The following is a 288,358-nucleotide window of genomic DNA, read 5'->3' as shown; positions in this document are numbered from 1 at the left end:
TCAGTCGCATGTAGGATCGGTCTAGAAAAAGAAAATATCTTTTTAGGATGAATGAGAGGTATTAAACTATTCCCTCTAAACAAAGGTGTATAACAAGTGATTTTGCAGAGTTACAGAGTCGGAAGCAACACAATACAACCATTCTTGCACATTAAAAGCTATTTTATTTAACTTTACAACTGGATTTATTATTTTTTTTGCAAAGGGCACATTTGCTCAAGTTTATAAATTACATCATCCTATGGTCTCTGACATCCCAGTCACATTAAGTGCCCTTATGTTTTTTTTTAAATATTACCTTTCATGCATGTGTAATGTAGCTGTTTGAGAGTTTAAGGCCTGGTTTCACAGACAGGGCTTAGATTAAGCCAGGATTAGGCTGTAGTTCAATTAGGACATTTAAGTAGCTTTTATAAACTTAAACATTACTGATGTGCATATTGAGACAAAACAACGACACTGCCATATTTTAAGATATGTCAGTACAAGTTGTATTTCAGTTAACACAGTTCAAACATATATTAGTCTGGGACTAAGCTTAAGTCTTGTCTGTGAAACTGATCTTAACAATTTTACAGATATTTTATGGCCAAAGTGCACAAAAAACAAGGTTATTGTCTCCTAAAAGAAAGGATAAATTCTGAACTGGCGAAACGAGTCGTCAGCAATTTCAGTCTCACTTCCGCAACATATCTACGTAGGTTAGTAAAAAATTAGCATAAAGCCAGAAGGGGTGTGCACGAATAGACGAATATTCGATCTGTAATTATGAATTTTCGAAAAATAATAATATTATTCGAATCACTACACATGTTGCTTGGCTGGTCATAAATGTAGTAAAATTAGCACGCAAACTAAAACTCAGTTATAACTAAGTGGCAGTTTAAGCGACACCATTTTCAACTAATAGCAGAAAACTTTATATGCGTTTTGGACGTTCATTTACATGACAACAGTGCTTTGGGGGCCTGAAAATGCAAACTTTTGAAAACGGGTTAAGTGTAAGTTTTTGAAAACTACAAAAACGTGAATCTGTGAAAACGGTGATGGCATGCACATGCGTATTACGTGTTTAGTCTAGGTGCGTAGTGTTTCTTTACAAAGTGACATCGCCAACTACTGGCCTGGCACGAATAATACCTTGTTTTAGTCATTTTCACGGATCCGTGTGAATGGGGATCATTTTGACTTGACAATGTTGACATCTGTACAAAGAAAAAACCTTTCCGTTTTTAGTACATCGTTGTCGTGTAAACGTACACTAAATGCACTGGGAGGCGCTATGGAGCTTGTAAAGTTGATTGTATTTGATCATTGTCTGCATCTAGGCGCAGTGAAGTTTGGAATTACTTTGATCAAAATAATTTTACTAAATGACCTTACAAAATGGAGTTACTTTTGATCAAATGGATCAACATGTTGTGTAAACATTGTCGGGTGAAACTGAGTGATCATATCACCACCATGAAATCCAAAACTCCAGTCAAATGAGGAAAGACAGCTGCTTATCACTGCATTCACGACTGCAGGTAAGCGCAAATGGTGACAAAATCATAATGATTAAAAAATAACGTCTTTCTTGTTCAACTTAATTTAAATTAACAATATTTTTGAAAAATGCCCATCCCTAAAAGCCAGCCTATGGCTCGCTGCAAACAACGTCTACTTAGTCCATACTTTGGCCAACCTCAAACACTGTAGTTGTAGCTGGAAGAGTTTGGGTTGTGTTAACGACATGTTGAGAAGACGCCGTTTTCAGCACTGCAAATCCACTTTACATGCACTCCCAAAGGATGAGGACTCGTGCTCGAATTCATACAGTAAATAGACGCCACGTAAGCGATAATGTACATCCAGCCGGTTGTTCTCTCAAAATAAACCCCGACAGGGTGATGAGGACCCCGAAGCGAAGGTAGATGTAGCCTACATTATCCCTTACATACACACATATAATTGGGCTGGGTAAAAAATGTATCGATTTCTCGATTTTAATCGATTCTCATTTTTACGAACCGATATCGATTCTTAAATCCCAAGAATCGATTAGTCATCCTGTTTTCATTTGACGAATGAATGGAACATTGTAGCGCTCATCCCATCCAATAAATCGCAATAATCTTTGTGCTTTGTCACTATTGATATGAAACAAAGTCCCAGATTTCTAAGTACGTCCATTTTCTTACGAAATTCAAAAACATAAATACCGTTTTGGCGCTGTGGCGTGAGATCGCTCTGGCTCAGCTCAGAAGCAGCAGCGCGGAGCGCACATGATCTCCTCTTCTGCCTTAATAATACCAGTTACAGCGTGAAATAAACATGAATGAGCATCTGAAAGTGTGTTAAAGGGGTCATATAATGCCATTTTTGTACAAGCTAATATGATTCTTTAGGGTCTAAATTAAAAGTTTGTAATATACTTTAATTAAAAATTCTCATTAATATTGTATGAAAACACTTATTTTACCTGGTAAAAAACAGCTCTGTTTTCAGCACGCCGTTTCAGTGTATATGCCTTTAAATGATCATGAGCTTTGCTCACCCCGCCTCTCTGTTCTGTGTACACCAGAGCCGGCTCTGGCGTACACCGTTTGTAACACAATAACCATAACACGTTGTTCAGTATAAACGTGGGATTATGCATTATATTGAGAACGTCATACATAGAAAACATGCCGTAATGTACCCTGAGTGTAAACTTAGACGCATTCATTGTGAAGCGTGCAGCTAGCGATTTACAAGGATTAATATAAATATTAATATAAAGTTTAATAAAACCTTACACTCACTTCAGTTGTTCTAGAGGTTCAGCAGGAACACGAATATCTGGTACCGATCTTTTTTCAGGAGCAGCTTCTTAGCAAATCCAGCTTTATACTGACCCTCGTTTATAAAGCAGTCTGGTGTGTGAAATGATTCGCACATGAGAGCATTGACGTTGCTCGTGGGGAATATTCCCTTTGAAATCAAACACAGCCACTGCGTCTTCGGCGGTTCGGATTTAGGAACATTAAAATGACTGCTGTGTTCGTTATTACACCCAAGAACAGAACACCACAATCGCTTAGACGCCATTCTGCTCATAGACAGTGCTCCAGCTTATCAACAATGACCGCGCCGGTCCGCGCAGACTATGATTGACAGCTGGCTCACGAGCGAGGGCGGGTCTGTGTTGAAACCCGGCTGTCATTCAACAATTGCGGGAGGGGCGTTCGAGCCTGTGACGTCACAGGCTCGAACGGCTCGATTTGAGGCAGGGGAAAACATAAGGAGATTAAAACAAAAACACTGGATGGATTTTTATCATTATATGATGGTTGTGTACAGACACTGCCAACACACATTTCAGTACAATCAACTTGTAAAATTGCATGTACCATTATATGACCCCTTTAAAAGATGGAGTACAACTTATCAAAATCCGTATCATGTCACATGGAATCGCTCAATCAGTGTTTCAACCGTGGAAAGACGTCAGTAAAACACCTTGTAAACAATGTAACTTCACATTTACCTCAGAAAAAAACAAAAATATCCAGTGACCATAAACTCGTTATCAGCTAGAAATATTAACTCTAAAGAGGAGCATTTTGCTAAATATATGCACCATATTACATATCCATTATAATTTTTAATGTTCTTCAATATTTAAAGCTCCTGTAGGTAACTTTTGAAAACATGTATTCGCTAAAACTGTCATTATGTCCTGACAGTAGAATATGAGACAGATAATCTGTGTAAAAATCAAGCTCCTCTGGCTCCTCCCAGTGGTCCTATTGCCATTAGCAAGAAATACACGCTCCCGGTCAGAAACAACCAATCAGAGCCAGGAGGAATGTCTTAGCACTGTCAGTCACGCTCGTGTACGCGCTGATCACACCCCTCTCTTGCACAGCGCGTTGCACGAGCCGTCGTTCAAACTCAAGATTGCCGGCGAGCTGCAGCTGTGCTTATGACGGAGAAACAACCTAAACTGCCAATTTTCGAGTGACACCTGCTCATAAAACAAAGAGGTAAAAGGAAAAAGACTGATGACGATAACCAAGCGAAAAATAAAGAATTACACAGTTGACTCGGTGTCAAAACTCTAGCCGCATAACATGTAGATAAAATGTCACGCACTCTTGCTAAGCAACAATTGAAACCTGCTAATTCACTGGCTTTTCATGTTGCTGAAATAATGTACTAGCACACCTTATCTAGCATCGCTAGAATAATTACTTACATACTGTAACGTTAGTTACCGTTATCTTACTAGCTATTTATAACTTATAGAAAGAGTGCAACGTTATAAAATTACATGTAGGCTATTGGAAAATACATAATGATTTGAGGACCAAGTTTGTAGTCAAAGTATGGGCAGGCCATAGTCAATGTAAAGCATATTATTGACGTTTAATCCCTATTAGTGAATGTGCCATATAACTTTTTATCCGCCGTTATGGGTGGCCCTGTTTACTAGCCTGCGCGTTCACGACAGGCTCCGCTGTGGAGGACGAGCTGTGGAGGGAGGGCTGTAGCGCAGCAGAGAGAGGGGGTGGGACCTATAAGTTGTGCTTGTTCAAATTTTCAGGCTAAGTCAACGTTTTCTCAAAACTCCCTACTGCAGCTTTAATGCATGTTTGAATAAATCTGGCAAGTTTTTATGACAGCCACCATTTAAATGTTTATATTTAATAACTTTATTATTATAAAAATAAATAAAAGTGTAATTTAAGTGTTTGTAAACAAACCAGTATATAATTATTAACAATATTTTAGTAGGCTAATGAAGCCTAGTAGGCTACAACTGACTCCCATAGTTTACTTTTTCTTGAGAAAATTTGCCATGTAGCAGCTATTGTACCTGATATCCAAAATAATCAATATTGCATCGAATCGAAATCAAATCGAATTGTGAAATTTGTGTCAATACCCAGCCCTAATATATACAAACATATATATATATATATATATATATATATATATATATATGTGTGTGTGTGTGTGTGTGTGCGTTTAATTTTTAATTAAACACAGTGATTGGATTAGAAAGCAGTGATAACATCTGTTTGTTATTTGAAGAGATTTAACAAAGGATTTTATTTAATTATTTTTTAAATAAAAGTTTATTCGTCTGTCGGCTCACGAGTCAGACATGCTCGAATGAGACGGCTCTCGGTTCAATGAGTCGAAAGCTGTGAGTTGAACATGTTATAGAATCGCTCAATGTGAATCGTGAACGAATCTTTTCAATAAAAAGATCCGACTCAAACGAGAGATTCTGACATCACTACTGCAGAAATAGCAGGTGAAATTGCATTATTTGGAAAGGAAACCAATTCTGGTTGCGAGTTATTTTTCATTTAATCGTCGTTTAGTTCCTTAGTTAAGGTTAATCAACACATTGCCTTTAGGGAAGGTTTGAATAATGTAAGTTTACATAGTAACGATATCTACTGAAATACCAATCATACTGCGTTATATAAACGCCCCGATAAAACTCAACACGCACCGCACAAACACTGATCTTGCACAAGTCTCAGTCAGACTGCATGATAAGTGATTTATGGTAGAAAATAACTTCATCCCGTGTATTGTGCTGATATAAATGTTGAGTGACAAAACCTAGTGAGCTGCCGACCAAGACAGCATTTTTGGACATAATAGCCTACGTGTTCCCACTCTCTCTAAAATGCTCTCTACATAGGAAGCTCCCTCGGGTTTGAGTCCTGCTGAAACTGCCATGCACACTGAGCTCTGCAGAGAGGCCGCACTCACCGCCGGACCACTATCAGCTAACGTTACAGCTTACTAAACAACTACATGTCTGTCCAATTCACTCTCGTTTCTGGAAGAACAATACTTACGCTGTGCCGCTGAAAAAGCTGCGTGTGCCAAGGCGAAAAGGCCTACACCGACAACACCTTTCCAAAAGGACGAAGCCATTTTAACTCGAGCACAACCGATCGAGCCAATGCTGGGCGCGTGAAGCACTCCTCAATGAGCGCTGCGTCATCACCATCACCGCCGCACTTCCGGTTGCCCTCTGCCACTTTAAACGTGCATTTAAAGAGACATACGTAGCGAATTTAGGGGAACATAACAAAAATAATTACAGAATTAACTACGTACAATATTAACACACAAATTCCAATATTAATTTTAACCCAAAAGTCTCTACAGTAAAAAAAAAAAAAAAAAACTGAATAAAATAAAGCTCTACATTGACCCAGAATCTTAAAATTAGAACTGTACAGAATGTATTTCTTTTTTATCTTTTTTATCTTCATTTATGAATGTAATACTTACCTAAAAATATTCGTTTCATGATAGATAAAAAATTGTTTTCAAAAGTAATCTAATCACCTGTAGTCTACCTAAAATCAACATATAATATAAAACTAACTGCTGATTTATGTATGTATGTATGTATGTATGTATGTATGTATTTATTTATTTATTTATTTATTACACCATATTATTACTTTATTATTTCACTGCCACTACAGTTGTACACACAATTAACTAGTGAATATAATTATCAAAACAGTTTCTGAGGGTATGCGCCTCAAATATAAATTTGGCAGTTCAGGAAAATGTTTAAAGAGATATGAGGGTTTTATACAAAAAAAGTTGGAGTGCATGGGGATTTGAACTTGTCATTATAGGAATATTGCATCATGAATGTAGCTCTAAACCATTTGAAATATGTATAGTTATTAGTGTTGTCAAATCGCTTGATCACAGCATCTAAGCATAAAGGTTTTTGTTTATATAATATATTTGTGTGTGTGTGTGTGTGTGTGTATGCACATATATTATATAAACAAAAATGTTTATGTTAGATGCGATTAATCGATTTGACAGCCCTAATAGTTATATAGATTGTTCGACAATGACTATGCAGAATAAAAAGAAACGACCCTCATGCGCAGCGTTTGCCCAATACGAACTGCTCGAACACATTGTTGAGTTGTCATGTGACGTCACGTGCAGTGGGCGGGACGTCGCTGGGAATCAGGAACAATTTTCAGCAGCCTATGTGATTGTATCTGCTAATACTCCTGCCTGTGTTCAGCGATCCTGAGCATAGTGCATTCATCTTCTTATATCTTTTGCATCTAAAAGAAATGCCAACATGGGCTCTACATGTGAAATGAACGCCGCGATGAGTGTTTGGAGAAGACTGACTCTGTTTGTTTTGGCGAGCTCCCTCTGCTTGTGTCTGAGCAGAGCTGAAGACAGTTCGATGGAGAACATCGTGACAGAGAAAAAAGCTGAAGAAAGCCACAGACAAGACAGTGCCGACCTGCTGATCTTTATCCTGCTCCTTACCCTGACAATCTTGACCATATGGTTGTTCAAACACCGCCGGTTCAGGTTTCTGCACGAGACTGGACTGGCTATGATATATGGTGAGAACAGTCGTGATATCAGATAATTTGACTGATCGCACATATGAACTGTGAAGTCAGCAGCATGTTTCCCGAGATAAAGTGGGATCTGTTCATTTAAGTACGCCATGTATGAACATGACTGTTCAAAGGGCAGTGTGGGAGTTCTAGCACAGGGCCTGTAAGGTGTAGCTGTCCAGCAGGAGTTAATCTGCCTTCCTGCGTTCCCTGCATATGCTGGCTGCTTTAAAAACCAATGCAGCCAATTTAAAGTTTTATTTTTAAGTGAAGTTTTAGTTTTTTACTAATTTCCAGTTTGTAATTTTAGTGCTTCAACTTAAACTTATATCAGTTTGCTGCAAAGGCAATGTTTTTCTCATTTTCATTTAAAGGTTTTTATATTGAATAATATTATTTTATTATATGTGTTTATAATTACATTTGATTTAGTTTTATTTTAGTTAAACAAAGTGTTTTTAATAGTTTTACTTTTAGTAACGATAATAGCCCTGGTACACAAAACAGATGTTCTTTAAAAAATCTTGTGAGTTGCCCACAGGCCTCAGACAGCGTTTTTGGGCATCGTGGGTGTCAATTCTATGGAAGCTTGTTTCCGCCACAGAATTAAACAATTTAAAAGATAATTGCGAGTTTACATCTCGCAATTCTGACTTTTTTTTTCAGAATTGCTAGATAGAAAGTCTCAATTACCTTTTTTATTTTTTATTCAGTGTAAGAAACAAGCTTCCATACAGTTCAGCCCCTGTGATGCTGGGAAAAGTCTTGGTAGGCTGTTTACTGCGGTTTGACTTTGAATATTTGCCTTGGAATTAGAAATGAATACATAAAAACAGAACCATTTTAATAAAATGCAATTTTTCTGTCTCTCATCAGGGTTGCTTGTGGGTGTCGTACTGCGTTATGCTATTCATGTGCCCAGCAACATGAACAATATTACATTGAGCTGTAATGTCAATGCCAGTCCAGCTACACTGCTGATGAATGTCAGTGGTAAGTTCTACGAGTACACATTGAAAGGAGAGATCGGTGCCAATGAAATCAATGACATTCAGGACAACGAGATGCTCCGCAAGGTAAAATATCACATCACAACAATCATAGAGGAGTCGTTTGACCTACAACACATATTCAGATGAATTTGAATCGAACGCTTGACTTCAACCACAAATGCTATGGGGAATTTATTTGAATATGACTCATACTTGCATCTGTATTTTTAGATGGATATCCAGTCTGTTTTGCTGAACTCATTTATGTTTTTTCAGATGCTTCAGGCAAATTCCTGATTTAACTTTGTACCAATAATTAAATTTTCTCACACATACTAATTCAGTGCCTGACAGAAGTAATCTGTGGTTGGTTCAGTCTCAAAACTATAATTCTCTGTTAGAACATGTCCCTCAGGTGACAGATGCTTGAAACTGCTTCTATATCGGTTACAATATGGGGTTTAAGAATTGCATAATTTAGTTGTTGAAATGTATGATAATTACATTAGATGTTTGAATTTTATGTGCATAGAAAGTCACATTATACTCAATTATTGAACACTTTGCTCCAGTCAAACCACTAATAAGAGGAAATAGCTATTTTGGTTGCAATTTATTTTACAGTACGTGCACTACTTACGTGTACTACTTATCTAATAAAGTACTGGGAAATACATGGTTTAAGGTTAGGTTTAGGGGTAGGTTCAGGGTTAGTACCTAGTTATTACCCAGTTATTGCAAATACTATAATAAGTACATAGTATGTACACGAAGAACAGGACTGTAAAATAAAGTGCTACTTTAATTTTTTGTACTTTTTCTTTTTTGAACTTTCTATTCATCCTAGAATTAATGTAATGGTTTCCACAAAAATATTAAGCAGCACAGCTGTTTTCAACATTGATATTAATAATAAATGTTTCTTGTGCATTAAATCATCATATTAGAATGATTTCTGAAGGATCATGTGACCCTGAAGACTGGAGTGATAATGCTGAAAATTCAGCTTTGCATCACAAGAATAAATTACATTTAAAAATAGAATTATTTTTTAAAAAATGTAATAATATTTCACAATATTACTGTATTTTTGATCAAATAAAGGCAGCCTTGGTGAGCACAAGATAATTATTTCTAAAACATTAAAAGATATAAACCTTTTTTTCTTATTTTCTCATCGGTGAATGAAATGCCTATATCTGTATCTTTCTAATTCTATTTCAGGTGACCTTTGATCCAGAGGTCTTCTTTAATATTCTCTTGCCCCCCATCATTTTTCATGCTGGATACAGTTTAAAACGAGTAAGGGCTGTTTTTTATTTATTAATACAGACAAATGTTGTGTGCACAAGATCATGTAGTGTTCAACGTAGACAAATCAAAGGCCATTATTCAATTAATTTCTTCTCTATCTGTTTTCTTAGAGACATTTCTTCAGGAACTTGGGCTCCATTCTTGTCTATGCATTTGTGGGAACCGTGGTGTCTTGTTTCATCATTGGGTCAGTCTTTTTTCAGTACTATTTTGAGGGGTTGCTTTAATGATGAGGGTGAGAACCAGCTCTCAGAGGTGTGCGGTTTGCTTTTCAGGTTGTTAATGTACGGCTGTGTGACGCTGATGAAGCAAATTGGCCAGCTGGGTGGTGACTTCTTCTTCACTGATTGCCTTTTCTTTGGTGCCATTGTCTCAGCCACTGACCCAGGTATTACAGTCAAGACTCTCTGTAACAGTGCATAAATGCAGTCATGAGTGTTTTGGTGTGTATTAATCAAATCCCTTTATCTACAAATTTTTGCAAGAGGGATGTGTCATGTAACTCCTAGAAACTAAGCCTTGCTGTAGCAGAATTTACCTGCACTATGCTATTTCTTGTTATGAAATGATTATAATTAAGTTACAAATAAGAGCAATTTGATCTATCTTTAAAATTGTCCCTTTTCAAAGCTCGGCCCCCCTTGGTTACTGTTGCTCACTAAGACAAGCTGCACAGAGCTTCCCAATGAATGTGAGAATGCTATTAAAAGTGCAATCTTCAGTAAAACCTGCACCTAAATTGAATGGATGTTATTCTTACTCTAACAATTTACTATCCATACACTCAGGACTTCCATTAGAAATTGCATTAAAATGCATGAGAAAAAGCATGTCTGATGACGGCAACAGTTGCTAAAGCAGGATCGGTCAGTAATGTTGTTAACGCAGGGCTTAGCGAAGGCATTGATTTATGCTTTGTTTTGTAGTGACAGTTCTGGCCATCTTCAATGAGCTGCACGTGGATTCTGACCTGTACGCTCTGCTGTTTGGAGAAAGTGTCCTGAATGATGCCGTCGCTGTCGTACTGTCCTCGTAAGTCCTCTAATGCCTATGATCACACACGGCTATGTATAAACAAACTGCTAATGTTGGGTTCATTCATTAATATTATTAATAATTTTGAGATATAACTGTTTTGGGTTTTTATAAACTCAATGCATAATGAATAATTAACACTTTTCATTTAACACCCGATTTTTCCTCTGCTGGACCTTTCATCTGCTCCAGTATGCTGCTTTATTACGGGAGGCAAAGTGGGGCGGGGCGTCACAGCCCTGGAGGTGTGGCTTATGCAGAGGGCGGGAACCAGACACTGAGAACGCCCCTCAATGGGTGTGCCACACATGTAGAGCTTTGAGCCTTCCGAGTGGATTTTTAGTGTGTGCATTGGCTGGTCTTTACCAGAACATGCAGAGTGAATGACCCACAGACATGCTTCACACCAGCACCTGTAGTGAGCTCATCCCTCAAGGAAGTAGAATTCCTCTTTACTTCTATTTTAACCGCCTGTAGAGGACTTATGAAGTCCATCGGTTATATATATGGTGTGTAGATGATGAGGCAGAGCTGTGGGTATTTGCTGATTTGATGATAGTCCTTTGCTTCTTAGTTTGAAGTGATCCTGTGTTGCTCTAGACGAGAGTTTACTTTTGTTCCTACCTATCCTCTGTACTCAAAATGTAGCATGTAAGTACATCTCTCTAAAAAGCTATTCAATTTCATGAGGATTCAAAACTTCCTTGTTCCAATGAATTAATATAGCTTAAAGTAACTGCTATTCTAACTTCTAACCTAATCCAAAGAAAAGAGTGTAATTTAAATTAAGCTTCAAAACCCCTCTTCCACAGCTATTAGAGAAAAATATGGAAAAGTTCACCAAAACCAGCACTCTTCCAGATGGTGTGTATCACCTGCTACTATGCATATATTAACTTTATTCTCAGTAAGGTTTCCAGTCATTTCAGTCTGGTCTTAACCTTTTATGTGGAGTGTTTTAGCAGCGATTGTTTTATGATTTAGGTTGTGATTGAGTTAAAAACTACATTAAGCACAACAGAAGACTAGCCTGTGCCTTAGTAAACAAAAGTGCTCATTTTACATTTCTCATTCTCATTCAAAATTAATGATAGAAAATGTATAATATGACCTCTTGAAAAAAAAACTGTCCAGAGAATGGGAAATAGAATATAAATTGAATATCTCTGATGAGCACACTTATCTGATACTAATGAGTTCAGATTTTGCCAAAACTTTAGCACACTTTTCCAGCCCTGCTCATAATGCTAATATTTGTTATGATTTTCCAATAGCAAATGGATCTTTATTCTTTTAGATTTTTGCAGGTTTGACATTGGAATTACTTGAATGTGTCTGTGTCCTTTTTCCAGGTCAATTGTAGCATATCAGCCTGAGGGAGACAACAGTCACACGTTTGAAGCCATGGCCATGCTGAAGTCCTTTGGCATCTTCCTGGGGGTCTTCAGTGGTTCTTTTGCTCTTGGAATGGCAACTGGAGTCGTAACTGCATTGATATCCTTTACTGGTTCAATATTGTAATCACTTTTTGTTTTGTTGGTATGAACCATGGTGCTTATGAAAAAGAAATGGGTTCAGATCTCATCTGTGTCATGTATTGATCTAATTCTTCTTCTCTCCACGTAATTGCCACTATTAATGTAAAATAATGTATTTAGTGGTTTATTCATCCTGAAGTTACTTTCATTGACTCCCTTCCACGTCACTAAGTTCACTAAGCTTAGAGACTTACCATTGCTGGAGACGGCACTGTTCTTCCTCATGTCCTGGAGCACATTCTTACTGGCTGAGGCCTGTGGATTTACAGGTGAGCTTGAGTTCCCCATAGAATCTTCTAGAAACATATTGCATACTTCTATATTTGAATGCTTGTTCCTGCTCATCCTGTTGTGTTCCTCAGGTGTGGTGGCGGTTCTGTTCTGTGGAATGACACAGGCTCATTACACCTTTAACAACCTCTCTCCTGAATCTCAGGACAGGACGAAACAAGTAAGATTAAAAAGTTACTTTTATTTTAGGCTTTCTCTCAGTCCACTCCCTAGTTTGCATGATGTACACTCAAAAGTACATTCAAATGTAAAAAAAAAAAAAAAAATGTTTTAGAAAGAAGTCTCATTCTCACCAAGGCTGCATTCATTTGATCAAAATACAGTAAAACAGTAATATTGTGAAATATTATTACAATTTAAAAGAATTGTTTTCTATTATAATCTATTTTAAAATGTATTTATTCGTGCGATGGCAAAGCGACATTTTCAGCATCATTACTCCAGTCTTCAGTGGCACATGATCCTTCTGAAATATATGCTGATTTGATGCTAAAGAAACGTTTATCATTATTATTATTATCAATATTGAAAACAATTGCGCTGCTTAATATATTTTGGAAACCATGATGCATCTTTTCAGGGTCATTTGATGAATAGAAGGTTCAAAAGATCTGTTTATTTGAAATACAAATCTTTACATTATAAATAACATTATATATGTATTTACTGACATTTTTGGTCAATTTAATGTGTCCTTGCTGAAAAGGATTAATAATAAAAAAAACAAATCTTAATGACCCCCAACTTTTTTAAGGTAGTTTATACCTTGAAAACAAATGTAGGCACTAGCAAGGGCCTTGATCCAGTGAACATTGGGACACTGGTTACTCAGTTACATCATGTGACATGATTATGACATTGTACATTAAACCATACAGTAGCTAATATTTATCAGCAAGTTATCATTGTTGTGTAATATCATTGAGCATCTTCATTATAGCAGCTAAAAAGTACAGTGCCATCATGAAATAGATGCTTGTCCTGCATTGATTTTTCATAAGCAAAATAATGGTATTAATAAATAATAAGATAATAATGACTTATAATACATACTATAATACAACAGGGCTCAACGTTATTACGATATAAACATTAGTACAAAGTTGCAGAAAATTAATAAATGAGCAAATACATAAAACTATGTAGCTGTTTTTACAATGTTGCTGAACTGTAGCCACAAATCTTTTCTTTTTACCCTAGTAATGCTTTTACGTCAAAATTTGCTAAGGCAGGTCTGTTGAACTTGTCAGAGGTTCATATCTCTCTTTGGTCTATGAAATATATATAATATAAACATCTCACTATGATTTCATGTCACTGTGCTCTCTTTCAGTTATTCGAGCTACTGAATTTCCTAGCTGAGAACTTCATATTTTCCTACATGGGCTTGACATTGTTTACCTTCCAGAACCACGTCTTCAATCCAATCTTCATAGTGGGTGCATTCGTATCCTAAGACTTCAGCTTTGTGCCTAAGGACTAAATGAGCAGACAAAGTGATATAATAGTCAAAATGCTCTCAGCAAATGCAAAACAAGTGGAAAATCTGATGGATCACTATTATTAAAAAGGCAAGTGTTTGCTCATGTTAGACGGCAGTACTTTGCTTAATGTCATCAAGGAAGTGGCTGGCTGTTGTTGTTGAGTTATATGTCCAGGGTGTTACAGCTCATTGTGTTTCCCAGAAATCAATGGCCCAGAACCACTTTTTCATTAACAAAGCCCTCAGAAAGACTCAGGAAGGACAACATGTCATGATTTTGATTAGGGTGTAGATGCTGTCAGTTCAGCATTAGCTCCATTTTTACAGCCACTCCTTGACACCACTCCACCCAGCTGGCCGTGTTTCTGGGAAGAGCGGCAAACATCTACCCCCTCTCCTTCCTACTGAATTTGGGCCGCAAAAACAAGATCACCCCCAACTTCCAGCACATGATGATGTTTGCAGGTTTGTGTGTAGAACTGCAACGGATTCCTATGGCTAGCCAAGATTTAAACTACAAAGAACATGCCAAAACCAAAAGTCTTATTGAGGTTAAATAGTTTAGTCTTTCAAAATCATGTTTTTTTTTTATCCATTTAGTTGGTTTATAGTCTGAACAGCTAAAAAAAAGAAAGAATCCAATCCAATTAAAAATTAGGTTTGAAATATATTGACGATTTTTGGAAATTATTTTCAGTCATAATGGACAGATTGAATTTCAGTTTTTCATTCTCTTCCCATTTACTCTCACATCTGGCATTTACTGTGTACTGAGCGAACAAGTGAACAATTTTCGGATACAGCACATGCATGAATGTGTAAACGGTAAAGTAATGCATCTGACGCTTATGTTGTGTGATGAATTCAGACCAGCAGCAAGATTTCAATCTGGACATGAGCAAAGACTCTCTTACTCACTGACTTTCAAAGGCACACTGACTCTCTAAATCTGATTTGAAAAACAAATCAGATTTATGGCCAGTGTGAACCAATTCTTGGTATTTTCTTGCCCTACTGCTCACTAGGTCTTCGTGGCGCCATGACTTTTGCCCTATCAATCAGGGACACGGCCACATATGCACGGCAGATGATGTTCTCCACCACGCTGCTGGTGGTTTTCTTCACCGTTTGGATCTGCGGTGGAGGCACAACTCAGATGCTGTCCTGCCAGAATATCCGGTCAGTTCTAACCTCTTCTTTAGTCTGAATTATATTTTACTGTCAGACAAGTTGACAATGAGCATGGGTAACTCATTAGACATAGTTTTTGTTCTTATTTTTGTCCTTTTTCATGTGTAATATGTTAACACCATGAGCCATATAAAACTCTTTTCCAAACTTATTTAGCAGCTAAAACTCACTTTTTAGTGGATGAAATTGCAACAAACTTTTTTGTTCTGTAAGTGTTTTATTACTTTTGCTGTAATACTGTTTTGTGTTTGACAGTGTTGGAGTGGACGCAGATCAGGAGAACTTTGTAAGTGTTTTTGGTCTGCTGTAGTCAGACGTAGGGTTTTATATCGGAGCAGAGCTGTTTAATGATGGTTTTCCTCTGTGTCCATCTGCAGATCGGCCCTGATGGAGTGGAAAGGAGGAGCACTAAACATGAGAGCGCCTGGCCCTTCAGGATCTGGTATAACTTTGATCACAAGTATCCTTTGCTGTGTAGCTCTTATTAGTAACCTGCAAAAAGAACATAAAAGATATAATCTCTCTCAAATTTCAACACTGGATCTTCAAATCCATTTAGTTGGTTTATAGTCTGTACAGCAAAAAAAAATAAAAAATAATCTAAACCAATTTTGGTCACATATTGATGATTTTTGGAAATGATTTTAATTAATAATGGGCAGGTGGGATTTCAGTTTTCCATACGTTCAGCACATGCATGAATGTGTAACCGGTAAAGTTATACATCTGACACTTACGTTGTGTGATGAGTTAAGCACAGCAGCTTTTTAAAATTGCTGCTGTAACCCTTGTACCAGAAAAATTAACATGGACTTAGATAACCTTAACAACTTCCATCCCATTTCCAATCTTCCCTTCCTTGCAAAAATTTTAGACCGAATTGTTGCTTCTCAATTACACACTCATCTTGCTGTAAACAATCTCTTTGAGTCCCATTAATCCGGCTTCCATGAACTCCACAGCACTGAAACAATGTTAGTTAAGGTCACTAATGACTTGTTTATTGCTTTGGACTCGAACTGTCTTCCAAATTTGATCCTTCTTGGTCTCAGTGACACTGTAGATCTTTCTTTTTCACCCGTTTAGAGACTGTCTTTGGTGTTTCTGATACTAGACTAAACTGGTTTAAGTCCTACCTTTCAGATTGTAAGCAATTTGTTACTATGGGTGGATGCAGGTCTGAGATTTGTTTGGTGCAATCTTGCGTTCCTCAGGGATCAGTCTTGGGCCCTTTATTCTTTAGCATTTAAAATTTTCCCCTTTGGTCATCTCTTAAGATCATTCTGTCTTAACTTTCATTTTTATGCAGATGACACCCAGATCCATTCAAAACCTGATGATTATGTGGCTGTGACCTTTCTTTCTCTATGTATTTCTGAGATTTAAAAAATGGCTGTCTTAATTTTCTTTGCCATAACAGTGACAAGACTGAGGTTATGCTCATTGGCTCACTCTGCCAGCTACGTAAAGCTGGGTCTTTAACCTTATATATGGATGGTTCTATTCTGGAGTTTCAAACAAAACTACAAAGATTAGCAAATATGTCTGATTCTAATTTAACATTTGATCATCATGTCCAGAATACTGTTAAAACATATTTTTTTTATCTTAGTAACATTGCCAGAATACGTCCCATGTTCTCGTTCGCTGTGTCTGAAAAGTTGATCAATGTTTTTGTATTTTCCCGCATTGGTTATTCCAATGTTCTACTGGCTGGGTTTCAAAAGCTACCCTATGTAAGTGACATGAGAAGGCTAAGTATGGTAACCTATCCAAGTTAGTGCACACACATTAGGAGCAGTCAGTAGTGAAAATGTAGTATGTCATCTGGTATTCTACGCATAAATGTGGCAATTTTTTGTTTTTTTTAGCTTTCCTGTAGCTTAAACAGTAGAGCGTTGGTGCTTGCAACGCCAAGGTCATGGGTTCGATTCCCAGGGAAAGCAAGAACTGATAAGAATGTAAATGTGTACCTTGAAATGCAATGTAAGTCGCTTTGGATAAAAGCATCTGCCAAATGCATAAATGTAAATTTTGCTATTCTGAACACAGCCTGACACTGCTAATGGTCAACTGTGAAGTTCAATCATGGTCCTGTTTACTGGACAGAGTTGCTTTGGATAAAAGTGTCGGATATGTGATTGTTTGTGTTTTTGTTCCAAAAATGCCTTCCTTAACCCTGTTGACTTGCAGTTATCTGAAGCCCATTCTGACCCACAGCGGACCACCGCTCACTGCCACACTTCCTACGTGCTGTGGTCCTCTGGCACGCTGCCTCACCAGCCCACAGGCGTATGAGGTTTGTACTTTACCCGCATGCTGTGGACTAATAATTATATGTAGTTCTGTCTGGATCTTCCTCTTCTTTTAACTAGAAAGCTCTTGATTTGGCAGAAACTAGTCGTTTGGGAAGAAACTAGTCGTTTATGTACTACCAGATGGCGACAGACCAAATCTGTGTTTAAGGGAGGGACCCCTCAAAATCACTCTTAAAGGAGAACTCCGGGCAATTTTTAAGTTAATCTTGATCGTTATACCTTTGTGAGTACTGTCTATAGAAAGAAAACCGAGCCGGATTGGTGCTTGCAGCACAGAGCTTCTAAAGCAAATGCCCAGAGCTCCCACTCAGCTAAAACGGCAGCAGTTATGGGGGCATATTCATAAAGTGTGTCTTTGTGCCTCTTAACAGACACAAAATGCAATTAAAATGTCTGTACAACATGAACAGGGCCGTTACATGACAACAAGATGCGGTAAGCAACTTAGCCATTGTTTAAATTCGCCTAAAAAGTGTTTTAGAAGGCTAACTGTAGTCTCGCGCTGAAGTCCTGTGGGAACTCAGTAGTAGCCGGAAAAAGGTAAATAGCAGTCCAGTGTTTTTCTCCCACCACCCACGTAAAAATTACCTACTGCTGTTTGACGAACACCAATGTCATGCAGTGATTTAATTGTCGTCCGAATCCACATCTTTGAGTTTACAAGAAGAGATCACTTCAGAATTCACTGTTTAGATCCTTTTTGATCACTACCGAGCACCGTAGCCTATGTAGGATAACTGCTCCACCTCAGCGAACAAAAAGGAGAAGGAGAAGAAAGTACGTAAACATTTGAAATGGGCTGTTATTGTGGCAGCAATATATGATACAATTTTAAAATATGTAGGCTATACCCAACATAAAAAATACAAGCCATGCAGCTTTATTTTTACATAATGTAAATAAGTCTCGTTTCCGCTAATTTCCATATTTTTAAAATGACATCCTTTTGAGATAAAATGCAAGAATAAAAGAACCATTTTAGCATTCGTGCATCTAGCTTCTTATTTTTAAAAATGATAATTAAATAATAAATAGAACATTATTTTCCTATTATTAAAAGGATACTCCACTTTTTTTGGAAATAGGCTCATTTTACAACTCCCCCAGAGTTAAACTGTTGAGTTTTTACCGTTTTTGAATCCATTCAGCCGATCTCCGGTTCTGGCGGTACCACTTTTAGCATAGCTTAGCATACATCATTGGAGTTGACAAGACCATTAGCATTTCTCAAAAAAAAAATGACCAAAGAGTTTTGATATTTTTCCTATTTAAAACTTGACTCTTCTGTAGTTACATCGTGCACTAAGACCGACGGAAAATGAAAAGTTGCGATTTTCTAGGCTGATATGGCTAGGAACTATACTCTCATTCCTGCGTAATAATCAAGAAACTTCAATGCCGTACCATGAGAGCAGCAGGCGTAATGATATGACACAGCGCCTGAAAATAGGCCACCTTCCGTCAACACAACGGAACTATTTTCAGGCGCTGCGTCATATCATTACGCCTGCTGCTCTCATTGTACGGCATTGAAGTTTCTTGATTATTACGCAGGAATGAGAGTATAGTTCCTAGCCATACCAGCCTAGAAAATCGCAACTTTACATTTTCCGTTGGTCTTAGTGCACGATGTAACTACAGAAGAGTCAAGTTTTAAATATGAAAAATATCAAAACTCTTTGGTCATTTTTCTTTAGAAATGCTAATGGTCTTGTCCACTTCAATGATGTATGCTAAGCTATGCTAAAAGTGGTACCGCCAGAACCGGAGATCGGCTGAATGGATTCAAAAACAGTAAAACTCAACAGTTTAACTCTGGGGGAGTTGTAAAATGAGCCTATTTCCAAAAAAAGTGGAGTATCCCTTTAAATGAAATACGAATGTATTCGTATTATTCCAAGCATATGACATTTATTTACAGCAGACAATCATGCGATTGACCACGTGAGCAGCGGGTTCGTGGGATTACAAAACTCGTTCCTCCACCGCCAATAAATCGCCATCCGAATGCGTGAGTTTTATCACTGAGGTGCTGTATAGTTGTAACTGGCAACTGATCCTCATTCACTATCCACTCTTTATGAACCATATATTATTGGGCCGCTATGATTTTAATTTCTAGTTCAAATTGTTTTATTTGGCTGACATGAAAGTTGTGAAGACTTTTTTTAATCATAGTTTTTATCTGAGATATTATATTACATATAAAAGATTATAAGGTAATAAAAAAGGTATATGATTATTAAATAACCTCTATGTACAGTTCCGTTCAAATGTTTATAGGTCAGTGAGGTTTTCTATTTTAAAGAAGTCTCTTATGCTTACAAAGGCTGCATTTATTTGATCAAAAATACAATTACAATTTAAAATAACTGTTTTCTACTTTCATGAATTTTAATGTATTACTTTATTTAAAGCAAATTTTTTTATATTGCTTTATTTAAACCTGAATGCTCGTTCAGAAATCATTCTAATATGCTGATTCCCTGCTCAAGAAACATTTCTAATCATTATCAATTTAAAAAAAAGTTGTGTTTAATATTTTTTTTGTGGAAATTGTGATAATCTTTTTTTCAGGATTCTTTGATGAATAGAAAGTTCAAAAGAATATATATATATATATATATTTGGTTTATAAATGATTTTACTGGCACTTTTGATCCATTCAATGCATCCTCTTAAAAAAAAAAATTTGAATCTTACTTAATCACTCTAACTTTTATTACATTTCACCTGGTGTTATTCCTTTAAAGGGATAGTTAACTTTGAAATTAATTTTTGATATGTTTTAGCTTACCTCAAGGGCATCCAAGATGTAGGTGTCTTTGTTTCCGCAGTAGTTTCAATTTTGATATTTTTAGGTCAAACCGTTCTTGTCTGTCAGTCATTATAATGCAGGTCTATGGTCACCACCTCAAAGAGCATGCACAGAGAAGTCCAAATTAAACATGATTTAATGACTCGTAAATGTAAGTACACAATGATGGCCTAAGACACGAAACGAGCGGTTTGTATGAGAAAACGAACAGTAATATCGGTTTTACATCTTGCGTTTTCTTTAAGAATGAGGAGCAGCTGAAAGACGACGACTCCGACCTGATCCTGAATGACGGTGACATCACGCTGTCGTACGGTGACATCACCGTGAGCACAGATGCTACAGGTGCTCACACGAGCGGTACGGCCATCGGAGGAGTGGCCGTGAACTCTGACGAGGCTCTGGATCGAGAGCTGGCGTTCGGCGACCATGAGCTGGTGATCCGAGGCACCCGATTGGTCCTGCCCATGGATGATTCGGAGCCCCCGCTCCCTCTTGACTCCCACCGCCACCGGCACAAGTATGAAACGATGAGTTGAACGGGGCAAGCGGCGACCGAACGAGTCTCTCTTCTCTCTATCATCTCTCATCCGGAGCGATCTCTCTCAGCACCACTCCTGTCTCTGTAGTGGCTGGTTTGATGTCTCTACCTCATTCATCACTCTTTCTTTTACATCACTACAGAAATGTAAATTATTTATTCACTTCTCTTCTGCAAAGCATTATGGGCTTTTTTTCTGTTTCCGGCGACTCTGCCGCTAACAAGACTGCTTAGCACCTGACATCACGGATCGGAAGCATGCTCTGGTTTCTCCAAGTTTATCATGACAACAGAATAAGCATACTTTTATTGCCTGTATAGCAAGGAGTAAAATTGCTGTGACCTGGCCTGCATGTTTATTTGTGTCCTCTCTTGTCGTGCGAGCGCTTGTTTAGGAGATGTGAAAAGAGTCTGTGGCATATTCCTGTGGGTCTGAAGCTTTTTACTGCCTTCTCTTGTTGTGACAGTCTGACAGAGGCGTGCTGAACGGTGGCACTGCGTTTGCTCTGCAGTTTCAATCAAGTGCCTGTCGAATGTAGTTTTCCCCCTTTGAGCAAAATGGCTCTCTTTGCCGTCCACTAGAGGGAGGCCTTGTGTTTTCATACCGTTTTGTTTGTAAGAGCTGTGCGGGCGGACGCCATTCACTCAGAACTCAAGAGTAACTTGTGATTGGCTGTAGAGACATGCTTGGATCTTATATTGTGACCTTTGACTGTGAATCTATGGAGGTTTTTACACCTTGTTGTTCATGTTATTGTTCTGCCCAGTCAGAAGAAAGAGGGCCAATCATATAGTGCAATTTCTTTTCTTTTTCTTTTTTTTGTTGTTGTAACATTTTTCTAAGACAACTAATTGCATATAGCTTTAAGACATTTTTTCTTCTTTTTTTCCATGTAGTCAAAAACAAGTGAGCAAATGTCATGTTTAACTAAGAATGTTTTTGACATGGATTTGAGATTATGCATTGCATTGGTATTACAAAACCACATTATAAGTAAAGGAAAAAAAAAAGAAGCCTTTATTTTTTGTAGTTGGCAGAATCGGGCGATCAGTTTTAGAAAGAAAATGTCAGTGGGACGTAAGCCTTTTTTCTTTTTATTACAAATTTTTGCATGACATGTAATGTGGAGAAGCATAACGCTCCACGTTTTCTTCCCAAAGTCCTTTTTGTGTGTTCATGTTTTCTTACAAATTAAAAAACGCTTTATCTGTCTTGATCAGTGTACAACAAAATCTTCAAATTTTAGAATAATTTTAAAAGGGCTGAATGAATAAAAGAAGTTTTAACGTTCACACCTACAGAAGAAAAAAAAAAACATTGTACGAGGCATCAGTCTAATAGTTTCAGGCTTGACCACGTGACCAATTGACGGGCATCTGAAAACATGGTTAGAATTGTATGCTGTTATGAACGCAGTGAAATCAATCTGCATTAATGGTATTATAGTAAGATCTTTACATTTAGACCTGCATCCCAATTTTCATACTTTCCATCCCAAATAGTGTGTGAGTGACTGAGGATTAGAATTAGTGCAAAAAATTTTACATGCTTCTTGCAGAGTCTGAAAGATTTGAGCTTCTTTTTGATTAATTTTTTTAATATGGCCGATAAGAACCGATAAAAAGCAATGGGTACTTCAACAGGGGGTCTATGGTATTAACACAAAAAAATCATGTCCAAAAACTGTTGTACTGTTTTTCTACATACTTCATGATGTCTTTCCCATCATCAGTGAAGTATATACATTGTGCGCTCTAGAAGTATGTAAACTGGGATGCTGCTAATGATTTAGAGTTATAATTGACTGCAAGATGATCCAAGAAGGCATGACCCAACACGATCAGAAAATGAAGGAACACTAGTAGAGGAGCGAACAGATCTTTTGTTAAATTCAGTCTGTGTTTGTAGTTTCTCTTTTGCTTTCTGGCAGTTAGTGGATTGTGTAGAAACCGCCGTTGTTTGGATGAGGGCCAGGGTGGCATCATTAACTGGAGCAGGAAGTGTTGATAACACACCACCCTGCCAACAATGTCTGTGCGCTGGAAAGCTGTACACGCTCTGGAACGAGAGGATGACGGCTGGTCATCATAGTGGCACTACACCGATATCTCCTGCTGTGCAGGATCATGTGATGAGAGGCCACAGTATTATAATACACAGGAACAGTGTGTGTGTGTGTGTTTGAATAGACGCGGTAGAGCATTATTAGCAGATTTGCACTTTTCATTTTTAATTTGCATTAAAGAGATAACTGAGAAATGCCTACTGATACATATTTGTTTGTCAGAGCTTCATAAGATGAGCAAATGAACTCCAATACAGATCATGTCACTGCTTTTTGTCATTTGAATGAGAAATTCAGACATCCAGGTAAATTCTTCTTTTGGGGAAAAAAATGATGTCAAGCGAAAAAGTGTTCAGTATCTGTAAGCAGCAGCAGTAGCAGGATTTCCTAAATGTTTATATTTGTAGTTCTGGAGAATGAAGCTTGTTCCTTTCAGACAGCAAATGACCTTTATGAGTATGTGAATCTATGAAATTCAGTGTAAGAGTGGACAGAACTGTGCATCCCAGCTAGTCCAAAGTAGCAGAAGCCAGTTGAGTGGGCTTTAATGATGGTAAATGTGCTGTTTGTACTGGTTCGTAGCTGTGTGTTTGTCACACTATGTGCAAGATCTACTCTAATGTGTTGCAGGTACTGACTGTTTACATCTGTGTAAATATTCTCATCTGTTCATGTGCGTGCAATGGTCAATAAACAGAAGCCTGTGCTTTTAAATGAAATGATCATGTGTAATGTATGTCTGTTTTTATTTACAATCACTATATTACCAGACATCGGACAAACTCGGACATTCACAATATTGTGAATTCACTATATTCACAAACTGCTAAAACTCTTCTTAGGTGCTGACATCATTCCTAAAGCAGCTGTTTGGAAGCTGTGTAAATGAAATATATCTGATACAACGGGGCTAATAGCCTCTAGTTAAAAGGCTCTTTTGATTTATATTCGTCTAAAACACTAAATAGCAACAAGCACCATCACAATACTTTTCTAAACACGTTTTTATTTGATTAAAAATAGAGTAACAGTAGTATTATGAAATATTTGACATTTTAAAATATTATTTTTAAGAGAAGAAAAAATCTTAGTGACTGGTTTAAATTGAATGGTTGTGTAGACAAAATGCTTGTTAATGAGGGACATCTTGGCTACGCTAGCTGACTATTTGCTAGCTATATATATATATAGAGGGGGATATGGGGGAATTACATTTTCCTCTATGGTCTTTTAGCATGTACCATTTACTTTAATGTCTGTTGACTATTTTATCACCATAGACGCAGAACAGCCAGCTCTCTCTTGCTCATTTGTTCTGATGAGAGAAGAGGAGAGGTCAGTCTGAAGACGGATCAGGTTACATGTTCCTTATATGGTCAGAACTCTTAACAAGAGCACATCCTTACTGGAATCACATCCAGTCCAACATTTACATCATAGTCTGACAACAATGCAGAAAAAGTGATTTGTGTCAGTTTATTGGGGGAAAACACAGCAACACCTTTACCCAATCACGTTGTAATGAACCAGACATCCAACGTCTAAGAACTAAAGACAATTTTTTAGTAGATTCAACTAATTTCTATTTCCGTAAATTATATTTCTACGTCCCAATAGGGAAGAAAAGACGGGTAACTTATGACTGTCTATTGAACATTTACTATTGAACATTTAGGGGTCGTTCACACACTGAAAGCAATGCGCTACTTTTCCATCGTTTTCCATGTAAACACGCACTAGACAGACGTGTAACCATTGCGCTCACGTCTTGCGTCTTTTGCCGCGTCTCGCGCATGACAGTTCAGCCTTTAAATAATGTAATTATGTAGTTGACTACTTGCCTAAATAAAAAATTAAACAGACCACTTAGATGATTTGATAGCTTTCAGAGATCTGCTGTAAGACCTTGACAACAGAACAACATTATTGTATGACACTATTGACATGTACAGTGTTGTGGAATTAACAGACTGCACACAAATATCATCACCTTTAAACAACCTCGAGCCTGTCATCAGTCCCTGGAGAGCCTCCAAACAGTTAAAGACATCGGTGACATGGAGATCAGACGCTGTGAAGGGCCTGGCAGCAGCAGCAGCAGGCACATTTATGCTTATTTATGTCCTGGCACCTCGAACGGAGTCAATGAATTCACTTCTGCCACAAAATCATTTTGTTTAGTAATTATTGCTAGGACGATGGGGGCCAGTTGTCACAAAGGCTATATCTCAGTAAGTTGCATACATTTTGGGGAATTCGACCCTCCAAGCATTTTTATAACAGCTTTTGAGTAAAGAAGTTGTTGAATAAAGTAAAGAAATAAACACAATAAAACCACACTCAGATACATTCAATCATGTACTGTAGAGAATATGTTCTAGCATAAAGCATCTGAAATGACAGCATTAGAAGTCTGAGCTGTAAGGGGTGTACAGTCAAAGACCCAGAACCAGATATGAAGAATGAAGACCCGGAGTCAGAATTATAAAAAATTAAAGAAAAGTTTTACTGAAGATAGTTTGCATTTTCCATCAGCAGAAGTCAGCTTCAAGACTCACACAGGAGTTCGTAGGCCGCCCCGCTTACAGTTACAAAGATCACAGCAGTTATACCATTTCCAAGGTCTAAGCTACGTCATTGCTTACAGGTTGAATGATTCTCATTGGCTAAGAAACATTAAAGCCTAAACAATTTAACACATGTGAGGAGATAGGGGTGCCTATCGCCATTAGTAAAGATAGTTGTCGTCCACTCATTGGATTTAGGTCTGTGGTGGCCTCGCAGGTTAGAGAAGGGCGCCGGGGTGTCTGGTCCGAACGTCCAGAACCTACATAGAATGTCATACGCACACACACACAAATAACAGACACTAGCAAATAACAGCTCCCATCAAGGCTGAAGAGAGTCTGAGCTCCTTATTATCAGTTAAGTATACCAAAACATACTGCTAAAACATTCACTCGTTTGGGAGAAAAACAGATCACTGGTATTTACTCCCAAGGAAGGAAATATACTGGAAAGAATACATTTTAATACAACAATTAAAGTTTGATAGTAACGCTCAATATAGCTTGACCATATGTCCAACGAAGGATCATATGTGTCCACGCTGCCTTTAGGACCCTCTAACCTTTCTACTGATCCCAGAGAAAGAGACAAACGGCCTTGTGGGTTACGTGGCCTTCGTGTCCTGCGTGTACTACGTGCAATCTCAAAGTAAGATTGGGATGCACCTAAAAGAAACTGGTTACTTGCATCCATGCATTTAAGAAAATATAATTTCACAAGCACAAGAATATAAAAATTATTATGTGATAATGAATATATTTGATTATTGATTTTTATAAAGGAAGTATATAACCATTCAAAATGACATATGATTATATATGTATTTGAAGAGGCAAGGGATTTTGACCAACCCTTCAGTCCCCCGTTTTAGACCAATGTGGGGTCCAATACCGCCACGTCTGGTCTAACCAGTGAGGTCACTACGGAAGGGAGGAGTGGTGACGCATGCTCCCCTGATGGGTCACACTTGTCTCTTCACCTCGTCATGGACATGCTGGATACTAAAAATTCCAGTCCCCATTAAGAGGCTCTCCCACCTTCCACTCACAACAGGACATCAATGTCATTCTTCCTCAGTTTATCAGTCAGGTTAAAATTTTATAAAACACATAACTGATTACGAAACAAGTACATATTTATTCTCTGGAAGCCAGGCTAAATAAGCAAGCACTATTGCTGTATTCCTAGCATGGGCTAGATCCACAGTCACTACTCAGATCCTAAATAAAGACATTGTCTATAATCATGAATACCAGAATATATGCACTAGTTTTTTTTTATTTATAAAATTATGATTTCCAAATCCTTTTATTATAAACAAAGTTGGATGGTTAATCCATTATTTTCACTACCCCTTTTATAGACCCTTTAGGTTTAAAACACAATGGTTGTCTAACTAAAAATAAACAACAAACAAATAAAATATTAATAATTAAGACCCATAATAATCGATGTAAGCACTTTAAGTCTTTACTGAAATCATCCTTCAGTTTACAGTCACATAGCATGTACCATTTTAATTGTATAACATCTTATACCCTTTTTTGTTTGTTTCAAAAAAAATAGAAATAAAATAAAACAAATTCACATCATCATTTCAGTCATTATTTTACCACTAAAATATAGGATCGTTCCCCATTCTGCTTAATAAAGCTTTTGTTCATTCCTTATCCTTATATCACTTGAATCCCTGTCAATCATACAATGTCTAACCCTAACCTTTTTCATACCATTTAAACTTAATTTGACTTCCATAAATCCTATCAGAAATTGTATTTTCATAACATACATTTTTTTTCTACTATATTTCTTCCATCTTGCCCTACATGCCAGTTCCTTCTGCATCCGAGTCTCTCACCACTGTCAGCCTAGTGACACTTAAAGTTCCCTCGTTAGGGGAATCATGGTATTTTATTAATTCTTCAATACTCTTGTTTTCTTATCATTAACTTCAACTTTATTTTTCATTATAACTACTTCTCACAGTATTTGTCTCAGTTCCACTTATCTTTACAGTTTTACAGAAACCAAAATATTATGTTACTCAGATCCCAGCCAGCCATATAGCTGCTTTCTCTTTTTACCTTTATTAAATTGTAGTTTTCTTAGACATCTAATGTCATACATACATTTAAGGGATTGAGAAATAAAACCTTTTCTTTTTAGAAGTTATATTCACTCCTCCTTTGTTCGCCCTCCGGCCTTTCAATAAAAATGAGGGAGCTCACTCTGGATAATTTGGATAGTGACTTAGCCAATGTGCCACTTTGTCTCTCTGCCGTCAAGTCTATATATATATATCTTTTTTTTTTTTTTATCCTTATGATCCCACCTAGTTGTCTATTTAAATTTAGACCCTCAGTTGAATTTAGACAAGAGTTTTACCCCATAATGGACGGCAATCTTCTTTACAATTCCAATTTATATAAAATACTAATCCAGAGAGTAATTCAGTTCAATATCATAAATGACAAAAGCATTCATAATAACCAATAGCAGACAGAGCTGGAAAACCACTCCAATTAAAGCTCGTCTCATGTTCTGCATTGTCTTTTCATCAGATTGTCTTAGAATTATCAACTTTTCTAAAGTTGGTCATTTCACTTAACCCATCTGTAATGATAAAACACTAATTCCAGAGGTTAATGACACAATATCCTCAAAATCAGGAAATAATAGTACCCCAAACTAACACATACAAGACATAAAGTGCTGTCACCATCACACGCACTCATACTAGACACGCATATGTTAACTGTTCATTTTCAATATTAATTTTTCTTTATGTTATTGCTAAAAAGATTTAAATTTTAAATAAGATTTTAAACTTCCCATTTTCCGGTAGCTTCTACCTAATTTTACATGGTCTCCCAACCAGTTTCAAAGCATGTCTTGTTCATTATTCATTAGAATTTAACAAGGTCAGCTGGGTTGTTTTGTTTCATTATCATTATTTTGCTTCAGCTTGCTCTAGCAGGCCAATAATGGAAAGACAGACACAGTTACCATCCCTTCCTCTGCTCAAGCAGTCTCTCTCACTATAAATAAATAATCTTTTTCAACAGCCTTCTAAGGCTGTAACTTAGACAAAATGTAATATTAAATTAATTACAATAACCTTTGACCATTCACCTTGTTATCCAGACTTTTCTCAAATCTACAAAAGCTGTCTTCATCTTTAGCCACCACCATGTCTAACGACCTTCAGGAGTTAAAACTATGTCATAGACCTATTAGTTCAAAATCAACACTATGATTTTCCTTGCCCATAAGGCAAACCAGTACATAAAAAGTTTTGCTACTGTCTCCACAACAACTAATGGGAATCACTTCATGGCCTCAGCTGGCTCTTGAAAGCCCACTCCTGTTAGCCCTTTATCTATAATCTCCATCAGGGTGTTTTCCCCTGGCATATTTGCAGACTTGTCACAATGAAAAACAAGCCATACAATGAATGCGGTTTCTTCTGGCGAGTGGTATGTAGAGGAAACTCACATTTTCTGGGTCAGACCGCCGTGACTCGTCACAGCGCATCTCACCTCTCAATGCTCTGCTGACCCCGGTGGCCTCCAGTAATCAGCGCTCAACTCTCATACCTTTCTCACAAATAACACCTCCATCCGGAGGTGCCCAATGTTCGTGACCCCCTGCGTTAGGCTGTCCCCTGGCCAGGAAGATCAAACCCGTCATTGAGTAGCCACTCGTACACACGTACACACTGGTGACCGCTCTTTCCCATCACACAATCAGTTTTCTTCAACAGAACTCAGCTGTTTTCTGGAGCTTAGGAAAGGCACGTTCAAGAGTCACCAGAGCCATTCCGATTGCCTAATAGTGTTCACACAGGGAGACAGGTCAATAACAACAGTATGTAATCACTTAAATCCATTAACCATCTTAAAAGCAGAAACCTAGCTGCTTAGATTATACTCAGTGACTTTAGATCACAACTGTACATTCAGTGTACTTCATCTGTAGCCGGAGCCATCGGTCCTGAATGGTGGAGACTAAATGAGACAAAGAAGTTACTGGTCCTAAAATAAAATAAAATATCTTCTATCGTTTAAGATCTGCATTATTATTTTAAAGACTTCTTTAAAGTCATTCAGTTTTACAGCTTTTAGCTGACATTGAAGAGAGAGAGACATTGAATGAGGGAGGGACTGGTACACTGCACTCTGAACGTCTAACTTTATCTACCATCTTTTAACTCTATCCCAGCTTAAGGCATCTTTGCCAGGTATTACATACAGTTTCAGATAAACATATTATTTATATTTGTCTTTTGCCCACACATCAGGAAATTTAGGCATTACAAATTTCCACTCAGATTGAGTCTGTTGCACTGGCAGTTTCAGCCACAGCACACATCAGATTCAGATAAGCAAACTGTTTCATTACAGCCAATAACAAACTTATCTTTTGAATTTGTTTGTTTAATCAGCATTTAGCAACTGTTAATCCAGTACTGCTTCTGCTTATTTGTTCTTACATAAAAATAATTATTCTAGTTCTCAATAACGTTTCACATTTCTCAATCTCAGTTTTAATTGTCAAGTTCTCAACCATAGTTTAATATTTGACTTAAGATTTCTCTTGGAGTTTATCAATCTCCAATTAGGATTCACACTAAGTTTGACGAGGCAAGCACTCTCTGCTTGTGATACTTTTGCAGTTATTGTAAATCATCTGTGAGATTAGTCTCTCTATATCATCTAAAACCTTTTTAAAATGTTTAATTACAACACAATCATCCTTTTAGTTACTTTGATATATTTTGCAACTCACATTTGTTGGAGTCATTCATTTTACATCAACCTGTATTCATCAATTCACTTATAAAAATTAGTATTATAGATCTTTTCTTCAAAAGGGTTCATGTGTCAGCCTCAACGGCTCCAACTTACTGCACGCCCTTGAAGCAGTGTGTGTCCCATTCAGGAATGTAAACAGAGCTACTGATAAGCAGTTCTCTGTATTCTTTTTACAGTCCACCAATGGTGGATTCACTCACAATAGCCAAATCATAATCTTCATCATTATTATTGGCAGAACATCCATTTTCATAAGCTGCATCGAAATGCTCAAAATATTCTAAGTTGTTTTCACAAAGTTTGTTTAACTTTAGTCGCTTGTCCAGGGAAATTATCCCAGACCCAGAATTTCTTTCACTTGCTTCTTGTAATCATCGTAAGCAATACGAGGCTAAACATTTTAATTTTTCAGTTTCTTTGTTTGTTTGTAGCCAGTCAAGTTTTTTAAATTTCCAATCAAAATCAAAATCCTGACTACCATTTACTTAATCATTTCTGCAAATTTATTTAAAGTGAGGGCTTTAGAGCACAGCTGCTTACAGCGTTTGCTTTTCCTGTCTCACTATTTGTTTCAGGACTCTTCAGGTTACTGATTAAGTTATTACATTTTTCTGCCATATCTTAATCATGGTTCATACTCACCTGAAGTTATTGCAGAAATGGAGGCGGCGATCTTTGAACAACACAGCTTGGCTTCTGCGTGATGAAACTGCAAAGTATACTCCAAAATCACAGTTACATATACTGGTCCATGCCAATTTGGGTCACAACTTTTTTTAAATATTTCTCTCGGAATTGTTCCTGATGCATCCCTGGCAAACAACCCTATTATTGTTAGTATCCCTAACTGCCTGATTCACTTCACTAAGTTCGGGGATCCCCTATCTGAGATGGAAGAGATTGAGCAGGTTTACGGTGCCACTGGACCTCTAGCCCAGGGACGTGCCCTGCTGGGGTGGTGCTACACCAGTAATGCCCAGCGGGGCCCCCACAGAGCACGCTTCGCTTGCGCTGTCTACTGCCGTTACCCTTAACGACGCTCTCAGCGACTTCTTATACTGTCAGCAGTATAATTAACTTACTCCTTCACTCGCCTCATCGGAGTGAAGCTTCACTCGCCTCATCGGAGTGAAGCTCTCCCGCTCTCCTTCAAAATCTCTTCCAGTCAGACAGCCTTAACAATTAACAAAAGCTTACTACCTTGTTTGTTGATTTGCCAGGGGTGTCACCGAGAATAATTGCCAGCGCATCCTCCACCATAACTGTAAGGGGTGTACAGTCAAAGACCCAGAACCAGATATGAAGAATGAAGACCCGGAGTCAGAATTATAAAAAATTAAAGAAAAGTTTTACTGAAGATAGTTTGCATTTTCCATCAGCAGAAGTCAGCTTCAAGACTCACACAGGAGTTCGTAGGCCGCCCCGCTTACAGTTACAAAGATCACAGCAGTTATACCATTTCCAAGGTCTAAGCTACGTCATTGCTTACAGGTTGAATGATTCTCATTGGCTAAGAAACATTAAAGCCTAAACAATTTAACACATGTGAGGAGATAGGGGTGCCTATCGCCATTAGTAAAGATAGTTGTCGTCCACTCATTGGATTTAGGTCTGTGGTGGCCTCGCAGGTTAGAGAAGGGCGCCGGGGTGTCTGGTCCGAACGTCCAGAACCTACATAGAATGTCATACGCACACACACACAAATAACAGACACTAGCAAATAACAGCTCCCATCAAGGCTGAAGAGAGTCTGAGCTCCTTATTATCAGTTAAGTATACCAAAACATACTGCTAAAACATTCACTCGTTTGGGAGAAAAACAGATCACTGGTATTTACTCCCAAGGAAGGAAATATACTGGAAAGAATACATTTTAATACAACAATTAAAGTTTGATAGTAACGCTCAATATAGCTTGACCATATGTCCAACGAAGGATCATATGTGTCCACGCTGCCTTTAGGACCCTCTAACCTTTCTACTGATCCCAGAGAAAGAGACAAACGGCCTTGTGGGTTACGTGGCCTTCGTGTCCTGCGTGTACTACGTGCAATCTCAAAGTAAGATTGGGATGCACCTAAAAGAAACTGGTTACTTGCATCCATGCATTTAAGAAAATATAATTTCACAAGCACAAGAATATAAAAATTATTATGTGATAATGAATATATTTGATTATTGATTTTTATAAAGGAAGTATATAACCATTCAAAATGACATATGATTATATATGTATTTGAAGAGGCAAGGGATTTTGACCAACCCTTCAGAGCTATATCAAATGAAAGACTTCAAACATGTTCATATTTCGTCTGAACAGATGATTATTTATCACTGCTCACTTCAATATGTCTACTTTCTCTGTAGGCTTTTATAAACAATTGGTTAAGCACAAAGAGTGAATTCCAGTCTGATGTCATTGTTGATATGAACTCAAAGTATTTGGATCATATCCTGATTTTTTTTCTCCACTCCCCCTTGTGGATGTTTTTAAGCCCAGTGATCCTGCAGACCAGGAGGAGACCATCTCTCATCACCACTGCAGACAGCTGTGGTCCACACTGCTCAGTGCATACTGGTAAGTGTGATAGGGATTACAATAGATAAATGCATATATCGCTTTTTGAAGGATTCTTTAATAGAAATATTTAGTAAGTGATCATATGAAAGACTAAATTCGCATGTAGAATTTTTCTCTTGAAATGTAACAGGTAGACTAATCTAACTTTAGAATATGTCACATTTCTTTTTTTATGAATGATGCAAATTGTGTTTTATATCATATTATATTGTCTACTAAATCTATAAATCTTTTTGTTATGCAAATGAGCGTGTGTGCAAGGGTCGACTTATGTTACTTATATCCCAAAAATTCTAAAGTTAAGCATTGTCCTTAATTAAACTTTTTCCATGAGCCACATGTATAATTGTTCTTTTATACTGTAAAAATATTATCCAATTTGGGTAACGATGAGACGTTTAATGCAGCTTGTCCCATGTGGAGAGTTTTGAGTGCCAGGAATGCTAATGGAATTCTTATTGGGAACAAATTCCTTTAGAGACAGATAAGATCCTGCATACGGAAGAGGGAAAAAATACTGTTTTTCTGTCTATTTTGGTCAGAAATTTATTTCATCCAGTAGGAGATTATTTTATCCTTAAATGATTGTTATTTGCATTATAATATCATTAGGATATTTGAATATTGGTTATGATTAAATTAAATGACTTTTCTTTAAGTTTCTACAAATGTTTATTTATTGTTTAATTATAGTACACTGTAAAAATTTATATAATCAATAAGTTATGACTTTGTTAAACAAGATTCAACTCATTTTTTAAAAAGTCTTTTTAATGTAATAAAGTTGAAATGACTTAAACATCTAAGTTGATTAAACGTAAAATTTAAGGCAGCAATTTTTTTACAGTGTAGTTTTTTTCATTTGGAAACATTTCTAATTTTCCATCTGACTCATATGGTGTACAAGGTATCCACTGCATGCACATTATATCCTATGTTTTGTTTTTAACCTGAAAGCATCACAAGTAAAGTACCTTTGCAGAATGTTAGTGTCATTAGAAATCATTCTGCCATATAAGGACAAAGACTTTTGGATCTGGCACACCATATAATCAGTTATTGAAACACTTCAGCTGAACAGCCTCAGCCTCAACACACCTACTGTAATCCACTAGGTGGCGTTTATGTGTCTAAAACAACATTTGTAAGCAGCACACAGCTTTGGAGGTCCTAATTAGGAAATGTGTTACTCTGGAGAGTGTGTGACCCCATTCTGTCCACTGAGAGCGCAGTTGAGCCGCTACAGCTCTTCCTCGTCTCTCCAGTTGTGACTGGTTCCACTGTGAACATATATTAACCATATGAAGCCTATGTATGTGATGCATTTTCAGATTTCTAAGGCCTAGGATTTACATTACAAGCTATTATATTAGGCCTATAGCTTAGGGTTAGTAACAAGTATTCAGCATATTACTATTCTCTTGCTTATTACTCTTGAGACTTTTTTCAGTTTTTTTTAATCAATTCAACTTATCAATTCTCATTCTTATCCTTGATAACAGAGCATGATAAATTAAAAATGTTGGTCATGACTCTTAGAGTGCTTTCACATTTTGTTTAGACGTGCAGGTATGAACAGGTCATATTCTGGATAAAGTGTTTACATCGCACAGAATGATGATTAATGAGATGTAATGTATTTCAGCTGTCTTAAGACTGGAATACTACTTTTGTCGATTTAGTGGAGTCAAAGCAACTTGTCAGAGCCAGTTTTTGGCAGTTGGATTCATATTTTTCAGCTTCAGACTAGGATTTCTTCCAGGATATCAGAAATGTTATATTTAATATATATATATATATATATTGTGTAGTGTATTCCAACCTTTATTTAGATTTTAGGAAACCATGGCAGTCAGGTTTATGACACATAGCTAATCAGAATATGAAGATGAATCAGAATTTTTATGCTCAGTAAACATGGTCAAATTCTATGCCGGTTACAGGTCTGAGGTGGACTGTTTCACAACTCCTCATCACAGAGCCATGAATGTGGAAATCTCTGTCTATGTCAACATTCTCAATAACAATGGTTTCTTATATTATGGTAACTCAAGTGAGTGAAGTGGATGTCTTCTCCAGAACCGTAGGGTGAAGTGGAAAAAACATTGTGACCTGAAACAGGGTTTTGGCTTGGACTTGTCTGTCAATAGTTAAAAATTGCATGTATTAACATTCAAGAAGAGTTGAAAATCTTCCAATGATTTTTTACTAAGGACAGTGTACATGTTGTAGGTCAATGAGATGGAAAACACTGGTATGCTGACCTTCACATCGCTGACCGCACATGTTGTCATGTTCCCTAACTGTGTACGCTTGCACGGTCATCAGATGAGTCACTAGTCTGTTAATAGTATTTTGATAAATTGAGTGGATTTATCTTGGTAACTGAGAGGCTTTTAAGAAATATCCCTGGAAAATCTGAGAGCAGAGCTGCCCATTTAGGTTGCTTTTAATTCCTAATGGAATAGATTTGATAGATTACTGAATCCAAGTAAACTGAATAGAACAAGATCTCTGGTGGGAGATGAACTTAATTGCTTGCATGTTTAGGAAAACTGGTCCATTCACTTTTATGAGCCATAATAGTGCTGTTGTTTTCCAGTCTACCACAGACGTCCTATTGCACCTTGTTACCTCACATTCTTCAATGAATGGATCACAGTTGGTGCTTCAATCCAGACGACCAGAAGTTTTTACTGCAAATGTTTGTGCAACTATCTCTTTACATCGACACTGACCCATTCTTGGATCAATCACACGTACATCGACTAGTACCTTAACTAATACTATTCTTCAGACCGTAGGTCCTGCCAACAGTCTGCAGATTCCTGTGGCAGGCCTTCAGCTGTGATCTGCTCTAGCAGGGTTTAGATAAGAGATGAGAGGGGGTTGTGTTAGCGTATGATGCCAGGTTGTTTAAGCAGGGCTATTTCAGGCCTCCCACAAGGCAGGATCTTAGTAAAGGACAGGTCGATCTGTTTCCATTGTCAACTCTGACCACCAATGAGTCAGGTTTTTTTTTTTATCCAGACACACAAAAACACATTTTCTCTACTACACCATCATACATATTATAAAAGAAAGTGGTCCCACAAAAAAAGTGCAGATGCCACTTTTTTCACATCACATTTATAAATGTCTGGATGTAACATAAAACATCAAACCAAGTGGCATCGGAAAGAAAAACAACTATACTAGTCACTTTTCTCAAAGATTACTACTTTTAAGTGGAACAATGAAGTCTGTTATGTCAGTCATAAAAAAATTCTTCAGTTTGGTGTGGATAACTGGAAGATCAACACTGCACGACTTCTAAACATTGAGACGTTTGTGGATGAGTTCAGACTGCTTCGGACTTCAGTCCTTTCATGGAAATCATTCGATCTAGCCTTTAACTCTGCGAAATGAAGTGTCTGTAATCGTAAGTGTGTTTTTGTATTATGTCATACATATTAATGAGTTACTAGAGGAATGTTGGATGGATCCAAGTGAAGCATAGTTTTCTTCATACATCACAACCAGCAAACCCCAGAACTTTTAGAAATAAGTTGATAAATGAGACCAGAGCTCAGTTTTATTACAAATATGGTCTAGCTGAGATGGTCAAAAGTCCAAGTTTATTTTTGAGGGTCAAATTGAGAATCAAAGGTATCCGAGGACACTGACTCTTTCGTGTGATAGGGTCATCCAAAAAACCCTGAAACGCAGCATTTGAGAAGCAATGAATCTTTTAATGTCCACTTTTCCCAGTTTTGTTTAAAAAGACAAGCCAAATGCAGGAAGTTTACTTCACAATATAAGCACTAATAAATGAAGTTGTTGTTGAGCAAAAAAACAAAAACAAAACGCAAGATACACGCGATACACCAGAAGGTGTGAAAATGCCTTTATTCTGCTCACTGATGTCACAAGCAAGGAATTCAGATGAATTTGGTTCCCTCTCTCTGGCTCCCTCCCCTTCACTTATCTTTTGCAGCATAACCTAACATGGAGAGGGCAGCTGATGCTTTGTCTGGGATTACTTGGTTTGTGATTTGGGAGGACAGGCCATGGGTGTGGTGGGACACAGGGGGGGCAGGGTGTAGGCTTTAAGGGGCAGCTGGGGTCGTATATATGGCAAATACCTAAAAGAGAAGAGTGGAGTTCCCCTGTAACTCTTTGGCTGTTTGGGTCTCTCCATCCATCCTTCCATTTCCTCAAGGCTTTCCTGAATATCCCAAAGCAGACATGACTTTCCACAGGCACTCAGGTAAAGATGCAGTGTGTGATGTTCAGGCAGTGATGAAAAACTTTTGGTGGAACGGCCTGTGGATTCTCCTCATTGCTTTACTTATTATGGGACCTTTTGTTGCTGGATATGATTTATAGCTGAGCTCACGCAACTATTCAAAAGTTTAGGTTAAGTAAGAATTTTTTTAACATTGATAATAACAATAAATGTTTCTTAAGCAGCTAATCCGCATACTACAATGATTTCTGAAGGATCATGCGACACTGAAGACTGGAGTAAAATCACAGGAATAAATAACATTTTAAAATATAGTAAAACAGAAAATTTTAAATTGTAATAATATTTCTCAATATTAGAGTTTTACTTTATTTTTGATCAAATAAATGCACCCTTGGTGCGCATAAGAGACTTCATCAAGAACACATTAAAAAACCTTATCAACCATGTATATGTTTTGATCTGGCGGCATTGATTTTGCATGGCTTTTGGATAGTTTTCTGTAAAGTTTGCCTTTCCAGTATAGATCAATATTAATCTTAAGACCTGTGCAAATCAGATAATACTAGCTAGCCCAGTATAACCCAATGTATCAAAGGCAAGTATTTATTTATCTGTGTAGTTATGATGGTGAGCTCAGTGTACCTCTGTGTAAGTGAGCGTGATCTTACTCTAGTCTAGACCACTTTAGTCAAGATAGTGCTCAAGCTAATTCGCTGATTTAAGTTAACAGAGCGGCACAGAGATTCTTTACTTATTACTTTTTTTAGACTACATTTGTTAGTGTCAAATTTAGGTGCCTCAATCAATGTTTGCTTTAATGTGGACATGCTGTCTTTGGTTACTGTTGTCTGAATTTGATCTCGTGTTGACCTTTCAAAGCAGCATTTGCTCTTCGCTTTGGGACAAAGCGGTCCATTTGATAACACTCTGTCAGAGCTAGCTAAAAAGTAACAGCTGATGGACGGTATCCCAAAAGGCTTAGGGATTGAGCATACTGCTCAGGTCAGAAGGATGTTTCAGTTCACAGAAGCCACCACAACACTACTGTATACGTCTGAGGGGAGAATTCAGGAAAAGGACACTACTTAAAAGACTTAGACCCTGGATATATTTGGTTCTGGATTTTTCACAAATTTGGTCAATTTTATTGGAAGTTTCACCTAGATTATTTTATCTCCATGGTACAATAAAAACAAATTATTTAATTTAATGAACGTAACCATAGACACAGCTATTTGCTTAAAAGCTAACAATTTGATGTTGAGAGAGACAAACTGGGAAGAATTAGTCAGAACTTCTAAAAATACTTGTTTTACTTGTCCAGTAAATGCAGCTCTGGCTCGAAGTGTTAGTGGCCACATCTGTAGGGTGATTTGGCATCTGTCTTTTCAAGTGGACTTTCCTAAGTTGTTTGGCATGCGGTTGCTAGGCTGTGTTTACAACAGATGCCGAGGTGCAGACAAAACATTTATCCCAACACTATTTTACAGCCCAAGGGATAAAGCAAATATCAATAGGCCTACAGGGCAGAAATAGGCTATAGACGTGCTGAATCTGACCTATGCAAAGAGCAACACTTTTTATGGCCTGTTATTGAAGAGTAATTGTCCACGTGTCCTATTCATTATTCCAAGAGTATTTAGATGTACTGAAAACATAATAGTATGTAATCGGAAAATAGGCTACTGGAGAGCCATGTCCATAGAAGCCTTAAAGGATTAGTTAGTTCAGTCAAAAATGAAAATTAGCCCATGATTTACTCACCCTGAAGCCATCCTAGGTGTAAATGACATTCTTCTTTCAGACAAATACAAAGTTGAGGGCAGGCACAAGAACGCGGTTGCCCTGTGCTGTTTCTTTGATCCGCGAGAGGCGTCAATTGCCGCCATTACGTTGTGCGTCAAGTTCAAGGTTTGCTCTTTTGGCGTAAATCAATGCGTACAGCCGTCTGCCGGAGGCTATTTTAGTTGATAACGTTTTAAATATGGATTTTTTTTTTTTACACAAATGCATCGCTTTGCTTCAGAACCCCCGGAGACGCGTGGAGCATTTTAATCATGAATAGATGCGCTTTGATGGATTAAGACATGCAGCCAATTCACTCCCATTATCACGCTTGGAAGAGCCAGCACATTTTTTTTTAATATAACTCCGATTGTATTCGTCTGAAAGAAGAATGTCATATAGAATGGCTTCAGGGTGAGTAAATTATGGGCTAATTTTCATTTTTGGGTTAACTATCCCTTTAAGTGTACCCTCAAATCAGTCCCACACAGATTCTTGTTATTATACTGGCCCCTTGTGGTGACTTGATGTATTGCATTGATCAGGAGACATGCATGTTCACAGCAACACTATAAAAAACATTAGGAATGTTGAAGTCAAGCTCAAGGTCAAGCTTTTATTAAGATCCCTTATGGGCAATTTGGATGCAGCACAAATAGACACAAACTGACACATACAGTACATCTTAAAAAGTAACAATAACAAATTACAAAATACAAAAAGTACATAAATTATATAGATATAAAAACCTAAGAAATTCCTTTAAGACTATTTAACAATCGGATTACACAGGGAACAAAAGAGTATTTGTATCGGTTATTTTTCATCTTTGGCAATCTATACGGGCGACCTGAAGGCAGCATAGAAAACTCCGGGAATAGGAAGTGGTCACTATATAATCACAGAATGGACTAGACTCAAAACATTCCTGTTAAACAGAACTGTCAAGCTTCTTTGTTCTTTACCTATGATCTTCCCACTGTTTGGGACTCATTTATTTAGTGTTTCACACTAAGGTTTCCAAACCAGCAGCTAACAGAAAAGGACAGCACCGGCTCTATATAAGACTTATAGAACAATTCCATCAATGTCTTGTCCATATTAAATTATCTTAATCTTCTCAGACAATACAGGCGCTGCTGTCCCTTTTTACACAAAGCCTCTGTGTTCACATCAAAACGCAATCCTTTATCAGTAATTGTCCCCAGATATTTATAACTACTATCAACACTTTCCACCTTCTCGCTCTTAATAAATGTGGCTTGAGAAGAATGTGTTTGTGTTCTAAAGTCAATATTCATGTCTTTTGTCTTAGATACATTAAGCTGCAAACAGGCATCATCACACCATTTGACAAAGTTATCCACCACTGGACCATGACACATTTCATGACACAAGCTCACAACAAACCACATTATATCTGCCATTTAATCCACATCTAGGCCTAGGCTACCGAGCCGTTCGCATAGCCGGGTAGGCTACTCCATCGAATCCCCGCCTTCTGTAGTGAAAACAACATAAACATAAGGAAAATTCCAACGCATTCTCATCCCAAAGCGTAATATATTGACTCTTTTGCCAAAGCGTCTATATCCAACGCATATGGCACCCTTTAGCGTCAATATAACACGCTTCGGTTTTGGGTAGGTTTAGGTCTGGGGTAGTGTTAGGGTTAGACCACTAGGAGGCGCCATATATCTGCGTCTCATATGACGCTAAAGGGTGCCATGTGCGTTGGATATAGACGCTTTGGCAAAAGAGTCAGTATATTACGCCTTGGGATGAGAACGGGTTCAAAATTCACACAGACACAACATATTAGGCACTCAACTTCCTCGCGAGATGAATAACGTTACAGTGAATGAATCAACAGATTTCTTACATTAGCGCCCTCTCCACTCGACAGTGGCACACTGTTATACGTATCTGTTATAACTACTATGATAGTTATAAATATCTGTGGCACATGTCAGATCTCTCTTTGCTCCTGCCCGAGCTGTTTAAAAGACACGTCTGTCATTATCCAATCGTTTCATTTTTGAACAATCATTTTTGAATATTAAATGAGGAGCTTTTGATGTGTCCTAAATCCCTCGTCTTTATGATGTCACGCCCCGAATTCCGTGAAAAGGAATCTCTCTATATAACAGTGCAATATATTGTGCACTGTAACACTGTCTGTTACACAGACTGGGAGAAAAGGAGCCCAAGGTGCATGTTGAAAACACTTATCATGATAATGCAGTTTTTACTGATATAAGTTACTGCGCTTAGCCTATATCTTAGTAGTTTATAATTTGTCTTCTAACAATGTCCAACACTAGACAACTGTCAAACTTGTCAGGTTTTTCTGAAAGTCATGCACATTTTCTTTGGTGCAAATAGCAACATTAGTAGTGGTGCAATAGTCAACAGGCTTTATGCACAGCTTCACTACTTGCTGAACTTCAGCCAGCCCTTTGTTTCCTGTCTGTCATTATTGGACAAACTAATTACTCCAGGTGTGCCTGATTATTGTTACTGAGGCCAGGCACACCTGGATTAATTAGTTTGTCCAATAATGACTGACAGGAAACAAAGGGCTTGCTGAAGTTCAGGAAGTAGTGAAGCTGTGACATAAAGCCAATTTAGGGAGTAAAGAAGAGAACACAGCACAGAACAGTACTGATGGACTGTCTGGTAGGTCTTCACAATGTTAAACTAGAGATGGCGTTTAGTTATCAGACAAATGGCTCAAATTCAGGCAGAGAGACTGTACATACTTAGACAATGGGCTTGTCACAGGTAAACAGGCAGAGAGAGGTCTACTCTATGTGGGATTGGAACATGAATCATTATTAGGCTACATATTTGGGTCTTTAGCGACCCAGCGCCCCAAGGCGTAAAATTAATATATCTATCACGGATGGATCTCTACCTGTTGCGATAATATACAGTACAACTCTCCTGACATTAGAGTAATAATTACAGAAGAATAAAAATAAAGCATATTTTGTAGCTTGTAAGGGTTCAGTTTGATGTTTTATACCATCATCACTGTCCTCGTCAGCTCATTTCCCAGTACATTCAGCATCGGCTCATATTCGCCATCTCAAACATATTCTCAAAACTATCATTTTAAACATCTTCAAAATCAATATTTTGTTCACTGACAGCTTCTTCACCAGATCCACCATCCAGTGACAGTGACACTAATATTTGATTGCGTTCAGTACTTGCTCTGCTGTAAATCTCTGAGCCATTTCAAGTTTTGCTGATGATACTTCCTATTCTTTTATTTTCTGCCTGCGGTGCCTAAGAGTGAAACGCCACTTCATCATTGTGTATCAGACATTGACACCTTGTGAAATAAATGTGAATTGCACTTATTCAGTCATCAAAGATTCAATAATTGTTGTGCAGAAAAAATACTTTACTTTACACTGTTACACACCTCGGGTCGTTCGAGACCCATACAATTTTTACAAAAAATGATTGGGAAAACAGGCAGTCTTTTATAAAAAATAAAAAATATCGTGTTATATTTATATATAATGAATTGGTTGAGATATATTAAGGTTGATGTCTAACTTTACAAATGAATGAGGAGGAGAGTAGTGAATGACGTCCCGGCCACTAAAGCCCCGAGGTATGCGTTTAAGGGTTCATCTGTTTTCATTGTTTAAAATCCACATTAAAATATCAGTTGGGCAGTCATTTTTATAGTTTGTTTTGTCCCTGCAGGCCCTCGCAGCTATCTGAGCTCCACAATGACTGAGCGTTTTGACTGCTACTACTGCAGAGACAACCTGCAGGGAAAGAAGTACGCCAACAAAGATGACAAGAACGTGTGTGTGCGCTGCTTCGACAAGCTCTGCGCCAACACTTGCGCTGAGTGTCGCAAACCTATAGGCGCTGATGCAAAGGTGGGGGTAAAATAAAGTCATTTAAAGTGCATTTTACATTGTGCAGTGCTCACAGTGCTCTCTTATCCAGGAGCTGAACCATAAGAACCGCCACTGGCACGAGGGCTGCTTCCGCTGTGCCAAGTGCTACAAGCCGCTGGCAAACGAGCCCTTTGCTGCCAAGGACGATGGCAAGATCATGTGTGGGAAGTGTGGCGACCGTGATGGATCGCCTCGCTGCCAGGGCTGCTACAAAGTGATTGCGTCGGGTGTGTGTGTACAGTTGTCACAGCACATAACACCCTTTGTCGACACAAAATATCTCGGCCACACGTGTTAATTGTAAATGATAGCCAAGTTTTTGTGTTGCACTTTTAGGATCTAAGAATGTGGAGTACAAGCATAAAGTCTGGCATGAAGAGTGTTTCACCTGCTATGAGTGCAAGCAGCCCATCAGCAGCCAGAGCTTCCTGACCAAGGGTGATGATATGTACTGCACTTCCTGCCATGAGAAGAAGTTCGCCAAGCACTGTGTCCGGTGCAAAGAGGTCAGTTAGGATTGTACACTTTAAAAAAAAAAAATCTGATCAATGAGTTATGACAACATGTTTTTAAATTGCTTTAACTCTTTTTAATGTTGTTCAATATTCAACTCGTTTTTTTATGTCAGTTTAATGTAATTTAAGTAAAAATTATTTGAACATCCAAATTGATTGTAGGCTACTTAAAAATTTAAGGCAGCAACTTTAGTGTCGAAAAGCTTCATAGATGGTACAGAAACATGATCGAACTCTATGTGTGCGGTTATTAAAGTGCTGTACAAAGTCCAGGCATAATGTACAGCTAAACAGTCATTATTAAAAAAATAATCATCATATGTGTGCTTATCAAACAAATGAATGAACACACTTAAGTTTGAGTCAGTAAGATTATGCTCACCAAGGCTACATTTATTTAATCAAAACATACAGTAAAACCATGCTATTGTGAAATAGTATTACAATATTAAATAAGTTTTCTATTTAATATATTTTCAAATTTATTCCTGTGTTTGCAAAACTATATTTTCAGCATCCATTTCTCCAGTCTTCAGTGTCACACGGTCTTTCAGAAATCATTCAGGATTCTTTGATGAATAAAACAGCATTTATTTGAAATAGCAACTTTTTTATCATTATAAATTACTTTATTGTTACTTTTTATCAATTTAATGCATCCTTTCTTAATATAAGTATTAATTTTTTTTTTTTAAACAAAAAACTTCTTAAACTTTTGAAAGCTAAATAAAGTCGGTGCAAAATGAATTGTTTTAGAAGAAATTGGTTGAATGCTTCATTAACTCACTCATAAAGACAGTCACTTGTCGCCACCTGATGTAATGATGCAACTGTAATCACTGAAAAATCTCACACACTAAGGGCCTGTCTCAAATGACATGCTTCAAATAACAATATGTGAAATAACAGTTCTCCTATCAGGCATGTTCTGAATCCTCTGTTCTTCTGTCTGAACTCTTATTAATCAGGCCATTACCAGTGGTGGGATCACCTATCAGGACCAGCCTTGGCACTCGGAGTGCTTTGTGTGTCACACGTGCAAGAAGCCACTGGCTGGAGCTCGTTTCACGCCCCATGAAGATCAGTTCTACTGTGTGGACTGCTATAAGACTGATGTGGCCAAAAAGTGCTCTGGATGCCAGAATCCTATTACAGGTATAAATGTGCAAATACACACGCATCTGTCCCAATATTAAATTATTGTTTCCCCCCACAATTGCAGTAAATGTACACAATATATTAATACAGAAGAATTGAAAGCACCACCAATAATTGCAATTTTAATGGAAAAAGGTCCATATTTACACATGTTGTCTTTCTGCATCCCAGGGTTTGGCAGAGGGACCAATGTGGTGAACTACGAGAACAAATCCTGGCATGAATATTGCTTTAACTGCAAGAAATGCTCACTCTCCATGGCCCACAAGCGTTTTGTCATCAACGGAGAGGACATCTACTGCTCTGACTGTGCCAAAAAGCTGTGAGGGCTGATAGGATGTGATGAGGCTGATTAACAAAAGCAATTAGTATTGATGAAATAGATGTCAAACTAGCAAAGCTTTGAGTGCTCAACTAAAGAGAAACCAGTGATGGTGTTTGTGCTGTTAAATCACTGGAAGTTTGATATCATTTTTATAAAGCTCTTGGAACAAATAGTGAGTGCTATGTGAAGGGCTTTTATTATGCAAAATATGTAACTGCAATCATAAATGTAATCGCTGGATATGCAAACCTAACAATGCATTTTAATAAGTTTCAGTTATTGCAAAGCTATGGTAAAACAGTGCGATGTCACAATAGGAATACAACATACGTACATTGCTGTAAGATTTAATGTGTTGAAATAATTCAGTAAATTCATTTTGCTTTGTGGAAAAAATGTTTTATTAACAACTGTAAGGATGAAAAAAAATCTAACAAAAAAAACAAAAACAAAAAACTGTAATGAACATTACATTTGAGATGTATTGAGCATGAAACAATAAATGACTCCAAAGAACATTTTATTTTATCTTCCAAAACTTTATTTTAACAATTTATACTTTTTCCAGTACACTTTAGATATATTTACAAATATAATTTGTAGTCAGGGCTATTTCAAGACAAGAAACTGCTCTAATAAAAGCAGATCCTATTCATGACCCTGGTCGAGTAGAATGATTGTCATGGCCGAGGTAAGCTCACGTGACGCGTTAAGATATTAATATATGAAAATAAAATACAGCCCATTCTGCATCTAAGGCACCATCCTATTCTACCCCTGTATTGAGTACAATTGACATTTAAAGAACAGTTTCAGTTCTGATGTATACAGCACAAAGGGCTCGAAAGGTCCTGTTAGTGGAAACAACATCTGCATTGGAGTGAACTCGTCTGAAAGTGGCTGTGCTAGCATATTACAAAAGCAAATGGAACTAACACGTACACGCATGCCTCAATGATCGGGTCTTCAGCAGATACACCACAACTTGAAGCAATTTTGGAAATGTAAAGTTTTAAGAGTACATATTAAAGGCCGAACCAAGGGGTCACAATGATATCAAACCCATTTCTGAATTGCACTGAACAAGTCTCATGCTAAGCGTGTGTCACATAACCTCTGCAAACACTTTTCCACTGAAGTCTAAGAGCCTGAGTCAAAAAGCAATCTTATACAACAAAAGATTAAAAACAACAATGTGGATGCATATAAAACAACAGAAGAAACATTAAACACACATTGAGGGACTACAGTATTCATAAACACAGATGGAATGATACAAATAAGGAAATGTACTTATGGATTGACCAGCTGTGGCCATTGAAGGGTAAAAATAGACTGAATAATATTTGAAAGGAAACTCCTCAACAATTTACACAACTACAGTACACAGCCAACTGAACTCTTCAAGCATATAGAGACCAATCATTCATTAGAACCGTCTGGACATTTAAATCAACAGTCAAAAGCTCAATGGTCGAATGCCAAATCCTTGTTATAAAATACAGGTAAAGTCTAATGCATTCTTCACTTAAACTTCCCTGAATCCTCCAGCTGCAAATGTAAATCACAAGAGGCGACATGCTCTGCAAACATCCGTTCAACCGCACAGCATCCTCGTAACTAAAAAGCCCTCTTGACTTTGCTTGCGCCCTCAGTCCACATTCCTTTTCCCTACTCGCGTCCCTTAACACACACTTTGTAACTTGCTGTGGCCCGTGAGTGTGGAACAGCATTTCATCTTTTAGTATAGAGCTGTACCACACTCTACAGTACACCGACCTGCTGCCTAGTTCTTATTCACAACCACAAGTATGGCTAGACAGCCTAATACTGATTTACATAATACTTAGAAGAGTTTTAAATATATATTTATGCATTTTCAAAGAGAGAACCAAATTTAGTGTGGTTATTTAATCCATGAATGGATGGTGAGAAGTAAACGAACAGTAACTGTATACAAAAGGAAACATCAGGACTTGATAGCACAGTCCAACCCTGAGGGGACTTTGGGAATTTGAAAACAATAAATCATTCAAGTTTAGTTACTGAAACATGTTTCTTCAAACTCCAGGGAACAGACACCAGAAACATGCAAAAAGTGTGCAAGTTAGAGTTACAGTAATTCTGTTATATTATGCAATATCGTAGCGCATAGATTCAAGCAGACATCCAGAGTTATTGAGGGTGCACTTCAATTAGATATTTGATAACTAGTCATACTTATTTACATGTACAGGTTTATTTACTACAAAACAGGAACGTACAACATAAAAACCTCATTAAACAAAAGCCACAAGTGTTATGCCAGTCCGCATTGAGCTCCATCATCCTTCAATCTCAGAGCTCAAGGCAGTACGAATATGTTTGCACTCAATTTGAATTATAAACAGTCTGGTAAACGTTTTTAGGGAAGGATTTGATATCAACGAGTGTTACACAGTAGGAACGCTTCTCAGAGGGAGCTCGAGTTCTTGCACAGGGAATATAGTGTTAAACACTATACAGTTGTGATGTTTATTCCTTTGGAGTGGAGAAACAACAAATATCCTGAGGTCACATTAAAAGCACTCGAGAGTTGCTGCACCATCACCCCGTCTTGGGTCACATTCCTGAGCTCCGCTCACAGTTCAGACACAGGGTTTTAATTAGTACGGATTGGAAACTAGACTGGATTGGAACCACCATGTCAGATGAAGATATGTGAGAGGTTTCCTTTCTCAAAACGCTCTGCACTAACTCCATAACTAATCAGATCCTTCTACAAAACGCTTAAGTCGAAATTATAATGAATATGTATGTGCCACGTAAACACCTGAACTGGAATTTAGCAAAAAAAAAAAGTGCACGTGGTAACCGTCATGAGACAGCAGCCGTTTAAATGTGGAGAAGCCACATGAATAAATAAAGTTGTCTCCACGTTTAAAAGACCAAAAAAAAGAAAAAGAAACCCAAAAACATTTGTTATGAAAAATAAATCCTGATGACAATATTATAAAGGTGAAGAGCTGCTAAACAAATAGGAATTTATCACTTTCCCTGAAGCATGTCTTCAGCTCATTTCTTCCAACTTGTGTTTATTTTCTCTTGCTTTATCCATCTATTATCTGCAGAGGCTGTGCGGCACTGTGCGCTTTCTGTGCGGCGAGTCTGAGCGCTGACACTCTGAGGCTCAGCTGGACGTGACTCGTGGAGTGCAATAATCAGCAGGCCTTAAACAGACCTGCGCATTCACATCTCTGTGAGAACAAGAGAAACAAGGTCAATTCTGTGAGGTCAAATTGATATAAACTAATACAATCTGAATCAGACGTAATAGAGACAAAAGCTCTTACCGGACAGGGTTTCAATAGACTGGGCTGGATGAACTGAGCTGGTTTTCTCTTCAAAGGCCACTCTAGGCCCCTCAGGGCCCCCATCGTCCATCAGGGGTTTGCTCTTCGCATGAACACCCAGATCGATCAGCTCCTCAAAGGTCCAGGGTCCTCCTTTACCATTCAACCCAGGGACCAGGCTCACTTTAGAGTCCTCGTTCACAAACTCAGAGCCCTCCATCAGACAGGACTTGGGAGGGGGGCTGCTGGAGATTAAAGCATAAATATAAAAGTTAAAGTTGTTTTATGCACCACTAACCCAGATAAAACTAGAGTAAAGAGGTTTTTTTTTTTTACCTGTCCACTGAGGGATCTTCTGTGCTTGGTCCATTGCTGTTCTCCTTATTATCCACATCTGTTTGTCTGTTCATACTAACATCTGGCTCCTCCACAGGCAAGTAATGCTCCAGAGAGTCTGACGGCTCTGTCTCATTGGCACTCTGCTCTGACTCAACAGCCTGATTCTCTGAAATGTAATGAGGCAGATGAGCTATTCCATCCTACATTAGAGCTACACAATATATCGATCGTGAGTGTAATAAGGCCTAGTGAGATTATCAAAAAGCGAATGCTGTGATTAAATTAAACACATGCATTGCGTGTTTCAGAGTGAAGCGTATTTACAAGCATTCAGCTCATCATTTTGTTTGCAATAAATGCTGTTTCATGAACTTCATCTCTTCGTGCTGAGAGGTTGGGTCTATTATAATGTGCATTTGGGAACGCATAATTCGCCACCCCTTTCACCAAATCTGTAATGAGAAGTGTTCATAAATGTGTTGCAAACAAACAGTTTTTTTTTTTAACAATAGAGATTGCAGAAAAACCAAATAAAGCAATTGTCCTATATAATGCAGCTCTATCCTCCAAATTGTGATCGATTAACCTGGCCAAAATTGAGAGATTTTCTTTTGGATTTTTAACACTTGGCTGCCTTGTTGAAATATTGTGTAAAATAAGTGTTCAATTTATTTTCAGCAATTCGCCTGTCACTTCTCACTTGTTCGTTTGTGATCATTCATCCGCTACAAACAAACTCAGTTGTTGCCAACAAAGCAATATTCTGCCAGTTCTGGCATAAAGATACTGACCCTTATCTTCACAGTTTATTTGGTCCTCAGCCTCCTCTCCATTTTCATCAGGAATGTCTCTCTCATCATCATTACTCTGAGAGAACACACACACAACATAAGTGATTTTTTGGGAATGGAAATGATGCACAACAGACAGAGAAATCATGCCTCAACACTATATAATAATGAGCCGTGTGCTATACAATAAAAGCGGTTAAACTTGCCTTATAATCCATTTGGTCTGTTTTTCTGGTTCTCTTCATAATTTCTTCAATTCTCTGCAGATTGAGACAAAATATTCAAGCAACTTGTATGATTCTTTAATCTACAGCTGCTACCATAAATGCAAACTGTGTAAATGTCAGAGTCATGTGATAGTGTCCACCTTCTTTCTCTCCATGCGCTCCTGTTGGTTCTTTTGCATAACGAGTGCTCTCTCTATACGCTGCTTTTCTGCCTCCTCTAGGGCCTTTGCTTCAGCCTCCTCACGCTGCCATTGGATGAGCAAGAAGTCAATTATTCAAACTGAAAAGTCAACATCTCTATCATGGATTCTATGCAATGGGAGAGTCAACTAACCTCTTTCTGTTCCTCAGCCTGTCTTTGCTGCTCCTCTAGCTCTGTCTGCTGTCTCTCCTCCTCTGCTATACGAGCCTGCTCCTCCTCTTCTCGCTTCCTCTCCTCCGCAAGCCTCTTCTCCTCCTCTGCGCGCCTCAAGCGCTCCTCCTCTGCCAGACGCTTCTCCTCCTCTTTCCTCAGCCTGTTGAGACACGATACCTCAGGGCCTTTGGCACTTCAAAGGTAAATAGTTTTAACAGATGCAGGGTTCGCTTCAGCTTAATGACTGCATAACAAACCTGCTCTTACAAACAAGAAAAACAAGAATATGACTACAAACATATGTCAGTGTGTTTGTTCTGCTTTTTCGGATTAAATGGGGGTTAAAGATAATAATATTATATGATTAGGCCAGTATATTTGGAAGCCGTTAAAGCAGGCTCCTGATACTACAACACACCACTGAAGCTAATCAAATAAACTCACCGCTCCTCTTCTTCTTTCTGTATGCGGAGTAGCTCTTCTTTCTCCTTCTGTTCGCGTGCCAGACGACGGTTCTCCGCCAGGATCTTGGAAGCCTCAGCGGCTGAGTTGGTTCCTGCGTTGGCTTTGGAATTGGATTCTGAAAACACACACATATATTATGCATATTAACATCCAAAATGCAACATTACATCAGCTGTTACAGTAATACACAATAAAATGAACTGAAAGAGAGAGAGGTAAAGTGCCTCTTAAAGACATTAGATTAGTGATATGTTTCCAGCAGAGGGCACTGTGACTCAAGGATCAACCAGCTCAGCACTGTATACAACCTCAGTAATTCCAGCAGTACTTGACCTTGATAGTACGTATCTAAGAAGACTATCAACCAAGCTGTGCTGGTTTGCTGCTGTAATAACTCAAAGGCTTTGTTTTAGCCAGACATTTGGCAAGACAGGAAGTGGTTAAACTGAAGCTTTTTCAAAGCTATTGAACAGTAGATCATGAAATAAATCTCCTTTAAAGTCATTACTACAACACTTGTATTGAAATATGTATTGAAAGGAACATTAATTACAGAGCTTGAAAAGCAGTACTGTACCGAAATCCATCACACTCCATATTCGACAATTTTTTTTTTTTACAATTAATAATTCACTCTAAATGCTTCAATCAAACTTTGTTTAGCAGATATTTTAGCCTTACATGATGTTACATATTACACATTGTTGATAAACTTTACACGTTTTAAATTTATCATCAAAGTTTGAAAATCTCCCATTGATTCTAAAAGAAATGTCGATTAAATCCCACAAATTTTAAAATTTAAAATCTAACTGCCAGAGAAGGCATTTAAATAGTGCAACTATTTCGATCGAGTTCTGAAAGTAAAAATCCCATTCATTTTCTCCATATCCATAGAGGAATAGATTTTTAACAATAACTTAAGCATTTAAAGACAGACGTACTGTGAGCTACATGGTTGTTAATCAATGGTACATGCTTTAATTAAATCGATCAGTCCTCATTATTTCAGCTTCTTAAAAAAAAAAAAAAAAAAAAAAAAAAACGGTTAACAGCAAAATTCAAGAAAGAAATGGCATTAACCATGATTTTGCAAAGACATATCCACCAATCAGAGAATTGAAACAAGAAAGTTGTGCTGAAAGAACTCTGTAGCGCCCGCCCACAACCAAGTTTTTAGATTTAATTTAACATTTTAATGAAATTTCCAGACATGGAAATCGCAATTGAAAAATTCCCCTTACATTTTCATCTCTGTTTCTCTATACTTGGGGTTTTGAGTTCACTCACCCTCTTTGGTCTTGGGTGTTGGTGTGGGTGTGGTGCTGGTTTCTGGAGACTGTGGGGCGACAGGCATAATGGGAGACATATCTTTTGGCTTGGAATCCCTCCTGCGAAGGGTGGGCGGGCCGGTGGGGGTTAGAGCAGGTTTCTGGATAGGTGGAGGTTTGGATGCGGCAGAGGGTTGAGGGGATGGAGGACGCTGTTTCAAGCCACTGGGGGAAGGAGGGCGGAAGCGTGGACTCTGCCTGAATGAGACAAATTAAAAGAGAAATAAAAAAATAGCGCAGCAGACTGAAAAGGTCTGAAATCAAACTATCAGTTTAGAGTGAAACCAATGCAGGCTAAAACTGATCTCAGGGGTCTTACTTGGCTGCTCCAGGTGAGGGCGCTCTTGAGGTGGTGTTAGCAGCAGGAGCAGGAGACGGGGATCGGTGACGACTGGAAGGCGAGGCAGGGCGTTTTCCAACTGGTGACGTGAAACGCTTCTCCTTCTCACCTTTCTGCTTTTACAAATGCAAAAACAGGGCAAAATGAGCAAAACCCTAAAACTAATTTTGAAATTGAAATTTTGTGGTATGAGACTATTGGATTAAACAGAAGATCCCCACATCTGAAAGGCACTTTGCTCACTATATAGTGATCATCAATCACTGTTCAGCCTAAATCAAAGCATGGTGTATAATATATCACTCAATTGCAGCTAGGATTTTACTGCTATCATCAATCTGAACAAGACCGGAGTAAACATGTCCTTTCAATCTATTTCTAATCTTCTGTCCACGTGCTCAGGGTGTGAATGTGACAAATGCACTAAATGTGGGACAGGCTCATATATGTGAAGATGTCTTTTACTGGAAAACCTTCCACATGAACAACGTGAAACAGCTTGGAGTGAGTTCACCATGTTTCAAGCTCTGACTCTAGACAAACTCTCCAAATGATTATCAAGCAGACCAGATTTAGTGAGCTATAAGGCCAAGCCATTTGAGAAGCTACAGCACAGTATGACCATCAAAGGGAAACATGTCAGTTTCAATTTACATTTCTCCAGTGAATATGCCAATGCAAGCCCTCCTTTCTCTCTGGGACACAGCTCCTTAGCGTTCATTATATGCAGGGCAGCGCTACAAATTAACTGTGTCTGAATGAATCACTGATGTGAGCATTTCAAAACCTCTATATGAGGGATCAGACTGTCACGTGTAGTTCATATCTGATTGTAAGGTATCCACCAGTCTCGGGAGACCATGGATCACGTCGGAGGGTCACCGGTGCAGCGTAGTGTCAACTTCGGTTATAATGACCCAGCAGTTTGAAGACAACCCTGATGAGGCTGAGTAAGTTACTTAAATGTTTGACAAATTTTTAACATGCTACCTAAATAACTCATTGGTTAAATGGCAAAAACATTAGAAGGTTACTCTTTTGAGGCACATTTCAGACAGTGCTCGAACACCGAATTGATTCCTCTTTCGCGTTTCCTTGCCCTTGAACAGACACAGGCACACACAATTGTCAAAATACCCATCTAAATGGCCGTCTCGACAAGTATTCTCTTGTTTATGTCATGTGAACAGGATGTAAACGGATGTTTGTCAGTTTTTTCGGTCCGTGCAGTCGGTCTTAAAGTGACAGCACACACCTATTATATATATATATATATATATATATATATATATATATATATATATATATATACTCACTGTTGTCTGTGACAGCTTTAACAAAGATTAAACTATATGTCATTTATACAGTGAACAAATAGTGTTAATTTACATTTAGGCTTAATTATTAATTTCTGTACCTGAATACTACTGTTAGACTTTGTAATTTTGTAATTTAGTATTCATCTCTGCTGTTCTGACTGTTCCCTTGTTTTAAATAATGTGTGAACTTTATCAGTTAGACTAGTAGTTTTTGATGTACTAGCTATCAAAAAACTTTAAGTGACCTAGAAAAGTTCTTTAATTAATTTTGTGTGGTCTATATATCTGAAACATTAGTGAAAATGCATCAATTTAGTATTTTTCTCATTTAATAAAATTTTTCATTGCAAAATAGTACCGTTCAAAAGTTTGAGGACAGTAAGATTTTTTTTTAAATGAATGAATCCCTAAATTCCGTGAGGATGCATTAAATTGATCAAAAGTGTCAGCAAGACAGTAAAAAAAAAATTACATTTTAATAAATACTCAGAAAACGGTTCTTTTCTTTTAAATTGTAATAATCTTTCACAGTATCACTGTTTTTAATGTAATTTTTTTATTAAATAAATGCAGCCTCAGTGAGCATAAGAGACTTCTTTCAAAAACTTTTGAAAAAAAAGAAAAGAAAAAAAGAACAATATAATCCATTTCAAAGTAGAAATTTGAATCATCTGCTCACCTGTGTCATACTGGAGATGGCATCCGCAGACACAGAAGTAGGCGGGCCTTTCTTTCGGTCGCTGCTGCGACTGCGTAGGGCTCCGCGGGCCGCGGGCTGCATGGGGCTGGCAGATGCTGAACGAGGACACAGGTGAGACTCTGGTAAAGGACACAGTCAGTGGTGCACAGCCAGGAACAGCAGGGAAGGGACGTCACAAGCAGCCGAGTGGGTGAGCAAAGCAAAGGTAGAGGTAGGGACAGAAAGAGGGAGATATAAAGAGAAAGAGAGAAGGGGAGAGGGATGATAAAAGCACAAAACATTGGTGTATGTTAGATCAGTCATACTGGTTGATGGGGAACTGACAAGCACTGATGGCCTCAGGAAGACTGGTGGATTGGTGGGTGTGAGACAGAGAGAAACATGGCAGGGGACAGACAGCATCTTGGACAGACAACACACTGGTCACCAATACGCTAAAGCACACCTCCGCCTACACCAAGCAAGCACTTTAGGCTGCAGTTTTAGTCAGCTCAACAATATCGTAAATTGAACAACATTCACACACTCATTCTCCCCTTATAGCCACATATAGGACATCACACAGTATAACATCTAACATAATTCCAAATCTAATGGAATTATTTAAAACGCCTTTTCACTATCTACAACATTCACATACAACTGTTGAAATTCACCCCCCCTAGTGACAGTCCTAGGAGCACATCCCACAGTCTGTTCCTATTCCCATCCAAGTAAAAATCCTATTCATTTCTCCATAGAGAAATTGTCAATAACATATCTCTCAACACAGACTTATGATGAGCTTTGAGGTTGCCAAGCAATAGCATGTTTCTGCAGAAAAGAAGTGATTTTGAATATTTAAAAAAAGAGAGAAAAAAATAGTTTAATAGCTAAATTCTCAATGAACAACAGTACTCATGAATCCTAAACAGACAACCAGAGAGGTCACTGTTACTATGGAAATGTAAATTGTACCAAATACACTAGAGCATTATAGTTATAAATTACTGATAAAAAGTACCGGTAAATGGTTTCATATTAGACCATCCTTCTGGCACATGATTGCTTGTACCTTTGTTTTTTCAGTTTTCAAATACTTTCTTCCTTCAATTTCAAGTTTTTAATGTTGTGCATCATCTTTAAGCTGGTTGATTTAGTTAATGGCTTAGAATTAAAAAAAAAATCCCTAGAAAGAAAACAAATGGGAAAAATACTTTTGAAATCAAAGACATGAAAATGCGGTTGTCCCTTGTTGTGCTCTATAGAGATGGTAACTGATCAAGGGATGCCCAGTATCTGGAGGTGAAGTGAGGTGAGCAGTAAGGACTGACCTGGGTCTGCTGTGACACTAAGATTTCTGGGATAATCTCCACCCATTGTAATTAACTCTGACTGTTAGCATCATGGAAAGCCTATAAAGGTAATTGATCCATAAGCTGCTGATTCATAATCATCTCTTGGTCTATATTAAGAAACCAATAATGCAGTTCAGATACTATCAGACTCAGCAATGCTGATAGCATTTTGTCAACATCAAACCCTGTCAAACAAGTTACACATATGAACTTCAGCCTTTACAGATTGCTGGGAATTTAAAGTGAGTTTGGTAGCAATGGAAAACTAAAGATGATGTTTAGGGTGACGCTGCTGGTCTGCACCGTGTGTGGATCAGCTGGGGATTGAAGTAGCAACAGCAGGGCGCAGATTCACTCCACTCATTCCCTCTCACACACAGAACCGCTCGGCTAATCAGCTTACAAAAGATCCCTCAGCAATAGCCCCGGAACACCTTGCAAATGTCGACGTGTGCGTGTGTGTCTTTTAGAGATTGAGACAAGGGTAAAGACTAGTGATGCACCGAAATGAAAACTTTCAAGTGACTTCAGACATCGAATGCTTGAACTAATATATAATAGAGTATTTTGTACATCTGTATACATTATGGCATTACATTGACGCTGGCATTGTTGTGCAGTCACGCTTATCTGTCTGGATTTCTCTATGTGAATCACGCAAAGAAGGTGCACGTGCCTCGTCAACTGAAATGCTATCTTATTTCCGATAATATCATCAGATGGTATCTACATTCAATTCTCGTGCACACTGCTTTGGTTAACATAACAGTTTCTGTTACATGTTCCAGTACATTTATCCTTTCGACGGACATAAAACAATTAAATGGCATTTTGGTAAAAAAGTGCAATGATAAACCATTTCTGAGCATCTCTAGAAAAGACTGCTAATCCTGTAAATTTAACATTGCCAAATTTGTTTATGCGTGTGTAAAACTTGATGCATGTGATTCAAGCCACAATAAAAAACTGCAGCATGCCCAGTATAACACGCCAACCAAGCACCCCTGCAGAGCGTCTTATATCTACACACAAGTGGAAGGTTCTGGTACAAGCTGGGTCTCCCTTTCTCTCTAGTGTTACCTTGGGCATCGCCTCCTTCGGCAGACAGGGCCACGGCACTCTTGCTTCTAGCTAGTGAGGCCTGGGTGGGTGTGAGCAGCCGACTGAGGACACCGCTGTCCACGGGGGCGGCCAACGAGCGGCGAGCTATAGACACGGTGTGCCCAAACAGACACGGAAAACATAGCAGACAAAAGGGAAAAGAAAAACGAGGTTGAGGAATAAACACAAAGAAGGAAGGAGAGAGAAATAACACCAATGTGATTTAAAATGCAAGAATTATCACAAAAACCAAAGAGAAAAGTGATTGTGGTTCAAACGTAAACAGTGGATGGCTGATGCAATCAAGATGAGACTCTCAATGCTGGAGAGACAAAAAGAATATTAGTGGGATATGGGAAAGGTGATTGGGAGCAGGACCAGGGCTGTGGAAGTGGAGGTGAAAACAAAAAAGGGACATAAAGCCAGGACTAAAGAGTAACTTGAAGAGCTTTTTGAGATCCATCAGACGAGTCAAATGCTTGCAGTCAGGCTTTTTAAATTTGAGGTATACATCAAATTTAGTATTAAGAAAAGGTCAGCATTTGATTTCAGTCTGGTCTCAACTGCAGTTTTACAGAATGTAGGGAAAACAAATATTTAACTAATTAGATACAGTTTGTACAATGCAAAACTGTGGCAGAACATGCTAAAAGGCTCAAAAAGCTCTTGCTGTCATGAAATCTGTTTGTAACCCGAGTTACAAATTCAGTTGGGAAAAACAGAAATATGAAGGAGCAATATACAAAATAGACAATATGTGTATGTACAGTATGTTTGTTACAGACTGTAACAGATAATTGTCTATTATCTATTTTGTATATTGTGTAGTTTTATATTTCTATATATTTTTATTATCTGTGTCTTGTCACTGTCATTCTGTATGTGCGGTAGAAGCTTCTGTCACCAAGGCAAATTCCTTGTATGTGTTAACATACCTGGCAATAAAGCTCATTCTGATTTTAAAAACTTAGGCCTGGTTTCACAGACATGGCTTAGACTAAGCCAGGATTAGGCCTTACTCCAATTAGGACATTTAAGTGAAAACAAAAAACATTACAGGTGTGCATCTTGAGACAAAACAATGGGCCTGACTTATTTTAAGATATTGCTTTCAGTGCAAGTTGCTTTCAGTTAAAACAGCTCAAACATGTGTTTTAGTCTGGGACTATCTTATGCCTTGTTTGTGGCTTATGTCTCTTTTAAATTATCCATTAATTTCCTTTTCCCCATGGCACTGTATTGATTCACTCTAAGGTATGGAGAGAGGTTGAGGCTGTGAAGCTTATGATGATGTGGCTAAGTGAGCTCAGAAATGAGGAAGTGCTTTCAGAATAGAGAAAGCTGGTGTATGTCTACCTAAACAAGTATTCACTGATGGGCAAACTCTAAAATGGTCCATCAACACAATTCAGTAGGTCATTTAGTTTTCAAGAGTGACTATATAACCAGGAGTTTAAAGATGTCCTGCAAACATGATATCTAGAAATAAATACAGCACAAGATATAGCCCAGTCAACCCTCTGCAACAGACACACACACACACACACACACACACACTGAAAACAGACATGGCACCAGGGGGCAAACTCATTGGTTAATGTCATATGGGAAGAAAAACAATACAATGTTCACATGAACAAAAACACATTGTATTAACATACACAAAGAGCTCATTCCTGGTGAGTAGGTCAGTTAGCGAGATCTCCCTGAGAGAACGAAGCAACAAGGAAAGGGTAAGCTCAAGGCATCAGCAAGCACAAACCGATCTATGGACAAAAGAGTATCAACATTTGCGGATTGTTATGTTTCTGGATGCATGATGATTTGATGCACGAGTAGAAGGGCGAATCAAGCAAAGAACGAAGAGAGAGTGACACAGCACGTTTATAACCACAAACCAATCCTCTGGCTGCAGATCAAACAAGAGCAAGATGGCCCATAGAAGCGAAAAAGGTTTGCGCTCATTTATTAGTAAATGGCGAACAGGCACATGTGAAATGTCCCGGTTGGGACTTAAGCACCTGATTCATCTGCTGTGGATATCTCTGGTTTGGTGGCGGGCTGTGTTTTAGCCCCCACTCGAGAGAGGGAGGAGCTTCGCTTCTTCGGGATTGGGCCTACAGACAAGAGTGGACAGGGCAGCGTTAGAATCAATCAGGAAGCAGGGCCTCTTCTGTCTCAGCTTTCAAGTGCCATTTGCGGTGAATGAGGAAATGCGTATTTGATGAGGACAATGCAGCTAGAATCTGATTTATAATTGTGGTTCTATTTACAGTAGGTTTCAGTGGATTTAGAGAATAGTGACTGTAAATGTTTAAGAGGTGCATGCTTACGACTGTCTGTGCAAGCTCCTTGTTTATGTCTATTTTGCATAGAAACTAGATTTTCAGAATGAAAATGTGCAAACTGCTGAGCTAAAGTAAGCAAATAAAGGCTAACACCCTTTATTTCATTAATAAAATTATGTAGGAGATCCTGAGATTGTTCATGGTTCTCTGGGCTGTGTGCAGAAATATGTTAAAGGGATAGTTCACCCATCATATTATCATCATATTACTCACCGCTTCAAACCCAAATGACTTTCTTTCTTCTTTGTAAAACAAAAGAAGAAATTAAAATAAATTACAGATACTTTCATGGTGCTAATGTTCCTTTCTTGAAGCTTGAAAGCTCCAGCCCACATTCAAATAATTGAATGGGGCAAAAAAACTGGTAAATTCTTTCTTTTGTATTTCACAGAAGAAAATAATTAAGGTTGAGCACGACATGAGGGTGAGTAAAATAAAAAGACAATTTTAATTTCTGTCTAATCCTTTAAAAGAGGAACAGCACTGGTAGTTTGGCACCTGTCTTTTCCACCTGAGGCTGCTTATGAGCTTCTTTACAGGCCTGAGGACCATTGCTAGGCAACCGGTTCAAAGATGAACTTCTCCGCTTCGCACCTAAGGGACAAAAGAGAGCTCAGCTCCAGAATCGAGAACATGGGTTTCACTCAGGAGGGACTGAAGACAGACTTCAAAGATAAAACACACACATCTAAAATCAACACAAAAGTGATCTAAAACCTTAAACTTTTTTGGCACCACACTAAAATGTGCCTGCACAGAAGGAAATGAAGAGGTGACTCCAACACAAACAGTGTCTGTTGTGAAACCGCCTGAGTCATGACTGGCTGCTCCTGTTAGAGGAAAAGGAAACTGTGGGGAGAAACAGCATGTCTGCAAGAATCATAAGCTGCCGAGATGGCAAAAACACTTATGGCCCATTCAAACAAACACAAAGCTGTATTTGCATTTAAATAACATTATAAAATGAAAATCACCAAGTGAACAACAGGGAGAGGCACCTGTGTGAGACATGACTTGTCATTAAATCTGCTTAGTACGCATGACCAGCATTAACGAGTATGTACTCATGCTCATGTATCAAAAGGATAAGGAAAAGGCAGGAGAGGGCAGGGAGGACACTTACTTTTATCAGGAGAATTAATGAGGGTGGCAGAGGATGAGGAGAGACGCTTGCTGATGACTGAGTCAGTCTGTTTCAGGTTCGTAGTAGAGGAAGAGCGCTTATCTACAGGGGAGGGTAATTACGCACACAGACAGAAACAGACAGGGAGTGGAATTAGAGTTACAGGGGTTTGCACGTGCTAAGCTATTGTTAATTACTCTAATACAAGCTGGTTCATCTACATTTTAAGGATGGGGTAACACCTGGACAGACAAAATTAGAGTATGCTAATTTAAGAATAGCTATACCTGAAGTCATGTGGTGCCTTACATGTCTGTAACATGCACATACATAACATTTTAGAATATATAATTAATAATGGGATAAATTATAAGCATTGTGCAAAATTTCTAACAGCAGCGAACCTTAAAAGTCAGGCATAACACAATGTTAGTAAACATTCAAACAGTCATTACATCTGGATAAAAAGGGGGGAAATCAGATAAAACTTGAAGCGACATGCATCCCCAGAACCAAGGTAGGTGCTTTGGAGAGAACACTCTTTGTTACAATCCCTGGCAATTGAAGAAAATATTTTATTATAAAAAACTGAGTGAGTGAATGAAAAAACAGCAAGTACAGCCCCAGTCAGATTAGTGCACGTATGAGCAAAGAGGATGAGTGGGCACGTTTTTTTTGTGTCAAGTCACACCATGGGCAGGCAAACAGTATAAACCACCTTGTGACGTCTGATTCCTGGGTGGCTTGGAGGCTGGAGAAGCAGGGGAGATAACTATAGCAATCAGGGAGGAGCTGGAGCCACTGTCACTCTGTCCTGTGGGAGGGGCAGGGACAGACAGGTCGCTATTGGAAACGGACTCTCTCTCCATGGAGAGAGTGAGAGAAGTGGAAAAACGCAGCTGACAACATGAGATTTCCATCCCCAAGTAGTGTTGCGCAAAATCACAGATCAACAAACAAACATGACTTGTAAAAGGTGAAGTGTGTAATTTGACCAATGACATATGTGGGTTTGAGGCATTAATTTGCAAATTTGATGTAGCTAGTGATGCAAAATTTCCACACTTTACCTTTAACATCAATTCAGAGCAATAAAGATTGTCACAAGATGATTTTTCATAGATTTATAAGTCAATACCCACTTGGGCAGACTGTGGGACAATCAGTGAACAAAGGCTGTTGAATGTATTATCAGGTGCTTCTGATGTTTTGGTATTTAGGAAAAGCACTCGTACCATTTTTGTTGTCAGAGTCTGAAAGTCCACCCCAGGACCATCTCTTCTGTCTCTGTTCTACTCGCTGGCTGCGCTCCAGGGTACGTCTCATCACAGCCTCATAGTGTTCCTACACACACACACACACACACACACACACACACACACACACTTTGTTAGACAAATGGAGCCATGATACGTCCTCTGAGCTGCGCAGCAGTGGACCATGGCAAAGGTGTGGGTGTAAATGCTAAAACAAAGTCCATGATTCCAGGCTCTTTTGCATGTCAGGTACTGAATAGTGCGCACGGCTCCTGCTGTGTGACTGCAAGACTAACAAAATCACCTATTTCATTTCATCCATTTAAGAGTGTTAATGACACCATCACATCCACAAATAACAAGCAGGGCATTAAAATCATTGAAATAGCCAATATTAAGGGTGTCCTGTATAATTAGGCTGGTTTGGGTTCAGACTTGGCATTTAGCATGGCTTTAAAATATTACACTGTGTATAGGATTATACAGCCTTTAGGAAAAGCCTCTTTGGCATTTTAATATAGCAGTAGGAGGTTCATGTATACTACCATTCAAAAGTTTGGATTTTCCATGTTTTTGAAAGAAGTCTCTTATGCTCACTAAGCTAGCCTAGAAATCTAGACGCACCCTAGCGGCAGCGAAAATTATTTCGCAGCCAGTGTGGTCTAGCAACTCTCCATAGGCTTTTGAGCTGTAAAAACCAAAAACTGGTCAGGCCAATCACATCGTGTATAGAGTCGGCGGGCGGGCTTAACACAATGACGGCACAGTTCATGACGTTCCGCGTGATTTCCATTGGTGATTTTCCTGCTACTTGAAAACAATGAAGATGCAGCGGTCTTTCGAATCGGCTTTGGCCGCGACTCTGGAGGACTTGGAGTTAAGAGAACGTCACTTAAGTCATTCTTAAAAAAGGAAGATGTGTTCGGAGTTTTACCGACCGACGGCAAAAGTTTAATATATCAATTAGCTCCGCTGGTGGAAAAACGCATGGGACTCACTCATCCACAACCGCTCGTTGCTCTGGTTGGTTGTAGCGCTATCCTATTGCGTGCAGAGGGATTTTGAAAGGTAACCGTTTATCCCGCCCCTCGGATTGAGGTATGTCAATGGAGAGTTCCCAGACCTAACATCTTGATGTAGGTCTGGCATGCCAGGCTACACTAAGGCAGCATTCAATTGATAAAATACAGTTAAATAGTAATGTTGTTACAATTTAAAATACATTTCTATTTGAATATATTTTAAAATTACATTTTTTTCTGTGACGGCAAAGCTAAATTTTCAGCATCATTACTCCAGTTTTCAGAGTCACATGATCCTTCAGAATTCTTTAGTTATTTTAATTTCTTATGATTTATTGTGCATCTGTTGTGATTATTTTAATTCCTTTTCTATGTAAAGCACTTTGCATTACCATTGTGTAGGAAATGTGCTATATAAATAAACTTAGAAGGTCTTATGGGTTTGGAACGACATAAGGGGTGAGTAAATGATGACAGAATATTCATATTTGGGTGAACTATCCCTTAAAATGCATTAAAATGTAAATAGACATGAAACCACATAGCAAGTTTGGTTGCATGAACAACCCTCAAGCGTACGCGTCCCCGGATCATAAACAGCCTATCATACGCCTTGTCACTCGTAGCACTACAAGGCACTACATACGCTACAAGTAAACAACAGCCAATAATTTAACAAGTTGTATTGCTGTGGGGTTAGGTTGCACCATCGCCATGTGACATCAGAACACAAGCGAAAATTAGTGTCGCACCTGCCGGCAATGAGTATTATTAATAAAAAAAAGGACATGGATCAATCAAACAGCCTATCATACAATGCGACATCAGCCAGTCAGTGCATGTGGCTAAGAAGTCTGCATGTTCTGCGTGTCACTTTGTGAATGAGTGCAGCAGTTTCGTCTTCTACACAAACTCGAACAAGCATGGCGCTCACTGTGTTTTCAGTATCTGAGTCCCAATATATGAAGGCATGAACACATCTCCAGAGCTGCTTCTAAGAGTGAATTCACAAGCTTTTTACCTTTCATTTGAGAAAAACTACTGTCAAATACACGCTGAAAATGTTCACGACAAAACGTCAAAATAAAAGTCTGGTTTAACTTGAAGAAATTATGAAATATATTACTATTGTATACTAAAATGTAATTATTTAAGTATTGATTAGTAATATACCGGTAATTATTTTTTTAATATACAAAGATATTTTTCACCCATGTTTTAATGTATACAGTTCTGTTGTGCAGCATCTTATTTGATAATAAATAAAAATACGTTTTGTTGTAAATTAATTGTTATATTTTCACTTGATTACATTTTAAAAGATTGATTATATTGTTAAAGTTTTATTAATTAATTTAATTACACACCATTGTTGATGATTAAATCATAAAACTTTATGGAATTCAGAAAAAAACTAAATGGAAAACAGAATTTAGGGAAAAATAACGTGGATTTCAAGGGGCCCTAAATTAAAAAGTAGCTTACTCTGGTAAATAAATATTGTTACCGAATGATATGGGAAAAAATCATTTAACTGTTTAAGTTTACTTATGACATAAATGACTGTTTTTATGAAGATACTCACAAAGACGGGCATTTTGACACATAAGTGTGTGTATTTGACCGTTCAAGCCCAATAATGATCTCAGTTCAGTACTCACACGCTTTATGAGCAGCAGTTTCATGTGCGCGCGTCTCTCAGACATTACTTCTTTAGCTTCTATGGTTTAAAATCATTTGTTTTTAAACTGCAATGCTTACTGCAAGAGACGATAGTCCAAAATCTCTAATGGTTGACAAATGTCTACCAGTTTATCGTGTCTACCGGTATATCGCCCACCCCTACTGAATAAAATTATTCAATTCTTTCAAAAAACACAAAACATAGGTAACAAATAGACAATTTACTTTTTCTTCCTCTAATTTCTGTTTTCTTTTCTCCTCCACTGCAGCTCTCCTTTGTTCCTCCTTCCTGCGCTGCTCTTCAAACTTCTTTTGTCTCTCCTCCATCTGACGCTCCACCTGCAGCCGGGTCTTGCGCTCTCGCTCCAGGAGCTGAGTCTCACGGGCCGCTGAACGGGACAAACAGGGTGTGTTAACGCGATTTGTTAAAATGTAAGAGAGTTAATTATGTTTAACTATGTGCAGGGTTTGGCAATCTTGTTTTTTATTTTTAATCACTGTGGATCACCATGCAAAATAAATGTAGAATATACTGTGTTTTTCTTTAGATGCTTCCATCTCACCATGAATAAATAATGCAAATGACCACCTCACTGTTTGTAAACACAGTGTTTCGTGTTGTCTTTGTGTTATATGTGCCAATGGTGGCATGCACGTCTAAGCTTGCCAACACCCGTTGTGTGAAATATTTTGCTTTGTCACCATGTTGCTTTTCCTGCTCTTCTCTCCTCTCTTTGGCCACTCGAAGTTTGTCGTCTATCCTCAGAGCTGCCCCATCAATGACTGAAAAAACATAACAGAACACAACGTCACACAACTAGTGTATCAAGTGAAATCTGAACACTTCCTGGGCCATGAAAAGCTCTCGGCAGATTGCACTAGTATCCGATGCGCGGGTCTGGCATGAGGCTCAGGTTACAGATTCAGCTATGAGCTCACCACACCTGATATAGTATTGACACAGAGACATGGGCGTGTGTGAGGACATGCTACAGTGGTGTAATGGCCTTAAGTGTAGAGTCATGTGACAACACATTGAAGTCACAAAGCAAGAGTGCGAAAAAACTCAACAAAAAAAGCTCTTACAGGAATAAAGATTGCTTCAGTGGAAACCTATTGTGTTTATTTCCCCAAAATATCTTTTTTGCTACAAAACTTACGCATGCAAGAAAGACAGAAAAATAATATATACGCTATAAATACGCTATAAAAAGTGAATAAAAAATACTTTTTAATTTTACTAAGTAAATACTAAGTAATACTTAGACTTTCAGTGTCATCAGGACAAGTAATACTCTGGGTCTGCAGAAAACAAACAAACCCTTGTGGATCCCTGCAGTGACAGACAGAGATCTGAGATCATGTTTGTTACCTGGTTTGGTCTGGCTCTTCGTTGTGATGGCTGGAGCTGCTGGTGTTGGGCTGTTCCCTGCCTGGCTGCGCCGTTCCTCTGCTTGTGCCTGCGCAGCTGCAGCTGGAAATGCAATGAGACAAAATTAGGGATGCACGATATAGGATTTTGGCCGATATTCGATATGCCGATATTTTCAAACTAATTTTGCCCGATGCCGATACCGATATATTTGTATTTTTTTTTAAGTGCAAAAAAAGCTTATTAAAGCTTCTATTAATATTCTCAGTCAAGAGCAGTGAGTGATTTCCTCTGTGTTTTGTTGTTTTATTAACATTAACGGGATAGTTCTCCCAAAAATTTAAATTGTCATCATTTACTCTCTCAAGTTTCTTTCTTCTGTTGAAATTATAAAAGTTATTTGGAAGAATGTGGCTAACCAAACAGTTGCTGTACTTCAGTGACTTCCATAGTATATTTAAGCACAAGAAAGAAATGAATCCAGGTTTGAAACAACATTAGATAGACAGAATTGTTATTTCTGGGCAGTGTTGCCAGATTGGGCGGGTTCCCGCCCAATTGGGCGGTTTTGAATTTGATTGTGCGGGTAAAAAAGGGTTTGGGCGGGTGGTCAAAATTTGGGCTGGTTTAAGGGATCATTTCGGCGGTTTTCAAACATCTACATTTTAAAGTCTAATTGGTTAAAAAAACGAAACTAAAGTGCATGTAGTCCATAAAATCAGTCATCATGACATTACTGTACACACACGCTCATGCAGAGTCAGCTGGCGAGTGTTGACATCACCGACGAGCACGCACTTTTAGCCAATCAGCGATCCGCAGGCAGACGCGATTGAGCGCGAGAAGTTGTAGCTGTATATTAAAGTGATCGCTAAGGCAAAGTGACATAGCCTACTATACAAAAGAGTGTACAGTAGTGAGCAACTCTAAAAAACGCACACGTGGAAGGAGATCACTCTATGGTGAATATAACTCTGAGAGGAGAGCACAGTTGAATGACTTGAATTGAAATCAAAAATGGGACGATTCCTGTCCATGTCATATGTGCACACTAGCCTAACCAAACATCTGCAACTTTACACCATCAAGACTGCACTCTACTTGTCCCTGACAGCTGCTGAAAAAGGTTTGAATCAACGATGAATCCGTTTTGACTGCTAAATTCTGCGTTATGTTCTGCAATGTGTAGCCTACTTCCGAGGGTTAAAGTCATCGGTTCATTTCTTGATTGCCGTTTTGACAGTGTCCACCTGGACATTTTAGTCATATTGGCTAATTCTCCTTAATTATTGCCCTGTTTGATCTGTTTTGCTGGAAAATTTATTTATTTATTATTTTATTTTATCATCGTTATTTTGTTTTAAGGAGATACAAATTGTGCTTATCAACCTTAAATGACATGGTAATGAAATTATATCACATTATTTTGGCAGTAAAATTTTGGGCGGTTTTTTCTTGTAGTGGGCGGGTTTTGGTGAGCTTTTGGGCTGGAAATCACCGTCCCAATCAGGCAACACTGTTTCTGGGTGCAGTATCTCTTTAAAGACAAGCGGCAGAATATTATTACTGTCTCTTTAAGAACTGCACGCGAGTAACGCGACGCGTCTAATATACACGCATTTGACAAGCAGATTTTCTCTGTTTGCTTTCACTTTAGACATAACCAACTTTGTTTATGTAAACCTTGTGTGTATTTGACAGTATCAGCGCAATAAGACTCGAAAGATTAGTCCAGTATGCAGACTCTGTGACAGGCTTTTAGTTCCTGTGAGCGTCGGGTGTAACGCGCTCAGAAAAGCGGATGTTAGAACAGCGCATCAGCACGTGAATGACATGTTTACCTAGCAAGACTTTGACGCACATGCAAACAATGAACTTTTGTGAATTGCAGTGTCCCGTGAGTGTAACTCTACCTCTGCGTTTACATGTGATGTGAATGTACGTCGCGTTGTACAGTATGTTGAGATGAAGGCGCCAGAATTGAACTGATAGAATGCACGATACTATGATTTTTCTTCAAAAGCAGATCGTGGAGACATTTTAATCGTCCACGATCAAAAACCGTGAGACGCATGGCACACCCCTAGTTGGAAGTTTAAGTTGCTGGCGCTCATGCTTCGTTCGCGTCACGTGCGCATAGGAAACACGCCACCCTATCGGCAAGACTCATCGGCAGAAATATTCATATCGGCCGATGCCGATGATGGTCATTTTAAGCTTTTATCGGCCGATACCGATGTTGTCCCGATATCATCGTGCATCCCTAGACAAAATGCATTTTAAATCTACTAGGTAGCTGGGCTACACGGGCTGCATGATTTGGGGGATAAAAAAAAAATGTATTGAATGAAATGAAGGGAATTTTAGATTCTGTGAAAATTATTTTAAATTCCATCAGATGGCTTGAGATGTTATGTTATTGTACAATCAGGCATATTGTACAGTCAGGTATACAGTGTTTGAGTCAAAGTAACAGGAAATACTACTATCTCTGCTCAACACAAAACACCTTTTAAATGCTCTTCAGCAGTCTTGCAGCAGGCAGGAGAGGAGGAAGGATATGATAAGATAAGGGGCGGATAGGATAAATAGGATATGGAAAAATCATAAAGTCTGTGTGCCTTTGTAACAGTTCTCTCCCTTCACAGAGAGTGTCAGAGAGAGAGAGAAAAAGAGGGTGTTTGTTAAGCTGGCAGTGAAGGAGCATGTGATGTCTGTATGGTGAAAATCAAGATGCTACTGATAGACTGAGCCGAAGAAAGGGCCCCAATGCGCACATTTCACTGACTGAGAATAAGCCATCTCTTTAGTTCTAAATTCTGCTTAAGCCCACCGGTTTATGCTTATTAATGTGTTTTGATTTGTTGTTGATCATGATGTCTTGTCCGCTACATAAAAAGCAATTGATCAAGAGTTTTTTTTTACTATTCTGACAAACTTAAAAGTATCTGATTGGCCACTGCGTTCACGCTCAACAGATCTGTAATTGGCTACAAAGCTCAACACTGCAAAAACACGCAAATAGAAACCTTTGATGCTCTTCACAGAGCACTTACACAAACACTCACAGGAGCGTTTTAAAGCAGCAGGCTATCAGCGAATACCGGTATTGGTTTCATTTTAGGATTTATTACAAATATAATCACACCGTCATACGCATATAAAAGGGCAAAAACCTGTGGCAGCCTGGCAGGTCAAGCTTGGCCTAACTGTACATTCACACCGCCGCCGACTTGAGCTTCCAAAGCGGCTGGAAGTCATTCATTTTCAATGGAAGCTGGCTTTTCTCAGCTGCAAGGAGCGTCAAATCCATCGGCGTCGCATTTTGGGCGTTTTGAGCTTCAATCAGAAAGTTGAAAGAAGCTCAACTTTATGGTAATGAGCTGCGACGCGGTTCAGCGGCAAGCAGCGGCAAAACGCCAGCAACCAATCGGAATATAGACGTCCTTCGCGCTGGCTGATTCCGGCGAAACGTACAATGTAAACTTTAGTTCCTACCAAAACATTAGTTCCGAGAAAATGGAAGAGAAGCTAATAATCGCCGTTGCTGGGTTTCCTATCATTTATGACATAACGTTGTTTGCTTATAGGGACCGCATGAGCGCAACTTTTATTTAAAATATTTACGAACGCTCGTTTTAAAGCGGGAATGCAATCCATTTGCTCACGGTGACACCGATTTGACCGCAAATAATAATAATAGCTAACTATTCTTTTCCCCCCGACCAAAAGTGACCAAAACGGTTATAAAAAACTGTCATTATAAAAGGTTTCTTCAATGTATTGCTAGTTTTTTTCTGTTTATTACATTTTATGTTGTGACACTTCTATTCTCCCTGCAACGTCAGAGCGTTCAAAGCGTCCAAAGCGTCAACAACCTTCCCCGTACTTTTTGACAAGCGTCCTTGACAGGGCAGCCAGAGCTTCTTTGACGCTCAAGTCGGCGGCGGTGTGAACGTACAGTAATGAGCACTGCAGTATGGTGAATATTCAGGGGCGCCCCCCTAATATAATGGCAGGGGAATATTTAGATTATGGTTTCAGATTCAGATTTTTTCATTATTCTTTTCTCTGTAAAGTAAGGGTGCACACTACTGCTGAAAACACAAATCCTGTTTAGCAGTCAGATGTCCGAATGAACAAAGGCACAGATGCCTCAACACGACATATCTGCTGCTTTAGTGTGCACCATTTTGCACTGTGACATGTATATTTGCACCTGAACAGTGAATTGCGGCTTTGAAATCGAATGCATTTGGACTGCATTCAAATTCTCTGTAGTTGTCAGGAAAACACTATAACGCCTCAAATGCCTTTTTCCCACCCATTTATGACCACTCTGTGTATGAACGAACTGCCCGCGCCCCGCTTTCACCTCCGACACGGAGAACAGACAAGATGACAGTATGATCGGCAAAATGTTGGTGACATTCATTATTATGTTAACATAACGATGTATTGCGTCACCAAAAATGACTGTGGTCATGTACATATATTGTGCGATAAGTCGAAATATTGATTATTGTGACAGGCCTAATAGTTAGACAGATATCGTGATGTATCATTATAGGATTGTCTAGCAATATATTGATTATCGTAGAATTGCTCTATCGTGAAATTATCAGTATCGTGAGTCATGTATCGTGGATCGTATCGTGAAGTCAGGGCTCGACATAAGCAATGGCCCGATGGCCCGGGGCCAGTAAAAGTGTATGTCGGGCTAGTTGATTGGCCAGTCACTTGCCCGCGCGGGCCAGTAACTGGCCATCAGCAAAACAAACAGCAAACGTCATACACAGTGGCGCGAAGAGTGTTAATGTTTCTTCAGGTTATTTATAACGTGTTAAAATGTCAAAGAACTACGAGGCTAATACGAGAAAGAGTACCGAAACCCTGTATTAAACGGGACTGAATTTTGAAAGACCGCGCTGTATCGATAAGCTCGGACGTTATCGGTTCTGCTGTTGGTACTGGAGAAATACGCGTAGGCTATCATTTATTATTGCTATAAAGACGTTTTTCTTTTTTTTACCATCTCGCTGAGTCGCCAGCCATTTCTATAATAAAATTAAACCATTTGTCTGTGATGCATTTTTGCTATTTTCGCGCAGTCCAGAAGAGAGAGAGATCTCACGCGGTGCCACAACACGCACAACACCTGACGGAGGACAGAACTAAACATTCAAGTTATGGTTACACTTTAGATCTGTGATATTAGTATGATTTTATTTTAGATTTCGGCTTCCAAAGATTATAGAATATATTTGAGGTAAAACCATTAAAAACTGTCATTTCTCCTTAAAACTCAAACTTTAAGACAGAATCAGCACGATCGGTGATTGTTGTAAAATGCAGTCTCGTCTGTTGCTAAATTGCGGGACGCGTTTAATAATAAAAAGAGCTTTTAAAAAGCACAAAAATCTGCGCAAGAGATGCGGTTCCCAATGCAGCGCGCGCTCCGAAACATACCGTAACGAGACAAGCAAATTATACTTTGGGCTTCATGTGCGCGTCTAAACGATCAAATGTACACAAAAATGTGTCAAAATGACTGGCTTGGAGATTCACTTAAACAGTTTATGTCTAAAATGGATGCAGTTATGGAAATAGTTGGGAGAAAATATGGTGCATCAGTAGACTATTAGATCTGCACTCGTTCTTAAAGGGGAAGCAGTCTAATAAACATGCTGACGATCACGCCATTACTGAGAATCAAACAACAAAAGGCACAAAGAAAATCACTCGCAGCTCTCTTGAATGAATAACTTTAGCTTTAATAAGTAAGATGAGGAGACTGAGAAAAAAAGAGAGAGGGAGATGAGGAGAAAGCAGGTATTGACAAATTTACTGCACACTGACATTTGGTTATTTTTGCATGTGTCCAGGGGCTCTCTCTTAATTCCTGAACTCCCTTCGCTGTTTTGATTAATCGTAATGTATACAATAAATACAGTTTATTTCTTTCAGGGCCAGTCAAAATATAGAAGGGGCCAGCAAAACTCTGATCTACTGGCCCCGGGGCCAGTGGGGATTTTTTTTTATGTTGAGCCCTGGTGAAGTACCCTGTGATTTCCACCGCTATATTCCAGTGTTCCATTTTCTTCACTCTTAGCCTATCAAACAACAAATAAACCATTTAAAACTGCTTTTTAAAACGAATAATTATATTTATGGGGAGTTGATAAACTCCCCTGTCATTTATTTATGTTCTCCATTTGAAAACATTAGATTTTGTAAATTTTAGGGATGTCCCGATCAGGTTTTTTTGCCCTCGAGTCCGAGTCATTTGATTTTTGAGTATCTACTAGGGATGTCCCGATCCGATCACGCGATCGGAAATCGGGCCCGATCACGTGGTTTCAGACTCGATCGGAATCGGACGTTACCTCCCGATCAGGACTCGGATATATGTAAATTAGGGGTGTAACGGTACATGTATTCGTAATTATTGAACCGTTTCGGTACGAGGCTTCCGGTTCGGTACGCATATACCGAACAATTCCTAGGACCATTTTTCCTGCAGACAAAATCCGCGCTGGCGCGATCACCACAACGTTGCGCAAAATCAAATGGCAAACGTAATGAAAGCAGAACGAAACTGCGCTTCTCATTATATTGTGCTTAACGGACCATTATCAGTTCGGACCAGCAACATCTGTGCAGCGCGAGATCAAGCGAAGAGATCCAGTGAAGAAAACATTTGAATTCGCCACTGAAGTAATAACATCGCTGCGAGATCTAGTGAGAAGCATTCAAATTTCTCCGTTATTAACCTTAGATCTCTATTAGATCAAACAGCGCTGACGTGGGAACCAGGAGAAACATTGTGCCGTGAATGAACATGGCTTAATGTTGCACTTCAAAACTCAAATATTATATAAATATATATTTAAATGTTATTTTTAATGTGATTACCAAAACATTATTTGTTCATCCTTCAAAGATTACCCCCATTGATAAACCTGAAAGTTTCAAGATGTAGGAAAACTACAAAAATAGTTTTTCTTTTACCGTATTTTCCGCACTATACTGCGCACCGGATTATAAGGCGCACCTTCAATGAATGACCTATTTTAGAACATTTTTCATATATAGGGCGCACCGGATTATAAGGCGCATAAGATACTGCAGTCAAACGTTTGACTGGGTTTGCGTTATGCATCCACTAGATGTGCTAGATGTCAACAAATGTCAACAAAACAGTCAGATAAAGTCAAACTTTATTTACTGTTCTGACAACTCCGTTCACTCCCATGGTAACGTTGTTCAAACGTTAAAGGAAAACTCTGGTCAATTTTAACATTGAGCTAATTTTTTGTAAATTTGGAGTGCTGTCAGTACAGATAACAACGACAAAAACCGGTGTTGCCTACACCGTGTTATCCTCTTTTTAAAATTTGCACCCTGTATATTTAAACGGGAAAAGTTTTAAACCTGCTTTTAGCCTCTTAACAACCTTAATGTGTCATTACAAGTGCACAGCCATGTGAGTGAACACGGTGAATCTGACTGCACATACCCGTATTTTCTTCCTGTTTTCGGTCGAAGTCCACAGTAGGCGATTGTCGAGTGTGCGCGCGCGATCATTGGTAACTAAGCAACAGTGGAGACTCAGACTGTCAGCCGATGACGGTGCTGTGTGGTGTTCTGAGAATATCAGCTCAAATGGATAGTTCATCCGAATCAGATGTTGAACACACGGAGGAGGTTTGATCGCGCGCAGCGCGAACTCGACAATCAACTACTGTGGACTTCGGCCGAAAACAGGAAGTAAATACGGGTATGTGAGCTGGCTGAATAAAGAGATTATTCCTGCCTTCGTGAAAGCTCGGATCACAGTTGAGACTGATATATCAGCCCAGGCATCCACGATCCATTGGCAGATAGTGGCGTAAGTCGCCCGGCGCTGTCTCCCCGTCTTGGTGAACGTGTGTTCCCCATCCATATATAAGGCGCTCCGGATTATAAGACGCACTGTCGTTTTTTGAGAAAATTAAAGGCTTTTAAGTGCGCCTTATAGTGCGGAAAATACGGTAATAAATAGGAAATTTCTCTGGCATTTCTTTCTTTTTGCTATATCCTGTCGAACCGAACCGCAAATTTTGTGAACTGTTACACCCCTAATGTAGGCCTATATTATATTCTCATTATTTTTTTATACACTTTTAAAACATTTTTATTTTTTGTTTACATGCCTGCCGGGTATTTTAAGTTGAGGTGCTATTTGTTTTTATATTAGACTTTTTCTATTTACTGTTGCACTAAAGTCCAAAAGTGAAGATTTTATGTTATTTATTACTTGATTGTTCAAGCTACCTCACAGAAGTGCTCTGTTTGTTAACAGAGTTGTTGAATGTTAAAATAAGGTGAATTAAATAAAAAAATAAGGAACATCCTGGATCTGTTTTTTCTCTCTTCTTTATTTTTTTTTTATGTATTATATAAGTATCGGATCGGGACTCGGTATCGGTAGATACTCAAAATCAAATGACTCGGACTCGGACTCGAGGGCAAAAAAACCTGATCGGGACATCCCTAGTATCTACCGATACCGAGTCCCGATCCGATACTTATATAATACATAAAAAAAAAATAAAGAAGAGAGAAAAAACAGATCCAGGATGTTCCTTATTTTTTTATTTAATTCACCTTATTTTAACATTCAACAACTCTGTTAACAAACAGAGCACTTCTGTGAGGTAGCTTGAACAATCAAGTAATAAATAACATAAAATCTTCACTTTTGGACTTTAGTGCAACAGTAAATAGAAAAAGTCTAATATAAAAACAAATAGCACCTCAACTTAAAATACCCGGCAGGCATGTAAACAAAAAATAAAAATGTTTTAAAAGTGTATAAAAAAATAATGAGAATATAATATAGGCCTACATTAGGGGTGTAACAGTTCACAAAATTTGCGGTTCGGTTCGACAGGATACAGCAAAAAGACAGAAATGCCAGAGAAATTTCCTATTTATTAAAAGAAAAACTATTTTTGTAGTTTTCCTACATCTTGAAACTTTCAGGTTTATAAATGGGGGTAATCTTTGAAGGATGAACAAATATTGTTTTGGTAATCACATTAAAAGTAACATTTAAATATATATTTATATAATATTTGAGTTTTGAAGTGCAACATTAAATCCATGTTCATTCACGGCACAATGTTTCTCCTGGTTCCCACGTCAGCGCTGTTTGATCTAATAGAGATCTAAGGTTAATAACGGAGAAATTTGAATGCTTCTCACTAGATCTCGCAGCGATGTTATTACTTCAGTGGCGAATTCAAATGTTTTCTTCACTGGATCTCTTCGCTTGATCTCGCGCTGCACAGATGTTGCTGGTCCGAACTGATAATGGTCCGTTAAGCACAATATAATGAGAAGCGCAGTTTCGTTCTGCTTTCATTACGTTTGCCATTTGATTTTGCGCAACGTTGTGGTGATCGCGCCAGCGCGGATTTTGTCTGCAGGAAAAATGGTCCTACGAATCGTTCGGTATATGCGTACCGAACCGGAAGCCTCGTACCGAACCGGTTCAATAATTACGAATACATGTACCGTTACACCCCTAATTTACATATATCCGAGTCCTGATCGGGAGGTAACGTCCGATTCCGATCGAGTCTGAAACCACGTGATCGGGCCCGATTTCCGATCGCGTGATCGGATCGGGACATCCCTAGTAAATTTATTTTGTCTGTTGTTAATATTAATGCTGTTGTCATACCCTAAAGAAAAAGAGATTATTAAGATTATTAAGCTACACTAAAGTATTAATGTTTTTTATTCAGGTAGTTTAGAATGTTTTATGCTTTTTAGTTTGTAAGAATTTCTCTCTGACTATTTATTAATGTAGAAGTGAGTTTTGTTTTGTATGCAAGTAGGGAGTGATATTACAGAAATTAGCCTAAAGTATTTAAAAAGTGTTAAATAAAACCGTTTTTTCAGTTCAGTGCTGTTGTTATAAGTGTCAAAAATAGAAATAAAACAATAAATAAATATCGGTTAACTAGCACATAAACATGCAAAGAATAAATAATTGTAATCGGTAATAAAAAATCAATATCGGCCGATCTCTAGTTTGCACACATCTATTTTTAGTCACAAATATGAGTGAAACGCTCCCTCTGTTGAGCCCTGGGTTATGATAATAGCCCACCAACCTTATTTATATAGCAAAATAACATTAATAATAATAATAATAAAAATTACGATAATATCGTAAATAAATTCCTTTACCGCCACTGCCCTAAATGTAAGTGCCTGCCTCAGATTGTTTGAATCCTCCTCTGCATGAATCGCATAGCAACTGTTGCTGAGTGACACTCACGCTAAGTTGGGAACAGACTGTGCAATCATCAGATGTAGGACAAAACCTGCATCTCTGGGCCGTAGTGCTACAACACAACAATCTGAGAATCAATTAGCTACATTTGCACAGGCAATAAAAGAAAATGACTCGTGTAGAGATCAACTCATATTGCTTTTAAGATTGACTAGTTCTTTTTTTACTGTTTACTAACTTTAGCTTTAGTATTTTGGACAAACGTGTAAACAATATTATAATAAAAATCATCTCAATTATTGTTTTTTCAATTACTATTATGACACAATTGGCTAGTTGTTCACACACCAAACCAACAAGCCAATATGAAAAAGTGCAGTTTTGCACATCCCTAGATTGAAATAGATTGAGCTTTAATACTGCATATAGTGCCAGGCTGGGTAATTCCTGCTGAAGTGAAAGTACCATGATACACCTGCAGTAAATGCTTTATTAAAGTACATGCTTACATTTTAAGCAGGCTGCTCTGAAATCAATTTAGTAGTTCTGCTTTGCTCTTTTCACTGTCTTAATGTCTCATCTAAAGCTCAGGATGACCTACAAGGAAGAGGGATGTATCTGTAGAGCACTCAGGCCATACTCCGTCAGACTCATTGAATATGCAAACGCCATCTGAGTCATACTCTGAACCTCACACTGTGGGCTTTGCGACACGCGGCATGCAAATGAACACCGGCCCAACAATGGACAAACACAATGGAGAACATTATCTAGGTCTTGCACATACATTCATGATGTAAAGACAACGAAGGCAAGCCCAAGCTGACCTCAAACTGTTTCTTAAAGCAACTCCAATTAGTCTGCATGTTCTTTATGGGCCACTAAACAATAGGCTAATGTATCAAAACATTAGACAAACGTACATATGTGGATTGCCAACAGCTGCTGCTAAGACTTTATTTTTACCTTACAGAGGAAATTAGACAGGTATCATTGAGCACACAGCAAACAGTTGCTTTGGTGCCTGAGTACATGTTTAAATTTGTTTGCATATCCTGAAAACACACAGCATGGCCAGTCACAAAGTAAAATGTGTTATTTAAGCATGCAAAAACAACAAGCATTTGGTCTTAATCTGTACCAGAAAGAACCACAATGCATTGATGTGATTAAGATACTCAATTATCTAGTGTCAAAACAAAGTTGTCACATCAACGATCAGATCCTGCACTATTGCCTTATCACTGCCACAGACACAATCAAAAGCAAATCGGCATTGTTCTCAATATTTAAACAACTGTGATTGCTGATCATTGAGCTTTAAATTATATTTTGAGCGAAAACACACTAAAAACAGACATGGGTTGCATCATCCCTTCTGACAACAGCTGCCCCGTTTAAACAGTCAGATGACTAGATGGGCTGTTCAACAAACCTTCCTTCACTCAGTCTGACAGAACACAAAGAACGGTTATACAAATAGCAACACTATGCTCTCTATGTCCTGCCATGCACATCCAAGGAGATCCAGCAGTCAGGGAGAGTCAGCGCTCAGTGGGTCAGTGGGGTCCTGTTACCGCTCGCTGTTTGCCTCACTCTTTTTCTTTTTGCTGCAGTAGCAGCCTGTTATTGGGACAACAGGAAGTGCTATAGGGCAGATGCCTGGGGAGGAACGTGTCTGCACTTTTCAATTATTTAGGCCTGAACAGAAGGCACAGCTGTGATTTTACATACACATTTAAACAACATACATTGTCCAGCATTGTGCAAAAATACATATCAAAATTAACTAGTTGGTGAGTTGCCTGAAAGACTAGATAAGATAACTAATTGATCTTAAGTAAGTCGTTTGTAATAGGTTGGTTTCAGGTTCACCTGACCCGACATATTTAACACGTTCTGGCATTCTGGTGAAAAACAACAATAAAGCATAATGCAAGGGTCGTAAAACATGTTTGTTCTTTTAAAAGCACAAAGCTCATGGCGGAATGTTTAAAAAGCAGCGCAAGGGCTTTTAATATATAAATGGGGCCCTCAAGGTTCACTTTCCAGCAGAGTTTAGCTCCAAACCTATTTGAACAATCAAACACACCTCTCAGGGCTCCAGACTAACTTTTCCACTGGTTGCACTGGTGCTACCAACTTTCTCACTTGGTCGCACCAGCATATGATTTGGTCACACCTTTTTTTTTTTTTGCTACATGCCATGGGATTAATCAATGCATGCTGATGAATAGTGGTTTTAATGGACCAAGGCTAGCAAAGGCTTTCTGGGTTGCAGCAGAAATACCTGTAATATATTAATTATCATTGCCAAATTTCAGGATTTTCATGGATTTTGGACAGTAAGTTTAATCTGTAATTTTAAGCATTTTACATTTGAATTATATACAATCTATCTATTTACATTTGAATCATATTCTATCTATCTATCTATCTATCTATCTATCTATCTATCTATCTATCTATCTATCTATCTATCTATCTATCTATCTATCTATCTATCTATCTATCTATCTATCTATCTATCTATCTATCTATCTGTCTATTATCATCTTTCTATCTTTTAAAAATCATTAAACATTCAAATGTATGCATTACATTTTAAAAGATTAGAGTATTATAATAAACTGATACAGATTTTTCGTTATCAAAGTTTATAGTTGCAACAAAAAGCAGAAATCTCACACTCCTTACCTTCTGCATTTTATAATAATTTCCTTTTCCTCTGTCGAGTGATCATGAGAGTAATCGCTCGACAGAGGAAAATATAACCGCTGAAAAGACGTAGGAGGAAGGGGCTCTGTGTTTCGTGAGACCATTTTTATATGCCTTAATTCGTGAATTCGGAATTGGCACGTTTCACCATCAGTGTGCAATGCGCGTGACGTCTACGTTCGTCAATAAATAAACTGCACGTGTCTTGCAGAAGAACATTGTAGACGGAAATTCTCTCCGTTAATGTCTATGGCGAGTCACGCAGGCACTGGGCTACTCCGCAGCCGAGACGACCCCGGGATAAAATAGTCCGAATATAAACACTTATTATAGGCGTACCGTAGTGATTCAGAATAAGTCAAAAACACGGTTTGGAAAATGGATTCATGATGTAGCCTACTCGTTCATTTTGAACATAAGTTACGGACTGCAGGAGCTGATACACGGCGTTCTGTTGCTCAAGCGTCCACTCGCACAAATGCGACCACATAACATTTTAACTCGCACATTCTCAAAAAATGGTCTCATATGCGTATATTGCCAGTCTGGAACCCTGCCTCTGAACAAGCTATTCATGGTCTTCAGGCCTAGTAGGCTGCATTTACCTCCACTTTTGTGCTTTTTTTTTTTTTTTTTCACGTACTGACAACAATGTTGTCAAAACGATCCCGTCCATATGGATCCGTGAAAACTATCCAAAACTCTGTATAATGCATGCCAGGCCAGTAGTTGGCAATGTCATTTTGTAAAGAAAAACTATGCACCTATAGAATGAACACATAATACGCATGACGTCACTGTTTTCACAAATTCGTAGTTTTCCAGTTTACAAAGAGACGATAGCGGTAGACATAGGCTGTTTCTCAATTCCAAGAGCGCAAAGAACGGACTAGCGTTCTTGTGGAGAATGGTCTTGTGTGCTAATGAGCGTCACCTGCACGCCACACCGGCCTTGAGTCTCTCACGGAGGAGCTCCAGAAGGATAAAAGGAGGAGTAATGACAGTGAAGGACGAGAGAGGACCAGGACTGAGACTTTACGTTGCGTTTTAGTTATGTTTGTGCTGCAGTGTGAGGGGCTGCCACTTTACTTTCATTTTGTGTTGGTTTATTTTGATATTTAAGTTTCATCGAATGTTCGCTGGTTCCCGCCTCCATCCCTGAGCTTTAACTTTGTTACATTGGTGCCGAAACCTGGGAGGAAGGAAGTGTAAATTCCCAGGCCTGCTACTAGGGATGTAAAGGTATGAAAATTTCATATCACAATTATAGTGACCAAAATGATCACGATTATCAATATTACCACGGTTTTGATCAAATTTGATGAAAATGTTCAAAAAGAGTACTTGTCTTAAGTATAAAATCATTGGTTACCTGTAAGCCAATCACATAACGTTTGGTTATGACGTGTTATTCGCCAGCTCAGCCGCATCGAACTTCCACTGTAAACACATGCATGATGCGAAAACGAAACCATCCAGCAAAATACCGGACTGTACATGGCTGACCGAATTTTGCTGCCTCCTTAACCTGATCCTCCATGAGTGCAACCAAGGGGGACACAATCACAACTATCACCTTGCCGGCCTTTGGCCTGCCCAGTTTCTCGCTGACGATCGGTAATAGTTGATAAATTAAACTTTTCCCAAAACCTGTCGGGAGTAGGGCCACAACATCACCTCCATTCAAAATGTTTAACAAACACTCTTCTTGTTCGGGCTTCAGTTTGCAAATGCCGGGAATATTCTCCACAACAGAGCGAATTGCATCCCGTGTCTCCATATCCGCGGTCGTTTTCGATTTCCCTAACCTAAAATACATAAGCATCTACGTCACGGCTCTCAGCCCGCCCTCTGTTCGTGGATTGGCCGGCTGTTTTCAGGCCGGAGGAAAACTGAGAGACATGTCGATGTCTCAGACTGAGTACAGAAGCGAACTGAAATAGAGCGGAAGTACGAAGTCTGACGCAGTCAGGCTACAGCTTTTTCATGAGGCAACAACATTAATAAACACAGGGTTCGTACAGACTCTGTCAAATGAAATTCCAGGACTTTCAAGGACTTTTCAAGCACTACTTTTTTGGATTTCAAGGACTTCAATCGGCACTTATCAAACAATATCTTGATTATTATTTTTTACTTATTGATGTTTCGATTCAGAGAGGTGAATCCATTGACCAGCGCTGTCAGGCATGGGAAATCGCCTTAACCATTGAAAGGATATTGAAACTGATTTTTCCCCCCATTAATATATATGATTAACCTGAAGAATGAAAGTTGTATTATATACTTATCATATACTTAATATCATGCTCATAGCCATGAGAAATAGCTCTATATCTCAGACAGGCTGCAGCGTTGATTTAGCGTGAAACAATTGTATTTTTTCAACAACAAAAAAAAAAAAACACAATATTTTGAATTAGGGATGGACCGATACCACTTTTTGCAGAACGAGATACCGATACTGTAACCAATCCCTGAATTTTCACTCCATTTTTCATTTTTAAATGTATTAGTAATAATCATATTAGTTGGCTTAATTTGTTCATCAAATATATATTTCTTTCAATTATTTGCATGCTTAATTAAGCCTGCTAAAATGCATTGTATGAGCTTTTGTTACTGTACATTCTATTGCTCTATCATATTTTATATTTCATTGAATAGCACAGCACATATTTAGACTAGAGCAGCTCCAGAAATGTCAGTGCTGAGAATTGGGTCAGTGGTACAAATGTTTAGACACCAGTGAAATATAAATTATTTAATCCAATTTTGATACTACAACAAAAACTGCCAGCCTAATTAATGTGAAAACATTATTAAAAGGTAAGCAGTCAGCAACAAAATAAGAACGAATAATCAACTTACAAATAAATACAATAGAACAAAGAAAGGCTACAAATTACTGGATACATTTAATATAGATGGATCTTTTGAAAGTTGAAAAGGGTAGACTATTTAGTCAAGAACAGGGAGTAATTTATTTGTCCATTCATTGTTTGATTAACATTAAAACAGCAGTGGGTTTATTGAAGTGCTGCCCCTTTAAGACCGAACGCACGGACCCCATGGCTACGTTCACTTGATATTAGGGGTGGGAAAAAAAATCGATATTGCAATATATTGTTGTGCTCTCTGTCGCAATAAATAATCGATACACTAACGCCCAATATCGATATTTTATTACAACACAAAATGATTAATTTACCCGTTGTCAGTGTCACTGTCACTACCCAATATCTACCATTCTGTTTGCGGGGGGCGCTGTTCGAGTAAATAGGGGTAAAGTGGCGCAAACAGCGGCCGGTGAAGAACACAAGTTAACAGATGGTGCGTTCTATTATTTATCCGTCTCGGAGATCCGAATCGGAAGACAGACGTTGCGTAGCAACACGCCCCCTTTCCTCGGATTTCTCCTCTCGGACGTCGGACAACCGTGAGGACACCGAGCAAGAATTCCGTTTCGGAATTCAAGATGGCTGCGCCCTGTGTGACTTGAAAGTATGAATTGTTTTCATTGTTTTTGAACTGCTTTGGTATTTTAAATGACGATTATAATCACTCGTATTACTGCGTCCCCTGTAGGTATGGGAATCGGTTGTTGTGAGTGCAATTACTACGTTGCTAGCGTTGCTAACAGAAGATTAACATGAAAAACATGAAATAAAGTGAACATTTTCAAGTTCAAGTTCTTCCTCGGTGTTCTGTAAGGTGAAGCACATACTTATTTTGCAGCGCCTGGTACTCAGCCAGTGCTACCATTACAACGGGTGGCGTCCATTTTTTTCTCCGACTCGGACGCCCAAAACATAATAGAACGCTTGAAGTGTGGACGTGACGTCATATCCGAGGTCCGAGTCGGTTCGTTGGCTAAGAACGCACCATAACAACAACAGAGAGAAGCGAGAAGAATGGCGGAAAACAATATAAAACGAATCAAAGACCCACCCGCTAGTTTCCACTCTAAAGTGTGGAGACACTTCGGGTTTTACGAGCAGAGAGAGCGCAACGGCCGCGCGCGCGCACTCTCACGTCTTCAAACAACACGAGCGCTGTCTTGCTCTCTCTCCCTCGCGCATATTAATCAAAATCAATTGACACGATAGTAAAAGGTCGGAAGACCGCAGTTTCACGTGGAGCATTTCGAGATTTTTAGAGATTAGAGACTCGCCTAAACTCAATGAACAACATCTCAACACTAAATTATAAAGGCCTGTCTCATATAGACGCCTGTCTCGAATACAAGCCGGTGCAGTTCGACGATTTGGGAAAATAAAAACCCGGGAAGTTTTACGGTATATTAATTCTCAATATGTACACATGCATTGTTAATCTTTCTTTTCAGTCACATATATCGTGATATATCGTTGATGAAATTTCTTCCAATATATTGAATATCGTAGATAACGTAACGATAACAGTTAACGTTAATAATAAGCTAGTACATGCCTTGTTTTATTTTCTTTGCTATTGACATCCGACTAAACTACAAACCTTCCACTGATGTCTGTTTAAAGAGATGTGCTCGACCAGCTCGCATGTCTGTGCTGCTGCGCGCTCAATCCACTGCGCGGTTTTCTCTGATGATCAGCTCGCGCACCACAGCTATGCGTTACTATACAGTACACACGCTGCCTGGTAGGCCTATCGGTTATTGGTATCGGAGCATTTTTACGAGTACATGAGCTCGGTATCGGTGCATCCCTATAATAATTCAAGCACTTTTCAAGTACCTCTTCAAAAATATGGCTGTTTTTTTCAAGGGTTTTCCAGGACTTAAATTTCAAATAGCCAAATTCAAGTACTTCAAGCACTTTAAGCACCTTGTACGAACCCTGTAAACAACAAAGACCATTAATAATCTTAGGCCTAATCTTTCATTGGGGGGAAAAAGTATTATAGGGCTAATATGAAAGGCTTCGATATAGAGCGCAACATTGAGTCATTATGCGCAGCGCTTCGCATTGAAATGTTCAAAAAACAAGTGGAAGAGAATAGATATTGATGCTTAGTGTATCATATCTATGCAACAGTTTATTGAGCCTTTTCTTTTAACAGTTGTACAATTTAATTACTGTGCGCGTGAAGCACAATTCATAGTGCTCTCTACTCAAGTGTGATCTGACACCCAGGAGAAAGACTCATGATTTAGAAACAGAAATAAACTCCAGCGAGATAAATTACTTTTGTGAAAAACCATTGACCTTTTTCTACAAATAAAGTATAATAATGGGAAAATTGATCTTGGAGTGAGTTTCCTCGTGTTACTGTCGTAACCGAATGCGACGCGCTGTTTGAATGCTGAATTGACGGAGAATGACTGAGGAGAGAAAAACTTTTACGACTTAAATATTCATTTGTCCCTCACATTAAGCTCTCAAATGGCTTCAGAAGTCTTGGAATATAGTGCACGAAAACTGCTTAACAATATTTGTTATATCTTTAGTGGGGCTTAACAATAACAGAGAATAGTACGTGCAATATCGGACATCACCGAGAAGCTGCATCCGCGGCGGGGAGGATTATGGATGATGATGAATCTCCCGAACACTGTCACTGCTTTCCGCCATGTCTTCTCGTACAAAAAAAAACACCATTGCATGCTGTGGCTGCGTCAGACTGATGCTGCCAGGACAAGATTTGCAAAAAGTTTTCAAAATTGCGATAATCGAACATGGTTTTAATGATAATTAAATTTGAAACGATAATACTAACCGTCAGGACATTTTATCGTGGTTTATCATGAAACCGGTAATCGTTCCATCCCTACCTGCTACCTACCCACAAATATTAAAGCACTGTTTTCAAGGTTACCTGGGTCAAAAACGAATCAATACATTTTTTGTGTATTTTGACAGGGCAAGTAAAAATCTGAACTGGTCTTACTGGGCCAATAGGAAAAAATTGAGCCCTGATATATTGAAGAGCACAGGTAAATGTGAGGTTTATTACAATGGGTTTATGTGAAGATTGTTAAGTTCACTTAAATTAAAAGTTGTAATATTTTTTCAAGCCTCATAAATGTTAACATTGATAGCTTTCCATACTGTTATGCTGAATGCCTATAATTAATGGCTAAAACTGAAAAAAAAAAAATCAATTTCATAGAGACAACAGTTGCAGTATGGGTATTGGTGATACTGACCGCCTTTCATAAAAAGATGCCATTAAACAAATTATAATAAAATATACTGTATGTTGTTTCTACATTAATTTGAAGATTCAATGTGAAATGACAATATAAAAATATATTAAAACTTTAAATGTTAGGTGCGATTAATCGCGATTCATTAAAGAAAAATGTGTGATTAATTAGTTAATTTGTTTTTAATCAATTGACAGCACTTAAACTTAATGACTAGCATCATTTACTCACTCTCATGTTGTTCCAAACTAGTTTCTTTTTCGGTTGAACACAAAAGATGATATTTTAAAGAATGTTGGTAACCAGACAGTTGATGGTAGCCCTTGACTTCCATTGTATTTTTTTCCTACTATGGAAGTTAATGTAGACAGTCAACTGTTTGATTTCCAACATTCTTTAAAATATAGGCTATATTTTTGTGTTCAATAGAAGAAAGAAACTCATACAGGTTTGGAACAACTTGAGGGTGAATAAAGTGATGACAAAAAATATATATTTTTGGGTTAACTATACCTTTGAAAACGCATATTGAGAAACGCCCATACACTCTCGACCTTCCCTAAGAACTTCCCAGCAGGAGAATCCTTCCTCGCCGCAATTTGGAAGTGTGTTCAACTCCGTCAGGTATTTGGACAGACACTGGACCCCTCGGTTTTGAGGGATTGAGTCTACTCATTTGTACACTTCAGGCAGGTCCATAGACCACATCAAGGGCTTAGGGCATTCCATTTAAACCCATTGCAAGGGTTCTGCAAGTAGTGGACACTCATGCAATGTAAGCAATAACGTAGGCTACATCTGAGTGAATGAGACAGAGGGAAGGGCATAAAAGAGTTACAGGCAGGTGAGTTTAATGAAGGTTAGAGCTAAACTCTGCAGGAAAGTGGACCTCAAGGTGCAGAGTCGAGAACCCCAGATCTAAAGAGATCCATGTGAACATGTATGGCTGACTGTTGCAGTGGGGCTTAAAGGCGATGAATTTAAAAGATACACCTTTTACAAGCAGGTTTTTCAAAACAAACTGTCACAGCTAAATCATAGCACTCTAAAGCAAAAGCACTGCTGTATCAAAATATCAAGAAGTTAAAAAAGAAGAAGTCTAGATTAACTAATTAGTTGACCCAACCCCATCCACAATGTAGTTCTTGTCCAGGATTAGTGGGGACATGGGCTACGTAAGCTTGGGCTATTTCAAGAGGTAGAACGATGAAGACGTGTGGGCAGTAGGTCATGCTTGCTTCCGGGAGGCTAATGATAACGTTATCATCAGCTATGGATCTTTAAACAAGTGTGCTGTGCACCCACATGTGCAACATGGGCTCATTGGAAACACGTGCCTCTCCCTACATTTTTGCAAAAAACTCCTAAATCTTACTTATACATACAATACTTGACCTCAAAATGCTTTTACCATTGTGCATGATTTGTAAAGTAATCCATTTTGATGTTTACATCACATAAACAGCTCCACATGTACTGTAGTGTATGGATTTTGTGAAGCAGTAAAAAGGGATGCACCGATACCACTCTTTCCAGAACGAGTCCGATACTTATACTTTTATTTTTAGTACTTGCCAATACGGAGTACCAATACCTGTATTTTTATTGATTTAAAAAAAAAAAATTATATTGGGCAGAAAAACCAATAGAATATTGATCAAATTAGAAGGCTTAGCAAATTGACATTTCCAGCAGGCCTAATTTTGCTTTTAATTTACTTTTAATTTAATAGCACAGTGAATATTTAGAGCTGCTCCAGCAGGGCTCAACCATTCAAAAGCAGTGAGTGATTTTCTCTATTTTGTTGTTAGATTAACGTTGAGTACAAAGACAGCAGTAGGTTTATTAGGTTGCGGTCACTTTAAGAGCTACTGTCACTGATCAGCCTATATAGAGAACACCGATCAAATTATTTAAGGCTATTATCGGCCAATATCGACCCTTAACATTCATCTAGTTTGGTTAAAACTGAATAACATTTATGGAGACTCACTGGACATTTTACTTAAAAGCAACGTAAACAATTTTGCAGAAATGTTGCCACAGGCAGGATTGGTTCCAATGAGACTGTGTTGCACATTTGAATGCTGGAGCACTTAAACAAATGTCTCTACTAGAAAAGACAAAAAGCACAGCAGGGCAATGTACAGCACCTGTAGGACTAAAATACAAATATAAGCCATTCTGCTTCACAAACATGTTCCATATACTGGTTTCACTAAAAGCTACTGACTTCAAAATAACAACTCAGAGAGGAGAGACGCTGACTATTTAACAATGAAAATTACAGTCCTCATTCTGACAGCCAAGATTGAGGAGTACGCTTGATAAACAAAGGTGCTACCCGTTTAATATTGACTTATAACCAGCCTGCTGGATTATGATATTAAAACAGCTCAAGATCATATGCCTCTAACTGGCCATGTTATTTTTCATGCTCTTCAATAATAGCTTTTAAAATGCAAAGGGACAAATTAATAAATAAAAATAAAAAAAGTGCATTTTTATACCACTGGACTCGGCCTTCATTACACTTGCAGTCAGACCAGGGTTAACTCTGGCAGGATGTAGATCTTGATGTGAACCCACTTTGAGGTTTCTAACCACACTGTGACCTGCTTCTAACAATTGAATGAATAGAATTCAAGCTCGATAACAGTAAAAGAAGCTAAAATGGCATACAAAAGCAGAAGCCTTTCAGGCCTGTTATGTACCTTACACAACAAGGCCTAAGAACTTTTACAACTCCATGAGCTTAACCACAGGCTACAGTGAAAGCTAAACCTTCTAGTCTATTAGTGGCATAGGCTAAACAATACACCAAAAGTGCAAATCATTCCTCATTAGCAAGGCAGAAGAGCATGCAAAACAAGCAACCCATACATGTTTTCGTAAGAGGCACTAACGTTAGTAAAACTAGCAAATAGAATTTGAGGGTTTGCTGCTAAATGCAAATTACAGTTTATATCAATCCTGAACCATCATATGGTAAACGATCTGGTTGGGGGTCCATATTCAAGTGTAATGAGAGTCATACGTGACATCCTGTTTAGCAATTGCTGACCAAGATGGCAACAGCATCTGCAAGACAGAAACTCACACACTCAACATAAGATAAAGCGACAGATAAGTTACTGCTAAACATTCAACGGTCAGTAAACTCTAGTTTGGTGCTGCCTGCATGTTCAATTCCACATGCAATAATAAACTACACATTGATGGTTTCACTTATATAGCTCAATTCAATACAAAATAGTCACCGTTATCAAACATGCAGTTCTCCAATTGATTATGGAGTTTATACGTTAACAATTTCGACATCAAATTCAGTGTCTCTTTTTGCTAGTCAGATAGGAAGCGCATATAGAAGTCAACTTAGGAGGGTTTATACACATTTAAAAGCACCTTGTTTAGAGACTATTTTGTGTGATGCTAAAATTACATTGACTTTAAAATAATAAACATCTGTCACAAAGGTTAGCTAGGTTCGTACAGATGAGAGCGCCATACAAAGATGTGATGATGTATCCCTGTCAAACAAGACATCACTTCTCAAACCTCCCAAAAGATCCGGCGAACACAACATTGAAAAGTCTTAGGACTTCGTAAATCCATCCGATCTAAACATTAAACTCCACAAGAACATACTGGTGAACAAACACAAACTTGTTGCCTAGTGCAGGAGTAAGTTTAGCAGTTAGCTGGCCGTTATCCGTCCATCTGAGCCCGCTAGCTCTCCCCTCTCAAAACCGCCTCAATGAAAGTAATGGATTTAAGTCCTCAGTCGTCCAAACAACCTCCAAACAAAGCCGCAGTACTACAGATATGTCATAGGACTGATTTAAGCAACGAGAACTTGTCAAAAGAGCTTGTAAATCAATAAATTCTTACCCATTTGAGCCCGCAACCCTTTGAGAGACGTTGCACCCTCCGCCATTTTTGCCGAAGTTTTTTTTTTCCTGCTGTTTGGCGCTGACACATTAGAGGCGCGCGAGAACGCTCTGCTCAACCAGCCAAGCGCTCCAGACGGTGACAGCGACATCTAGCGTTAGACAGCACACACTGCAAGACGCAGCATGAGTGTCCGTGACCACAAGAGGGAGCCACGGAGTCTATGAAAAACTTGTGAAAGAAAAATAATCATTTTAAATGTATTTTAGGGCTGACAAAGTTACATTACTCTAATATTAAGTAAAAGTTCTAAAGTAAATCTTAATGCAAACTAAACATTTTCGAGATAGATGGCCTTAATACTTTGCTTTGACTTGACAATATAAAAGCCAATTATTTGATTTATAATATCACACTTCTCACACAGTATAAAAAGGATTACGCATGAAAATGTATAACTGTCTGTCGTTATATTTTAGGTAGGACCTCCTTTAGTGTAAAAAAATATATGATGAAGTTATGACAACATATGTTTTTACATTGCTTTAACTCGTCAAAGTTACGCAATTTGCAAAAAAAATTAAGTTATATAAGTTTCAACACATTTTTAAAGTCAGTTTAATGTAATTTAAGTTGAAATGACTTAAACATCCAAGTTGATTGTACTTAAAAATTTAAGGCATCAAACTTTTTTAACAGTGTTTGCAAAATGATTCTCATTTTTGAGTGTGTATTGTGGGAATTAAAAGTAAAACAAAAAAATCCTTACCAAAAACCCACAGTCATCACCCCTTTATTATGTAGATATATTGTTATAAAATGTAAATAATTTGCATATAGGGTGATATCAGGCAAATTGGGCCACTTTTTGGTTTATCGCTTGGGACACTAAAAGCCTATGTATGACATTTAACTGTGTTCTTATGATTAATAAGTACTGTTTTTAATATTTTTGTGTTGAATTGATGTAATAAAATATAATTGTTCAGGCCCTACAGGTTTTGAAACATTAGCTGTCCCACATTTTTTAGATGAGCAGTGTTCAGATAAAATGATAGTTATTTAATCAAAGATTTTGAGAAATTATGTTTCAAATCAACAAAAACATTAAACAAAGGGTTTGGTGTACAGGCTTTGTATATTTTTTCCCACTACTATATGTTGAACGAGAAACTGGTAGGGTCAGCAATGTGGTCAACCCCTCCCTTTAAGAAAACACCATATTCCCTTTCCAAGCATCTCTGCTTGCTTTCATTTTAGCCATTGCAGGCCTCTCATTCATTTTTTATAGCAGGCTGAGCTTTGTATCAGTTACACGTATTAAATTATGCACCAGCACTTGTGTTATTTAACACTTACGGAGCCAATAATGGATGTGCCTGTGAGGGAATGTCATGTGCTTGGAGATATGGAGAACAGAGTATGAAGCAGCCCATATAGGCCTACATCACTTTGAGAGACGAGAGAGACACAACAGAATCTCAGGGTCTTATAACAATAGCTGCTATAACTAATTCAGTGACCAGCGCAGGGCAAAACAAAACTGTAAACTTGTGTGACCTGAAATAACTGATACAGTTGAATAATATTCTATGTCTTTATATTTAGCATTTTGCAAAAGGTGAGAGATTATTTGAAGTCAGTTTTACATTTTGAAGCACAATTCAACGAACATTTTCGTGCACAATATTTGAGTTTTGACCATATTATTAAAAATTGTCATGGATTTTGATTATTTTAATTGATCAATTGATGATATCCAAAGATAAACTAAAGCACTGATCAAAGATATCTGTCACCTTATTGTCAAGGCTATTAAAATTTCTTTCTAAAGCGTGAAGTCATGGGGACCCTGTTGTAACGTCCTACAAGGTAAAAAAAAAAGGATGACATCTAGTCAAGAAGACTAATAATATATTTACGTTAATCAGATATTGTTTGTGTCTGAAATCGCCCCTATAACCTCATACAAATATCAAATTTATTTCTGAATGTGAGATTGAACAAGTGCACTCAATAACGTCCACAATGGTTTTGGACACCCAAATGGCTGTTCCCTCAAATAGTGCCCTATAGTAGTCTCTGCCCTAGTTTTAGTATGAATATGTTAGCCTTACTGTTATCTATAAGCTAGTGTGCTCCAAAACAATGACAAAATTCGCATTTAGAAGACCATAATCAAATCAGGTTGATGTTAGAATCCAACACCAGATTGACGCTATAAATCTCCAACGTTGAACAGACGTTGTATTGTGGTTGAAAATAAAAAAACGACTGATGTTGGTTTCGACGTCAACCTGATTTTTTTATTTCCAACCAAAATCCAACATCTGTCCGACGTTGGATGTTGACGTCAATCTGACGTTGTGTTCTGACATCAATCCGACTTTCATTTCCAACCAAAATGTAACCCCTTCAACCAAAATCATCCCCAGACTGACGTTACAACATTCTATGCAAGGACCTTGACAGAAATGTAGTGGAGTAAAAAGTACGATATTTGTCTTTCATATGTAGTGAAGTTAAAAAAGTTTCCAGAAAACAATAATACTCAAGTAAAGTAGCCTACAGATACTCAAAAAGTGTACTTACAGTATTCAAGTAAATGTACTTTGTTACTGTCCTGGTCATAATATTGGTTTCAAATGTGGAAGAAAGGGGTGTAGGCCTAAAAGTATGTGTGAAACCTCATACACGGGAACCCTGTGTAATTTTTCACAGTCTTGTGGTAAATTCTTTCAAGCTTCTTGCAGTAATACCCTGAATGGGAAATTTAGAGGAAATGGTGAGGTGGAGGCTGAAACCTTCCTTTCCCCTTCTGTTAAAATGATCTCTCATACAGACGTAAAACCAGAAGATGATTAATGCTTTCATTGAAAACACAATAGTAACACTCCCTCTGTTTGGGAACATCACACAATTTTAACCATTGGAACTAAAGAAATTAGAGCAGTCAGTGATTTTGATTTCTTATCTTTCTAAATCTGTTAGTTTGGCAAAATAGCTCTGTATTTCTCTTCACTGATTCACAAAACATGGAATGAACACATCCCACAACTTTACCTGCCATTACTGTTTAAAATAACAGCATTTCCACTTTGAAAATAATCAGAGAATGTCCTTAATTTTTTTTTAGATTTTTTTTTAGATTTTTTTTTTTACATGTCCAGTCCAATATATATAGATTAAAATATGCACAGAACGTCCTGGTTGCGTATGCAACCCACCGTTCCCTGAAGGAGGGAACGGAGGACGTAGTCAACGTCGACTGAATGGGAATCACGCCAGGGAGCCAATCATCTTCGAGTACTATTGAACGAGCCAATGGGAATTGGCGTGCGTGATGACATCACACACTCCGCCCCCGCGGCGCGTGTGTAAATACGGAAGTGGATGCACGCACTAGTTGCTTTTCGCTGAGGAGCCGAGCGTAACTCGGAGTCAGCGGTAGTCCAGCGATAGTGGCAAGGGGACTACGTTGACTAGTCGACGTCGACTGAATGGGGATAACCATTGAAAACGCCACTAAAGCTGCCACCTTCCAGCGCCTAGACAAAAGCCTCCAGATCCCCCCGTAATTTAAGGCGGGGAAGGGACAGGGCTTAGGCCAGGGAAGTTACTGCTGTTCCTACAGGACCACTGAGAAAGCGTTCCCTGTACTTGGAAGGAAGGGGCGCTGCGGAAGCCACATCCTGCCCGAAGGGAGGTAACATGTGGAGAATACACATATGGACTGGGCAGAAGACCGGGCAGTACAACATATGGAATGTCACTGGGGTGGCTCCAGCCTATGACAGGGGGAGACTCAACCGGACAGTGACGGCAGGGCAAGCTCTGCCAAGGGAAGACAGGGGCTCGCCGTAGGGAGACGTACTGTGGAAGAATACACATATGGGATCGCCGTAGGGATCACAGCATATGGACCCAGCCTAACACAGGTTCAACCAGTGCATACGAGTGATAGGCCTGGCTTCGGACGTTCCGCCACGTCCGTTGCCGAAGGGTATGGAGGAACTCGACAGGCTTCGGCTAAAAAGGGGAACTCAACTGGAGCAAGAATTGCGCACGTATCCAGTCCATATGAGGGGAATGGCGCAGCAAGCTGACACAACGAACCGGGCTTACACTGAAACTGGCTTCATGTGAAGGGAGCTCACGGGAAGCAGCGGTTCGACATGTAGGCTAGTTTTCTAGCGAACATGATGGGTGTCGCCCAGCTCCCAACTCTACTTAACATCTGTTAGCGAGGCACTCTGTGTCAATGCCTAGGAGGGAGCAATACCCTCACTTAGGAGGAGCTCACCACCTAGGTGGGCACGTGCACCTTGGGAAAACTTTCTCACCAAGATGAAGGCAACCACCGTAGTGGGCCAACCTCTGCTTGGAAACAGCCTTCCATTCTGCTGGTTTCCGTAACAGACAAGAGCCGGTCTGAGGTCCAGGCTTTGCATTCTGTGCACGTAAAACCGCAATGGAGCGGACGGACAGAGAAAAGCCAGGGCTGGGTCTGTCTCCTCCAGGCAGCGCTTGCAGGTTCACCACCTGGTCCCTCTTAGTGAGAGGTAGGAACCTTGGGCACATATCCAGGCCGGGGTCTCAGCTCGTAAGAGTAGCCGGCCCGAATTCCAGCCACAACTCGTTGACTGACAGCGAGCAAGTCCCTACCCTCTAGTAGAGACCATCCGACCAGGAGAACTGTTTCAACACAGAATTTTAACTCACTGCCTGCAGTGGCTCAGGGGCGGTCTCTGCAGTGCAGTAGCACCAGAGATAGGCCCAAGAGGATAAAGAGGGGCGCAGGGATTTCCCTTGCTCCCTCAGGAACCTGACGATCAGGACATGCTACCCATGCTTCTGCATCATGATGTGCATCAAGAAAAAAGTGGCACATCATTTTGAGGGTGAAGGAACAGCCTACTCCAACCTATCTTGCAGGAAAGAGAGCACTGAAATGACCGAACGCTCTCAGGTTTTCCTCCTTCGCCAGTAGGACTGCAACGTGCGCACATAAGACAGGAGCAACGCTCAACACGTAGGAGTGATAAATATCACTGATCTTAGGAGCACCTCAGCTCAACACCTAGGTATGATGAATATCACTGAGCCAGGGCGAAAGCCAAGCAAAATGAATCACAAGCCGAGTCTGCTGGTAGGTAGCATCTTTAGGCTTCCCTGTGCCAGGGGCCAGGGAACCACAGACGTACCCGAGGTGGGGCAGCGAAGTGGAGGACAGGGACTCGGCTCGGAAGGCCCGGAGGCGGCCCCGAAGCAGGGTCTGAGTGTGGTGGACGACACTTACCTGTCTCCACGAGACGGCCAGGGATTTGTGAGAAGGCAGATGACCGGGTCCTCGAACCACACCCAGCTGCTGTTCTGGCGAACAAGAGGGGGCTGGGAGGTGCAAGGCTTTACAGGGTCGCACACCGCCAGACTTGCCCTCTTGGGACCCAGGAACTGAGGAATTTGCTCTTTCTTTGAAGTGTGGGTACCGCTTGCTCCGCTTCTTTTGGGAGCCAGCGGTGGAACAGACACACACACAAACAAAGACTCCACCCGGCCCTCACCCAGGGGGAGGGAGTGGATCAGTGACCAACTCCGAAAGCATCCTCCTCCATCCCTACTGCGGCCGGCTCCATGCTGAGGCCTGGCTGGAGGCTGCTGCGGAGGCCCAGAGGGAGCGGCGGCAGGGGAATGCCCTTGGCGACGAGCAGGCGGAGGAACTGCCAACGGCGGCGGGGTGGAGGCAGCAGCCTCCATTCAATTTTTCCTTTGTCGCCATCTCTGTTTGAAATCTGCAATTGCAGTTATTCGCGGAATTATCAGCTTTACGTGAGTTGTACCTCGGAGAGTGTGCGGCTGTCAGTCGCTGCGCCGGTGTGGATAATGGCATTCAGAATCACAGATTATTCTTTTTGGAAGTATGACCAATATAATAATTTTCACCGGAAAATGTCATCTGAACAAGTAACATACACTTTTGTTCTGGTTCTGACCAACTAAGGGAAAAAAATCATTGCAGTAAATCGCGCTGATTGAATCTAACAATCGTTAGATCATATCACGTAAAACCGTGCAAATTATACTTTGTTCTCAAATTGTTAATGTTCAACATCAGCATTGCGTGACTACATTTAATGCCCTTCCGATATTTATCCTTGTTTTCGCATGGGCCGGTTGCAGTCTCTTTTTTTCTGTAGCCATGTTGTGTTTTCTGTTGTCACTGGTGATTGTCGTTTGAACCTTTCTGGATCCGCCATCAAATTAATAAGTGTAATTATGTCAAGTGCTGTGAGAAAAGGCTAAATCTCCACCTCCAACATCCTCACACGCAATATAGCTTATACTAGCCGAGACTCCTTCTTTATGTGTACAGATGTGACGTAATGATGCAAAGACATGCTTGAATTTCCCGCGGAAATCCACCAGTACCGCTGGGGTTAAAAACATTATTACAAGCTTACCACTTTGAATCGAGCTAAGGCAAGCAGAGAGTTTTGAACACTGGCTGGTTATGTATTTGGTCAAAAAAATTTAACCCAAAAAAGCTACGAACTGCAGCTTTAAGAAAATATAAAAAATGTATTTTGTACAAAAATAATATTCAAAAAATCCTCTTAATGTTTCACAGAGTTGTCCCTATACTCTGCAGTGTCTGAAATTGAATGGAATTGAATTGAATTGAATTAAATTTTCATAAAATAAGGAAGGAAAAAGCCCACTGAACCAAACCTTGATATAAACTTGACTTTCCCCCTCTTTTTTAGATTTTAGATATTATTAATAGGCTATTAGGATATTATAATTATAATTTGACATAGCCTACTGTATTAATCATTTGCAGTTGCTAAAAAATAACATATTTTGCAAGTTGCTCTGGATTAGAAACGAGGTCTAATTTATTTGTTTGACATTTTTTTCTAAGAAACGCCCTCATGTGGTGTTTCAGAATAAAGACCTGCATGCTCTATAGCACAGAATGTAAGTTAATTACCCACATAAAATCAGCCACTGCTTGCGCCAATAGGTATCAGTAGGAACGTTAAAAAATACCTTCTAAACTGTTTAGTAAGTAATACAATGGTCAAATATACAGAGGCGGACAGAGTACAGAGCTTTGTTACTTGAGTAAAAGTACAGATACCCCTTGCTAAATTTTACTCAAGTACAAGTAAAAGTACTACATTCAGATGTCTACTTAAGTAAAAGTACTAAAGTACTTGTTTTTAAAAGTACTTGAGTATCAAGAGTACAAGAGTAAATTTTCTAAATATTGCATTACTAATCTACTGCCACAGTGTTTACATTTATGCACAGAAACGTCCTACATGGAGTTATGAAAAATGTTAATGTTAATACCTTGGAGAATGTAAAAGGAATTGAAAGTAAAATCAAGTCATTTTCATCTTTTTACCATGTTGCTTTATTTAATTTAATTAAAAATTTGGGGGGTCCCATCTTTAAATGCGGGGACAACACACACACACCACATGTAAGGGTGGCGCTGCCAATAAAGCACCTAAAAGCTGTCACAAAGAACCGGCAAAAGGAATGATTATGAATATGTAAAATATAGCAAGGAGATATTTTAATTGTTTATTAATAAACACTTGTTAATAAACTAGTGTTTTCTTTGTCAGTGTCGGCTAGATGAAGTTGACGATGCTGACTCGCGATCTTCAGTAGTGAACGCGCCAGAGAGAAATGCACATTTCATACGGATTACATAAGCAGAGAGCAGTCTGTAGTCTGTTTTCTTTCGTTTTGAATTTTTCTGTTTAAAAGTAGACATGTCTGTGAGAGGCAAGTAGGCTACTATACACTGAGTTTCGGTTCATTTATGAGACGAGATCCAGTTCACGTGCCGGCGCCTCCATTTCTTATCTATCGTCTGCTATTTACTTCTTATTTATTAAACCCAGGCAATTGGTTGATGAAACATTGATTAAAATTAAGATACAATTAATGCAAACCGAAATTCAGGTTAAAGAAAGGTTTTGTGTTTTCTGTTTGATGTCTCTGTGAAAGTTTTAAAGCATTTTTTATGCCGCTTTCAGAGCGCTCACGTCCGTAACGGAGAACACGTCCATAACATAGTTTTTTCCTCATAAATGCAAACCCGAAAAATAAAATAAAACAAAACAAACAAACAAAATTAATATTTTATGTACTGTGGAGACTGAGCGCCAACCCTTCTTCATTCGCTGGGTAGTAGCCTACTTTGGTTTGCGCAGTGTAATTCACACAATCAGTAAAATATTTTGCCTCCTGAAGTTTTTTTTTTAAGAAATCAGAAATCCCTCGTGGGTACGCCACTGCCACATTTGAACCTGACTGTGTTAAACACACCACATACTCAAGAACATCAAACCAAATGCTTGGCTTACATTAATGTGTAATATAAAATCTGACCATGGAGTTAACTTTGGCGGAAAGCTGAAGGTGATTGCTGATAGGCTGTCCCAATCAGTGGCGCCTGCACAATCCAATCACGTTTGAGAGGGAAACAAAAAAATTGAGGGTTTCCGAGATTTTTTTTTTTTTTTTTACTTTTTTTTTTTTTTACTCGGGTACTCACGTTTATGGATAGAAATGTATTGGAGTAAAGAGTACAATATTTGCCTCTCAAATGTACTTGAGTAAAGTCATGAGTACTCCCCAAAAATGATACTCGAGTAAAGTACAGATCCTTCAAAATTGTACTTAAGTACTGTACTCAAGTAAATGTACTCCGTTACTGTCCGGCTCTGCAAATATACAAATTATAATCACCATTTTTTAGTTGTTTGATAATAATTCTAAAAAAAAATGATAGGCCTATTGATTATAAAATAGGTTCCACGTGGTTAACTTTCATACACTCTAAGAAATGCTAAAAAAATGCTGGGTTTGGTTGTTTCAAGCCATGTTTGGATCAAATATAGAAAAACCAAACCATTGGGTATAAAAATTAAATTAAATAATAATAAAAAATGTTTTAACCAATGGTTGGTTTCATCAACATTTGACCCAAACATGGGTTCAAACAACCCAGCATTTTTTAGAGTGAATGTACATCACAATGGCATACACATTTTATTTGGAACTAAATAAAAGGATTTATAAAATATTCACAAAATATGTACAGTATACAAATGAATAAATGCAAATATCTGTCCAAATGAGAATTATGTAATTGAGCTCAGAGAATGATGTCATGATTCTGCCTATAGTGTCCTTGATTTTCCCTGGTCGTAAGGCAGGATCATGACGGAATCATGTTTTGTGTATAAGCGCATGGCCAATTGTTTGGACCATGTGCTTGTGTTGTCTCGTTAGGTTACTCCGCCACCTTGTTACCCTCGTCTTGTCATTATTGTCTAGTCAGTTTCACCTGTCCTCGTCATTAGTGTTCCCCTATTTTATCCCTTGTGTTTGCTGTCCTGTGTCGGTTGATTGTTTCTCATAGTGTGATTGATTTCTACCTGTGTGTTAAACTTACCTGTGAGTATGTGAGAGTTTTGTCTGGAGAATTACTGATCCTGTTTTTGTAGTTAGTTTATGGTCTAGTTTGTCAGTCCTAGTCTGGTCTAGTCTTGTCATTTCTTTTGCTGTTCATGTTTTGCCCCCTCGTGGGTTTTGTTTTCTCTGTTTTCTGTCTATAATAAACTTTGTGTCACTGCATCCTGTCTGCGCCTGGGTTCAGCTTCCACCGTCATAACAAATAGGTTGCAGATAGACAGCCACTATAAAATCTAATTAAATTTGTTTTGTTTGAGCTATCTGGAAGAACTGATTCTGATCTGAACACCTAAGGAGGAACATCACCTGAAGTGTTTGCTTAAGATCTAAAACAACTTCCTGTTAAGATGGTAGACACATTCTGCCCACATACATATTATGAACTGTTTGTGTAATGAAAACATGAACAGTTCCTTATATGCGCTGTTTTATTTATTTATGACATTAACATTATTTCATTTCCAAAATACAGCATAAATCAATTGTTAAATATGTTGTGGATATTTCAGTGATTAACCCTCACAGCTTCAATCACATGTTCTGTTTTTACTATCATTACGGTATTACAGAACAAACTGACACAAATGCATTATACGCCCACCACTGACCCTATCAGAAACATTCTTCCCATTTAGCAAGAGTCAGAATTTCAGCACACAACTTGCACTATTAATCTTTAACTATAAATGAGGTGTGTCTTCTCCCACATTCATGAGTGATAATCGTAAACAGAGTCTCAAAACAAGCAAACATCACAATCAAAATAAGCATGCTGGGTCTCAGTTATGTGAAGATTTATAAAACGAAAGGGTTAAACTAACTGGTTCATCATAAGATTAACTGGTTCCGGAAACTGTTCCTTATTGACCCATGTACGGATTCTTTTATGTTTATTACTCTCTTTATGATTAATAAATAACTTATCAACAAGAGATTGGGCGTGGATTTTGTCTCCTGAGGAGAGGTCCTGCGCTGGATATATTTAGAGGACAAAAATACCCTCATTACACTTTTTTTTCTTTTTCCATTCTAGAGACATGTCATAACACAGTAAGTACCTACTGTAACTCATGATTAAAAGAAGATAGTTATAAAAGTAAAATGTGTATTTTTTTTATCTTATAAGTTATATAAAATGACAACTTAATAAGATTTGCTCTTTGACTCTTTAATGTTTCTTAAACATAGAGTTTTATACTTTAAATCCTTTTTTGAAAGTTTTTTTTTAAGTGAGGACACTGTAGAAATGAATATTTTCTCTCTCTCTCTTATCGTGCATACAGATATACAGATATCATGCAAACATTTAAGAAATTCCTACCTGTGATTATTTACATATGGATTTTGGGCTCCTCTCTCATATGTTCAGGTATGATATTTCACATTATCAAAAATCGTCCTTGCATTATGTAAATATTTTTTTCTCCTCTATTCCTTGAAAAAAATGGACTTTTGTGAAGTTTTTATATTGCTAAAGAGGATATCATTTGTTGATTATGAATGTACACTACAAACTTAGGATATATAGTTTACTCAAGTTCTTATAAGAACTTGTAGGCTAACTGAAAATAGATACTTAATCTGTATTGTATCTTTTAGGCACGAGCCTATGGGGGAACAAGATGGCCTTTACAACCCGATCCTGTGTTTGGCAGCTGAATAATAATGTTATCATCCCACCTTTAGAGGAACTGAGTGTTTGTGTCAACCTCATGAAAAAGATTATTACTTCTGAATGGACTGCTTTTGACTACAAAGGTCCAGGGCAACAGCACATGGAGCTTGGCTTGGCTGGAGATGGGGGAAATTTAAAAGCTTACCTTTTTGGGGAAGAATGGATAGTTGCATATGACCTTCCAAAAGACAAGTGGCACACAGTTTGTCTGACATGGTCGAGTCACACTAGGCTTTTCCAAATGATCGTTAATAAAGCCATATTCGAAATTCATTTGAATGAAACGTCACCCAGGTTCCTTGCCGCAAATGGTACCCTGACTTTGGGGGTGTCACACAGTTTTGTTGGAGGTGCTATTGATTTTGAGACCGGGAAAAACTTCCTTGGAGATATGTCCTTGTTCCGAATGTGGGGAGTGCAGTTGAGTCCACTGCAGCTGGATGCATGCAAATGTGTAGATGGGAACATTATGACTTGGAGAACGCAGGACTGGGATTATCTGAAGTGCCCACCAATAAAGGATGACAGCTTGAAGTGTGGTGAGAAACTGCTAGAAAAACTTGTTATATGATGTTATGAGTTACTGAAATTGCACTCTAATGAACTGTATCTTTAAAACATTTCAGAATCGTCAAAATATAAAATTCAAATGAACACAACTATTACGCAAAACACCAATAATGGCAACACTGAGAATGAAATCCAGGAGATAGTTCTACACTGGGTAAGATTATATCTGCATATATATAATGTTATAATATATATAATTCACATTTACACTTGCATAGCATTTATATATAGCCTACTGAATTTATTTACACACACACATTTCTAATTATGGGTAAATATTTGTATGAACATAAAATCATTTATACTAAACTGATAAGCTGAAAGAATTTCACATATTTGAGGAACAGACCCTGAGCATCTTTCTCCTGGTGTTTTTTCAGTAAAAAGGTCTCTTTAGTGTCCCAAGTTATTGTAACTGTGACGTTAACTGTCTACCGCCTGTAAACTGTTGGTGTATTAAGGACTGTTCCATAGATGCAGATGCATTTATTGTTTATGGTCCATTGAAAAAGATGACAAACATGTTTAAACCCTTTCCACTTAAAAGATCTGTAAAACTTATTTGGAAGTAAAGTGATAGTTTAAAATTTAAACAAAAAAAATTATGTCATTAATTACTCACCCTCATGTCGTTCCAACCCCGTAAAACATTCGTTTATCTTCGAAACACAAATGAAGATCTTTTTAATGAAATCTGCGAGCTTTCTGTCTCTCCATTGACAGCATATGCAACTACCACTTTCAAGCCCAAGAAAATTAGCAAAGACATCATTAAAGTAATTAATCCACGTGACTCAAATTTTTAAACTCAATTTTATGAAGCAACACAAGGTCTTTGTTTGCGCAAAAAAAAAACAATTTACCAGTTTATTTACAAAAAAAATCTCCAATGCGTGTAAATTTGAGGTTAAACCTTTATTTTAATGTTCTCTTTACATTTCTGTCACGAGCACAAAAGAGGATTCAGTAGCGAGTGTGAAAAATAATCATTTATTTTGAAGAGTGCCGACAAGAGGAAGGTAAGAGTCAGGTGAAGCATGTGCAGATGAAGTCACTATTGGCAACAGTGTCCTCCAAGATGACTCCAGCTGACGAACAATCCAGAGACAGGAACAGAAAAATCCACAGGAGACGCAGCACAAGACCAGGGAGACTCGAACACAGCAGGGTAACACCACTGTCTATGGGTAACACCGAACGATCTGACAACACAAAGACGGATAGCACAGGCATTAAATAGCAGGGCTAATGAGCCTCAGAGTGGCGTTTATTAGCTCACCAGCAGCATAGCAATCAACAGACACAGGCACACACACACACACTGAGAGAATGAGTCAGTGAAATCCATGAACCGTGACAATTTCACTTAATTTTTACATTTATTTTTTGCTGTGTTTATATTAAGATGTTTGTATATTTGTATTATTATTTCAGCTTAAGCACATTTTCCCTCAGAAAATATCAGTGCATTCTGTGTTCCTGTCAAACGTAAGGTAATTGTTCCTTTTTTTTTAAAACACACTAAATCAGAGGTTCTCTTACGAGAGGTTCTCTCGTATTGCGTAAGCTAGCTTACGCTGCGGGAAAGATTCATCTTTGCTGAGATATTGAAGCCAAAAAATTATTTCATAATTTTGTATCCATACACAACGCAGTTCCTCTGCGGCAGACCTAGAGCGGGCTAGCTAGCAGCTCATTGGTTCGCTCAGAGAGAACTGCTTAAGCCTATGGGAGAGCGGGGCTGAACCCGCTTCCAATGAGAGGCGCCCGCGCGCTCATTGCGTCATGACCCGCCAGAATGGGCGTGGCCATGGTGTATATAAGGCGCTCTCCCAGGCTTATATGTTGATTCATTTCATCTTCAGCAAGCTGCACGCTTCTGCTGTTCCTGAGAAAAGCCATCGCCGTCGAAGAAGGCATCCTCTAGCGAGCTCAAGGACCCTGAAGAAGCCGGCCGTCTTCGCCACCTTCAGCCGCCCAGCAAGCTAGGCCATCCGACGATTGTATCCTTTCTCTATTTCTAAAAGAGCCGAGCGTCTTTTTAAAGATGTCTCGTTTTTCCTGCGGCTCTTGCCGCGCTCGTCTCGAGGACGGAGACCGCCATGTCATCTGCGCTCTCTGCTTGGGACTCGAGCATGCAGAACTCGCCCTCGCTGATGGAGGATGCGACCTCTGTGAAAGCCTGCCGTTATCGTCCCTGCGGGCACGACTTCTGGCAGTGAAAACCGCTCCCGCGCCGCCTATTCTCTCGCCGCGTAAAAAGAAACGCCGCTCTCAAAGGCCGCCGGAGCCCCCAGCGGAAACATGCGGGCCGCCGCCGCCGCCTCCCGCTTCCCGCTCTCCCTCCCCGCCCCTGCCGGACATTCAGTTGCCGCCGAGTGGCCGCTCTGTTGTTTCCGATGACGCCTCGGAGGAGAAGGACTCCTGTTCACTGCTCGCTTCTGACAGTGAAGACTGGTCATCTCTCGGATCCGCGAGAGAGTCGACGGGGACCCGCGCCGGGATAGAAGAGGAGCTGATGCGCTCCTCTCACAGGCCGTCGAACGCCTCGGTCTCGAGTGGTCTCCTCCACCCGAGCAGGCCCCGAACCGAATGGACGGTAGCTTTTTTCATCGGCGCTCGACCCCCGCGTGCACCCGGGCCGCTCCATTCCTGCCTGAACTTCACGCAGAGCTGACAAAATCCTGGAATGCACCGCTCTCGGCTAGAAATCGCTCCGATGTATCCGCCTCGCTGCGCTCGGTGGACGGAGCCGCCGAGAAAGGCTATGCAGCCATGCCGCCCGTCGAGGACTTGGTCGCCACACACCTCTGCCCGCCCTCCGCTAGATGGCGTTCTTCACCCACGCTTCCTTCGAAGGCTTGCAGAGCGACCTCGAGCTTTCATGCTCGCGCTTACGCCGCCGCCGGTCAGGCCGCCGCTGCGCTTCACTCTATGTCTGTCCTCCAAGTGTTACAGAGCGATATTCTCCGTGAATGGGCCGAAGGCGGTAGAAAACCCCCCCCCGCCGTCACGGATTTGAGAAGTGCTACGGATCTCGCCCTTCGCGCCACTAAAGCCGCCGCACAAGCTCTGGGGAAATGCATGGCCAGCCTTTGTGTTGCTGAGAGACACTTATGGCTCACGCTCGCCGACATGGGAGATTCTGAGCGCGCCGCGTTTCTCAACGCGCCCCTCTCCCCGACGGGCCTGTTTGGATCTGCCGTCACGGGAATTGTCGATCGCTTTTCTGAAGTACAGAAAGCTTCTCAGGCGATGAACTTGTTTCTACCCCGCCGCGCTAGCTCTTCAGCGGGCCGCTCTCACGAGCCCTCCGCCAGAGCCCCATCACAGCGCCCCCCTCCGCAGACTCAAACAACTCAGCGCAGTCAGAGCGGCCGCCCTCGCCCTCGCCCTCGCTCTCGCTCTGACAGCCGCCGCAGACCGCCGCCCCCCCGTGGCCCGCGACCCAAGATCACGCTGAAGCCTGATCATCAGAAGTCTGCCTAACAATGTCAAGAAAACGACGGTGCTCTCCCGCCGCGGCCGGACCGCCGTCAAAGCTTCGCCCTCTGCCAGTCCCCGTTATTTCGCCGACTGCTGTAGTGTTGACCGCCACAAACAAGCCGGTGTCCCAGCCCGCTTGCGAGCGACAAAAAGCCGTTTTTACGGCTACCCAGAGAAATCTCAAAAAGAGAAATTTTGCCAGTTGTGTAGAAAATGTGCCCACAATCATGTCTTCACCCATACACACAAGCATAACATATCCCGTGTCTCTATCAGAGCCCCATCACATGAAACGGGCACAGCCCGCTCTAATATCAGAGAACATAAACACGCCCACGAGCTCGTGCACGTGTCCCCTCTCTGCTCGCTCTGTGTCACGGCCCATAGACTCCTCTCTGAGTGCAAATCCCGTTGCCACACACATTCAAAGCGCGCCCACACACTGTGTCCAGCCCGCTATGTGCAGCAATCAGGGCAATACAGCCATTCGGCCACTAGCCGCATGCTCCAAAGCGTGGGAAGCCATTCCAGGCATTTCCCCGTGGGTGTTAAGCATTATAAAGAACGGCTACCTGCTACAGTTTCGCCGCCGCCCGCCTCGTGCGCGCGCGCAGCTCGAATCTTCTGTCAGCCCGCTGGCCGCCGGCACGCTCCGCTCAGAAATTGCGACGCTGTTGCAAAAGGGCGCGATAGAGAGAGTCCCGCCATCTATGACCGAGTCGGGGTTTTACGGCCGTTATTTTCTGGTTCCCAAGAAAGACGGCGGCCTCAGACCGATCTTAGATCTCAGGTCTTTGAACAAAGCGCTCATGAAGAGACCGTTCAAGATGCTCACTACCAGGAAACTCCTCGCGCAGGTGCGCCAAGGGGACTGGTTCATATCTCTAGACCTGAAAGACGCCTATTTTCAGATCCAGATAAATCCCCGTCACAGGCCATTCTTACGTTTCGCCTTCGAGGGTCTTGTTTATCAATACGCCGTTCTCCCGTTCGGCTTATCTCTGGCGCCCCGTACATTCACGAAGTGCATGGATACGGCGCTCGCCCCCCTGCGAAGCCAGGGGCTGCGCATTCTGAATTATCTGGACGACTGGCTGATTTTGGCCCAATCACAGACGGAGCTTCTGTCGCACCGCGCAGTTCTCCTCGACCATTTGGAAACGCTGGGCCTCTCTGTCAACTGGACAAAGAGCTCCCTTCATCCCAGTCAATCGATTTCCTTCCTAGGAATAGATTTGGACTCGGTCACGATGACGGCTCGCCTGTCTACACAGCGCGCGCGCAGTGTTCAGCGTCTAGCCGCCTCGTTCCAGATGGGCACCCGCAGGCCTCTGAAAACTTTTCAGAGGATGCTGGGTTACATGGCCTCAGCCTCCGCTGTACTTCAGCTGGGCCTTCTGCACATGCGCCCGCTTCAGTTCTGGTTGAACAGCCGTGTACCCCACCGCGCGTGGAACACGGGTCGCCAGCTGATCAGGGTTACGCAAACGTGTCTCACGGCGCTGCAGCCATGGACAGTAGCAGAATGGTTTCGTCTAGGCGTCACGATGGGGACCTTTTCCTGCCGAAAAGTCATCTCGACAGATGCATCCAACACGGGTTGGGGTGCAGTCTGCGAGGGCTCACCGGCCTTCGGCCACTGGTCGATTCAGGAAAGCCCATTACATATAAACTGTCTGGAAATGCTGGCGGTCGAGAACGCGCTCTCGCACTTTCTCCCGCGCATCCAGGGACACCACGTCCTGATCCGTTCGGACAATATGGCCGTGGTCTCCTATCTCAACCGTCAGGGCGGTGTCAGATCCAGAAATCTCTGTCGACTGACGCACCGCATTCTAGTTTGGTCTCAGAGCCGCCTGCTCTCGCTCAGAGCGACGCACGTGCCGGGCCATCTGAACGACGGTCCAGACATACTGTCCAGGAACCTCATCTCCACAGGAGAATGGTCCCTGAACTCACAGACGGTCCAGTTACTGTGGCGACTATTCGGCAGAGCAGAAGTAGACCTCTTCGCGTCAGAAGAGAACGCTCACTGCCCAATATATTTCTCGAAGAGCGAGGACGCGCTAGCCCAGGAATGGCCTCGCCGCCCGCTCTATGCATTCCCTCCGATCGCTCTGTTACCACAGGTAATTCAGAGGATCAGGGACACACGCCACTCGGTGCTCCTCATAGCCCCGCGTTGGGAGAGTCAGAATTGGGTTCCGGAGCTCACGCAGCTGTCACAGACAGCCCCGTGGCCCATCCCAGTCAGAGCAGATCTCCTCTCTCAAGCTCGCGGCACGATCTGGCACCCCCATCCACAGCGCTGGGCGCTGCATGCATGGGTGATCAACGACTATTCGTTGATTTGCCAGAGGGAGTAAGAAACACTGTCATACAGGCTAGAGCACCTTCCACGAGAAGGCTCTATGCGTCTAAATGGTCTGTGTTCTCAAAATGGTGCACCGACAAACAGCTGGACCCACGGTCGTGCGAGGTGCCGTCTTTGCTTGTTTTCCTTCAAGAGATGCTGGACAAGGGCAGGTCCCCCTCCACTCTCAAGGTTTATGTGGCAGCCGTCGCGGCGTTCGCGGAACCCCGACGCGCTCAGTCATTGGGCAAAGACGAGTTAGTCATCCGCTTCCTCAGGGGAGCTAAGAGGATGAACCCTCCGCGGCCCCCGTCGGTTCCGGTTTGGGATCTTTCTATAGTCCTTGAAGCTATGAAAGCACCCCCGTTCGAACCGCTCGAGTCTGTGGATCTGAAATACCTCTCGCTCAAAACCGTTTTCCTGACGGCTCTGTCCTCAGTTAAACGCGTTGGGGATCTTCACGCGCTCTCATCCAGCGCCGCGTGTCTTGAGTTTGGACCGAATGATTCGATTGTCATTCTCAAACCTAGGCATGGCTATGTCCCGAAGGCGATTGGTACCCCGTTCAGGACTCAGATTATCTCCCTATCGGCTCTGCCTTCATCCGATAGTGAGCGCGATGCCAATCTCCTTTGTCCGGTGCGGGCTCTGAGATTGTACACTACGCGCGCTGCCGCGTTCAGACGCGCTGAGCAGCTTTTCGTGTCGTTTGGGGGGCGCACCAAGGGTCTGGCCGCCTCAAAACAGACACTGTCTAGATGGATAGTGGACGCTATCGCCTCTGCTTACGCATCTAAATGCCTGCCCTGCCCTCTGGGCATCAGGGCGCACTCCACTAGAGGCATGGCCTCATCGTGGGCATGGTCCTGTGGAATTTCCATTCATGACATTTGTGTGGCCGCGGGATGGGCCTCCCCGTCCACTTTTGTCAGGTTTTATAACTTGGAAGTTCCCGCCTTGCAGGCAAAATTACTAGCTGTCTGACGAACAGCTCTCTAAGAAGCTGCATTTCTGGAGGTCCCTCACAACCGGTTCGCCCCTTGTGCTCTCCTGTAATGCTTATACACTTCATGTGCCCGCTCTGCTGGCCCCATACATGCTTATGTGTACACTTCATGAGCCCGCTCTGCGGCCTCTTTGTACATTCACTCCACGTTAAGAAATTCCCCCGGTATATCCCTGGGTTTTTCATGAGTGGATTCGTAGCGCGCACGGCGTTGGCCAGGTGTTCCCGCAGCGTAAGCTAGCTTACGCAATACGAGAGAACCTCTCGTAAGAGAACGAATCGGTTACCTAACGTAACCTCGGTTCTCTCTAGAAGAGGGAACGAGTATTGCGTTCCCGGCCGTGCTTGCGCTACTAGCGTTTCGCTTCACGCTGAAATAAATCAACATATAAGCCTGGGAGAGCGCCTTATATACACCATGGCCACGCCCATTCTGGCGGGTCATGACGCAATGAGCGCGCGGGCGCCTCTCATTGGAAGCGGGTTCAGCCCCGCTCTCCCATAGGCTTAAGCAGTTCTCTCTGAGCGAACCAATGAGCTGCTAGCTAGCCCGCTCTAGGTCTGCCGCAGAGGAACTGCGTTGTGTATGGATACAAAATTATGAAATAATTTTTTGGCTTCAATATCTCAGCAAAGATGAATCTTTCCCGCAGCGTAAGCTAGCTTACGCAATACTCGTTCCCTCTTCTAGAGAGAACCGAGGTTACGTTAGGTAACCGATTCGTTTTCAACCCTGCTCCTGTAGCCTGTTGCATAAAACTGGTTTAACAAACTCAGAGTTTCAGTGTTGGTTTAAAGTTGACAAAACCACACAAATCCAACCTGGTTTATAGATCAGGTTCATCGGGCTCACAACGCTCGATATTAAACGTTATGTCAATTCATCACGGTTTGATCATAAGTTTGTCTGAAGCACGTGCACCTGAAAGTGTGACATGTGCAGCGAACAGCCAATCATATGGGACATGGAGAGCATGATAAACAGCATGTATGCCGGTAAACAGAGCATCAGTTTGATTGACTAGACGGCGCAAGATATCATGAATTTGTATTTGCAATGCAGCAATAAGGAAACACTGCTGCTGCAGTGAAAATTTGTGAAGGTATTTATATATATATATATATATATATATATATTTAATGTGGAGCAAGAGGTACAGGGTGAGTGGGTTTATTGCATCAGATATGTCACCTTTCCACAGCTGATTGGTCCAGTTTTGGTTTGGGATCTCAAAACCAGAATAAGACCTGCTCCAGAACAGGTAAGGCGTGTATAAAACCCACTCAAAAACAATCCTCCTTCTTGATCCCAAAAACTCAACTCAGTTTGCTCAAACTAAATGCAAACTTACCTGGCTAAAAAACTAAACCAGCTTTGTGCAACAGCCTCTAGAGACCCACACCTTTGATTAGGGTTGCAGCTAAACTCTGCAGGAGAAGGGTTGAAGACCTCTGAACTAACTAACTACATAAAACATTTGTTCTAGTTGCATTCGTTTGTTAAAGTAAGCATATGATATTATCCATGTCATTTTTATTTCAAGTGGCAAATTATTTTTTATTATATATTTTTTCATTTAACTGCACAGTTACATAGACTTTATGTCTAAGAAAGGTGCTATATTTTTCCTCATCTGTGCTCCAATTTAGCAATCAAACAGGAGCTGGTTTAACTGGACAAAATAAGGGGAAAATTCAGGTACAATGTTTTTATAACTGATTATTAAGTGGACATATATATAATTTATTTCTTAATGTTATAACATTATGTCTTTTGCTTAAATGTGTTATAAATGTTACATTACGTTATGCTTTTTTGCAGCGTAATGGAAAGCCACAAATCAAGACACAATGGTAAAGGAAATCCTCATATACCTGCAATAGCTTAATGTGTGTCACAGAAATTCAGTAAAATAGGAAGCTTATGCTTTGTGTATGAGTCAAATCATCTAATGACTCTATTGTGGTCTTAGGTTTGATTGTGTGGTGTTTGTGAGAGTGATACCTGGAGCTGATGTGAGTGAAACAGTGTCTAAGATACAGACGTTGTTAATAACCACCTATAACTACAGCAAAAACGTCTTCCTGATAACAAATCCAGATTCTATAAACATCTTTTCAGTAGGTATGTAGTTATGTGTGATGGGAGGGGAGGGGATCGATCAAATTCAGTCGATAAAAACTGTTTCAAATTTTACAGCTGTCTTACCAAATGTGACTTTGAATCCTGCTGTGACCACTGCTGCATCAGTCTTGTCTCAAACCACAAAGAGTCCCGGCAGTACAAATATTACCACATCAGGTTTGTGCCATCCAGAGCTTCATAACTCAACTGAAGTAAATGCTTTTATCAATGCAGAAGCATAATGCACCTTGACTTTATCAAAAGGTACAAAAGGATCACATTCCCTTTTAAGACCTCACATGTAAAATATTCTGTTCTTCAGTAACTAGCACATCATTACGGACACTGGCCATGGACAATATCTGCTCAACCACTTCAAGATTAACTTCGTACAGGGGTGAGTTAAACAATAATAGAAAATATTGTTTGTATGGTCTGTACATTGTGTATATTACTCTCACAGAACCTGTATTCAAATATGTTTTACATAGTGGTCACTTTTTGGCTTTCTGGATGAGATGGTTTCTGAGCAAATTTCCCTGTGTCTTATACTTTTCATTCTTTGTTCTGCACAACAACATTGACAAAATGGTGCAAATATATTGAATTAATTATCATTATTTTATGTTTATTTTAAAGGATTGATATATATATATATATATATTAATAATTTATCATTTAAGTATTAAATGTGATCGAACTGTTAAAAATGTTTTGCAGTATATGTTGTTCTAGGAAATCATTGAATTGATTCACTAATGTTTCATCAGATTTTGGAGACATTTTTTATAAAGTCTATCTCAACCTAACAATGAGTGGCAGTATCACAAACCCTAAACACACTATACAGCAATGGGTAAGTAAAGACGCATATTATAAAAAGTCCATTTAGAGCAGACTTTTGTATTTGATGTACTTCTCTTCAGCTTCAGGAAACACTGGGAAAATGCCAAATGGACGTTTTGAATCTTGTTCTAAAAGGAGCACCTAAGTAAGTGTCCCAACACTAAACATATGGAACACTCAAATGCAGATTAAATAGATGCTGTATCATTAATCAAATGAAATCTTTGTCAGGTACATCACTACTTTTCAGGTTCAGATATCGGCACCTGTGAATGTCACGTCGACAGAGAGGCTGATTTTTGAACTCTTAACAAAAGGATACACCAATGCTACCATCAATATCAGTGTCCCAACTGGAGAAGTCAAAGTCAATCATATAGGTCTGATTTTGGTCTTTTACTGGTGACTAAGCATAAAATGAAGAAGACAAATGTTGAATATTACAAGGAAAAAAAATACAAATCACTGTTGTATATGTCTAATGGAGTTAAAATATATGTGCTGTTTCTCAGTGCAAGCTGTTTATTGTTACAGATCCCGGTTTCTGTCCAGAGGAGATCATGCTTACGGTGTATGGTATATACATGTGGCCCAGCATGACTGCTCAAAGCCAATATGACATGGGGTGTGAACGAGGGAATGAAAGTGCTACAAGGTTTTGGTAAGTACTACACATTGTGCAGCATTTGATACTGATGTAAACAACACAGGTTGATTTAGTTATTTCAGAAATGCATTTTTTTCTTGTCTTAATATATCAGCATCAATCATTTAAACTTTTGATGTATTTAAAAAATTAGATCTCCAGTTTGTTTTATGGAAGTTATAATTTCCATTATCAAATCTCCATTGCGTATACTTTAAAGTGAAATGCTTTGTTTCTATAGAAACAGCCCTGAAAAAACATTCAGATAACACTAATTTGCCATCTGTTTATGTTTCCGTCATTTAGCACACAACCTATACACACAATCCTGTGCGGCTTTACTGATTAATATATCTTATCTTTTTCTTGTGGAAAGCAATATCCTATAATTGAATAATTAGCTTCGCTCCTGACAATGCAAATATTAACTCTTAAACTGACCAGGATAGCAATAACTCCAGTCACCATTACATACAATTTATGTTTTTACAGAGCTTTAGAAAAAGTCTCTGACTTCTGTTTATAAGAGTACAAGAAAAAAGCTGAACTTAATCGTTTCAGGTCTAAAACCCTGTTCATAATATTTCCCTCATTTGCATGGTAAAGTCAGGAGAATGCCTTTTTAAACGGCTGAATGAGAATGACATCTCTTCCCATTTTATTCAGTAAATTAAACGGGACAACTGATAGAGCAGTTTGGGATCCCCCAGACATGAGCAAGTGTATAAGGACGGTAGATTTTGATGATTTGGAAAATATCACAGTTACAGTTGGTAAGTTATCAATATGGGTTTTTATTTGGGTTTTATTTGTCAGAGAAGACAAAAGCACACTTAAATCGACCACTTTAATGGCATCTGTCCCCAGACAACTCAGCAGACATTGTGAACATGATTGAGGATCTGTTAAGGGAACAAACCGGTCTGAATGATGCTCAGATGGACATTGTGCTTGAAAAGCTGTCTAAGGTCACTGAGGTTGGAACCTTGACCACAGACCTGTCCAGCAGCATTACTAACATTGTTTCAGATATCTGTTTGATCACAACTAATCCCACCCAAGTCACTAACAAGTAAGTATTCAAGCAGGCATTTTGTAGTATGATACAGTTGGTTTTGATTGGGGGTAATTAGCTCAAAATTGAATTTTTCTGTCATTATTTACACACCCTCATGTGGTTCCAAACCTGTAGGCCTAGATTTTCATTTGTGGATACAAAATTTTAAAATAAAAATATAATGCCCTAGTTGCTATAATATGGCTTTAGAAGACACCAGAATATTTAGCGAAAGAGTTGTATGGACTATTTTGAATCGATAATGACTTTTTGTCTGTTTGGAGCATGACAGCCCATGGTCACCATCCACTTTCATTGTATAGAAGAATAAACATTTAGCTAAACTTCACATTTTGGGTTCCACAGAAAGAACTCATTTGGGTTTGAAACAATATGAGGATGGGTAAATGATGACAGAATATTTATTTTTGCATGAATACCCCTTTAACTATTTAGATAACACATTTTAATACCCCAATTGTTATTGGGCTGTAGATGTAGATATATATATGTCCCAGTATCTTATTTTCCTGCTGTCTTCACTCCATTGTGGCTCTCTGTCTTGGTGTGTGGTAGAGTTCTTTCTATTACAGACCTTATGGGAGACAGGACGGTTTTCACGGGAGATGCTCATAACATGACAGCACCTTCATTAGCACTGCAGCTGATCAACCCTGACACCTCTCAGTTCCATGGCCTCACATTTGAGGTGTCCTCCTTACAGAATGATAGCACCCCTGAGGTGAGAGACAAAGAGAGATTGTATCTAACACTGCATGAGACCAAGATCATTATGGAAACTTTAGTCTCTTAGCGAAAATAGAAGTGTGATATTAAAATATCACAGTACCTTTGCAAATGTGTTTTCACACTATTGTGACCACAAGGTTTCTGTGTCCTTGTGTGCGTTAATGGATCGTGTTATTCAAGTGGTTATGTTAGCACCATTCACATGTCAGGTGTGATATTAATCCTGACCACTGAATGACTTTTTACATCTAGTGAGATGTAAATGTATTCAGCCACCATTGTTGTATTAAAGCTTAAATTGGGATACGAAAGTATTTTAACACACTCAAAAAATTACATACAATTCTTTGAGTGTGTTCAAATACTTTCCTATCCCAATTTAATATGCAGAGACAACTATAAATAAGCCATACATTTTCTCAAAAAACTGTCATTGTGTCCAAACTCTGTTGACTACATGATCAAAGAATAGCAGAAGAAGCGTTTTTTTTTTTACCAAATTTGACTCACAGAGCTTGTTTTGTTGCAACTAGAGTTAATAAAAAAAAAAAGTTAAACTCTTTTAAATCTCCATGTCAATATATTGTTGTAGTATGTATAGACAAATATATTATGGATGTTTTTGGGTTGATTGATTTATGGTTAATCAACCTTTAGAAGCCTCAAGCAATCAGACTCTATCATATTCGTTCCCAATCGATACAAAACATCCCAAAGCGGACTGATCACAGCTCTTGTGGTCTGTGCACGATATGTGTAGTTACTTACATTTTTGGAGTTTTAGAGCTTGCTGGACAAAGTTTCTGTATTTTTAAAAATGTTTAGGAAGAACTAAATATAAAACGCACAATTAAAATGAATAATTAAGGAATATCACACCATTTTTTTCACATCAGCTGACAACATACAGCACAATGCACAACAGTTATATGCACAAGCAGTTAATGTTGAATAGACTTTACACTAGCTATATGTAATTTACTTTGAAAGTCACAAAATCAAAGCAAAATCAACCACGCACGCACATCCCCTATTACTAAACAAACCAGTATTTTCAACTAATCGGCTGAGTGAATAATTCAATGACTCATTCATAAAGACAGTCACTTGTTGCTGTAAAGCAGGGTGAACTAAAAAAACAAAGGGAGGGCTGGATCCAAATGCAAAAATAGTTTAATAACAAAATAAACATAAAACCAGGGAACAGATAACAGAATGAGCATCACCAAACATACATCCATGTAGGACAAGACCTGACAATGAACACATGAAACACAGGGGTTTAAATACAAAGGGGCAAACAAGCTTAACAAGTAAACAAGAAACACCTGGGGAAGACTAATCAACAGGGAAAACTACAAACACGGTCACATGACACAGGAATGAACACAGAAACAATGAGAAAGAGAACAGGGTAACACAAGATAGGAATCATGACAGATTCCGCCTACAGAACTGGGATAACAATGTAACTGTAGAAAGAAGGCAGGTATTTTCAGCCATCAATATTTATAAAAGTGTGCACTTGAATGACTTATTTTTCTTGCAGTAATGTTTTCTTCCCATCCTTTTTGTAGATATTTTATGATGAGAACTTTACAGAGCATCCAAACTCAGGAACTGTAGCTTTCATTTCCTTACCTCCGGCAATTGAAAGCTTTTTCCCAAACAATGAAGCCAGGCCTCGTGTTCAGTTCCATTTTTATGGCAAAGAAAATTTCTTTAAGGTAACATACATACACTCCTTGAACTGGTGGTCAGATTATGTATTTTCCTCATTTTCAGACGAAGAATAAACCACTTGAAGTCAGTTTAATGTAAATAACAGCATAACTATAGAATCGTATTCTATATTTATTATTTATTTATATGAAGCGGTTTTGTGAGAATCAGTACCTCTGATGGCAAATTTTTTATCTAGGACCCTGCAATCAACATGACGCTGAACTCTTATGTGGTGTCTGCCAGTGTAACCAATGCCACAGTGAGCAACCTTGAGCTCCCAGTGATGGTCACTCTCCGCCATCTCCAAACTAAAGAGGTCTGTGTGGATACAATCAACCAGCCACCACCAAATCAAACCACAAATCAACAGTTCAACATCATTATTGGCCAATTACGCAACTGTTTGAGAACACTTTAGTAAACAGTTAAAATAATATGCTACCGGTACCACTAAATGCATGATATCTTTTGTCAACAAATATCTTGATAAATATAGCTTCTATGGCAGCTGTAATTAACCCACTATGATAACCCCTTGACAATATCACAGATTTATAGTCTGATCATTAAAGTAATATTTCACCACACTGTCTTTTTTCCTCTATAGGACTGGGACAGTGTCAGGTGTGTCTACTGGGACTTCAACAAAAACAGTGAGCTTTGTGATACCCATTTTTTTAATTCAACATTTAGGACTATCTATATTAAGAGAGCTCTTCATTTTGGTCGATGTCCCCATGACAGTTCAATGGTTGTTTGAATGTCTCATAGATAAGAAAGGTGGATGGAACGATACAGGATGTGAGACAGTGAAGTCTAATGCCACTCATACGTCCTGTTCCTGTGATCACCTCACACATTTTGGAGTTCTTCTTGTGAGTTCAGTTTTGTGTGCCCAAGACATAGACAGTCAATTGAAGTATTTTTATAAAGTACACAAAGTTTTACATTTATATTTTTGGTTGTGTGAAAATAAATGTGCCTTAGCACAAGGTCCGTGAATTAAAACGGTCAGTTTATGTAGCAAATGCAATGTAATAATTAACAGTATAGCTTTTAAGAAAACATTTTGAAACTAAAGGTCAGTGTTCATTTATGGATGACAAACGATGGAGATGTGCACAACATTTGCATAATTCATGCAAAGATTTTGATTATTGTGACCATTTTGTCTTCCAGGATATCTCTAAAACTCCAATAAACCCGAAAGATGAAAGGATTCTGACTGTCATCTCATACCTGGGCTGTGGCATATCCTCCATCTTTCTTGGAGTCACACTGTTGACCTATTTGGCCTTTGAGTGAGTTCATAGACTCTTTTGCATTATGTGTTCAGCATCCTATGTCTTACATGTGTTTTCTTACCACAGGAAACTGAGGCGAGACTACCCTTCAAAAATCCTTATTAACCTCTCCGTGGCCTTGCTAGGGTTGAACATGTTGTTCCTGGTGAACTCCTGGTTTGCCTCTTTTAACAGCAATGCCTTCTGCATTACTGTAGCTGCCCTTCTACATTACTTCTTCCTGGCTACCTTTACTTGGATGGGACTGGGTGCAATCAACATGTATCTGGCCTTGGTTAAGGTCTTTAATTCATATGTGCCATCTTACATGCTCAAATTCTGTGCTCTTGGATGGGGTAAGACACACATTTTTGCATTTTTTCCTCTTATACTGTGGAGTATATAGCAATTGAATATAACAATTAAAAAACACTGTTTCTGCTTGTTAATTTTTAAACCTTTCTTTGCAGGTTTACCTCTGCTGGTTGTAAGTTTAGTGCTTGCCATTGATATAAATTCATATGGCGCTGGCCTCTCTAGAGCACTTCTCCAAGAAGACTACACTACATTGTAGGTGCCAAACAAGCAATCATTTATATTGGTGCCAAGAACAATAACCATAAAGCAACCTGATCTCACAAGAAGTTGGCTTTCAAAAAAATCTAAAATTTCTGATCGTACAAAAACTAATGAATGAGATAGTACAAAATAGTAAAGAGTAGTGTTAAAATAGTTAGAAATTGTCATGAGACTGTGTTGGAGGAACAATGTCGTTGGAATCACATTCACTGTTATGCTTGTCCAGCTAATGAATGAACGATAACAGTATTGAAAGCCAGTGTGACAGCCTTCCTAAAGCATGTGATTATATTCACAGAACAAAACTGAATGGCGCTCTTATTAAATATAAAGTTATCATCCGTCGATGTGCTCGCTAACATAGTTATCATTGGTTATTTTTTACAGTTTTCGTTCTTGGTGCAAAGAGGACTTTATGGTCATACTATCTCTTTTCATCCTTTTCAGCTGCTGGGTAAAGAATGACGTGACCTTTTATGTGACGGTGGTGTCGTTTGTGACCCTAATCATGGTCTGTAATATCTGCGTGTTTGCCGTGGTGCTGGTACAGATCCGTAAGATGCGGGTCAATAAGCCTGCCAGCAACAGAAAAGGGTTCCTGCATGACCTGCGAGTGGTGGCCAGCCTCACCTTCCTGCTGGGACTTACCTGGACGCTAGCCTTCGTCGCCTGGGGCCCAGCCAAAACACCCCTGCTGTACCTGTTCTCCCTCCTTAACAGTCTTCAAGGTAACAGCAAGGGCTGCTTATGCCTATGGAGAGAGAGTTAAAGCTAATGCATTCAAAGTATGTCTACTGTGCACATACAGTAGGTGCAGTGGTACTTGATTTATATTATAGGTTCATCAGGTAGATAAGCAAGAATGCATCATTGTAGAGCTTATCAAAAGATGATATGTTGTTTTTGGATTGTAATCTTCAAATGCAAAGGACAAGTGTTTTGTTTTTTGCTGTATTTCAGGTTTCTTTATCTTCCTGTTTTACTGTCTGATGAAAGACAACGTAAGGAAGCAGTGGAAGATACATCTCTGCTGTGGAAGATTCAGACAGACTGCATACTCAGGTTTGGCTCACATAAACAATAGTTAAACTTATACTTAACATAGTCAAGCAAGCTATACTATACCGAAGAGAAAGTAGTCTATTCTAAATTGTAATAATATTGTATAATTATTCTGTATTATACAAAACTTTATCAAACACCCAAATATAATAACAAAGAAGTAGTGTTCTAGATTCAAATTTACTTAAAAAGGAAACAGTGTCCCATCTACACCATTTACACACAACCATCAATTCGAATTCCTTGGAAAAACGAAAAAGAATAATGTAATTTTATTTTTAACCAGACTGGAGTGGTTCTGTGACACTGGGGGCCAAAGCGAAAGGTGGTCAACACGTCTCCTCACCATCCATGAAGTCTGAGACTACAAGTGAAAGGAAGATCTCTGATACCTCAAACTCGGGGGCCAGCCATGATGGTGTCTTCCTGACACGGGACAGAAAACATTAAAAAAAAGGGAAGATGATATGTGTATTCCATTTCTCTCTTTTTTTATGTTGAATGACGACTTTGGAAATTTTCTGCAGAAATTCATGAAAAACCTCATTTTTTAACTTCAATTAATTGTAATAATTTCATAATTAAATTGTTGGTTTCAATTATTATTTTTTATTTCTTCCAGAGAGATGAATTAATGAGGCCATGTGTTTAAACTGTTATGAGTGGTGTAATTCCAGTGAATAATATCTATACATTAGCCATCTGTAAAGTGACAGCACTTTTTTCGCCCAGAATTACTAGGTTAGTAATTTTGACACCAGCCAATCAGTATTAAAAAAAGAAAAATACTAGCAGTTCTTTTTCTGCCAGCTCTAAAACGTTTTAGTAAGAAATCAATTAAAATGTTTGTTCATAATACTAACTGGGTTTTGGTAAACATAACCATTATGTCTAAACTATTTTGCATTCACAATATTTGTTAAGATAAATTGTGACATTAATAATATAATGAGAAATAAAATGGTGGCACTTTTTATTACAGTCCTGTTTCGCATAGCCTACATAGGCTACTTATAGCAATTTCAGTAACTGGGTTATAATAACTAGGTACTAACCCTGAACCTAAACCTAACCTAGGTTGTAGTAGGCTACCTTATGTTACACTTTCTTGGGTACGTACTCTGTAAGTAGTACACATACTGTCATCTGTCAAATAAAGTGTAACCAATAAAACGATTAGGCTATTTGAACAATGTCCAAGTAAAACAACATGTTCTAAAAAAAAAACCATAATTTCTGTCAGTGTCTTTTTTCCGAAGGTGACAGTTAAATGGTCTGACTTGTTCGGTCACATTCTACTCATACTGGTTAAAGTTCACAAATTGACGCCCCATATTTGAGGGCAAAAACTGAAGTAGTTTCTCTTAGTCGAACTTTTCCTCATAGAAAACGATTTAACTGATTCAACTGCAGCCTGATTAAACCTCGTGCAATGACGGATATCACCTTTACTTTAGCAAGCTGTTCGTGTTGCAGCGTCTGATTAACTCGATATTTCACGACTTCTGCACGGTGAGTAAAAGCTCTAAGGTGGCTATTTCCATGACAGTAGTTTTTCCTTTTTTTTCTTTTTTCTTTTTACAATAACTGTAACATAAGCGTAACGTTAATTTACAAAACTTTCTTAATTATATACATTTGGAGATGACCAAGGGCTGTCCGTGATTGAACGTAGCGACATATAAGAGAGCAGGATATGAGAGCTTCTTGTAAAGTGTTCCTAGCCTATAGGCTACAGTACCTGTCAAAAGTTTGGAAACATTACAATTTATGGTAACAATTTACAATAAGGTTTACCGTATTAGTTAACATTAGTTAATGTATTACTAACATGAACTAACAATAAGCAATACATTTGTTACAGTATTTATTAGCCTAATCTTTGTTAATGTTAGTTAAAAATCCAGCTGTTCATTGTTTGTTCATGTTAGTTCACGGTGCATTAACTAATGTTAACAAAAACAACCTCTGATTTTAATAATGTATTAGTAAATGTTGAAATTAATAATACAAATCCAGCTGTTCATTCTTAGTTCATGTTAACTAAGGTAGTTAACTAATGTTAACTAATGAACCTTATTGTAAAGTGTTACCCGATTTATTAATGTTTTTGAAAGAAGTTTCTTATGCTCACCAAGGCTGTATTTATTAAATAAAAAATTCAGTACAAACAGTAATATTGTGAAATATATTTATAATAATATGATATATTTATAAATAATATAAGTGAATAGAATAATAAAATAATTAGGATTATGTGACACTGAAGACTGGAGTAATGATGCTGAAAATTCAACTTTGCATCGCAGAAATAAATTACTTTTTGAAAATGTATTCAAATAGAACAGTTATTTTAAAAATATTTTACTATATTACTGTTTTTACTTTGTTTTTGATTAAATAAATGAAGCCTTGGTGAACACTTCTTTCAAAAACACAAAAATTGTATGTATTTATGTATATATGTATATAGGCCTATATATATATATATATATATATATATATATAGATTAGAGCTGTTTTATTTTACATTTTTAAATTAGGTTTGAAGCCCTGTTACCACAAATTAAACAGTTTGAAAATATATATATTATATTATTCTATACATTTTACATCATTTAATGAACAACATGTAAAATATCTGACATACAGTATAGTTATATATATATATATATATATATATATATATATATATATTGACGAAGTACGATGTGTTCAATACAACCTACTTTAGTTCTCAAAACAAAAACATTGAATTTGTGGCTCTGATGCTTTTTTAAATTATAATTTCTGTGGAAACTGCTGTAATGGTCAGATTTTGCTTCTCATGAAGATAAGCCGTCAAAAAAAATCATAACATAAATAAATAAATATTCTATCTCATACATGGTAGACATACATCATTTATCTTATTGGCACCTTAAAATACATAAACACTTGAATAATTGATCAATTCAGCTAAAATACAATTTGCATATGTAGAACATTTAGATACAGTTGGGCTTTGAAATATCCCATCCTTATATATCCCAAAGAACATCATAAACTCATTAGAATGAGACAACAGGACACCATGAGCAATGTATACAATAATATGTCACCGCTGCAGGATAGATTGATAAATGATGCATTGCAATGCACACCATTTCTGCAGATCAGTGATGGAGGAGGATCTAGGAAGCCCAGTGGCTAAGATTAAGGAGGAGTCCGGTAGTGTCCTTCTCACCTACTTCCAAGGAGACATCAACAGCATGGTGGATGAACATTTCTCCCGTGCTCTAAGTAAAGCAACTAAACCGAAGGGAGAGCACTCCAAAATGAAAAGAAACCTCAGATCTGCTCAAACAAGTAAACAAGTTCTCTTCAATTTCCTTTTACATTAAATATTTGACTTGTTGAATGAGTTTAAACATTGAATTCTTTTTTTAGATGAACTTGGTTCAAATCAATGGGAAGCACAGTCACAAACTAGGTTTCAGCCCATGTTTCCTCCAGAACATCTCCGGCTCAGAACAAGCAGCGAGTCTCAATCAAACCATCATATGCCACCAAATCTCCCTGCAAACAACGCTGTTCTGTGGTCAGGGGATTCTAGGCAGGGTATGAGTCTCGCTCTGCCCCCCATGATGTACCCCTCGGCTGTATCCTCTGATGGTTTGATGGTAGCCGAACAACAGTACTCTAATTCTCTGTTAAACTTGCTCCACAACGATCGCCCTGACATGAGCACAGTGATGGGACCCTCCTCCAAACAAGAACTCATGTCTGGATGGACAAAGTATCCTGGATTTGGCGGCCAGATGGCTTGTGATCTCAATCTAAACTCTGGTAAATGCCCTTATTTTACCATCCTGTTTTAATCACACCCACGTAACCACAGTACCGTTCAAAGGATTTTTTTATGTTTTTGAAAGAAGTCTTTTACACTTACCAAAGCTGCATTTATTTGATCAAAAGACAGTTAAAACAACAATATTGTCCTATATGTTTTAACAATTTAGAAATAACTATTCTATTTTAATGTATTTTAAAATCTAATTTATTCCTGAGATGGCAAACCTGAATTTTCAGCAGCCGTTACTTCAGTGTCTTTACTGTCATTCTTGAACAATTGAATGCTTCCTTACCGGATTAACGTATTAATTTCTTTCAAAACAACAACAAAAACACACTGACCTCAAGAAATTCAATGGTAGTGTATAGGCTACATAAATATTTAAAAGTCATTACATTAAAAGTTGACATTTTAGTCATTCTAACACACATTTTCAATCCTCAGTATTTTAATTAAGTCACTTGTGATTTCCTTTTAGGTGTTCAGGTGATTGAGAAAAAAGATCTTTATTGGTATTAACTCAAAAGATTTGAGATTTAAAAGCAAGAACAAAGAAGTCTTTCATCGCTCTTTCATTTAACTGAACACGTGACTAATGGACCTTGCAATGCTTCACCTGGAGGCTTCTGCACATCCAACCTGTTCAGAAACAAGCTCTTCGTGTACCCCAGCACAGAAGATTGTACAAGAGATTGGCCTCAGGCTATATGGTTAAAGACGATTACGCGAACATAGAAGGAAACGCACACATACAGATTTTTTTTACTGCCATTTGTAGAGTGTCAGAGTTCATTTGTTGCAAAAGTTTCGAATTTAGTCGATTTTATAGCAAATATGTGTTGTTTGTGTTGCATTTAAGTTGTCTGATAGGCTGCTCTGAGTATAAATAACTTTGATTTGAAAACATACATTGATCATATACACAAATGTATAAATGCACAAAATCTAAAAGTAGCTATAACGAGGTTTTATGGGCTTGAGTATACAGTAATTTAGCAAAATGCAGATGTTTCAATTTGTAAAAACTATATTTATTCCTATTTCATTATTGGTTTTCAAGGATGAGAGCATGTTACACAACTTGTCTATGCTGGCATTTGTCTAATTTGGCTGTTTAAATTGCAGGTAATACTGTAGTTTGATTGGATGCACAGCCTTTGGTGTCAACAACAAAAATAAGAGTTTTCTACCTTTCAAAAAAATTTAAAAGTCTATTTATTTTGCTATCCTAACACATGCACAATTATACATTTATTCACATTTTATTATTAGCATCTATCATTGTTTTTTATGCTATCTGTGATTCAGTCAGAAAGATTTTTATATCACTAACCAGCAGTTGAAACCACTTTGGTTCAGTATTTTATTGGCTTTAAATTTAATAAATGGCACATTACAACATTTCGTCAGTGATACTGAAATACATTTTATTTGTAATGACAGCATTTAAAACAGACTTGTTTTTTATGACATTGAAATGAAAGGCATAGTCTACTAATGAAAACACAGACACTGCACCCTAATGGATGAGAACAACATTGCACTGCATCTCACTGTAAAAATACATTACTTATTAGCAGCATGATGTGAAGTTGATAGCTTCATAGTGTGAGTCAATCTTAATCTCACACTATGAAGCTATCAAACTCAACTCCCCCGCCATGAATCCAACTCATGGACGCAGATGGAGGAGCAGCCACCTCACCACCCCTGCTTGAGGATTATGGATGTCCTTGTACTATATTTAGCAGTAACCCATCCGGTGGCACACATGTCCCTTTTCAAATAAAATGGACCAAAGCCAAGGCGAAGCTCAGATCTGCGCTCACCTCTGGCTAGAAACATTCACACAATGATCGATCACTTCACATTTCATTGCAATATGGGAGTAAAGGACTACTGGACAGAAAACTTTAGAGTGACTGATTTATGCTTTATAATTAGCCTACACAATATTACTCTATTCGTATTTGTCAGTTGCACCATCTGATATTTTCTAAAGTCACTCATCTGGGTCACTACATTTTCTCTCGTATCACACGGCGGACTCACGTCTGAATACTTCTCTATATATTTTCAGTAACAGCAATACGTGAAATATGTGAGAATTCCAAGTAGCTATGTATTTATAAAATGGTAGGTGAAATTCAATGAATGAATGAATGAGGCATTTTTTATATGAATGAATGAGGCATTTATATAATGCTTTTATATGTACTACTGTCTGTTCACCCAAAGCGCTTTACAATCATATCAGGTTCTCTCCTCAACCACCACCAGTGTGCAGCATCCACTTGGATGATGCGACGGCATCCACAGTACAAGAGCGCCAGTGCGTTTGCCACACACCAGCTACAGGTGGAGCGGAGAGAGAGTGATAGAGCCAATTCAGTGGATGGGGATAATTAGGAGGCCATGATTGGCAAGGGCCAATGGGTGGAATGTGGCCAGGGCACCGGGGTTACACCCCTACTCTTTTACAAGAAGTGCCATGGGATTTCTAATGACCACAGAGAGTCAGGACCTCGGTTTAACGTCTCATCCAAAGGACGGTGCTCTTTGACAGTATGGTGTCCCCGTCACTATACTGGGGCGTTAAGACCCACACAGACCACAGGATGAGCGCCCTCTGCTGGCCTCACTAACACCTCAGCAACTTGGTTTTCTCAGGATGTCTCCCATCCAGGTACTAACCAGGGTCAGCCCTGCTTAGCTTCAGTGGGCAACCAGTCTTGGGCTACAGGGTGATATGGCTGATGGCTGTATCACATATCACCCAATGGACACTTTACTATCTATCACAAGAGCCCACATGACGAGTCGTCAATGAAAGGGAAGCACCGCAACTGACTCAATAAGTCACATGACAGTGGCAACATTGTGGATGTAGTTTGTCCATATTTTATTCACACTACACACATACATAGGCCCACTCAAGTTTAGACGTACTTTTTAAAGTTCTTCATCAAAGTACCATACACTGACAGTAGGCTTTACATGATTTCGGACGCAGCTGCTCATTCATAAAAACTCAACTGCTGCCATCTTGCACCTCAGTTATCGATTATAGAGAAACATCAGAACATTCTACTTTGCAACTACATGTCAAATACGTAGACTGTCTGCACTTTATTTTGATTATCCTCCAACAGACATTCTAAGTAACTTTGCAATTAGGCCTACGTGCCAACTTATTCTACTAAACCTAACCCAACAGTCTACTAATACTCGAATGAGAGTCAGTTGACATGTAGTTGAAAATTATTGCATGTTAGTTGACATGTAGTTGCAAAGTTACAAAGTAGAATTGTTTGTATAACCTGGCTTTAATATTACTTTAATATTGTTGCAATGATCATTTTGTTGCTTGGGTGATTGTGTTGTACATTGCAATCAACTATTTTTTTTAACAGAAGATTAAAGATAATATACAGGTAGCCTACAGTTATAAAATATTTTCAACTGAAATCAGTATTTTGTGACGCAGTGTTTTTTAATTTGTCGAGTCGCTGTTTAATCACAGGTTAATACATGGCAAGCCCTTTGCCAGATTGAATCAGATGTTCTCATATTTTGTCTTACTCTGCTGCTTAGCTCAAAAAGTCATGGGGTTTGATCTGCATACTCTCAGTTTAATGAGAAATGTTCTCATTTGTTTAGGAGATTGATAAAAAAAAAGCGCAGTTATTGTGCTTCGTGATAATGTACTGCACAAGGCAAATTGGATGTATTTCACGACGACTCTGGCATTTCGGTCTGCCTTTGTTATTGACACTCTTTCCAGTCAAGGCTCCTCTCTCCTCTTCACTCGCACTTAATCTGTAATTCTAATATAGTCTGCAGAGATACCTCAGAGAATCCACAGCACACAACTCAATTAGTGTGCTGACCTACAGAGGTCTCACCTTTAATAGGACATATTTCATTTCTGCCACTATGATATTATTATTATCTTACCTCTGTTGTCAGTGTTGCTTAGCCAATTTCCATGATAATGTGTAATTTCTAAAACAATGTTCTGACATTAGAGACTAAATAGCTTCGGTTAACAATTGTGAGCTATAGCTGATAACACTGACTTACGAGTATCCGGATGGCTTTATGTTAATGCTGATATGTCTGTTTTATTAACTTTGTGTAACTGCAGTGTCTCTCTGACAGCACGTGTAACCACAGAGCTTCGTTTAGTTTTCACGTGTGGGTTCAGGAAGACAGAAGAATCAAGTTCCAACACAATGTTTAATGATAAATATCCACAAGGAAGGCACACATAGGGTAACAGTGATCAGACAGAATGAATGTGAGGGACCAACTTATATAGCAAACACAAATTAGGATGATTAATAGAACACAGCTGACACATATGAACTAATAGAGCGGGAAAACTGAACAAAGAAACACATGATGAACATGAAAACAAACTAAAAGTCCCTGATAATGAAACTAACTGAACATAATGTGACAAGGTACTGCTGTTTTATAAATGTGTTTTTAGTGAGAATCATACTATACTGTCATTTGTATGGTAGCAATCAACACGAATGACAAATGAATTCCATGTAAACTAACAACATGGAGTTAGGCTACACAGAGAACTTAACACAGCCCCCCGGTGTTTAGTTCTCTGTGTAAGTAGCCTAACTCCCTGTTGTTAGTTTAGGGGAGGGGAGGGGAGGGGAGGGGAGGGGAGGGGGGGCGAGCAATGGGAAATCAGAAAATTCAACTGGAAAGAAATACTTGTTTAGAAAATATTAAGCACGATTTAAAAAATCTTTACAATGCCCTGTGCCCTAATATAGATGGTATTAAATGTGGCACCGAACAAAAGTCATGAAAATCATTTTACATGGATTTGACCACACAGTTTTGTTCTAATAAATAAAATGAATGATTGGCACAATCATATTCCAGGGGGGAGCAGTGCCACCCGCGTGCTCCCCTTCTAGAAACGCCACTGAAATAAATGATCTAAAATACCAATAGGCTACGACACTTGTATTTGTGATATATGCATATCTATAATAAAGCGCCAAAAATGACGAATGCATTAATAACGCATAACCAGCTGACAAAATTGTGGGAACAATGATTTGCAATGTTTCTAAAACGTTAAAATGTCAAATTTTCTTGGATTTTCTCTCTCTTTTTTTCACAGTTTTTGAACGTTTATTTGTAATATTACAAGAAGGTTAAAGTAGGCCTAACATCATAAGGATGTTCCAAGAACGCCTTTCTCTCAACGTTATAAGAATGTTAATCAAAAATAACAACGTTCAAAGAACGTTTCTCTCAACTTCACGAGAACGCATATCAAATAAACTACTATTAATGTTATAAGAAAGTTCTATAAATGTTATTTAAACAACATTTAACATGAACAAAACCTGAAAGTTGTAGGAATGTTTACTGTTAAACATGTATACTGTCTGGCTGTATATGGAATGAATGTGAGCAGCGTATGTTGCTATGGTTCCTTCCTCAGGCGACATTGACTTCTTTTCATTATAGCTACAATTTGAGAGCGCTGGAAATACACGCCCAGACTTCATAAACCTGAGATAAACCTTCTTTTGAGCCCCCAGCGCCTCTCAGACAGTCATTCATACGGAGGTCAGCAGAGAAGCAGAGGTAGGATGTTAATGATGGAAATGATGGTGGTGGGGGTGGTTGGGGAGATGAGAACAGTGAATCCATCCGTAAGGAAGTCATAGTGTCAACACCATTTACCCGAGCATTGAGGCTACTATGGTCGTCCACATCTGGAGTTTGAACATTAGCAACAAAGACATTTCTGCGCTCAATCAAAGTGCAAATGTCAGTTCAGGAGACCCCCTAGAGCCCCACGACGACACCCCACCTGGCCTGAGCCGGACTGGCCACACGGTGACAGCCGTCTGCCTCGGAATCATTCTGACGTTTGGATGCCTGAACAACCTCTTTGTCCTGCTCATCTTTGCGAGGTTTCGCTCACTGCGGACACCTATAAACCTCATTCTGCTCAACATAAGTCTGAGTGACATACTGGTTTGTTTATTTGGGACTCCCTTCAGTTTCGCTTCCAGTCTCTATGGGAAATGGCTGTTGGGACAATCCGGATGCAAATGGTACGCTTTCGCCAATTCGCTTTTTGGTAAGTTTTACTAAAGTTAATTCAACAGGAAAGTAGGATCCCAGAGTTTGCGGTGGTGGAGTGGATAAGTGGAGCCACTTAGATTTCACCGCTTTGTGTCATGTCAAAATCAAAGTTGAAATGGACTGAAAACATGATGACTTTAGGGATTTTTTTTAGAGAGCAATCTGCTTAGTGAAATTAATGGTGCATATTCGTCTGTGATCAGTGTTTACCGAGCTTGATAACTGACGAGTTGACTAATAAAAATAACAGGTTAACATCAGTTCACAAATAAAATATATTGTTTCAATTGTTAAATTGTGCCTTTTGTTATTATTTTAGAATAAATGTAAAAAAGCTTAATAAACGAACTTGATGAGAATGAGATTTATACTTGGTTTGAACGAATATAACATTAATTGCATAGGCTAGTAAATGTAAAAATACAAAATAGAATTGTATTTGGTTTCTCTTTTTAATGTAATTTAACCAGGAAGATCTGACAACATTAGTTGTAACTGGGACATGCATTTTCATTTGATTTAAATAAATATAAACATTCACATATAGACCTGTGATGTATATTATGCAAAAAAAGTGGGCTCATATGAATTACATTCACAGCATATGATTTTTCCTGCAGTTAGGTCAATCTGTAGCCTAAATCAAATCAACTGGATATTTGTAGTATGATGACAACAGCCACAAATAAACAATAATTCTTTATTATATTATTTTCCACATTAAATGACGTTGCGGTTTTCTGTCTGTCAGAAATGTTCCACATATGCTCAACATAGGAACATGAATCACTGTCATTTTATCGTATTCAGGAGTTGTCTCGGAAGTCACAGTCTTCCCCCAGTGATCTGACATTTGAATGGAGAGCTCATTTAAGGCCATTAATGACTGTAGTGGGAGTGTTGTGTCTCTTTCTGTGATGTGTAGAGGAAATGAGGGAAGAGTGCAGAGCACTTTTGTGCAGAACCTGTGGACCTGCAAACCCATTGAAGGAGAATGTCTGAGTACATTTGATACATCATTCGCCTCATTTTCACATTCATTTTTTAATGAATGTGTTCCTTTGTTGACATTAACCATATTCATTAAGGCTCAGTTTCTCTCTGTGACTATACCAAATATTTCTGACAACTGGACAATTAAAATAATTAATATACGGTAGGTTGTCATCAGGTTGTTCTAGCTCCATAATCTCGTGTCACTTCACTGTTTACAGGATGACACAAGTTGATACATAAGGATATAATGTCAACCTTCGACTTATTCAACACGATGCCTTAATGAGAATCTTGAGTCTGTGGCTGCCACATTTTATTACATTATTCTACATTTATTACACAGCTCTGTGGAATACTTGATTCTGATTGGTCAATCACGCCATCCAGCGGTATGTCATTCCCAGATAACCACTTAAAACAGATTACACAGGCTCATCCGGGTTGCTGAAGTCAGCAGCGCTAGGACCCGCGTTAATATTAGAAAAGCTTTCCAGCGGAGAGACCTAAGCAAGGAGGTTGCGCTGATTCTGCTCCATACGCAGTATTGGGAGTAATGCATTACAAAAGTAATACTATTACAGTAATATATTACTTTTTGCTGTATAACTCAGTAATATAATGCATTAATAATAACATTTTGGTAATATTATACTCGTTACAATCTCAGTAATGCACATTACAACAATGCAATTAAGTGGTTGTAGAGAGCTTAGTAATTCAGGGAAGAAGGAGGCGGAACTGGTGAACGTTTCACAACTTTAATCATAAAACAAAAACGTAAAAGCTGCAGCCCCTCACATACAACTGCCGCACACACATAAACAAAACATAACATAAAATAGTCCAGGCCTGGTCCTCTCTCATCCCTCACTGTCGTCGCTCCCCCTTTTATGCTTCCGAAGCTCCTCCGTGAGAAACTCGAGACCGGTGCGGCACGCAGGTGACACTCATTATGATCTCGCCCTGTTCTCATGGTCTCAAAAGAAAAAAATAGAATCGAAAAGAAAAGAAAAGAAAAAGAGGTTGTGCATCTTGCCATGTCATTAGGCTATAGGTTGCATTGGGCTTTAACTCTAATGTGTTTGGTATCTCTACCATAATTTACCAGACTTTGATTGTTTGTTTACTTGATGATAATTTAGAATTTATTAATTTACAATGTATTACATTTTGGAAGTAACTTGCCCAACTCTATCCATACATGAGTAACATGGTTTTGAGTGTGTGCTGCTGGCGAGTAACAACAAACTCATGCTTGTATACTCTTGTGTACTGTATGGTCTTTTTTTTTGTATGTCTTTGTTCGTTCGTCATCTTTGCTTTATTTTTTGCAAAGCATTATTTTGTTTCGCTTCTGCTATGATAAAAGATACACTCTTACATTGCGTGTATGTATTTATTTTGGGGGGGGGGGGAGCAATGAAGGGAGTGGTGTGTTTGTTTGGGGTGACTTCAAATAAAGTTTAATTTTTAACCACTTTTGTTTACTCTGCATTGATTATTTTAGTTAATGAAAATGTTTTTAATAATTTAGTATACAACAACAAAAGTTTCATTAACACAGTACCCCAATGCTGCCGTTTATTTTGGTAGTCTGAAATGTTACTTTTATACAAGAGTTCCTGATTGCTAGACCCAGGAACAGAATGCAAGATCACTGAGAGCATAAACTCTATAACAATTGTGCATTTGCATTTAACCTGAAATTTCTCTCTGGGGACTGTCCTGGATTTTTACAGTAACTTGCTTTGTCAAACTTGGGTTATTGTCATTTTTCCCTTGTGTGACTTCAAGTTTTCAAAATTGCTGTACTCGTTACAGCACCTTGTGTACACAGTACAAATATCAACATATTTTACAAAAAAACCCAAAAACATTTAAAACAGCACAAGTTAGCACTATTTCTTTTCCATCTTGGCGTTCTTTATCTCAAACAGGAATTGTGTCTCTGATGTCTCTATCTATACTGTCATACGAGCGTTATGCCACCCTGCTGCGCCCCACCAAGGCAGACGTGTCTGACTTCCGCAGGGCCTGGCTTTGTGTGGCCGGATCCTGGCTCTATTCGCTGGTATGGACTCTCCCACCATTCCTGGGCTGGAGTAGCTATGGACCTGAAGGACCCGGGACTACATGCTCAGTGCAGTGGCACCTGCGCTCAACCAACAGCATGTCATACGTGATGTGCTTGTTCATCTTCTGTCTGGTTTTACCCCTGATGCTCATGATCTTCTGCTATGGCAAAATCCTGTTCATTATCAAAGGGGTGAGTGAGAGATGCTTTATGAGGAAACTCAATTTGACACTTTCTCCTCTGAATAGGTCTTATGTTATTATATGTTATTATCTATTAAACCTACTGTACTGGAAAACAAACATAAAACTGTGGCTTTCATTATAATAAAATAATAGTGATGATTGAATTCATGATTTCTGGACAGTCTTTAGAAAGCAGAACAAAAATTGTAATGTCAAATTCTTATTAAAAAAAAGTTTAAAAATTATATTATCTTTTTTTCTCTCAGCACGGTTGTCATCCTGATGATTCACAAATCGGTTGAGTGAATGTTGAATAATTCAATAAAGACAGTTGTACAAGCAATAAATACTAGCATATTTGTCTTACTATTCGCATACTTCCTTTACTTATTTTACTATATCTTTCTATGGCAGAAATAGTAAGGCTGCGTCTGAAATCGCATAATCTCTGAGTAGGCACTTTGTGAATGTAAAAAAGTATGTTCTATGTAGGCTAGTATGAATGTGTGTAGTCTGAATCTAATCCAGACGTAGCTACGACATCCGTCATGTTGTTCTTGTGATATAACCTACCATCATCAGTTACATCGGTTCACTGCCATTCACAAATCCTCTCCTGTGGCCTCATGGGATATGTACTTCGGTTGCAGACTTCAAAATCTCACTGAAAGTAGTAGGTCCTGTTATCCTGTTGTACAGGACAATAGCCAACTACTGTTGATTTTATTGTGCCATATAAGTAAAAGTTGATTGATTGTAGTAGGTCACTTTTCACCAACTGTTTATGTGAATTTGAACATACTACTTTTGACATATAGGCCTACCTATTTTCACCTATATAGCATATTTGGATGCAGCCAAAGAGTAGTATGCTAGTCTAGCTTTTTAAACTAGTCTTGTTTCTTTTTCTTGAATAAATCAATGATTTGAGACGGATTGATTGAATGAATGATTCAATGGCTCGTCAATTGCCGCCACCTACTGGCGCATCGATGTAACCTGCAGAATGAGTCACTGTAAAATCCCCATCACTAATGCACATTCTGCCTGAATGAGCGGAGTGATACAAACAATGAAAGGTCTCAGTGCTTTTGTATAACACCAGTTAGTGACAATTAGCATGCACTACAGTCTCCTCTTACCGTGTTAATTTCCCTTCTGAGAAAAAAAGCAGTTGTAGGCTATACTCAGAAATCCGCAGTGATGTGTCATAGTCAGTGTCCAATTAACATTTCAACACAGACAAGCAACAGATGACAAATCCTGTTCTTGGATTGTTTATTTATGCATTTGATATTGTTTTGTCCAGTTAGAGAATAAGAACAAAACGCTTTGGGGCAGCATCAGGTTAGACTTTGTTCAGGGAGAAGCAGTCTTTAGGTTTTTATGACTCATATGGCGCGTATTTCATAAACACATCACAGTGTTAAGGAATATGTAATGAGCATTTCCAGCAGGTAGTAAGGCAGAGAGCCTCTAGACACCGAGGCAATTCTAATCAATCACCATCGTGGGTATTTTTTAGAACGCATGCCTGTTACTATTGGTGACGAGCTGGTAACAACAACAAAAAAAAAAAGCCTGAGGCCTGAGCCTGACGTATGAGTGGGCCAGTCACCACAGCCCTCGGGCTTTTTATAGAAACACAAACATGGAATTCTGATGGGATTCAAAAGGGGAAATTACAAGAAGAGAGCACAGTGAAAATCAGAGGATATGTCTGAGACAGCAATTGCATTCTTAAAATAGTCACTCCAGACATGCGGTATGAAATTGATTTCCATTACACTACAAAAAAAAAAACAGGTGTGTGAACGGTTACAACTTACAAACCTTTTTTTCTCTGCGTTTCCAAAAAAGGAAAAAACATTAACATTTAGGCCTACAGTCTAACGTTATACGTGCAACACTCGCTTAAGTCGCTGTCTATTCGAGGAGTTCTGAAATGTCAATTAGGCCTACTCATCATTAAAGTCATTTTAGCTTCATTATGGCATATAACTTTTGGCATAAAGTTAAAATATTTGTCATACCTGACCAGAAGATGTTCAACACTTGTCCTAACGGTTTTTAAATACTCGATTTTTAAATACTAAGCGAAATATAGCTAACGTTAGCATACACTGGTACTGTAAAATTTACACAAGATCGCAAACTCCATGAATTATCAGCTAACGTAAACGTTATTCTGTCCCTATTCAGTTATACAGAACAAATAAATGTCACAGACAAGGAAGTTGTAGGTTGTGTTTGAAATAATTACGTATCTTATTTAGCTGAGGTAAAAAATTAAGGCCTGGCTACTTATGTATCCTTGCTCGATGAAGAATGAAAAAGAGATTTTATATCTCAATGAGACAAACCTGGTTAAATAAAAAAATGAGACGGCCCAACGGTCGGTTGAAATTTAAAAGTCTGATTCGCGCTTTAGGGCAGTGACGAGTAGGCTACATGTCGTCCAGTGGTTGTCCAGACACCCTAGGCACAACCTTAAACAATGATGGCCCTGAACGGTGGTTCAATGTCAGCATTGTGACAACGCTGTGACAACCTTCACCACACAACGTAGTTATAGCAGCCTTTTGGCCATGTTGTTAAAACGTTGTTAGAAGGTTGGGTGTAGCGGACTTCGTCTCACACCACAAAGAAACTCCCGACACCACTGGCTTCGGTGGACCACGTCTGCAATTTATTAACAGAGGACAGAACATCAACACAAGCCTTCAGGTTTACTCTGTTTCAGCTGATCACAGGCTGTTCTCAGGATTTTACACAATAAAGTCTTGTATTACAACAATCAATTTCTTTTCATGTCTTATTTATGAAAATTCACATTCACACAAACTAAATTAAAGAAATTAAATTCCATAAAAATATTATAATTCAATTTGTCAATTTGTTTGATCGTATAGTGGTATTTTCCCCTCTTGTTGTTGTTAAACATACCTGCAATTTATTAACAGAGGACAGAACATCAACACAAGCCTTCAGGTTTACTCTGTTTCAGCTGAAGGATGTATGAGAAAAGACACGTTAAGTACCGTCCTCCATAACAGCAACTGCAATTAATCTAGTACACAGGTGGTCACACATATGGCTAAACATACATTTCACCATCCAAATGAAAGCTACACACATTTAATACACCAAACAACATTTCTACAGACTCAATCCACCAAAACTATATGTGGAAAAAATTATTAACAGGGAAAAACCTGCACTCTAATTTGGCGTGCAGGTGGCAACATAAAACAAACACGTGCGTTTATAAAACACCGAAAATACATTGAACTGTAGGCAGAAAAATGCATATATCATCTCTTTCCCGTTTTATGACACTTCTAAAATAGATATCAACTTGAAACTTCACTTAATATAGCATATTTTCACTCTTAAATGCAGAGCACTAAACAGACATACCTGACTCTCTCCAGTCACAGGCTGTTCTGAGAGAGAGAGAGCAGGCGCGCGCGCGACCGGTCAATTACCGATGAAGTCACTCAAGAACAAACTCAAAATATTGGGCTCTATGCACGGCGGTATTTCCGGTGAAGGTCAAGGATGCTCGATAACTTCCGCCGATGATAGAGTCCAATGCAATACCGAGAATTTATATTGAATTGTATACTCCATGGTAATACTAAAGAAGCGTTAGTCACAAAAACTGACAAAACAGACACACCTCGTTGTGTTTATGCTTCTTTTTAAAATTATATTAAATAAACATAACTATATATAAAATTACATCTAAACGTATGAAAGTTTCGTTTCAAAGACGGGAGGACAGTAAATTTTGAAGACTCTGCCATAATCCCGTTTTCCTCGGTTTTCCTCCCCACACAGCAGGAGACTCCTAAGCGGATCCGCGTTCAAGTCGCCAAACCCGCGTAACTGTCACATTCGTGGATCCGCTTTAATCTCCCCAACCGGAAACTGACGAGCATCCTTGCGTCAAATGCGGAACTTATGCGTGCAGATAGCCTATTACAAGTAAAAATACATATTTTCCCTGTCTTGCAGAACAAAATAAAGATTAAATTGTTGATGTAAGTAATTGGTTTTTTAAAAATTCTATTTAACCAATTTAATTATTGAACAAATAAAAGTTTGCTGGAACAGTTACTAGGAAAACTCCAAACACTACATGGGTACGTTGTGCCAACGTTGTTTGCTGGGTAGCCTATTCAATGGAAAGTCTAGTGAAAATGCATTCAGATACAATTAAGATTTTTTGACACTTGTGTGTAATTGTTTGCAGAAACAAAGATGCCTAGACAGAAGAGTTATTAAATTATAGAAATGGAAAGAATTGTAGCCTACTGCAGTGAAAAATACATTTTGTTTATGTTGCTTCGAATGAATATTTTTGTCAATGTCATATTGATCCTACAAAATTGCTGAAGGACACAAAAGCATTGGGATTACACAAGTGAGAAAACACTTAGCCAAGCTGGAGCTGTCAAGACAATCAATACAATACAAAGGTGTGAATGACTACATGAGCCTGTGAAGGGAGCTCAGCTCCACTGATCAGCTCTCATTTGCCGCCACTACTGATTGGAAGTTCCTATTCTGTGCCCCGACCAGCAGGATATCTTTATAAAGAGAGATTACTTCATGATGGGAAGGGGATAGGGAAGGCTAACAGACTCCAGAGGACAGAAGTCACGACACTCAGACTTGACGCATGAAGGAGCCATCTGCCAGTCGTCCTCTGAATCGAGAACAGCTTGCATGCACACATAGCAAGCTAATTCATACTAAGTACGTTCACACCATGAACTGTTTGCTGTAGGATAGCCCATGTTCTCTGCAGAAAGATAGAAGCTTTTAGTTTGATGTAGATGGTTAACCCTTTGACGCGTACGATCACACCGGTGTGATCAGTCTTGGCTGGTCCCTGGAGCGTACGATCACACCGGTGTGATTAGTCTTGGCTGGTCCCTGGAGCGTACGATCACACCGGTGTGATTAGAACGGTCAGTGCATCACGTGATCAACTGCTAAATTCAAACGTGCTTTCGCGCGTTGGCTGGCGCTGAGCCAGAGATGGACGCACTCAGTGCTGTCATATATCACAACTATTGAGTATTTTAAACCACATAATGTTTATTTTAGGTTTCAGACATTTAAATACACATAAGTACTAGCAAAACAGTGATTTTGAATTAGTAAAATAGACACTGATGTCTATGGAAACGGCTACAATAATCATTTCCATTATAATAAGACAAAACGTTTTATTCATATCAGATACACATTGTGTAAGTAGCTTTACATTTTACCCTATTCTTCTCCTAGTTCACCGGCCACTTACTTTCATGTATTTCGTGAGAAACAACAGATCCGATTCTCTGAACTGTGAAACAAACTAACATGGCGCCGCCCATCGCGCATCCAGCTCAACTAACGCGATCGTTATAAAGACGTTTAAACAACAAAACACATCCACTTGCACATATTTGACAATCGGAATATCAGTGTTTCATGCTATAGCTAATACGTGTGTGAATATTTTGAATAGAAAAGGAAAAAATACATAAAAGCAGATCATCACTCATTCAGCTCTGTGTTGTGATTGCGCTGTGTCACGTGACAAGAAATGACGCGTCACCATGGAAACATTAAAGTGACAGGTTCTAAATAACGGTCGCCTTGAAAAACTCACGCTGGGGGCTCAGTTAGAATATTTTAAACGTACGTGCGAAAGGGTTAAAAAGGCCTATTTCTGCATCAAAATGTAACTTTTTAACTTTTAGATAGAAGAAGATATTAGAGATTAGATGTTGCATTCATGCACTAATCAAGAAACACATGCCTTAAAGTCACAATGAAATCACAACGAGCAATTCATATTCTTAATATTTATTATAAATTATTTATATCTACATCATTTTTTTTATTTTTTTTTATTTTTAATGTGCCCTTTTAATCTTGAATCTAAATAATTTCCCTTCCCTCTCTGATGACGTGTTCACTGGCGTGAGGGCAGGACAACCTGTCACTCACATGACCACAGCAATAACAAACAACAACAATCCGAACAATTCCCAATGGACAAAATCAAGCCATTTCACATTAGGATATATGTCACAGTAGGGAAGAAAAGACTATTGCAACTTCTATAACTTTAAGTGTTTCTTTTTTGGCTCAGGTAACAAAAATCAACCTGCTGACCGCACAGAGGAGAGAGAACCACATTCTTCTAATGGTTGTCACCATGGTATCCTGCTATCTGCTGTGCTGGATGCCTTATGGGGTGGTAGCTCTGCTAGCTGCGTTTGGCAGGAGGGGACTGATCACTCCTGTAACCAGTGTGGTGCCCTCAGTCCTGGCCAAGAGCAGCACTGTGGTCAACCCCGTAATCTATGTGCTTTTCAACAACCAGGTGAGTCCACAGAGGGATTGCATCAAAGCCAATTGAAGGAAAGCTTGTAAGGGAAGGAGACAGAAGGCTGTTTTTTTAATGGATGTCAATGGAGGAGAGGCTTCACTTTGCTGAATAAACCACTTTTGTGAGGAAATAGCTTATCATTTAAAGGGGGGGAGACACTCAGTTTCAGTCAATCTCATGTTAATCTTGAGTACCTATAGAGTAGTATTGCATCCTTCATATCTCCCAAAAGTCTTTAGTTTTATTATATTTATAAAAGAAAGATAGGCTGTACCGAGTCTTTCCAGAAAAAAACGAGCGGGTGGAGGCGTGCCGTGTGGGCGGAGCTAAATAAAAACTCTGCACTCAATTGAATAGACCTACAACCAATCAGAGCAACGCAGTAAGTGACGTATGTTGAGCTACGCATAGTTGTCAACAGAACTCAACTGCACGCACCCTGGAAGAAGTAGTAAAATAATGAGTGTTGATTCTTTTACTTGGTCCTCAATGAGTGGGACCAAAGGAGAAACCACAACGACCACAGGGCTTTCATTGCGTCCCATCTTCTATTACAATGCATCACATAATTATAATAATCATAATTAAGTGTCAGCATTAATATGTAGGTATATAAAAATATATATATTTTTTATTTTAGTGTATTTTCTTAAATTCTACCTTTAAGGCCTGGGTATATTTCATATTCTGTGCTCCACTCCATGCAGTGCACAGTTGCGCACACTATCCGTGAGCCAGAGCAAAACCTTACTTTCAGCTTTAGAGATACAACATTGTCACGTGGGCAGTATACACTTAAAAGGACAACTTTGTACCTTATCTACCCCCAAAAGGTGCATATTAGTTAAATGAAAGGCATACTAATGACTCTGTTTCATTTATTTCCCTTTCAGTTCTACAGGTGTTTCTTAGCATTTCTGAAGTGTCAAAGTGAACCATCTATTCATGGTCAGAACCCTCAGCACAGCAGCAAAGAAGATCCCCATGCTCTCAGGCCCTGTGATGGGCCCTCATTGCATGGCAACATCAAGGGCCTCCAGAATAAAGAGCAGCACACTCTGTCCTTAGTGGTTCACTACACACCCTGACACTCTCAAAGACTTCTCATGCTCTGTACAGCTCAGCGTTTATAGTGTGCCGGGATGGAAAACTGATAGTGTGAATTGTGATGTTTGTTCCATAGTTCCAATATCAGAATCCCTGAGTAAGACCAAACCAGAATCACATTTATTTCTTTGTGTGCTTGTTTTTTTTAATGATGCATTGAAAATGCATTGAATTCCATGTATTGAAAGTGCTCTATGCTTGAAATGAATGTCAGTTTATAGAACATAATGTTTTTATATATATATATATATATACAGTGGGGAGAACAAGTATTTGATACACTGCCGATTTTGCAGGTTTTCCCACTTACAAAGCATGTAGAAGTCTGTAATTTTCAACTGTGAGTGACGGAATCTAAAACAAAAATCCAGAAAATCACACTGTATGATTTTTAAGTAATTAATTTGCATTTTATTGCATGCCATAAGTATTTGATCACCTACCAACCAGTAATAATTCCGGCTCTCACAGACCTGTTAGTTTCTCTTTAAGAAGCCCTCCTGTTCTCCACTCATTACCTGTATTAACTGCACCTGTTTGAACCCGTTACCTGTATAAAAGACACCTGTCCACACACTCAATCAAACAGACTCCAACCTCTCCACAATAGCCAAGACCACAGAGCTGTGTAAGGACATCAGATAAAATTGTAGACCTGCACAAGGCTGGGATGGGCTACAGGACAATAGGCAAGCAGCTTGGTGAGAAGGCAGCAACAGTTGGCGCAATCATTAGAAAACGGAAGAAGTTCAAGATGATGGTCAATCTCCCTCGGTCTGGGGCTCCATGCAAGATCTCACCTCGTGGGGCATCAATGATCATGAGGAAGGCGAGGGATCAGACCAGAACTACACAGCAGGACCTGGTCAATGACCTGAAGAGAGCTGGGACCACAGTCTCAAAGAAAACCATTAGTAACACACTACGCCGTCATGGATTAAAATCCTGCAGCGCACGCAAGGTCCCCCTGCTCAAGCCAGCGCATGTCCAGGCCCGTCTGAAGTTTGCCAATGACCATCGGGATGATCCAGAGGAGGAATGGGAGAAGGTCATGTGGTCTAATGAGACAAACATAGAGCTTTTTGGTCTAAACTCCACTCGCCGTGTTTGGAGGAAGCAGAAGGATGAGTACAACCCCAACACCATCCCAACCGTGAAGCATGGAGGTGGAAACATCAATTCTTTGGGGATGCTTTTCTGCAACGGGGACAGGACGACTGCACCGTATTGAGGGGAGGATGGATAGGGCCATGTGTCACGAGATCTTGGCCAACAACCTCCTTCCCTCAGTAAGAGCATTGAAGATGGGTCGTGGCTGGGTCTTCCAGCATGACAACGACCCGAAACACACAGCCAGGGCAACTAAGGAGTGGCTCCGTAAGAAGCATCTCAAGGTCCTGGAGTGGCCTAGCCAGTCTCCAGACCTGAACCCAATAGAAAATCTTTGGAGGGAGCTGAAAGTCTGTATTGCCCAGCTACAGCCCTGAAACCTGAAGGATCTGGAGAAGATCTGTATGGAGGAGTGGGCCAAAATCGCTGCGGCAGTGTGTGCAAACCTGGTCAAGAACTACAGGAATAGTAAGATCTCTGTAATGCAAACAAAGGTTTCTGTCCCAAATAATAGGGTCTGCTTTTCTGATGTATCAAATACTTATGTCATGCAATAAAATGCTAATTAATTACTTAAAAATCATACAATGTGATTTTCTGGATTTTTGTTTTAGATTCTGTCACTCACAGTAACAAGAGTAGCCTACCTATGATAAAAATTACAGACTTCTACATGCTTTGTAAGTGGGTAAAACCTGCAAAATCGGCAGTGTATCAAATACTTGTTCTCCCCACTGTAAATACGCTGATTGTACTCAAATGCTGATTATATAAGGAACTTTTGAATGAAGACAATACATTGCTAACGGTGCAGTGCAACAGCAGCTTGTGTATGTGGCAGTGCTGTATGTAGTGTAGTGACACTTGTTGCCAACAGTAGGAGCCCCTGCCCATGTCATACCAAAGTCTGTTCCCATGAACACTCTCATGCTTATGCACATAGAACTGTGGAAAGTTCATTCGATATCCATGTGCTTTTTCCTTTAATACAGAAATTATTGGTCTTTGTTTGTGGCATGTTATTTAATCTCTCGATAGCTCCTGTGTATGTAGCACAATATTTTTAAGACTGTGTTGTATATGTACATTTCCTCTGCTTCACTGATCTCCATTATCCTATCAAATCTACTTTCATTACGTTTCATAAACTGTATAAAATGTATATAATTGTGAGTCATGTCATGTAAAATGCTGTTATAACGAACGTTGCAGTATTTTGGGACTTCGGTTCTGCATCATATATGCACATTTTTTAGAAAGTGTGAAAATTTGAATATGTGCCATTTGCATAGTAAGTTCCATAAGCCCACAGTCTCTCTCCTTTTCATCGACACACACAGAACACCCACTGAGTCATATCACAAAGTCATTATTCCTATCCCTGGAAAAAGATGAAGTGAATACAGTCTGCAATATATGTGTTGAATTCTTTTTCCCTGCATGATTTTTGAGCTTTTGATGTGTTTTTGCATATTACTAATGTTCACTGTATCATGAGCATTAATACCAATGCAACACTGTCCAAAAATGTTTTTGTTTATGCTATTCACTTTATTCAAACAATTCATTTTGATTTAGCATCATCAGGTTTCTTGTTCAAACATGATTGGTTAATGTTAAATTGGTTCTCCTTGACTTAACTTAATGTTTTCATTTTGAAAGAATATGTTGCAATCAAGTAGTGTAGGGTCTGGACCCATCAGACACACTAATTATTCATTATATTCAAAGGTTTATGAAACTCCAAAACTAACATCCCAAATGAAACGAACACCAGGGCTGAAACAGTGTCATGTTACAGGGCTGATAAGGAGATTAATTCCTTTGGTCAGATGCGCAAGAGAGAGACAATGGGAAGACAGAAACAATCTTTAATACAGACTTTGCTGCATTAATCATAGACTAACTGATCTATAAATGAACATGCATAAAACTGTGAAAGAAACAGTGTAAATGGTTTACTTGTGTATACTATTATATATATATATATATATATATATATATATATATATATATATATATATATATATATATTATGGAATGTACCTTGGTATGCAACTAACGATCAATGTAACCTCATCTGTATCATGCCACACTTTGATGTACTTCACCTTCTTCTAGAATGCATTGTGGATGTTTTATATCTATCTGAGCATTAATGAAGGTATAACCACGCTTGGGACAAAGACTCGTAAATTAACTAGAGCAACCTTCCCACTCAGACATTTCACCTTGCTTATTGGTCCAGTCATCCCTTAGGGGTTGGATCTTTCTCAGGCTTTATTAGAGACAGTCCACATGTGACCTCCCTCTCTTAGTTTTTCATCCAGCCGCAACACTGTTTCTGGTGATACTGGGGAACCCCCTCCCCCTCCACGGGGGCCTAGGGTCCAGCAGGCCCTGATCCAACCAGATATGGGCTCTGGCAGGAGAGAGAAGACTCTCTCACAAAGAACCAAGGACAATCTCAGGAGTTTTGGAACAACGACTCCAACCAACAACGACTCCAATCACCCACTCTTCCGACTTTCTCACTTCTCCTGGGTGCTCGGCGTGGCCTCAACAGGGCCCAGGCCCCCAGGCCTTGACCAAACCAGCCATCCACTCATGGAGAAAGATAACTTTCAAACAACTTCCACTTGCCACTGCTGGAACCCTCAACGACTTCAATTTTCCACAACTTCAAGAATTGTTCCCACTACAAATGCAAGTATTCAATTCAATGAAATGTGAAAATGAAATGCTGTTGGTTCTTCTCATAGTTAGATGGATCTTATCCATCGTTACATCATTCCATCTCTCACTCCTTTTTCCTACACATGTATTTACTGTATGTATTTATGTATGTTTGTTTAGTTATTCATGTTTATGATTTAGTTAATAAAACTTGTGCACTTTATTTATTTGGTTCTGATTCACTGCTTGCAAATAAAGTCTCTTTTACAATTTTGATCTTGCTACATGCTCAAAGCGCTGTACATGCTAAGAAATAATTATTCTTCTGTGGCCATGGAAGATTAGCCTGGCTCCGCCCTCCTACGCACTTCCGCTCAATTTTATTTTCCTTCAGTACTACGTCTGGGATTGTGCTGTAGACTTTGGTTTCCAGAAATAATTTTTTTACCGGTCCAATCAGCGAACAGAGGGAGTGTCTGAGAACGATGACGTTGATGTACTAGCGCGTCAGTTTGAGTTGGAGTTCAGTAATGGCAGCGGAGAAAGACGTGAGAAAATCTATTCGGTCCGTTGTTGCAAAACTGACGAATATCCAGAAGTTTAAGCCGGAGCAAGATCAATGTTTGCTAAGTGTTGTTGGTGGCCATGATGTTGTGGCCCTCCTCCCCACGGGGTTCGGGAAAAGTTTAATTTTCCAACTCACTCCGCTAGTGGTGAATGAGTTAGCTAAGGCGAACGATAGGATGCAAAGCCGATAGTTGTTGTCGTCTCCTCTTGTTGCACTAATGGAGGACCAAGTGAGGGAGGCAGAAAGGTTAGGAGTTGGTGCTGGGCAGCTCGGCGTGCACGATGATCACTGTACAGCATTTGCGGCAGATCCGAAACGACCGCAGCGGCGTATTGTTAATGATTACACCCAGCTTCGACAGTTGACTGAATAGATCACTGTCCTTAGTGTCAAATATACATTTAGAATTTACAATTGTTCATTGAACTCTTAAATTCGATGAACAAAACATGCAGCTCTCGTTGACAGACATCTTATTCTAAACATAATCCTCTGATCATTCGGACTTGTTTTTTTTTATTGCTTAAAACAATACACAAGTAATAACAGAAAACATAATACAAAAACAAACAAAAAATAATAATAAAAACAAAACAAAAATAAAACAGTAGGGGGATAATATAAAATAAACATGAACAAGTTAAGAGAATTACATGACACTGAAAAAAGGAAAATAATTACAAACAGATAATGTTTTTAAGGCTTTTTTTGTTCTCAGACAACTTAATTGAAAAGAGGTATTTTTACAATTCTTTCACAAATATAAGAAAGAGAGGTTTAGCATTTAGATATTTAGATTTATGAATATGGAATTCGGACTTGTTGTTTCCAGCCGGTTTCGGCGCATGACATACGTCACGACCACACGTTAGCGATTGGCTATGGCAGATCCTGAGTGACGCTGGGCAGATCCAATAGTTTTGAACTTTAACAGAGAACCCGCCTACAAGGAAGTAAACGTTTCTCAATGGAGCGAGGCCAGACTCTCTGTACAAATGAAATGTACGAGAGTCTGGTAGAACCAGGCTAATGGAAGATACCCTTTTCTTAGAATAAATTAATAATCAAAAGAGTTCGTTGGACGAACTAATTAATTGATTGTAATATTAATTTAGCCATGTCAAGTTAATCCAATTAACTGACCCAAATATTCATAATTAATCATAACTCATAAATCAAAGATATTATTTCCTATAGCTGAGTTCCTTACAGTAGCTTGATGAAAAAGGGCAAATTAATTTTGTTCATCCAGGTTACTTTATCCATTCGAGTTTACATGAATTATTTTATTTGTTTTAAAGTAGCATTAGAAATAGGGACATGGATTCCACTTCCCATCGTGCTTTACACAGGGCTGGATAAGGAGAGTTAATGTTGAAATAAAGTGTTGTTATTTTATGATTTTTTTTAGCATGAGTAGAATATAGTTCCCACCATCATGTGTTTGGGTTGAAGACCTGCTAACATGCATTAGTAGCTTTAATAAAAAAGCAAGAATTGTGGGAATGTTATGGATGTAAACAGTATCATCTTTGAGCTATTAAAAAGTTATATATATATATATATATATAGAGAGAGAGAGAATGGTGTCCAAAGTTGATTCAATTAAGTTATTTGGATATGTGTTTAGTTGAGTTTACTCTATTCAATTCCCACATAAAGTATTTGAGTAGTAATCAAATAGTAAATATATGCTCCTAACATTTTTATTTTTTATTTTTCCAGACCTATAAAGTGAAAAACACAACAGCATCATGATTATAGTTGCACTACTTGCAATACTTGCTCATTTCAACTCAACTCATTTCTCAGTGAGTGGAATTTGCTGTATTTACAGCCTTGATTTTTAAGGGACATCTGAAGCTTTTAGATCTAGCTTTTAAAGAAAAAAGTTTTATAATGCCTTGTGTGGCTTTTGTTTGTGATACGATAAGTGATTAGTGCCAATATCATTCATAGTATTTGAGCTCACGTTACTCATGAGAACTTATTTAAATCACTTTACTCATGAGAACATATTTAAATCACTTTACTCATGAGAACATATTTAAAGCACTGAAATGTGGAAAGGATCACCTGCACTTCCACCCACATCTAGTCACACTATGCAGAAAACATTTATGTTTCTGTTAATAAAGGTCATAGATCTGATTACTGGGCCCAGATGTATCCTTTAATGTGTTTTGTGGGTGAAGATCATTTCCTAATGTAAACCACACGTTTTAAATTATACTGATGACTTTATAAAATGTGAGCCCTGGCAGAGGGACTGTAGAAAAGTCAGTGGGAGTGGAACTGAGGTTAGACGCTGCAGTTCATTTGAAACCTGTTTTTTTTCCCTGCTTTGCAGTTAAGCAATACTTAATAATCAGCAGTTTCTGTTGTAGACAGTCCACACCAGTATTTAAATGATAAAAGCTGTTTTGTTTTGATGTAAAGGATGGCTTATGAGAAGCACGAAACATGGTGGCATTGAAGGTCCAACAATTAAAAAAGAAAATGTTTAACTGAAACTCTCACAGATACTGTATCTATAAATGCTCTCATTTACAGCCAATGCACTTTATTATTTAAACAGAAGTCAAGGAAGATCAAATGCAGTTATGAGAATATGCAGCAGAGACCACCACTTAGTGGTTAAAATGAGGTCAGAAGGGGCTTTTAAAAGCAAAAACAAAGAACATGACTTTCATGTATTTTCGAGGATCTTTTACAGATGTGGTAAACTAGAATTTGATTGACCTTGATTGTCAATGAACGAAACGATGGCTCACAAATAACAGGTTTCATAGTCTGTTTCTCCTGTGTTTGTATTCACAGCTGTGCAGACTCTGCACCGTTCTTCACTGTGGCCAGATATTTTTTTAAATAGATGTGTCGTGTAGATTCGTGTAGATTCAACATGTGACTTTATTTCCTGTGGTTTGGACAAACAGAAAGGTTAGGTCCCTAAAATAACATTGCAGTTGACTTTAAAGACGAGAAGTATTTGATACTTTCAAATGTATACACCTATACTCTTTAAAAAAAAGAAGAGCAGAGCTTTATTTTACAGAGATGCCATAGAAGAACCATTTTTTAGTTTACCAAAGAACCATTCAGTGAACATTCTTAAAAGAAAGATTTTTTTAAATAATCCAAAGGACCTTTCTCCAGTATAAATAACCTTTTGTGCAATTGAAACGTTTCCATGGATTTGACAGGTTCTTCATGGAACCATCAATGCCAATCGATTAAAAACCTTTATTTCTGAGAGTGTATAGTTACTCTGCTGCACTTAAGAAGAACTGGCTTCATACACGCACTAAAAATACCTCTGTTAAAATCAGCTATAGTTAAAAGTAAATGCAAACTGGTTCAGAAAGGTGAAACTAGTTCGTAGACAAACTCATTTCATTTGTTTGCAAGATGTCACTTGGTTTTATGTGTGTATATATTGCAATGGCATTAATACATTGTGTGGCTTAAGTTTTAATACATATTTATTTAAAACCATTTCTTTACAAATATTTATTGACAAAAATCTGTTACGCCAAAGACAGAATGTTGAATCTGCAGATTTTGAATGACGTTTGAGCAAATAAAATCTAATAATAATAATTCATTACATTTATATCACAGTCACAGTTAAAAATCTGTGGCCTCATGGAATCCATGCCTTGCTTACGCCAAATTGCGTACAAACCCCGGTAGTCAGCCCATCTGAAAAGGTGACATCTATCAGGAAGTCGCATTCAAATGAGCTCAATTGCATTCAGAACAGCTCTTCAGAACTGCATGGGTGCCACTGGAGTACACGTCTCTTCTCTTGTCAACTCGTCTTCTCTTCATCATGATAAACACCTTTCACAGTAGCTACAATCCCCCACCGGTGCCTCCACGGGCAAGGTACAGCAAACCCCAGCCAGTGGGAAATACAGCTTTGGTCAAGATTTTGTCAGTGATGCTACTGATGTTAATGATGCTGACCTTCGGAGGCTTCTTCTACCTGTTCAAGAAACTCAACCTGGTATGAGCTGCTCTTCTTTCTGTGACTCTTTGCTCTCGCATTTGTATTTATTCCAAGGTAAAATGGTAGGAAGAAACTAATTAAATCTTATGAAATGTAAGGTCATGTTCATGCGATATTATATATATATATATATATATATAAAATAGAATCGCATGAACGTGACCTTACATTGCACAACATCTAATTAGTTTCTTCCATGTTACCTGGGATATATATATATATATATATATATATATATATAAAAAATAGAATCGCATGAACGTGACCTCACTTTTCACAACATCTAATTAGTTTCTTCCATGTTACCTGGGATATATATATATATATACACAGAAGAGATTTATTATTTTAAATTTAGGGATTTAAGCTAATTTATTTTAGAGACAATTAACAATGTGTCTCTGCATCAAGTTTTCAAATGCATTTTGAAATGTTAGCTCATTCACTCAAAAGAAAAATGGATAATAAAATTGTCAGAATGGTACTTAACTAATTGTCAAAAATATATTATGAAGCCTGTTACGATGTACGACAATAAGAGAAACACGGAGGTGAAATCTTGATTATTTTCTCTCAGAATAAACAGAAACAGACTGAAAAGACTAAAAGGCCAGATCTCAAGGGTCTATTTCCTGGTTTGTGTGGTTTCATGAGCAAGGCAGCATGCTGTGCATCAAAGAAACAAATGCAACAAAAACCAGCATTTCAGTGTCAAGAGGAAGCTATTATGCAATCTCATTGTATGAGTTATAGGACAAAGGAGTGACTCAATAACAATTCACATGATTATTACAACATATAAGCATCAGCAATTATTAAACAACAACAGAATTAAGTTGATTAGAGACTCCAAGTTTAAAAGTAAAGATATATTGCTTTCAATCACCAATCATTGATGTTTATCTAACTGCTTGTGGCATAAATGATCATTTGTGAGGTGCAAAATAATACCAGATAATTTAGTCAATTTAAAATAATTTAGCTGACATCTAATTCCTTTATAAAAACAGAGATTCAGTTAACATTCTCAACCCCCTGAAAATCATTGTCTTGTTCACACAGTGGTTTTAATGTGCTTATAACACTGTGATTAGATGTTTCTTTTTGGTGCTGTTCATATTTACCAAAGATTCTTTATGCATTAATGTAAACAAATGGTTTGTCTTTTTCCTTCATCAGCTGCAGGGCCATGGGAGTTATCATGAATCGAATCATGAAGACATGACGAACCTGCTGAGACTAGATGACTGTGTGAAAGAAAAATTGGGAGAAGACTCAAGGGCAGAATGTAGCGAACTGATAGAAAATTATAAAGCGGTCATAGAAAAGGTATACATTTATGTCATGTGTTTAAGTCATGCTTTCGATAATCCGAGATCTACATGTGAATCATTAAGCATAAAAGTAATAACATAAAAATATAGTTAATAACTAAAGTATCATTACTTTGTATGTATCAATAATATACTTTTTCTTCATCCCAAAGGTTTTACAATCAAATAAAAAAGGTAAGTAGCATTATAAATACAGATTTCTTTTCTGTTGCTATTTGGGTTAGCATGGTTTTCTGTATGTTCCAAAAACAAAAACCAAAAAACCCCTGTTTTCTACTACATAAAAAGGTTTGCTTTTAGCAAGCAATTTGGTGTCAATCTAATTTTGATATGCTATTTGTATATAATTCTTGAGACCTTACTGTTGTTGTGTAATTATCAGTGTCTAGATTAACTGCAGGGCCGAATGGGTCGAATGGACCGGCTGCACACATGGTTCTTTTGACCGAACGTAAAGGTGAATATAAGAACACACATTACCTTTTCAGTTTACTATACAATATATTCAAGACTCATTTGGTTGACTCAAAACATGAAATAAGGGTAAGACAAGCGAATGTGTGATGATAATGGAATTTTACCTTTTTTTAACACCAACAGATACGAAAGAGTTCATGAGGTCAAACAACCTACTTTGGGATCTAGACCATTCAATGTTACAGGAGGTACAGCTCAGCAGCAAAGGGGACATGTTGATCATTCAAAAACCTGGAATCTATTTCATCTACTCCCAAGTCACCTTCTCCAAACAATCTAAAAGTGCATTAAAGCAAGCCATAAGGGTCACCGGACCCAAGAAACAGGAAGACAAGGAGCTACTCAAGGCTTTTTGCAGCTTGAACGACAGCACATCAAATTTGTGCACAGCCTCCCTGGCGGGGGTGTTCCAACTACAGAAAGACCAAAAGCTCTATGTTACAGCAACAAACACATCCTTGGTGAACAGGGACTCCTGCAGCTTTGGATTATTCAAATTACGGTAAAGAACTCTGGAACTGAATCGGTCAAGATGGAGGTAGAGATGGATGATACGAGACAGTGAGGAAATTGACTATATCAATGCACTATATTTAAATGGATAATTATACAGTGATTTACGTGACATCTGAAAGATTTCAGCTCCCAGGGTGCACCTCTTCTCATTGACGTCAAACCACCAGCCAAGTTCAGGACATACAAGGAAATCACGTAAATCTTTCTGAATATGGGAACATCCTGGAATTTGATAAGAACACCATGAATGTTTTCAAACCACTAGTGGCAGTGTTTGTAAGAAATTATTTATTGCTTTCCCTTTTTCTTCTTTTTTCTTTAAAAATTATAATAATAAACTATTAAATTTATAATAAAGATATTTATTAAGGTATACGCTTGACAAAATTATACTTAAGGTTCAAATCTTACCTTAAGTATTTATTTTAAATTTAGGCAACAAACTTAAAAAAAAAAAATTCTATCTGACACTACTTACTCTAAAAAAAAATATTTGAAAAAAAAGAGGGATTTGGAACATACATTATTTATATACACACACACACACACATATATGGGTTTAATTAAAATGATATGTTGTAACTCTGAATAACAAGAAAGCCACAAGTCTACTATCACACAATTCCCCCAATAACCCCAGCTAAGAGTTTGGATATTATCATCAATGTTTCCAAAAGGTCATGAGCTGTGCAAGTGTTTCCTTATATAGCAGGCATCTGTCTACAGGTTGAGAGAAGCTCTATTCTCAGAGTTTGGAAACTAATGTGTAGGATAGTGTGTAGTGCACTAAAGCCTACTAGTTCTGTTTTTACCTTCAATTTGATAACAACCACGAGCTAATTTCTGCTGTGCCTATTTTCCAGCATTCCACCCTCCTCCATGGAAACAGTGAGTTTTAGGTGACAAACATGTGCTCATTTCAGAGCCACGCTGAAGCCTCTGCTTACAGGAAGTTGTCAGCCTGACACTCTCACCCCAGCTTGTACATTTACCCAGTCCCCATAGCAAAATAATTCACTACATCACACATACGAACCATGCAGTCGTCCACATTTCACAACAAGGTGGAATTTCCTCATATTTAAAAAAAGATTAAAAAAAATCTAATATATAGCTTATTAACATGATGTTATTTTTATTAAAACAATTACTTATTTAAATGATGACAACATTAAAAACACAAGCACTAGAAAAACAAAACAAAAAACAAAAACAAATTATAGATGTATAAGCACTTATATTGCATAGATCAGCTCCGCAAAAAATAAAACTTGTGTTCTGCAGACATGGGCACTTTTAAGAGAGGAAACTGACGTGGACAACATTCTTAAACCCTCATTTATGATCTCCTGAAAGTGCTATTCATTTTTTTTTCCTGACACATTCATGACATTACGAGAACAAAGTGAAGTTCCTTTCATTGATATCAGTAGCCACCTGTAGCAAATAGCAAGTTTCCACATGGTACTATGCATACTCGCATAACCTACTGACCACTTCAATCTGTTCCACATAATACACACATGAATATCACATTTACCACCGCAGATGTCATAACTTTAGACACATATTTTAAAACTTCAGGAGTTTCCATAACAACAACAATACAATCAGGGTTAACACTTTAAAATAATATTTAAGGCTATGTGTAACACATGGCATGCAAGGTTAATTGCTGGAAAACAAACACGCACACAAACATGAAACAGATTTACACAGTACCACAGTAACAGAATTATATTTGTGCACCTCAGAGCACATCTTATTGCCTAATTGGAAGAATATATTATACAGAATACTCCTTCCAAGAGAAAGACTGGCTCTTGAATGAATGCACAGCAATTGTAACCAGTCGCATATTGCATTGAATTGCCACAGCAATGTTCCGGAGGTGACATAGTGGGATTAAAAAGAAAAAGAAAAAAAAACTCCCCACCCAAGTTTTGCTCATCTTTACAGCATTTTGTATGCACTTCTTCACTGCTTAAGACGGAGATCGTCCCTCCAATCCAAAAGCGATAGAAAGCATTAGTCACGGTTATGATCGGCAATGAGTTATTGAAAGGTTTAGCACTCCAGACAGGGTCATTTGTGTAAGCGGCCATGTAATTACTCATTCATTCGATGTTCAACTTGTTACAGTTAATCTGGCAAAAGTTCAGGAAAAAAAAGCTGTACCATGAATGCCACATGACTATGGCAGAGTAGGAATGGGTGAGAAATGTATTGCACTGCACCTCCAGTGCACTTGCTGACAGGGAGAGGTTTACTGGGGGAGGGGAGGGGGAGATCCATTAAAATTGGGTTCCAACCACATTTGTTTCTCATTCAAATATGAGCCTCCAAGATATAAGCGAGAAACAAATATCAGTGTCTAAAGTACCATATGTTTCTACGTACACTCGGTTTTCGAGCCCTAAAAGGGCCCATAGTATCAAATCCACAAACATACAGGATTATTTTTTGGTTTAAAATATATATGAAATAGTTTTAAGCCTCTGAAAAAGGAGGTTGAAATTTCTAGTAACACTTTACAATATGGTCTCATTAGTTAACATTAGTTATTGTGATAACATTAAATAACAATGCACAATACATTTGTTACAGCATTTGTCAATCTTTTCTAACCTTAATAAAAATACAACTGTTTATTGTTTGTTGTTTGTTCATGTTAGTTCACAGTGCATTAACTAATGATAACAGATTCAACTTTTGATTTTATTAATGTATAAGAAAATGTTGAAATTAACAGTAACTAAGATTAATAAATGCTGCAGAAATGTTTCATTCTTAGTCCATGTTAACAAATGAAACCTTATTGTAAAGTGTAACCAAATTTCCTACTGTATTCTTATCATTAAAAAAGTTGATATGGTTCTTTTTGCCATAGTATCTATGATATATACATATTTATACTGTATACAAGTATATATGATATACATACATTATATGATGTATTGTATTAGTATAGTATTATAAACTTGACTATTTCAGACAACTATATCCCTGATAGCTTACACTAGTGATGATTATCAGAAGCATGATTATGTAATATATAACGGCTGTTTTAGAAATACTGTGCACCCATGCTGATGTAAGTGACTGTCTGGGGAACACGTTCGAATGGGAATACACTGAATCTAAACCTACAGTCCAATGACATATTACAGGAATTTAATTCAAAACCATCAAACTAAAAGGAAAAACCAAACTCATTTCAAGATGGCAAGTAGGGCATCTCATGTCAATCAGGTGAAACCACAAATCTCAATCTTGTTCATTTGTGACCTAAAAGCTACCTCAAGCAACAACCATTTTCACATTATAAAAGCAGAAATAGGGCTGAAAAGAGCAATACTTGTGGATACGATGGAGTACTGTAATGTTCAACCACAAATATCTTCTCCAGCACCATTAACAGAATATATTCACTTGTGCAATAGTCGGAATGCTGTTTAATGGGCTGAAAGTCATTGGATTTCTCTTGTCAATGACCAGTAACAGTCAAAGTGAGGCAGATATTTGTTCAGTTCAAACACCATCTTTTCTGTGATGTTTCTTCTTGGAGTGCTTGAATGAACCGGAAGGGGGAAAAAATGGAACAGTTGAGGACTTGAATCCGACAGTTATCTGAAGTTTTCCAATCACCTAATACTTCCTAAATAAGCAGTTCACTTGGTTTTCTAGAACAGTTGCCGTTTTGTTCTCAGAAGTCACTTCACAGGAGCATGAAGCAAACCACCCAGTGATATTCTTCCATATGAGTCGATATTCTCATCGGATCTTGTCCTTTTGATGAAAAATGGCTAAAAATCCCCAACATGGTGACTTTCCAAAAGCAATGTTCAGTGTGTAATGTGATGGAAAAACACATAAAAACACATTTGTGAGGACAAACACAGACACAGAAACACATACATGCGCATGGCAATGGGAAACAGGCGAGCATCCAGAGTGTTCTTTAGTGACCTCCTTCCTCCCAGGAACAGTCATTCTTTTGCTTGGCCAACTTCTTGACTACACGCTCCAGCTCCTTACGGGACTTCTGTTCCTCTTCCAGACACTGCTTCATCCATTTATTCTCCTACATTCACAAACACACGGCATCAGAATATAACGGCATAACAACAGTTGAAGTTCAGGGAAAAAAATAATTACAATAACCCAAAATCTTACCTTTTTTAATTCATGGACTTCATCTTTCAAAGCATAAACCGCATCAACAAGACTTCTGCAAAACAATACATTAAAAAAATATTCTTTAAAATATTCAAAGGAAATCAAAACATTTCACAGTGGAAATAAAGCACATGTATAGTAAGAATCAAAAGTCAAGACCTGAGTAAAGATTGGAAAAATTTGGGTTAAATGTTTATTCTTCTTCGGCAAAGTGGGTGATTTGTTCCAGATTTTTAGTTTTTTTGTTATGCAGGTTGAAATTCTCTTCACATTCTGATAGTAATCACTAAGTTAAGTGGTCTAATATATATATATATCATCTATGGAAGGCATAGGACCATAAATTATTCGTCCAATCATTGCATTCGGTCCGAATGCAAAGATTGGAGGCAATGATTAACGCAGTCTCGTGGCGCTTTTGTTTGCTCTGGCTGATGTTCATGTATTTTGGAGGAGGCGTGGCTTTAGAGACGCTCTGAAGGGAGGGTGGGATCTTATGCTTTCAAAGCTAGCTCACTATTGCTAGCCTCTCCGAAAATTGCCAACCCTACCTTTAACCCTCAATTCTGCACTATTTCTAGGTCACTACAAACATAAAAAACAAAGTCTAAGTATTTTCTTAAATGTACTTAATGCTAATTAGAGAACAAGATCACCTTTGAGTAATTCTGCTATCAGACAACTGAACATACTTCTCCTCTATGATCGTCTGGCCATTGCTCTTGATCTCCTCAACAATGATCTTCTCTTCTTCTGGAAGCAGGACCTGGGGGATGCACTCCTTACGCACAGCTGTGTGAATAAATCAAAGATTTTAATTAAACTATTAAACTATATTAGCGTTATTAAAAAATCAGTAGCTTAATTATACAGTACATATGACAGGCAGGTCTAACCTGTGGTGGATTGGTGGAGACTGGCTCCGGTGCAATAGGCCTCAATCACTTTAAGGATCTGGGCATCCTCCTCTAGAGCTACTGTGCCTGTCAGTCACGGAAACAACAATTTCAGAGGGACAAACCACCAATATATTATGTATTTCTATTTGTTTGTACATTCTAAAATATAAGTTGGCAAAGCTGCTCGTGAGATTTCAAAAGCCTTAATTCTACCACTACGGGGACCATTTTTGTGACATTAGATAGGGAACTAAATGATTTGTATTTATCATTTTAATATACCTACTTTTTCTAATCAGCAACTCATCATCTGATGGTTTTCTCTCCGTTTTTCTCTTTGGGAGGAACTTCTTGATTGGTCTGGGGCTTTTACTAGAGTCCTGAGGAAACAGTCTGGTGTTAATGAAGTAACAGCATCTGCTGAGCTCTGAATAAAACCACCAAAACTGCAGCTAGCAGAGCTTAATTTGTGTTCAAATCCACAGCGAGGATGCTAAGAAATTAGACCAATAAATGGTAGCTTACATAAGTTATGACGCCATTCAGGATAATTTAAGAGCAAATTATCAGGGACTCATGAATAAAAACAATTCGCAGTTGAAAGACCCTTGTCTGTTTGTGAACTAATTATTTTAGTCTGTCATTTGAGGACTTTGTTAGTCATCAAAATTAAGTTATTATAACCACCTTCATTGAATTGTCTGAAGGACAATTTATTTAAAGACTAATCTTTTTTTTGTCTGCCAATGTTATGATGACAGCTTTAATAAATATGATGTTAGGAACGTGTTGATGAATTTTTTCTAAGGGTTTAACTTTAAACATTGTCACTGACAACCATTCAGTTTAGTCACAGCTTTAGCAAGAAGCCGAAGTATAAAAGTTAGATTGAAAGTTGATTGACTCAAAGACTTTTCTATTAAGAAATATACACACACATTATACACTTGGCATGCTTCACGCTGAATGGCGTTTTCAGTTTGTATGCTCTACTCATACATCAGAGTGAAAGTAAATGGTGGAATAACTGAAGAGAAGCACGTTCACAGTTTACAGTAATGTTCATTACTGATGAATCAATACCAACAGAAGTGAGAGTGGAAAAATATTAGCGAACTGGTATACAATTCATAAACAATACATTACGGCCCTGAGATATAGAAAAAGGTGAATGAAGTGCTTGGTCTCTTGAATGATTTTCGAAGGATGTTAAACTAAATAAAATATTTAGTTTGTAAAATACCATGACAACTAGCAGCAAGGCCTGGTTTAGGAAAAGTCATCTACACCCAACAAATTGCCATTATGCAATGCGGTACTTGTTGCTCAGAAAACTGGGACATAAAACAGAATCATGCAGCATGATTGGAAAATAATATTCCTTCTTATGTTGACAAGAGAAGTGCCCTTAAACCTCACCGTAACTATATGTTATTATGGTATTATGAGTCATTTAGTCATTTCTATGAACAACTAAATGGCAGATACTGATTATTTTTTACATCTAAATTTAGCTTACCATCAACATAAATTCTCTTGGGGCTTCGATCACTAAAGAAATTGCACCAGTCCCTTATTAAACTGCACTCCACAGGTTTATTGCACAGGTATACAGGTTATTTTCTAAATTCTGCCAATACACTACTGGATCTTCAGATGTATTATCATCTGTCACTGAGAAAGCTTTTCATCGACTTGAATTCTCATATTTGTGGGAAGCAATATAATGAATGAGCTTAGGTCCATATTTTATTGACATGGTTAAAGTGATGTTATCCAACCCTTCAGTAACCGTGGCAACAGCTAATGTATGCCTAAATCCCCTCGAAATCACTCGAGATAGTATGCAAGACAATTCACTATCCAGATTGTTTATTTTTTCTCTGGAACACTGCTGCAGGTTATTAGACTATCACCAAATATGGAACCAATTTAAATGTGCCGTTATGTTTTTCCAATATGAATCTCTAGTACCTCTTTCTATAAATCTTCAATTAATTATTTTTAGAATCTAAAATGGGAAAGATCTTCACATTATACTCATAATGTAAGTCATGCCACATTCTTAACATCTCTTTAGTAATTTTATATATTCATTCCCTGTTTTCACAGACAAGGCTTAAGCTAGTCCCAGACTAAAATGCATGTTTGAGCTGTTTTAACTGAAAGCAACTTAAATATCTTAAAATAAGTCAGTGCCATCATTTTGTCTTAAGGTGCACACCAGTAATGCTTTTTGTTTTTCTTTTCTAAGACACGTTTATAAAAGCTACTTAAATGCCCTAAATAAACTAAGGTCTAATCCTGGCTTAATCTAAGCCCTGTCTGTGAAGCCAGGCCTATAAATAGTGTTTAAGGTTGTAAATTTAACTACAATTACAATAATAACACACACACGAACGTTTGTTTCACTATATTATTGAGGACATGACTTCCATTGATTTTATATTAGGTTAATGAACATAACCCTAAACTAGTGAGGGCCAGTAAAATGTTGTCATAACATTTCACTATGTAAGTGAGGACATTTGGCCCATACAAGCATAGCAAAGCCTGTACACACACACACACACACACACATATATATATATATATATATATATATATACATAATTTTGTAAAAAATAACAAAAAAGTGATTAAAAAAGCATGTAATTATGCCACGTCTTGGATGTACATTGCATGATGAGGACTCTGACTCAACTGCGGCGTCAAGTACCACCAAATGGAAAGCATGTTTTTGCAAGTCTGCTACCACACTTATCGCGAGCAAGCATCTTGAAATGAGTAAAGTGTTGTTTACTGAAGAACCAATCTTACTTTTTGAAACAACTGGACTGGTGTAGGACTGGAACAATGCAGTGGTCTTGAGATGCACGTTTTACAGTTTTTAAATTGACATGGAAACTTAAAAATGTGGCTTTAATGGCAAGAAAGCAGAAGGAGCAATGGCCAAAGATATATATAGTGAATGTTTACATAGAACAACAATTAAAAAAAATAGCATGGAATGGAAATAAAACAAGCAATATATTGACTTCTAAAGGCATTTCAGTATTTTACTTGTCTGCAATAATAATGTAATCTCTGTGAGTGTCTTTTCATTAATTTGATTAATTACATTTCATGCAATTAATGTGTTTAAATGTAATTTAAAACATTGACAGCCCTACTTTCCTCTATACCGTATGAAGCATCTCAACAGAGGCCGTTTATTCATGCAGGAAAAGGTTTGTTTGGGGTTGTGGGTATATTGATTAAAGACGACGAGCTTTGAAGGTTGAAAGGCAGGATATGTTACAGTACACATGGTTTACTGCCTACCAACATTTTGCCGTTGTATCTGAACTTCCTTCCAACTAAAAATTAAATTCAACATAGCAAAGATCATAAATGATAAATAAATGCAACTTGAGCAAAGATCATTGCATAGGGAGGAGAAGATACAAACAAAAAGGCAAACAAAAAGACACCGGAAATCAGTGGCTTGCCACAGAACGAAAGAGAAAAAAAAACACAGAAAAGCATGGATACAGCGTGCAACACCAGTGCTAGCCAAGCACACAGACACGACCACACACACACACACAAAAAAACAAACAGATTCACATCTACTCTTACCTTCAGGATATAAGACATCCTCTAAAGAAGCAGAAAATGGAGAGAGAATGAAGATGTGTATGAGAATAAAAGAACAGCCTGATAGGAATATGATGGAAAGATCAGTGAGAGGTGAACATTAATTGTTGCAGAGAAACAGAAGATTTCACATGCATTCATCAGTTGCTAACACCCGTTGCACAATCTTGTAGAGATGCAGTGCACATTAGAGAGAAGTTCGAGTGGGCTTTGGGTAGTGTTAGCTAATATCCAGCTCAAAGACCACTAAACATTCCACTTAAATCTGAGATAACACCTCCACCGCAACTTGAGTTAAAGAGAATGACGGTGGCTTGCAAACTTACAGTAAGAGTTGCTTTGTATGCATCGGTTTCCTATTAGGACCACCAAGAATGCACAGAGGTAAATTACGCTCCCACTCAAGATCTCTTATGACTATTTTCCAGACAGCGTACCTCTTTATAGCCTAGGGCAGCGGAGGGCTTGAGGGGTGGCGCTGGCCTCAGGCAGCTTAAGGACCAGGGCTTGGTGACCTTGGGGGGTTCGAGAGGGCCTCGGTTAGCCACAGGAGTACCGAAACCGTGCAAGTGGTGGGACAAAGTACCAGTCATGGTTAGAGGCTTACCCTCAACACTCTGCAAAACAGGAAAAAATAACGATTCACCTGTTGGAACGCATCATTGGGAGTGATGTAAAAAAACCCCCCAAAAAACATTGACAATGGGTTCGTATTACCTTCAACATTGTTCCAACTGGACTTCCTTCCTTGGCGTAAGCATGAAGATGTTCTAACCACTCCAGCTGCTCCTGTAAACTACTACAGAACACCATGGTGCGATCTATTGTCCCTCCTAAAAAACACAACCAAAAAAAAATAATCTGCCAAAGGGAAGATACAATGAGAACAAGATAAACTGTTTAAACACGTGCGTATTTGCATTACATAAGTTTTGTTTGGAAAGTTCCAATTAAAAAATACAAATATACACTACTGTTCAAAAGTCTGGGCTCTTCAAAATTTTAATGTTTTTTTTTTTAAGTCTCTTATGCTGGCTAAATTAATTGAATCAAAAATACAGTAAAACTTTAGTATTCAATCTTAAAATATTTTAAAATGTAATTTATTTCTGTAAAGCAAAGCTAAATATTCAGCATCATTATTCCAGTCTTCAGTGTCACATGATCCTTCAAAAATCATTCTAATATACTGATTTGCTGCTCAAGAAACATTTATTATCATCAATGTTGAAAACAGTTGTGCTGCCTAATATTTTCGTGGAAACTGCAATACATTTTTCCAGGATTCTTTTATGAACAAAGTTAAGAACAGTACTTATTTTAAATATAAATCATTTGTAACATTTGTAACGACTGAGACAAATTATTAACAATTATTTGTATATGTAACAAATAATCTTTAAAACTCACTCTGGGATCTATGGTCCCATTCCCCCAACAAGGGCAAAAAGGGTCTAGGTTACCATGACTACGATCAGATAAGTTGGTTTTATTGCTGTTGAAAATGTGGTCATGTGGTCAAGGCAGAGGCCATAGAAAAGACAGAAACAGACCTTTAAAACAGATTTTGCATCAATTTATGGATGAACCGATCTATAAATGAACATGCAGCCCAGGACACCGTGTGAATGATTTACTGTCTTGTGTACTATGTCTTTGATTCTACAGTATGTATTTTATGATACAACCAACGGTCAATGTAACCCCACCTGTATTGTGTCTCCTATCTAATTAATACTCTTTTAAATGACCCACACTTTAGTGTACATCACCTAAGAATGCAGTGTGTGTTTGTTATATCTATCTGAGTATAAATGGACACAAATATCTAACCACACTTGAGATATAGTCATAAATCCTTCCAACAGAGGAATCTCCCGCTTTTAAATTCCCCTTTTCTTATTGGTTGAGCCAACCCTTAAAGGTGGGACCTTTCTCAGGCTTTAAATGGTCTCTACACAAGCCCTTCCCTCTCTTGGTCTTCTCGGTACGTACGCCACACCAGGCCCCAGACCCTAGGGCAGCAGGCCTTGACTCACAACCAGCCATGTGCTCATTCAGGAGAGAGATGACTCTCTCAACCACAACAGAATCCAGGACAACATCAGGAGTTTGGCACAACGTCTTCATTCAATGCAGAAGAAGTCCATCGCAACTCCCACCATCAATTCTGCCGACTTCCTCCCTTCTCCTGTTTGCTCTGTGTGCCCAGGGCCGGCAGGCCACAATCTGCACTCCAGCCATGGGAACAGAGTCAAACCAACCACGCAAGTTCATCACCATTTCTTCAGTCAACGCCGAAGAAATCGATTGAGACTCATGGGACCATCAAAAATCCTTCTTCAGGAACTTTACATGAAATGTTTCACTGCAAAGGTCATGCAAGTATACATTTAATGAGATCCTCTGAAAATGATAAGCTGATGGTTCTTTTTTATAGTTAAATGGATCTTTTCCATAGTTCCCTTTCCTGCTTCCAGTTTCATTATGTCACTCACCATTTTACCCATGTATGTATGTGTGTTTAGTTTAGTTATGTTTGTGATTTAGTTAATAAAACTTGTGCACAATACATATTTGGTTCTGATTCTCTGCTTGCAACAAGGTTTATTTTACGACCTTGATCTTGTTACATGCTTTAAGCGCTGCACATGCTAAGAAAGAATTATTTTTCTGTGGCCATGAAAGATACCCTTTTCTTATAATAAATGAATAATCAAAAGTTCGTTGGACGAACTGATTAATTGATTGTAATATTAATTTAGCTACATCAAGTTAATCCAATTAACTGACCCAAATATTCATAATTAATCATAACAAGTTATGATTGATTATGAATATTAACCCTTTGAGCAAACACGTTACACATTACATGGCAACGCTTACACTGTCAGACTTTGGGATTAGCATTTACGTACAGGTGTGAGTTTCTATTCTATATCTGTATAAACATGCATGGGAGTCAAGCCCATATTCAATAATCACAGCGACAATGACCGAAGTAATAGCAAAGACGGCGATGTCTTATCACTTTTGACACACCACATGTCAAACAGAGTCGCAAGAACAGACTGGATCTGAAATACTCAGCCCTTATCTCCATCGCTGGAAGTTACCAAAACCACACATGAAAACCCGCAACACACGGTCGACACACGTTTGTGTAGCACAGAGCGGCTCTCTCGCACTGAATGACTGACAGACAACAAGATGTCCAGCCTGGTTCCGTTCACACAGCGCAAGTTTTCCGAGAATGTGGTTGTGAGTCCTGAAAATTTACTGGTGTGAGCTTGGTTAAAGAAAGCAGTTGTCACTACCGTAAATAACCGTACTGTGTGTGAACGTAACCGTATATTAAGGACTCAAATACTTGACTGACAACTTGTGGCTTATATGCATTTACTTTTGATTAATTTAATGCATCCTTGTTGTAATGTTTGGAAAGACATGTAGGTGAGCTAATGATGACACTATTTATTTTTGGGTGAACTATTCCTACAAGAAGTCACCTGCACATGCTCATTACTTGTTAGATTAAACTATATTGCTGCCTTGTTATAAAAACAGGTCAAGAGACAAGCGGCAATGAAAAAAGCAGCTATAATGACACAGTAGAGAGTATATTGCTCTGAGACCTCTCAAAAAAAAAAGAGACCTCACTAAAACTGTTTACATGGACTGAAACAAACCTGTGATCTCAAAGGCATAATGGCCTGTGTCTGCATCTTCTATGTGTTTGGTTACAGTGGTTCCTGCTAGTGGCAGACGTCCCTATGAGACGAGAGTGAGACAAATGAGTGCACTGCGCTCGACTTTTTCATAAATAACAGATGCTGATTATGTACCTGGATGAACACAACAGAAAAAAAACTCACCTGGTAAATGAAACCACTCATTCTTGGGCTGGCAGACAGCATGACTAACACATTAGGAAACAGCATGAAGTATTTCTCTTCTTTTTCCTAGAAAAAAACAAATGTACATTATATTACATTCAGAACTTCTGTCCAAATTACATTAATTATTACCACTACTTAGAACAATCACATTGTTCATGGCACAGATGCAGGTGAATGGCATTACGGCACCTTTACAGCAAACAAACACAAACATCAAATGTCTCTATGTTACACACACTTTTGGATTGGTGAACGGCTCTATTTTTTGCTACAATGATTACTCACGATCAACAAATATCGTACCTTATTTCTAGCAAACCAAGATAAATTTCAGCTAAGCAAAAGAGAGAAAGAGAAAGGAAATACAATGAAAAGAATGGGAGGGAAATCATTTCTAATGACTTAGTAAGTAAATGCTTTCATCATCCTACTATTTTTCCTTCAGCTTAGCCCTCCTGATGTTATCAGGGGCCTCTATCAGACCCCTCAAACAGCACTGTTTCCATTAACCAGAATCAGAGGGGGCTGAGGTTCAAGTTGGCAACGCATTCAGATGACCACAGATGCAAAACTTTGCAGGAGGATTTAAGCTGTTGACATTTAAATATTTTTCCATTCATTAGCTAAAACAAGTCACATAAAGCAAAAAATGGGTGTGGCTCTGACCATTATGTCTAAAAGGCCATGATCAGCACTTCTATGGAAAATAACCTTGTTTTGCACAACACTTCAATTAATCTTGACAAAATAATCACTCCAGCCACTTCATAGTTTATTTCGAAATTGTGCGAACATGACCCAAACCACTAACATGCATTTTGGACAAAATAAACAGTGATATACCACGCTGCTGTGAAAGCAACAGGTCGGGTTTAGATACCACACTGTTATTTCCTAGTTCTCACTCTCCTCCTCACCTCATTTGAGCTGCTCTGCATGTGGACCTGTGACATGTAGACCACCTGACCCAGTGACTTCATGCTGTCCCCCTCCCAGCCCCGTACCGGCTCTGACAAGATCTGCAACTCTAGGTTCTTTCTTTTTCGCAGATCTTGACACTGAGTCTGAAAAACACAAACAGATCAATTCAGTGAAACAAGAATTAATGGGATACATTTCATGTGTTGCATTTCATAGTGAGTCAGGGGAAACACATACTGAAATGTAAGTGATTCGAAAAATCATTGTGTGATAGTCAAACATTAAGACTGATTCACACCCAGTCTAAAATGAGTTACCATCTGCGATTAAATAGCACTAAACTATAAAACATTTTGTTCATAATTCTCTGATAAATGTCTCAATAACGTAATGAATCGTTTGACATCCAGAATACACACACACACACAATCGTTCAAAAGTTTGGGATCAGTAAGATTTGTTTTTGAAAGAAGTCTTTTATTTATCTACGACATACAGTGATACAGAAAGAGTAATATTGTGAAATATTATTACAATTTAAAATAACTGTTTTCTATTTTAATAAAGTCTTTAGTCACACGATCCTTCAGAAATCATTCTAATATACTGATTTGGTGCTCAAGAAACATTTGTTATCATCAATGTTGAAAACAGTTGTAACATTATAAATGTAATGTGTTTAACGCATTCTTGCTGAATACAAAGATGAATTGTTTTGAACGGCAGTGTATGAATAAAATATTGTGCATGTTTTTAGTGCTGAATTTTCAGATGTTTATAGTCTCTGATAAGTATCTAATAACTTAATAAACATTGATAAATAGTGGGTTACAATGTTTTTAAAGTAAGTTTAATGCCAAATGTATAGGTATATTCAAAAACTGAACGTTTTATAACACAATAACTTGGAACAGGAAAATATATAATCTTAAATGGTCACTTCTCCGTTACATTCCATTCCATTCATGTTCCTAACTGATGCTTAATCATCAAAGCGACTTACAATAATGTACGTAAATCATCTCATCAGCAATTACCAATATAGGTAACTGAGAAAGGTAGGTAAAGGGGGAAGACCAAATATACATGACACCTCCACTACTGAGACCTAAACTATGAACATGGGACTCTCCCTTACCTGTCAGAAAAAAAAACACAAAACGAAACTGAAAAAAGACATGAAACTGTTCCACAGAACTCAACGAGTAAAGAAATCACCTACTACTATAATTTTCTATGCCGAGACGTCTGACATGAAATGCCATTATCTAAGGAATGACTCATCTTTCCTCAGTTTTTTTAATCTTATAGAGACACTCTCGTAAACCTTAACCTTTACATTTCATGTAACAGCAACATCTCCTCCAACCTGTAAAGTGCAGTGAACCTGCTGTGCGGTTTAGAGGTGAGGGTAAGAGGGAATTGGAGAGAAAAGACTCAAATGTTTTGCACCATGAGAGGAAACATCTCATTGGTCAAAACCATGAGAAGTAAAAAAAAGTCAAAAATGCTTTAGTTGCCAAACAAGCACCAAAGTGAAATGGCAAATATGACAGAGAACTGTGACATACCACAAGATTTTTAAAAGCAACTGTTGCTTTGAGAATGTCACTGTAATCTGGATGCGCTTCCTACAAGAAAAAAAAGAGAGAATCTGTAAATATTATAATATAACAAACATGAAAACACTCAAGGCCATCCATGATCTTAGCAGCTTGCTGTTACCTCCACATGTCGCTCAAGTTCCTGCAGGAGGGTGGGATACTTGTCGAGCCTCATGAAGGGTTTGCTCAGGCTGGTGGTCAGGGTCAGAATACCAGGAGCACTGGCACCCTGACTCTCCATGAACTTGTCCAGCTCCTCACTGTTCATGGAAAAACAGTTTTTATTTGAGACTGATTTATTTGACAGTTATGATCAGCACATCTTAATGTCGAAAACAGTCTACCCCTTTATTTGAACAACTAACTTGAATAACATTTTTAATAATTGCTCAAAACTCATCACAACTTATTACATATAAATATACACTACAGTTAAAATGTTTAGGGTCAGTATAAGATAAAAAAAAAAAGAAGTAATTAATACTTTTACTCAGCAAGGATGCATCAAATTGATAAAAAGTGACATTTATAATATTACAAGATTTCTATTGCAAATAAATGCTGATTTTTAAACTTCCTATTAAAAGAATCCTGAAAAGTTGTATTATAGTTTTCACAAAAATATTAAGCAGCACAACTCTTTTCAACATTGATAATAATAAATGTTTTTTGAGCAGCAAATCATCATATTAGAATGATCTCTGAAGGATCATGTGACACTCAAGACTGGAGTAATAATGCTGAAAATTTTCATTTTAAAACTTTAAAAATGTAAAACTTTAGGAACACTTATAAAATGTATGTTTTTGTTTTATAAAATAACACTTGTGTAAATGAAAAAAAAAAAAGGTTTAATCAGTTTGCAATCAGGTCAACAACGCATTCTCATATAAACATAACAATAGCAAATGTTTTGGGGAAGGTGACAGAATGGGTGTGAAAAGAACTCATCACTAGAGGCTGAATTGTGATAAAATAAATTTAGACTAAAGATGAATCATCTGAACGCATGCCTTGAGTACATGATCGAACAATGGAAAATGCTGCAACAATGCTGCAGAGTGATATGCGAGTGAGCAAACAATCAAAAGTCTGTCTTCTGCCTCCATCAGCATAACCACAGCTATAGATATCCTGTTGGGTTAGTGCTGTTTCCTGTGTGTATGAGACATGCCTTTTCACTCTCTCCTTCTGTCGTGGAGCATTCTGAGGTGGAAGGAGAAAACTGACAGAAACCTTTTTGTAGTTCATCATACAGGAAGTGTGTAAAATGTGGCTCAGACATTTCTGAATAGCTGTGAAGTTTACAAGTACAAACCAATAAAAAACACACACCTTAAAATGGAAATAGGGCAGCAGTGTTATATGTAAAGGCAGAGGGGAGATTTGCTTGTTTAGTCACTCAGCTCAATGAGACATAAGAGAATCGAAGCCTTGTAGCGACACCTGCTGGTTCATCTTTATACTTCAGAAAACATTATACTGTATATTGACACAAAGGCAAAGTGTAATTTCTGTGCCACTAGCCTCAAACAATACAAATATTTTGTAAGCGCCATAGTCACAGTTTTACAACTTTTGGGAAGTCAACCTATACAATGGTACATTAATCATGGCAATCCCCAGAGGGCATTTCCTCTAATGAATAATGTGGAGATGTGCTTAGAATATAATGATGTATTGTTCTTCGGAGCTCTTTGTACTACAATTCAGACTTTACATTAATACTTCACATTTTGTGACATGCATTTTTAGAAATGAAATTACTCTAAAAAGAATTTCAAAATTACCACTTTAACTCATTAGTATTAAAAATAATTAGATATTATTTTCCATAGTTGATAATATATAACATAAAATATAAGAACAAACCTAATTAGTGCTTGTGTGTAAAACAAGCTTGTTTGAGCATCCTTTTACCACATTTGATGTGCTCTGCATGTGCATTGATCGATGTTTATATGTGAATAAAAGCCTAATCAAAGGAGTCATGACATGACAAATCACATTTTGTATCATTAAATCATCCTGCAAACATCATTTTCAAAAGATCCTCCTCCTAAAAAAAAAGCATTTATGTAATCAAGCTCCAAAAACCTATTTGACAAATCATTTTATATCATCGCACCATATGCCCCGCCCCCTGGTGCTCAGTCACTTAACGTCTGACACCAGTCTACACCAGAAGCAAATAGAACCCATTATAATCACTGATGCCATCTACACTGGATACAATATTCAGATGCCTGTTCAATTTCTGACACTCCACGCACTTGAGTCAACAGGACAAATGGAAGCATAAGACAGAGCAAAGGAACGTTCGTTTTGACGCATCCAGCTGAAACAGCTTGTTAGTATGTATGTATAGCCTTCAGAAGGATCCCAGCATCAGGAACAAGTATATGGTTTATGTTTAATGGCTGCAGTTTTGTAAACAAGGCACATTTGATCATGAACATACAGTTGCAGCGCCAAGCTTCCATATACATAGCATTACAATGAGAACAGTATTGCAAAAGAATGTTGTGAATTCTTTGTGCTTTTGTTGCCCGTGTTTAAGCGTCGTTTAAGAACGCTGATGACACAGGAGCTGGCGTTGTGACATATGACCTACAAGCAGAGGAAGACGCACGCGAGGTCACGCGGTGCTCTCGTGAACGCGCGTCGGAGACTGATACAGAAGAGAAGGAATGTTTTTTTTTGTTTTTTTGGCGCACAAAAGGTATTCTCGTCGCTTCATAAAATTAAGGTTAAACCACTGTAGTCACATGGACTATTTTAATGATGTATTTCCTACCTTTTGGGCCTTCAAAGTGTTAATTAAATAGCTGTCAATGGAGCCCCTCCTGAGCCACCGGATTTCATCAAAAATATATTATTTTGTGTTCCGAAGATGAACGAAGGTCTTACGGGTTTGGAACGACATGAGGGTTGAGTAATTAATAATGACAGCATTTTCATTTTTGGGTGAACTTACCCTTTAACAAAAATGCCTATCCCTAATGCATAATGTTTTCAAAACACAATGCAAGAGTGAGGAGGCGTTGATACTTTTTCTATGCAATGACATTATCCAATCATAACAGTGGCTGTTTACTGACAAGTCTTAATGGAGCCGCACCTTAAAAACAGTTCACGGGTCAGACTGAGCGTTATAGAAATATAAATAATTATTGTTGCAAATATATAATACTTTATTAACATTATAAGTTTGTGAAAATAATAATAAATACTTGTCATGACCCCTTTAAATCTGTCTTTCTTCATTAGACTTTATTTGAATTTATTTTACAATGTCTTTATGACTTTTTAAAGCTTTTAAGTTTTGGTGTAATGGACTTTAAAGAAATGAAATCTCTCAGGTTTCAATGATAAACGGAATTCTTCTGAGGTTTGGAACGACATGAAGGTGAGTAAATGACGACATAATTTTCATTGAGTGAACTAAACCCTTTAACATCGGATGTTTTGACACACAGAAACTGATGACAATTATGAGACACTGAGTGGACACTGACCTGTGATCAGTCAGCACACACACTGCAGAGGGATGGCTGGAGCAGTAGGACAAGTACAGTGTTCTGATCTGACACATCAGGTTCAGGTAACAGCCACCAATCCGCTGCTGGCCGTCTGGCATCCTACAAAGCAAAAGTACATAGATCAGCCCGGATAATTACTTTCTTACATACATTAACTTTTATTTCATGTCAAATACCCTTGGTTTTGAAATGTTGACACATTACAAATACAACACACAAAGCCATCACCAGATGGCGATGTATCATCCAAGAGTATGACTTCTATAAAAAGCAGAGAATCATTTGAGTCAATATGCTCTATAAACACAGAAAAACAGCTCTTACTTGGAGCACTCCTCTAAGGCAAGACACAGTCCAAGTTGGAAAGAGAGGACGTCCTCTAAATTCCCATTTAGACTGGAGCTGTCCGCACTAGAGAGCCTGCAGAGAGAGCAGACAGAAGAGTCATTGTGCATAGGGGTTTTCATTGACTGCCCCAGCACCCCGAAATGTCAATCGGCTTTGATATCAAAGGGTCCCTGATGCCATGGTGACGTCTGTGTTTTGCTCTTACTTGTCGCTGGCCTGTAGAGGGCGCAGGTAGCAGCCAAGTACCGCCTGCAGTTCTTTGACAAACTCTCTCTCATGCTCTAAGATGTCTTGCACCACCTAAGAAACAAAGCATTCAAATAAGAACTTAAAATTCATTTACTACATGTACATTTGGCATTTGTTCATGCGTTTAAAAGAACTCACCACATTGTAATAATTTTTTGTCAGCTGAGGAACGTCAAATCCTTTTATCGATTTCGGAGATATTGGTTTCTCTGGGGAAAAATAGAGGGAAAACTTAATAAGCATGTCACTGTTTTGTTCAATTATGTTTGCTAGGACAATTTGATTCTAACAATGCTAAGATGCTTACATCTTAGCAAGATCTTAAAGGTGCTCTAAGCGATGTCACGCGTTTTTTAGGCCAAAACTTTTTTTGTCACATACAGCAAACATCTCCTCACTATCCGCTAGCTGCCTGTCCCCTGAACACACTGTAAAAAAACGCGGTCTCTGCAGACACCCCAGGCTCCACAAACGGCAACAAAAACAAACTGAGGCAACCCGCTCCACGAAACATAACAAACTGTTCCAGCCAATGACCGACAAGAAGGGTTTGGGGGGTTAGTGTGCGGATGAGGAGGAGGGAGGGTCTAGCTAGCCTCCGTTTTGTTTGACAATAGTTCGAACGTCAACAAGAAGTGACGTCACCCAGGATCGCTTAGAGAACCTTTAAATTGCCCACTCACCACATGGCTTGACCTCTCGGACATAGTTGCTAGGGAACCAGCCGGTTTTGCCATTAAGGTTTCCCTCCCACCATCCACCTTCCTCCTGGCGTGTGACATGGATCAGCTCGCCCTTGCTGAAAGACAGCTCGTCCTCATTGTTCTGCTTGAAATTGAAGCGGGCCTTTACCATCAGCTGCCCACCGCCTCCATTCTCCGACATTTCCTGGAAAGCAACAGTTGAAAAATATCAGTATGCAGTCAACTGGGGCACAAACTAACTGATTTTTTTAAATTGATGGTTTACAAACTATGCATATACTTATAGGGGTGTAACCGTATACCGTTATATTGATACATCGAAAACATAAAAATGCTACGATATGTATCTGTGAAGTGAAGGATATGTAGTGGAATATAGAGTTTTATCCAAGACTGAGCTTATTCAGGGCTCTCTGAATCAGGGCCCGAATTTCATTTTTGAAAATGGGGGAAATCCCCCCTTAGGTGACTCTTGTGGGGGTATTTTTTTATTTGAGGGGGCCATTTACTTTTAGACATTTTTCAAAAAATATATAATTATCTCACCTAAATGTATGATTATGCAGTGCATTTTTGTTTTTACAATTGGGCAATTGTTGCACAATAGCTTATACACAGCACAAGCCTGATTTCAAACTCTGAATTGAATTCACAAAAAAGACAAGTAAACAGTCAGTAATAAAATAAGACAAATAAACAATTTACAAGTAGTAGCAGAAATAAATATAATACAAACAAAGATACAAACAAAAGAAACCGTGCTTTAAGTTTTTTTTTCAGGTAGGTCTAACCGTAGAATTGAGGTAAGAAATACTAAAGAAATTTAATAAGGAATTAAATGTAAAATAATACTGGATGGTCTTCCCTGAATAAATTAAATACAGGTTAATCATTACAATTAAAGCTCCAGTCCGTAACTTTTTTAAGTTAAAAATAATCCAAAATAATTATATTAAAAAAAACTTATTCTGCCAGTGGTAAAAACTATCTGCTTGCCATAGCTAGATTCAAAACGGTTAGCTTGTAATAATGATTTTAATTCCAGTGGTACTGGTGGGTTTCCGCGGGAAATTCGAGCATGTCTTTGCGTCATGACGTCACACCCGTACACATAAAGAAGGAGTTTCGGCTAGCCGGCTATACTGCGCGTGACGAGATGTTTTAATGTATAGGCTTTTCTCGCAGCACTTTACATAATTAAACTTATGGCATCCAGAGAGATCCAAACAACAATCATCAGTGTCAACTGGAGATTCAGCAGTTATAAAACCCAAAAGACTTCGTACTTCGGATTTAAGGTGGCTAGAGAAAGAGAAAGAAACCGTCTCATGCGAACACAAGGATTTAAACATCGGCGGGGCTTTTGAAAAGTGCGTGAACTCCGTGTTTTGAAGGGGTTCAAAACAGAAGAAGAGACGGCTTTTTTCTGCTGAACAAGTAAGTTAAGACATTTCATTGGTTCAATCGTTTAACAGTGCGTTTTCTTAATTCACACAGTTATGGAGTTTCCTTTGTTGTGCCTTTCTCGTTTTGCTATTATGGAGAATATGAATTCTGAACTACACAGGTAACCATACAACACATTAAATTTAACATTAGTCACGCAATGCTGATGTGATGTTGTTAACATGAACAATTTGAGAACAAAGTAGGCTATAATTTGCACGGTTGCTGTAAATCGCGTTGATTAAATCTAACGAAGCTTATCATGTCGAATGCTTTTTCCCCCTTAGTTGGTCAGAACAAAAATGGATGTTACTTACTTGTTCAGAAGACATTTTCTAATGAAAATTCTTATGTTGGTCAAACTTTCAAAAAGTGAATCTGTGATTCTGTATGACAGTATCCACACAGCGCGCTGACTGACAGCAACACTCGCCTCAAAGCACTGTGTTCATCCGCGCTGTTTCATGCCGATTTACAACCCACGTAAAGATGATAATTCCGCGAATCACTGCAGTTACAGATTTCGAACAGAGAGATGGCGACAAAGAGGAAAAGCTACGGACTGCAGCTTTAAGGTTACAAATGTTAGTCATTCAAGAGTGGTGCATGTCATGTTTTTTTTCTGTCTTTTGTTGTTTGATTAACATTATAGAGAGCAGCAGGATTATCAGGCTGTTGTCACTTTAAGAGCTGCGCTGATTCAATATACTGTTACACAACATTTGTGTGTTTGACCATTAATGAGCAATTTGGTACTTGCAAGTTGTTTGTGAGGCGGCCTTATGTGTGTGCCCTTTGAGTGTGCATGAGCATTCCATCTCTAGACTAGGAGAGAGTGCAAGTGGTTTAAACACCGGCAAGACTTAAAAAGAAATGTAAATTATAGAACTTTAGTGATGAGCAAATGGCATTTCCTGTGTCAACTGTGCTTATAGTGCAGACGACGCGATGTGCTGATGTGACAGATTGAGACGGTGCCGCCGCATGTCATGCCATACCTCTCACGGCAGGCGCGTCTTTTTGCGTCATCAGCATGAGATCGGTTTATGAGATTGGCCTTTATAGAGACCGCTGATCAAACTTCCCAAAGCAATTATCGGCGGATAGCGATAGCCGTTTGCATGTATAGTTCCCCAAAAATGAAAATTCTGTCATGTATTCACCATATAAGATTTTGTTCATCTTCCCAACACTAATTAAATTATTTTTTATGAAACCTGAGAGATTTACTGTATGTCCTTCCATTTAAAGTCCATTCCCCTAAAATGTAAAAGAACTTAAAAAAGGTCACAGAGGCATACTAAAAATAATCAATTGAGCGGTTTAATCCAAGTCATCTGAAGAAACACAGTCGCTATATGATGAACAGATTTACTGATCAATGCACATATTGTAGTATGATAGGGATGTTTAAATGAGAATGACATGAGTGAGTAAATTAAATACAATTTTGGATTAACTACCCCTTTAGAGTTAGGGAATCATCATTTTAACAGGCCTTGCAATTAGAAAGGTGATTGATTGCATTGATCATCCGAAGCGGATGTATAATAATGCAACGGGGGAATATTTGTGGGTTCTGATAATGCCAAATGTCTGATTTTACTAATATAAAGGTGCTGTATTATTTTGCATCTATGTAGTCAGTGACGGACTTTTTTAGTCCTGATGAAAGCCTTTGTGCCGAAACCGAAACGTGTTGGTGAAATAAAATAGTATTCTTTCAGCCACACTCTGATTATTTTGACCTCTCCACTTCACAAGTGTTGCTGGTATCGTTTAAAAATACTCGTTTTTTCCTTCCATGCACCTAGTTGATTTTGTAAAGTTGTACCAGAATAACCATACATCAGTCAGTGAGAGTGCAAGAATATTAGTTTAAAATAATTCTGTATTTTCAGCATCAGAATCATGAATAATTTTATTCCAGTGTCACCATTGCCCTGTGCATTGGGGATCAGGAACAAGTCTAAGCCTATTCCAAAATTTAGCATTTTAACCAACAATACGTTTTTGTTTGCGAGTTCAGTATCGTGAATTGTATCGAATCGCGACATGAGTGTATCGTTACACCATTTTAAAGGGGTCCTATTACGCTCATTTACAGGTCCATAATTTTGTTTATGGTGTCTACTAAATACGTTTACATCATTTAATGTTAATAAAACTTAGTTTCAGTTTCTTTGAAACCCGCCTTCTGAAAAACCCAGTCTGCTCTGATTGGTCAGCCAACCTCAGTCTGTTTTGATTGGTCAACTGCTTTGAGTGTGTTTCAGAAATGTTACGCCCCTTACCAACTCAACCAGGGCTTGCCTCTTTTTTTTTACACACAGGAATTATATTTAAATGAGCAATATTATGACGTGTATGTTCCTGGAAGAAAACTCAAAACTACAATCGAGGCATTTCAGGGAGTTCAGAAACTGCTTACTGATATAGAGAATAACTCCCTATGGAGTGGACTTTGCAGACATTTTTCATGCTCAAACAGAAACATTATACACTAAAGGAAGTTATAAAACATAATAAGACATAGGGTCTCATTCACTAAGCATGTGTATGCACTAATTTGTGCATGAAATCAGTGTAGTACATCAGTGTACAGTCAACAAATCATGATTCGCCAAAAACTTTCGTACAAAAATGTTTTCTAAATTTACAAAGATTTTTTAGGAACAACTGAACCAAACTTCTACACCTACGCAAAAAGCACTTTTTGTGATGCCTTATAATCGTGTTAAGTTAATCATTGTCATCTTAACATGACAATAATTATATTATATTATACAAAATTACAGAATATATTTATAAATGATACAATTTACTTTAATCTTAAAGGGTTAGTTCACCCAAAAATGAAAATTATGTCATTAATGACTCACCCTCATGTCGTTCCAAGCCCGTAAGACCTCCGTTCATCTTCGGAACACAGTTTAAGATATTTTAGATTTAGTCCGAGAGTTTTCTGTCCCTCCATTGAAAATGTATGCACGGTATACTGTCCTTGTCCAGAAAGGAAATAGAGACATCATCAAAGTAGTCCATGTGACATCAGTGGGTTAGTTAGAATGTTTTGAAGCATCGAAAATACATTTTGGTCCAAAAATAACAAAAACTAAGACTTTATTCAGCATTGTATTCTCTTCCGGTTCTGTTGTCAAGTTCAGTGACGCTGATGACGTAAGACGCTGCTGACGTGTAATCTGGTGCGCCCGAGCTTCGTTTACAGTCTGAGGGAGACGCACACTGTAAACAAAACAATCTTCGCAAACATGTCTAAGGATTTCGACACAGAGGAAGACTTGCATTTTTTTCCCCAGCCATATTTATTTGAACCCGAATACATGGACACACCAGATAACACGTCAGCAGCGTCTTACGTCACCAGCGCACAACAGAACCGGAAGAGAATACAATGCTGAATAAAGTCGTAGTTTTGGGTATTTTTGAAGCAAAATGTATTTTCGATGCTTCAAAACATTCGAACTAACCCACTGATGTCACATGGACTACTTTGATGATGTATTTATTTCCTTTCTTGACAAGGACAGTATACCGTAGATACATTTTCAATGGAGGGACAGAAAGCTCTCGGACTAAATCTAAAATATATTAAACTGTGTTCTGAAGATGAACGGAGGTCTTACGGGCTTGGAACGACATGAGGGTGAGTCATTAATGACATCATTTCATTTTTGGGTAAACTAACCCTTTAAATATTTTTAATCATAAACAGGTAAAGAGTAAAAAAAGCTGCGTTTTAGCTTCAGCTGTGAGGTTTCTCTGAATAACGCAGATATACGAATGTCTGTTATCTGAGTTTGTATAAAAGGTGTTTATTGTGTTTGAACTGGTTTCCAGAACGGCACGGTATATGGGATGATTTTAGTATCAAAATGATTAACACGTGCAAGCACACTTATCAATGAACTTGATACATGTTGCAGAAATGTTTTATCCATGCCTTTCAACTTGTGTGTGCAAAATTCAAAATTGAATGAATGTGAAGCAATTTGTACAAATAGAGACATTTTTGTGAATACAAATGTTTTCCTTTGTATTAGTGTATCATAATTTGCACATGCAACACAGAAGACGTGCATGTGTGGATCAGGTGACGCGCGTGCATTCATTGACTCGATTCATTGAGTCGATCCTATTTGATTCATTTGGATTTTGAGACTTTCATTTCGCGGGTTTCGCCTTGCACGATCCACACACAGCTGTCTGAGAAAAGCTGCTACCACTAGATGGCAGTATTCTGCTAAAACAGACAACGGCAGCATAATCAAGCGTTCTTCCGCATTTAAGACGCTTAATGAGAGTGATATTGAAGCACCAAATTTAGTACACAACAATATAGGCCTACCCTATTAATAAAGCATACTTTATAGGGGCAAACATTACGTCAGATTATGAACAACACCCATAGAAAACCATTATAAAACGCTTAACGTGCAATCGCGCGTTGCATGTTCAGTAAGGTGTATTGGCTACTGAGTTTAAATATCACCGTCTTACTGCATTGACGTTAAGCTTTTTCTTTATAATATGCTCTATGGGAGGAAAACTATATAGCCTACAGACAAGAGACTACATGAACGCAATGTACGGCGTTTCAAGTTAATAACATTTTCCTTCCCGAGCCTGTTAAAAAGAAAAAGCTTAACATGAAATAAAAATTCTGCAGTTGCGTTTAACTTTGCATGTGAATGGGAGAGCAACCGGTCCGAGAGTGCAGTGAAGTTTGATATTCGCCTCATTTTATAAAGGGACCATCTGCAAACTCCACTCACAGTCAAAAAAATATAAACGTCCAGTCATTCATTCAAATGAACATATTTCCAAGGTTATATTATAACCTTGGAAGTCTAGTGGGCAGACTGACTTAGCCTACTGTTACTGTACTATGTCCAGCCAATATCTCGATTGAACAGTAGCCTACAATTTTTTAATTTACTGTAAATTGTTTTTCTATTCATGTTCCAAAGGTTGTAGTACGTTCCTAGTGACAAGTCAGGTGAAATTTTACATTATTCACTTGTAGTAAGTCACCAAAAACCCGTTTGGTTAATTACAGTAATTTTTTTATAAAATAATAATTGTTTACTAAATAGGCTACATGAAGGGAGTTATTGGGGCAATTTCACCTGTAGTAAGCCAGTCTAGTCACTGAACATACTACAACCATTTTGAACATGAAAAAACCCTTTTGGTGAATTACAGTATTTTTCTGCAGAATACAGGCTACATGAAGGGAAGTATTGTCCAAATTTTACTTGTAAGTCAGTCTTACAGAAACCTTCTACGAGCTTTGGAATTTGAAAATGTCTGTTATTAAATTTAAAAAGTAATTTGAATTAAAACAAATTATACGTTTTAACCACTGATCTATATAGAATGACATTATAGATCAGTGGTTTTAACGCAGTTAGTGGAATTGGCAGACGTTCCCTTGTGCATCATGAGCTGTGGTTAGCGCGTCAAAGCATTCTCGTGTAGAAATATGCAGCTACAGGCCCGCTACGCCAGTTGATTTTCAATTAATATTTCATGTCGATATACAATGGTTGCATATTGTTAAAACTCATCGTGCTATAGTAAGACTATAGCCTATGGCTTAAGGGTCAAGGGAAAACAAATGTAGCCTACTGCGAAAATCGTCTTTAATATTTAAAAACAGACATTTTCAAATTCCTGCTTGTATACTATGTACACAATGTGTAGTCAGATAAAAATAAGCATATAATATGAACGCAACTGCGAAATTTCACCTTTTTTTAACAGGAAGGAAAATTGTATTAACTTGAAACGCCGTGCGTTGCGTTCATGTAGTCTCTTGTCTGTAGGCTATATAGTTTTCCTCCCATAGAGCATATTATAAAGAAAAAGCTTAACGTCAATGCAGTAAGACGGTGATATTTAAACTCAGTAGCCAATACACCTTACTGAACATGCAACGCGCGATTGCATGTTAAGCGTTTTATAATGGTTTTCTATGGGTGTTGTTCATAATCTGACGTAATGTTTGCCTCTATAAAGTATGCTTTATTAATAGGGTAGGCCTATATTATTGTGTACTAAATTTGGTGCTTCAATATCACTCTCATTAAGCGTCTTAAATGCGGAAGAACGCTTGATTATGCTGCCGTTGTCTGTTTTAGCAGAATACTGCCATCTAGTGGTAGCAGCTTTTCTCAGACAGCTGTGTGTGGATCGTGCAAGGCGAAACCCGCGAAATGAAAGTCTCAAAATCCAAATGAATCAAATAGGATCGACTCAATGAATCGAGTCAATGAATGCACGCGCGTCACCTGATCCACACATGCACGTCTTCTGTGTTGCATGTGCAAATTATGATACACTAATACAAAGGAAAACATTTGTATTCACAAAAATGTCTCTATTTGTACAAATTGCTTCACATTCATTCAATTTTGAATTTTGCACACACAAGTTGAAAGGCATGGATAAAACATTTCTGCAACATGTATCAAGTTCATTGATAAGTGTGCTTGCACGTGTTAATCATTTTGATACTAAAATCATCCCATACACGGTATTCCTCGAGGATCTGGCGAAAGAGCGTCTACAGAGAGCGGCATATGTTTGACGAGAGTGATGAAAGGCTGTAAAGGAAAGATTGTGCGGAAAGCCCTTATACGGAGATGGTTTTATGCAAATGACTAACCACATGTAAGCGTCTGCTCATTTAGAATACTCCAAATTCACTAATGTTAGAATGAGATTAAAAACGAATTCATGTGCGTATGCACGTTTTGTGAATTAGGTGGAGATTTTTCGTGAGAGGTTCTCTTGTGTGTACAAATACGAAATAATCCACGCAATTATTAGTGAATGAGACCCAATGTTATGAGAAAATATTAAGATCCTGAACAAGCCCCCAATAATGACAATAAGTGGTCAAAGGGAAGCAAGTTGTATTATTAAATTATTAGGGCTGGAATTTTTTTATTTGTTTAACATTAAAAATAATTAACACAGCATCTAGCGATTTAATTATTAATTTATTTTTCATGAAAATTAATGTGAAAAACAAACTTTAAATTGAGGAAAAACTGACAGCTCTCATTCAAACTGAGTATTGACAGAGACAAAAACAAACACTATAGGCTATGTTCACACTTAGTTTTCAGGATTGACAACTGCATTTATTTACAGGTGTGAGTCTCGAAATGTCCCTTTCACACAGCAACTTACAGTAGCGTCTTAAAAATTGTCTGTATGAATGTTCTCTTTTAGCCGAAAACGCTATTTTCGGCCGCAGAAATTTCAGTGCATCCCTAGTTTTCCTAGAATGCGGTTGTGAGTCCTGAACATTTACGGGTGTGAGTTTGGTTATAGAATGCGATTGTCACTCCTGATAATAACTGAACTGTGTGTGAACATAACCGTATTAAAGACTCAAATACAGGACTGACAACCGTATTCTGCTGCTCTATGAACTTGGTTTAAAAGGTCATGAAACCCCCCTTTTTCAGCTCAAGTCTAGCTCACAATCTTTTTGGAAAATGCAACTTAAATGGGCGTGGATGGCTGTGAGAAGGGGTGTGGTAAGGCCATCGCCAGTATCCCATGCATATCGACCCAGTGGTAAAACGTGAGGAAATGCTAGATTTTTTTTTATAGCTGGCAAAGTTAAAGTCTTATGAAATACGACACTATTATTGTCCTTTCAAAAGTAACTGAATGCCCTGCTATATTAGCCTAGTAAGCCTACAGTAATCGTAATTCTATTGAGAACATATTAATGTAGGCTACATGTATAATTATAATGTCATTATAAAATATATAGTTGTTTATAGACACTATACATATATCTGAAAATTATTAATTTTCCGCTTAAAAAAAACGTTCCGTGCATAGCCTAGATCTACGCGCCCCCTGAACCCCCATAATAATATGGCTCTGTGGAGGTGGATGACTTCTCATTTTAGACACACACACACACACACCTCTGAAGGGATAGAAAAGTCCTCGGGACTTGGTACCGCATCACTCGCAAGACGCAACCTGCATTGGTTGTCAACAAGGCGAAGTCCACATGTTTGCAGCACACACGTTAAGATGTGTCCGTGGTTGATGGAAAACCAACCGCCCGGAGCCAGAGTCTAGCCCGGGCAGCATCGCGGGGAAACATATTCAACCCAATTGGACTTTTGCACCACGAAAACAAATCTCTCATCTACTACGCGATATCACAGTTTGACATGTCTGTCACTGAAAAGATCCACGTGGTGTCATGAATAATTAAGAGACAGTGTCTTCTCATAGGATATGAAAACTCAGTCTCATTAATAATTATGAGACACCGATGAGTCATCAACGCACTATACTGTGCTCTGCCACGTCACAGTCTGCGATGAAGATTTTAAACCCGGAAGACGAAAATAGCGGAAAGAAACTAAAATTTAACCATTTTCACCCTACTATTAAATCTAGCAGATGCTAACATGGTCTTCAATGGTGTTCAACACACATACCTCTGATAAAATCTCAGAAAATTTGGTTTAGGGTTTCATGAACCTTTAAGAGGCACAGCTAAAATGTCACATTTATTATAATGGGTTTATGCGAATATTGTTTTACGTTCACTTAAATAAAAAGTTATTGATATTTCATGAGTATGTGCTGGTGTAATAGGTTTTTATTGACGCCGCTTAGATGTTGAGGTGTCCATGGCAATGCGTAGAATTTAACTGTGATTTTCTGATTGTTATTTTATCCTATGTACAGCACTGTAGTCAACTCTTGTTGTATTATTATGTGCTCTATAAATAAATTGAACCTTGAACCTATTTCAAATGTTTAAATTTGTAATAAATGATTAAAAAATAATAATAATAATAATTTACAGTACAGGCCTGGCTTTCAATTATACTGTAAAGTTGAATGGATATACTTGCTATTAAACAATTATTGAAATATCAAATGATTAAAACTCTGTCTTTAGATTGTTTTCACAATAATTAAGAGACTCACTGTGAGAATAAGTTTATGACTACAAATTTCAATGTTGGGTGTGATTATTTTTGATTATTTTTACAGAAACTTGTGCGATTTTTGAAGCGATTGCCAGCTCTAAATAAAACTATATAAGTATTGGGTGGTAAAATTATTATTATTCACATTATTCATTTATTATTTTACATGTTATGAGGTTAGAACAATACTGTTATAATAGAGCAGTGAATCTGAACTAATTAAAATGATTGCCTAAATATAATGCGGAGTGCGTTGTAATTAGTCATCTTATTGGGGTTATTTGCATAATGTTCCTTAATAATTGTATGTGTTTCTTTGCAATATAGTAGAAGTGACCGTAATAAGCTCACCCAAATCTAGATTGTCTTATAGTATTCCTACAGATATCTGAATAGCCTTCTAACTAGGTATGAATTTGAAGATTAATCTGTCATCTATGTTATCTTCCTGTCAGTAACAGAATTTTTTTATTACTTTTTTTTTTAAATTACAAACAAAAGAGATTTTCGAATGTTATAAAAGACCAACAGTAATCAGCATGTACGCCACTGTTCAGATACTTGCCACTGCTTTTGACTGCCTCCGTAAGGACCTGCTGGACTTCAAGGCGGGAACAGCTTGTGAAGGGGTTGACAGGCTAGTAGGAGATGCACTAGACTGTGGACATGATCTATTAGGGGTACAATCTGGATACATGGAGAAAAAAAGAAGAAAACATTTATTTTTATTTTTATAAATACAGGGAATAAGGTTTAAAACAACACCAGTCTGTGTCTGATAGCATTTCTTACTTGAAGAAAAGAGAGCAGAACATCTGTGGGTGGTCACTGGATTATAGGTCTACTGATATAGATATACAGAAAGTCCTGAACAAGGATGAGACATGCTTACAGTCGACAGTTCAATGATTCTGTCCCTGTGTACTCTACATTTCAGTTCAGCATGGCCTGTTACACTTATAACACTTACGACATGAGTGAATGACATGCATAAAATATGAAGTAGCAGCAAATGTTACTGTCTTTCATTTTTCATGAAGTGACATTCAAATTACTTGAAGCCATATGATTTAATGTCACCCCAAATTATGGTGTAAGATATTGCCACATCATATTATAAGGTGTCCAAATTTCTTTGTTTAACCACAGCTAACATAAACTACTGTTTAAAAGTTTGGGGTCATTAACAATTTTATTTAAGTTTTTTTTTTTCAAGCAAGGATGCATTAAACTAAACAAAAATGACAGTAAAGACATTTATAATGTTACAAAAGACTTCTATTTCAAATAAATGCTTTTCTTTTGAAATTTTTATTCATCAAATAATCCTGATTTTTTTTTCCAGTTTACACAAAAATATTAAGCAGCACAACTGATTTCAACAGTGATAATGATGATAAATGTTTTTTATTATTATTATTATTTCTGAAGGATAGTGTGGCATTGAAGACTAGAGTAATGGAGAGTTATTTTAAATTGTAATAATATTTCACAATATTACTGTTTGTCCTGTATTTTTGGTCAAATAAATGCAACTGCATAAAAGCCCAAAATTCCATTTGCCAAAAATTTAGCAAAATTCAGTGCAACTAACTTTTCCAGCTCGGATAATTTGACAAAAATAGAAAGAAAAAAACATTAATGATTTTTTAAAAACCATTTTCCCCCATTACATCCAGGACATGTCAAAAGGCCCGTCGGACCCTCTAAATGTAGTACAAAATCAGGCCAGGTCATTCTGTCATCGTTAAACATCCCAATAAGAGCACTCACTCACCCATTCATAATTCTGTCATCTCTGAGAAGTTAAACCACCAATAATCCACAGCTTGCATGACTGGCACTAGCATATGGGTCACAACAAACAACTACTGAAAGCAGCCAGACACATACTCTCCACTGTCTCCAGTGTATAATGACAAGTATCAAGACCGACAGACGTAATGTATGTTCCAGTATACCCAAAGCAAGGCCTGAAACATGGTATACTATTTAGTCATAAAAAGACATTGCATATTTACGCCAAATTTGCATGACTGGCATGTATTAATTTGCTATGAGCAATATGTTGTTCATAAATAGAGGACGATTAGGGATGAGAAGGCATGCAGTATGCAGTGACAGAAGCAAACAGTCAGGTGCCCTCTTTGCTGCACTTTGGGTCTTGACAGATTTCCAGCGCTGCAGGGGCCTGTGGGGCTCTTCACTGACTCACACGTCGCTGTTCTCGCCTGCTCCCTCTACACAATAAAAGCTCAGCATGTCTGCTGGATTTCACGGCAGGATCTTTCCGAACACCCACGGCGCACAAACAGTGTGTGTGAACCTGCTCCAAGCTTTCCACAGCAAACACAACAGAGAATTCAGATAAAGCCAGGCCAGGGAACGTCTTCTCTATGCCTTGAACACACTTCAGAGTGAAACCCTCGCTGTTTCATCATAGAGATCTTTAACACAAATCCAGTCAAATCGATCTGCCCCCATTAGTGAGTCATTCTTAAGAACTAACACATCTCTTTAATATAGCGAGTTTGCAAAGCTATTTGCAAGCTTTTAAAGTTGGGTCATGTGTAAACAGGATTACATTTTTATATTCTATTAATAAATAAGAGAGTTTTTTATGAATAATAAACAAGCCATTGACTCAGCCGCGACAAAGGGATTTTTGCTCAAAAATTAAAATTCTTAAATTATTCGCTGTAACATTGATCCAAACATAAATGACTTTTCATGTAATAGAAAAAGGTAATTTTGGAAGAATATCCTGAATTTTTTTTCCTCCATGTAATAAAAATTAATGTGCACTGGGGTGATCATGCCACAAACACATAACTAATGGCATTTGATGCGGATGGCGCATTTTAGTAGTCTGTTCGAGTTATTTTTAAAGAATTAATAAATATTTTTATTCAGTACTGTTGCATTAAATTGATCCAAAATGAATGTAAAAACAATTATAATGGTAAAGATGTCTATTTCTAATAAATGCTGTTTTTTTTTTTTTTACTTTCTATTCATCAAAGAATCCTGAAAAAAGCACTACATTTTCCACAAACATCAGCATATTTGAATGATTGCTGAAGGATCATGGGATGGGACACTGAAGATTAAAGGCATGGCTGTTGAAAATTCAGCTTTGCCATCACAGAAATAAATTACTTTTTTTTTTTTTTATTCAACTGTATTTTGATCAAATAAATGCAGCTTTAGTAAGCAAGAGACTTAATTAAAAAAATATTACAAAAAAAAAATAATCTTTCTGGGCACCCCCACAAAATCAACCAATCAATCTCTATATTGCTATATATATATATATATATATATATATATATATATATATTACAAGGAGGACAAACTATAAAGGCAACAGCCACAGGGAACAGTGGGAAACATATGACAAGGAAGCAAAAACTGAGAATAACTACATGTCTCATGAATTCCGCATGCTTATGCAGATACTGTCAGCCGCCCGGACAGGCCCTACAAAAAGCAACTGTCTGTTGCCTCCAGTAGTTGAGAGCAGCTGCAGCTGAAAGACACAAATGCGGGCACGACCCCAGACAAATCACGACTTGACGTTCACAGGGAAAATACAAGAGGTCAGTCATCCTCATCCTGAGAAAAATGTGATTTGTATCTCATGTTTACTGCACTCTACAACTGAATTAAATGGCCTACTGTGCATTTCATGGACATGCGATTGGATATCTATTACATTCGCAGGCTTCTAAAAATGAACTTGAACTGATAATGGAATTAAAATATGTTTACTGAACCACTTTAGAATCAAAGCATTATATCTACTTAAAGAAAACAAACAAACAAACAAACAAACAAACAAACAAACAAACAAACAAACAAACAAACACAGCTGATGCTAGTGGGATGAAGAAAGACAGTTGTTGCAACAGGTCCTATGGGAACATGCAACAGGAAAGATGTGGCTCATTTCCACCAGAAACATAACACTGAGTGATTATGGAGTGCCTGCGATCCTGCTTTTAAACAGAGAAATTCTTCGTAGATTATAAGTGGCCAGCAGGAGCTAATTTTATAAAAATGTCTTTAACACAAGGCTTGCACACAATGTGTCTGATGTCTGCTCGGTCTAGCAAAACCCTCGGAAGTGTTAACACGACTATCGCTTGGGGCGGAAGAAGAAACTCAACAATGAGAAGACAAAGCAGATGCCTACAGTACTCAAAAAGAGAAAAGACAGCGAATATTAACGAAGAACATGTCCATAACATTATGAATTACCTTGAGTGGCGATGTTTATTGCTGAGAGTGTTGACAGAACCTTGTTGAAGTTTTCCCCAGTATATAAGCTCTCTGGATCAAAGCCCTAAGGGAAAGACACAAGTCAAAGACAGGAAAAACTGTCCACTGAGCCAGAAGTAGAAGCAGCAGAAGTAGGTCAGATATCTCAAGATATAGTATATGCCTATTTTACACAACCAGTTACATTTTTTTATAAACTAACAAATGCAATCAAAATATAACAACATGAACATTTAGTTGAACTCTCAGAAAATTGTAAATCCTGTATACCATATGGGACATTCACAATTAAAATGATTTTTTAATAATAATATAGAAAAATAAATAATGGAAGAAATATACATCTTAAAAATAAAACTTAAATATATATGGATTTTTTACACATTACATCATATCATTAGTCATTTGATCGATGCATTAAACTATATCCATGTATCGCTACACCAATCTCAATGGTTATGGAAAACATCTTTAGTGTGACCCACATTTTTAGATGTTTGGTCTACAGGCCCTGTCGGTCGCTGGGTACAGAAAGCTATCCCCTTTCTTGTTAAGGGTAGGGTTTCACATGTTAAATAAAACATATTAGCATTTACACAGCAATGCAAGAAGTGCGTGTCCTTGTATTTGCTGAGCGCTGTTTCCGAGGCTGCAACAAGATGAACAGTTAAGCAACTTCAGCAGTCAGTTCAGTTTATAGATTGCACTTTACCTTTTGCTTTAGAACATTTGTTAATTGTAGTTTGCATTTCTCTCTCATCATCAGTAGTTTAAAATGGCTCATATCAAGCTTAATCTTGTGCTACGATACTTCTCGTTTTCAGCTCCTTTAGAAGCAGAAGTGAAAGTTATGCGCTTGGGTTGTTTGTCCAGTCACATGACTTGCATCAACTATATGCCCATTGGGCCTTTAAAAGAGCATGAAACTGGAGCTTTCTTCAAAACAGATATGACGATATAAGCAAAAATGTATTTATAAGCAACAATATTCTACACATTTTCGCCAATAACCATATACATCACATGATCAAAATATACATCTTTTTTTTGTGCTGTCAAATCGATTAATCGATTCTAAAATAAAAGTTTGTTGATTTTATATATATGAGCCTGATTGTTGACTGGTTAATAGTGTTCAGTCCCAAAATTTGCAGAGAGCATTGTCCATGCATAGCCCATTACATAAAACGTTACAAACTCAAAGTGCGATATATAAAATGCATTACTGATACATCGACTTGTAGACAACCCCGTATAATTCGTTCTTCCTCTTCTTCTGAATTGGTTTCTGGTTACAGGCCTTTTTGGTCATATATGGCTGAATTAAACCAATATATCCACTTGCCATTGTGTAGCATTTACTACTTTTGACAGAGTGGATCAGGTTGTCTGAGCTGATTTGACAGAGTGGATCAGGTTGTCTGAGCTGATTTGACAGAGTGAAGGCGGAGACTAATTTGCATATTCATTGACCCACGTACGCTAAATGAAGAAAAGGTGCAGAGTTCAAGTGTGCCGCACGCATGCTGAAAAGTGAAGCTAAAACCTTTCAATAAAAAAAGTGTTTAAATATGCCATTTTGATTACCAAAGATTAAGGGATAAAATGATTGACTGCAGGGGTACTTTAACAAAGTCATAACTAAACATTACACATAAACAAGTAACATGGCACTAAAGAGTCATGTTCACCACATGTGCACAGTTTATCAGTCCATAACCACATTATGGTCACAGTTTTAGTACAGGAACACTATCAATGCAGAGGGTGTGGCATCAAAGTCTGGCTATGTGTTTGTGTCAATAATAGACAATGCAGACAATGTTTACTGTGATGGGTATAATTCCTGACCATCTTCCTGAGACGCCTGTAATGTTGCTGCAGCTCAAGACCATAATAACCATAATAAAAATGAAATGCACATGCAAAAGAGCTAGTATTATGAGCAATCTTGTTTACTGGCATATTTTAAGATCACATGTGCAAAACCAAAACAAAACCCTGCTATTTATTTGTCTGTCCTCAGGGAGAGCTCAAATAAATTAGATGGGCAGAAGAGAGAAGTACTCTATATAGCCTACCAATATAAATTATTAAATATAAATTAATAAGACTCTGTTAAGTTAATCATTCCTTCATAAAAGCAATGCTTATAGGCAAAGCTTTAATCTGAAATGTATTTTCACGCACATACACTACAGAACTGATTTTGTTTATTTGTGATATAGCCTACACCTAAAAGTGTTCTGAGTAGATCCTCAGCCTTGGGGTCGCATACTTTATACACACTCAGCTATGTTTCTCAAAGGCATTCGGGCTATACAATAAAGTATAGAAAAAGTATCCTACCTCAACCTTTAGAGACTGGCATCCTTTTAGAAACTCCCGAATGTTTGCAATGCAGGCCGCTTCGCATCTGGGTTCAATTGAATACTGTAACCAATGAAAGAATGAGGATGTAAATAATCTCAACTTTGCTTCAACCACACTGCAAAGCAAAGAGAGATCAACAAGATCTCGTTTTAGAAGTGAATGTCAGCCTAGCCTATGAGCCACATTGTACCCAGCCACTGCTGTCCTGTATCGCATGCTAAATTTCTTTGGCGTTCAGTATAGGCTACTGTTACTATTTCTTTGCGTGAGCTTCGCCATAGTACGTACACACACACACACACACACACACACACACACACACACACACACACACACACACACACACACACACACACACACACACACACACACACACACACACACACACACACACACACACACACACACACACACACACACACACACACACATCTGCTTGATCTCATTGGGCCCTGTCGCACCAGGAAAATATATTTAGGAGGAAGTGACGATGTTTGCTCAGCAAGATTCTACTTGGACCGCTTACTAGTGATGGCAAATCCGACTCATTTAATCGAATCGATTCTTTGAAACAGTTCGTTTCAAAGAACCGGCTCCAAATCCAATTCTTTTGCGCATTGACCACAATATGGGCTACATAAAATATACAAAAAAGGCCATTACATTATGTATTGCCGTTTCATGTGGTGGCAGAAGTAATTTAGCTAGTCATTTAAATTCAAATATAATTTGCATTAACACTACACTAATTTACGTGAAAGCTTAGCTGAAGTTTTTTAACGAATCGTTCAGGCACGTTTCGCGAACAGGCTAATCCAAATCATTAAAAAGATCCGACTCCAAAGAACAATTCGTTTACGAATATTTGGGAAATTCTAACAGAAAATATTTCTTTGAAAGCGTCGTGTAAAATCAGTAAAGCGGTATGGCACATATGCTAAAAAGAAAGGAAGGGAGGAAGACACGAACCAACAAAACTTATAATGGGCCCTTTATTTAAAAAAAGAGAAACTTTTCTCTGTCAAGTTGTATTGATCAGCACATTCGTTATAATGTCCCTGTATCGAAACACAAATTCAAAGAGTTTAAATCCAAACGATTTTAAACGAACTTTATTCAGCAGAAATCAAAATATATACCGTAGGCGTAGCTATCTAACGTTAATTAATAACGATCCTGTGTGTAATGAGTAAAAAGGGGGAGTTTAATTTGGTACTTGTTAGTAGCAGAGGCATACAGATTCAGAAAGACATTCAATAATCTGAGATCTCATTGACACAGTTTAACGGCTTTTACAAAGAAGAAAATTGCTTTACAAATGTCCTTGGCATTTTATACAAAAGTGAAGATTGACAAGGACTTCGTTTTTGAGAATGCGATAATGCGGAACAATTTCTCATGTAACAGGAAGTCAGATATCTCGCTTAAATTGTGCGCCCTGAATAAACCTAGTTAAATACACATTCATCACGTACTTTAAATAAAAATATTAAAACAACGTATTTTATATTTGCACAATATAGTGCATCTCAAAGTGTCACTTGTAACAGTTGAGTCTTGGCATTAGGCATCGTGCACCGTCAGTTCCGCATGGCTGTATTTGCTGCGGTTGCATTAAATTATATACAATTCACTAATGTTTACGACTGTTTGATCAAAGAAACATACATGTGCATATTATAAATTACCTTTAAGATGGCTCCAGGCAGCAGTCGCTCCATAAGCTTACACAGGACGACCCCATCTCTGAGAGATGTTTTTAGAAATTCCTCAGGATCAGCGATATTCTTTTTGGGTGAATTGAGCACGCCTAATGTTATTAGCCACGTAACAGTCTGCTCCTCGGGGTTCATAGTTTAGGCTCAATGGGCCTTTCAGATTTAGCTGCACCCTTGGTGCGCCGGCTCTCACTATTTGTTGAGATGCTACCCACATCCGTCGCGCTTCTGCTTTTCTGTATGTTACAACGACCATTCAGCCTCGCCACTTAGTTCTCCAGTGGACGTCTGCTATATAACCAACATAAAGGCTCTTTGACATTTCAGTGATACAAAGGGAACGGTTATTGCCTTAAAATGCTTTATAATCTATTTTACTTAATTTTTTCATACTTTAAACTTTGTTTTTTGCTTAAATTGGCCTGTATGTAGTATGAGTGAACACTGACATTATACCAATACACCACTATTATAGTGGGAATTTATTAAGAAACAGACAAGTACTACATTCATTTCAACTCATATGATTGTTTATTGAAAGCGCGGGTCAATGTCAATGCAATTCATCTGTAGTACTCCATGACTCCATCTAAACATCAGTCTCAACTAACAGCAGCCTCCAAAGAACACGGAGATTCTGGATCTAGGTGAAGAAAAAAAAGGAATTGTATGATCCTGCAAATTATTTTGTAAGAATTTAAGGTCTTTAACATACCTGCTTCCGTCGGAAAGGCTTATGGATCATCCACAATGACAACAGGTCCTGATCAGCAATGATGCATTCATGTACGTATTACCATCAAACTCCCTTTACTCCATTCACCCTGCAACAAGAGAGTTACCATCAGCAAACTGTTGTAGCTCAGCATAAGGGACAGATATTCTTAAAAATAATGACCCAATCTGAAAGGTTTTCCAGGCTTGTTGATAGAGTGTTGTCTTTCTCCACGTGGTCTCCTTTGTTAGAATCGGCATGCTTGCAAGCGGTTCTGGCTTTTTGTTAACACTAAGTGAATTTAAAATTTCAAAAGGGTTCCACTGGGAAGTTTCAAGAGGTTTTTGCAGCTATGTGGTTTATATTTGACAGTAGGGATAGATCCATTGAGAAGATTCATCTTAATATCCTTTAAAAAAAAAAAAAGAGAGGCCATTTCTCATTTGAAAGGGGCAAAAAAAAAAAAATCCAGACATTCTCCTTTAGTGCAACAGAATTGACTGATTTTTCTGAGACTAAGACCTCCTAAACTCAGTGATCCAGTGGTTGGGGGAGGGATCAGACTCCTTTGAAGGCAGAGATGAGGTTTTGTTAATGTTGGAAACAGCGTTTCAGATTGCATTTGAAAAAGCCAGGGCAATCAAGACGATGTTTGACTAAATCACACTAACCTTCAGGCGGCAAAATAACACCACAGAGACTTGACTTATACCAGAACAAAAGGGTTTGCTTTGCTTACCAGCTGTTGACAGGTTATATCTGTGGTGCTGAATTGTTTCTTGCATTTTGGTTGTCTTTGGATTGGTCGATGCAAGACGTCAATGTTTAGGCTTTGTGATGAAGGATCCATTTGCACTGAGGAAAACTACACCCATAGAGAGTTTGGAAAAAGGTGACATTTGTCCATTCCTCAACAATGTGAACAATCATGCCTACATGAATATTCTGCATTGCATCTATATTAAGTGGCAATTGGGAGTGTTCACCATGGAAAACTGAAGAGGTGAATAGATATTTACACTTCATAGTTTCTCATTCTCTTGAATAGTGTTGCTCAAGGTCTTTGATTAAAAACACTTTATTGGTAAATGAAAGCCATATGCTAGGGCATTGCAGGTTTAACAAATCACTAGTATACAAAAAGAACACAGATTTGCAACGGTACCATTAAATGGGATGTGGGCATGGGAAAATAAACTTTGCATTTAAAAAGGACAAAAAAACCTCCACAAGTGTGTGTACAGCTTTAAACTGAAGCTTGAAGTCCAGAGTTTAAAAGGGCGCTCCTTTGAATCTTAAAAGTCTTTTGAAAGTCTCAATGAGAAACCACAATTTCTCCCCCCCTTTTCTCAGTATCGGCTCCGGGCCATTCCTCTATCTGCCCGACCGCCGCCGCGGCCACCACCCCGAGGTGCCCCACGGCTCGAGCTGCTGTATTCACGAGGAGGATAGCCTCTTTCAAGAGGGGGCGGTCCCCGCTCCTGCCTACCCGGTCTGTCACCACGATTAGTGGAGTACGGGTCACTCCGACTGCTGGGATAACTGTCGCGACTGCCATATCCATCCCGGGAACTGCTGCCATAGTCGTCATAACGACTGCTTCCGCCACTCCCACTGTAGGACGGAGGGGGACCCCTTGAGGGTGGGGCGCTGCGTGAGTTACCTGCAGGGTCAATGGGTCATGTAATTGGCAAAATTTTACTTAAACATTTTTTGCATGATACTGCGATGTCAAGTGCCCATTTCCCTAAATCTGCATCACGTCTAGCTCAAATGTTAGAAACTTTCCAAATGGGGCTAGAACAAATTTGGATCTTAGATTCTGGGTGGGACTACTTAAGCCTAAAATAACTGAACTACCCAACTGAAGTGTAGACAATTGACCACTCAGAGGCCTTTGACACGTCATTGTTGAGTAAATGCACTTTCCTTGGTTTGGATTGAATTCCAGATAGATTGTAGTTTGAGTACTGCATCTCTCTTGGTTGTTCGGACAGAGCTACTGGAACGACTCAAACTTTTGGGGGGCAAAAAACAGCTTGCAAGAGAATCCTTGTTGGTGCGATTTTGGTGGGAATTCACGATGAAAAGATGCCGCGTTTGATGTTTCCACTTTTTGGCAATCACACGAGGCAGCCCTTTCCAGGCCCAAAACAGGCGGTTTGAGTAGAGCCCCTTAACCCTTTTCACCACACTTAAGGTTTAATCTTACCGTAACCGTCGTAAGGGTCTCTATAGGAGCCTGTACTGGGCCGTTCCATGTAACCACGGGGCTCTCGTCCTCCACCATAGCTGTCGCGATCACTAAGAAACAATAAAACATTAGGCTGGATTCTCAAACTGCCATCAAATACATATGACAATAGATGTTAACATACCTGTAACCTCTGGATCCTGAGCCATAGTCATCTCTAGAACTGGAATGGCTTGAATACTCCCGGTATGGGTAATCACGTGGTGCCGGAGCGTAGTCTCGACTGTCCCTTGAACTAATGTATTCACGGCTGGAATAACTGCAAAATATGCACAGCTTGAGTGTCATTGCATATGGCAACAGACCATCACAAATGTTATATTAGTATTAGTTAATATTTCAGTTAGATCTTATTTTTATGTACTTTACTGTTTTTCTATTCAAATTTAATTTTATAAATAATATTTTATTAATTTTCTTCATAAAGCTCTCTTATAATCCTGTCAAATAATGAAAATGACTTTTAATAGTTTCAAATACAGGGATACTCCAACCAAAAATGAAAATTCTGTCATTTACTCACCCTCAAGTTGTTGCAAACCTGTATGAGTTTCTTTCTTCTGCTGAACACGAAGGAAGACATTTTGAAGAACGATTGGAACCAAACAGTTGTTTGGCACCATTGACTTCCAAGTTCCAATCGTTCTTCAAAATATCTTCCTTTGTGTTCAGCAGAAGAAAGAAACTCATACAGGTTTGCAACAACTTGAGGGTGAGTAAAAGACAGAAATTTTCATTTTTGGGTGGAGTATCCCTTTAACAGACCAGCCCCACCCACTCTGCTACATAAGGAATGCTGAGAGTTGAAAGTGTCCACACTTAGATTTTTTGGGTTAAGAGCATGATCCAGCTATTTGAATTGCACTTTTTAATTTTTACAGTGAACACTACTTGCACCATTTATACTACAATGAAAGCACAGAATAGTGCACAAGTACACACATTAGGATGCACATCTAGTCTGACTTACTAGCAGTTTGCCATGGGGAAATCAGTCTTATTTTTCGGATCCAAATTAGACCAATATATTTTATGTAACTGACTTGAATTACCAGTCCAAAAAAAAAAAAAAAGAAGAAAGTCTAACTTGTAGCAGCTCTGAAATATTAATGCTTCTACTTCTCACCTGTCTTTACTACTGTAGTGGTCATCACGAGGTGGAGGACCATCATCCCGCCGTGACATTAGAGAATCTCTGCGAGGGGGGCCATATGGGTCTCTGTCTCTGGATACCGGCACTGTTAAATACATTGAGAAAACAATGACTGTATGGTTCAAACGATAAAAGAGCACAAAACTGTGTTCAGCAAACTCACGCCTGCCCATTGGCCCAGAGGGTGCAGATCTCTTGGGTGGGGGTCCTCCATTCCGCACTGGGGGGCCTCTCTTCAGTGGTGGCGGCCCTCTTGAAGACATGCCTTTAAAAAAAGGTTCTACAATCCCTACGTTACCTTGGTAATATTTTTGGAAGCAAGTTTGTTTTAAGTGTAGGCTCAGAACTTCTTAGAAGTCAATCAGTTCAAATAGATCATCAAAATAGTGTCATCATTGCAAACAAATAGAAAAAAAAAGAGAATGTTCTGAATGGTACCTCTGCTTGGTGGTCCCCGCATTCCACTTGGTGCTCCTCTGGACCCTCGCGGACCTCTGGCAGGGCCACGACTCCGTGTATGAACTGGTGGACCACGGCGTCCTGAAGACTCAAACTGAGGCTTGGTGGCCTGTTCCACTTTAATAGGTTTTCCGTCAAGGGGCTTGGAAACACAAGTAACTGAAGTTTAGGAAACTGTTGCTATTAAATATACAAGCTCACTGAAAAGCAAATGTTCACATCTATTATGTAAGCTCAGAACTTCTTAGAGGACAATTGTGGACTACATCAGTTCAAGATGATCACTACCACAAACCATCATCACAGCTTACAAATGTGAAGTTCACACCATTACTCACCTTTCCATTCATTTCCCTTGCAGCATCTTTAGCATCACCAGGATTTTCATAAGTTACAAACGCGAAACCTCTAGATTTGTTTGTTTCGCGATCCTTCATCAACAGAACTACAAAGGACAAGGGGTAGGACAAATATGGTCACACTTGACACCAAATGCTTAATTGAAGGTATAGTTCACCCAAAAAAGAAAATTGACATCAATTGCACACTCATGTTACTTAAAAGCCATAAAAAATTCCATTCACCCAAAACTCTAATGGTTCAAAGTGTTCATTAAGAGATTGTAAGGCCAAATGAATTTAGTGGTTTAATCCGCTTATGTCTGAACGTTATGGCTTTGGAATGACATGAGGATGAGTATATGACAGAATTTGAATTGTGTGAACTAGCCCTTTAACATTTTTAGCTCATGTCGCTGCAGCCCAAATATCAATAAATGAATAAACTTGGATAGCAAAATTACATTTCTATCAAGTAATTTAGATCATACAAAACTACTATTACCTTCAGCTATTCGGCCAAATTTGCTGAAATATGCTTCAAGGACCTTCTCACTAGTTTCAGTGTTCAGGCCGCCAATGAACAGCTTTCCTGGTCGGTCTGCCTCTGCCATATTTCCCACTGTTGCCACTAAAGAGGGGAGACATTTCTGCATTACAAGATAACAGTTCAGAACATCTCGTCTGAAAAAAAAAGAAAGAACAGCTTAAAACCAGCATAAGCTAGTCTCCCAGTCTAACTAAAAAGTGCCTAAAACCAGCAAACAGACCAACCTCACCAAGTGGGAGAGCAAAAAAAATTAGTTTAAACGGGTTATCAACAATATTACATGCATAGTAGCAGAAAACAATGAAAAAATGTCAGTACGTGTTGCTGTACCGGTTATTGGATTTGGAACAGATATTTGACGATAGAAAAGCGTCTGATTGAATCATTCTCTGGCGAAGATGGTTAACTCAGCAACCATTAGCCGATAGGCCCTGCCTTGCTAACAGTAACGTTAGTTGCTGCGGATCACGTGCAAACACTACGAACCGTTAGTAAAGTTTTTGAAGATACTAAACGTTTCGGTCGAACATTTTACATAGCATTTACATACACATTTTCAAAGCATGCTTCACAAAATGGCGGACGCTTAAAATTACAAGGCTACTGGCAGCTCCAGCAGCCTGAGACCTCTTCAGGCCATATGGCTAATTTGCAACACATGTTTGATGAAGAATATCATATAGTCATGATAAACACTTACAAATAATCCAGTTTTAGATTCAAATATATAAAGAGAATAACGCTACTTTTTCCATGTTCAAAATGGCGATTGAAATGTGGGTTTAGAAAAACATCTTGCCGTCTGCAATCTACATGAGGCCATTTTCAGTTACCATCACATCTGCTAAATATATTTACCTATCAGGCAAAGCGCATTTAACTGAACGTGCACGATACAATTACCATCTATAAATAAACCAAAAATATAAGTATGATGAATTTATTTGATTGATCCATTTACTCACCTCAGGATCAATAGGCAGAAACAAAAGCGTCTACTGGTTTATATGTGTCTAATGTGTGGTTTCGACCCGCCCACAGTGCAGTCACTTACTCTACGGTAAGAGGGAGGAACTTAACGGGTTAAAAGTCTCTCGCGCCCTCTATTGTCATGTTTGCAAACTGTTCTTATTTTAGGCGAAATCAAATCATAGAGCGAAACCCAGTAGTAATTAAATATTAAAGTTGCTCTCACTGATGAATTTTACACAAAGAAATGAATAGAGTTTTAAATATATATTTAAAATGGTGGTATCTGAAGCTAAACAAAAACTGTTGTGTACATGAAGCGGGTCGCCTCACGGGGCAGACATGACCAGCCGAACACTAAAAGCAAAATTAATAAATTCATGAATAAAGTAGATAAATATATAAAATATTGATAACAAAAATAAATAAAAAATACAAATAAAAACTATTGAATTAATCAAATATATTGATTGTATAAATATATTAATTAATAAACAGCTGTCATTAATCCAGATGTTTTGTGGATCAATGATGTAGAGGGATTGGAGGAGGAGTCATGAGGGGGCGGAGTTATGTGCACAGTAAGGAAGTGACACTAATACAAATCTTTCTTGAGTCAGTTAGTAGCTGCGAGCTCGTTGTCTTGGTGATTTTCTTTGTGAATTATCGCCGGTTAGTTGTATGGTTTGCTCCAGCAGAGTAAACCGGAAACCTCGCAGGACGCTGGTTTGAAATATGAAGTCTTTAAATCCGAGTTTTATTTTTATTTTCACTCTAGTCAGCTCAAGCGTTGGATTCTACCTTCCGGGTTTAGCGCCAGTCAGTTTTTGCGAGAAAAACTCGAACGGAGATCCGGGGGAATGTCAGGTGAGCTTTTACTGTCCTATACTTGTTATCGTATAATTATGTACAGACAGTTGGCACATAACAAAGGTTTAGACAGCATATATATATAGATAGATATGATTATAGTCAGCTGTCTCCTTGACCCCACTCCCCTGCTGTCATTCCCACAGACTGAGATACAGCTGTTTGTGAATAGACTGGACTCTGTGGAATCAGTCCTGCCTTACGAATATGATGCGTAAGTATGCTTGACATTTACAATATAAGCTTCATTATATCTACATGCATTTCGTTACAAGCACTGATCAGTGAGTGCATACTTTTTGCTTTAGGTTTAACTTTTGCAAAGACAAGGATGAAAGAAGGCCCTCAGAGAACCTTGGGCAGGTGTTGTTTGGAGAAAGAATAGAGACATCACCTTACAAGGTATGGTATAGTATAGACATCACCTTACAAGGTATAGTATAGGCATCACCTTACGAGTTATTGTGTTTTGTTTTTTATTTTACATTTTTTAAATTTTTATTTACCTTACTCGTTGTAGCCTATTTTATCTTTAAATGTGCAGTATGTAAGAATGACATTCCAGCCTGGAAACGCACATTTCAAAGTAAAATAATAGGCTGTAGAAGTGTTTTTCAGAGAAACGAGTATGTGAACTTAGCATGTTTCCTCAATATATCATATATGCAAACATATTATGGCATTGTTATGCTTTAGTAGAGTGAAAAAGTTAACATACAGCACCTTTCACCATATCACCATGAAATCAAAATGGACAATTTTTATTTTTTATGGAATATTGCAGTTTTTATTATAAATGATTTGTCCAGCACATTTTTTAAAATTAATTTGCCCTTGTAATCTTTAATCTAAAATTTAAATCACTTCCCCTCCCATTTGCAATGACATCTCTTCTCTAAAGAAGTGTTTTTCGGTGCAAGAACAGGACAACCTGTCACTCACATGAGATTATAGCAATAGCAAAGTAGAACAATCCAATCAATTGCCGATGGACAAAATTAAGTCTTGCCCTACTTTTTTTTTTATTGTTCATGAAGCCGTTTCACGTTTTCACACAACAGGGAATAAAAGACTATCACAACTTCCATTTCATGCCGACTTCAGTGTAGCAGTGACATTTGAAAGATTATACAACCTACGTATAGGAACCTGAGGGTTTCAACTTATGGCAAGTTGCATAAACTGCTAAGACTAGTCTTACAAGTTACTCATCCAATTTTTTTTCTTCAAGACGGTTCATAACTTTTTAAAGTTAGTTACTTAAAAACGTACATTGGTCGAATTTGATACCGAACAGTAAGACTGATTACCCCTAAACAACTGCTAGTTGGTCAAACTAGTTCTTAAGACACTGTCTTAACATAATGGCTATGTTTATGCAACTGGCCCCTGGCATCTTGTTTGTCAAGTTTTACTAGATGTAGCTGTAACTGACACACACGCACTTTTCAACCTTTGTGTTTTTGTCTGACATTTTTTTTGTACATTATCGTTATATAATTATGTTGTTGGTATTTAGACAGTGTATTCCGGTTTGATACCATTCTGCAGAATGTGCCTGTTATAATTAACTCCAGTACTTTATGTTTCTCTTATAATGGATGGATCCTTAAGATATTGATTTTAGAAATTTTCCTCTTAGTTTTCATTTAAGGCTGACAAGGCATGTGAGAGGGTCTGCACCATATCGTATGAAACTACAAAAGAAGACAAGTTAAAGTTGGACTTTCTAAAGAGAGGAATGGAGCTGAATTACCAGCACCACTGGTAAGTCTACATAAAATGCCTTGCCTACATTAGGCGTGGTAGCACCGTGGAAGTTGTCATCTTGCTTTATCAGTTACTAGCATAAGCAAGATGCAATGCTCAAAACCTTTTAGAAAAGGTATACAATATATTTGTCATCGTAGGGTTTGGCATATTATCCTTACTGGGTATATAATGGTTTTACATGCCATAACACGTTAGTGGATTTGGTTTATTCTTACACTTGTTTTGCAGGATTGTTGACAACATGCCCGTAACATGGTGTTATTTGGTGGAAGACAATCAGAAAGTCTGCAACCCAGGATTTCCCATTGGATGTCTAGTAAACCAAGAAGGAAACCCAAAGGACGCCTGTGTTATCAATGTGAGAGAGACTGTTTATCACCACTTGAGTTGTGAGCTAGCTTTTATTAAAAAACAAACAATCAAGGTCAGCCCACGTTAAAAAAGTAAAGCAAAAGTACGCATTACTTTCCATAAAAAGTAACTGAGTAATGCAATTAGTTACTTTTTTAGGGAGTAACGCAATATTGTGATACATTAGTTTTAAAAGTAACTTTCCCCAACACTGAATTTAATAAAAAACATATATGTATATTTTTAAGTTTAAACATTCAATAAGTTAAATCTTTATATAATATTAGAATACGTTACCAGGAATAGAACACTGACACAGAGGAAATATTAAGCTGATTGAAGAAATATCAACTATTTCAAAATAACTTCACAAGTAACCAAAAGATTTAGCAAGAGAAGTAGAGATATGCCATTTTGATGCGGACTAGCTTCTAACATGATGCTTTTTATCCACTCCTTTAGGCTGATTTCAACAGAAAGAACACTTATTATGTTTTCAACCATGTGGACATCACCATAATTTACCACAGTGAAGATGAAACGACTGGGATGGGTGCTCGACTTGTGGCGGCTACGCTGGAACCTAAGAGGTCTGATTTTGCAACTAACTGTCTGTAACTAACTTTACTTTAGGTAGCGTCCTTAACCTGATGTTAGGTCTTTCTCTACTTTCTGTGGGCCCATGTGACCAGTTTCAGCAAAAAATGCTTTAAAGCTACAATCTGTAATTTTTTCGCCTCAAGGGGTCGCTAACCTCTTACAATAACAAAGGCATAGATTGATGACTAGTGGAATCATGGAACTTGTCGTCATGCCGATGGATCTAACGTTAATAAAGTTTATGGGGAAATAATGTTTATGGATGAGTGAATACATTCATGTTATTTAAGTGGTTTTTGGATATTTTGATACAAAATTCTTTCATATTGTACCTTTAAAGTTAGGCATAGCAACATCTGTGACATCAATGAGAAAACCAAGTAAAAATGGATTTTACATATATATATATATATATATATATATATATATATATATATATATATATACATATATATTTGTCTGTTGAATAGCATCAAGCATGCTGATGATAATAATCCAACATGTGAAGGCGCTCCCATGGACATTCCAGCAGATTCCAGCAGTAGTCTCAAAGTGACCTACACTTATTCAGTTAAATTTAAGGTAAGCTTATTTATGGAGACAGTATATGGAGATGGTTGGAAAGAAGTTTGTGTGATAGTTTATTTCTTCTTTTTTAGCAAAATAATGAAATTAAGTGGGCTTCTCGATGGGATTACATTTTGGTTTCCATGCCTCACAGCAACATCCAGTGGTTCAGGTGAGCACAGAAAGCCAAGCTGGTTGAAAATATATCAAGAAAATATATAATCTCAAGAACAAGAAGGCTCTTATATCTTTATTTCCATACATACTAATGGTTTTCATGTTTATTTTTTTCAGCATCATGAACTCTTTGGTTATTGTGCTCTTCCTGTCTGGCATGGTGGCCATGATCATGCTTAGAACATTGCACAAGGATATTGCCCGGTACAACCAGCTGGACCAGGTACCTTGAATTTACTTTGTTCTCCTTCCAACTGTTATCTAGAATCTAGATAACAGAAGAAATGAATGACTCCGTTACGTCACTACAGTCTCTTGTGTCAACAGAGCTGACACTCCTGCATCAAACTTCCTGTTATATATTGTGTTTGATTTGAGTTATAATTGTCATGTTTTCATGGGTCATATCCTAATCCTCAAGTACATATTGACTCACTGATTTTCCTCCCAGTTTTAGTGTGTTATTATTTTTCTAATATTAATAACCAAAAGAATACATCCAGTCAATGAATCCTCTGTTGTGACATTCACAGGCAGACTGGGTTAAGATCCCTCCAGCTGCAAACATTACCTATGTAAGCGTATTAGCTTATGTTTGCTTATGTTTGATGTTAGTAAAACAGTGTAATTGTACATTACCATACTCACCAATCAAGGTTAAAAAAAATGAAGGAAGCTATTTTGCAGTGAATAGATAATGACACTGATAAAACATATGTGACATATACCATCTTCTGTGTTCTGGCCATAATGGTTTATTTGATGATAGTCATGTGAGATCATATTGAGATATGTCATATCTCCTGCAGGAGGAGGCCCAGGAGGAGTCTGGCTGGAAGCAGGTTCATGGTGATGTGTTTAGGCCACCCAAGATGGGCATGCTTCTGTCTGTCTTCCTCGGACAGGGCTGTCAGATCTTCATCATGACCTTCATCACCCTTTGTAAGTGCATCTGGAACAGAAATGAATTGAAATGAATGAAAGTACTGCAGATTTTTGTATTCTACAAATTAACTTTAAGGGTTGCTTTTCTAGATCCGTGAGAACAGTCGAATATTTGAGTGCATCATGAAAATGCCAACAATGTTAACTTTCCTAAATTTTCTTATTAGATTATTTACGCTCAATAGACATTGAAATAACATGCTACCAAAATGTGTAAAACAAATTGTTCACACATTAGTTATAATAGCATTAAATGATTTTTTTTCTTTTTTTTTCTTTAGTCTTGGCCTGTCTAGGCTTCCTGTCTCCAGCCAACAGAGGGGCTCTCATGACCTGTTCGGTGGTGTTGTGGGTTTTGCTTGGCACACCTGCTGGATATGTGTCTTCCAGACTCTATAAGAGTAAGGAAATATTGCAGTGGAAAATCTTGTTTTATCTTAATGACTTCTTCTGGAAGTCATTATGAAGATCTAAAGAGGTGACATTTGTTTGTGATAAAAACATGTCCCCCCAAAGTTACATGTTTTTGAAAAGTAATGTAATGGCTTTCCAGACAAGCCTTTGCCGTTGATAATAGGAGTGAGCAAGTTTTAGAAAGCGTATAAACAGAGTCCATACCTTGTAGACACAGCATACAACTATAATCCACCTTGCATGCCACTCTGCAGTGTGATCAAAAACTGTGTGCTTCCCAATAACCAACGCTCACACTTCTTCCTGTTACACCTGTGCTACAATTATACTGTCACAGTGCCACTCAGTGGCCAAGAAAAACTTTACAACAAATGGCTCCAACACATACTACTGTATTGTTTTATGGTTCTATTCATTTCTGCATTTTTAGTGAGGGGAAAGTTACTGAGTCCTCCTTAAAATGCCAAATATTCATCTTAATTGCTTCCTTTTCCAATCAATTCCCTCTGTATCATCAGCTTTCGGTGGTGAAAAATGGAAAACCAATGTCCTTCTCACAGCCCTTTTGTGTCCTGGGTATGAATAATATTTTCATCTGCATTTCCCGAGAACAGAAATAATATGATTTATGCCAGTATGCAGTTTCAAAGACGTGGCTTGTGTTTTTGCAGGATTGTGTTTGTGGACTTTTTCCTGATGAATCTGATCCTGTGGGTAGAGGGCTCCTCTGCTGCTGTTCCCTTTGGTACACTCGTGGCCGTCCTGGCGCTGTGGTTTGGCATCTCTGTTCCTCTCACTTTTTTGGGTGCATACTTCGGCTTCAAAAAACCAGTGAGTATGCCTTCTTAAACAGACCAATTGTTCTTAACGCCTGTTTCACACATGACCCGCTTGAAGTGCATATGCAGTACGTATTTTTTTTCAGTGCCTATGTTAACAGGTTAGAGCATTCACACTGCAAGTGCGGCGCGGCAAGTGTGTTGCAGGAACAGTGCAACAAATGTTTCTGCACCAGTAAATTTTTACTGAATTACAGTGCATAATAGCGCATTGTTTATGGTCAAAATGAAAACGGATTGACAGGAAAATCTAGTAATTTTGCCATATATGCATATATATGGTAAAATTATATATATATGCATATATGGTAAAATTACTACATTTTCCTGTCAATCCGTAATAGTAATTTTACCATATATGCATATAATTACTTTAAGCTTGGGGTAAAGCAAAGAAAAGCATTTACCAGGAGTTGCAAAAATAATTAATGCGGTCAAAATTAAATCTAAAGTATTAGAATTATTGTCCCGAATATGAGACGACCCTGATTATAATATATTACAATTATAATTGCATATTTTAATGTTTAATTTTTATATTGAAAGTATGGTAAATACTGGTAAAAAATTTACCAACAATCACTATGGTGTACCATAAAAATAAAAAAGCCTGTAGTTCTCATTTCAGTAGATTTCACATTGACTGATATTTCACCTTTTTTATGTACAGTGACAGATGTTGGCATGTCAAAAAACAAAGTTTTTAAAAAAAGTGTTTGATCTACATTTCCTATCTGAACCAGGGGATATGAATGTTTTTTTCCTTAGGCCGATCACATAGCGCTAAAAAGACAGCAGTTTCTCCCTAAAGTCGGAGGCCAAGCGCTGGGCAATATTTGTTCTTTGGCGTAATGCATCAAAGCAGCCGCTTCGTAGAAATTGACAGGCAAGTGTGTCACAACGTAGCCGAAACAAGAAATAAGGGGCCTCGCTGGTGTGTATGTTCAGCTCTTTGGCGATATCCAGTGCCTTCAGCTGGATGACAGCTCTGGCTATGGACAGCCCCTCATTTCTTCCCTCGGCTGCGCACCAACACACCCCCTTCCATCTTCCCCGAAATGGCCCCGCTTTTTCAGATGTATTTCAAAGAAAATAAACTATCTTATATTCGGAACAATACAGTACTTAAAGTATATCTGGTTGTCTGAGATCTACACTTGGAACAAGAAGGCTACACAGTACACAATGTATGACATCTAATCATTGAGATGGGAAAAAACATACAGCACTGTATGACTTTTCATATAAAGATTCAAACATGAAAGACATGTTTCATGTAAGAGAAATATCATGTTTAAATGTTTTGGCACTCGCTTGAGTATCTTAATATATAAATCTATATAGAAATAATGAATTAAATATTACATTGTTTATATTTATTGTGTTTAAAGCCACGGCTCAGTAGTGCACTGCAAACACATCTTAAATGAAATGCGTACTAAAATATGTACTGCAAACTGATCACGTGTTAAACAGGAGTAAGGGCTTTTCAACAGAGTACAATTCTAATTCCTGGCATTCTGACAGGTGCTGATTCCACACTTGCGGATGCAAAAAAATTACATTTAATAATAGGCTCACAGGTTTTGATACTCCAGAATTCTTATGCTTGCCTATTTATGTATTTCTAAACATTTGAATCCGCTGCTATTGCAGTTCCCATCTGTGTGAGCTTTTCTTTTGGCACACTGTCATGCACGATATCATGATTGTGGGTGTTTTTATTTTCCTGTTTTAACAGGGCATCGAGCCTCCTGTGAGAACAAACCAGATCCCACGCCAAATTCCTCAGCAGTCATTCTTCACCAAACCTGTGCCGGGCATCATCATGGGTGGCATCCTGCCCTTCGGCTGCATCTTCATCCAGCTCTTCTTCATCCTCAATAGCATTTGGTATAGTTTGAAATCATATCATGCTGAAATGAGTTGATGTCAGAACTGATGTTTTGGCCCTAACATTAACTAATTGAAAGGTTTCTCTGCAGGTCTCATCAGATGTATTACATGTTTGGCTTCCTCTTCCTGGTCTTCATCATCCTGCTCATTACCTGCTCTGAGGCCACTGTTCTGCTCTGCTACTTCCATTTATGTGCAGAGGTGAGATTGAACACTGATCATGGCATCTTTTAAAAGTTTTTTTGGTTCATGTTTGGCTGGTTCTTATTCATCACTGAAATGAATCAGTCTCATAAGAGTGTACAACATAATTTTAAACGTTAGTCTGAAGAATTACATATACAAAAAAAAAGCATGTTTTGTTTAAAGCCTATTTTTTTGTATTTGACAGGATTATCATTGGTGGTGGCGATCATTCCTGACCAGCGGTTTCACGGCAGTGTATCTGTTTGTCTACGCAGTGCATTACTTCTACTCAAAACTACAAATTATAGGGGCAGCAAGCACCATCCTCTACTTTGGCTACACCTCAATCATGGTGCTCATTTTCTTCATTTTCACAGGTATGTGAGAGATGGTCTGTTTCCCTTTAGCCTTGATAATACAAGTTGATATACAATGGGTGTAACAGTAACATATAACTTTTGCTAAATTATTTTGCATCCAAAAGTGAAAGCACTTCAAATTTCTGTTCCCCTTTACAGCATAAAATGAATTAGAAAGAGTGTGTTGCAGCAGTATAAGAAAGAAAAAGTTTTGTTTTTCCCCTGCTGTACCGAAAACATACTATTACTTCAAAACCTAGGCATGTACCAAACCGTCACCTTTGCATACCATTACACCCCTAATATACATTCCCAAACTTTCTTGTAAGCCGAATTCTTTTGATATATAATATTTACTTGAAGTACCCCCTGAGATTTGAAAGTAATTATTCAATAATTTAGCAACACATGACATGCAGTTAAAGGGTTAGTTCACCCAAAAATGAAAATTATCCCATAATTTACTCACCCTAGAGCCATCCTAGTTATATATGACTTTCTTCTTTCAGCCAAACACAATCAGAGTTATGTGAAAAAATATCCGGGCGCATCTATCCATCATAAAAGTAAGCCATATGGCTCCAGGGGATTAATAAAGGCCTACTAAAGTGAAGAGATAAAAACATTTATTTTTATTTTATATTCTTATATATTCTTATGATTTAATTAATCAATTTACGAACACCAGTTTGGGAAACCCATGGTTAGAGCATTGATTTGTGTCATGACTTTTTTATTTAGGTTAAAGTTACATTTTATCACTGGTGTTTCTGGTTTTCAGTGAATCTAGAGGAAATGGCATAAGAGAAATTATATATTTTTTACTTTTAGCTTACAGTTTTTCTGCTGTGTTGTCTTCACTGGCTATAATCAAAAACGAGCATACTGCATGTGTATTTTGACTTCAGAAGCTAATGACCCACAACCGAATGTGCCGCACGCTTCCTGAAAAGTGAAGACAAAACCTTTCGATTACCCCTGGTGGCTGGCTGCAGTATACTGGCAGACTTGGGCTCCAAATGATGTGATCGGTGCAAGATGTTAACATTATTTTTTTTAAATATTTTGGCTTGATTTTCCTATAGTGGAAGGAGGATGCGTCATCCGTCTTTTTAACAGTCTATGCTCACAACTTAATAGTGTGAATCAGTCTTACCAATCCTAAACTGATTAAGCTTTCACTGAATTCTCCTCCTCCATCAAATAACCAGTTTAACAGGTTAACCAGTTTAGAGTAAACAAATTGCTATAGTGAGAATGCAGTACAAGAACAACGTGTAATCTTTGAGCACAGAACTGAGTGTGTTCCATTGAACATATTTACTCTACACTACAGGGTAGGGTTGCACCAGCCTTTCGTAATTTCTTATTTAAATTGAACACAAAGTCCATATTAGAAGCTTAGTAACTACTAGCTAGTTTGTAACTAACTAGCACCATTTGTTCTTAAGGCAGAACATAGCTAGTAGGTCGTAGGCTCTCCATATAATATGTGTATTCGCATAAGGACCCGTTTACACGAAGGGAAAACGCAGATGTTTCCCTGCGGTTTGGCCTCTCATTTACACGAAAACCCCGTTTTTATCACAGAAAACGATTATTTCTAAAACGTGGCCTAAAATGACGTTTATCCTGAGCAGAAGAAGTTTTAAATGCTGTGAATTTCAGTTTATCCTTGATTCTTAACTTTTGCTTCACGTAAATAACTAAAAAAATATTTCCATTGAAATATGTAACTGCTTAATCTTCAATAACATAATAGGTGTTTTTTATATGAAAATAACATTCAGAAACAGTATTTGAAATGAATTAGGATCAATAAATGATACTGATTAAAAAAAGCACAAGAAATGACATTTGTTAGGATTGATTTTATTTGACATGCACACAGAGGTGCACTATTTAGGTTGGTGTTGAAGAGCTAAGATGGGAACTGAATAAAGTAATTTATTCACATGATGTTCTCTCTCTTAATATGCAAATGCCATTGCCAACATTATCATATAAGGTTTTAGTCTGTCAGCTAAAACAATAGTTTATTGATGCAATTCAGCCAGTCTGTCATTTTATTCCACCTGTTACTCCAGGTTGGATGCTTCTGTAAATATATGTAGTTTTATACATAGTTATGTGTCAACTATTTATTAGTGCAATCAATGCAAACATTTTTAGTAGCTTGTAAGTTGTAGCTTAGTGCCCCTTTACGTCAAAACTAAGCACACAACTGGTCCAACCAGGTGAATATGGGAAAGTACCATTTATCCGCTTCAGGATTTCTATCCTGTTCCTGAAAAATTCAATGCTTTTTGTGCTCAGTGTGACATTTACATTTTTTTTCTTTCTTAATTTTTACTTTACATACAATCTTAAATGTTCAGAGATTGTCATGATGTTGGTGGTTTTGATGCTGCTGTATGTCTCCCTGCTGGTCCTTTTGTTTAGCAGGTGACCAGTGCTAGTTGTTTTGTTCCTGCCTGATGGGTCATACTGTGTTTAGGCAGAGGGTAATTGGGACACGTATAAATATTCTTCATCTTTCATTGTTGTTGAAAGGTAGCGCCGCTCCCTCCGGCCTTAATCAAATCTCTGTCGCTTCCCCTCATTGATATGCTGAGGCGGAGGTGGCGAGCGATGGCCAGCTGTCTGCCATCCATAAACACCTGTGGGTTGATAGCATCTACATATGCTTACTTATGTCCACTCAGTCTCTCCAAACGGCAGGTTCTAACTTTGTAGCATGTGTTTTCCTCACCCAGCGTGAAGAAAAGTGATTTACAACTGTTTGTCAATGTAAAAAACATTTCACATAGGTCATTTGTAGTAAGAGTATTTTAGACACTGAACCTTTACAAAAACACTCCAGATTATCCAGTGTAATTGCATCAATTCTCACAGCTTTTCTTTTGAATGATGGTAAACCACCGCCATTGGTTTTCTGAGTGGATATTAGCCACAATCTATTTGTTGCCATGGATTCTTCTAGATGCTTTAGGATCCCTGGCAATGGCTGTTATGGCAACTTCTACACGCACTTGAGGGGTGAAAATGTAAGACACGAGTAAAACGAGGCTTACTGGGTCGCCATTACGATCTCAGTCCCACATCTTAAAATAACGCTTCCCCAAAATGGTTTGTTTCTAGCAGGACTTTTTAGATCCCAAAAGCAAACTGAAGATAGAGTGAGAGCGTGTGTGGAGGATGAGGAGGAGGACTGAGAATCGTGTGTGTATATAAATGCATCTGAAAATAGATTCCGAGCTAAAGATTTCAATCAGACCTATTGTTGATTGGCTGTCACTGCCACCCCAGCGATGATTAGATTTAATCCTGTGCTTTATCACACTCCGCTCAGTTTGGCTGTCAGATAATTTGCTGCATTGAAACTCCACTATTAATAGATGGTTTTCTTGTAAAATGACTCCAATTATGATTTTAATAGAAGTGCTGTTTCATAATCTGGGACATTTTATGACGTACATGTGCTGAAAAGCTCTTTTTGTTGTCCTGTTCTCTATTTCTTTTGTTAATTCTCACACATTTCTTCTTCCATCCAGGTACTATAGGCTTCTTCGCCTGCTACTGGTTTGTAAATAAAATCTACAGTGTGCTGAAAGTGGACTAAGGGAAGGACCTTTTGGAGATCACATCAACTTTTTACAGATCAGCTTTCATGTGGAAGTTTGAAGAGACATTTAAATGAAGGGAGGAATCAGACGATACTTTTTTTCTTTTTTTTTCTTCCTCAACCGCTGGTGTGTGGCTCAATTGTAATTCAATGCCCTGCAGTAGGTGTGCGTGTGAACTCCAAAGACCCCTTTTCAGTGCTTTATTTATCTCGCGTTGCCTATGACTTAAAGCCCATATCTTTAAACATTAAGTTCTTTTTATGCTTTTATTTTGACTCAGATGTATGGTTTACTTGCTTTGTTTTATTTCATCAATTCTTTGTGTATAGAATTTGTTTTGAAAGACCAGATGGGACACAGATTGGGGTGCGGTCACATTTACCTTTGTATGGTGAGATTCTGTGGGCTTAATGCGGTCATGTTAATAGAAAACCAGGCAATATTGAATTTCACATCAGATTCAAGTTTGTTCATTTTGAACAAATTCACTGCTTAGTTTGAGCCTACGAGTAAGCAGTGCTTCATGTATCGCTACACTGATGATAATGTATAATGGACCTTCTTTGCCCACAAAAATGACCATTTTACTGTTGCTCACCGAAATTTCGCAGGCAAAACCCAGTCATTCCAATAGGAATCTGTGCGATCTGGAGTTTAATGTAAAGGCAAAAAGGTTTCTCACCCAGATTTCGCTCATGTTCAAGATGTTCACAGGAATTTGCCATGTTCACAACAGAAAGATGCTTAGTTTGAAAGTGACTTCTGTATGAGCAGTGCTTCATACATATAATAATAATACATTTTATTTGTAATGCGCCTTTCTCAGATTTCTCACTAATGTGACCGCACCACAGTAACCTCTCTAATGTCACCTATTGGTGGATATCAGTAATAATTGTTACTATGTTGTTAATAGAATACAACTTCTTTGTTCCATGTGTTTTTATAGTTTTATCTTGCTGACAAATTTGTTTTTATGGAGTGAAGGAAATGGGATGGTTAAGAAGCAAATTTTTTGCTTGATGACATTTTTATACAAGTAATAATATCTAAATAATGGGAGCCATTTAGTGATTTTGTACTTTGTAAATTATCTAAATGTCATTACTTAAAACAGGCATACACATCTTTTTTCAGTAACTTTAATTTAAAACCCACAGAATGTACTGATCAAGTCTTATGAGGTATACATAAACATTCTTCACCATGTTATAACAAAAGAAAAATAAAGCACAAAGTACATTACAAAAATGTCTACTAAACTTTTTTTTAATATAAAACAGTCCGTTGTTACAGTTGGAGTACATTAATGATGACTTGCTTCAGCTGACTCTGGTTACATTTGTTGAAAGTGATTGTCTACAATTTTGTAAGTGCTGCAGACATCAGTGGAAACTGACATATGGTGGATATTGTCTGTGATATGTATTGTTGCACTCACAAAATAATACTTGATGTAGCAGAAGAAATGGTTTGATTTATGGTAAATTCAGCTGACTTCCAAACACAACAGCCAGAAATGAAGCACTAGCTGTTCTATTTTCATACAGGGTCACGCTAAGTGTTCAATAATGGTTAATGTCCATGCCTTCCTGCAGTGGTCAATAACATAAAGTGCTTCATCAGTTGCAAAGCCATCTTATTTATCATGTCAGTGGTTAAATGATATAATTGGCAGTGTCGGGGGATAAAAACATCTTATACTGCACAGAGACAATGTACAAATTGTCTAGGGAGGCACTCTTTAAGAGAGCTGACTCTCCACACTGGTCAAGAGGTACATCATAAATACCCTGAGATCCTTGGCTCATTAGCTGCTCTTCGGGTCACATTTCACCCAAAAATCACAAGGCAGTTCAACAAATACTACCATGATGTATAAATATTTTAAATTAAACTGAATTAAATTAACATTTTAATTCTACATTACGGTACTGAGAAATGGTTGGATGGTGGGAACAATGTAATGGCCTAAAAATATGGTCAAGCTCTTCAAAATACTGATACTGAAACCCTCCACATTACACATCTTTTAAATCAGGACTCCCTTAAAAAAAGATTTTGAATCTCAATGGGATTATTTGCTGGTAAAATAAAGGTAAAAAAAAACAACAACAAAAAACCAACATAAATAAAGTGAATAACTGACCCATACCCTATTGTTGATGAGATTCATCGCTTAAGTATTATTGTTGGATGAACAATAGATAGAGTTTCTTCAATTTCATAATATAGTTTGCTTGTAATTACTCTCACATTTAAGATAACTTTTCTCCAGTGACAATGATTTAGTTGATATCATTGTATATGTATGCTTATAAAAATAGACAAAAATCTCTCTACATATGTAATCTTTTAAATTCATTTCAAAACAACATATAGAATACTTTGTCTTTAAATTGTAAAGTAGCAATACATTTGACATCTATGTATACAAAGAACATTCATTTAGTTAGACATATTATACACTACTCTATGGAACACTTTATACCATGTCTCCAAAATGTTATATTTTACATTCAAAGGTGTTGAAATTTCAAAACTTTCATATTTAATGATTTTTCTGAATAAATAACCATGACGTGTGTACTGTAACTGATTAAAGTAGATTTTAAACCACTTTCCCATATACAGTGTATACACTATCATTCAAAAGCTGGATTTTTGTTTGGTTTTTAAGTCTCATGCTCATCAATTTTGCATTTATTTGAGCAAAAATACTGTAAAAATAGTAATATTGTGAAATATTATTATAATTTAAACAACTCTTTTCTATTTGAATATATTTTATAATTAAGGAGTAACTTACTCCTTTGATGTTAAATCTGAATTTTCAGATTTCAGTCTTCAGTGTCACATGATCTTTCAGAAATCATTCTAATTTGCTGATTTGCTTCTCAAGAAACATTTCTTAGTATTATCAATGTTTGAAACAGTTGTGCTGCTTAATATTTCAGTGTAAACTGTTATTTTAAAGCAATTTAATGCATCCGTTGCTGAATATAAGTATTAACTTTTTTTTTTTTTTTTTTTAAAGAGCAGGGGGTCGGCGCCAATAGCTTTCGTGGGCAGCGCCGACATATAGCGCAGTTGCGCTTCGTCCCGAGTTCAAGTCCTGGCTTGAACCCCTCTCCCCTCCCTAATAAAAGGCAAAAAGGCCAAAAAAAAAAAAAGAACAGCAGTGTAACTCTTGACTAAAAGTTTTAAACAGTCTATCATCATTGACATGCATCTCCATAGTTCCTGATAAGAAACTACTGTATGTTAGCTAGGCTATTCTGTTGCCTATAATATTGTTTTTGTACATACTAACTGTAACCGTAGTAGGTCCATAGCGTAGCTAACACATGTTTACAATGTATTCAGTGAACTTGTGTTTAAAGGCACAGTATTTGATTTGACCAAAACCAAAAGCTGTATATACCCCAACACTGATAGAAATATGTTGAGAATTTGCCTTAGGGTGTTTCCTTAGGTTGCTTGTTAGTGTTACTGTGCACAGTGAGCTCCTTCTCTGAGCTCAGACTGATAGAGGTGGTCTCCTTTCGGCTGTCTTTAGACCTCCTCTCTGTAGGGGAAGAAGACGTTGTGCCTTCCTCCCAGGTGCGGAGAGGGTACACACGGGCAGTCTGGCTTGAAAGGTGGGTGTGCGCCAGACGCCCGTCCGTCACCGTGAAGCAGCTGTCCACGGCGGAGCCCTGACTGACCCGGCCCTGCCCACACAGCGGCCCGCAGAGCAGCGCCAGGAACTCCTTGCGTACGCTGCGGTGCATGTAGCCGTAGATGTAGGGGTGTAAGCAGCACTGCAGGAAGAAGAGAATGAGCGACATCGAGGCCAACCAGGGTGGCACCGCTGAGCTGGAGTAAATGGATATAGTGCTCAAGACGCTGTATGGGCCCATGCTGAGTACGTAAGATGCCATGATGACAAACACCACTCGCGCCGCCTTACAGTGATAGTGGAAGCGTCTGTGGCGGGTTCTGATGGGATAAGTGGCCGAAAAAGGTCCTTCCGATTGAGGCTGCTGCCTTTGGGGGCTGGAACAGGACGCTTGGGAATCCGGAGGGGGGTTGGATTGGATGGGGTGAACGAGAGCATTCTGCCGCCTTGCCGCCCTGAACACCATCCAGTAGCAGCAAAGCATGATGATCACGGGCAGCCAGAATGAAAGTGCGGACACCAGGGCTGAATACGAGTAGCTAGAGGACCACACAACAGTGCAGGCATTATGGCGGCGGTCGAATTCGATGGTTCCCCATCCATACAGCGGCGGAGTGCTCTGAAGCACGCTGAGAAGCCAGGTGAGAGCGATCAGGTTGGTACCCAGGTGAGGAGTCATTCGGGTGGGGTAGGACAGCGGGTGGATGATTGCCAGGTAGCGATCTACGGACACCACGATGATGGTGTTGACGCCAGCGAATGCGAACAGGTGCATGAGCACAACAAGGGCCAGGCACAGGCGGGCGTCCAGTGGCCAGACCTCGGGCACAGTGGCGGCGATGGCGAAGGGCATGACCAGCACCGTCTGCAGAAGGTCGGCCAGGAGCAGGTTAAGCACGAAGCGGTTGGCGACGTGGAGCAGCTGTGGCTTGCGCTGGAATACCAGCAGCACCACAACGTTGCCAAAAAGCGATGTGCACACGATCGCCGATATGAGCACCATCTTTACCGTGCTGTTCACCAGAGACGGCGACAGGGGTGAGCCAGGGTCCCAGGGCACTGTGCTGGAGTTACTGCCCAGAGGTGGTAAGGTGGGCATGTTGACAGAGACAATGTGGGAGATGACGCATTTGTAGTCTTTCAGGTATCCCCAACACCAGCCTGAAGGTCTGATGACTGTTTAATCACTGTTCACACCTTGAGAGAGGATGTAACAGAAGGAAAAATGTTCAGCACAAATGTTTCCTGATCCTTCTTAGAGGAATGTTCACACTTCTGTAATGATATTTGAGTCACAGTAAAACAGACATCTGAATGAACTATTGTGTCCTGCTACATACACATACTTTACATCTATTTCATGATTTAGTCTTTAAGCAGGTGCTTTTTAGGGATGCATGATACAGATATACTGATATATTAACTACCATATCGGTATCAAACAATTAAAATAATTTACTAGTAGGGGTGATAATGGATAATTAATTGTGCATGCTTGTTTCCTCGATTCTTTTAGATGACCTTTTTTTGTCATCTACACGTCGTTTACTGAAAGTTTATCTTTAAAAACACTAGTAAGCATTCAAAACTACTGATTTTGCATTTTTGTATTATTTTAATTTAAAATATAGTCTTATTAATATGGGTAGGCTAATATTAAATATTACATAAATTAATAATATTAATTTATGTAATATTTATCAGCTAATGCATTGCAAACAAATAAACTTTGGATTACTGTATTGACCAGAATATTAATTGGTTCATCCCTAACACTCTTATACAACTTATTAAACAAGACCCAATAATAATCTCAGTACACTGTTCCAAAATGTATACTGTGGGCCTACTGTACTTGTATAAATATTGTAGTTTAAAGAGCATATAGTCCTACTATAATGACCCTCTTGGATATCATATATCTAGGCTACATAGCAGTGCTCACTACAGGCTATAATGTATACTATGCATGCATTTTTATATAGGCCTACCTATACACAAAGATACATACTAGGCTACTCTATATCACAATGCATACTACACAACCCAGTTACAAAACCGTACGCACATTATACTAAGCAGTGTAAAATGAAATACTTCAAGAGAAAACTGTGTACAGGGACAACATATTTTTAATCCATTTTCATGGCTTAAAGGCTGTGTGCATCGTATCCTACCTTGTCTTGAGTCACTGTTGGTAAGCACGGGCCAAATTATGTGCATCTACTTTTCATGCGAACAATGAGAAACAGCTGGAATTCACCGCTGTCATAATTCCATTGTGAACCGCAGGGTAAAAGTGGCGCTGGTTTCTCTACGGTGCAAATCTCATGTAAATATAATCAATGAATAGAAGACATTTGCCGTAAAACGATCACTGAAAAGCATCCGGTCGGCTCTTTTCGAATGGCTGTCGGTTGTCAGTCGCCTTTGTGTCTCTCTCTTCGCTGACAGGGCTCCAGTGATGTTCTCCCATTTTAGTCTCCTCAATGTCATCAATGGCAGTCGCGTCCTCTCGCCTCGGCTCTGTGTGAGCTGGACTTCATTCAGAGATGGAGAATAATCAATCAACCGCTCGCTTGTCGTGTCAGAGCAGATATCGTTTTAATAAACCGCCGTGGGTTTCTGTAGGCTTTGTTAGTGAACATGCGGTGGCGCACATGCAGCAGTGTCACAGCGGTTACATGTCATTACCACACACGGGTTCTGCTCATTAGGACCGTAACGCTGGCTGTTGTGCTCTTGGGTGCACAAACCTTCCACAATAAATAACCGTGCTTGTATCTAGTCAGTGGGTAGGCTATAAAAATAAAGTACGCAACATAGTGCACACTAGATGACGTTACACATGTAAATACATATGCAATATACACATGAATGTATACAAATAGGTGTGTGTGTGTGTGTTGTAGGCTACTACAAGACCTGCTAGCTACATAGTGTTCACTACATAGTCTACAAAGTATAGTAGCCTATTCACTCTAAAAAATGCTGGGTTGTTTCAATCCATGTTAGGGTCAGATATGGACAAACCCAACAGTTGGTTTACATTTTTTAATTACATTTTTGGTTGTGTCCTTATTTGACCCAAAAACAACTTAGGCTACCAACAGATAACCCAATGGTGGTTGGTTTTGCACCGACTGTTGCTCTTTTTTTTAACTCAATGTTTTGTGTAGCAAGTTTTACCCAATAAACAGTGGCGCCTCCAGAAATTTTTCATAGGGGTGGCCAGATTGGGCCACTTAAAATCTTGGGGTGGCACACCAAAACTATAAACCAAAATTTCAGAATTTTATTCTACTGTTGTAGTAAACCGGCCTGTAGAAAACTATCAGAAAGACTTAAGGAAACTCCTACTGATATACTTTGGTTTATTGTGTTATATTTAATGTTAGCTTACTAATGATATTAGTAGGGCCCTACTAATATATATTATATTATAATGATATATATTATATATATATATATATATGATATAAGGGCCCTCGCCCCGCAGCAAATTTCCAGATACTTACATAATTGTGATGAATTTAATCCTTTTTAAGTTATTATTTTGCAGTGTAAGATTACAGTTAACACCTTTAAATATTACATAAATGTACTATGAATTTTTAATAAACTTAATGAGTGTATAAATCAGCAGCAAAAAGTAATTCTTGGAAAACATCTGCCCAGTAATTTTATAAAATCTAAATATGTTAATAAAAACAAATTAGTAGTTCTCTTATAAAATTCAATCAGGCAATCATACATTTCACAATTTTATATTTATATATTAATATCAAGAATTCAGAAGTGCATATATAGCCTACACTACAAAGAAATAATATACAATTAAATTATGCTTATTTTAAATGTATTGAGCAGGCTAGGTATAACAAAATATATTGGCTTTTAATAATATTTCAGTGCGCAAACCCATGATAACATGAAAAACAGAGCGCACACAGCGTGTATGCGCATCGCGGGTGCAGAATGATGTGCTCAAAGCAACATGGTGACTCCGTGTGCAGCGCTGCGCTGCATAAGTGCGTATTTAAAAGTTCACGTCACAAAGCGAAGAAATGTCGAGCGCACAAATCCTAGTGCAATTTGTTCCTTTGTTTCAGTTTTATATTCCAGTTATTGCGCGTTTGATGCCGATTCATAGTCCTTGTGATGTGTGTGATGATCTAGCAAGCACCGGTAGTGAGTATTTTGTTGGAGTTTGTTGTTGTTTTTAAACGAAAGTAATTTTATGCAAATCTACAGCCTTTTATCTACAGATCATGCATTATAATGTGAATATATCATATTGGAGAGAGTTTTACCGTGCATCCAAGAGGCGCGCGCGCTGTTTGAATATGAATGGAGAATGATTGACAGCTAGCCTGGCATGCCAGACCTACATCAAGATGTTAGACGTCACACTGGCAGCGAAATGGTTTTGCTGCCGCTAGGGTGCGTCTAGATTTCTAGGCTAATTGACAGCCGCAGAGGAGGGAAAACGAGTTTCTGTATACCGGTACTTAAATGGTGTAAATAGACTTCTGTCCCTCACATTAAGCTATGGAATGACTTCAGATGACTTTGTCACCCAAACTGACGTAAAAAAAAGCGAGAGGCGCCGAAAAGCGCGCTGTTTCCATCCCTGCTTGTCAAAACGTGGCAAAGACACATCAAAAAGCTGCTGTAACAGTATACTGTAACCATTTGGCACTTAAAAAGAACGTCACGACACATAATGCCCCGTCTTCTTTTACTAAAGAATATTTTTGACTTATTTATGAAATGCATAACTGATGCTACTAAAATTTATTCTGGCCATTGGGGTGGCCAGTGGGGTGGCCCCCTGGTGGCGCCATTGCCAATAAATTGGATTATGAAATAATAATTTGTTGGGTTATTTGTCCAAAATGTTGCTTTGAACATTCTGGTATTATTATTATCATTTTTTTTTATTATTATTTATAAATTCATTATTTATTAATTATTTTATAATAATATTGTACAGCTTACAAATATATTGAAAATGCTTTATTTAATATATATATATATATATATATATATCTCATTTTAATTATTTATTGCTTTATTTATTCAATTTAAAGTTGCAAACACTTTTGCTTTATTTTATTTATTGCTTTATTTACGATTGCAAACACTTCTATTAAATTAAGTAATTGGTTGCAATGTGTTATTAATTATGTTTCAATTTACAAGAATCATAAATAAACAAATAGAACAAAGCTAGTCCAAACAATGTAATTATAAACTGTCTAAAGGTGACAGTCTGTTGATTGAACAGAAAATACTAGAGTGTGCTGTAGAGACTGCCAAACAGAAACAAGACTTGGGATAATCAATGTCTAATAATTTAAAGCATGTGTGAACTGCTTGTAAGACGGTCTTGCTTCAGTGCCATTCCTCCCACAATAACGAAGGCTTGATTTTATCCCAAAATTGCAGGATTTCTCCTCCTCCACCTCCAAATACTGAATGATATTTGTTCCAACATTTAAACAGACATTTAAAATGGTAAATGTGTACACATACATATCAAATATGTGTTGCCATAAATTATGTACTTATCCATTTTGTATGGCAATAGAGGATTGATTATGGCAGGGTTTTTATTGCAACATCTCCAAGAGAAAGAACAATGGGTTAATCTCCAAACAAGAATGGAAAAAAGGGGTGAATAAATCTGCAAAGCACTTTTGTAAGGTCTTTCATTTGACTTCTTGCTGTTGTAATAATTGATTGATGTCTGTAATATATCAATTTGATTGGCCAAGTGTTACAAGAGTTTGCATCATTACAGCAGGTTTCAAACTCTTGTGCATGTTACATTGTTATGTGGGTGGTAATGTGAGTGACTGAGTGAGTGAGTGATTTAGTGAATGAAATTTAAGTTGTTCTAAAAACAATATCACACTCGTAATTGTGCTGTTAGACTCTATATCAGCAGGCTGTGGTTACCTGTGGCCTCGTACCTGATTACATTTATACTACACACATTCATACTATATGTACTTTTTTAGCAGTCGTGAGCTGCTAAAGAAAGTTACCTACTCAAGAGAGTATGTGATTTCGGTTTCGGTTTGCCTTTGTGTGATGTTGCTTAAAAGAATAGTTCAAAAAAAGAACAAAAAAAAAAGAACACAAGAACATTTTCAGCTGAACACAATCAGAGTTATATTGAAAAAATATCTTGGTTCTTCCCAGCTTTGTTGTGCCCAGGTTTTTGCAGCTCCGAAAAGCACATCCATCACATCCAAGTGTTGCATAAAGCCCCTTAAAGGCAGGGTAATTTTGAAAAACTAGCAGAAAACTGCTGGATTTTGAAAGTATCCAACAGAGAAACTCCCACCCCCTCCCTTTTGGGCTCCTTCCAAAGCCATGCCCCCAAAACACATGAACTCGTGATGCCGACCGCTCAGCTGGAGGACGCGTTTACCAGCGCCGAGCGGAGAGGAGCGCAGTGCATGGAGTGACATCACCTTTTTTTTGCCTTGTTTGCCTGCGCTGACTGTATATGCAGGTACAGGTGGTACTGGGAATTTTGACACCTCTTTCTCTGCCATAATAGGCTCTATGCATGATCGCTTCCGCATTTTGTCTCAGCCCGCCCAGTTACATCCGGTGCTGCGTCGGAAGCTGTTTTTGCATTAGGTGGAGATAATGGCAAATTACACTCGCTGTTTACAAGAACTTCCCGCAGTTAACGTGAATGATGTTAACAATATTGTGAGGCAGTTAGCTGTCACACATAAGAGTAAGAAAGAGAAGGGCTTTAAATTATATATTTCAAGCTACATCCGACAACTTTGAGAGTGAGTATTCTCTCATATTATGCGAAATCCGACTAGCGAATCAGTTTCTAAAATCGTTGTCTCTGTTTCTGAGAAAATTAGTTTTATTAAAGTTTTGCCGCTAGTACACTTCGCTATAGAACGCGCTATGCGGAAGTAAAGACGCTGGCTGAGATTCTACCGGAAATACGTCAACAGCGTTCGTGCATAGAGCCTATTGTGAGACTTCCTAGCTTCCGGCCGGTAAGTGCCTCTCCTCTTTCGAAATGAGCGAGTCAACCGGGTGCGCGCATGTGGGCAGCTCCTGTAGCAGCAGGGGACAGGGGTGGTAGCCATGGTAGCGAGGGAGAGTGACAGTCGCCCAGCCAATCATTGAATTCGTTCCGAATGGAAAGAGTAGCTGTTTATTGCAGCCCTGAGAGGACTACAGACACTCGATTTTTATACTCTCCTTTTCAGAGTAGCTACTTACATTTTAGATATGTATTGGTATATAAAGACAGTTTAAAAAAATTTGGGGAAAAGTGTTTTAGAAACAAACTGCCACCCCTGCCTTTAACTGTGAATTCCCAAAGTATAACGTTTGGAAAACTTCACCTTAAGTGTAACACATAGCGAGCAGGTTCAAGCCAAGTCTTCTAACGAGACGATAAACTAATTTTAATTTAGCCGTTTTTTTCACAAACACATAAAGCTCATCTTATGGTTAACGGAAGTGCGTCACGCGCAAGAACAAACCTCATTGGTTCAAATTTGAAAATTCTGTCATCATACTGGTCATTCATCTTTAGAAACAAATAAAGATATTTTTAATATTCGCTTATCATTTCTGTCTATTTCTTGAAAGACATCAAATCAAAGTAACCCATATGATTCAGACTGTTTCGGAAGCTCAAACGTGCGTGCAAGCGCAAGAACCAATGAGGGCGGATTGAGGGGAAGCCTCTTCCGTTCGGTGTCGCGAGCAGCAACCACTCCGGTTGAAGGTATGTTGTCATTTTGTTTACAATTTATTTTTAAAGTACGTATACTTAGTACTGGTAATAAGGTAACTACACGTGTAGGGTTAAGTTTAGGGATAGGTTCAGGATTAGTACCTAGTTATAATATAACCCAGTTATTGTAATTGCTATATATAATTGCTATAATATCGTTAAGTACATAGGCCTATATGCGGAACTGGACTAAAATAAAGTGATACCGTAATTTTTATACATTGACTCTCAATTAACATCAATGATTTTCCTCTAGGAAATTACTGTGTAACATTTATATACGAATAAAGCCCAGAAACATTTTATTTTTAAAGCTATTAATAGATAAATAGGACTCAGTATGAGAGTATCACAACAGGGGGCTGTTCCATAAACCAAGATTAGAGTATAAGCCAGGCTTATTTCGGTTAGTCAAGCTTATTTTTGGTAGATTCGGTTTCATAAATCAAACTTAAAAAAGTTCAAACTCAGTTACCCTGGCAACTTATGCTGGGAAACTAGCCTGGTCCAGGGCAGGCTAACTGTCAGGCTAAGCCTCAGTTGTTACACAGATCCTCAACACTGACCGACAAGAACACAATGATATTACCACTGACAGTCTCTAATACCATTATTGGACTTTATAAATACACAGTATACAGAAAATCAACTTAAATAAGGCTACAATATAGACACATATATAAGTCGTTTTAAAGTTGTCCGTTTAGGACATGTCATTTTTGTAATAAAGACATTTTAATTAAGGAATGCCTCGGTTATCAGAGAATTCTTTCTCTGCACTGTCTCTTATATATATATATATATATATATATATATATATATATATATATATATATATATATATATATATATATATATATATATATATATTATGTACTTTTTTTATGTCTTTCAATTCAAACACATTTAACACAATTATACAAATGGACAGTTCCTTTAAAGACATCATATTTTCCCCCAATAAATATTCCTTATTTTTCCTTCTACTTTTTTTTCTTTTGTGATAATACCAACACATACATATAAATAAAACAATAAATAAATATTAATAAAAATATAACATTCACATATATCAAAATCTTATAATGAATGACACATAATTCCTAATAGTTATTCAAGTAATATTATTTAAATATCAAATATTCAATATTAAATAAGTAAATAAATAAAATAAGAAATAAAAGGGAAGGTTACATAAAAATGTAGTTAATGTAGGCCAATATATATTCCTTTATTTTATGGAATATTCTTTGATTTTAGAGTTGCACATATCTTTTCAACATGTATACATTTGTTCTTAATTTAATGTTATCCTCTCCATAATGTACTTTAGAAACTAAATCTAACCACTCATTTAAAGCTGGGGATTCTTGCTTTCTCAAAAAAATTATTGCATTAAAAGCTGTAATTCTCAGCATTCTAAATAAGTATATATCATCTTTATAAAGTAGCATAGGTCCTATACCCAAAACTATATTTTGTATCTTTATATATTTAGTTTCTTTAAAAAAATCTTCCCTGAATTAGGCTACTTCTGTTCAATTTCTTTTTTTTATTAGAAGTATAAAATATATGAGTGTAATGAGCTAGAAGTTCACTGCAACTTATCCAACATCCTAAAGAGAAATTATTATAATTAGAAGATATTTCTAGTGTTATAAAATATCGCATATTAATTTTCCAAGCAAAATGTATATTTTAGTCAGAATTATTGCGCTCCTATTTGGCGCGCATGCGCGCAGCAGCGCTCGTTCAATATGAAGATTAGCAGCAAAATGGATACATTTGCACGACTTTCTAACATTTACAGATGGAGAATATAACTGTAAAATGTAATTTTTGCACTGAGGGGGAAAAAAAACATGTCACAAACGCATAAAACAGCACAAAATATACGCTGTATGATGGTGGATCGATTTGATCCACGATCGACCTCTAGGGCTGCTTCAGAAACGCGTGCACACGCAATTATCTAGACTAGATAAACCTGGATCAAATTAGTGAGATTGCGTGAACTTCAATTACCTTTTATGGAACCACTTTAGCCCCAACTTATTTGTTAGGCTCATTCAAGTCCGGTTTTGGAGTTTAATCCCCGCTTTTCTAAGCTTCATTTATGGAACAGCCCCCAGGTTGAATAACTGTTCGTCTGTTAGGACAACTTAGTTTGAATAAACAAGCAGACACTGATTAGCTACTGGCGTTTATTTAACATGAACAGCAAGACAACTAGAAGTGAATGTGCTTTCCATTAAATGTATCACACAGTAAACAAATCCTTAACAAACAAAACAAACAAACGATGCAATTAACGTGCTTTGTTTTAAATAAATCACACACAGTAAACAAAACCTTAACGAAAAAACTTTGGAATGAACTTTGCAATTTAGACGCGCAAACTGCGTACCGGTGCGGTGAGACGTGCATGCTCGGGCAGATTCGGCTTGAAGTCGGTCACCCTCGGACGCGGTGCCGCGCGCGCTTTTACAAAAAAAGCCGTGCACACAGCCAAGCCAAATGGGGTCTTGCCGGTCTAGCGCACCGAACGCGTCATTTTTGCCGTGCGCACCTTCGCGATCGTGCGGACGTATCAAGGCTTTACTCCGTGTCAGCGCGCGCTCTGATCGGTAAAGGTGCACAGACCTCTCCCGAATCATCTCCAGCGTTAACAGCCTCCGTTTCCCTCGTAAGATGATTTTAGTATTTAAACATTCTCTATGATAAAAAATGTTTGTAAAAAAAATATTTTAATAGCACGGTTTTGACGGTTATAGAGTTCTAATGACGGTGTTCAACTATAACCGTCGGTCTCACGGTTATATAATAACCGTCACACCCCTAGTTCTCACTCCCTCTGTATTTGTCTTTCAGCTACCAAGTCCCGCCCCCTCTTACTCTCGGGTATTCTATTCCCTGGACAGGTTGTCAATCATCAACATATATAATAACCTATTCTCTATTGGCGCTTTTCCACTACACAGTACCAGCTTGCCTCGGCTCGGCTCGGCTCGACTCGACTCGCCTTTGTTTGGTTTTCCACGGTGTAAAAGTTGTACCTGTACCTGCTTTCGGGTACTTTTTTTCGTACCACCTCCGGCGAGGTTCTAATGGCGCTTTTCCATTACCAGTACCAGCTCGACTCGACTCGACTCGCCTTGGCTCGCCTCGACTCGGCTCGCTTTTCGCTCCGTTTTCCATTGCAGAAAGTACCGCCACAAATAGTACCCGGTTGTCATAGCGACGCATTTCGTTCCTCGTTGCCCCATCAAGCTCTCGCTGGATCCTCTCTTCGGCAACCAAACAAATGAATGTCTGCACCTCCTCGTTTGACCACGGCGTATTCTTCCGAGTTGCCATAATAATAGTAGTAAGTTTAGTAACTATCTCTGGCCAAACTATTTAAAAATGGCGGGGTTATTCTGGATACTCCATCTGGCGCGTGCAATGATGACGCAGATTCTCTGTGACCAATCAGCAGTCGGCATTGTTTTCACGTCACATTTTAGTATCGGCTTAGCTCGCCTCAGCTCGCTTAGAACCTCGCCGGAGGTGGTACGAAAAAAAGTACCCGAAAGCAGGTACAGGTACAACTTTTACACAGTGGAAAACCAAACAAAGGCGAGTCGAGTCGAGCCGAGCCGAGCCGAGGCGAGCTGGTACTGTGTAGTGGAAAAGCGCCATAAGCAAGCTGAGGCGAGCTAAGCCGATACTAAAATGTGACGTGAAAACAATGCCGACTGCTGATTGGTCACAGAGAATCTGCGTCATCATTGCACGCGCCAGATGGAGTATCCAGAATAACCCCGCCATTTTTAAATAGTTTGGCCAGAGATAGTTACTAAACTTACTACTATTATTATGGCAACTCGGAAGAATACGCCGTGGTCAAACGAGGAGGTGCAGACATTCCTTTGTTTGGTTGCCGAAGAGAGGATCCAGCGAGAGCTTGATGGGGCAACGAGGAACGAAATGCGTCGCTATGTACTATTTGTGGCGGTACTTTCTGCAGTGGAAAACGAAGCGAAAAGCGAGGCGAGCCAAGGCGAGTCGAGTCGAGTCGAGCTGGTACTGGTAATGGAAAAGCGCCATAAGACACCTCCCCCTTTAACTTTTCTAAAGAAACACATTGTTGTAACCATAGTTCCTTTTCTAACTAGCACTTGACCATATTCATTTGAACTATAATGAACATTTTAAACATTCGACAGTTTCTCTTTTGTCAAATAAACATTTAATCACTCACTCATTTAAGATGCACAACTCACTTACACTACACATACAACATGCATAGATTTCCAATTTACTTTAGCTATAAATTTAGTTTGACAGTTGGTTTTATTACTCTGCCGGACCTGGTCACAGTCACTCCTTGTGTCTCACTCGGTGTCTGCGACATTGGCTGATCCGCGCTGCTGATGTGCTGTTTTTCGAGCTTCTGCGGGCTCTTCGCTGTCGTTTCGCAGTTATTATCAGCATTTAGAAATTCCGCGGGCACTTTCTGTAGATGTCTGCGGTTCCGCCTCATCTCTCCTTCCCCCTTTGGTGCCTGCACCACGAATGAGCGCGGTGCACTCACTTGCGTTTTGATCTGCACTGGACCTTTCCACGACTTTTCACCGTCCTGTTTCATCATCACCAGATCACCTGGCTTCAACTCGGGTAATTCACGCACTCCATGTCTCCGATTGAAGTAGAAGGCAGCCGGCTTGTTGTGTTTTAGCCAAAGCGCCCCGTTCTCTCACCATCAGTCTATTTGGCCACTTTGGCTGCAGGTTTTTCTTCAACGTAGGCCGTGTAGTACGAATTTTCCTGCCGATCAACAATTCGCAGTAAGGCCTAGCGCAAAATGCGGCATCGGCATCTCGAAGCGGCACTTCCGGTGGCATCTCCAGCGGCCATCAGTGCAGCGGCATCTCCAGCGGCCATCAGTGCATCGGCATCTCCAGCGGCCACCAGTGAGCGGCATCTCCAGCGGCCATCAGTGCATCGGCATCTCCAGCGGCCACCAGTGAGCGGCATCTCCAGCGGCCATCAGTGCAGCGGCATCTCCAGCGGCCATCAGTGCATCGGCATCTCCAGCGGCCATCAGTGAGCGGCATCTCCAGCGGCCATCAGTGCATCGGCATCTCCAGCGGCCACCAGTGAGCGGCATCTCCAGCGGCCAGGACTTTCCGGTGCAGCGGGATCTCCAGTAATCAATATTTTTTATTTTATTAACTGCATTTTAACTAAATAACATTATGTAGCTACCACAGAGTAGCATATATATCATGTGTAACTTAGCATATCCTTTGTAAATAAAGTTTTGAGTTTCTGATTCTCCATTACAGCAGAGAGCTGCAACTGTTCTGAGTAGCCTATTGATACAGGCTAGGTAACGTTATAGGTTTCCAGCAAGAAGTGTCAATCAATATCACTTAATGTTTCAGAAAATGCTGTTTATTAAATTAATTTGAAATGTTATTAAATATGAATATAAACGGTTATTCCGTATACAGAAATGAGTTCCGTTAATACAGAATAGAGAAATGAGTTTCTGATGTGCTGCACAATTCTGAAATTAATTCAAATAAGCTGTAGGCCTACAAAGCTGAAATTGCGGCGGCATCTCCAATTCCAGCGGCCATCAGTGCAGCGGCATCTCCAGCGGCCACCAGTGAGCGGCATCTCCAGCGGCCATCAGCGGCATCTCAGCCAGGAACTTTTCTCCGGCAGCAGAAGCCGCTGGACATATATTTTGTTTTAATAGCCTATTTATTTTTTACAATACATTCTTAAATGATTATCAAGTGATGCTAACATTTTTATGTATGTTTTGTGAATTCCGTTTGAGAAGTAATTTACAAGCGATTAGTAATTGATTTAGTTGATTAATTAGTTATGAAACATGACTATAAACAACAGGACAAATGTGAGACCGAGAATAAAACACAAGGACAAACAGTAGATAAGTAGCCTATATGCTACATTTTAATGAGCAATTACATGATGGGGCCTTTGAGAACAGAAGAATGAACAGGACGCCATATGGGTGACGTTAGGCTACATGAATTGTCTGCCCGATTCCTCGTCTCGTCTGCCTGGTTCCTCGTCCTCCCTGTTCCCAGTCTCTCTAGTTCGTCGTCATCGTCTTCATTCAGATAAGACAACTCTCCATGTGATCTTCAACCAGTTACCGTTTATATTCATTTATCATTCACCCCGCTTAATCCGTACTGTGCTCGTTCAATAAACCTATTTGTGAATTACCTGTTTGTGTCCTGACAATTCTATGATAATGGCTTCCGTGCATTGGATGACATGCTGTGTAAGATTAATTACACAATCTATGATCCCAGTTAGGACGACCCTTTCAGGTAGATAAAACTGGCTGCTTGAGAATCAGCCAATCAGGAGCGTCAATGTGCTAGTGCCAACTTCGGCGCGCGGAAGGAGACAGTTTAAGTTCCGGTTTCGGCGCGCGGAAGGAGACAGTTTAAGTTCCGGTTTCGGCGCGCGGAAGGAGACAGTTTAAGTTCCGGTTTCGGCGCGCGGAAGAAGTTTCCATAGACAGTAAAATAAGTTTCAGTTTCGAGAAAGTTTGGAAGAGAGCGCTGGCGTCGAAAGACTATATATCTTTATTTATATAGATTATTTAAGAGAGTGTTGCTGACTGTACTGATTCACAAGTTCCTAGAATTGTGTGCGTGCAACTATCAAAACACACACACTAGCCTATACATTTAAAGTTTTTCAATAAAACACCTAACGGAACATCTTGTCTGCATTCTAATCGATGCCCCCTGGTGGCCACAACCATTTAAAGACAAATTATAGTCAAAGTCAAACGTATACAGTCCTTTCCAATCACCAAAACAGTTATTTGTAAAAAAAAAAAAATTTATATACATCCACATAATTTGTTTGAATGTATGGATTCAATGCATGTGAAATAATCTGCTAACAACTTTCAGTGTGAAGCTTAAAGTATCATAATTTAATATTAATTCAGATTTCAAATTTGTATTATTTATGAGCTGTATAGTTTCCAACATCAGGTGGTCAAATGGTCTTTAAACAGAAAAAGAATTGTGTTGGGTAAGAGCAACTATACCAGCCTGTGTCATGTGCCTCTGGCATCAATACCACATGCAAAGCAGTCTTCTATTTTTACTTAAATTGTTGCTTGTAAAGAAGTAATGCAGTTTGGATTCAAATTCAAATGATTAAAATACTATTAGAGATACAATTGTGTTATATTTTCACTGATGGCCGCTGGAGATGCCGCTCACTGGTGGCCGCTGGAGATGCCGATGCACTGATGGCCGCTGGAGATGCCACCGGAAGTGCCGCTTCGAGATGCCGATGCCGCATTTTGCGCTTGCTCTCTCTCACAATTCGGCAGGGCTTACCCCAGTAGATGAATGTGGTGTCGCGCGTTAACACATCAAAGCGAGGAGTGGGTCATCCTATCTGAGGATGCGTTTGGCCACTTGGACCGCGCGCTCGGCATGTCCGTTTGCCTGCGGGTTGTGCGGGCTCGATGTGACATGTTCAAAGTCATATTTTTCCTTAAAGGGATACTCCACCGTTTTTTCATATTAAACTATGTTATTCTCTTATCTAAGACGAGTTGATACATACCTCTCTCGTCTCAGTGCGTGCACTGAATCGCTGTCGGGCGGAGAACTTTGAGAGCAGTTAGCTTAGCCCCATTCATTGCATATGGGCCAAACAGAGATGAAGTTAGAAGCGACCAAACACATCCACGTTTTCTCTATTTAAATATAGTTACACGAGTAGTTACACGACCAAGTATGGTGACACTAAATAAAATGTGGCGCTTTTTATAAGCGGGTAAAATGGATAACTATAATGTATGGCGGAATAGCACTTATTGGGAGCACTTCGACTCGGCGCTGTAATATCTTCACTCGTGAAAAGTCCTCTCCCCCTCTCCCTCTCCCTCTCCCTCTCCCTCCGTCAACTCTGCACAAAAAACTACTACTGCAGGCGTGCAGGTCACGTTGGTTCTATTGACGGAAATGACAGGGAGAGGGAGAGGGGGAGAGGACTTTTCACGAGTGAAGATATTACAGCGCCGAGTCGAAGTGCTCCCAATAAGTGCTGTTCCGCCATACATTATAGTTATCCATTTTACCCGCTTATAAAAAGCGCCACATTTTATTTAGTCACCATACTTGGTCGTGTAACTATATTTAAATAGAGAAAACGTGGATGTTGTTTGGTCGCTTCTAACTTAATCTCTGTTTGGCCCATATACAATGAATGGGGCTAAGCTAACTGCTCTCAAAGTTCTCCGCCCGACAGAGCGATTAAGTGCACGCACTGAGACGAGAGAAGTATGTATCAACTCGTCTTAGATAAGAGAATAACATAGTTTAATATGAAAAAACGGTGGAGTATCCCTTTAAATGACGTCCATGTCTCACTAGTAAATTGCGGACCGTTATCACTCATGATCTGCTCCGGTATTCCAAATCTCGCAAACGTAGCTTGCAGTCTGTTTATCACCTGCGCCGTTGTTGTCTTTGGCAGATGAAGAATCTCTATGAAGCATGAATAAAAATCTGAAACAATCAGATACATCTGGCCCTTGTTCTCACAAATGTCTATAGCCACGCGCTGCCACGGTCTGTCAGGTAGCGGGGTTGACTTCAGTGGCTCTTTCCTTTGTGTTTTCCTGTTTTCACGACAGAACATACACAAGTCAATTTTGTTATTTATGTCCGATGATATACCAGGCCACCATACGGATGAATTTGCACGTTCTCTGCATTTTGTCAACCCTAGATGGCCTTCATGGAGCGCTCAAGGATGTCCTTTCTCAGTTCCCTTGGAATGCAAATGTGTCTGCCCAGAATTATCAGTCCTTCACTTATTGACAGCGCATCTTTCACTGAAAAAAAGTCTTTACTTCCGGTACGTTTCTAACGTGCTCTGGCCATCCCTGCTTTATGAACTTTCTTACTAGTTGTAACTGTTCGTCTTTTCCAGTCGCTACTCCGATCAAGCTCAACTTCGACTGTGACACGGGCAAGCCGGCTATGACGGCGTCTACGTAACAGGCTATCTCGTTCACTGTAGGCCTACTGCTCGGTGCATCATCGCCTATTGGACTTCTCTACAGTGTGTCAGCTACTACTAATGTCTTCCCAGGTGCGTATTCCGCGGTGTAGCGATTACACGCACGTATAAATATAATTAATTATTATTCATAACGGATTATGATCAATAATTAATAATTGAATTATTTTCAGAATTTACTGTTGCAAAATCAATAGTATGATCAGTTTATCAGTTCATCCAATGAACGGAAAGCATAAACAATCATTAATTCTAGGAAATATAATATCTTCTTGGCCAAGAAAGACTAATTCCCAGCTAACAGCTAAATTAAGAAATAAATCAAGGGTCAAAGCATAGGTAACTTAGATCGAAGTTCAAGACAATAAATCTGTTAGCACATAACACAAGTAATGCTTCTCTTTTCAAATACAAACAATACTTTATTGATTATAAGCCTATGACTAACACACATAAAACTAATATAACACAAACACACGCACACGCATTCATACAAGTTGAAGAAAGACAGAGAGTGAGGAAGAATGAGTTTTAGGAGTTAGATGGTGAGATCCCAAGTTTCTATATGCACTTAAAAGACATGACCTGAACGAACCATCAATAATTAATTTCACCCTTTTATCGTTTCTTAGGCGGGTAATTGAATTTGATATTAAAATCACCAGTTCAGTTAAAAGTCTGGAGGTACTTGCTTGTCCTTGCTTTGGGGTTCCCTTTTGTCGTAAAGGGGGTTCCCCGGTCCGTTGCTTGGCTGATCTTCTCGTGTGCCTGGATAGATCTTGGACAGCCAGTCACGTGGTGTGTTGGCGCGGATGAATGAAAGTCTTTGAAGTTGAAAGCTGGTTTTGCAGTTGAAACGTTAAAACGAAACTTTGCAGCAACACTTAACTTAGAACCGAGACTTTTAACGGAAAAGAAAACAAACTAAGAAAAGAAAGAAAAGTGTGACAAGATGGCTTGAATTAAATCTGTTTTAACCCATATCTTGATTTGGGTCATTTGTCTCTGCGTCTACATGGTTACTATAACCATCGTCGGCTCCACCCGGCTTGTTCTGCCGAGACCTTTTCCGAGGGAACGGAGCAAGAGCCCCAGAGAACCAGAGAGAGCACAAGAGAGCCTCACAAGAGCATCACAAGAGCGTATCACAAGAGCGCATCACAAGAGAGAGATTCTGTGTTCGGGTCTAAGATTTTAAACTCAAAATGTTTGTCCCGCCTCCTGGAGGAATTTGGAATTCAGACAATAAGATACTATATGGTTATTTGAGAAGGGGGTCTTTCCTATCCCCCCCCCCCCCCCCCCCCTTCTTTCATCGCGAATCATGTGTTCTCTGTGGTCTGCTTAGTCATCAGCTTGAACATAGGATTCAGTTTAGACATAATTTCCATTTTAAGAACATAAACATTTTTACACAGATTTCAATCAAGCCATCTTTTGAATTAAACACATACGAGCATAATGATAGGAAACACGACACTTTCATTCCAGTATCTCTGATATTTAAAACAATTACATGACTTAGATGTGATCTAAGCAGAATAGACACATACAGGGGTTGGAAACACAATATATAATTGTTATGTTACATGATTTTGATTCTGGGTCAGTCAAGAATTGTTCTGGGATGAGTTTTATTGGTATTGGAGAATTGGAGGAAAGTCCTTATGTGTGTGTGTAAAGTTTCTGGGGTTTAAGAAAGACATTCCAGTCTGAGGTAATGATAGTTCCTGCTGAAGTCTGTTCTTGTTCAACATATCATGAGACCTTGGTTCTTAAAGAAAGGCTAGTCTGTTTAGTCGCAGGGGTCAGGTGACTTCTTGTTAGGGCCTCTTGTTTCACCATTTCTGAACAGATCTGTTCTTGCCAAATTATAAAACATTGACAACGTCCTTCCTTTAGTTAAACAACAAAAGGTCTTCTTGGCTCATAGCCTCGGGTGATCTGGAATACGCAGCCCCTTGTGTTTGATTATGTACGAACGCTTCACTCGTGTGGGTTGCATTCTCGTTGTCGCTACAGCGGTCACTGTGAATCGCATCAGCCTCATTAAAAGTCTCTGACAGCGTATCGGTACCGTGTCCAAGTCTTTTTTATTGATCAATGGTACGAGGGGTTTGTGGTCTGTAATAAGGCGAAATCTGTCCAGCCCTATGAGATACTTCTCGAATCTCTCGCATGCCCGGACCCCGGCCAAGCATTCTTTTTCAATTTGCGCGTACCTGGTTTCTGCCTCATTTAACCTCCTCGAACAATATGCCACCGGCTTCCAGCTGTCTCCGTGCAGCTGTAGTAGGACCCCTCCCAGCCCGTAGCTACTCGCGTCTGCTGACACCGCTGTGGGCTTCGCTGTAGACGTATCTTTTTCGGCAGCACTTGATTCAGTAGAATTAACACTCTCTCTTCTCTTCTATTCTATAAAAAAAAAACTGCACTAAAATTAAACTGAGAGGGGTTATAGCACTTACATATTGTTGTCCTACTGTTAGTTTAACTGCTTCTATTGTTCTCATTTGTAAGTCGCTTTGGATAAAAGCGTCTGCTAAATGAATAAATGTAAATGTAAATGTAAATGAATCGTAGTACGCGAGAACAGATGCAGTGATTAGAATCTCTTTGAGCTTTTGAAATGCGCTTTCTTGAGACTGGTCCCATGTCCATGCTACCGTCCCTTTTAATAAATCAAACAGCGGCCCCCCCACTGTTGCCAAGTCTGGTATATAGCGTCCCATATAGTTTATCATCCCTAGGACACGTTTCAGTTCACTCACATTTCTTGGAGCTTGCAGTTCTGAAATAGCCCGTACTTTCCCCGGGTCGGGCCTGACTCCTCTCTCGTCTATGACGTGCCCCAGGAAATAAAGCTCCTTCTGTCTGAATATACACTTTTCTTTGTTGAGCTTGAGTCCTGCGCGCTCTATCCTCTCCAGGACGCGCCTCAGATGCTCGTCGTGCTGTTCTTGGGTTTCGCCGTGAACGATTAGATCGTCCATATAGACCGCAACTCCCTCCAAGCCTCCTAGGAGTTCGTTCATTTTGCGCTGAAATATTTATGGCGCTATGCTGATGCCAAAGGGTAAGCGCTTAAAACAATATCTAGCAAACGGCGTTATGAATGTAGTGAGAAGACTGCTCTCACTATGTAGGGGAATTTGCCAGAAGCCGCTGGCGGCATCCAACGAAGAGAATATTCTGGACCCGGCGAGTTTGGCTAGAACTTCATCAGTCGTGGGTAGGATGTACCGTTCCCTTTTTACATTTTCGTTCAGTTTTTTCAAGTCTACGCAGATGCGCATTTTCCCGTTAGGTTTCATTACTGGTACCATCGGCGCGCACCAGTCTGTGGGTTGCGTTATCTTTTCAATGACCCCGTTCTCCTCCATTCGAGTTTGGCCTTAACTTTGGGGAGCAATGGTAAAGGCACTCTTCTCGCGGTGTGGACTGCGTATGGCTCTACATTTTCTTTTAGATTTATTTTAACAGGCTCGGTTCTCATTGTTCCCTGTTCACCGAATACATAGTTCCCACAGGCCAATTAATGTCACGTGACCTCCCCGGAGACGCCATCTTTGAGGGCATAAGCTGCTCTGTTTACAAAGTTTTACAAGCAAATTTCGAATATTTCTTTCGGTTTATAATGTTACGAAAATCATGAAGAGACAAAGTGGCAGAGATTATAAAGAGACTCTATTAACACAAGACAGAGAGAGGTACAATGCGAAAATTTCAGTCATAAATGGTGTGGAGGAAGCCCCGAGCACTGATTATGCAGCTTTGCCTCACACAGTATTATAATGTGTAACGTTACCATTATCTGGTATTTTATACACATGTGAGCAATTCCGAGCCTGGAAATCACTGGAGGCGTACAATCAGTTTGTCGAGGGTTTGGGTTGGTGACGTTTGCTCAAGTACAATCAATGGAAAAGTTGTCATCATAGCGAATGTAACGTGATGCTAGACTATCTGTCTATTAAAAAGCCATAGCCTTCATAACAGCCCTTATAACAGTCATTGGTGCTTTCTGTAATAAGCATGTACTTATTTGTAGACTGAAGAATAGGGTTGGAACGGTGCATGTATTCGTATTGAACCGAAACTGTACGGGCGTCACGGTTCAGTGCATGAATATACACGGTATAAAAATAAATAAAACTCGCGTGCAAATTAATTAATGTAATGCGGAACTACTTCATACGCGGGTTCTTTAGGGACATAATCTGAGATTGCAATGCTGGAGAGTGTGTGTGTGTGAGTCGCGCGCGCGATCGAACAGTGGAAACTGTTGTTTTTAATATCATTCAAACTGCAAAGTGTTAACTTGTTTATTATTATCCTCGCAGCCATAACCTCCGTCGTTGTTCTGACAAAAGCTTAGTCTTCTCACATTCATGAAGTCTAAAGACGGGTATATTGTAAAATCCAAATTTAACTGAATCTCCGGCACGATTTGAACATATATTGACCCAGCAGGAGATGACCATTTTCACTTTTTATCACGAAATTAACTCGTTTCATCTTCTTCTTCTAATATTCTGCCCGAAACATGCCCACAGAAATGGCGCCGGGTCGGCAAATGCCCGTATGTTGTGACGTCATGTGGGAACTATGTATACTGCGCTGACTTGCTCGATTCTTTTAACTAAGCCCATCTCTACTGCTTGTTCTCTGCTTAGCAAATTGTTCACGGTGTCACCTTCCATGACGTGAATTGTGAACTTGAACTTTTTATCCTTGTACTCCGTGGTGGTTTCAAATTGTCCTGGGGCTGCTGCATATGAGACCGCTGCAACACTGGCTGAAAGCGCGCGTCCGCCCGAGCGAGTGGTTTTCTGGCCACAAGCGCATTATGATCACCCGCGGATGCGCCCGCACCCTGGCCCCGTGGAGGAATCCAGATCTCTTCAGCTCAGGCGTCCCTATGGGCATAGTGACGCGGCGCGTGGAGGTCCTGACGGACGCTTCGTCCACCGGATGGGGAGCCGTCTGCTTGGGAAAGCCCGCCTCGGGTCGGTGGTTAGGGAAGCAGATGGAATGGCACATAAATCGTTTGGAACTAGAAGCGGTCTCTCTAGCTCTAAAAGCCTTCCGGTTTCGGCTGAAGCATCAGCATGTGTTGATGCGGACCGACAACACTTCCGTGGTCTCGTACATAAATCGCCAAGGCGGGGTACATTCCAGAGCCCTTTTCAGGCAGGCGGAATCCCTTCTGCTGTGGGCGGACCGATTTTTCCTCTCGCTGAGAGCGGCTCACATCCCCGGCGTTCTGAATCGCGGGGCGGATATACTTTCGAGAAGCGGGATTCCCCAAGCGGAGTGGAGGCTTCACCCCGGGACGGTTCAGCTGATATGGAATCGTTTCGGCAGAGCGGAGGTCGACCTCTTTGCGACGAGCGAGAATGCGCATTGTCAGATGTTCTTCTCGCTGTCTCGTTCCCCCCGGGAGGTAAACGCGCTGACAGCGCGATGGCCGAGAGTCCGCCTCTATGCTTTTCCTCCGGTGAAAATTTTGCCCATGGTGTTGTGCAAAATCAGGGAGGAGAAGGCGGCGGTCACTCTGGTAGCCCCGAACTGGCCGAATCAGCCCTGGTTCGCGGATCTGGTAGAGTTACTGGCAGGACAGCCATGGGAGATTCCGCTCAGGAAGGACCTTCTGTCTCAGGCGAGCGGAACGATCTGGCATCCCAACCCCTGGTTGTGGAACCTCCATGTGTGGCCGCTGCAGGGTCGCTGAGCGGGCAGGACACGCTGCACGATACCCCGTTCAGAGCGCAGATTGTTTCTCTGCCTGCCCTGTCCACTGAGCCATCAACCTCTCAGGATCCGGTTGCTCAGAGTGCTATTTGCCCAGTCAGAGCGCTCAGGGAATACATTTCTAGCTCGGCAGCTTTTCGACAATCGGACCAGCTGTTTGTGTGCTTTGGTGGGTGCAACAAGGGACGGGGGGTCTCTAAACAGAGGCTTGCTCACTGGATTGTGGACGCTATTGTTTTGGCTTATGATTGCCTGGGGCAGGAATGCCCCCTTAACGACAAGGCCCATTCGACTAGAGCGATTGCCTCCTCGTGGGCTTGGAATAAGGGTATGTCTATTCAGGATTTATGTCTTGCGGCTGGCTGGTCTTCTCAGAACACCTTTGCCAGGTTTTACAAGTTGGATTTACCCTCTGTAGCGTCTCAAGTGCTTTCGGTGAGTTGATTGCGCACACAGCACTGGATAGAGCTGCTCTGCGCTTTGCTTATGAGCTGTTCTGTGTGCTATTTGTGTGTTTGTACTGTTGTCACCGCTATGCGTTGACCTTCTCTTACTGTTGTTATTGCCCTGTTTTTGGACAGTGCAAACTTCCCCCGGTTATACTGCTCGGGATATGCAAATTCTGGCAGTGTTTGTGAGCTTGTGATTGGTCCCCTTGGGCCAATCAGAGGTTAGAGGTTCGCTATTGGTCAATCTCGGCCTATCAGACGCTTGCATACTGGGGAGGGGCGGTTTTGGTATTGGGTCTGTTGTCAGTGGTTGTTTGCTGCCACGGCGGGATTCTATACAGTTCCCATATACGACATCCGTAATGTCGAGTTCCGTAGCCTTGATAGGGAACGTCTCCGGTTACTTTTGTAACCTCGGTTCCCTGAAAGGCAAGGAACGAGACATTACGCTCGCCGCCGTGTTCGCTATTGATTTAGCGTTTTTTTGTTTGATTCTGAAGGGAATTGACGCTGCACTTGCTTATTACTGCTACGAAGTTCAGTATTTGCATATTTGCGTCAATTGGCCAGCTCTGCTGGCGTTAGCCTATAAGATTTCAGCGGAAGTGAAGGATGAGAGGAGTTCCCATATACGACATCCGTAATGTCTCGTTCCTTGCATTTCAGGGAACCGAGGTTACGAAAGTAACCGGAGACGATATCCTCCGCCTGCCTCACCATCAGCACCGCCGTGTCTAAGGAAAGGTCTGTCATCAGCTGTAACTTTCTTGAAAGTTCTTTATCTTTGATGCCAACAACAAGCTTATCTCGGATGTTCTCTGTTTTCTGTGCACCGAAGTCACAACTCACAGTCTCAGTCTCCCCCGGCCTTTGTATCCGTTGGTAAAAACACGCCCTCTCCTAGATGATGTTCTTTTTCGGGATGAAATAGTCATTGAACTTGTTCAGCACGGCGTCAAAGTCTTTTTTCTGCTCGTCTCTCTCAAACGTGAACGAGCTAAATATGTTTTCTGCCTCTGGTCCCATGGCATATATAAGGGTACTCACTTGTACCTCGCCATCCTCCTCCGCGAGCTTCGTGGCTAAGTTATCCTGTACCTCATGAAGCGCTGTCGCCATGCGGCCCATTCTTGAGGTCTATCAAAGGTGAAGTTCGTGGGTGGAGTGAATTTCGCCATTTCTATTACTCCACAACTTCTGACACCATGTCAAATAAGTCTCACTTACAACGACTTTGTTGCTAAGAACTTATTTATTTAACAGAGCCCAACAGACACAGTCTCACTCCCTCTGTATTTGTCTTTCAGCTACCAAGTCCCGCCCCCTCTTACTCTCGGATATTCTATTCCCTGGATAGGTTGTCAATCAAAATATATAATAACCTATTCTCTATGTCAGTTACCCTACACTTTTCTGATCGTCCTACGACCTTGAAATAAAATGACGATGTGACTTTGTTTTTATATAGTTTATCACTGTCATTGAAAAAGACTAAATGGTCGTAAAAATAATAAATATGAAAATACCCATTAAAAGTCTGATAAAAGTAAGTAACTATGTCTGAAAACATTGTTCTCAGCAACTAGAGAATACACAGCCCTGTATACATTTATATAGAGATAGGCATCTATTGGCTACACAATGGTATTACATATAGTTTATCTTTATTTCTTTCCAACAGACTATGGTCATGCTCACACAGCAATTTTAAAAGAACACAATAAAGGAAGATATTATGAAGACATATTTGGGTAAACTAATCCCTTTAATTTATGTAGATTTTCAGAAGATATTGTATACACCAGGCGGTACCAATATCCAGCCACATGCTTTTAAGAGGAACGACTCCAATAAATCAGAAAGCGCCTTCACAGGCACAGTTCAACATCAGAACAGGACTTCTCTCTGACTCTGCTGAACCCAAGGTGCTTCATGTCACTACAAAATACTTATTTTCATCTACAAGATCGACTCCCGTCCTCTGTGTATTTTTTTTTTACATGCTGTCGGGCACGTGTTGGGGTGTTGGTGGTACTCTTATGGTGTGATTTTAACTGTTCTATTTATTTATTCATTTTTAGGTCGCTCAGGACTTCCACATGCCAGAGAAAAACGTTTTGATCTTTAGGGACATGCATCACAACGAATACTTGCATATTGCAAGGCTGAGAAGAGAGTGCTGGATCTTCTACCAATTCAGAGTAACATTCTCTGAGCATGTGAGGTAAAGACACCTACAATAAATGCCTTTTCAGAAGTGCTTCTGTGTCACCTCTGCAGTGTAAATTTGACATTAGACTCAGCGTGTGATACAAGGCCACACAAATCACAGCCTGCTGATATAGAGTCTAATGGCTCAATTACGAATGTGATATTGCTTTTATACAGTTAACAACTTGCACTTCATTCAATAAATCATTGATTCACACTACTCACATTATACCCAACTAATTCATAGACTCACAAGCCTGTCTGTAATGATGCAAACACCACTCTTGTAACACAGCAATCAATCAAATTGTTACATTACAAATATTAATCCATTGTTACAACACTAAGCCGCCAAATGAAAGACTGCTACCTGCTTTTTCCCTTCTTGTTTGGAGATTAATCTATTGTCCATTCTGTTTAATGTAAAGACACTCTTGGAGACTCTTGGAGCATTAAAAACCTGCCAGATATCCTTCCTCCATTGCCATACAAAATGGGTAGCAAGATGGTTCAGCCTTCTTACCAGACAAAACAAGCATTTGTGGATTTGCTGCCTGTAAGTACAGGACATCTTTTAACTTTTTTTAAGTGAATACAATACTTTATGGTAGATAATGCTCTACATATTAGGTAAATATACTATATTTTGTCAGGAAAAAAAAGTTATTGATATGCTATGGTTTTATTTGTCAAGAGAATATATTTTATATGACTAACTCAACCCAGCCAGCTTCGAAATTATAATTTGATGTTTTAGATAAAGCAGATACATATGTCACAATCACGTTAGTTTGGACTTGTTATGTTTTGTCATCGTCTGCCTTGTCACTCATTTGTTGTCACGGACACTAATTATGTTCAGCTGTGCACAATCACCATCTTTATCACCTGTAAATATGTTCACTTCTGTTTCAGTTCGGTGTCCGCCTCCAGTTCACTCATGCCACACTCTTCACGAAGACGAAACGTCAGGTAGAGCGCGTTGAGTTGTGTTTTTAGTGTTCTTGAGTTGTATTTAGCAGATGCTGGCAAATATAATAGGTCTTCCGGGCATTCCATGCATGCGGAAATTTGCTTACTAAGCACAGTATACATACTGGATAGTGCAAAAATAGTAAGAGTAGTATGCTGGTAGGCCTATGCCATTTTTGAATACAGCCATGCAAAATGTGCAGTGCTGGGTGTCATCCAGGACAGGTTTGAAAACCCCTGTACTAGTATACAGTAGTATACAGAATATAGTATGCATTGATATTGGATACTTCTTAATTTATGGATAAATATGGACTTTCAGGGTCTTAAACGTTATAGTGTATACCAGTCTAGATTTAGTCCATACTGTTCTATAGATGGATGAATACTACATTTATAAAAACGTACTAGATGTGCAATCTAAACGGCAAAATGAATGACTGTGATCAAACATATCAAGTATCAAACATGTGTTCATCTTCTATTTCATTGAAACTCACACCATTTATTTAGCCAATGTTATGTCGCACTTAGTCAGGCAGCCCAAACAAACAGACAGATTGCAAATATCACAGATAGATAGATAATGTGTTTTACACATTGTTTTAAAGGGCCACACGTATAATTATTTTACATTTACTGTCCACGACGATAATTAATACATACAACTTATTAATCTTTATTAGCTATTATTAGTGTTTTCCGATGCCAGAGGTACTGATCAGTACTGCTCTTGTAATGTTTTCATCAAGACCGCTATTAATGTGCTGTTGGTGTTTAGGACCATCTAGCGTATGAAGAGTGGAATTGCAACTGAAGTTTACGTCTTATTTAGCCAATTCAACTTAAAATATAAACTTTTATTTACATCGTCTAGATTGGATCATTGGTATTTCTATAATTCCACATCTTTGAGTTACAATATACCTTTTCATAAGTCCTTATACACTCACCGGCCACTTTATTAGGTACACCTGTCCAACTGCTCGTTAACACTTAATTTCTAAGCAGCCAATCACATGGCGGCAACTCAGTGCATTTAGGCATGTAGACATGGTCAAGACAATCTCCTGCAGTTCAAACCGAGCATCAGTATGGGGAAGAAAGTTGATTTGAGTGACTTTGAACGTGGCATGATTGTTGGTGCCAGAAGGGCTGGTCTGAGTATTTCAGAAACTGCTAATCTACTGGGATTTTCACGCACAACCATCTCTAGGGTTTACAGAGAATGGTCCGAAAAAGAAAAAACATCCAGTGAGCGGCAGTTCTGTGGGCGGAAATGCCTTGTTGATGCCAGAGGCCAGAGGAGAATGGCCAGACTGGTTCGAGCTGATAGAAGGGCAACAGTGACTGAAATAACCACTCGTTACAACCGAGGTATGCAGCAAAGCATTTGTGAAGCCACAACACGCACAACCTTGAGGCGGATGGGCTACAACAGCAGAAGACTCCACCGGGTACCACTCATCTCCACTACAAATAGGAAAAAGAGGCTACAATTTGCAAGAGCTCACCAAAATTGAACAGTTGAAGACTGGAAAAATGTTGCCTGGTCTGATGAGTCTCGATTTCTGTTGAGACATTCAGATGTTAGAGTCAGAATTTGGCGTAAACAGAATGAGAACATGGAACCATCATGCCTTGTTACCACTGTGCAGGCTGGTGGTGGTGGTGTAATGGTGTGGGGGATGTTTTCCTGGCACACTTTAGGCCCCTTAGTGCCAATTGGGCATCGTTTAAATGCCACGGCCTACCTGAGCATTGTTTCTGACCATGTCCATCCCTTTATGGCCACCATGTACCCATCCTCTGATGGCTACTTCCACCATGTCACAAAGCTCTAATCATTTCAAATTGGTTTCTTGAACATGACAATGAGTTCACTGTACTAAAATGGCCTCCACAGTCACCAGATCTCAACCCAATAGAGCATCTTTGGGATGTGGTGGAACGGGAGATTCGCATCATGGATGTGCAGCCGACAAATCTGCGGCAACTGTGTGATGCCATCATGTCAATATGGACCAAACTCCCTGAGGAATGCTTCCAGCACCTTGTTGAATCTATGCCACGAAGAATTGAGGCAGTTCTGAAGGCAAAAGGGGGTCCAACCCGTTACTAGCATGGGGTACCTAATAAAGTGGCCGGTGAGTGTATGTGAAATTTGATATGCTAATAAAATAAATTTAAATCCCATCTCTCATTTTCTCTAAATTCCTCTCCTTGCTATTCTCAGAGAGATTTATTTACTGAATAAGGCAAAGAAAATTGTATTACACTGAATGTTTGTGTAGGAATCCACATTGTGAACAATAATAGATTACGTTTTATTATACTACATTGTAGGCTTACTAGATAAGGCCACCTTGTGGCTTTGGTGATCAGAAACATCCCAACTCGGAATCCTATCTGTTTAGTAACAATGGTAATTTCACTACGGATGTAGAACTTTGTCAAATATTAAGTCAAGAATTAAGAAGCTTCTGTAATACAGCCCCTGCCTTTATCACAGAGATTAATATCCAGAGTGATCATAAATACTGATTAAGTTCAAGTTGTGTGATGCTATATTTAATAGAACTCTGCATTTACCACCTTCCTAAACTAAATGTGATGGCCACTTTCTGACCACTTCTCCAGCACAGAGAGAGCAGTGACAGAGAGATTCTGGAGCTCACATCTAAACAAACAGAAGCCCTACAATGACTAGCACTTTTTAAAAGCTCTCATTGACATTCCCAGATCACAAAATGCTGTTTGTATGGATGCTCAAACAGTTTAGACGTGATTACTTATGTTTTCCCTGGAAGGTGATTACTTTGCCACTCTTGGCAGCCATTGTCACAGTCTGGTGCTTCCCATTCATGCAACCGGACCACATGCACAAAGGAACGAAGTGCTCGATTGATGACAGTCCTCAGTGGGCCAAAGGAAGACATTAAAACTACTTGTATGGGGCTCTTTCAGGAGATTAACTTACTATGAGGGCTACCTGCCATGGACCCATTGCTTGTATTCACGAAGCCAGTACAAAGGCCTTTATTTTTTAGCCAAGGCCACAGCTGCATGAAAGCCAAGACTGAATAGGGTAATGACCACAAAAAACAACAAACCTCAAGTGTGTAAAAATAAAGTGTCTTCTTAGATGTAAGCCTCCTTTCAGAGGAAGGTGATTCCGCCATTGAGGATAGCAAATACCACCGGTCTAATTAATTTCAGAGGAGTGGTGTTATAAGGAAAGACGGCATAAAGGAACAAAGTAGACTTTAATTAAATCTCCCTATCTGACAGGCAGCCCTGAAACATACACATCACATGGCCGGTCTAGCAGGAGGTGTCTGACTTGCTGTCTGTCTGGGCCTCAAACATACGACAGCTCGAGCACAAAGACTGCAGACGGAGACAGAGTGGCATTACAGAAGATTTACACTGACTCGGCAGTTCTAAAACATGAAAAAGAACAAATTTAAAGGAATTAGGACATTTCTGGCTACATAACATCAAAACCAATCAATCCACCACATATTTATTTAGCTATTTACATAAATACACTTAAAAAAAAAAAAGACTGGTGATAATGATGTTGTAGTTGAGAGCACTAGAAGAAGAGCACCAAAGGGTTGATCAGCAGGATTAGTGCAGGTCACCCTTCACCTCGTTACACATAAAGACTATATGGAGAGCTTTGTGCCAGCACTCAGAAGTCCATCAAAGCCCCATTCGCTGTGTCCATCTCTACCTCCTGGAGGGTGTGCGCGACCACCCTGGCCTCAAAGAAAACACTGCACACCATTTTGGACAATAGTGATAGTGTCTGTTTGAGAGTGAGAGAAAGGAGAGAGCGCCTCAGAGGCCAGTAAGAACGCATGTGTGTGCACATTGAGGTGAAATTACGCCATTATCTCACGGTTGTAGCCGAGAAAGCAAGGCGACTGAATAGAGTCTTCTTGAAGACACGCAGCACCACGTAGAGCGCACCAGAGGGAGGGCCCGGGCGCTTTGCTTGTGCTTACTGAGTGGAAATGCTCTGACAGGTGTGCCATTGTACGAGTAAGGGTGTGTGAGCGTTAAGAACGTTCCAGGGGAGTCTCGTGTCTGCTGGTAATGTGTTTATCGCCAGTGTTTTTTTTGTTGCCTCTCCTCCTGTCTACTTCCGCCGTCCCCTCAGGAACTGGTTGAAAAGAGAAAGCCTCTCTTGCACAGTTGGCTGGACCTCTTCTAATGAGTCAGACAGGCAGCGCTAGTCACCATTCAGACCCACAGACAGGTCAGAGAATGAGCAGAGGAGGAGGAAAAAATGGTGTGAGAGCAAGAACGAGAGCCCTACGTGACAGAAAGCAGGAAGCGGTGAATAGTGACCATTCTACAGGAAGCACTAAAGGAGTTTGTATTTGTTTAGGCCCTAGGCCTCGATCGGCCCATGGATGTATGCTGGATGAAGCTGTGGGTAAGAGCGGGTAACTATCTGTTTGCTTCTCTGTTGATATATGTAGCTTCCTGTCTGGTATCTAAGCTCCTCCTGTAGTTTTCAGACATTGATCCAAAGATACTCTACAATTAGGCCTAAAAGCAATACCTAATGCATTGACTGACAAAATTCTAAACTTTAGCAGAATACGAAGATAGAATTAAAACAACTCTTTTGGTGACCCCCTAAACGTCAAAATAATTAAATATCAAGGTATTTGATCAACAACGATTCAAGTTATTAACGCTGCAGTTCTACATGTGGCCACTGGATGTCAGGGTTCGCTCACCGCAGAGGCGCGTCTGCTCGCAGCCCCTTGGGGAGTTTTAGCGAGCGCACGTGGTGTGACAGCTTCCCTAGGAAGTTTGGGTGACATTTGCTTCACTTAATGACACAAGCTAATTAATCATTAGCGATCCCAGAGGTATTCCTTTTAGAGAGGCTTTGTCGTGCCTGCTCCCAGCAGGAGGCCGCAGCCCCAACATGTTATGTATGCATATGTTTAATTGCCGTGTTCCACACTGAAGACATTTTAATTTTCTACTGTTTATATGTTCGGATTAGACTCGAGTTGTTGTTCTCGATTGCCAGCCTAAATAAGCCATATAATATTAAGTGTCTGTTATGTCATACATTTGTGAGAGTGCCATTTAAACAACTGAAGCTCAACATACACTCTTAAAAATAAACGTTCTTTATTGGCATTGATAATTCCGTTTAACATCGATGGAACCTTTCCATTGCACAAAAGGTTCTTTAAAAAGATGCAATTTAAAAATGTTCTTTTGATTTTTAAAATGTTCTTCACACTAAGAAAAAAATGGAACTGATTGCTGAAAGGTTCTTTGGAGAACCCAAAGAACCTTTCTTCTATGGCAATGCTGTGAAAAAAACCCTTTTAGAACCTTTTTCAAGTGTGTATCACTAATATGCAGGGAAGAACTGACAGAAGATGGTTTACTAGATTAAACTTTGTTGTCATATCTCGGCCTAAAACACGAGTGTTTTGCTCTGTGAGGTTGTGTTTTCAGAGTTTGCCGAGTTGAGGCAGACATCATTACCCATTAAAAGTTCAATTTAATCTTGAAAGAGGGTGCCAGAGACTCCAATCTGGCTGAAACTAGAAATGTGTAGAAAAGCAGTTCAAAATAGTTTGAATGTTCTTGGAGCTTCTCTCTTTATGAGTTCTGGTGGAGGACTCCGCTCATTTGTGTATCTATGAAGGTAGTCAGCTGGGTCTTATTATTTTCAATATGTTTCTATTATTTATCTCATAAGCAGGCTGTTTGTTAGGGGTTGTCTTGGAGAGACCTGACCTGCTGGGGTAACGTAGCTTTAAAGCATCATCCTTGACCTTGAAGAGACAGGTCAGTCATCCACCATAGTATATAGGCGCCGATCCCCGATGGCCGAGCACCCATGGAAAAACACGAGATATTCTCCTTTAATTTTAACCATTAAAATAAAAATCAAATGAGATTCGGGAACCTCTCTGATTTGTGGATCTCACATTGGGTCCCGGCGGTTTGTAATACACATAATTCTACCATTATATTTAGCATTACAACATAACAACCTGATACAAAAGCTTGTGCTTTCTGTTTTTTTGCACAATGATACATTTCATTTGAAGTTATTAACTGGGCAACCACTGGCAGAAACATACATTGATGCCTAGAATGAACCATAGTGCTTGGTGTAGTTTTCTGTGCACCTCTCCTTTGCAGGCATCAGGGTTGTGTGTTATTCAGAACTGAATTGAGAATAAATTCCTGACTTTCAATTGAGGAATTGAGCAAATATAATGCAGAATTGCAATTTGAATTTGAATTTATGAAAATAGAATTAAATGAATTAAACTGTCATTTTGATTTGACAAATAAGTTTAAATCCTTAAAGATTTATAGCCATAAATACTGGATGGATGTATGGATAGAAAGATAGATAGATTGGAAGATTGATTTTTCCGGTAAAATGCGGTTCAACACTTCCATTTTTCCGGTAAAATGCGGTTCAACACTTCCTGGTCATCATACCTTTCTGTCTGCCCCTAAAAGAAGAAAATGTGTTTTCAATATGCTCACTCTGCAAAACTGGTAGAGGGGCTCATCAATAAATAATTTTTTTTAGCTTTGTAAGCAAACCCCCCCTACTGATCATGGCACACTTTGTCCAGCTGCTACTGGCAGCAGAAGAATGCCAACAAAACAATTAATCAGTCATGTACTCTTTGTCTACTCTACACTTTTTGTGAACGAATTGCACATTTTGACTTTAATGTCAAGATTTTTCACAACTCCAAAAAGTTTTTTCCATACAATGTCACCTTTTGGTGTGTCTGCCATTTTGTGAGTGTAGGGCCGAGATGCAGCGGTATACTTATTGTGCTCTAGCTCTATTACATGTGTGCTGCCATAGAGGAGAATGAATTATTCTCTTTCATAGCCATCTCATCATTAATATGCAATAAAGGAGAGCTAGGCCTTTCCCACTCTGCCAGGTGCCATTTAACATCACTTGGATGTACAAGGACTTCTTCATATCCACTTAAATCAGGGGAAGATTTCATTCCAGCACAGACAAAAAGTAATTAAGCCGCTAACTAGCAACACTTTTAGGGCACGTTTCACCAAATAGCTTCAGTGAGTGGGGGAATTGCATTGGACATTAACAAATCTAATGAAGCACAACAAGACTTACTCGATTTATTAGAAATAGGCTACACAGAGAAGTTGATGTCCCAAAGGACTACTAATAAGATGCAATCCCAAAGTAAAATGGCATTTGATTTTTCAATTCACAAGTCAAAAAGTCAGCACTTCAAAAGTTCTTCATTTTACCTTTCTTCACTCCCCATTCATATCTATTCTTTTGGCATAATGGAGTCAAACCACACCTGGTGCCAACAACCTGACATGCCCTAAGTGTCTGTGAGCCCACCCGTGGCGAGCCGGATGGAGGCATTCAAACAAATCACCATATTCGAGGACCTGGAAGTTCTGCCGCCACAAGCGCAGGAACACCTCATTCCCTGGAGAGCTTCATCTGGAAGCTTTCAGACCCTCCCCGTCTCCTCAGCCAATCATTGGGTCATCTTCAATTACGCGACACTCGGGCACAACAAGGTGCGGTGCCTCAGAGTTACCTGCCCCCTCTCGGTTGTTTGTGCCCAGAAACATATTTAGACATGCACGCTACATGCGCTTACGTCTCAGCGGGAGGCCACCGTGAGACACATCAAGACGAGTAAGGCTTATCTCGAACAGTGGAGCCTACATGTCCCCGCATGACACACACAGTCAGCGAGCAAAGAGCCTGCTTATCAACGATGAATCAACATCATTGCCTGTCAAAAGTTCAATTTAAACTTGAAAGAGGCAGCCAGAGACTCCGATCCTGCTGATACTAGAAACGTGTGAAGCAGTTATGAAATAGTTTGACACTTTGCAGAGCCCTTTCCGGCTGAGGCCTCCATTCACTCGGCATCTATCAAGCGTCATGCGTGAAATCACCTTTTGGAGTCAGCAAGTGGGAAAATTTGTAACGGAGCCCTGAAGGATAGCTTATTTACACAGTTGTTTATGGTTAATCAAAGTGCAGCAAACTTTCACTCTCTATGGCATTGCCGCCTTTTAGCAGTGGTTCTTTCAAGATATTGTGGGGTGGGGCATGGTGTTGGGTGTGATTCTCTATCTTTGGGAACCCCGCAATTACATCTGGCACAACTCTGCATGAAGTAACGCTTCATAAGCCTTTGTGCGACCGTGCTTTGAAGCGCCCGGGCCCTCTGTAAGTTGGCTTTTTGTCTCCCTCGTATCCCCCTTTCAACCCCCCTTCCCACCCATTGGAGACAGAAGACAGAATGCGATGTGTCGTCTTTTCTTGCCACACAAAAGCTCAGTGCATTTGACACACCTTGGCCAGCACAAAGGATAAAAAGCGAGGCAAGGCTTGGACACGCAGGACGCCGCTGCTAGGCCCGATAAAGACGCTTCAAAAAGTCGAGCCATGAGGAGCCAGGGCCCTCTTCTTCTCCCTCTCTTTCTTTTTTCCCAAGACCCTGCAGTGCCAGAGAAAGAAAGAAAGATTAAAATTTCAGCCTTCATATATTGATAGGCACATATCTGAATGCAAATAGAGTTGAATAATGGTAAAATGGGATAACATGGGAATTCTGATGCACATGCGTGTATTCATGAGTTTAGATGTGTGTGTACAGAGATCAAATTTCCATTCAAGTTCAATAAAAACTGAAATCACCTATATTAGTCAGTCAGTGTTCATGAGGAAAACCAGGAATATTTTACTTTTTACTTTAAAGTCAGCATGAAATTAAACTTCAACCCATTTATTTTCTAAATGCATCTTATTGATTTTATTGTGAACAATTAATCCGTGATGTTTTATATTTGAACTTTTTGGACCTTGTAATTTTTAGCCAAAATTTCAAAACTCGATCTTCCGGTGAAACGTCAGACTTCTCTGTAGTGATGTATGCCAGACTTCTCCAATCATCAGACTTCTCTAGTCAGCTTAAACCACAACCCTCCACAATTGTCTGCAAGCTCACATTAATTTTTGAGTGCAACATCCACATGTCAAAATCCATTTAACAACAGCTGGACAGAAAGTGCCAGCGCTAAATATTTCTTTTACACGTGGATGTACATCACAATACTGGAAAAAAAGATGTCACAACTTCCATTACATCACAACTTAAAATTTGTTGTCATGACAACATACTGTACCCCCCTAAATTCTAAAATGACTGTAAAAGTGATTTTTTTAAACAGCTCTACAGCTCAAATTATACAAATTTTTAAATAAAGAATTAATGCAAGGGCTGTTATAAAATAATAACAAAAATGCTGGGAATTGATCTTAACTTGTGTTGAACCTTGAATATTCCGTTAATAAATGTTTTGAAATTTAAAAATATAAGGATCAGGTTTAGGGTATGGGATTAAAATTAAGTCAATGGAGAGTCACCACCATGATAAAAAGTGTGTTTTTTTAATTGAAAGAAGGGAATTGGGAAAACATGGCTGCCTCTAAAGGATGGTTAATGGGCTGCCCTTTGACTAACCTGTATTCTGGACTCAGAGCCAGTGAACCCTACTCTACACTACATTGCTGGCATCGATTGGTGAGACAGAGAGAAAAACTCTATTTTACAGTAACGTTCTACCCGATCAATCTGCCTGGCCTGTCAAACTCTCTCTAAGGGGGTCCCATCCAAAGACAGAGTGACATTGCGTGCTATCACACGCATCATGTGATTCATTATAGTCTACAATGGAAAGCACAGTTTATCTTTGTGAATGTGTTTGTGTACATATGCATACATGCGGCGGGGAGGCCGGGGACTGCTTTTGTTAGAAATACATGCATACTTGTACTATATTCTTATCAGTATTTTGTAAATATGTTTAAACAGTAAATTATCTATACCTTTTAGGCTATCAGGAAAGAGGAAGAAAAACTAGATGAACAATCTCAAGGTTTACATATTAAAGTAAGAGTTTCCTCAAAAAATAGCATTGTGTGAAAATCATACTGAAATTTAAGCTAATTTCTTAATTACAATTTCGTAAATTTCTCTTCCTGTCATTTCAATTTCAGCTTCCTGTAGGCATGGGCGTTTGACCTGAAAGACAACCAATCCTTAAATTCCGAATTTTGAGTTCTGTCCATTGAACCATTTTGAATCCCACTGCAGATACAAAATTAATTGCAGAGCTTCGGTAGAGATAAAGATCAACTGAATAATTGTTGGACTGTTCCAAAACTATTGTATGACTTCAGAAAGGTTTTTTGGTCCTTCTTTATAGTAGGTCTCTTTAACTACTATGTACTGACATTTAAATTAATCATTTAATACTATGCACTTATTATTTACATGCTTTTACATTGTCCTTATATTATTATAATTACCTGCATGTGATTTCATCTGTAATTAATTTCTGTAATTACAGCAATAATTACACTGTTGACCTGTCCCTAACTTTACCGATATCCCACCTCAAAAGCAGCACAAATGTTTTGCAATACAACATCAACACAATTAATACATTGCACTTGGTTTTTTGGTGTTGATGTAAGTACATATTAAAGTACGTTTTTGACAATTCTTTGTCTTGAAAGCTATCATCACTACGAACTGCCGTTCTATGTTCTAAGACTCTTCTTTTGTGTTGCATGGAAAAATAGCATACAGGTTTAAAACAACAGGGTGATTGACAGAATGAGTGACATATTGAATTATAGTTTTTTTTTTTATTTAGAGCCTTTTAATTTAGAGCCATGTTAATTCATAAGTTGATCTAAGTGCTAAAAATTCAGTCAGATAAGATTTACCACTTTTTTCTACTTTTAATTCCCCTCTCCCTCTTTTTCCCTGTCTTTCTCTCTGTCTCCCTCTTCTCAACTGAAACAGATGGCAATTTATGCTGAGCACAATCAGGACTATTCAGCGTTGGGTAGGCTGGTCCTCCCCACAGGAGTGAGGCCCAATCACAGTCCTAATGAACACATTGAGAGCTGTCTGCTCCAAATGAGTCCCAGTAGGAGCCGGCCCACAGGTACCCCCTGCCCGCTGGCATCACCACACACACACACACACACACACACACACACACACACACACACACACACACACACACACACACACACACACACACACACACACACACACACACACACACACACACACACACACACTGGCACAACACAGCACAGAGCTTCTCTAGCAGCACTTAATTCAATCAAGATTCTTATCTCCAGCTGCCAGCATTCCAAAAGTGGAAAAAACAACAATAGGGATACAAGTTACATGCAGCAAGTTGTGGATTGACAGATCGTATTTGTACATGGGAACACGAATGAACAAATTTCATGGGACTCATAAGTGGAACCATCACATTTTCACATGTTCTTTGAGTCTCAAAGCTGCATTTGGGTCAATAACGTGACACTTTTTTTGGCCCATCTTATTTATTCATTAAAATGCAGTTCACAAATAATGACTAGAATGCATATCTTCTATGATGAGCATGTTTTTAATTTCAAATTCATGAAAAATTTGGTATAATATTGTATTATTATTTTTTTGAAAGAAAATTAGAGAGGACCCCTGTAGGCCCTTGTGACTTTGTGTCGAGGACAATAAGTCGCTTAAAATATCGGATAATGTGACCCTTTTATGTAAACCCCCCCCCCCCCAAAAAAAACCCTGTAAAAACCTTAATTGTTAATTGGATAATGTAATTCGTTAATTGGATAATGTAAATTTCCTAAATATATAAGGGTGGATATTGTAATAGATCTAGCCTTAAATTGTCACAAAACTGCTCCGAGACACAGGGTTGAGGATCCAAATGGAGATATTAAAGGGAAATCCATAGATGTAATCCAATTGTAGGTCCATGTAGTGGAGGCCTGGCCTGGTATTGGAGGCAGTACTGGGGAGTGAGGCAGATCAGGGAGCCAGGGAGGAGTGGGCAGGGTAGGTGGCCAGAGCGGAGCTGACCACCACAGCCGGTACTGATGATCCACACTGTGGTCTGGGCAGGGAGAGGGTTTATTAACGACTTCAGTGGTTGCATCAGGAGAGACAGAAAACTCAGGGAAGACCTCCGTGTTCATATCAGGGCAGACAGGAAACTCAGGGGCGACCTCCATGGTCGCATCTAGGCAGAAAGGAAACCTGGGACGACCTCCATGGTTGTGTCAAGACTGGCAGAGAGTTCATTGACGACCTCTGTGGTCATGATAGGACAGGCAGGGAACTCAAGGGCAACCTCCGAGGTTGAGACAGGAAAGGCAGGGAGCTCACGGGGCTGGAGCCAACACAGGACTGAGCTCTGGGGCTAGAGTGGGCTCTGGAGCAGACTCATGGGCTGGAGCTGGCTCAGGAGCGGACTCATGGGCTGGAGCCAGACTCACTCATATAGGGACCATCTTAATGACTTCATGAGCAACGTTCATAACGACCGGAAACTCTGGCATGACACCCGTGATGGCTGGAGACTCTGGCGTGGCGTCCATGACGGCTGGAGACTCTGGCGTGGCGTCCATGACGGCTGGAGACACTGGCGTGGCGTCCACGACGGCTGGAGACACTGGCGTGGCGTCCATGGCGGCTGGAGACTCTGGCGTGGCGTCCACGACGGCTGGAGACACTGGCGTGGCGTCCATGACGGCTTGAGACTCTGGCGTGGCGTCCACGACGGCTGGAGACTCTGGCGTGGTGTCCATGACAGCTGGAGACTCTGGCGTGGCATCCACGACGGCTGGAGACACTGGGGTGGCGTCCACGACGGCTGGAGACTCTGGCGTGGCGTCCACGACGGCTGGAGACTCTGGCGTGGCGTCCACGACGGCTGGAGACTCTGGCGTGGCGTCCACGACGGCTGGAGACTCTGGCGTGGCGTCCACGACGGCTGGAGACTCTGGCGTTGCGTCCACGACGGCTGGAGACTCTGCCGTGGCGTCCACGACGGCTGGAGACTCTGGCGTGGCGCCCACGACGGCTGGAGACTCTGGCGTGGCGTCCACGACGGCTGGAGACTCTGGCGTGGCGTCCACGATGCCTGGAGACTCTAGCGTGGCGTCCACGACGGCTGGAGACTCTGGCGTGGCGTCCATGATGTGAAGAGGCTCTGGCATGGCTCTGGCTGTGGCCACCAGAGCTTGATGCAAACCCCCACCCCCCCAAAAAACAAAAATGTTTAGGGGAAGCAACCTCCTCAACCCCCCCCAACAGTGAAGGAGGACCCATTCAACAGCAGGGCATAGTCCATAACTTGTTCCAATGTCAGGTCATTTTTCCCTCTTGGCATGAGTGATATTATAGGTTCGTTTAACCCATGACAATAAAAGACCTTCAAAACTGCATCACTCCAATTTACACAGCTAGCATAAGCACAGACCTGGGCAGTGTAATCCTCAATGGTACAGGTACCTTGAGGAAGGAATAATATTTCTTCTGCTGGATCTATGTTTGACGAAGTCTTCTGTCACAAAACTGCTCCGAGAAACAAGGTTAAGGATCCAAACGCTGATATTTATTAAAGGGTAATCCAAAGACTTAATCCAAACAGGCAAAAGGACAGGGTAAACAGTCTAAACAATAAGAGTCTAAGGGGCTGTTTATACAACACCATTTTCAACTATAAACGTAAAACTTTTTATGCGTTTTGACTGTTAGTTTACACGACAACAGCGTTTTGGGTGCCTGAAAACGGGTAAACTAAGGGATTCAAAGTGCACGTTTTGGAACGGTCTGCGTGTAAACAACAAAAACGAATCTCTGAAGATGATGTCGTAATGCATATGCGTATTACGTGTTTTATCTATAGTGTTTCATCGCCATCTAATGCATGGGCGTCAGTTTGGTTTGAAATGTGCTGGGGACAGAGACGCATTCGGAAGGGCATTTTCAAGAGTGCTGGGTACAATGACGCATTCATTCTTTTTTCTCTTTCGCGCAGGTCATGTTTTGAAAGACGATGTCCTGTAGCTTACAGATGTAAATAAATAAAAATGTATACAAAGATGTGATGATGTCCGACCAAAAATGTGATGGTACTTTGGGTTTAATTGGTCCTACAATGAGATCTAATATATGTTGTTAGTATCGTGAATTTTTACGTGAATAAATTCATAGATCCGCCTGTGTTGCGTATGTACTGTAATGGTCCAGTGGCAGAATTTTTGCCAAGTCTGTCGGAGGTTCTGGGTTCTAATCCGCACTCGTACAGGTCCTTCACAGCACAGTAATACCATGGTCAGTAAACCATTTACCAGTGGTTTTGGCACTGTGAGCAGGTGCCAGGTCGTGCTGAAAAATGAAATCTTCATCTCCATAAAGCTTTTCAGCAGATGGAAGCATGAAGTGCTCCAAAATCTCCTGATAGCTAGCTGCATTGACCCTGCCCTTGATAAAACACAGTGCACCAACACCAGCAGCTGACATGGCACCCCAGACCATCACTGACTGTGGGTACTTGACACTGGACTTCAGGCATTTTGGCATTTCCTTCTCCCCAGTCATCCTCCAGACTCTGGCACCTTGATTTCCGAATGACATGCAAAACTGAGCAACAGTCCAGTGCTGCTTCTCTGTAGCCCAGGTCAGGCGCTTCTGCCGCTGTTTCTGGTTCAAAAGTGGCTTGACCTGGGGAATGCGGCACCTGTAGCCCATTTCCTGCACACGCCTGTGCACGGTGGCTCTGGATGTTTCTACTCCAGACTCAGTCCACTGCTTCCGCAGGTCCCCCAAGGTCTGGAATCGGTCCTTCTCCACAATCTTCCTCAGGGTCCGGTCACCTCTTCTCGTTGTGCAGCGTTTTTTTGCCACACTTTTTCCTTCCCACAGACTTCCCACTGAGGTGCCTTGATACAGCACTCTGGGAACAGCCTATTTGTTCAGAAATTTCTTTCTGTCTTACCCTCTTGCTTGAGGGTGTCAATGATGGTCTTCTGGACAGCAGTCAGGTCGGCAGTCTTACCCATGATTGCGGTTTTGAGTAATGAAACAGGCTGGGAGTTTTTAAAAGCCTCAGGAATCTTTTGCAGGTGTTTAGAGTTAATTAGTTGATTCAGATGATTAGGTTAATAGCTTGTTTAGAGACCCTTTTCATGATATGCTAATTTTTTTGAGACAGGAATTTTGGGTTTTCATGAGCTGTATGCCAAAATCATCAGTATTAAAACAATATAAGACCTGAAATATTTCAGTTGGTGTACAATGAATCTAAAATATATAAAAGTTAAATTTTTATCATTACATTATGGAAAATAATGAACTTTATCACAATATGCTATTTTTTTTAGAAGGACCTGTATGGTTTTTTCCCTCATCAAAACCGATAATGCTTTTCAGTGGTTGTATATCAAGAATCTTGATATACTTTATCACTGATAAACATTATCGGTTTTGATGAGGGAAAAAAAACTATACGAGTGTGGATTAGAACCCAGAGAAGCAGGGACACGTTTGTGTGCATTTTGATTTGTGATTTCACCGGAACGAATAGAATCTCCGCAACGGATTGAATCGCGCGTCCGAGTGAAGACAACACATTTCAGCGCTAGATCGCCTCTTATTTAACAAATGAATGAAACGAATGCTGCTAGTTAACTGGAGATGTTTTATCTGTATTGGTACATCCGTGCCGCGAGATGTTTCAAAAGTGGTGGGGACAATATCAACCCTGGCAAAAAGTGGTGGGGACATGTCCCACCCGTCCCCCCCTGTAAATGACGCCTATGATCTAATGGCCTGGATGCAGAATACAGGATTTTTTGTCGTTTTCGCGGATCAGTGTGAATGGGGATTGTTTTGACAATGGTGTCATCTGTACGTGGAAAACTCAAAGGAAAAACTTCTCAGTTTTTAGCATATCGTTGTTGTGTAAACGTACAATAAGGCACAGGCAAACAGAAATCCAGGACAACAGGCCGAAGATCAAAACCAAGACACAGGAAACCATAATACAAGGGCTCAGAAATGCAGTACAGGCACATACAAGACTTTGCAAAGATTGACTGAGTTAACTGGGTTTATATAGGCTGGGCTTAACAAGATAAATTAGATACAGCTGTAAGCAATCAGGCATGATGAGTCCAGGCAAAGGGTTCTTGGAAATGTAGTCCAGAAGTGACAATGGTCTGGGGAGGAGTACCCTCTGGTGGATATGCAGGGTGATCGTGACAAACTGTCTAACTTTTTAACTGGTGATCGTGACAAATTTCAAATACCGGTACTGTTAAACGGTTTTAAAGTGAAAACCCATAAACTGTAAAATTTAAAATTATTCCGTCACAATTCTTTTTTTCTGGAAATTTTCTAAATCATATGAAACCAACATGAATACAAAGAACTTGATAAATGTTTTAAACTAGATTTTTCAATTTCTTTATTACATTCTTGTACATCATTGACCCATTTACAGTTACTCTGTTACTCTAGGTTTTTACTAAATTTTAGCATGTTGGCTTGCTCTCTACCTGTCTTCCATATGCATAGAGTGGTGGGTGGGCGATATGGCAAAAATATCAAATCACGATATTTTTTTTTCAGGAAAATCACGATTCATGATTTTATCACAATTCTTTTTCATTTTGGTTTTACTATTTTGCAAGTGACTGAGCAATACAGGCAAACTAATTTCCCTATTTTAAAAACAAAGCCTTACAAGATAAAAAAATATATAATAAAAAAGAATGGCTGACATTTAGGCCAAAGTGGCGAAGATAGAGATCTTTGTCATTATTTTATCTTTGTTATTAAAAAATAAGAACAAAGATACACATCACATATACACAACATAATATACAATTTACAGTGCTTTATTTTTTTCAGCTGCTACAGTAAGTCCATTTAAAAGTAGCATTCATGTAAGAAATTGAATGAACAATTATAAAAATAAAACCCTACATAACCTTCACTGTATAAATTATACATTGATAATTTTTAAAGCTACTGTATTAAAGTTCTTTAGTCAAGAACAGTGAGTGATTTTCTCTTTCTCTTTTGTTGTTGTATTAACATTACAGGGATAGTTCACCAAAAAAACTAAAACAATTTACTCTTTCAAGTTGTTTTAAACCTGAATGAGTTTCTTTCTTCTTTTGAAGATAAAAGTTATTTTGAAGAATGTGGGTAACCAATCAGTTGTTGGTCCCCAGTGACTTATATAGTAGCCTATTTTTTTCCTACTATAGAAGTCAATGGGGACCAGCAACTGTTTGGTAATCCACTTTCTTCAAAATATATGCTTTTGTGTTCAGCACAAGAAAGGTTCGGAACAACATTAGAGTGAGTAAATAATTTTAGGTTGAACTATCCCTTTATTGACATACTATTAGGCTGCTGTCACTTTAAGACCTGTAGGCATATAATATACAGACACTCATTCGATTTTGTTTAATCGATTTTGAAAACTGTTTAATTTCACTTTAGACATAACCAAGTGTGTTTATGTAAACATTGGGTGTATTTCACAGTATTCGGGCAATCAGATGTGAAAGATAATCCAGTCCAGTAAGTCCAGTAATCAGGCGCAGTTTGACAGGCTATTAGTGTGCACGTGCTTCAGGTGTATACACTCAGAAAATGCGCATGTCAGAACAGCACGGTAATGAAATGTTTAACCAGGCCAGAACTGCAACTGATAGAATGCACTGTAGCACGATACTACGATATTTCTTCAAAAGCAGATCGTGGAGACATATTAATCATCCACGATCAAAAATTGGTGATATCGCACACCCCTATATGCTAGTACTGTATGAATTGGAAATTTATGTGGTCGGTCTCTGGTGCAGACACACTTCTCCCATCTGTCATTCTGGCTGCATATATGTCTGTGTGTGTGTGTGGGATGCTTTGCCTTTCTTGTGCTCTTTTGACTCGCCAATTTATTTCACTGCATACACAGACTTCAACAAGAAGAAACTCCCTCCAACATGGAGAAACACAAAGACAGGAGAGCAGATCCCACACTGAGTGGTCGAGATCCCTCACACATCAATCACTCCTACACATTTGCCTCTTCTTGTGCGTCCATCACAGAGGTTGACGGGAGCGCTGCCCCTCGCTCTACCCCAATCTGCACCTGAAGAGCTTGTGGGTAAAGCCTGGTGCCTTCTGTCGCATGTCAAAACCCCACTGGGCCTGCAGGACTGAGGAAGTGCAAATATCCTCTAATGGCCTTGATGCAGATGGATGCGTCCATGACAATAGCCCCCGTGCTGGTGCTTTTTGTCAGCAGCCAGTAGAAAGTCCATCACAATGACTCAGCAGAATTATGCATGCAGGGAGGTGTCTTTCTCATGCTAAAGGGCGTCGAGAATGGACGTCTCATTTCGGCAGGCCTTTTTCTCTTAACACGTCTTAGAAGTCTTAAAGGGACTTCTGTTGGGACAATGTGTGTATAATTGGATGGAGGGGTCAATTTTGGGCTTGCCCATCGACTAACATCTTGGTTGATGAATGGTGCTTTGGTTTTTTTTCAAAGATTGACAAGGTACCACTGTAAAGGTGGATGAGTCAGGCAAGTTGGTGACTGACGTTGTGCGGCACTGTAGCATTTAATAGCTTCCCCTTTGGTCCCCTGAACATAAAGGTTTCGCTCCAACCAGAGGTTACGTAATGAAAATCACACCTGTCTTTGTGTGGCGTTTCTGTTAAAATAGCGCCGTAAATGGGATCCTCCTGACTCACAGCATGGGTTGTGCGCTTGTGTCTTCAGCCGGCCAGGCTTCACGGTGCCCTGTAGAGTGTGGTCAGTGCAGTCGTGTGTTTTCGCAGTAATATAAAACCAGGAAGCCTTTGAAACCTAATGAAAGCCTCTGGAGGAGGAGGTTGGCGGTCCTGCGTCACTAGGACACTCGGAGTGTTTTGTTCAGACTCCCCGTGGTAGGTCAAAGACTTGGACACTTGGACCTTCTGCAGCTGCGGGGTCCGTACTGGTCTTCTTGTGAGCTGCCCACGGGACCCGTGCTTAACGCTGATCCTAACCAAAGCTGCAGGACTGATTGATTTTTAATTTATTACAACAACTGAATGTATGTCTGTACACTTCATTAATGATCTCTGATTTTTATTATTAAAGCATGACTTAATATCCTGCAAATGTGACTTAGTTTCTCCAAAATTAGACTTTATAGCTTACAATTCTGACTCTATTTCTCATAATTGTGATTTTATGACTTTTACATCTCATAGTTTGACTTTATATACTGCAAATGTGGCTTTGTCTTTTATGACTTTACTTCCCACAATGTGACTTAATATCTCAAAATGTCATTTAATCCTTATCTCAATTTTTTTTTTTTTTACGCTAAGGTGGAAAATTGCTTCCACAGTTTATTAATCCATTGAAAAATAAATAAGTAAGAGAGTATCATTTTTCGTTTCTGGCAATTTTGTAAACACTGTTGCTACATGTGTGAAAGAGGAGCAGCGTGTTCTTGATTAGAGGTCCAGCAGTCGAAGCAGAAAGGGAAGATTACAAAACACCTCTCTTGCACTTTCAGATAGGCTTAGCATTTACAAGCTAACAAGATGGCGCACACTGTAGTATTCACACACATAATAAGGATGCTGTTGTATTTGTTATAAAAAAAAAGGAGGGCCAGGGACGATGCAGGGCCAATTTTGTCTTTGAACAGTGGAAAATCCAATCTCGTGTTATTTTGACACACTTCCAAAGTTTATGGATTTTCCTGTGTGGTAAAATTGCGTATAAAAGATTTTAGTGGCACACCTTGTGTGAAACAAATGTTGCAATGTTTGCACAATGCCGGTGTCCTCATGTGAGGTCTGGCCTCAGGTGGTAACTTCTGAGAACTGCATCATTAAGCTACAGTAAATTAAAAGCTGACTGTGGTTTTTCCTGTACTTGTCATAAACTTTTTCTTTCCCTGTCACTTTGCTGTTTAATCATAGTGAAATAAGATAATGGCTCAGTTTACAACAAACACAACTGAATTAGTTAATTTATAACATTAGCAGATGCATATGTTTCATGCAACAATATTATGTGTATTAAAAGTCCAATAAGTGACTAATGTAAAAAATATTAATGAAAATTATAATTAGAAGGTGTCAAATTGATCTATTTGACTGGAAGACCAGCAACCAGTCATTACTTTTCCAAGCACCCATTCTTGATCTTTTCATGCTTATCTTTTGCGAGATTCTCCTGATTTTTCAAGACATTTTGTCAGATTAAAACCGGCTGCCTCCGGTTATTTGGAGACCCACAGGTATCTATGGAGATGATGGAGGTCTGCAGGCCTGATCTCTCCATATCTATGCGAATATTGATGGGAAAAAGACTCTGTTGAAGTCTAGGCACTGACTTTATCTTATCACTTTATCAAACTCTGCATGGGAGCATAGCTGCATGCTGCTATAAGTGCTGACAGTCTCCTTTACTTTCATCAAGAAACATTATGTACCGGTATTGCCCTTATGGCTTTTTAAATGTAAACTTGAATAAAATGTAACACTTATCAAGGTTTTCTTTGACTACATTTAAAAAACAAAACAAAACAAAAAAACATGCCATGACCTGGTCTGTAGTCCAGACAGTAAATCTGGGTCAGTCTAACCCCATCTAACCCCCTGCTTGTTCCTTTAGCCTCTTTGTCTTCCTTTAACCCTTCTACCCCAGCATGATCATTTCTTATCATGTATTTTTTGTTTAATCCACCCCTCCCCCTGACAACTAGGCTGCCCACTCCATCCCCACCCCCCAAACCCAAACCAGGAAAGCCCAGAGATGCTGCACAATTGGCGGATGTCTCCTCGCCAGCCTCGGAATTCCATCCGGGGGTGATCATGCACCCTTCATCTCTCTCTGTCCCTCACAGGCTCAGATGTGACCATCCTGCCCCAGTCGTGCACACACATTTTAAATAATGAATGCATTAGCATGCGTGTCTTTTTAGGGATGTGTATGCTGGGGTAGGGGGAGGGTTTATTCCTTAATTCATTATTAATCTACTTCGTGAGCTAAAAGGAGTCTGCCTGCTGCCTGTGCCTGTAGGCCTCGGCTAAACCCTACTTTAGGGGGTCTGGCTTGCTGCAGCCTAAACATCCCCCCCTTCTTTTCACTATCCTCATCGTCCAGCTAAAACCCATCCTTACCCCCTGTCCCATCCCACTCATTCCACCCGTCTTCCTCTTATTCTTCAATCTGGTGCTCATCTAGTTGTATTTAAGTAGCTTTTGATAGGAACAGGTACTGATTGTTTGGGAGACAGCTGGCTGATTTGGCAGAGGAGGGGCTACCTAGATACAGCGTCTGCGTTTCAGCTTTCTATCATACAGTCTAGAGTTTTTTTTGTTGTTGTTGTTAAAGCTGAACTGATAGCCGGAAGCCTATTGACTTTGAAGTCGCTGTTAGTGCCATTTGGTTTGAATGAGGGGATGGGGGCGGGGTTATCTGATGGTTAGAGGGCTCACAAACCCTCTGTTTTGATCATAGAGGAATGATGTCCCATATATGGGGGGTGCATAAGGATACATGCTATTTTTAGACTTGATTACAGCACAATTATACAGCATATCTTGGTGTTGTGATGCTGGAATAATGAAATGAATGAGCACTTGCCTGCAGCAAGTCAGTGTGTGTGAATGTGTCGGCATGATTGTAATCGTAGATGGGATTAAGACAGTGTATCTCAATTGTACAAAATGGTATTCTACAAATTTTATTGATGTTTTACACTGATAATGCTTTCAGGATATGCTCTCTGACTGACTGTGTGTGTGTGTGTCCTCCTCTCATGCCACTAGGGTGCACTGCTTGCTATGAGCCACGTCCAATAATAGCGCCCCATCACATATCCTTAGTTAGAGGGATAGAAAATGTGCAGTCACACACATCCAGTCACTTTGTGGCATGTAAACAATTTCTGTTCATGCTAACATGCATACTACTCTTCCTTGCGCCCAGAAACCAGATATCAGCTTCCCTTTGTCACCTAAAATGAACATACATAATCACGTTTCCTTGAAACACCATGATACTCATAAATATAACTGACCCAGATAACAAAAATGTCAAAATGAGACAAATATCACAGTGTGAGCTATACTTTCATTCTTGCATGTATTTTTGTCTTTCTCTTCTCTCTTGCTATGTGTGCTTTGGGAGAGAGCGCCATACTGAAGGGAAAAGATTCCAAAGTGAAGCATTGCTTCCTTGAAAAGCAATGGTGCATATCTTTCTTTTGTGCAGGGGATTCTCTTTCAACTTTGTTGCCTAATGTGTCACTCTCTCACTCACAAGTAAGAGCGTCCTTTGATCTTTAGCAGTTTTCGTTGCGTTAGCATGGTTGTGCTACTGCCAGACTGCTTGCTGCATTATCACTTAAATTGTCTGATCAAATACTCTGCTACCTTAACTCTATAGATTATTGACAAAACAGAAAGGCGCATCATCATAAACAGCAACTTACAATATCAAATATAGATGTTGTGCTAAATACGCAAAATATGCTTTAAGCATTACATTATTTTATAAGCATAAAATGTCATATATATATGAAAATTGGATTCATTATCAAATATCCTGAGTGACTGACTTTAAATTAAAAAAAAAAATCCCAAACCATCTTTATATAGATGATTGAATGCAGCTAAAAGAAAATAAACTGATTCAAATAATATTAGCTGGCATATTCTGAGGCAAAATCTTTTATGGAAAATAATAACATCCCAAATAGGATAAAATGGCATGTGTGTGTCTGTGCATTCTTTATTTGATGAACATACATATTTCCCCCTCCTGATCTTAAAACCTTTTGATCTAAAGGCTTAAGCTTAAATGTCTAATATTGGTTTGTTAGGGAAATATAAATGATGCTTATTTAAAAAAAAAGAATTTGTTTATTTAAAATATAGTTTTAACTAAAAAAAACACGTGAACCACATCAATAATGTTGAAAAATATACCAGGTACGCTAAATTGATTGAGAAAATGTTGAGACAAGCTATAAAAGTAGACTCTAAAATAAGAAATAAAGTTTTGATGACTTTACTACTAATCAGATTTGTGAAAAATAGTAATAATAAATATACGTAGGCAAGTGTCCAACATTTTAGGTGTAGCCTAGCAGTAGCTCACTCCATTCCCATTGAGAGCCAGGTTGCTCTTGCTGAGCCTTTGGAATGTGCTCAGTGCTATGTTTGGGTCTGGGGGTCTTCACTGCGGGTGTCGAGGGCAGCGGCAGGAACCACACTGTGCCTATGAACTCTATTCAAACTCTGAAATGCCTCTGCCTAGGCAGGAAATTGAAATATTGGGTTGTAGGCCAATGGCCATCTATCATGGCATGTTGGCTCAAGGAGAGCAGCTCCATAGATCAGCTATAGGCTGCGAAGTCTACAGGTTAAGAGGTAAAAAGACGAGAAGAGAGTGCCTTGCAGGGGTCCAGTTCTAAACTCCTACAATCCTTTCACCTCAAAGAAAGAAAAAAGAAAAAGAAAAAAGGGCCCCTCTTTCACTGATCCAGCAGTGGAGGGGGTATGAGTCAAGGATAGCAAATCTGTAGTATTTCTTTTTGTAACTCAGGAGAGGAATTGGCAAGAAGTTAGGCAAGGCCAATGTCAACTTTCTCTCAATAACCAACTCTTGGTGATTCTATAGCCATCTATTGCCTTACGCGAGAGACTGACCATGAATTTTCTCAGCAATGATTTTTCCAGGGTAGGTTGCCAAGTCTTTCCCCAACACTCCCCATTACATGGCTTGGTACTCACACTTGCGTTCACATCTATGGACAGTATTGTATCTCCAATTCACAGATACTGCATGTTTTTGGATTGTGGGGGAAACCGGAGCACCCAGAGGAAACCCACTCAGACACAAGGAGAACATGCGCACTCCACACAGAAAGGACTCCTGGCACAGGAGTGACCTTCTTGCTGTGAGGCGACACTGCTACCCACTGCCGCCTCAATGTCAACTACAAACACTCAAAATGAAACACCTGGGGCCAGTTGCATAAACTGCTAAGACTAGTCTTACAAGTTAGGCATCCATTTTTTTTTCTTTAAGACTGTTCATAACTTTAAGTCAGTTACATAAAAACATAGATTTGTCTAATTTGAATACAAAAACTAAGACTGATTACCCCCTAACTAACTGTTTAGTCCATAGTTCTAAAGACACAGTCTTTAAATTGTTACTACCTTTAGTTATTGTTTTGGAATAAATGTTAAAATGCTTAAAAGCACTAACTTTATGAGATTTATACTTGGTTTTAATAAATAGAAAATTATTTACATAGTTAATATAAAAATACAAAATAGAATTTTATTTGCTTTCTTTCTTTTTTTTCTTCCTTTTTTGATGTAATGTAAAGTATAATGTTTATTTAACCAGGAAAATGTGACAACCTTAAGTGTAACTGGGACATGAATTTACAATTGATTTAAACACATTTAAAAAACTGTGAGGACTTTGCCTCTTCATTTCAGAACACCACTGCACACACCACACACACACACATATATATATATATATATATATATATATATATATATATATATATATATAACAACATTTTAAATTAAATGTTTGAAATGAAATAGCGGATGACAATAATAATTTAGAACATACGTAAGTTTTCATCAGGTTCAAAACAACAACCTCACTTACATCAAAACAACAACCTCACTTACTGGGATTTATAACAAAATCTGTAATATGTCTCTCTCTAGATTTTTGTAGGTTACAGATTAATAATCCACTATAGTCAGCAAACTTTCTACAGGATGAATGAATGGGGAACATTTAAGAAAAGCCGTTAGGAAGGTTTGATAAAGATTACTTACATTAAACATTTCCTGTAGGATAAACGCATGTGACTCCATTAAGATGTGCGATTGGATCATTCTGTGATTATATAAACGTAAATGCGCTACAGTCGACGAACGGTGAAGCAGGATGTTGAATATGACTTTAAAATTTTCAAAACATTAAACCCGACAGATTTGTTTACGAATTTCTCTGTAATGACCGCTCGTGTGACCTTATAAAACAGTGCTGTCAAGCGAGCTGAAAAAATTACGCCCAATTAGTGATTTTGAAACGACTTAAGGTATACTCATACAGGAAATGACATCAACGGGTCAAAACTAAAAATATGTCGTGGGGCGGACGGTGTGGGACGCCCTGAATCTGTTAGACCGGATGCTTCGAGGCAGGTTTCTATAGTTTTGGGAGGTAGATGCTGTGGACCTGAGCTGAGTGAGCGCTTCTCAACCATCACTTTCATCCTCTGCAAGTTCAGCGGAGACGACACACTTTCTCTGTGACGCCGGTACGCAGCAATGTCAGTTTGCACGCGGGGCACAAATAAACGGTCGCACTCTTTAGTCTGGGCATAGCTAGTTCTGTAACATTGTCTTCAACAAAATATATGCGTTCATGTTGGGGAATTGTGTTAGAGGGGTTAAAAGAGCCGGTAGGCTGTCGCAGGTTCAGCTGTCTGGGAGAGAGAGAGAGAGAGAGAGAGAGAGAGAGAGAGAAGACAAACACCACAGACAGTGGATGCTGGAGTGTTGAACTTGACAGTTGGTGGAAACGTCGTTATATGTGGGTATGATTGTGTACAGCACATTTGATTGTGAACGCACTTTATGTAGCGAGATGATCCGAAGAAGATGCACCTGCTGCGATTTGCGCTATGAAGTGTTAATAAGGCGCATCCATGTTTGAGCTCTTGCATCACTGTGACGAGAGCGAATCAGGTGCCCAAGCGTACATGGTCATGTGTTTTTGTTGTTGTTGGGATTACACGTAGATCTGTGACGTGTTATTTTGTCCCGCTGGGGTACATGGAACGTTATTATAATATGTTGCATGATTATATGTAGGCTATTATATGCAGTATTGCATAATGCTTTGTGCCATTAGATATGAAACACTTGAGTTAATTTAAAGATCGTTGTGTTACATATTAGGACCCATTTAGAAGATGCTAGGGCAGGGGCGTAATTTATGGGGGGGTTGGGGGGGAGATAACCCCCCCAATATTTATACCATGATCACATGAAAAATATGCAGAAATTTTTTTTTAAACTATATTAAACATTACAACCCCCCCAATGTTCAAACCAAATCTACGCCCTTGTGCTAGGGATAGTTTATTTATTTATTTAACTACAGTAAGCATTGTCCAGGTTTGTTTTTTGTATAAGCACATACCTTATAGTCTTTTATATATATATATATATATATATATACATATTTTCATAATTACCACCCAACAAAAAAGGGTTTTCACACATTTGTCCCTCCCCATAGGATGTTGTCACTTTATATGGGGAAAGTTTGCATAATGGGAACTATAGTGTTTTTCAAAAAATTTAAACAGTAAAACAATTATGAAACATAAAACTGTTTATGAAATGACAAAATTATAACATAAGAAAAATACCAAACATACGTTGTAATTTATTGTTTTTATACAAAACACAACTTGCCCCAGTTATTTATTTAAATGTTTAAGAACACTTTAAAGTTATGTAATGAAAATTCACCATATCTGTTGTCCAAATGCATGTTAAAAATCTTAGATAGATCGATTAATCCATGCAATTTTTTTTTGTACTCTTAATTTTTTATTTGAAATGACATAACTTGATTTCTCTAGTGATGTATATTTTCTTTTCCAAATAAGCCATTACAAGAAAAGATCTGTCGCTACTTTGGTTTATTTTGGTTAAATTTAGCTTTTATTACAAGTTGACTCTGACTTAATGTGTCTTATTGTTATTTTGTAGTGTTTTATGGTTTCACACTAGAGCAATGGCAAAAGTAACAGTATAGTGACTAAGATATAACCCTTGTGACAACTAGCCCTGGCCTCCACTAATCTTGATTTATTTATTTTTACATCTGCTCTATGCAGTATGCACATCTTCTCTTGCAGAGAGTGTCTGTTTAGAGGCAGTGTCCTGCCAGGGCTTCAGTGTTGAGCTGCAGTTTAAACCTGCCGTCTGTGTTGCCTGTCTGTCTGGAGTGATAACTGTATTATTCATGCTTGCGTGTAGACAGCTCTGTTAATCTCCTGCCACGCAATAGTGCTTCCATCAGCCACGTTCCTCCCGAGAGTGCGTTCGTGTGTGTGTGAGGGTGTATGTAAGATTCAGAGGTCAGCGCAGGCTAGTTTGGTGTCGTAGTGGTGCGCGCCGTGCAGCAGAGCCAGGCCTTTGAGGTCTCAGTAATTAGCTGGGTGGGGGCATTCAGCATGGCCATATATTCACCATGCTGAAAGGGTGCGGGCGGGGGGTCTATTGACGGCTGACAGGTGCAGCAGCGGAAGGCGTCAGGAGTTTGGGCAATCGAAACCAGAGCTGCAGTCTAGTAGAACCGTCTCCGGCCCCTAGGTTACCCTTCGCCCCCCCCTCCTGGGGGTCAAAATTGAAAGCAAGTTCAAGACCCTTTTCCTGCCCCATTTTGCTGTGCATAAGGTCTACTGTGTGTTTTGTGATTGAGTGTGGAGGGTTGACACAATGAATGAAAGCATGATTGGTGCTGTTATCCTATTTTTTTGCTCTCATTTAGGTTCTGACAACATTTGTAGTACAAGAAATCTTTAGTCGAAATGCCCATTCCTATTTCACAGTACATGAGACCAAAATTGGACTCTTGTTTTACATTTTTTGACAAAGTTTGTACTCTAGTCTAGACTCTCATCAGTCTATAAAGGCTATCGCTTTTTTTTTTAGCATTTCACATGTTGTTTTTCACTCTGGTTTTCTGTCTAAAATCAGAGTTTCTTGTAGCGCTATTTCGTTCCACCATAAAAATGATTCTCATTGCATTTTTACAGGTTACATTTTTGTCCTTTTGCTTTTCATAGAGCAGTGTAGAGATGACAGAAGCCGAGACTTGAACCGGGTCGCCCGAAACTGCTGCTCGATGGCTCTAACAGTTAGCTTTTTTTAATGGGTGCTATAGGCAAAGATACAAAGGAAAATACATTTTTGTAAAAAAAAAAAAAATTTTGGTCTTGTTACAAATTGTACACTTGATTTGTACTTGCAATGGCTGATGCATGTCATTGAAGTCCACTAGACAATAGGTTCCCTTAAGCACCTGCCTTTGTTTGCTATCCACCCTCAATGAGTCCTTTTGGTGTGCACTGTACACTGTCCCAAATGATGGCCTGCAGTTCTCCTCAAAGCCTTACTAGTTGATGCAGTGCAGACAAGTGTTCAAGTAGTGCACATCCCTAACTGTGAAGCATGTACCAGTCCAGTTATATATATATATATATATATATATATATATATATTTTTTTTTTTTTTACACAGCCGGTCCAGCCTGAACTGCTTATCTTAGTTACAGCCATTACAAATCCTGCTGTCTTAGTGTGAGAGCCAGACAGAAGGCTTTCTCTGAAAGCTTTGGTTTTATTTAGCATTCCTCAGAGGTTTATGGGCAGGTGTTTAAAATTAAGAGCAGGATATTTATTGGAAACTTTCGGAAGGCACAACTTTTTCTTTTGCTTACCTTCAATTAGACACATACTCAACAGACATATGAAGCGCAGGCCGTTGCACACATAGACTCCTCAACCTGCACATTGTAGAACAACTGAACAAACAGATAAAATGCTAACTCCTGTTATTTTCCCCACACTCTAACCATTAGATCAGGTCAGTGTGTTCTGTAGGGAGAGGTTAGGAGTGTATTTTTGACCCGTAATTATCAGGGCTTAGCTGTACCGTACTTTGCACAAATCAAGGTGCAGAGCCCTGCGCCAGGTCCTGATTGCAAGTTACTGGGCCTGGATATCAAATGAGAGGAGAAATGTAAAATCCCAGTTAAAACCTGGAGCCTTAAAGAGCCATGAAGTGCCTGTAATGAGGAAAGTGATGGGGTTTGGGTGTGCTGAGCACACAGTCACATGGAGGATGTATTTGAGTGAGAGTCTCTGTGACATTTGTCCTCCCTAATCCAGGATTTATAGGACTCAGAAAATTTAACAAGGTTAAACCAGTAGGCAGGTTAGCAAAGCATAACGGAAGCATGCCTTGACAAAAACTAGAAGGCACTAGACAACCTGTGAATTCAAGTGAAACTAATGTGCTCTTATGGCAATTTGTAACTTTTTTTTATGTTTTGGTGAATTGGTGGCAAAAATTCATATGAAATTGTACAATCTCATTTGTTCATTTATGTATGATCTGCTTACACCCCATTGGCGTTTAGGGGTGGGATTAGGAGTATACTAGCCTGACTTTGTCATACTCATATTCTAGTCAGAATGTGAGTCTGATACTGCTCCATAGGGCTTTGATTATGAGGCGTGTCTTAACCGAACCAGGAAAAAAAAAACTCAATTGGATAGACCTACAACCAATCAGAGCAATCAGAAGTGTTTTTTTTATGAGCTATGCAAATTGTCAACAGAACTCAACTACACGCATGCTGGAAGAAGTAAAGTTAGTAAAATAATGAGTGTTGCTTCTTTTACTTGGTCCTCCATGAGTACGACCAAAGAAGAAACCACAACGACCACAGGGTTTTCAGTGCGTCCCATCTTCTTAGCGACCATCGGAGCCAGCTGATAAAATAAACTTTTGCCGAATCCGGCAAACACATCTTTCCGATCGACAAATGCCTTGATTGCAGTTCTCTGTTCGTCTATTAAAATGAATGCGCTGTCGATTTTTTTTACAACAGACGCGATAGCGAAATCTATACATCTCAATTCTCCAGCTGCAGTCACCTTTGAGGAAAACCAGTTCAACCCAAGCACTCTTTGATAACGTGATGATTACGTAACTGCAGATCATCTGTCCATCATCGTATAAAGCCCGCCCTGGCAATTTGATTGGCCCGACTAATTCTGAACCGATCATAATTACTCCTCAATGGATCGAGTCCAGACCGAACTTCCCGACCAAAAAATGTTGTGGGCGGGGTTCGGGCTGGCATCCAGGCTAGGAGTATACCTTCATGCTTTAAAACAAACAAACAAACAAAACTAGCAAAAAAACAACAACTAAGATTTCATACCAATCAAATCGAAAAAATGCGCATTTCGCACCCAATTCACCAAAATGTAGAATAGTTAAGTTTTCCTCATGCGATCGTGTTGAGTGAAACAGTAGCCTACATTGATACTGTCCTATGGTTCCTGAAAATATGAACTTATCTTTGTTTTTATGCCCTGTTAGGGATTTGTACGACCGCTACACTAATGGCTGTATTTTGCAGAGCCTAATAAGTCAAAAATGCATCTGCCCTGGAAAAGCTGAATAATGCCAGATATTAATGGAGCTGGGCCCTGAATGATTCCCGGGTTGGCGTGGCAGTTAAACGCATTCCAGGTTTTGTGGAGGCCATTATTCCTGCTCCTTAATCACCACCTCTGCTTTTATTACCCCCAAAGCCTTACTGTGTGGCTCGGGGAAACCACATGTGGGCACAGGCCAGGAAATGTCGAGCAGACAAGAAAATGTCTTCCTATCCCCTTTAAAGTAATAGCCTTAACCAAACACTAAAGGCAGTCTGTTCTTAACCAGATTTGTTGTCTATAACCGTTTATGAGATTTTGGATGCAGTACTGGATAGATGGTTGAATATTGTTTTTCAGAATGATTTTGTTGAACATTTATCATAAGTACAAATGATTCTTGGAAGTTTTGTTTAGACGACTTTCTAAACAAAGAAAGTTTTCATGTCACTTATGGTTGTGTTGGGGGAGAGCTGAAAACCTTTTATAAGTCTGTAAATTGCTTTTTTAAATAGTATTTCAACTTGTTACTCACCATTAAAATAGCCTGAGGAAGGAAGCTGACATGGCATTAAAACATCAGTCATTATCATATAAGTCAGTGCTTCTCAACTCACCTCCTGAATGTTTTAGATGTCTCTCTATTTAACAAGCTGATGAGTTGAATTAGGTGTTTTAAATAGCGAGACATTCTGGAAGGTGGGTCCCTAGGACTGGAGTTGAGAAACGCATGTATTCCCTTATTAGCAATTTTGTCTGAGTAATAGACTTTTAATGAAGGTTATTTGACTATGGCTCTTCATCATAATAATCGGTAACACTTTACAATAAGGTTCAAAAGTTAACATTAGTTAATGTATTAATTAACATGTCATGAACTAACAATCAGCAATACATTTATTACAGTATTTATTAATCTTTGTTAATGTTAGTTAATAAAAATACAGCTGTTCATTGTTTGTTCATGTTAGTTCACAGTGCATTAACTAATGTTAACAAATACAACCTTTGATTGTAATAACGTCTTAGTAAATGTTGAAATTAATATGAACTAAGATTACTAAATGCTGAAGAAGTATTGTTCATTCTTAGTTCAAGTTAACTGAACCTTATTGTAAAGTGTTACCTTATAATCATTTAAATCACTGCAGAAGAGAAGTTACTGCAGGTATCAATTATGCATTCTGAATGGGGAATCATGTTGCATTGCTAGAAATATGATGATACTTGCAGGTTAGGATTCACTATTGGATGTCAGCATTTTCTTTTATTATTATTATTATTATCAGTCATTCAGTCAGTATTGATTCAGTTGTTTATGTACAGTTTTTACATTTAGATTACCTTTGCTGTCATCTAAAGTTAAAAAACAGGAATAATTTATTGTTCATTTAAATATCAATGTTATGAACATCCATTTTTTTTATACAGTACTTCATAATAATAATTTTGTACACTACATTATATCGTTGTGATGCCTTAATTGACTGTAGCATTTAAGACAATATTTTATTTACACAAACTAATAAAGAATTTTAATAACAGGAATTTATCAGCAATATCATGAAAACAATTATTTGCTTATTGGTCAGCCAGAATTTTAATAACAGTGCATCCCTACTCGCAGTTTTTTTTATTGGTGCTCAGAGTAATGTGAAGCTGAAGTTTATGTAAGTGACGTAAACTATTCAGATTACACTAATTTAACAAAACATGAACATTTACTTACAGACTATTATCATGAATATTTTCCATGTGGTGAAACATATTTGGAATATTCCTTGCATATGGAATGTTCCGCAGAGACCGCTTTATTTAATCCCATTTTTATAGGGATGACAATGTATTTTAGAATAAAAATAATGCATTCTTCCTCTGCCGGTCAGAAATGTCTGCAGTCGATAAAGTTTCTTAATTCACCTAGCAGTGGCAGGTGTAGCAAAAAGTTCATTTTGGACCTTAGCTGCATGTTATCACAGCTCACGTCCGCAGGAGAGGAGCAGTGCTTCAGTCTTGGATTAATGAGGGAGGTCTCATCCCTGACATGGTCCATCCATCAGTTCCCTCCAAGGCCTTCTCCTTTAGGGATAGCAGAGTGGGGGGTATAGATGATGAAGAGGACTAATTAAGCCGCCATGATGCTTTGTTTTATTATGGGCTCAGTTTGAAATTTTCAATAAATCTTATTAGCATAGGAGGTGCTCGGAGACGTCTGACTGAAGGTGTGAAGTGGGTCTGCTGTTTACACTGAGGCTAACAGCTGCACACTTGCGAGGGCTGTAAAAAGCATACGCTGCGCTGGTGTCGCTGTCGACACACTGTCGGTTGATGCCATAATTCATGCGTGTCGTCCGTGAGATGCTGTGTGAGAGGGAGGGGAGTAGGTGAGTTTTTTAAGCTCCTCCTGTTTACTCACTGCCTGATGGCCCCCTGTAGAGAGCAACAGCAATTATCACCTTGGAGGAATGTGGGAGCCTTGTGTTAAATTCCCTTTGACCCTTTAGTAGAGGAGGTCAGGAGGTGGTGATCCCCCCAGGGAACAGCAGGCACTGAGGGGTGGGGGGGGATACCATGGATGGGTGCATTTGGGGCTTTTTCTCATGGTCAGGGAAACTTGAGTCTGACATTGCTTTACAGCTGCAGATCAACAAAGTGGGTTGGCTCTTGTTCCCCAATCCTCAAATAGGATTTTAATGGCGCATTTGCCATGCAAATGGCTGCTTTTCTGTCTTAGTTTGATTGCATCCGGACTAGCTTCATACTTCAAGGACAGGGAGTCAGGTTAGTGTAGCCATCGGGATGAACTTGGAGACTTGCATCCTTCATACACTCAAAACACCTGAAGTCAAAGCTCTTTTGTAACTACTTGTACATAAAACAGAAGTCAAAGTCAATCTTTTCACTTTCTAGACTCCTCATTCCTGAAAATGAACCCTTATTCCCTGTTTACACCTGGTATTAAGATGTGTTTTCGTCAATCCGATCACAAGTGAACAATGCAAAATACGGGTGTAAAAGGGGTCTAAAACTTTTTAGTTTGTCCACTTCTGACCACTTCCAGAGGTAGTCGAAAACGCATTCGAACAACCACATAAGACCGTCTACTGACTTGCGTAAATGCGTAAACATTATGGAAAGTGCGCTAACAGGACGGGATTTAAACTTTGTCGGCTGAAGACCCAAGTTTGGTTTGAAGACAAAAACGTACCAAGCACAATGTTCTCTCACCATTCCTGATTTGTAATAAGCACTCACGACGTTCGGCGTCATCTTGTGGCTATAGAACACAGATAGGTACCAGGCATCTTGATACCAGGTGTAAAAATGGCTTTAGTTAAAGGGTTAAAGGAATAATTCACCCAAAAATGAACATTCTGTATCATATTCATGTCATTCCAAACCAAAGATATTTTAAAGAATGTTTCATACGGTGGCCCAGTAGTGCACAACACAACAACATTTAAAAAGCAAACATAAGTTCACAACACAACGAAATGAATCCACAACACAACGGAAAATGAGCCACAACACAACGGAAAATCTACAACACAACGGAAAATCCACAACACAACGGAAATAAGCCACAACACAACGGAAAATCTACAACACAACGAAATAAAGCCATAAAGAAATAAAGTCTATATTTTTATAGACTGCTGACTCTATTGAACAATGGCAAGGAAAACTAACCTTATCGCGCCCGAGAGCCCTCTAGTGGTCGGGAGCATTTCCGTTGTGTTGCGGCTTTATTTCGTTGTGTTGTAGATTTTCCGTTGTGTTGTGGCTTAATTCCATTGTGTTGTGAACTTATGTTTGCTTTTTAAATGTCGTTGTGTTGTGCACTACTGGGCCACCGTAGTTTCAACTGTTTTTGTCCATATAATGAAAGTCAAGGACGTCCAAATAAACTTTAATTGAATGAACAAAAAAAGAGACATTTTTCAAAATAACCTCCTTTGTGTTCCACAGAATACAGAGAGTCTTTCTAACTATCCTCTTTTAAACAGTTCAACATGTGGCGATAAACTGCAAGTCATTATTTTAGTTTTGAATTCAGAGACCCTCCCCTTGAAATCTGATCCGACATGTGGTCACATTTGAGATGCACCGTGCATGTAAATACCTAGTATAAACTGTAATATGTCTTGGTTGACCACTGTGACCAGATCACCCGAGACAGATTGTTAATACCAAGCATAAACGGGGCCTATGATGTTTGTTTGTGTCAAGCTGTGTTGTGATTGCTTTTATAAATCACAGCTTAACAAGTAAGGCACACCACATCATGAAGACTAACGGTATTGGATGCTGACTCTGACTGTATGGACTCTTGAGTGTTATTTGTGTGTGCTTCTAGTCATGTGACCCAAAACTGATTATGTATGGTCCTTTAAAACCGTATTGACAAGGCCAGCTGCAGACCTTTGACAGCTGCAATACAGTCTTCATTTTCAATTTGTCCTTTTAACCTCTCATAATTCACACCTGATATCCCCTGACCTGTGTTCATGTCGAAACAAACAATAGAGTGGTAGTTTAATAGTGATGAGAGCTCCTAATAAGACATCTCTCAGTGATGATTGCCTAATTGGCCCCCAGAGACAAGACAAGGGCAAAGACAGGGCCTCTAACCATTTTAGACACGGGGCCAAGTCATTTACAAGAGCTTTCTCTTCCCAGAGTTTCTAATAAGTCCTTTCTTACATGAATAGTAATGCAGTGATAATTGCTGTTGTAACAACACGTGTTAATATTTTTTTTTGTCTTCACACTATACGGTTGTTTTGGCAGAGCATATTTTTTAATCATACATTCAGGCGAATTTGGCCAAAACATTTGTAAAGAGTTTTTTTTTATATTAAATATTTTATTTTGTTAATTTATTTAATTTGTTTATTTATTTTAAAAAATCAAATGCAAATGATTACAATTGTAATTGTAAAAAAATTATAAAGTTTAGATTATCTAAGCCGACCCAATATGTCTTGTATTATCAAATGTAAATGATTGATCGAAAATAAAATAAATGTATTTGTAAAAACTGTATAATTAAATAAATATATAAATTCAATTATTGCCTAATATTAGCTCAACTTTGGTGCCACAAGGATGTTGCGCAAAGCCAAACTTCCTAAGGGGCCATTCACACAGAATGCATTTTTTCTTTAAAAAACGCGGGCAGTGGAATTTGGAAAATAACGCAAGGTCTCGAAGCGTTTTTTAAAAGTTGAGCTTCTTTTTACTTGAGTGCGGACCCCATTGACTTCCATAGTAGGAAAAAAAATATTATGGAAGTCAATGAGGTCCATCAACTGTTTGGTTACTGACATTCTTCAAAATATCTTCTTTTGTGTTCAGGAGAAGAAATAAATTCATGCTGGTTTAAAACAACTTGAGGGTGAGTAAATGATGAATTTTAATTTTAAGTGAATTATCGCTTTAAGGGAAGAGATACAAGGCAAGATAAGGAGACTGAGAGAAAGAGAAAGAGAGAAGGTGATTGAGATGGGATGAGAGAGGAAGAGCAGGTATTCCCCATTATACCCAGAATGGGATTAGCATTATTACAAGGTAGCCTATTCACCACAGAGATAGATGTTCTTTGCCAATTACAGTGGAAACTATGTATGGTGTTTTTGCTGGGGTTTTTTTTTGTATAGTTTGTATCACTCCACTTGTCCGTGTTTGCGGTTTCATGCAGGCGGTGACTTCAGTGCAACTTGCATTGTTAAGCCTGTAGGTGGGGACAAGCGACTCATTATAAGTGAGCAATTGAACCATTCATTGAACCAATTAGTTTAAAAACATTATCTATGTGTCGGTGCCAATAGCCTCATGGGCAGCGCCGACATATAGCGCAGTTGCACTTCGAGCGTCTTGAGTTTGAGACGAGTCCCGACTCGTGGACCTTTCCCGATCCCGCCACGCAAAATATGAGCATAAACTACGTTGGAAACACATTTACCGAATAAATTGATAAATGCGCATCAAAAAAAGACATGTGACTTTACGATGGGATGGGATAACTGGACTAACCAGCGGACTGATCTTATTGCACAGGTTGTTCTAAAATGCCTGAACAAAGTCTGATTTCAGAGTGGTTTAGTATAATTACCTCCCAGAACTGTCTTGCATGACTGTGTTCCCAAACAGCTGGCATCCACTTTCAAAAGCAAGATAATTTTATTGCGTTTCATCTGCACGCTCTGAGGCGCAAGTAATTTATTATATACAAATTATTATAGGCTATAGTATAGTCTCCTACTGCAGCAACTTCCTTTTTCTTAATGATAATTACCACCAGTTTATCAGGAAGTAACGATTTTGGTGTTTCTCTTTGGCTCACTAGATGGAAACGGTGCTTTATTTGCAAATGTTTTATGCGATTTTCCAATTTTGTGCACAAGTCAAATTCGCAACTTTGGATGGAAGTATAGTGATTAATTTAAGAAAGGAACATGTTTCTGAAACTATTTGATCTTTGATACTCATTCAAATTGCTCATATGGGAGGCCTCTGGACACAGAAGGATTGCATTGGTGTTTGATTGAAATGTCACATCTATGCAAAATATTTCTTGAAACATTTCTTATTTAAGACAAATCCTGTTTGAAATATTTGATTGTATGTTGTCAATAATAAACAAGCCTCTTTTGCAATTCCATTTTGTAGTGTGGATCATTCATTGCAACATTTAACCTGATGCTCATGTTTAAAAATCATTTATAAGCTACAAGCTGCTACCAAGATCAGTTTTGGGACCTCGGAATTTATAAAACCCTGCGTCCGGCCCTTATATATCTTAATTTAACCCATGGACACATTGCTTATAGAAGAAGCCATTGATGCAGGAAGCGGTCTGATACCTGCCTTAAGAATATTTGCCTTTGGAAGGATAAACAGAATTTAAATTTTTTTTTTTTTAATATTGACCTTGTTATATTCTTTGTCACAGGTGGCATAGGGGTGTTTGCCTTTGATGGAATTTAGATTCTGTACCACTCATGAGTGGTATTCTAAAGGGAGTACCCTTTTCCTATTGTTGAAGAGGCACATCATTTGCAATCATTGTCAGATGTTGAAAGATGACTTTCTTTTTATGTTATCTTTTGAGCGTGACTCGCTGCACTTGCCCCGCACAAGACATATCAAGTGTGTCAGAGTTGTGAGAGAGGTAAGAGACTGTATTGATCTGCTGTATTGATGGAATCTATTCTCAAGTCTCTTAGTCATAACAGATAGTTCTTTACTCGATGAGTTTTCTGGGATTTGTATTGGTCTAGAACACAGGATGGTTCACCATAGTTTTCCCATGTCACCCCAGCTTATATACTCACAGTTCAGACTGCCAAACTTGGTCGAACCCTAATGACCCTCAAGGCCATCAATTAGGTTCTGTCCTCAGCAATTTGTGCTAAACTGCACCTTAATTAACTCCACTGTGAAAGCAGCCATCCTTAAATGCAAGTGCCCTTACACATTGTGACAAAGCAGAGAAGCCCCACAGTTTTGATTACCTCACTGTGTCAAATTAGTGCCATTCCAAGACCAACCCCTTCTAGACATTAGGGGGCCACAGTCTGTCCTGACCACTCCACAGCCCTGTCCCTCAGGAGCCTGTGTCTATGATTTATTTAATATTTCTGGGCCAGTCCTGAGCCAGCAAAACATGTCTGTACACTCTACCCCATCCAGCCCCCCAAAAAGGGCCTAGCCGTGCTATGTGGATGGAATCCTCTAGAGCTCTGCTACTTTCTCCACTACACGGTGGGACTTGAACTTCAGTGTTGCCATAGAAACCGAATCCTCCTCTCGAATCCCCGCCCACCACCGTTCCTCTCTTATTCACAGCCTTTAGTGACTAGTTGCTGTTTTTAATGCTTTGCCGAGGACAGATCATGGAATTTTACAAACAATTTACGTTTAATTTAGCAGTTTAAGAAATTGGATAGAATTTATTCATTCATTCATTTAGTCAGTGAGTCAGGACATTTGGTAGACCCATTTCTTAATGAAATGTCTAATTTCTTGCCAATCTAAAATGGATAATAAGTAAAGTCTTTCAAACTGCTATTAATGCGTTAGATTTATTTGTTTAGCTTATGTTTATAATGAGTTATTCTAGTTTATAAAAAAAAATAGATGGGCAGTTTTTAATTTATTTTTGTATTATTGTCAAGATATTTGGTAGACCTATTTATTTAGTCTCTTATTGTTTGACAAATTGCTTAATAAATGTATACAACTGCTAAAATAGATGACTATTTGATTTAATTTTAGCAGGTTATTACAAATTAGATGGACAGTTTTATTTAATCTGTTTTGTCATGTTGCAAGATGATCACATCAACAGAGATGTAATAAGCTGACTGACAACATTTAATAAAATAAACTAAGTGCTTCATACTTTGAGACTAAGCAGTGTTATGAATAATTTTAGGGCACTAACAATGGTGTACAATGGTGTCACACTTTCATTTTATGAAGTAATGTGTGGAGAAGAGAACTTATTGGTATAATCAGATTCAGAGACAGTCTTTTGACTCTCCACTGAGATTTGTTGAAGCCACTGTCTGTCTGCTGCTGCTTTTCTTTTCATACACACATTTTCATGCATGAGCACTTACATGTGACACAACCTGGCACTCACTGTCTACACACTCACACGCACACACTTACGTCCTTACGGACCGTACACACAGACACACACACACACACACATAATACAGGCCTCTGGGAAAATGCAGTGTGTAAAGAAGGGCGAGTGAGCGTGATTTCTGAGTGAATGAATTTAGAGTACGGATGAATGTCACACTCATGCCTGTCATTTTTCTCCTGCCCACGTTCAGTGTGTGAGGTAGACTCAGATGAGAGATTCCCCTCATCTATTATTAGTCCTATGGTCTGCTGCCTCAGCACAAAAAGTAGACCATAGAGTAGTAATGGGCGATATAAACGATATGCAATATAAACGATACAAAATTGGTCTACGATATGGATTTTAATTATATTGCACTATCGCGATAATGCATGTTGACGCAATCTACCCGCAAAATTTAGAGCCACGAGCTGCAAACGGCTGCAACGCATCATCGTATTCGACATCTTGAGTAAACATGGCTGAAAGCGAAACGGAGGAGCTGGTAAAAAAAACCGGTGCAACATCCATTGGTTCGGATTTAAGCCGTCCGACGAGCAGCAGCAAACTATACTCTGTATGGGCAACAGTTCTGGCTAACGCCTGTTTCACACATATTCCGTTTGCAGTGCATATGTAGGCTATTTTTTCCGTACCCATGTTAACAGGCCTGCACGCGGATGCGGTGCGGCAATGCGTTCCAGGAGCGGTGTGTATACAGCAGTGCAGTGATCGTTTCCACACAGTCTATTTCTGCTGTGCTGCACGTGCTGAATTAAAGTGACAGCGCATGGTTCATGGTCAAAATGAACACAGATTGATATGAAAATATAGTAATCTTTTTACTAATATAGTAAAAAAAACAATTATACTATTTTTCAATCATTTTCTTTTTAACTTTAAGCTCGGGGTAATTAAAGCAAGGAAACTACACAGTAACATTACCTCAACAACGCGACATAATGGATGCACTTGTCTCTTCGTGAAACAAGTTCTTTGTGATTTGCAATATTTCTTGTTAAAAAGATTTAAATGCAAAAGAAAAGGTATGAGAGAGCTGTTTATGTCAATTATGTAGGCCTATGTTTTAATTTAAAATGTTTGCGATGTTAACATAAATGTATAAATGTTTTGCCACTTGCTTGAGCAACTTACTATATAAATCTATATAGAAGTAATAATATGTTTTTAAGTGTTATAAATTTAAACGTGAATAGCCTTGTGAAAGAGTGCGTATTACTAGCCTACTGTCTGTGTACAAATAGAATCACAATGCTGAAACTCTTTTATATTATTTTATAAAAGACACTAATAATATAAATAGTGATTTAAAATAAAAAATAGAGGATTAATGTTGTTTGTCGTACAGCCGTAGATCAGTTGTGCACTGCAAACCATATGTGAAAGCACAATAGCGGGTGCTGCTCCTGTGCCGCACACCACCGCACTGCACTGCACAAGGAGTATGTGTGAAACAGGCGTGCACTACAGGAAATAAACCCAATACTTTAAGCTTTTACTTTGTTAAAGTCTCTGCAGCTAGTGTACTTGAATTTTATTCATCTGCAACATTATGTTCTATAATTACAGTTTTGCATAATAAATGTTTTTAAAACAAATACATTTTGCAGTTTGGCTTTCCTTATGGTCTGTCTAACCTGTTCTGAAATGGTTCTATTATAATTTATATATCGTGATATATATCGTTATCGCAAAAGGCTGCAATGTATATCGCAAAATGGATTTTAGGCCATATCAGGCCTAAAATCCAGGCCAGCAGACATTCGTATTTTTAGGGTAGATTTATACTATTAAATGTATAAAAACTATACTTGAGTATATTTCTATTGTCTACTAAAAACATACCCAAGTACATTTTTAATACATATTTTTCACCTGGGTTATAACATAAATAGAAAATTAAAGATTTGAATATTTAAACAACCTGAGTAATTTTGTTTTTCAATTACAAGTTGCCTCTATTTAGGGCATGACTACCTATATCACACTATTTCATGCCATTGGTACAGTATTAGACGATCAATATTTTTGCTTCGGCATCCCATTTTGAACTCCATCATATCGCCGGGATGATAATCCTCCGATCTGAAGTGAACGCTACACACGACCGCGTTTCTCGAAGCCGATGCGGAAGAGAAATCCCGTCTCTTCACCTGCACAAACCGCACCAGGCACGAAAGATATACAACAACACCGTCCCTTTTCTTGTTATGGAAACCTGTGGACTCGATGTCCTGACAGGCCGGAGTTTTTGCAACCTCCACAAACAATAATTTACCATGACGATGATAAATTAAAATACAAAAACTACCGAAAACACACTGACTCACGGCCGCTCTCACTGAATACCAGCCTACTCTGCACTGAGGCGAGGCTGAGGCTCCCTAGCGTGACGTTAAATGACGCGATTTTGAAAAAAAAAAGCCGTTTTTACGAGGAGTCCAAGAAACGCTCACTTTATCTACTAAATTAGTGCCCTTATGTCGTTTTAAAACATTTTAAATCCTGCATTAACTTTTCATATGGTATTTTCATACAAGGTTATATATTAATTTAGTTTTTTTTTTTACCTGCAATATGCTCTTTAAAGTACCCCTGTAATCAATAATTGTATCCCTTAAAACTCATCTTTGATCATCAAAATTACATATTTAAATGTTTTTTTTTTTCCTGTGAGAGAAATTTATTCATGCCTTAAAATAGCCTGAATGTAACTCTACACCCTTGCTTCATTTAGTATACGCGTAATGAATATTCTAATTAGCCCCACCTCCACTCACTCACGCAAGTTCAGAGATCCACTCGGTCAACTTACTGAGGTAAATGCTGCACAATGGTATTGCTTTTACAATGTCGGGCACATAACGATAATTAATATGAGTAGCCTTTTGCTTGACTATGTTTTCAAACAGCTAATAATGTGTTGCTAATGTTACACAAACCATGTTCGCGTTCACCATCTCAGAGTCAGACAGCTGCCTTCTAACAATCAGCATACTTACAAACGCTTTGATCAACTCAGAACGTTAGTGGAGAAAGGCATATAGTTCCTCATAAAATTGTAATATACATCATACATCCGCTATATTGCTAAATCTACCCGATTTTTCATATCAACAGAAAAATTTACCAGGATAACCTGGCTTCTCTTGAGACTCCCCTGCTTCACGGCAGTTAAAGGGATACTCCACCGTTATTTCATATTAAACTGTTATTCCCTTAACTAAGACGAGTTGATGCTTACCTCTCTCGTCTCAGTGCGTGCACTCAGTCGCTCTGGAGTGCGGCGACCAGTGTTGGGGAAAGTTACTTTGAAAAGTAATGCGTTACAATATTGCGTTACTCCCTTAAAGGGATACTCTACTTTTTTTGGAAATAGGCTCATTTTACAACTCCCCCAGAGTTAAACTGTTGAGTTTTACCGTTTTTGAATCCATTCAGCCGATCTCCGGTTCTGGCGGTAACACTTTTAGCATAGCTTAGCATACATCATTGAAGTGGACAAGACCATTAGCATTTCTAAAAGAAAAATGACCAAAGAGTTTCGATATTTTTCCTATTTAAAACTTGACTCTTCTGTAGTTACATCGTGCACTAAGACCGACGGAAAATGTAAAGTTGCGATTTTCTAGGCTGATATGGCTAGGAACTATACTCTCATTCCTGCGTAATAATCAAAAAACTTCACTGCCGTACCATGAGAGCAGCAGGCGTAATGATATGACGCAGCGCCTGAAAATAGGCCACCTTCCGTCAACACAACGGAACTATTTTCAGGCGCTGCGTCATATCATTACGCCTGCTGCTCTCATGGTACGGCAGTGACGTTTCTTGACGTTTCTCGTAAAATGAGCCTATTTCCAAAAAAAGTGGAGTATCCCTTTAAAAAGTAACTTATTGCGTTACTTTTTTTTAGAAAAGTAATGTGTTACGTTACTTTTGCGTTACTTTTTTTCACCTGGGCTGGGCTTGTTTTTTTTATATCAAAAAAGATATATTTTTGGGCAAATGTAAAGACCCGTTCACACCAAAAGTGAAATAATAAGCCTCAGACTGAAGGAAATGCAGATTTACTCCTGTACAGTAGAGTACAGTAGTGTTCAGTAGAGGGCGCAGCTCAAACAAACCTTTCAGCTGCTGCTGTGCTGGGTAACAGAAGAAGAGGATGCAGGAGAAACAAATTTAACACTTACTTTACCAATAAAAACATACAAAAATCTATAGTCATTTTTGCTTATGGTTTAACTGAAAAATCGGAGGTCAGAAGCAAGTACTTTGGTCAATAAAGATTAAATGCATAAAAATTTGTTTTATTTAACATATTTAGGCATTGGAGTTTTGCATAGTGTTCTGATTCTGCATTTTGAGGAATATTGAATCTTTTTTGTGCAAGTGAGATGAGTAAATCCACGCTTACATTTAATCTAGAACTATAACCATCATGTTTACACACAATGCTTCTGCACTTCGATTTGTCTCAACATTAGGACAGAAGAGCTGTCAGTCAATAAAGGGGAAAACAAAGTAACTTGCGTTACTTATTAGAAAAAGTAACTCAGATATTTTGTTGTAAATTTTAAAAGTAATGCGTTACTTTACTAGTTACTTGAAAAAGTAATCTGATTACGTAACTCAAGTTACTTGTAATGAGTTACCCCCAACACTGCCGGCGACACTTTGTTAGCACTTAGCTTAGCCCAGTTCATTCATTAGGATCCAAACAGAGAGGCGACCAAACACCTCCACGTTTTCCCTATTTAAATACAGTTCCCTTTCGAGAACGTCCAGTTCGTATTAGGTAGCTATACACAGTGGGGGAAACTCCTTTTCCTCGCATTCTGAAGCTTAAAATGTAAAACACATTTTGCAGCTGCACAGCTAGCACAGTGAGTGTCTGGCTCACTCATTTGCTGTGCTGCGGCAACTGCACATCCAATGGCGCGGGCGGGTCCAACGCGTGCGCCAATGAGCTATTATTACGTCATACACAACAGAACTCGCCACAAGGGGTGTGGCCATAGCCCATAAAAGCCCCTGAAATAGCCAGAAATAGTGGCTGCTCATCTCTGCCCAAGCACCGCTGCTAGTTGGAGAACTAAGGCGGGGCATCCTGTGAAGCCATGCAGGCCAGTGATGGAGTACTCGAGTCCTGGACTCGGACTCGAGTCCGACTCGAGTCCTTATTCTCTGGACTCGAGTCCGACTCGAGACTCCATTCTCTGGACTCGTGACTCGACTTGGACTCGCGGACTGATGACTAGACTTGGACTCGGACTCGAGAATATATAAAATCGGACTTGAGCATTCATCAAATGAATGACGTTGTTTCTGACTAAATAGGTTATACAAATTTGATATACAATGTTACACTTTTCCTGTTTCGGGGTCCAAGACCGGCCGTGATCTATTTTTTCCCTCACAGACACTGCTACCGCTCGGCGCTCGCTCTCCTTGCTTGACAACACACCACTGATCTATATAATGACATTCAATCAATGACAATGTCATTCTATATAGATCAGTGCAACACACTCACTGACGTCACTCACTTTACGCTGCATTCTCGTGAGAGAGATAACGTAACACTCTTTTAACACTAGATAAGTTCCTCTACATCTAATCAGCGATTTCGATTTTGGCACGCTTTGCAGCAGCTGAGCTGACCACTAAGGAGCGAACGTACAGTGACGTGACATAACTGATTTAAACTGTGCTTTCGTGCTATGGCTGGCGCTGAGCCAAAGTCGGACGCGCTCATCCCGCTTATCATACAATATCACAATTATGTTTATTTTAGCTAACAAACTAGACAGCGACCTTGACTATGTCACACATCGCAACCACTCTTTTCCTGCGGAGTTACAACTGCTTATAGCACTGCATTTTCTGTTTTTTGCCGCAGTTACATTGGGATATAGTTTGCTTTTCAAAATTTCAAAATTGTTTTTCTTTTACCATATTTGTCAAGAAGAATGCATTTCTCCTCCTCTGTCCAGTTAGGCTTTCTTTTTTGTTTTCTTTATCCATTCCAGTTGACTGTAAGTAAGTAAGTAAGTTTATTACTTACCATTTTTGGACTGATCATTCAAAAATGTTTTTAAACAATTAAATAAATATAATCGTGCCACAGCTACAATGATTTGAACTAAGGTCAAAGGCAATTCTAGTGATATATCATACACATTTCTAGCTGCAAGAAAGAGTGCCTGAAAAATGTTGCTTGATTTGGCTTAAGTGTATATAATTTCGACTCGGACACGGGACTCGAGACTGGCCTCGGACTTGAACTCCGGTAATGGTGACTCGACTTGGACTCGACTCGGACTCTTCTTTGGTGACTCAGACTTGGACTCGGGCTCGAACACTGGGACTCGAGACTCGACTTGGACTCGACAGTTGGTGACTCGACTACAACACTGATGCAGGCACACCTCAGCTCTCGCTGGACGCGCTTTCGCCGCCTCTGGCCAAGCTGCTTCGGCCCTGCACACGATGGCAGTGCTGCAGGTCTACCAGGCCAAGCTTCTCCAATCCATGGACGAGACTGGCCCGGAACCCGAGTCTTTTCGGGAACTGAGGAGCGCCACGGACCTTGTTTTGCGGGCTACCAAAGCAACGGCACAAGCCGTCGGGAGGAGTATGGCGAACATGGTCGTGCTCAAGTGCCACCTGTTGCTCACCCTCACAGACATTGAGGCGGATAGAACGGTGTTCCTTGACGCCCCGGTTTCAAGTTCAGGCCTTTTCGGCCTGGCGGTGAAGGGCCTCTCCGAGAAGTTCACTGAGGCTCAGAAGTCGTCCCAGGCGATGCGACACTTCCTCCCCAAGCGCTCCGGCTCGTCCTCGAGCAGGCCCAAGTCCGCTCCCTCTCTGTCTCCTCAGCGAGCGAAGCCCGCCAAGCAGGCCACTCAGCCCCGCCCTGCGGCTGAAGCCCGCTAAGCAAGCTTAGCGCACCTGCAGCCCCGGCGCCAGGGTCCTCGTCCCAGCTGCACGTCGGATCCCAGGCCTCCGACTTCCTCCTAGCATCGGGGGGAAAATGGGAGGGTTCGTGTCTTGCGCTAACCGGACCACCCTCCAAGAAGCCCAAAAAACTTCCCGCAGCTCCCTGTTTAGTTCAGGCGGCTGGGGATTTCACCACTGTATACAGGCCCGCTGTACTGCGCACGCCTTTGCTAACAAACGCCGTTTTCACGGCGAACCAAATAAAGCACAAAAAGAGGTATGTTTCAAGCACACAACACACGGGTTCACGGTCCCCCTTTGTTAGGCGGCCCCCTCCTGGTTGTTTAACTGACTTCTCCCCAGGCATTAGCCTTTATAGTCAGTCCAACACTCAATATGCGCACAAATCACAATATAAGGGTATCAGGTCCCCCTGTGTTAGGCGGCCCGTCCCAAAACATGTGTCAAACCCTAGCCACACATGCCCTGGCCTGGCAAGCGTGTGTCGAGTCGGGTTATAAACACAATAAAGCGAGGCTACTCGCTCCAATTTGCTCGCAGACCCCCAAAGTTTCAGGCGGTTATAGACACTTCGGTGCGAAGCAACATGGGTCACGTGCTTCACTCCGAAATACACAATCTGATAGCAAAAGGGGCAATAGAGCCTGTCCCCCCCGCGCTGCAGCATTCGGGTTTTTACAGCCGCTATTTTCTAGTTACGAAAAAAGACGGCGGTATCAGACCCATTTTAGATCTGAGACATTTGAACAGAGCTCTCATGAGACGGCCATTCAAAATGTTGTCTATAAAACAATTCCTCGCGCAAATTCGCCCGGGCGATTGTTTTTTTTAACTGTGGATCTGAAAGATGCGTACTTTCACATTCAAATAGCCCCCCGTCACAAGCCATTCTTGAGATTCGCCTTCGAGGGTCAGGCTTATCAATACACAGTTCTGCCCTTCGGCCTGTCTTTAGCACCTCGCACGTTCACGAAGTACATGGACGCGGCGCTCTCCCCCCTGAGATTTCAGGGGGTGCGCGTGCTGAATTATCTCGACGATTGGCTGATTCTAGCCCAGTCAAGAACCGAACTGTTACACCACAGGTCTTTGATTCTGAACCATTTGCAGTGTCCGGGTCTCAGAATCAATCTATCCAAGAGCAAACTGAATCTGAGTGTGATCTTTCTGGGCACAGTTATCGACTCTATGACTATAAGAGCGCGCCTCACAACAGAGCGCGCTCTCTCTATTCAACAGCTCGCAGCCTCTTTCAGGGCAGGCGAACGCTCACGCCTAAAAAAGTTTCAGAGACTTTTGGGGCTCATGGCAGCCGCATCATGAGTGCTCCGTTTGGGACTACTGCACATGCGCCCGCTACAACTCTGGCTCAAGCGCCATGTGCCAGCCCACTCGTGGCAGTCAGGCAGCCTATTGGTCACGATGAATCAAGGTTGTCTTCGGACACTGATTACCTGGCTGGCTCATGACTGGTATCTCGAGGGCGTGAGTTTGAGTGTGGCTTCCACCTGGAAGGTGGTTTTCACAGACGCATCCAACCAAGATTGGGGAGCGTTACACGAGGGCAAGCCTGTCTCCGGCCTCTGGTTGAGCACGGAGCAGAGCTTACATATCAACTGCCTGGAAATGAAAGCGGTTTGTCTGGCCCTCAAAGCTTTTCTGCCAAACATCAGGGGACACCAGGTGTTAGTGCGGACAGACAATACATCTGTGGTGTCTTACATAAATCGCCAGGGCGGCGTCAGGTTCGGCAGCCTGTGCGCCCTGGTGAGAGATCTCCTTATTTGGGCACAAGCCAATCTGAGCTCCCTGAGAGCAGCACATATCCCAGGCATCCTCAGCACGGGTGCGGATATGCTGTCACGGGGCAACACTCCCCTAAGCGAGTGGTCCCTGAACCCTCAGACGGTGCACCTGATATGGAAAATGTTTGGCGAGGCCGAAGTCAACCTCTTTGCCTCGAAGAACAACACCCATTGCACAGTGTTCTTCTCGAAAAACCGTGATGCGTTGGCCCATCGTTGGCCCAACCGCCCCCTTTAAGCATTTTCCCCCATCTCAATGATACCCCAGGTTATCGAGCGGGTCAGGGAGAGCGGATGCCCAGTCCTCCTGGTGGCCCCCCTCTGGAAATCCAGACCGTGGTTTCCGGAGCTGGTTCAGATGGTGGACAAAGTCCCCTGGCCGATTCCGTTGAGGAAAGACCACCTCACTCAGGGGGAGGGGACGATATGGCATCCACGACCCGATTTATGGGCTCTCCACATGTGGCCCCTCAATGGGTACCCCGGGACCTTCCTGAGAAGGGCCTGAACACGATCAATGAAGCCAGGGCCCCCTCTACCAGGCGCCTGTATGCTTCTAAATGGTCAGTGTTTTCCAGCTGGTGTCTGGACAAACGTTTTGAACCTGTGTCATGTGAGATACCAGTGGTTCTCTCCTTCCTACAAGAGCTATTGGACGCGGGCAGGACCCCGTCCACGCTCAAAGTGTATGTGGCAGCCATCGCACCTTATCATGCTCCGGTGGCTGGCCGGTCACTGGGAAAAAATGACTTGGTGGTACGTTTTCTGAAAGGAGCCAGGAGGTCCTCCAGACCTCCATCTGTTCCGACTTGGGACCTCTCCACGGTCCTTGGGGCCCTGAAGGGCCCACCGTTTGAACCACTTCAGTCGGTTGATCTCAAAATTCTCTCACTAAAGACTGCTCTCCTGCTGGCACTGGCATCGGTCAAGCAAGTTGGAGATTTGGAGGCGCTCTCGGTGAGCGCCTCTTGTTTGGAGCTTGGTGATCACTTTACTGGCCCATCCCCCTTCCTCAGAGGATGGGGACGCTAACCTACTCTGTCTTGTCAGAGCACTGAGAATTTATCTGGAGCGCTCTGCATCTTTTAGACAATCAGAACAGCTCTTTGTCTGCTTCGGTGGCCGGTCCAAGGGGTCGCCCATCACAAAGCAGAGGATATCCAGATGGATAGTTGATGCTATTTCTCTGGCATACACCTCAGTGGGTCGGGTCTGCCCTATTGGTACTAGAGCCCATTCGACTAGAGGCATGGCCTCTTCTTGGGCTTGGTCTTCTGGGGTTCCCATTCACAAGATATGTGCGGCGGCCGGTTGGTCCTCGCCTTCTATGTTTGTGAAATTCTATAATATGGAGGTTCCTTCCTTGCAGGCAAATGTCCTTTCAGTGAGAATTCAGACCCGACAGGTGTCCGGTCTTACCCACATAATATGTCAATGTCATAAGCACATATTCATTCATTCATTATAAAGCCCGCCTCTGGCCAGTTATCATTCCCTTTATTTTTAGGACCTGACTGTGTCTGGTCTTATGATAGGGGTGTTAAAAAATGAATGTTTGGACATTACATTATTAAAAGGTATATTATGAGGCCCGACGGTGTCCTGTCTTATTTTTATACACTGGTTTCTGGCTGACTCTGTAAGCTCAGAGTTCTAGAGCTGCAGTTCAATCAGCTACTCGGCGCGGTGTTTTGCATGGCGTCCCCACTGCGTATAGCTACTCAATACGAAGTGGACGTTCTCGAAAGGGAACGTACTCGTTTACTAACGTAACCTCGGTTCCCTGAGAGTAAGGGAACGAGTATTGCGTAGCCGGCCGCACTGAGTAGCATGGCAATATGTCGCTTCAGTCGATGTAACCTGCTATAATCGCTATTTCGGGGGCTTTTATGGGCTATGGCCATGCCCCTTGTGGCGGGCTCTGACGTGTATGACGTAATGATAGCTCATTGGCGCATACTTGGTCGAGTTACACTACTCGTGTAACTGTATTTAAATAGGGAAAACGTGGAGGTGTTTGGTCGCTTCTCTGTTTGGATCCCAATGAATGAATTGGGCTAAGCTAAGTGCTATCAAAGTGTCGCCGTGCACCAGAGCGATTGAGTGCACGCACTGAGATGAGGAGGTATGTATCAACTCGTCTTAGTTAAGGGAATAACATCTTTTAATATGAAAAAACGGTGGAGTATCCCATTAATGATATGCTAAAGCATGCTGGCACGTTGATGTGATTGGTTACAAGGTAGTTTGTGACGTCAGAAACACATAGATTTTAAACCGCGCTTTTGAAACTGTCTTTAGATCACTGCAATTTTAAAGAGAAAATACTCAGCAATGGCGTGGACTTATTAATTTGCAAATGGTTTGTCTTAAAGCATATTATAAACACCACATAGATATATAAACAACACCATTAAAAACTTGATTTTCATCACAGGGGGACTTTAAGGAATCTTTCCCAACTAATACTGTAAACTACAGGGAACCCTCTCATTTGGTAATATTAAAGGTTAAAATTAACTATAGAGTCCAAACTATTATTCAACTGCTATTTATTTTCAGAAATAATAATTACATTTAAATAAAAATTGAGCTGTATACAAAACATTCCAGTTGCACATAAGGTCGTTTACATAAGTTTTATTAAACACATACATAATTATTTATGCAATATACATATTATTATTATTATTATAATTAACAAAAATACGATCCTCTATTTTTTATAGCTAACTAACGAACTGTGAACATTGGATAACTTTCATGAGGTAAATGCAACATTAAGTGATATGTTCAAAAGCTATTTTATTGATGTCTTATGTGGTTAATATTGATTTGAGTGATTACATGAGAGATAAGTTTTACTAAAAGTTCATTAATGTTTATTTCGTGCTATAACTTGAAGTAAAGTGGAAGAGTTGAACGGTTCACGTGCGCTCCACGCTCCCACTTGAAATAAGTCGGATAAAGTGATCTGTCATGCCATATTTAAAGGGATAGTTCACCCAAAAATGAAAATTCTGTCATTTACCTCAAGTTGTTCTAAACCTGTATGAGCTTCTTTCTTCTGTTGGACTTAAAAGAAGATATTTTGAAGAATGTTATTAACCAGACGGTAGCCATTGACTTCCATAGTAGGAAAAAAATACTATGGAAGTCAAGATTCTTCAAAATATCTTATTTTGTGTTCAACTGAAGAAAGAAACTCATACAGGTTTGGAACAACTTGAGGGTGAATACATGATGACAGAATTTTCATTTTTCGGTGAACTCTCCGTTTAAGATCATCAAAACAGCATTTATTTTTTTATTTTTGTGATAAAAATGACAGAATTTGTAAGCTGAGACTTTGTTTATTATCAGAAGTAAAGCACATAGCTCTTTGCTTTTTTGGATGGGAGGAGCACTAGAAATAATATTTGGTAAAGATTTGAACTACGGGTAATTCATAGGGTCAAATAGAACCTCTCACTTTTTTAACTGCATTAAAGTGAGATTGTGTTAATGCGTTGTCACATTAACTTTGACAGCCCTAAATTCTACACAAGAGACATCACAGTCACTCATGTCTTCACACACAGTATGAGTTGCAGTCTGACATGTTTTTCTGCCCCCTTTTGATTGGCAGGATAGAAGCAACCCTGATCATCGGCTGTTTTTAAACAATCGGTCAATGTCCGATTGCTTTTGTCCGATACTGAATATTGGCCGATGCACTATAGCAAGCCGTTTTGACTTTTATTCATTCCGATGATATGAATTCTTGATATCAACAATTCCGTTCTCTTTCATAGGTTCACTCAACGCTGCGTAGCTTAAGACGCAGTGAGAACGCCCTCTGGGTGTGCCGATTGTCTGAAGCCCTTATAGAATCACGCCAATTCATTGGCTGATGGTGTGGGCGCCGCCCCGACGCTCTTGCGTCGTCATATTATATTAGCGCGTGCGCCATCTGCTCCTCAGATTTCTCTGCCTTCACGAAGCGGATATCTTAAGCCCTTCGGTCTCGGTTTTTCTGGCCCAAATAATTCGGATTTATCATCAGCAAACCCTCCGCTCGCGGTTTTTGAGAAGGAGTCATTTGTTTCCCCCCATCACGCTCCTGAGGCTGCCGAGGCCTCGTTGGAATCCGCAACCTGGGGTTCGGATGTAGAGCTCGAGGATATAGAGTACGAGCAGACGGGCCAGGCCCTTTCTCTCCCTTCCTCTCCCGAGCACGCACGCGGTGTTAGGCCAGTCGTGTTTTCGCATGATTATTTATGCCCCAGCCCGAGAGTACGCGAGACGGTTTCTTTCGGGCTGGAAGATATTATTTACACTGCAGCATCCGACTCAGAGGATTTCGGGCCTGCTTTAGCTACTGACGGTCTCCCGGCTAGCGGCCAGGAGGCGCGGCCTACTGCGGCCTACATGGAGCTTATCGAAGTGCTGTCGCGCGCTACAGAGAAGCTCTCTATCGACTG

General features: G+C 39.1%; 12 protein-coding genes and 2 non-coding genes across 34 annotated transcripts in view; 7 read left to right on the top strand and 7 right to left on the bottom strand.

Moving 5' to 3' along the window:
- mmgt1 (membrane magnesium transporter 1) overlaps positions 1 to 6,009 on the bottom strand; it is a 6,810-nt gene extending 801 nt beyond the window's left edge. Inside the window, exons 1-2 of the mRNA XM_056242355.1 lie at positions 5,847 to 6,009; positions 1 to 21 (exon numbers count right to left, since the gene is read on the bottom strand). The exon at positions 1 to 21 is cut by the window's left edge and continues 32 nt beyond it. Coding sequence (XP_056098330.1) covers positions 1 to 21; positions 5,847 to 5,925 — 100 coding nt within the window. The 5' untranslated portion in view covers positions 5,926 to 6,009. The remainder of the gene's footprint in view (positions 22 to 5,846) is intronic.
- Positions 6,010 to 6,959: 950 nt separating this feature from the next.
- slc9a6a (solute carrier family 9 member A6a) lies at positions 6,960 to 21,259 on the top strand. Its single transcript, XM_056242356.1, has 16 exons — positions 6,960 to 7,394; positions 8,268 to 8,467; positions 9,608 to 9,685; positions 9,808 to 9,884; positions 9,973 to 10,085; positions 10,624 to 10,729; positions 12,085 to 12,231; positions 12,439 to 12,539; positions 12,633 to 12,721; positions 13,895 to 14,008; positions 14,398 to 14,509; positions 15,070 to 15,223; positions 15,491 to 15,521; positions 15,613 to 15,695; positions 17,429 to 17,534; positions 20,617 to 21,259. The coding sequence occupies exons 1-16, from the start codon at positions 7,118 to 7,120 to the stop codon at positions 20,908 to 20,910; spliced, it is 2,082 nt and encodes a 693-aa protein (XP_056098331.1). The 5' UTR covers positions 6,960 to 7,117; the 3' UTR covers positions 20,911 to 21,259.
- A 15,782-nt stretch (positions 21,260 to 37,041) lies between these two features.
- On the top strand, positions 37,042 to 45,409 carry fhl1a (four and a half LIM domains 1a). The gene is made up of 6 exons (XM_056242380.1): positions 37,042 to 37,190; positions 42,681 to 42,862; positions 42,933 to 43,110; positions 43,220 to 43,389; positions 44,367 to 44,553; positions 44,728 to 45,409. The coding sequence occupies exons 1-6, from the start codon at positions 37,169 to 37,171 to the stop codon at positions 44,880 to 44,882; spliced, it is 894 nt and encodes a 297-aa protein (XP_056098355.1). The 5' UTR covers positions 37,042 to 37,168; the 3' UTR covers positions 44,883 to 45,409.
- Positions 45,410 to 47,906: 2,497 nt separating this feature from the next.
- Positions 47,907 to 88,487, bottom strand: map7d3 (MAP7 domain containing 3). Of its 11 annotated transcripts, none has more exons than XM_056242368.1 (21): positions 88,368 to 88,487; positions 65,323 to 65,424; positions 64,653 to 64,733; positions 64,176 to 64,339; positions 61,225 to 61,333; positions 60,708 to 60,803; positions 59,990 to 60,091; positions 59,365 to 59,460; positions 58,540 to 58,635; positions 56,498 to 56,623; positions 54,060 to 54,199; positions 52,041 to 52,174; positions 51,681 to 51,919; positions 50,370 to 50,505; positions 49,905 to 50,085; positions 49,711 to 49,815; positions 49,550 to 49,603; positions 49,344 to 49,419; positions 48,550 to 48,718; positions 48,214 to 48,458; positions 47,907 to 48,117 (listed from the first exon to the last, which is right to left on the bottom strand). In XM_056242368.1, the coding sequence occupies exons 1-21, from the start codon at positions 88,411 to 88,413 to the stop codon at positions 48,110 to 48,112; spliced, it is 2,505 nt and encodes an 834-aa protein (XP_056098343.1). In that variant the 5' UTR covers positions 88,414 to 88,487; the 3' UTR covers positions 47,907 to 48,109. The 11 variants fall into 11 exon arrangements, with proteins under 11 accessions (XP_056098343.1, XP_056098344.1, XP_056098345.1 ...); XM_056242369.1 differs by having other exon boundaries at positions 48,214 to 48,455; XM_056242370.1 differs by having other exon boundaries at positions 54,060 to 54,175.
- A 10,404-nt stretch (positions 88,488 to 98,891) lies between these two features.
- On the top strand, positions 98,892 to 117,498 carry adgrg4a (adhesion G protein-coupled receptor G4a). The gene is made up of 25 exons (XM_056242366.1): positions 98,892 to 98,915; positions 99,149 to 99,234; positions 99,465 to 100,079; positions 100,167 to 100,264; positions 101,545 to 101,603; positions 108,606 to 108,654; positions 108,778 to 108,809; positions 108,929 to 109,080; positions 109,851 to 109,936; positions 110,007 to 110,071; positions 110,158 to 110,306; positions 110,461 to 110,587; positions 111,239 to 111,345; positions 111,440 to 111,644; positions 112,206 to 112,371; positions 113,957 to 114,106; positions 114,301 to 114,420; positions 114,712 to 114,757; positions 114,876 to 114,979; positions 115,284 to 115,405; positions 115,475 to 115,743; positions 115,858 to 115,957; positions 116,414 to 116,694; positions 116,927 to 117,028; positions 117,315 to 117,498. The coding sequence occupies exons 2-25, from the start codon at positions 99,162 to 99,164 to the stop codon at positions 117,476 to 117,478; spliced, it is 3,441 nt and encodes a 1,146-aa protein (XP_056098341.1). The 5' UTR covers positions 98,892 to 98,915; positions 99,149 to 99,161; the 3' UTR covers positions 117,479 to 117,498.
- An 801-nt stretch (positions 117,499 to 118,299) lies between these two features.
- Positions 118,300 to 121,534, top strand: vgll1 (vestigial like family member 1). Of its 2 annotated transcripts, none has more exons than XM_056242362.1 (4): positions 118,300 to 118,540; positions 120,183 to 120,376; positions 120,458 to 120,856; positions 121,342 to 121,534. In XM_056242362.1, the coding sequence occupies exons 2-4, from the start codon at positions 120,190 to 120,192 to the stop codon at positions 121,380 to 121,382; spliced, it is 627 nt and encodes a 208-aa protein (XP_056098337.1). In that variant the 5' UTR covers positions 118,300 to 118,540; positions 120,183 to 120,189; the 3' UTR covers positions 121,383 to 121,534. The 2 variants fall into 2 exon arrangements, with proteins under 2 accessions (XP_056098337.1, XP_056098336.1); XM_056242361.1 differs by having other exon boundaries at positions 118,302 to 118,540; positions 120,188 to 120,376.
- Positions 121,535 to 126,543: 5,009 nt separating this feature from the next.
- tmtops3a (teleost multiple tissue opsin 3a) lies at positions 126,544 to 137,796 on the top strand. The gene is made up of 4 exons (XM_056242367.1): positions 126,544 to 126,993; positions 129,932 to 130,260; positions 136,408 to 136,641; positions 137,541 to 137,796. The coding sequence occupies exons 1-4, from the start codon at positions 126,609 to 126,611 to the stop codon at positions 137,733 to 137,735; spliced, it is 1,143 nt and encodes a 380-aa protein (XP_056098342.1). The 5' UTR covers positions 126,544 to 126,608; the 3' UTR covers positions 137,736 to 137,796.
- An 8,023-nt stretch (positions 137,797 to 145,819) lies between these two features.
- On the top strand, positions 145,820 to 148,499 carry cd40lg (CD40 ligand). The gene is made up of 5 exons (XM_056242360.1): positions 145,820 to 146,117; positions 147,300 to 147,449; positions 147,607 to 147,628; positions 147,837 to 147,911; positions 148,055 to 148,499. Exons 1-5 carry the CDS (start codon positions 145,941 to 145,943, stop codon positions 148,435 to 148,437), a joined length of 807 nt encoding a protein of 268 aa, XP_056098335.1. The 5' UTR covers positions 145,820 to 145,940; the 3' UTR covers positions 148,438 to 148,499.
- A 3,716-nt stretch (positions 148,500 to 152,215) lies between these two features.
- On the bottom strand, positions 152,216 to 187,489 carry arhgef6 (Rac/Cdc42 guanine nucleotide exchange factor (GEF) 6). Of its 7 annotated transcripts, none has more exons than XM_056242339.1 (23): positions 187,225 to 187,489; positions 185,513 to 185,596; positions 183,143 to 183,227; positions 179,448 to 179,569; positions 168,411 to 168,615; positions 167,866 to 167,936; positions 167,684 to 167,778; positions 167,455 to 167,550; positions 167,107 to 167,229; positions 163,710 to 163,848; positions 163,556 to 163,615; positions 161,981 to 162,127; positions 161,040 to 161,126; positions 160,854 to 160,935; positions 157,882 to 157,997; positions 157,602 to 157,781; positions 157,491 to 157,520; positions 157,147 to 157,167; positions 153,812 to 153,905; positions 153,523 to 153,609; positions 153,283 to 153,418; positions 152,624 to 152,678; positions 152,216 to 152,531 (listed from the first exon to the last, which is right to left on the bottom strand). In XM_056242339.1, exons 1-23 carry the CDS (start codon positions 187,387 to 187,389, stop codon positions 152,409 to 152,411), a joined length of 2,403 nt encoding a protein of 800 aa, XP_056098314.1. In that variant the 5' UTR covers positions 187,390 to 187,489; the 3' UTR covers positions 152,216 to 152,408. The 7 variants fall into 7 exon arrangements, with proteins under 7 accessions (XP_056098314.1, XP_056098317.1, XP_056098315.1 ...); XM_056242342.1 differs by having other exon boundaries at positions 153,319 to 153,418; XM_056242340.1 differs by lacking the exon at positions 157,147 to 157,167.
- Positions 187,490 to 188,027: 538 nt separating this feature from the next.
- On the bottom strand, positions 188,028 to 193,792 carry rbmx (RNA binding motif protein X-linked). 3 transcript variants are annotated; one of them, XM_056242354.1, is made up of 9 exons: positions 193,689 to 193,791; positions 192,679 to 192,804; positions 192,174 to 192,280; positions 191,815 to 191,977; positions 191,540 to 191,656; positions 191,350 to 191,461; positions 190,348 to 190,482; positions 190,182 to 190,273; positions 188,028 to 188,078 (listed from the first exon to the last, which is right to left on the bottom strand). In XM_056242354.1, exons 2-9 carry the CDS (start codon positions 192,785 to 192,787, stop codon positions 188,074 to 188,076), a joined length of 840 nt encoding a protein of 279 aa, XP_056098329.1. In that variant the 5' UTR covers positions 192,788 to 192,804; positions 193,689 to 193,791; the 3' UTR covers positions 188,028 to 188,073. The 3 variants fall into 3 exon arrangements, with proteins under 3 accessions (XP_056098329.1, XP_056098328.1, XP_056098326.1); XM_056242353.1 differs by lacking the exon at positions 188,028 to 188,078 and adding an exon at positions 189,032 to 189,632 and having other exon boundaries at positions 191,540 to 191,641; positions 193,689 to 193,792; XM_056242351.1 differs by lacking the exon at positions 188,028 to 188,078 and adding an exon at positions 189,032 to 189,632.
- LOC130077216 (small nucleolar RNA SNORD61) lies at positions 191,713 to 191,775 on the bottom strand. The gene has a single exon (XR_008805719.1). It is a non-coding gene; the product is annotated as a small nucleolar RNA SNORD61 (small nucleolar RNA).
- Positions 192,066 to 192,142, bottom strand: LOC130077215 (small nucleolar RNA SNORD61). The gene has a single exon (XR_008805718.1). It is a non-coding gene; the product is annotated as a small nucleolar RNA SNORD61 (small nucleolar RNA).
- Positions 193,793 to 194,303: 511 nt separating the features above from the next.
- LOC130077206 (transmembrane 9 superfamily member 2) lies at positions 194,304 to 206,398 on the top strand. Of its 2 annotated transcripts, XM_056242358.1 has the most exons (18): positions 194,304 to 194,559; positions 194,709 to 194,776; positions 194,871 to 194,964; positions 196,205 to 196,329; positions 196,564 to 196,693; positions 197,149 to 197,276; positions 197,757 to 197,868; positions 197,946 to 198,025; positions 198,148 to 198,253; positions 198,564 to 198,605; positions 198,840 to 198,972; positions 199,257 to 199,376; positions 199,908 to 199,965; positions 200,061 to 200,220; positions 201,970 to 202,121; positions 202,214 to 202,325; positions 202,516 to 202,687; positions 206,224 to 206,398. In XM_056242358.1, the coding sequence occupies exons 1-18, from the start codon at positions 194,428 to 194,430 to the stop codon at positions 206,289 to 206,291; spliced, it is 1,992 nt and encodes a 663-aa protein (XP_056098333.1). In that variant the 5' UTR covers positions 194,304 to 194,427; the 3' UTR covers positions 206,292 to 206,398. The 2 variants fall into 2 exon arrangements, with proteins under 2 accessions (XP_056098333.1, XP_056098334.1); XM_056242359.1 differs by lacking the exon at positions 198,564 to 198,605 and having other exon boundaries at positions 194,305 to 194,559.
- Positions 206,399 to 209,562: 3,164 nt separating this feature from the next.
- Positions 209,563 to 212,707, bottom strand: gpr101 (G protein-coupled receptor 101). Its single transcript, XM_056242357.1, has 2 exons — positions 212,134 to 212,707; positions 209,563 to 211,153 (listed from the first exon to the last, which is right to left on the bottom strand). The coding sequence occupies exon 2, from the start codon at positions 211,053 to 211,055 to the stop codon at positions 209,754 to 209,756; it is 1,302 nt and encodes a 433-aa protein (XP_056098332.1). The 5' UTR covers positions 211,056 to 211,153; positions 212,134 to 212,707; the 3' UTR covers positions 209,563 to 209,753.
- Between the last annotated feature and the right edge of the window lie 75,651 nt (positions 212,708 to 288,358).

The sequence above is a fragment of the Rhinichthys klamathensis genome, unplaced genomic scaffold (genome assembly GCF_029890125.1).
Source record: "Rhinichthys klamathensis goyatoka isolate OS25496 unplaced genomic scaffold, OSU_Roscu_1.1 h1tg000723l_1, whole genome shotgun sequence".
In the NCBI taxonomy this organism is placed as follows: domain Eukaryota; kingdom Metazoa; phylum Chordata; class Actinopteri; order Cypriniformes; family Leuciscidae; genus Rhinichthys; species Rhinichthys klamathensis.
This window is presented reverse-complemented; position numbering and strand designations above follow the sequence as displayed.

Excerpts from the sequence above, each read along its gene's own strand:
- LOC130077206 (XM_056242358.1), top strand. The coding sequence starts at position 194,428 with ATGAAGTCTTTAAATCCGAGTTTTATTTTTATTTTCACTCTAGTCAGC. Across the intron at positions 197,277-197,756 it reads GCTACGCTGGAACCTAAGAG|CATCAAGCATGCTGATGATA; the intron begins GTCTGATTTTGC and ends TCTGTTGAATAG. Across the intron at positions 199,966-200,060 it reads ACAGCCCTTTTGTGTCCTGG|GATTGTGTTTGTGGACTTTT; the intron begins GTATGAATAATA and ends GTGTTTTTGCAG.
- fhl1a (XM_056242380.1), top strand. The coding sequence starts at position 37,169 with ATGACTTTCCACAGGCACTCAG. Across the intron at positions 43,111-43,219 it reads CTACAAAGTGATTGCGTCGG|GATCTAAGAATGTGGAGTAC; the intron begins GTGTGTGTGTAC and ends TTGCACTTTTAG. Across the intron at positions 44,554-44,727 it reads ATGCCAGAATCCTATTACAG|GGTTTGGCAGAGGGACCAAT; the intron begins GTATAAATGTGC and ends TCTGCATCCCAG.
- tmtops3a (XM_056242367.1), top strand. The coding sequence starts at position 126,609 with ATGGTCGTCCACATCTGGAGTTTGAACATTAGCAACAAAGACATTTCT. Across the intron at positions 126,994-129,931 it reads TTTCGCCAATTCGCTTTTTG|GAATTGTGTCTCTGATGTCT; the intron begins GTAAGTTTTACT and ends TATCTCAAACAG. Across the intron at positions 136,642-137,540 it reads ATGTGCTTTTCAACAACCAG|TTCTACAGGTGTTTCTTAGC; the intron begins GTGAGTCCACAG and ends TTTCCCTTTCAG.
- map7d3 (XM_056242368.1), bottom strand. The coding sequence starts at position 88,413 with ATGGCGGAGGGTGCAACGTCTCTCAAAGGGTTGCGGGCTCAAATGG. Across the intron at positions 65,425-88,367 it reads AGGGTTGCGGGCTCAAATGG|CTGCAGCTGCGCAGGCACAA; the intron begins GTAAGAATTTAT and ends TTGCATTTCCAG. Across the intron at positions 50,506-51,680 it reads AACACCCAAGACCAAAGAGG|AATCCAATTCCAAAGCCAAC; the intron begins GTGAGTGAACTC and ends GTGTGTTTTCAG.
- gpr101 (XM_056242357.1), bottom strand. The coding sequence starts at position 211,055 with ATGCCCACCTTACCACCTCTGGGCAGTAACTCCAGCACAGTGCCCTGG.
- adgrg4a (XM_056242366.1), top strand. The coding sequence starts at position 99,162 with ATGCAAACATTTAAGAAATTCCTACCTGTGATTATTTACATATGGATT. Across the intron at positions 110,307-110,460 it reads AGTCAAAGTCAATCATATAG|ATCCCGGTTTCTGTCCAGAG; the intron begins GTCTGATTTTGG and ends TTATTGTTACAG. Across the intron at positions 115,744-115,857 it reads ATTCTGTGCTCTTGGATGGG|GTTTACCTCTGCTGGTTGTA; the intron begins GTAAGACACACA and ends CTTTCTTTGCAG.
- rbmx (XM_056242351.1), bottom strand. The coding sequence starts at position 192,787 with ATGGCAGAGGCAGACCGACCAGGAAAGCTGTTCATTGGCGGCCTGAAC. Across the intron at positions 192,281-192,678 it reads ATTTGGCCGAATAGCTGAAG|TTCTGTTGATGAAGGATCGC; the intron begins GTAATAGTAGTT and ends TGTCCTTTGTAG. Across the intron at positions 190,483-191,349 it reads CACTACAGTAGTAAAGACAG|TTATTCCAGCCGTGAATACA; the intron begins GTGAGAAGTAGA and ends CATATTTTGCAG.
- slc9a6a (XM_056242356.1), top strand. The coding sequence starts at position 7,118 with ATGGGCTCTACATGTGAAATGAACGCCGCGATGAGTGTTTGGAGAAGA. Across the intron at positions 7,395-8,267 it reads TGGACTGGCTATGATATATG|GGTTGCTTGTGGGTGTCGTA; the intron begins GTGAGAACAGTC and ends GTCTCTCATCAG. Across the intron at positions 9,686-9,807 it reads CTGGATACAGTTTAAAACGA|AGACATTTCTTCAGGAACTT; the intron begins GTAAGGGCTGTT and ends CTGTTTTCTTAG.
- cd40lg (XM_056242360.1), top strand. The coding sequence starts at position 145,941 with ATGATAAACACCTTTCACAGTAGCTACAATCCCCCACCGGTGCCTCCA. Across the intron at positions 146,118-147,299 it reads TGTTCAAGAAACTCAACCTG|CTGCAGGGCCATGGGAGTTA; the intron begins GTATGAGCTGCT and ends TTCCTTCATCAG. Across the intron at positions 147,912-148,054 it reads TCTTTTGACCGAACGTAAAG|ATACGAAAGAGTTCATGAGG; the intron begins GTGAATATAAGA and ends TAACACCAACAG.
- arhgef6 (XM_056242339.1), bottom strand. The coding sequence starts at position 187,389 with ATGAACCCCGAGGAGCAGACTGTTACGTGGCTAATAACATTAGGCGTG. Across the intron at positions 163,616-163,709 it reads AACTTGAGCGACATGTGGAG|GAAGCGCATCCAGATTACAG; the intron begins GTAACAGCAAGC and ends TTTTTCTTGTAG. Across the intron at positions 153,419-153,522 it reads TCTCCACCAATCCACCACAG|CTGTGCGTAAGGAGTGCATC; the intron begins GTTAGACCTGCC and ends TTATTCACACAG.
- vgll1 (XM_056242362.1), top strand. The coding sequence starts at position 120,190 with ATGGAGGAGGATCTAGGAAGCCCAGTGGCTAAGATTAAGGAGGAGTCC. Across the intron at positions 120,377-120,457 it reads CCTCAGATCTGCTCAAACAA|ATGAACTTGGTTCAAATCAA; the intron begins GTAAACAAGTTC and ends TTCTTTTTTTAG. Across the intron at positions 120,857-121,341 it reads TGATCTCAATCTAAACTCTG|GTGTTCAGGTGATTGAGAAA; the intron begins GTAAATGCCCTT and ends ATTTCCTTTTAG.